General features: G+C 44.7%; 4 protein-coding genes, 3 long non-coding RNA genes and 2 pseudogenes across 14 annotated transcripts; 4 read left to right on the top strand and 5 right to left on the bottom strand.

The window, feature by feature from the left end:
* Positions 1-27,294: 27,294 nt before the first annotated feature.
* Positions 27,295-28,245, bottom strand: LOC100683968 (annotated as a pseudogene).
* Positions 28,246-54,737: 26,492 nt separating this feature from the next.
* On the bottom strand, positions 54,738-76,084 carry STMN4 (stathmin 4). 4 transcript variants are annotated; one of them, XM_038573757.1, is made up of 8 exons: positions 75,936-76,084; positions 61,872-61,961; positions 60,671-60,766; positions 59,939-60,019; positions 59,293-59,501; positions 58,289-58,480; positions 57,546-57,599; positions 55,213-55,351 (listed from the first exon to the last, which is right to left on the bottom strand). In XM_038573757.1, the coding sequence occupies exons 2-7, from the start codon at positions 61,882-61,884 to the stop codon at positions 57,579-57,581; spliced, it is 612 nt and encodes a 203-aa protein (XP_038429685.1). In that variant the 5' UTR covers positions 61,885-61,961; positions 75,936-76,084; the 3' UTR covers positions 55,213-55,351; positions 57,546-57,578. The 4 variants fall into 4 exon arrangements, with proteins under 4 accessions (XP_038429684.1, XP_038429686.1, XP_038429687.1 ...); XM_038573756.1 differs by lacking the exon at positions 57,546-57,599 and having other exon boundaries at positions 54,738-55,351; positions 75,936-76,081; XM_038573759.1 differs by lacking the exon at positions 59,939-60,019 and having other exon boundaries at positions 55,189-55,351; positions 75,936-76,082.
* Positions 75,965-81,867, top strand: LOC119865945 (annotated as a pseudogene).
* A 14,295-nt stretch (positions 81,868-96,162) lies between these two features.
* On the top strand, positions 96,163-125,754 carry LOC119865944. Its single transcript, XR_005378644.1, has 3 exons — positions 96,163-96,483; positions 96,633-96,729; positions 125,453-125,754. It is a non-coding gene; the product is annotated as an uncharacterized LOC119865944 (long non-coding RNA).
* Positions 102,126-132,448, bottom strand: TRIM35 (tripartite motif containing 35). Its single transcript, XM_038573755.1, is given in 7 exon segments — positions 102,126-108,993; positions 110,291-110,409; positions 111,194-111,216; positions 114,420-114,650; positions 117,889-117,984; positions 132,013-132,396; positions 132,398-132,448. Coding segments are annotated over 7 exon segments (1,482 nt in total). The 3' UTR covers positions 102,126-108,415.
* A 1,219-nt stretch (positions 132,449-133,667) lies between these two features.
* Positions 133,668-140,564, top strand: LOC119865943. Its single transcript, XR_005378643.1, has 2 exons — positions 133,668-133,882; positions 140,126-140,564. It is a non-coding gene; the product is annotated as an uncharacterized LOC119865943 (long non-coding RNA).
* A 4,441-nt stretch (positions 140,565-145,005) lies between these two features.
* Positions 145,006-271,742, top strand: PTK2B (protein tyrosine kinase 2 beta). Of its 4 annotated transcripts, none has more exons than XM_038573751.1 (31): positions 145,007-145,213; positions 209,966-210,206; positions 237,358-237,536; positions 238,079-238,166; positions 239,373-239,452; positions 244,041-244,103; positions 244,318-244,372; positions 244,808-244,948; positions 245,359-245,433; positions 246,038-246,139; positions 246,838-246,955; positions 247,499-247,538; positions 247,936-247,982; positions 248,885-248,935; positions 249,419-249,516; positions 250,518-250,602; positions 250,846-250,946; positions 251,205-251,320; positions 253,012-253,112; positions 253,307-253,396; positions 254,304-254,508; positions 257,337-257,445; positions 259,086-259,151; positions 260,499-260,624; positions 265,383-265,529; positions 265,749-265,784; positions 266,157-266,181; positions 267,672-267,718; positions 268,425-268,562; positions 268,817-268,897; positions 270,633-271,742. In XM_038573751.1, the coding sequence occupies exons 2-31, from the start codon at positions 210,003-210,005 to the stop codon at positions 270,846-270,848; spliced, it is 3,030 nt and encodes a 1,009-aa protein (XP_038429679.1). In that variant the 5' UTR covers positions 145,007-145,213; positions 209,966-210,002; the 3' UTR covers positions 270,849-271,742. The 4 variants fall into 4 exon arrangements, with proteins under 4 accessions (XP_038429682.1, XP_038429679.1, XP_038429681.1 ...); XM_038573753.1 differs by lacking the exon at positions 145,007-145,213 and adding an exon at positions 146,428-146,555; XM_038573752.1 differs by lacking the exon at positions 145,007-145,213 and adding an exon at positions 146,686-146,817.
* LOC111092288 lies at positions 167,763-171,657 on the bottom strand. 2 transcript variants are annotated; one of them, XR_005378642.1, is made up of 5 exons: positions 171,628-171,657; positions 170,421-170,494; positions 169,875-170,014; positions 168,073-168,167; positions 167,763-167,882 (listed from the first exon to the last, which is right to left on the bottom strand). It is a non-coding gene; the product is annotated as an uncharacterized LOC111092288 (long non-coding RNA). The 2 variants fall into 2 exon arrangements; XR_005378641.1 differs by lacking the exon at positions 168,073-168,167 and having other exon boundaries at positions 167,764-167,882.
* Positions 271,743-272,128: 386 nt separating the features above from the next.
* CHRNA2 (cholinergic receptor nicotinic alpha 2 subunit) lies at positions 272,129-283,999 on the bottom strand. The gene is made up of 6 exons (XM_038573021.1): positions 283,981-283,999; positions 282,926-283,077; positions 282,494-282,538; positions 278,912-279,021; positions 275,181-276,201; positions 272,129-273,820 (listed from the first exon to the last, which is right to left on the bottom strand). Exons 1-6 carry the CDS (start codon positions 283,997-283,999, stop codon positions 273,695-273,697), a joined length of 1,473 nt encoding a protein of 490 aa, XP_038428949.1. The 3' UTR covers positions 272,129-273,694.
* Between the last annotated feature and the right edge of the window lie 4,359 nt (positions 284,000-288,358).

Genomic DNA, 288,358 nt, shown 5'->3' with positions numbered 1-288,358 from the left:
ATGGTGTCCCATGAAATAAAGCAGTCAGTTCAGTTCATTATTCAAAGAAATGCTTTTTCTCAATATGATCATCTTACCTCAGGATTCAGCAGAAGGCCTTAATGTATATTTTTCACTTCATCACACAGGATATTAAAAAGACTTGTATTCAGGGATCCCTGGGTGGTGCAGCAGTTTAGCGCCTGCCTTTGGCCCAGGGTGCGATCCTGGAGACCTGGGATCGAATCCCACGTCCAGCTCTCAGTGCATGGAGCCTGCTTCTCCCTCTGCCTAGGTCTCTGCCTCTCTCTCTCTCTCTCTTTCTCTCTCTGTGTGTGTGACTATCATAAATAAATAAAAAAATAAAAAAAAACTTGTATTCAAGAGTTAAGTTTTAGTCAAATTGACACTTTTTACTGTTTCACCAAAGACATTCTTAAAAAAAAAAAAAATTATTTATTTGAGAGAAAGAGAGAGAGAGAATGGAGGGAGGGGCAGGAAAAGAGTGAGAGAGAAAAACCCAAGCAGACTCCGACCTGAGCATGGAGTCTGACACAGGGCTCTAATCATATAACTTAACCTCACCTCAATCATGACCTAAGTCAAAACCAAGAGTCAGGCATTTAACCAACTGTACCACCCAGGTGCCCCTCACCAAAGATATTCTTGATTAAAACTGGCTTTTCTTCTTCCTAAAAATGAAGATTCAATGACTGTGAATATAATTTGGTGACACTGTCTTGACTGGCATTAAAGCACCAGAATTGACTCACCACTGCTTTTGATACCATTAGAGCAAATATGCCAACACAATGGAGAAGACAAATAATGTTTTGGAATTATAATGAAAATAGTTTTGACTTCATAGATTCCCCAAAAGGATTTCATAGATGGCCAAGCTTCTGTTGACCACACTTTGAAAACCACTGGCCTACATCAAAGGCAGTTCTAAGGGCTACACCATGCCCCTCCTCATCTCTGTCCTACCTTTGTCATTATGTGGCTAAAATATACAAAATGAAATATTTTATCCCATAAAGAAAACTGTCCCAGACTATCCTATTGCCTAGCCATATGAAATGAATTAAAAAAATTAAAGTTAGCAAATCAAATGAGCAAAGAAATTCCAAAAGCCAAGAAAAAAAAAGCCATATGAAAGAAAGAACATTTAACCTCTAGGCTCCTCTAATGAAAGCCCACCCTCAAACATTATGTTCCCAGACCCTTCACTAGTACAACCAAATCCTTCCTGGGAGTGGAGTGAGGGGGAGAAAAATCTTGAGTCTCCTTCCCAGAAACTAGAGCATGCAAATTATACCTTCTGTATTTCTTGTTAAAGAGCAAGGCACAACGGTCAGCCATGGGTGTTCTGTTCAGTGAGTAATCACCAACATTCAGAATAATTCTGCCCCAGTCTTTTCTCTTTGTCCTAAGAATTCAAGAGCTCTCAACTTTGTCCTGAGTACAAGACAACTTTCAAATGTCTCTTCACTGCTTTCCCCAGAAGCTGTTTTAATATATTATTTCCCAAAGTAATCTCTTGGTTTTAAAATTGTATTATGTATTTTTCAAACACACTTAATTAAGAAAAGTGTTATTTTTACATTCCAAGGGTTCAAATCAGAATCCAAATGAGGCCCACTCATTACCTTTGGTTGTTACATCTTAAGCCTCTTTCAATCTAGAGTTTTCCTTCCTTCCTCTTCTCCATGTTGCAGAGACCAAGTCAGCCATTTAGAAAATGTCCTACATTCCACATTTGCCACATGGCATCTTAATTTGTTTCTCTATCCTTATGTTTCCCATAAATGGGAATTAACAGTGTAAATTTGATTACATTTATTTTCAACTTGCAAGAAAATACATTGGTGGTGCTGTAAGCTAATGTTTGGACTTCCCATAGTTAATGATGAGTGATTGATGAATGGATTCAGCAGGTGGTGGATCTTTGCCTGCTCCCCTTTAGTAAGCTCCCTACTAACCTTTCACCTTGTGCTTTATCTAATAGTGATTGGTAACAATTGAAAAATGGTAATTTTATGATTTCTTCCTCATTTTTAGTTGGCATTTTTCTATGATAAGGAATTCTTTCTCATTATCCAAGGCTTTCCAATAACCCTGAAATATAGCTCATCAGGAAAGACAGACTAAGTGTCTCATCCTGCCCTTTATTTTCAGTTTTTGCTATAAGTTGTTTTTGCTCCAGTTATTTCCAATAGTGTTCACTGAATTCTTCTTCTGTTTCTTAGGTGTCCCTTTGAAATTCTGGGGGTTTTATAGTCCACGTTTTCAACCAATTGCATTCATTATCCTTTTAAATATTCAGATGGTTCCATCTTTGGCTGATGAGAATCCCTTCTGGAAGCCCGTGTCTTCTGGACATGCATGGTCTTGAGTGTTTTGTGACTTCCATACTTTCTTGTATAATGAAATGTTCCAGGGTTGTGGAATACAGTTCCTTCCCTGTACCTGGATACAACTATTTCTCCAGGACCACTGCTTCCTTTCAGTAGGGATGGGGCTAAGAGGTCACAATCTCAGTCAATGAGGTGTCCTTTCTCTTAAAACTTTTCAGTGGGCAAATCTATAAAAGACGTAATTTTGAAATAAAAAAAATGTGAGAGTTCATTCTAATATATCCTATTGAGACATTACAGATTTTTTTCATATACTCTTTTTTATACCTGTACTTCCTTTATCTTACACTGAATGCTACCTTCAAACATTCTTAACATAATTATCTATTTTCATTCTCTTTCAATATGCATGAGATTAAAAATAATTCTAATATTACCACAAACTGTGGAATGAAATTCAATATATTTTAGCTTCTTTATGTCTCCTTATTATATATCATCTAAGATCATCCTCTAGTCAAAATGCTAACCTTTAAAATCACTTGAAATCTTTCCTTTCTGTGTTTTTCTTTTAGCTGTGTTTAGATTGCTTTTAGCTTTTTTTCCTCATCCATGGGTGACTACTTAAATCAGTGTTCTCCATGAGCTCCTGGATTGCAGCCGAGAGGAGTGGTAGCCTCTTCATGAGCCATTCAGTGTCCACAGCCAGGATGAAGGTTTGTATGCCTATTGCCTGACACATGGGTGGCCAAGGCTCCTCCTGGGTCCCATGGCAGTCGGTGCGGGTGACAGAACTAAAGCCAAACAGGGCTGTAGCTGAGTCCTCGGGCATATGGTGCTGTTTTCAGGTCTAGAGCTGAGATTTGTGTCAGCAAATCAGCCAACTTGGTGGAAACATGTGTTCTCAAAATGTTTCAAATTCATTCTTGGACTGCACCAGGATTTTGCATCTCTTACCTGGATTCCACAGCTCCCAGAAAAGCACTTTTGTCCATGGATGGATGCCAAATTGTTGTCAGCAAGGAATGTCTTATTCTGCTATCCCAATGTTGTCACTCCGGGATGTGTCATTTTTTAACTGAACCAGTCCTCGGTGCTTCATTCTTTTGGTATTAACTATTGTTTCACTGTGCATCTGTGTGCATTGGTTATTTTATAGCTTTTCCCATGTATCTTTGGAATAGATTCTCAAACATGGAATTGAAGGGTCAAAAAAGCAATGTTTATGTTACTTTGCTAAGTACTCCTCCACAGGAGTTGTACCATTTTGCATTCCCATCAGCAATGTGATAGACTACCCATTTCCCTGTAGCTTATCAACAGATCATGTTGTAAAACTTTTGAATAATTAGATCTTATTGATAGGTGGCTTCTCATTGTAGTTTTAGTTTGTATACTCTTGCTTTGTATAGCAGCAAAGTTGAGAATATTTTTTATATGTTAAAACACCATTTTCATTTATTCTTCTACAAATTTATCTATTTCTATCTTCCGTTCATTTCACAGAGATGCTTTTAAAATATTCTAACTCCTATTTTGCTTACATTAACCCCCAAATTTTACTATACCCTGGACCAAGAAATCCATTACAAATTATTTCCATTCTCAAGGTTTGTCACCACGTTTCCCAAAAAAGAACAAAAGATAAGCTTGTAAAACTTACACCATTGCAGTCAAAACTACAATGTCAGCAGTATAAAATGCCCAGTCTATTAAAAGTTATCTTCACAGCATCTCTACAAAGGGAATATTACAATTACCTCCATAATAAGTTCAGGAAATTAAATTTTAGAAATATTAGGTAACGCATCTAAGATTACACAGTTAATAAAGGATAGAACCAGAACTCAATTTAACTTCCATTTTATGCCAAATCCCATCCTCTTTGTTACTAGGCCCAGCCTTGTGTCATCTGCTTTATTATTGTTTTAAACTTCAATTGATAGCTCCATTGTTTTTAACTTTTAAAAATACTTTATGTCTATATTCCCAACTGTATTAGTGAGGTAGCATTTTTATATGCAATTGTTTACATCCATCTATTAAGTTTAAACTCTGCATAGAGCAAAACATATACTCTTCTGTAGATGGATATTAACATTCTGTTCTTAAGATATATACACATATATAGATATATCCCTCTCTGTATATATAAATAGGAAATGGTGCATGCATAGAATGAGGAGTAAACAAGATAATTCTGGAGAATTAAGAATTGTAGCAAAACTACAGAAGAGCTGGCTGATTAGCATTACTCTGGTATAGGGAATGAATTTCAACACATTGGATTTTTTTTTAATTTTTATTTATTTATGATGGTCACACACAGAGAGAGAGAGAGGCAGAGACACAGGCAGAGGGAGAAGCAGGCTCCATGCACTGAGAGCCTGACGTGGGATTCGATCCCAGGTCTCCAGGATCGCACCCTGGGCCAAAGGCGGGCACCAAACCTCTGCGCCACCCACACATTGGGTTAATCACACATCCCAAGAGTGGAGTTGACAGTTCAAACTAGATCGCACAATTCAAATGAAATGGAGCCCCTGAAAAACCATACTGATTTTTTTTTGAGAATGCACAAAAAAAATTAAAAATAAGTAAATTATATCAAAAATAAAATACAACTATAAATTTGTTTAAGAGGCACGTGCAAAACATTATGGTGTGAAAAGTTTAAAAGTTAAGGGTCTGGCAAAGGTCATATTGTACAAGATAAGCTAAAAGAAAACAAAGATTGCATTATTAATATCAGAATTGAATTTGATGCAAACAGCATTGAATGAACCAAGAATGCCACTTGAAATTGGTAGGAGGTAAAATTCACAGTGAACACATGTCATGAATGTGCTAACCACTTCATCTCCTACTACTCTCTCCCTAGCTCCCTCTACTCCAAGCACATTGGCTGACTTCTTTTGAACACACCAGGCATGCTCCTGCCTCAGGGCCTTTCCACTTGCTATTCTTTCTGCCTGGAATGTTTTTTCCTTAGATAGCTGCAAGGCTGGCTCCTTCACCTCCTTTAGATCTTTGCTCTACTATCATTAGATAGTGAGAGCTTCGCTGGCCATTCTTCAAAATTACAACCTCCCCACCCCAGACTACAGCTTGTCTTTCTTCCTTATTTTATTTTTCTTTATAATCCTTATCCACATCTAGCATGCTATTTGTTTTACTTATTTATCTTGCTTATTGTCTGTCTCCTTCTACTAGAATACAAGGCCCATGACAGCAGGGATTCTTATCTATATTGTTACTAGTAGACTTCCTTAGCAAGTAGGTACTCAATAAAGGGATGAAGGGATGAATGAACAACTTAGTAAATTACATTACATTAGAAATGCAGAGAGAAATTTCTAGAAAACAAGAGTAAGGGGAGATTTAACATAACAAAAAGATAGAAACTGAAAAAAATCACAGAGACTACGTAATAAAATTGATAAGGCTGATTCAATTGCTATACAGATATTCCTTGACTTACAATGGGGTTACATCCTGATAAACCCATTTGTAACCTGAAAATACCAAAAGTCAAAATGTATTTGATACACCTAATCTACCAAATATCCTATTTTAGCTTAGCCTACTTTGGACATGCTCACAACACTTACAGCAGCTTACAATTGAGCAAAATCATCAAACACAAAGTCTATTTTATAATAAGATATTGAGTATCTTATATAATTTCTGGAATACCATACTGGAGGCAGAAAAACAAAATGTCTGCATGGGTACAGCATGTGGTAAGTGCACAGTTGTTTACCCTCATGATTGTGTGGCTGACAAAGCTGTGGCTCACTGCCACTGCCCAGTGCCACAAGAAATCATCACACTACATATTGCTGGCCCAGGAAAAGATCAAAATTCAGACTCTGAAGTACAATTTGTACTGAATATGAATCACTTTTGCACCATCATAAAGTCAAAAAATCATAAGTCAAGCCATCATTAAGTCTGGAACAGTCTGTGCTGAGTAGCAAACAAATTATATAATAGAAACTCTCCTTTGGGACTCCTGGGTGGCTCAGTGGTTGAGCATCTGCCTTTGGCTCAGGGCATGATCCTGGGGTGCTGGGATTGAGTCCCACATTGGGCTCCCTGCAGGAAACCTGCTTCTCCTTCTGCCTGTATCTCTGCCTCTCTCTGTGTATCTCTTATTAATTAAAAAAAAAAAATCTTAAAAAAAAAGAAACTATCCCTTGTTTTCAAGCAACAATGAAATATTAACTGTCACAAGATGTAGTTGTAAAAGATTTGTAATAAATACAGAAATTAAAAACCAATATATATTATATAATTCCATTTATATGAAAAGTTCAGAGTTAGGAAAATTCATTGAGATTATAGATTAGCACTTGGGGCTGGGAGGAGAGGGAAATAGGAAAACACTGATACTGGGTATAAGATTTCACTTGGGGTAATAAAAATATTCTAGAATTAGTAGTGATGGATTCACAAATTTGTGAATATACCAGTTGTATCAATTGTACACTGTAAAAGGCTACATTTCATGTTATGTGAATTATATCTCAGTAAAGTCTTTATTTAAAAAAAAAAAAATTTTAAATAAAAATATCCTCTCACGGGATCCCTGGATGGCTCAGCGGTTTAGTGCCTGCCTTCTGCCCAGGGTGTGATCCTGGGGTCCCAGGATCAAGTCCCACATCAGGCTCTCTGCATGGAGTCTGCTTCTTCCTCTGCCTGTGTCTCTGCCTTTTTCTCTCTCTCTGTCTCTCATGAATAAATAAATAAAATCTTTAAAAAAATCCTCTCACAAATAATTACTGGATCAGGGGTGCCTAGGTAGCTCAGTCGGTTAAGTATCTGCCTTTGGCTCAGGTCATGATCCCAGGGTCTTGGGACTGAGCCCCATATCATGTTCCCTGCTCAGTGGGGTGCCCGCTTCTCCCTCTCCTGTTCCCCCTGCTTGTGTTCTCTTTACAGAGAGAGAACTGTAAATAAATAAAACCTTTTAAAAACACACAAATAATTACTGGATCAAAGAGTACATCAAAACTATAATTACCAATTATTTATAAAACACAGCAATGAGAACATGACATATCAAAACTAATGAGTTTCCACCAAAGACATACTCCTAGGAAAACTGAATGCCTTAAATATTTTCATTACTAAACAAAAGAAAATGAAAATAAAATAACCGAAAATTCAATTCAGCAAGTTAGAAAATGGAACCACAAAACAAATTTCAATAAGGCAAGATGATTTACATTTCCCTGATGATCAGTGATATTGAGCATCTTTTCGTGTGTCTGTTGGCCATCTGTATGTCTTCTTTGGAAAAATGTCTATTCATATCTTCTGCCCATTTTTAATTGGATTATTAAAACTAATGAGATATCACTTCACACCTGTCAGAATGGCTAAAATCAACAACACAAGCAACAACAGTTATTGGCAAGGATAGAGAGAAAAAGGAACCCTTGTGCACTGTTGTAGGGAATATAAACTGGTACAGCCACTGTGGAAAACAGTATGGAGTTTCCTCAAAAAGTTAAAAATAGAACTGCCCTACAACCCAGCAATTACACTACCAGATATTTACCCAAAGAATACAAATATACTCATTCAAAAGGATACATGCACACCAATGTTTACAGTGGCATTAGCAACAATAGCCAAATTATGGAAACAGGCCAAATGTCCATTGACTGATGAATGAATAAAGAAGATGTGATATACAGCAGAATATTATTCAGTCATTAAAAAATAAAATCTTACCATTTACAATGATATGGATAGAGCTAGAAAGTATTATGCTAAGTGAAATAACTCAGAGAAAGACAAATACCACATGATTTCATTCTTATGTGGAATTTAAGAAACAAAATAAAGGGAAAAAAAGAGAGAGGCAAACCAAGAAAAAAGACTCTTAACTATAGACAACAAACTGATGGTTACGGGGTGGAAGGGTCAGGGGGATAGTGGGTGAGGGGATGGGAATGAAGGAGTTCATTTGTGAGGAGCACCGGATGTTTTTTGGAAGTGTTGAATCACTATACTGCACACCTGAAACTAATATAACACTGTATGTTAACTAACTGGAATTTAAATAAAAACATTTTAAAAAATAAATAAAATCATTTAAAAAATAATGCAAGATGAAGTTGATAAATATAAAAATGAGAATTATTAAGTTAGTGAGTTAGAATAAATGTATATAAATAAATCCAAGAGCTGATTCTTTGAAAAAGAAAACAATATGGACAAATTTTTGGCAAGTCCACTCAAGAGAAAAATTAAAAACAAAAAAAATCCACTAATATAAAACATAGGAAGCAGAAAGTCAATGTATCCATAGAGGAGAATTAAACACTGAAATAAAATACAATACTCAATGTTTTTGTTTGTTAATATTTACTGAGGCTTTCTATTGCCAGATACTTTGTTTTTTTACTTCACCTGGGTTCTCTTCAATGGCTTAGTGGCATTGCAGTTGGGATTGGAGAGAGAAGAAATTTGATAGGGGAAAACACCTGTAGAGAAAAATGAGGAATGAGTTATAAAAGGCTAGCAAAGTAGTAGGGTCAGGTGTAGAACAGAGAAGGAAGGAAGAAAAGAAGTCTGGGTAGAGTCTTACACTGCAGTGGGTTCTTATTTTTTTTTCTTTTAATTCAATTAATTAACATAATGTATTATTAGTTTCAGAGGTAGAGGTCAGTGATTCATCGGTGTATATAACACCCAGTGCTTATTACATCATGTGCCCTCCTTAATGCCCATCACCCAGTTACCCCACTCCCCTCCAATCTCCCTCTGCTCCAGCAACCCTCAGTTTGTTTCCTATGATTAAGAATCTCTTAAGATTTGTCTCCCTCTCAATAAAAAAAAAAAAAAAGATTTGTCTCCCTCTCTGATGCAGTGAGTTCTAAGTTTGGTCAATGCTGATAGGGAGTCATCAAGTGAAAGAAGGGCACCTATCAGAGGAGCCCCATTCATCTCAGTCACTGGCTGGAACAGCCCAGAGCATTGCTGTCAGAGTGACATCAGTGGATTCAGAGCACAGTAGCTGGTCCACTGGCCAATTACCTCCCCTCTCCACCCCAGCAGGGGATCTGAGAGGCACAATTTTATGGTTACCATGTATTTTTATAGACATTTATCAAAACTGGACATCTATTTTTGATTGTATTAAACTCTCATTGACCTGGGATGTGGATATTTCCTTAAATATGATAAATTTATTTATTTGTTTCTCAATCATATGACTGATAATTACACTTAATGTTGAAACACTGGAGGCATTTCTGTTAAAGTCAGGATCAGGATGCCCATTATAATTTCTTTTCATTCATATTTTTTTCTGGAGGTTCTAGCTAGTGCAATGTACAAGAAAAGAGAATTATGAGGCTTATTTATGGAAGCAGGGAATAAATTATCATTATTGTAAGTGATGTGATTGCCTAACTGGAAACACCTTCCTCTCTCACCAAATTAACTAAACATGTTTAAGAATTAGTAAAGGTTCCTCCTCAATTACAAAACAAATATACAAAGGTACTTTTCCCAAAATACTAGCAAAAACAAGTGAAAAATAACATGAAAAATATAAACTACCTGAGCATTACATTAACAGAATATCTATAAAACAGTTTGAGTAAAATTACAAAACTTAACCAAAGGATATGAAAAACATTTGAATAATTTGAGAAAAACAGCCATTTTCATCTATTGCTAGATGAAAATATTTAATGAGTCAAGATTTCAGTTCTCCCCAATTTGGACTATACATTTAATCAAATTCAATAAAATCTCCAATATAATTTTTAGGAAACTGCAGACTTGTTTCTAAAGTTTTTTTATGGCAAAAAAAAATAAAACCATCATGCATTTGCCATAATAAATTTGAACCCTCCCAAAATTATTTCAGAATATTTATTCTATTCAATTTTAAAGTATAAAAGTTAACACCTACTAAAATAGTACCAGAACAAGAATAAAAATATAGATTAATGGAAAACGAAATCCCAGAACAGCAATCAAGGATCAAGAATGTATCATGTGTTAAAGACATTTCAGAACACTCAATTCAGAAGCAATGAATAATGCAAAAATAGTATCTATAAACAACTGGTTGGAAATAACTTAAAATTAGAACCCTACCTCAATCCATACATCCAAATGAATTCCAGATGCAGTAGTTAAATGTAGGGCAGGAAATAAAATCCAAAGATTCATAAAAAAAGAACAGATAAATACATAACTTCATGGTCAGGAAAAACTTTCTAAACATTAAACCAAAGGCAGAGAACTTTAAAAAATTAACTAAATAAAAATTTAAAATATTTGTGCATCAGAAAACAATGAAAAAAAATAGAGAAATATGTTTTAAAGATTTGAAAGGTAAAAGAGACTCAAAATATTAGGGACAAGTGTAAATTAATTATAAGAAAATTGTTGTTAACAGACAATTCACAGACTATGAACTATGATGCCAAAAAAAACCCTTATCCTTAATCGTTAAAGTGCTCAATTTCACTAATGATGAAAGAAATACTAATTAAACCGATGAAGCACAATTATTGGAATCTCTATTTGAGAGGATGTTACTCTCCTGGGATGGTAGGTTACAGAGAAGGGCACACATACAGCACGGGTGTGACTGTCAAGTGGATTACCCTTTATGCAAGGTAGTTTGGTAGTACATTTTAATAGTTCTAAATTTTTACACTATCTTTGAGCTAACTGTTCTCTTTCCAGGAATTTCTCCTAAGGGATTAATCATGAACATATGCAAAAAAAATCTTAAAAAAAAAAAGATTTTATTTATTCATGAAAGACACAGAGAGAGAGGCAGAGGCATAGGCAGAGGGAGAAGCAGGCTGCCTGTGGGGATGCCCATGTGTGACCCAATTTCAGGACCCTGGGATCATGACCTGAGCTGAAGACAGACACTCAACCACTGAGCCACCCGGGTGCCCCCAAAATCTTGTCCTCCTAAGTAAACATACCATTGTTGACTGTAAAAAACAAAAACTAGTTATTTTACCCAAAAAAAAATGAATTTGTTCAAGAATAGCAGAGAAATTGCAGTTTGAGACTTATAAGCTATGGCAAACCACAGGCAACTCCAGAGAACAAAAGAGAAACATTACTTTAGGGAAAAAGAGGAGAAAGTTGGGAGAGGCTGCTCTGAATGAAAAACTATTAGAGAAACCAGGAGTTCAGGGCAGTAATGACTTCTCATTGGCTGAACTGTGGCCAATTGTCTTATTGGCTGGGCTGCTACTGGGTGGAAAGAAAATCTTCCTTCCTCCTACCCAAGTAGTAGAGTGAGCTTTTTCTGCCTGGTAACTTGAAGTAATCTGCCAGGGAAAATTGGTGCATGAGAGCTCCCACTTCAGAGCTTCCCAAATCCATCCTAACTGAGGTTTTCCTTTAGTAAGTTTTATACCATCAGTGTTTTTGTATCACATCTAAATTAATAAATCTATACATATATTTTTTTTATTATTTAACAATATTCATTGAAAAACTAGTAGGTGATAGACACTGTGCTAGGTGTTAGGTACAATTTTTTTTAAAAGATTTTATTTTAAAAAATAAATAAAGATTTTATTTATTTATGAGAGACACACAGAGAGAGGCAGAGACACCGGCACAGGTAGAGAGAGAAGCAGGCTCCATGCGGGGACCCCGTGGAGGGACCCAAATTCAAGTCTCCAGGATCACACCCCAGGCTGAAGGCAATGCTAAACCTCTAAGCCACCCAGGCTGCCCCATCGGTACAATTTTAAATGCACATATGTGTTTAAAAAATAAAACAACCAAAATGTTCATTGAAAATGAGTCAAATTAGTTATGATGGTTGCCTAAAACAGAATATTGACACAGTCATGAAAGTTTTTTCTTGTAGAAGAAAATGTAATGACATGGAAACATTTTAAAGATACATTTTCAAATGGGAGAAGCAAATTACGCAGCAGCATATGCTGAGTGATGCACTTTAGAAATACATACGCAAAGATAAGTACATATGCGTAGAGCAAAGATTGCAAAGACATGCAATGAGTGTTAATAGTTCTAATCTGAGTGGACAGATTATTTTTTGTTACCTTAAGTTATTTTTACTTGCCAAATTTCATAAAATAATATGTTATTTTTCTAAAAAGTCCAGAAAAATTACTTTTAAAACTTGAATTCAGTTGAAAAATATTTTTTCTAAAGATACTATCTGTGACAATAAAAGTCTCACAGCAGGATGAAAAATGACAAAATCTACTGCTGATCCAAATGGATTTCTCTTTGAATATGGAATTTACAACGCTTTTGTCTCCTGAGGAAAGCAGACATTTTCAACAATGGAATGTCCAGTCTCCAGGTCTCTTTCTGCAACCTTCACCTTCCCAACTCCTCTCATATTTTTAAAAACTTGATTTCCCATTAGATTTACCCTTGGATCCCTGTGTTCCAAGCATACTGAGTATTGTCCACAATTTTGTCTGACATCCATGCTTGTAAATTGTAACTTTCCAAGGAAAATTAAATGTCATGCACCCACACCCTATACCCATAGGCCACAGCTCATTTTCGGAGTTCTCCACCCCAAGGCTCTCTCAGTCCCATGAAGCTATTATTTTTTTTAAGATTTCATTTTTACTTATTCATGAGAGACACAGAAAGAGGCAGAAACAGGCAGAGGGAGAAGCAGGCTCACTGCAGGGAGCACAATGTGAGACTTGATCCCAGGGCCCTTGGGATCACACCCTGAGCCAAAGGCGGATGCTCAACCTCTGAGCCACCCAGGCATGCCCAACGAAGCTATTATTAATGTTTCTGAGACTCATGAGAAGTGTTTCCTCTGCCGATTGTCCCTCCCTGTAAACCTCCTGCATTCTCTAGAGCTTTAAAAGCCTTCTCTCCTCTTACTGCAATACCCACATCCATGTAGGATGCCTTTTATCCAGCTGCAGCTATGCTTACCTTGATTTCCCCTAGAATATCATGTCAGTCCCTTAAACTGACATGACAATTTGGATAAAGGACCAACACCATCAAATCAAAACTCTTCGTATCAAAATTCTATGTTTAGAGGTTACCCCACCATAGAACTTAGAGGATTAACCAGTACTGAATCCCAAATCCTATGATGATCTATTCAGACACACAATTATGCTTGCACGTTGAGGTTTTGGAGTGAGCCTGTTTTTGGTCTCATTTTCACTTTCTCATTTAATAAATGTTTATTGAGCACTTACTGTGGCTATATACTATGCTAGGCACTGGCCCTACATTGCTAAAGAACAATAAATAACAAAAAGTAGATGACGTCTCTGTTTTGCAGAATACATAATCTATTAAAGGAGATATGATGAATAAATTATCAAAATTGTTTTATCTATAATGCTAGTATAGCTAGTTGAATAATAAAACAAAATAGAAAAGGAATCTATTTAGATAGAGAAATAGAGGATGCTTATCTCTAAAGAGGTAGCGTTTGAGCCAAGACCTGAAATACAGAAAAGAATATTCTGTGACCAGGAGCTGTGCTGATGTTGGCCAGTGCACACATGGTCACCTGACATGCATTCTAATTGTCTGCACTCCATGCCAGATTGGAAGGCCTCTGCCCTTTTAAATGTAAAGATGTCATTTAATATCAATTCTGGACACAAGCATGGATGTCAGACAAAATTGCAGATAATACTCATTAAGCTTCAAGCATGAGCAAAAATCCTATAGCAAAAAACTAGTCAACATATTTGAGAAATTGAAAAGTAGCCATTAGGATGGATAAATCACGAGTGAGTGGGGGAATAAAGCTGAGGTAAGAAAATTTGCAGGGACAAGACCATGACAAAGAATAAAATTTTCTTCTGTGTTCAGTAGGAAGCTATTAAAGAGTTTAAACTCAAGAAGATGGCACAGTATGATTTAAGGTTTGCAAAAGGTGCCTGTGGCTACCATATGAAGAATAAATTGGAGGTAGACCAGAAAACCATCAATTGATTGCAGTGTGTCTAATAGTTTGGCTGGGAATGCAGGAGAGAAGAGGTTGGCAGTGGAGGCGAGGACAAGTGAACATCTGGGATACAAACTATAGAACTTGCTCGTGTACATGCAGAAGACATGAGAGGAATCCTTTTTTCATCCACATTTCTGGCTTGAGGCACTCATGGAAGATGTTTCTTTTTACACACTAATTTGAAGGAGCCTGAAGACGGCTGCAAAGTTAGGAAGATGGGGCGAGAATGCAGTGTTTGATCTGTAATAAGTTAAATTTGAGGTGACCGTGACATACATTCAAGAGCAGATAAAAAGCCAAGGTGAACTGTGACCCCTGGAGTCTCTACTTAACATTCTGTATATTCAATGGGGTCTGTCCTGTCTGTCTCAAGGGAGCATGAAGGATACCCAGCTCCGCATGAGCTCTAGATGGCACTCTCTACCATCATTCTTTTTGATTGATTGATTGATTGATTGACTGATTGATTTATAATTTAAATTCGATTAGCCAACATATAGTACATCATTAGTTTCAGATGCAGGGTTCAGTTATTCATCAGTTGCATATAAACACCATCCTTCTTTCCCCAAAAGTTGTTCTAATCAGGTGGTTTTTGTTTTTTGGAAAACGTCTTCATACATCTTCATTTTCTGGAGGACAGTTTCACTGCATAGAAATCTAGGTTGTGGTTGCATTTTCAGCAGTGAAGTGTTATTTTATTGTCTTCTAACATCCCCCAGTCCTGTTAGGAAGTTTTCATCAGATTTCCTATGATGTGCCTTCCTATGGTTTTATGTCTCTCCTTACAATTTAATTTTTGAATCAATGCATCAGTCATTTTTTCCACTTGGGAGGATTGTTCAGCCTTGAGCTCTTCCGACATTATTTCCACCTCACCTTTTCTACACCTGTCTTTTAAGATTCAAAATATACATATTAGAACTTTTGCTGCAGCCCTACGTCTCTTATAGCCTCTTACCTATTTTTCATCCTTTTTTCTACCTGCCTAGCTGTTTTTTCCAATTTATCTTCCAGTTTGCTAATTCTTTCTTTACCTGTGTATAATGTGATGTTAAACCATCCATTGAGTTATAGTTATTTATTAACTATTTATTAATCTTATTTATTTATTATTTTTTATTTATTCCTTTTGTACGGTTTTTAGTTCTCAGAAAATTCAAAGCTGTTTTTCATAAAACTCCTTGTATAAAATTAAGATGGTTATTTAACTTTCTGTGCCTGGTAACTAAATTATCTGGAGCCATATGATCTGTTTCTGTTGTCTGTTGTGTCTTTTAATCTTGGCTTATCATATTGTCTTGTGTCCTTGTAAGCCTACCTATTCTTTTATTGTTTACCAGACATTTGAACCCTTGTATGTCAGTATATTCCTTGGGATATTATTTACCATTGCTTCTTGCAAGCAACTAGGGACACCAGCAATTCTGGATTATTTGAAGACAATTTCACAGATGGAATTATTTGAAGCTGAAGTTGGGCTTCAGTGAATGCAAATTTATTTTGATTTATCAACACTTCTAAGATGCTTGAAGTCTCAATCCAAAGGATTTTGGGACCTCTGCATTTAATACATAATAAGTTCTAATTTTTATCCCCTAGGTACCAGAGGCTATGAATGGCTCTATTCAGTTTCTCAAACACAGCACCACCTCTTCTGAAATTCACAGATTCCACTAAAAGAAGAAAATCCACCGATGTTCATCTCTGTAGACTTTATCCTTTTCCCAGATTTTGGCTTTATTGTTTCTCACTGCTTTCATAATAGTGTTGTTCTGCCTTCTATACCATTTCTGATTTTCTATCCACTTGTTCTATCAATTTTGAGTGGGGATCTATACACACATTCAACATATCTAAAATGTTTATTAGCATCCCCGAAGAAGGAAGCCTACACATATCTTTATATTAGGCTGCTTGAGGTTGTTGCACAATTTACTAGTAATCTGTTGTATTCCTTTTAAGTTTTTTGTCTTTTGTGTGTTTTATCTGGATAGTGTTATTGCTATGACTTCTAGTTCTCTAATCCCTTTTTTTTTTTGCAGTGTTTAATTCCTCCAGTGAATTTTTCATCATAGAAATTCTATCTTTTGGGGCGCCTGGGTGGCTCAGCAGTTTAGCACCTGCCTTCAGCCCAGGGTGTGATCCTGGAGTCCCAGGATCGAGTCCTGCATCAGGCTCCCTGTATGGAGCCTTGATTCTTCCTCTGCTTGTGTCTCTGCCTCTCTTTCTGGGTCTCTCATGAATAAATAGAAAAATCTTTTAAAAAAAACAAAAACGAAATTCTATCTTTCATCTTAGACATTGTATTTCTTTTCTATATGTTTGATTTCTGTCTTTTTTATATTCTTCATATCTCTACTTAATGTGATCATTTTTCTCTACCTTTTTGAACATATGGAATATGATTTAATAACTTTTGTTATCTTTATCTACTAATTCTATCATCTCTGTCATTCCTCTGTCTTTCTATGGATGGTCTTTTCTCCTTTCACTTTTTTATATACTTAGTAATTTTTTATTAGATGTTAATGATTGTGAATTTTATCTTGTTGCATGCTGGATGTTTTTGTATTCCTGTAAGTATTCTTGACCTTTATTTTGGGGTACAGTGAGGTTACTTGGAAATAGTTTGATTCTTTCAAGACTTGATATTCAGCTTTGTTATGTGAAATCAAAGCAATTCCTTGTCTAGGGCTAATTTTGTCTCACTATTGAAATAATATTTTCCCGGGTATTTGAAGGATACCAAATGAATTGTGAGGGTTTCCACTCTGGCTGGTGAGAACATCAACTATTCTTTAGGCCCCTTGGGCGGTTCAGAGAATATTCTGTGTATTCCTTTTGATTGAATATTTTCCCAGTGTTGGGTAAATACACAGATCAACAGTCAACTTAATATCTAAAAGGAACCTCTAAAGTGCTCCCAATTTCTCCCTATACATATCCCTCCCCTCTAGTATTCTAGACATAGCTGACTAGGTATATTCATCTCCCTAACTCTTTCATGAATCTAGAGAGACCTCTGGGCTCTGATTGAGTTTCTCTCCTCTGCATTGCAGCCTAGAAACTCTCCTCAGTCCAGAAAAATTGTCAGGCTCATCTCTCTTTCCCTCTACCCCCTTAGGGACCACTGTCTTGTGCTGCCTGGTTTCCAAAATCTGAAAACTATGTTTTCATATATTTTGTCCAATTTCTTAGTTCTTTTAAGGCAGAAGGATAAATCTGATCTGTATTACTCCATCTTGACCAAAAGTGGAAGTCTTCACTATTTAGCTCTCCAATGAGCTCTCCAATGTATTTATGGATATGTTTTTAAGGAACTATTCTTTTTTTTTAAACAATTTTTTAAATTTGTTTTTTATTTTTATTTTATGATAGTCACACACAGAGAGAGAGAGAGAGGCTGAGACTCAGGCAGAGGGAGAAGCAGGCTCCATGCACCGAGAGCCCGACATGGGATTCGATCCCCGGTCTCCAGGATCGCGCCCTGGGCCAAAGGCAGGCGCTAAACTGCTGAGCCACCCAGGGATCCCTTAAGGAACTATTCTAATTGTTTCCAGTGGGAAGGTTCACCCTGGCTCTAAAGTCCCCAGTTTCACTCACCATGAAACTGATCTTCCCTTGCTCTTCTTAAGTGTAACTCCCTGGTTTCTGCTATGGCTTAAACATGTTAATTCTCCTAAATTTACTTTTATCTATGTATTTCTTTCTGAGTTCTATAGTTAAGAATTTTATCAATCTCTTGGTCTTTCTCTCTCTGATAGCTCTCTTAGCTCATAGTATCTCTGAAAATGGCAACCTCATTTATCCTCTTAAACTCCCAACTTCTGATTTTTCCATAGTCTCACTTTTCCTTATACTATCAAACTAACTTTTAAACGTGTGGGATTTTTTTAGGGGAAGAGGAGAAGATGAAGAGGAGGAGAGAGAATCTTAAGCAGTCTCCATGCCCAGTATGGAGCCCAATACAGGGCTCAATCTCATAACCCTGAGGTCATAACCTGAGCCAAAATCAAGAGTCAAGCACTTAACTAAGCCACGCGGGCACCCCTGAACATATTTTATTAAAAGAATTTGTTACATCAATAATTTAACTTCTTTAGGTGACATACCTGATTTTTATCTACTTTTCCCTTTCATCCACTTCTATACCTCTATTATTATAAGTATTATCAACCCTGTAACCTGAATTACCATCAGAAAATCTAGGAAATCCCCTCATTCCCAATTCCATGACACCTTACCCACAAATGGAGATCATCTGAATGAGAGAATAAAATTAACATTTTCCCGCTAATACCAGATAACAGTTTGAGAGCATCCCTTAATGCATAAATCAAGATTCCTCATTTGAGACTTCATATGATTTACAGTTATTGTCAAAGGTTTAGTTACCTATGTGATTCTTCTTCCCAATTACCAGTCCCATACTGCTTTGATAGCAGTCCCCTCAGTCTGCTAAATTCTTTCCTCAAATAATGGTTCTTGTATAATGCAAAAGAGAACCGTGAATTCAGTTCTGAACTAACATTCTTCATAAATGCACATATCTACTAGCACAGTAAGACATGTATATTTATATCTGTGAGGATACTTGAAAAAAAAAGGTACACTGTAATCCATGTTGGAATTTTGGCTACTTATATTTCTATATCTTACTATATCCACTATATCTATATCCACTTTTTATATTTCTATATATTACTGGGTTAATCAAGACCACATTAGGGAAGTTTTTGTTTTGTTTTGTTTTGTTTTTACCTAATTACTAGACCTAAATAGTGTACCTCAACTCCTTTCCTGTGGGCACCACCTTGGTTGCTATTTTGCTTTATGAGAGATAGAGGGGGCCATCGGGTATTATCTTCTTGAAAGTGGAAGGAGATACCAAGTCATCTTACATTAGCCAAATTAGAGAAGAATTACAAAGAAAAACAATCCAAAGAGGGGAAATGGACTCAAGAAAAACAAGGGAGCAATCCCAAGTAGGAGGAATTTTTAACATCTTGATTTTCCCCCTCTGAAAGCATCAAGTCCTAACTCAAAGGCTCAGATGTGTCCCAAGCTCCTGTTGAGGCTTTCAGCTTTCAGTAAGAGAAGAAGGATAGATAGCCAAGATACAGAAGTAACCATAAGTATAGATGAATGGGTATGTATGGAAAGTATGTTGCACACACACAGAAATAATATGTCGCCATAAAAAGGGATAAGATCTTCCCACATGCAACAACATAGATGAACCTAGAGGGTATTATGCAGAGTGAAATAAGTCTGACTTAGAAAGACAAATACCATATGGTTTCACTCATATGTGGAATCTAAATAATAATAAATGAAAAAACAAACAAAAAGCAGAATCAGACTTAGAAATACAGAGAACTGATGGTTGCCAGAAGGAAGGGAGTGGGAGGGATGAGCAAAATGGGTGAAAGGAAGTGAGAGATACAGGCTTTCAGTTATGGAATGGATTTAATTCACAGGAATAAAATCCACAGAATAGGGAATATAGTTGATGAAATTGTATGGTAGCCACACTGTAGTGAGCGTAGCATAATGTATGGAGAAGTCAAATCACTATGTTGTACACCCAAACCTAATGTCACATTGTATATCAACTATACTCAAATTAAACAAAAAAATTAAGGGAGAGAGGGAAGGTAGGACAGAGGAGAAAGCCTTGAGCTCCCCCTAATGCTACTAAGGGCAATAATTTTACCTGACTCTTCCCAATACTTAGGAAATCTTTCTGAGCCTTATTCCTTTTTCTCTCTTCTCTTCTTCTAAGACATGGAAGAGAGACAAGTAAGGTATAGTTTTCAGAAATATTCAAGAGACTCATTTATAGTCAAAGGGAAGAAAAGGAAAAAAGAAGAAAGAAAAGAATGGAAGGGAAAGAAAATAGAAATGGAAAGGAGAGGAAGAAAATAAATGGAAGAAAGAAGAAAAAAGGATAGAAGGATGGAAGAAAACTAACATCCCAGGAATACCAATAATGTCTCCCAAAGTGCAGTGGGGCTTTGCATACATTATGTGATTAATGCTCACTATAATCCTGTAAAGGAAGATTCTTTATCATTTCCACATCATAAAAGAGGGAATTGTGTCCTAGACAAAGAAAGTAATAATGATTTTGTTGATGCCTACTTTATGTTTTCCAAAGCCAGGCAGTGGCAGGAAGGTGGTGTAGGGTTCAGTGACTCCCAAAAAGGCATCTGGCCATTCAGGAACAGTGGTTGGATGGTAGGCCCTCAGAGGGAAAGCACAGAAGACCAGAAAAAGTTGGAGGCCCTGGGACAACTAAGAGAGAGGAGTGGAGAAATTGCAACTATAGCAAATGCGTGGACACTTTGTGTGCAGGGGCCAAAGATGTGCTCTGAGTCAGTAGGCAGATCCAGGGTATGACTGGGTGAGAGATTAAGTCAGAGGAACAAACTAAGTCTAGAGACACCTTTCCTTTCCCAGGGACCAACAGAACTAGAAGATCTCCAGGCTTAGACTAGAAATGGGAACTTGTAACAAATAGTTACATGAATGTAACAGATGAATGGATTGATTCATTCCATTAATATTTAGTGCAGCTATAGCAACATGGACTGGGCATTCCTATATAAAATGAGCTCTGGGAGTAATCTACCTAATTGGGAAATGAAATGAAGAAGGGCCTAAAATTCACTTTAATAAAACTTTAAGGCAAGTCAGAATTGTATAACATGAATCTGTATAAATCAAATTTCTTTATAATCTTTATCCCCAAATTCTTTCAGACTTGCAGTAAATTTGTTTCTGAATTTGCAGCAAACTAACTGAATTTCATCTCAGACATCTTTCTCCCTGACTCTTGATGGGAATTATTTGTATAAAATTTGAAATAATATCTAAAAGATTATTCCTTATAAAACTAAAAATTAAGGACTTTAGGGAAAAAGCCCATCCATTATACAATTAATTCTCCCTGTAGTCAAAAAAACTGCTAGAGTAGCTGAATGTGGGTCACTGATTCATATTTAAACTGATAATTAAAACCTTTAAGCTGATCCACTATGTATAAAAGAGTGCTGTGTTGATCATCAGTGAAATCTCAGAAAAACGTTCATATGTAATTGAAACATCCCAAGTAGAAGCCAGTCATCAACTTTCAGATTAAAAAAAAAAAAAAAAAAACCAACTTGGAGGTTTGTTTGAAACAAATCTGTAAAGTTAGAATGAACCTTTAAAAAAACAAAACAAAACTACTGATAGATAAGTACTATTCAAAAAGCTATCAGACAAAAAGCCAGCAAGGCAAGATGGTGACTCAGTGAATGGATATAAAGGAATTGGAGACCAGAGCTAGCATGGAAGACAAGTGAATGTGGAAATTAATCACCTAGCAAGAATTGGCTAGTGAGCATGAACCACAATATACAATTAAGGATGTTTCTATTTTTTTTATGAAATAAGCCCCGAAAAAGAAAGAAGGAAAGAAAAGAAAGAAAGAAAGAAAGAAGAAAGAAAGAAAGAAAGAAAGAAAGAAAGAAAGAAGGAAGGAAGGAAGGAAGGAAGGAAGGAAGGAAGGAAGGAAGGAAGGAAGGAAGAAAGAAAGAAAGAAAGAAAGAAAGAAAGAAAGAAAGAAAGAAAGAAAGAAAGAAAGATAGATCCCACCTATGTCCCTAGGGGCATTGCCAGCTGACTCCCCCTCCTATATCTAGATAGTTTTGTGAACTTAAGATAACAACACTTGTAGGTGCTGGAAACAAAGGATGCAAAGCAGGCTGAAGCAGATGGCAGCTTGTCAGCTCTAAAGATTCATCAAATGGAGTTTGAAAGAGTTGAGATTGAAAAGTAAAGTGTTTAGGTCTAGCTCCAGATGTGGGTATCTGTCTTACTGTTTGGGCTGCTACCACAAAATACCAGAGACTGGTGGCTTATACACATCAGAAATCTGTTTTTTATAGTTTTGGAGGTTGGAAGTCGCAGATCAGGGCACCCATGTGTTCTGGTTCTGGCAAAGGCTCTCTTCCAGATTGTGAACTTCTCACTGTGTCCTCACATGGTGGAAGACACAAGCTAGTTCTCCGGGGTATCTTTTATAGAAAGAACTACTTCCTTCATTGGTTTTCTTTTTTGTTTGTTTGCTTTCTCTTTTTTTCTTTTTTTTAGTTTCATCCAAGTTTTTATTTAAATTCCAGTTAGTTAACATATAGTATAATACTAGTTTCAGGTGTAGAATTTAGTGATAGGTCACTTATACACAACACCCACTGCTCATCACAACAAGTGACCTCCTTAATATCCATGGCCTGTTGAACACATCCTCCTACCCACCTCCCCTCCAGCAACCCTCAGTTTTTTCTCTATAGCTAAGAGTCTCTTATGGCTTGTCTCTCTCTCTTTTTATCCTCATGTCCATCTGTTTCGTTTCTTAAATTTCATGTATGAGTGAAATCATATGATATCTTTCGTTCTCTAACTTGCTTATTTCAACATATGAGTTCTGGAGAGACACAGATATTTAGACCATAGCGTCCCACCCCTAGACCCCCAAAACTCAAGTCCTTCTTACATATCATCAACTTAAAAGTCTAAATCCACAACCTAAATCAGATAGGGCTGAGATTCTAGCTATGAACCTGGAAAAATTATACAAGTTATGGGCTTCCAAAATACAATGTTGGGACAGGCATAGGATAAACATTCCCATTCCAAAAGAGAAATAGAAAAGAAAAAATAAGTAACAGGTCCTAAGCAAGTTCAAACCTGAGGCTCACTGGGGTGGGGCTCAGGGCCCAGAGGCTTCCCTGGGCCCATTCCCATGGCTTTGCTGAGTGCAGCCCAGGCCATGGCTCGCACAAAATGGGATTACTTGGCTTTATTGGTCTAGGGTGACAGGGATGCTCTGTCCCCATGGCTCTGCCAGCCATTGCCCTAGGGGTGGCTTTCTACAATAACTCCACCCCTGGGATGTCTCTCTGCTTGGATCATGAACTTGTGACTCCCAGAATCTTTATCCTTTGAAATGTAGAAGGAGGGAGCCAAAATGTCGCCCATTCAGCACCAGGCCCACCAGAAGTGTGCAAGGAGCATGGCATACTGAAATTTGGGGAGCAAAGCCTGAGATGTGGGGGCTGGGCAGCATAGCCCTCTCCTTAAAAGCATTCCAGGGGGCACCTGGATGGCTCAGCGGTTGAGCATCTGCCTTTGGCTCAGGTTGTGATCCCAGGTTCCTGGGATCGAGTCCTGCATCAGGCTTCCTGCAAGGAGCCTGCTATTCCCTCTGCCTGTGTCTCTGCCTTTCTCTCTCTGTGTCTCTCATGAATAAATAAATAAATAATCTTAAAAAAAAAAAAGGGCCCTCCAGGGCCCTTCATTCTAGGCCTGTGATGGAAGAGGCAACCCCTCCAAACTTCCCATGATCTCCAAAATGCCTGCATCAGGGTTACTGTTCCATGGTCTTGGACAGCATGTCCAGGCTGCCATTGAGACGGCAGACTCGTCTCCTCGAACACCAGTTTGGCCACATCCTTGTTTCCTTCCAAACACATTTTCTTATTTTTCATTTTTTACTTTTGGATAGGTGGAGGATTTCCTAAATTTTTCAGTTCTGCTTCTCTTCTGATTAACAATTCCACTTTTAAGTCATTCCTCCTTTCTCATACTTTAAGCATTCAAAAGGAAAACAGGCTGCTTAGTGGACACTTTGCTTGAAATTCCTCAACCAAATATCCATTTCCATTGCTTGCAAGCTCTGACTTGCACAGAACACTAAGACACAAAACCCAATTCAGTCAGCTCTGTGCTTCATAACAAGGACCACCTTTCTTCAGTTTCCAATAACACATTCCCCATTTCTTGTCTGACACCTCATTAGAACACATTTCTACCAACATTCTGTTCACGATCACTTAGGTATTTCCTCAGAGGATTGAGGCTCTTTCTACAGCTCACCTCTTCCCCTGAGCCCTCAAAAGAGACAACTTTAATAGTTCTTGGAAATGTAGGCTTTTCTAGCATGCACCTCTCACAGGCCTCTTGCAGCCTCACCCCACTACCCAGTTCCAAAGCCTCGCCCATATTGTTAGGTATTTGTTACAACAGCACCCCACTCTTGGCACCAACTTTCTGTCTTAGTCTACTCAGGCTGATCAAACAAAATACCACAGACTGAGAGGCTTGTAAACAACAGGAATTTATTTCTGTTGTGAAAGCTGGAAGTCCAAGGTCAGGCTGGAAGCATGGTGGGGTTCCGGTGAAAGCCTGCTTCTGCATTGCAGACTCCCAGCTTCTCGCTGTGTGCTTACGTGGTACAGGGAATGAGCTAGCCCTCTGGAGCCTCATTTCTAAAAGCACTAATCCCATTTATGAGGTCTCTGCCTCATGCTCTAATCACCTCATAAAAGTCTGACTTTGTCATACCATCACCTCGGGCATTAGATTTTCAACCTATAAAATGTGGGGGACACAAACATTTAGACCATAGCAGTCTCTTCTGATATTACCCCCACCTCTTACCCTTAGATTTTATCAGCTTTTATCGCCATTGATGCTGGAAGAAACAAAACAATGGGTGGCCCTGTCAGTTAAGCATCTGACTCTTGGTTTCAGTTCAGGTCATGATGTCAGGGTCCTAGGCAGGCTCCTGGCCCAGGGCTTAGCAGCTTAGCACAGAGTCAGCTTGAGATTTTCTCTCTCCCTCTCCCTCTGCCCCACCCCCCATGCATGCACTCATGCATTCTCCCTCTCTCTCTCTAGAATAATAAATACAATGCTGAAGAAGAAAAGATACGAAAAAAAGAAAGAAAGAAAGAGAAAGAAAGAAAGAAAGAGAAAGAAAACGAATCCCTACACATAAGACTAAATACCCTTAAAGAAAAAGAAGAATAAAACAACGAGCGAACAAGCATGGAAAAAATCGGTAAAGGGAGAAGTAGCATTTACTGAGGGCCTACCTGTATGACAAACACCCTACTTACTGCTTCATTCCATACCTTATAATGTTTGATTGTCAAAGTAACCCATTTGGTGGGTTCTGTTATCCCCGTTTCACACATAAGAAAATGAAGGCTCAGAGGTTACACACACCCCCAACCTTGCACAACTTACAAGGGGTAGAAAAATATTTTGGAGGCTCGATCTGTTCAAATCCAAAATCTAGCAGAGGCTACGTTATTTACAGAAGAAATCCTCTCAATGGAAATAGCATAAAGTCTCCCAGAGGAAAGGAGTGAGGGGGCCTTCTGTCTGGTGTCCTGATACAGGTTTCAACAAAGAACATCCCTCCTTGTGTACCATGGCTATTGTTCCTTTTATGCTAGTGAGAGTCAGTTTACACATATATGATGTTTCCAGAGAAAGCAAGAGGCACAAGTATATACACACAGTAAAATATCAGTGAGGATGACTCCCTGGAGAGATGAAGCAGGTATGAGCAAATACTCAGTGTTTTCACATTTGTGTGTGTTTTTGGAGCTGTGATTTATGATCAATCACAAATGATTATTCACAAGGGAAATGGTGTCTCTTTGAAAAATCGCTAGCAAGAGATTGATCTTAAAACATTGAGAAAATGCAATGAAATGGAAAATAAATGGTGAATAGAGACAAAACTGCTTTGATCCTTTGCCCTTTCATGAGAACATGGTAATAATTTGATGCTAACTTACAGATGACTTATCACCAACACCGTTTGCTATGTCTTGGTCTTGAATTCATTTTCCCTCTAAAGCTGAGGGCTAAAGATCACTTATAAAGAATAATTGCAAAAAATAAAAAACAAAGAATAATTGCAATCAATATATTCATGGATAGATATCAATTCAAAAACATTTCTTAGGAGCCCATAAGCAACAATAAACATTTATTGGGCCTGTGTCACAGAAAAGAACGCAACACCTCATTGGGGAAATCTACTAAACATGATAAATTATAATTGAACCCATTTTTAACTGAATATTCATTAATATCTGAGCAAGAAATAAGAATAGATTCTCCAAGTATTCATCACTATTCCAGTAAGATGGATTCAATTGTCATTTGACTTTTTGGAAATGAAATGAGACTTTGTAGATTTTAATATGCAGGTATATATTGTGAATCTCCAAGAGCTAAACTTGTTAGAACATGAAGTCTTTTCTCACAAAATATTTTTATGAAAAATACTTTGAGAAATGATGGTGATGGAGAGAAAACAAACGTGGAAAAAAAAATTAAAAGTCCAATGTGGAATAAGATAAACATGTTAAAAGAAGTACAATCTGTCACTCTCAACACCCGGGTTATAACCCTCAAATCACAGAGGAACATAAAAAGAATAGCAACCAGTACAGCTTGCACAATCTTAGGGGATTTTCATGACCTTGCTATGCCAGCCATTATTATCCAAAGAAGCAGTGTGATAGCTTATAAAGCATTGGCTTTTACGAAGCCGTAAACATCTCAAGCCATCCCCCCTCATCACCATAGCAACCCTATCTCTAATTACCTAATTGTGTGAGCTCTGGTATAAGCAATCTCTTTTGTCCAAGTCTAGGTTTTGTCAGAACTATTGCTCAAGCACCCAGAACGAAAACAGCAAGGACCAGGAGCACCACCTGGTGGCCAGCACTATCTCCTGCGCACTCCCGGCCCAGCTCTGGGGTGCAATACAGGCTGTGAGAAGGACAAGATGTGCTCACTGCAAGTATCCTCCTGATATACAGGAAGAAATGCAGCATGATCGCCTAGAACGTATACAGTAATAAGCTTCCATTCTTATTTAAGTGAAAACAAACCCAATGACAAATTCTTTAAACATAATAGGAAGCCAAGTCAGAAAATGGGAACTAGCCGGTGGAAATAGAATCACATTTGGTTTTCTGTGTTAATTTCTAGAAACAGAGGCTCCCCTTTCTGGAAAAGGACTCTTTTCTGAGATCGACTTTATTTTTGTTTTTTCCATTTGAAAGCAGTCATTGATTAACTGACCAGATTACAAAAATAATCATGGTAGATACCTTAGTTCATCCTTTTCATAAGCCTATTGATCTGGTCTTCCCTGTCGCCAGCATCTCCACCTTCTACAAAATGAGTGGTCTTTTTCTTCATTCCACCACGTGGAGAAGATCATTTGAAGGGCCATAAAAAGTTATTCGCTTCTTTGAAACGTTTTCCAATGGTATAGATCTCATGACTCAGATCCTCCATGCAGATGTGCCGTATTTACCAAGAGATCGGGGGATGTGTGGGAAATATCAGAAAGGGAGACAGAACGTAAAGACTGCTAACTCTGGGAAACGAACTAGGGGTGTTGGAAGGGGAGGAGGGCGGGGGGGTGGGAGTGAATGGGTGATGGGCACTGGGGGTTATTCTGTATGTTAGTAAATTGAACACCAATAAAAAAAAAAAAAAAAAAAAAGAGAGAGAGAGATCGGGGGATGAATGTGTGACCGGTCAGGGCAATTCTCTTCTTGTTGATCTTGCCATAACCACGCTTGTAGATCAATTCATTCGCTGACTTCAGGTTTGGGACCCCCCCCCCCCCCCATGCTATATATGGTTCCACAATCCTTAGCATGTTACCTGGAGCCTGTTGAGCTTAACAAAGGTGCCATTGAAGATCTGGCGAAGGCAAAGAAGCTGCAACACCTTTCAAACCTTTGGGCTCACACCACTGATACCTCTGATCCTGATGACAAATGCCAATTTGGGTTCTGCAGGCACATAGAAGTTGCCACCTTTTCTCGCCATCCTCGCCGTTCGAATCTCAGTCCTGTACATCTGCCTGTATTCCTTGTGGGAAGGCTGAGCTTTTTCATAGATAAGCTTCCTCCTTGCCTTTCGAAGCATCTTTTGTGCAAACTTTTTTCTCAGATGTTTGATCTTCAATTCTGCGAAATTCCTTTGCCTTTTCTTAAGGGTTTCTGGCATAGCAGGAACCTTCTTTTTCTTCTCTTCTGCACCCTCCATGGTTCCAGCCGGAAAAGAGGACCTGAGATTGACTTTAAATGCATTCAATACTGTCAATGAGCAAAGGAGCAGATAAATACCTCGTTTACAATGAATGTTTTAGCTCAACGTAGTAAGAGAAAAAGCCAATGAAATGGAAAAGTTTTGGAGTTAACAATCGTGGAAGAGCTGTCTTGAGACACGCTAGAAGCTGAAAGCACTCTGAGCCGTCTCAGTCTTGTGAGCCCATAAATTTCCTTTGATGCTTAAACTTGTTAGAGATAAATTTCTATTACCTGTACCCCCAAAAAATGCATATTAACACGTACCACATTTTTTTTACTGTTTGTTCACTTTAAAAATTGTATTTTTCTTTTTCCCTGCATTCCAGGAGAACTTTTCAAGTGTGTATTACACTTAACTTAAATAATCTATTAATGGTGAGTTATTTGTTTTTCTGATACTAATACATGACTCAACTGTGGTATGCATTTTTATTTTTCTTCGAGGCTTCTCAGTATCATATGCATCTCCATATATCTTTCTTTCTCCTCTTAATCTTTCTCTCATTAATCTTTTGTCTTTGATTTGGTCCATATCTTCTTGAATTTTATTGAAAGACGAAGCAAACACTAGGTAAAATTCACTTATTTCTCTGTGATAATAAATATTTCTCAAACAACTCCAAGCATGCATGTATAATGAATGCTATGAAAGCTGTATTTTGAACTTTTGTCTCTTTTCACAGCCTCAGATTGATTTTTCCCTATTTACACACCTTGAGCAAGGACAATTCTATCTTCTGGAATCACCTTCTCGATGTGCATCTCATTTATGGCAATGCCTTATCACAGATCATAAGCTGGAAGACCAGCAGACAATAATCTACATGAACACTCAGTGATACAGCAGTCTAAGGTGACAAGACAAAATCCTTGGGGAGCCCCCAAGAAGCAGAATTACCTGTGTGCAGTTTCTTCTCCTTGTTTTGGTGAAATTACGGAGTGAAAGAGCAGCTTTCTCCATTAAATCTTATCTTTGATTTGACCTCACACCACAGTCCCCAGGTAGCTGTTCCTGGGCTTAACCTGGAGCCTCTATGGGTTTGGAAAGCCCCGAGGCCCCTCTGGCTTTCTGCCAGATAGATCACCACAGGGACCCTGGCCCTCCCAGTGCCTCCCCTGCTCTGCGTGTGTCCCAAGAGGCACATGGCTCCTGAGGCTCCTCAGCCGGCCATCACACGTATCCTTTGATCCTTCCAATTAGGGTGTGTCATAGGCAGAATTCTGGTCCATTCAGATGGACCTCAAGATCTCCATATCCTAGAAATGGGTTTCTTCAGCCAAACACTGATGTAAATGCTGCTGCAAAGGCAATTTATAGATGTTAAAATCCCAAATCAGTTGACCTTAAGACAGGAAGCCTGGGTGGCTCAGTGGTTGAGTGTCTGCCTTTGGCTCAGGTCATGATCCCAGGGTCATGGGATCGAGTCCCGTATCGGGCTCCCTGCAGGAGCCTGCTTCTCCCTCTGCCTATGTCTCTGCCTCTCCTGTGTCTTTCATGAATAAATAAATAAAATATTAAAAAAAAGAAAAGGTAGGAAGGCTATCCAGATATGCATAGTCTAACAACAGGAATCCTTTATTTTCTTTAATTTTACTTATTTCTTTATTTAATTTTATTTTTTTTCTTTACTTAATTTTAATTCCAGTATAGTTAACATACAGTGTTGTATTAGTTTCAGGTGTACTATCTGGTGATTCAGCAATTCCTTAGATTACTCAGTGCTCAAGATATGTGTACTCTTAATCTCCTTCACCTCTTTCATCCATCCCCCACCACTTCCCCTCTGGTAACCATCTATTTGTTCCCTCTAATTAAGAGTCTGTTTTTTGGTTTGTCTCTTTTTTTCTTTGTTCACTTGTTTTGCTCCTTAAATTCCACATATGAGTGAAATCATATGATATCTGTCTTTCTCTGAGTGACTTATTTCACTTAGCATTATACTCCCTAGCTCCATCCAAGTTGTTGCAAAAGGCAAGATTTCATTCCTTTTTATGGCTGAATAATATTCCACTGTATATATTATATACAGTGGGATATATACACTGTTTATATTATGTACAGTGGCCATACAGTGAATATATATATATATATATATATACAGTGGAATATATATAATATATAATATATACAGTGGAATATATATATATATATATATATATATATACACACACACACACACCACATCTTCTTTATTCATTCATCTATTGATGGACATTGGGCTGCTTCCATAATTTGGCTATTATAAATAATGTGTATCTTTTCAAATTAGTATTTCTGTATTCTTTGGGTAAATATTCAGTAGTTCAATTACTAGATCATAGGGTAGTTCTATATCCAGTTTTTTGAGGACCCTCCATACAGTTTTACACAGTGGCTGCACCAGTTTGCATTCCCACCAACAGTGCCCAAGGGTTCCTTTTTCTCCACATCCTCATTAACACCTGTTGTTTCTTGTGTTGTTGATTTTAGCCATTCTAACACGAGTGAGGTGAAAGTTCATGTAGTTTTGATTTGCATTCCCCTGATGAATAGGGATGTTGAACATCTCTTCATTTGTCTGTTAGCCCTCTGGATGCCTTCTTTGGAGAAATTTCTGTTCATGTCTTTTGCCCATTTTTTAGCTGGATTATTTGTTTGGGGGTATTGGTTTGTATCAGCTCTTTATACATTTTGGATACTGTCCTTTATCAGATATGTCATTTACAAATATATTCTCCTATTCAGTAGGTTGCCTTTTAGTTTTGTTGGCTGTTTCCTTTGCTGTGCAGAAACTTTTTATTTTGAGGTAATCCCAGTAGTTTATTTTTGCTTTTATTTCTCTTGCCTCAGGAGATATATCTAGAAAAATGTAGTTGCAGCCAATGTTAGAGATATTACTGTCTGTACATGCTCTGTTCTAGGATTTTTATGGTTTCAGGTCTCACATTTATCTCTTTAATCCAATTAGAGTTTATTTGTGTGTATGGTGAAAGAAAGTGGCCCAGTTTCATTTTTTTGCATGTAGCTGTCCACTTTTCCCAACACCATATGTTGCAGAGACTTTTTCCCGTTGTATATGCATTCCTCCTTTTTCGAAGATTAATTGACTATTAATTGTGGGTTTATTTCTGGGTTTTCTATTTTATTCCATTAATCTATGTGCCTATTTTTATACCAGTACCATACTGTTTTAATTAGTACCATTTTGTAATATAGCTTGAAATCTGGAATTGTGATTCTTCCAGCTTTGTTTTTCTTTATCAAGATTGCTTTGGCTATTTGGGATCTTTTGTGGTTCCTGGCAAATTTCAGGACAGTTTGTTCTAGATCTGCAAAAAATGCTGGTGGTGTTTTGACAGGGATTGCATTATATAGTATAGATATTTTAACAGTATTTGTTCTTCTAATCCATGAGTATGGAATGTCTTTCCATTTCTTTGTGTCATCTTGAATTTCTTTCATCAGTGTTTTATAGTTATCAGAGTACAGGTCTTCCATCTCCTTGGTTAAGTTTATTCTTAGGTTTTGTATTATTTTTGGTACAACTATAAATGGGATTATTTTCTTAATTTCACTTTCTGCTACCTAATTATTAGTAAATAGAAATGCAACAGATTTCTGTATATTGGTTGTGTATCTTGCTATTTTACTAAATTCATTTATCAATTCTAGTAGTTTTTTGGTAGTATCTTTAGTGTTTTCTATATAGAGTATCATGTAATCTGCAAATAGTGAAAGATTTACTTCTTATCAATTTGGATGCCTTTTATTCCTTTTTGTTGTCTGATTGCTGTGGCTAGGACTTCCAGTACTATGCTGAACAAAAGTGATGAGAAAAGACATCTTTTGTTGTTCCTGACCCTAGGAGAAAAGTTCTCAGTTTTTCACCATTGATTATGATGCTAGTTGTATGTATTTCATATATGGCCTTTATTATGTTGACATATGTTCCCTTTAAACCTACTTTGTTGGGATGCCTGGGTGGCTCTGCGGTTGAGCATCTGCCTTTGGCTCAGGGTGTGATCCTGGAGTCCAGGGATCAACTCCCACATCAGGCTCCCTGCATGGAGCCTGCTTCTCCCTCTGCCTGTGTCTCTGCCTCTCTCTCTCTCTCTCTCTCTCTGTCTCTCATAAATAAATAAATAAATAAATAAATAAATAAATAAATAAAATCTTTAAAATAAATAAATACATAGACCTACTTTATTGAGGGTTTTTTTTTATCATGAATGGATGCTGTACTTTGTCAAATGCTTTTTTTCCATCTGTTGAAATGATCATTTGATTTTTATCTTGTCTCTTGCTGATGGGATATATCTTACTGATTGATTTGCAAATATTGAATCAATTGTGAATATGGGCCCATTTATTCTTTGCATCCCAGGAATACATCCCACCTGATCATGATGAATGATATTTTTAAATGTATTATTGGATTCACTTTGCTAATATTTTGTTGAAGATATTTGCATCTGTGTTCATCAGAGATATTGGCCTGAGGTTCTCTTTTTTTGTAGTGGCTTCACCTAGTTTGGTATCAGGGTAATACTGGCTTCATAGAGTGAATTTCCTTCCTCTTCTATTTTTTAGAAGAGTTTGGAAAAAAAATAAGTATTAACTCTTTAAATGTTTGGTAGAATTCACCTGTGAATCTGTCTGGTCCTGTACTTTGATTTGTTGGGAGTTTTTTGTTTACTGGTTCAATTTATTGCTGGTAATTGGTCTCCAAATTTTCTATTTCTTTCTGACTCAGTTTTGGGAAGTTATGTTTCTAGACATTTATTTACTTCTTCTAAGCTGTCCAATTTGTTGGCATGTAATTTTTCATAATATTCTCTTAAAATCCTTTGTATTTCTCTAGTATGAGTTATTTCTACTCTTCATTTTTTATTTTGTCTATTTGAGTGTCCTCTCTCTTTCTCTCTCTCTCTTTTGATGAGTCTGGCTAAAGGTTTATCAATTTTGTTGATCTTGGCAAAGAAGGAGCTCCTGGTTTCACTGATCTGTTCTATTGTTTTTTGGGTTTTTTTTTTTCAGTTTCTATTTTGTTTATTTCTGCTCTAATCTTTATTATTTCCACTGACTTTGGGTTTTGTTTGTTGTTCTTTTCTTACTCCTTTAGGTGAAAGATGAGGTTGTTTATTTGAAATTTTCTTGCTTCTTGAGGTAGGCCTGTATTGCTATAAACTCTCATAGAACAGCTTTTGCTGCATCCCAAAGATTTTGGATCATTGTATTTTCATTTTCTTTTGTTTCTATGTATTTTAAATTTTTTCTTTGATTCCTTGGTGGTCCATTTATCACTTAGCAGCATATTGTTTAACCTCCATATATTTGTGTTCTTTCCAGATACTTCCTTGTGGTTGGTTCCTAGATTCATAGTATTGTGGATTGAAAAAGTGTATGATTTTGATCTTTTTGAATTTGTTGAGACTTGTTTTGTGACATAATATGTGATCTATTCTGGAGAATGTATTTGCACTTGAGAAGAATGCGTGTTCTGCTGTTTTAGGATGGAATGTATCATTCAAAGACTTCAAAGACACTGTTTTCTTGGTTGATTTTCTGTTTGGATGGTCTATCCATTGATGGAAGTAGGGTGTTAAAATCCCTACTATTATTATATTACTATCTATTATTTCCTTTGTGTTTTTATTAACTGCTTTTAGCTCCTATGAGGTGTGCAAATATATTTACAATTGCTTTATCTTCTTATTGGAGTGTTCTTTTTATGATTATAAAGTTTTTCTCTCTCTCTATTGCTATAGTCTGTTTTAAAGTCTGTTTTGTACAGTATAAATATTGATACTCTGGCTTTCTTTTCATTTCTGTTTGCATGATAAAAGCTTTTCTATTCCTTCACTTTAGATCTGCAGGTGTCTCTAGGTCTGAAATGAGTCTCTTGTAGGCAGCATAAAGATGAGTCTTACTTTTTTTAATTCATTCCTCCCAAAAGGGTGCTGTCTTTTGACTGGAGTATTTAGTCCATTTACATTCAAAGTAATTATTGATAAGTATGTACTTATTGCCACTTTGTTATTTGTTTTATGATTGTTTTTGTAGGTTGTCTCTATTCCTTTTCTCTTTTTCTTTTCTCTAATAGTTTGCTGGCTTTCTGTAGTGATAGACTTGGATTCCCTTCATTTTATTCTTTGCATACATATAACTGGTTTTTGATTTGTGGTTACCATTAGGTTTGTATATAACATCTTCTGCATATAGCAGTTTATATTAAGTTGATGGTCACCTAAGTTTGAACGCATCTTTTACTTCTGTCTCCACCACATTTTAGGTATATGGTGTCATACTTTACATTCTTTTATTTTGTGAATCCCTTGACTTATTTTTACAACTATATTTATTTTTACTGCCTTGTGTTTTCTACTTTTACTACTCCTATTTATGATCTTTCTTTTCTACTCAAAGAGTCCCCTTTAACAGTTGTTATAAGGCTGGCTCAGTGGTGATAATACCTTTAGCTTTTGTTTGTCTGGGAAACTATTTATCCTTTATTCTGAATGATAACCTTTCTGGATAGAGTATTCTTAACTAGAGTGATTTTTTTCTTTCAGCTCTTTGAGTGTTTATGGTACTTCTTTCTAGTCTACAAAATTTCTACTGAAACACCAGCTCTTAGCCTTAAGAGGTTTCCTTTGTATGTAACTGTTTTCTTTTTCTCTTGCTGCTTTTAAGATTTTCTCTTTATCACTACTTTTTGCCATTTTAATTACTATTTGTCTTGGTGTGAATCTCCTTGGGTTGATTTTGCTGGGGATTCTCTGCGGCTCCTACATCTGGATTTCTGCTTCCTTTCCTAGATTCAGGAAGTCTTCAGCTATTATTTTTCCAAATAAGTTTTCTGCCCCCTTTTTTTCTCTCTTCTTCTTCTGGGATCCCTATAATATGAATATTATTATTGGTATTGGTAGTGTCACTGAGTTTCCCTAAGTCTATTTTTATTTTTAATTTTTTTTCTCTCTCTTGTTCAGCTTGATTGCTTCCCATTACTCTGTCCTCCAAGTTACTGATCCATTCTTCTGCTCCCTCTAGTGTACTATTTATTCCATCTAGTGTATTTTTAATTTCAGTCATTGAGTTCTTCATCTTTGATTGGTTCTTTTTTATGTTTTTTATCTCCTTATTCAGGGTCTTACTACAGTCCTCCTCCCTTTTACCAAGTGAAATGAGTAACTTTATAATCACTGCTTTAAATTCCCTTGTATCTATTTCATTTAGGTCTCTTACTATGATTTTGTCCTATTCTTTCATTTGGGACATATTCTTCTGTCTCTTTATTTTGTCTAACTCTTGGTGTCTGTTAGGAAAGTCAGCTATGTCTCCCACTATTGAAAGTAGTGGCCTTATGAAGAAGAGGTCCTGGAGTGCCTGCAGTGCACTCTCCCCCGTTCACCAGAATCTGGCACTTTAGGGAGGTCTCCTATTGTGTGTACTCTGCTATTGTGCCTGAGCCACTTTTGCCTTCAGCCCAGTCATCTACAATGGCTGTCTTTGCCTGTTGTGGGCAGGGTTTGGTGCCACTTTGCTGTTAGTGGGTCAGTTTGGAGCCACTTTGGACTTGAGTTTTCCAGGTGTTTGCCAGAGATGCAGTAGCACTAAACTGCAGGATGCTTTCTCTGTGATGTACCCTGAGAAGCTTTCATTGGTGAATGGGGCCTGTAGTCAGACCAGATGCCTGTCCCCAGCCCACTGCTGGGGCCACAGTCAGAATAGTATATGTAGTTATTTTCCCCTCTCCCTGGGGCAGGAGTCACTTTGGAGTGGTGCTTGACCCTCTCAGGGACCTGACACACTGCTAGGTTTCTGGCACTACTTTAAGTGGGCTCCAGCCAAGGGTGAACTGGAGGGGGCAGGTCCACTAGAGAACACAGGGGTAAGGCGTACAATCTTAGCAAGGTTTTCTTGGATCTGTTGTGGGAGGGGACTTGAACTTCAGACATGGCTGTAGAGGGCATGTCTGCAGGAAAACACAGGGGGCAGGCCGAGCTGTTATCAAGTTAAGTGGCAAGTGTAGCTTTGTTCTTGGTGAACAGCTCCTTTGTTCTTGGTGAAGTCTCCCGAAGATCCTTGCCCTTCTAATGAGGGTTCTGTGATTAATAAAATAATTCTGCCTCCTATATTCCTTAGGAGTTTTTCAAATGGCTGCTTCATGCTGTCTCCTCAAGGCTGTTTGTTCCCTTATCTCTCTAAGGGCAAGGACTCAGTGTTCTATCACCCTCCGGACTCTCCCAGAGCCAGGCTCACTGATTCTCAGTGTTCTAAGTGTTAAGCCCAACTGATTGTAGGAACTCAAGAAATTGGGCTCCTCTGGTTTTCAAAGCCAAATGTTCTGGGAATTTGTCTTTCTTTCTTCTTTCTTTCTTTCTTTCTTTCTTTCTTTCTTTCTTTCTTTCTTTCATTTTTTTCTTTCTTTCTTTCTTTCGACTTTATTTATTTATTTGAAAGAAAGAGAAAGGAGGGGCAGAGGGGGAGGAAAAATCTGAAGTAGAATCTGTACTGAGTCCTGAGCCTGAAGTGGGCTTGATCCCATGACTGTGAGATCATGACCTGAGGCAAAACCAAGAGTCAGATGCTTAAACCACTGAGCCACCCAGGAACCTGGATTTGTCTTTCTACTGCAGGCTCCCCATACCTGGGATGCCAGTGTGAGGTCTGTTTTTTTTCCTTTCTCTCTGCTATCAGTGTCCTTCCCTCCCAAAAACAGTCCTGTGAGTTCATTTAGCTCCCAAATGCATATCCACCCCTTGATATGGCCTCTTCTCTACATTTAGCTGTAGAGAGTCTGTTCCGCCAGTCTTTGGGTCACTTTCTAGGTTATTTATACTGATGTGGGTGTTGTCTAGCTGTATCTGTGGGATGAGGTAAGCTTTGGATCCTCCTACTCTACCATCTTCCCCAGAAGTCCTCAACATGAACTCTTTAAAATAGAGGGTTTTCAAGCATAAGAAGGATTTTATGTGTCCTTTCCAGCTTGAAGATGGAAGGCACACATGAGAAGAATGTGAGTAGCCTGAGAAACAGAGAACAGATCCCATATGCAACTAGCAAGGAGATGGAGACCTCAGATTTGCAACTAACAAGGAAATGGGGACTTCAGACCTACAGTCAGGAGGAATTGGATTTTGGCAACTTGAATAAGCTTAAAAGTGAATTCTTTTCCATAATCTTCAGCTAAGAGTCCAGCCTGGCCAACACCTTGATTTTAGCAGTGTGAGACCCTGAGCAGAGAACCCAGCAGAGGCCATTCTGACCCACAGAACTATGAGCTAATAAGTAGAAACTGTTTTAAGCTGCAAACTCCCCAAAGCAATTGAAAATGAACACACAAGTGTGTTAGCAGGTTTCTTCTAGGATCTCCTCTGCCCTCTTCCTGGAGTTCTGCAAATTTCTTATGAAAGGAGCTTCAAACCTCAGCATTGCCTTCAATCTGGTCCTATCAGCACTATAAGTAACAAAATTCCTTGAGATGGTATTTCTACTTTACAGATGAGGAGGAAAGCTCAGAAATACTAATTTGCACAGTATTATACAGCTACTTATTTTTAGAGCTAGGATTTTAATGCAAAGAAAAAGCTTATCTTTTTTCAACATTGCTAAGTTTCAGTGATATGTCTTTGCCTAAACTAGGAAAGTCAAACACATGGTAAGCTTTTCTCTACTTCCTTCTCCTGCACCCATGTCAAATATTTCCCATCTATCATAGTGCTCTTGGTCTCAGTCTAGATGGAGCTTCAGAATCCTTCTTAAAACAGAGGTCCAGAGGGGCATCTGGGTAGCTCAATCAGTTAAGAGTCTGCCTTTAGGTCGAGTCATGATCCTGGAGTTCTGGGATCCAGCCCTGCATCAGGCTCCCTGCTTAGCAAGGAGTCTGCTTCTCCTTCTGCCCCCCATCCTGCTCATGCTCTCTCAAATAAATAATAATAAATAAATAAATATCTTTTTAAAAACCCCAAAAAACAGAGGTCCAGAAACTAGGGTTAGTTCAGTGATCGAAGTTAGTATAAAAATGAACACATTTTGTTCATGAATTGGAAAAATTTATATTGTTAAAATGTCCATACTATGCAAAGTGATCTATAGAGTCAATGCAACACCTATCAAAATTTTAATGGAATTCCTTACAGAAATGGAGTAAACAGCCCTAAAATTTGCACAGAACCATAAAAGATTCCAAAAAGCCGAAGAAATCTTGAAAAAGAAGAACAAAACTAGAAGCATCAAACTTTCTGATTTCAAAATATAGTACAATGGCCCAAAATGGGCTGGTACTGGCATAAAAACAGGCATATTGACCAATAGAACAGAATAAAGAGCCCAGAAATAAAACCACACACATACAGCTAACTGATCTTTGATAAGAATGCTAAAAGCACAAAATGTGGAAAAGACAATCTCCTCAATATGTGGTCTTGGGAAAACTAGATAGCCCACAGAGAGAAGAATTAAATTGGAACCTTATTTCACATCATATACAAAAATCAACTCAAAATAAATTAAAAACTTAACTAAAACCAGAAACCATAAACTACTGAAACCATAAAGCTACTAAAAGAAAACACAGGGCGAAAGCTTCCTGATACTGGTCTGGGCGATGTTGTTTTGAACATGGCACCAAAAACACAGGCAACAAAAACAAAGATAGACAAATGGGATTACATCAAAATAAAAACCTCTGCATAATAAGAAAACAAAGGCAACAAAGAAAATAAAGTTAAAAGGCAATCTACAGAATGGGAGAAAATATTTGAAAATTATACCTGATAAGGGGTTAACATTTAGAATATACAAGTACTCTTACAACTCAACAAAAACAACAAAACAAAAATCTTGATTTAAAAATGGGTAAAGGATTTAAGTACATTTCTCCAAAGATGATATCTAAATAGCCAAAAAGAGCTTATGAAGAGATGGTTAACATCACTAATCATTAGCAAAATGAAAGTCAAAAACACAATGAGATATCATCTCACACCATTAGGATAATATAAATAATAATAATAATAATAATAATAATAATAATAAATGTTGGCAAGGATGTGGCGAAATTAGAATCCTTGTGCACCATTGATGGAATTATAAAATGGTGTGACCACTGTAAAAAAGAGTACAGTTTTTCAAAAAAGTAAAAACAGAATTACCATATGGTCTGGCAATCTCATTTCTGGGTTTTAACCAAAAGAATAGAAAGTAGGAGGATCCCTGGGTGGCTCAGCTGTTTAGTGCCTGCCTTTGGCCCAGGGCGTGATCCTGGAGTCCCGGGATCAAGTCCCACATCAGGCTCCCTGCATGGAGCCTGCTTCTCCCTCTGTGCCTCTCTCTCTCTCTCTCTCTCTCTCACGAATAAATAAATCAAATCTTAAAAAAAAAAAAGGAATTGAAAGTAGGGTCTTAAAGAGGTAGTATCATACCCATGTTCATAGCCACATTATTCACAACAGCCAAGAGGGGCTGTCCAAAGGGCCACTGACATATGAGTGGATAAATAAAATGAGGTATACACACACCATGAAACATTATTCAACCTTAAAAAGAACGGAAATTCTGTCACATGCTATAAGCATAGATGAACCTTAAGAAAATTAAGCTAAATCAAATTAGCCACTCACAAAGGACAAACACTGTCCAATTCCACTTATATAAGTTATGTATAGTTGTCAGATTTATGGAAATAGAAAGTAGAATGGGGGTTACCAGGGGCTGGGAAGCGGAGGAAATGGGTACTTCTTGTCAGTGGGTGTGGAAGTTCCATTTTTCCAAATAAAGAAGTTCCAGAGATCTGTCGCTCAACACTATGAGGATACTTAATAGTACTGAACTGTACAATTAAAAATGGCTGTGATGATAAATTCTAGGTTGTGTGTATTTGCACAGTTAAAGGTTAACATTTTTTTTTAATCAGAGGGGAAAAAAGACACATTAAATATATACAGAAAAGCTGTTATTTAGAAACATAAAATCGTCTAAACACCTCAGCTAAAAGGTGGAAATAGTCAGATTGAGTAGAAAAATAGGACTCTGTTATGTTCTGCCTATGAGAATGCCGGTCCAGCTTTGTTTGGATTATCATTAGCATATGTCTGGTGTTTTGGGGGTTTTTTTACTTTAAACATTTTTGTCTTTATATTTATTTATTTTTATATAAATATATAAATATTTTTATTTATTTAGTCATGAGAGACATAGAGAGAGAGAGGCAGAGAGAGAAGCAGGATCCATGAAGGGAGCCTGACGTGGGACTCGATCCTAGGTCTCCAGGATCATGCCCTGGGCTGAAGGCAGCGCTAAACCACTGAGCCACCCAGGCTGCCCTGTCTTTATATTTAAAGTGTCTTGCTTGCAGGCAGCATACAGGATTAAGAAACAATAAGTTGAAACTTTTCTAAAAATAACAAAGAAAATCAAACCACAGACCCAAGTAGCTCAGAGAACCTGAAGCACATAAAAAAATCCTGAAGGCAGCCAGGGACGAAAGATACATTCAGAGAAACAAAGATAAGAATAAAAGCAGACTTCTCATCAGAAAATATGCAAGTGGGAAGATGATGCTAGAGATTTTTCAAGACTGAAATATTTCCTGTCTTAGATGCAGACAGAATAGAAAAAAAAGAGGCTGAACATGAACTGTGAACCAGTAATTGCAGAACAAGTAATTCCAGGTGTGAGAAAATACAGGAATAAAGAGGAAGCTTATAAGATCTAACGTTTTATTAAGTGCTTATTATATTTCCTGTACCATAATAAAGCCTCGGACACTATATCAGTAATTTCTCATGACTATGTGAAGTGTTATTACCTCCATCTTACAAATGAGGTATAGGTACCAGGATAATTGTCAGTCCTTCAAAAAACCAGAGAAGCTGTGTGTCCTGGTATTTCTGAGACCACATGCACCGTATTCCTGCCCTGTGGGCAAGGCAACAGTAGAAACATCAAGAATCCTGGGGATCTGATAGGTGGGGATCAGAAGATAATGTTTGGCAAGATGTGAGCAAACAGGAAATTGCAGGAAGTAGAATAGGGAACACCAGAAATGAGAAGGCTGAGAACAGAGCTGGGGCAGGAAGAGATCCCTAAAGGGGCGGAGGTTTTGAGAGTCATGCTGCATTTCCTTTTACCTGCCATGCAGCTGAAAGGGTGCACTTTCCCAGGGGCTGCTCCAGGCTCTCTCAGCTCTCAATGAGCATTTCCTAAGCACCCACTGAGTGGATGACACTCTCAAATAATTTAATCAGAGGCAAACAAATTAAGGTAAAGGATTAAAAATAACATGAAACAGCAGAATTTTAAGTTCCAAAGGAAGAGCAGACTGTAAAAACCACAAAAGCTTTCTGGTAAGGTTGAGATTTGCACTGTTTCATAAAAGAAGAGCAAGACAGAGGCAAATCAGTGAAAAAAAAAAAGTACATTCCAGGCAGGAGGGAAGGCCCAGAGTTGGAAATTCATATTTCATCATGAACATTATGCTGATAGGCAAAGGGACTTTGCAAAAAAGAAATATCAAAAGTTAAGATTGGAAAGATAAATGCCAGAATTTGTGAACTCTTGACTTTTGGTCTTTAGGGCAATACAAGGTGTTTCATTTTCCAACCATTTCCTATCTCTCCATCAGGGTCCCACAATCTGATGTCAGAGCTTTGACCTCATAATCCCATAATTCTACCGTCACATGCATGACAATGCCATGAAATCACCACGGAGGAAAGGAAGTAAGAAAACTAAAAGCACACTACCATGAGTGTTCAAATACTTTTCTTGAATTTTAGAAGTTGAAAAAAGCCAGATTAATATCCTGTTTGATTTGAGATATTCAAGGTTTATGAAACAAACTGACTAGAAATAGCCCATAACGAGGCATTGCCATGTTCTTAAAGTTTCCCATGTGGTTCAAGAGCCTTATAATCTACACCTTTCAATGAAACATATGGTTTATATGTGAAGAGATTCAATGACTTAAGGTGGTTTAGAATTGCTCAGCTATCCCTTCTGTCTCACTGAGACCAGAGCATTCCAAGTGGCTTTAGAAGATGTTTTTGCAAAAAATTAAAAATAAAAAATAAAAAAGAAGTTGTTTTTGCATAGATTCTAGGGACCCAAATAAAACTGTCAAGAAAAAAATGGTGAGTTCTCTGTTTCCTTCCCATGCGAAACTTAACCTGGAATCCCTAGTGTGCCTCATTTCAAGGTTCACAGAAACATCACCTTTGGGAATTCAGAGCATAACTTAGTTCATCTCATTATGGCTGTACAACAAAGCCCTAGTTCTTTAGCTTGTGAAAGGCAGAGCCGCAATGTTCTTTGGGTTTTAAAAGAATATAGATTCTACAGTGAAGCTGATTAGAATTCAAATCCTGGCTCTGCCACTTGGAAAGAACCTGGCTGTTATTTTCAGTCTCTAAGACCCTTAACTCCTTCTGTAATATGGGTCCAAAATGCCTGCCCTCTTAGTGTTACGTTGATGGATAAACCAAATGAGGTGAGGTAGACTAAGCACTAGCCATAGTGTAGGCCCATGGGATGCACGTCATATCCTCTTTCTCCTCCTGTTCCCAATGCAAAATTTAATTTTAAAATTATAAAATTTCCCTTGGGTATTTATTTAAAAAATAAGCCTGAAATTAAATAAATACCACATGTAACATTTCTAGAAACTGAGTCAAAAAGGCATTTAACATCTATTGCCATTAACCTGCAAAGAAGCCACAAAAATAGACCAAGGAAGAAAGTGTGAAGATCTCATTACAAATAAATTTAGAGACAGCTTTCTCCTTCCCTAAGGCAAAAATGTCTCATGATCTTAATTAAACTTTTCAAAATTCATCTTAACTCTTCCTTCCATTCCTTTGAAGTCTTTTCTGATTCAAGTTGTCTGGCTTTCTTCTCTCTTATCTATTATCTGGAGCATGTATTAAACATGCACAGGTACATATTCTGTGTATGTGTTAGTGTATATATGTGTCCCTCCCTCCCTCTTTTCCTTCCTCCAACTCCTGCTTCTTGCCTGAAAAAAATTATTTGAGCCCCTGGAAAAAAATTGTGATTATATTGCACTTCTATAGGAGTCCCTTCATTATTTTGCTGCCCACCGATTGATGTTCTGAAAATAGAACTGTGGGATCATTGCCATGGCAGGCTGTGACTAGACTTCTTATCTTTACAGATTTTTAGATGGCTCTTAATTACCTGTAGAATAGGTACAAATTACTTCTTTTGACATTCAGGGTCCTTCCCACGTTCATCTTTTGCCAGTCCCATTGCATATGGCCTTCTGGACATTCTGGATAACACACTGTTCCTTAAACACACTAGCCTTCCAGAGAACACTCCTGTTAGTCGCACATACCCATTGCCTTTGTCCATGCTGTATGATCCTTGAAATGCCCTCTCCCCACACTGCTTCCAAACCTGGTGATTGTCTCCTTACAAGGATGCTTTGGTTCAAATGTCCTTAATTCTCACTTTCCCTGAGCTAATGACTCCGTCTCCTGTGCCTCCAGCAAACAACAATGAGAATTACCACCTGTGGCTTTAGTTGGTGGTGTGCAATTCTACCCCAACAGAACATAGTTTTTATAGTTTTTTATTCATATCCATCACCCCAGTGCTTTCAGTGCATCATTACAATCTCAGGACATGGGGAGGACAAAAATTTTATGTAAATTTTACTAATGAAAACAGAAATTGTTTTATTTTTATTTTTTAACATTTTAAAAAGTAGGCCCCACACACAACATGGGACTTGAACTCATGACCCTAAGCTCAAGAGTTGTATGTATCTACTGACTGAGCCAGCCAGGCACCCCTGAAAACAGAAATTAAATTCAACATGATTAGATCCAATAGTTACTGATGGAAAAAAACAAACAAACAAAAACAGGATTTATTTCTCTTTTATATGTCTGGAGCAATTGGTGCCCATGATGTCAGGGATTCAGGCTCCTGCCACTCTGTTATGACCCCATGCATACCTTTTTTTCACCCCCCATTTTCGCCTCAGGATCAAATATAGTTGCACCAGCTCCAGCCATCCCACCCACATTCAATCCAGCAAGAGATAGGAAAGGGAAGAAAAAGGGCACACTTCTCCAATTAGAAATACTTCCTGGAGTGCTGTCTGGGTGGCTCAGTTGTTAATTGTCTCTTGGTTTGGGCTCAGATTATGATCTTGGGGTCACGAAATCAAGCCCCACGTCTCCAGGTCCATGCTCAGTGTGGAGTCAGCTTGAGATTCTCTCTCTCCCTCTCTCTCTCTGCCTTTCCCCTACTGCTTGCACATGCTGCTCATTCTCTGTCTCTCTTTCTCTCAAACAAGAGAGAGAGAAATAAATAAATAAAATCTTTAAAAAACAATTCCTGGAAATCATATTACCATTTCAATTTCTTGGTCAGAAATTAGTAAACTGACACCTAGCAATAAGAGAGTTTGGGAAGTGCAGAATCTAATTATCTCAAGTTTCGTTATGCAAACTACACACATACTTATGAAACTGAATCCCTGCAACCGCAATGACTTATGATAATTTGAAGTTATGCTCAAGGCAAGTTAAAATGTGCAACACATTTAGCATTAATTACTCTACATTCATGCATACATTTGCACGTGTATTTATAGCTAAGACTTAAACTTAACCATGTATTGGGATTACTCCAATCACTGCTTCTGAGATTGCCTCTGTCTCCTTGTGGCAAAATTATTCCCCTAGCTTTGGTTGTTAAACAGGGCACCCCGTTACTCCCTGATGGAGTTAATGAAAAACGGCTCTAAGCATGGTATGTGACTTAATTGTAATCAAGAAATCCATTTAGTTATATTACTTAAAGAAATCGCATCTCAAAATCACCATACCCCAAGCCAAATCCTTCCCTTCCTCCCGTGCTCTCATCTTAATGATGGCACCACCATCTGCCCACCTGCTCAATCCAGAAACATGGAAATCTCTCTATATAGTCACCAAGTTCTGTTGATTCCTCCTGTTTCAAACCCTTCCTCCCTCTACTCCCTTACCACCATGTTCTTAGTGCAGGCTCTCACCCTGCCTGGTTTCCTCCTGTACTTGCTCCTGTACTTCTTCTGTACTGTCCCCATCAGACTCCTGCTTCTAGTCATAGCCCCTTCCTCACTGCTATCAGAATGACCTTCCAAATTACAAATGTGTTGTTCTCTTGCCTTAAATCCTCCCTAAGAGTCACAGGAGCAAGCCCATACTGGTTAACTCCTACTCCTCCTGGCCACATGAAGAATCCTATCAATCCTTCTGGCTCCAGCTACTGGTAGTTCCCCTTATTACCATAAATCCTTGCTTTGGGGAGCCACTTGCCACTTCCAGAATGCCATGTGACATTCCCACCTTTGCACATGTTATTCTCTTAGTCCAGAAGTCTCTCTACTCCTTTTCGCATCTTTTTCTTCCCATTCTCTGCTGGCCTGACCTTTTCCTCGTTATCCTCCAAAAGCCAGCTCAGACATCATTCCTCTGTGTAACCTCTGCCCATCATCCTGCCCCCACTCCACTGAAGAGTAAGGCCTGCCCTCTGTTCCATTCTCAGGAAACATATGCTTTCATTATAGGACTTATCACAGTTTTTAAAAACTCTATCTCAGCTAGGTTGCAAGACATTTCAGAATAAGAATTTTAACTGTGTTTATACCTGTCCTCAGAATCTTGCACAAGACCTAACCCGTAATAGAATCTTAGTAGAATGGAAGACTAAAACATAAATTAGCATGTGTTGTGTTTATGCCTGCATAATTTTGTGTGGTTGAAAATTATTTTTTTCTACTTAAAAATATATAAGAATGTTTTATTTCATAGGGACTGCTGAATCAAGCTCCCTATAATATTGTAAATTTTAATAAGCATCTATTATTTAAGTGTTCCCTACTTTTTAAAGTATTTCCCTATTCCTAGATATTTGTATTATTCTCATTTTTATATTTCACATTTTGATGAACATTAGTGTTCATGAAGCTTTGCATTTCAGAATACTTCTTTAGATTTTTAGAAAGAATACAACTAAGTCAATGCATATGGACTCTTTCTGGAGGGTATGGACATATTTAAGGGTCATGTTACATATTGCCAAATGGCTTGCTAAAATGGTTAAACCCATTTGGATTTACAAAAGCAGTATATGCAAGTGAGCATCACATCTTAAGGGCTATAAGCCAACTATAAAGCCCTTATAGCAGAAGGAAATAAATTTGAGGAATTTGGAAACAGCATGTGCAAGTAATTATTGGAGCTTCGCAGAGCTAGGTAAGAAGTAAGGGTAAACAGAAAATAGTTCTTCAAAGAGGGTACTTCTCTGAAAAGAAGTAAGAGTAGACATATTTCCAAATCATGAGGGACAATATTATGAGGAAGAAGAAACAGACTTTCTGTTTCATTTACAGAAAACACCAATAGAGTAGCACTAGCTACTATTTATTGAGCATTAGTTGTGTGCCAGGCACTGTGCTAAGCATTGTAGCTATACTAGTTACTGATTCTTCATTTCGCAGGTAGACAAATAAGACTTGCAAAGGTTTAGTCATTACTAAGAGTCACAGAGGTAACTGATAGCAGATCTGGTATTCATAAATCCAGGTTGTACTGATTCTAAGACCATGTCTCTCACCATGACGCCAGGACTTTACAAACTTTTCTGTCAAAGTAAGCCTAATGGTAGAGAAAAGTGAAAGCTGATCCCTGAGATATGTAGAATATAGTAGGTAGAGCTAACTCCCTATCATGTCCATATGTTCATATCATCATTCACATTGGCCAAAAGGAAGAAGTAACCCAGATGTCCACCAATGGATAAATGGATAAACAAAATGTGTTGTATTCATGCAATGGAATTCATACAATTCTTTAGAAGAAAGGAAATCCTGCCACATGTTACAATATGTGTCAAAGACATCATCCTACCTGAGATAAGCCAAGCACATTGGATAAATTGGATAAATATTATCCAGTTCCACTTACATGCAGTATCTGAAGTAGTCCAACTCATAGCAACAGAATGTAGATGGTAGCTACCAGGGGCTGAGGGGAGGGGGAAGGGGAGCTATTTAATGGGTACAGAGTTTCAGTTTTGCAAGATGAAGAGTTTCTATAAATCCGTTTCACAGCAATGTGAATATACTTAACACTACTAAACTGTACCCTTAAAATGGTTAAAATGGTCAATTTTATATTATGTGCTTTTTACTGCAGTTTAAAAATCTAGGTACATTTTTATATTATATTTCATTTTTATATTTACCATAACAACATTGTCCCCCTAACTTTCCAATAAAAATGATCCTCTAGGAAGATGTGCAATTTAACTGTAGCTTTGCCTATCCCTGCACGTCACATGCCCAGTTTGAGAAGCACTGCTTGGCACTACACTTGCAAGGAATCCAAACTCCCTTTATTTATGCGAGGGTATGGACTATCATTTCTGTATCTTCATCCAGAGGAACAATTGGCTTTCATCTTTCTGGTTTTAATTCTATTGATTTCTTTGTATCTTTATGCTTTCTTTTTGACTACTTGGAGTTTAATTTGTTCTTCTCTTTCTAAATTCTTTTTTTTTTTAAGATTTTATTTATTTATTCATGAGAGACAGAGAAAGAGAGAGAGAGAGAGAGAGAGAGAATGGGACACAGGCAGAGGGAGAAGCAGGCGCCATGCAGGGAGTTCGAAGTGTGGGACTCCATTGGGGTCTCCAGGATCAGGCCCTGGGCTGAAGGCGGAGCTAAACTGCTGAGCCACCCAGGCTGCCCCTCTTTCTAAATTCTTAAGGTGGAATTTAGATCTTCTTTTTCTAACATAGGCATTTGGAGATATAAATTCCTGCCTAAGCATTTTTTATAGCTGCATCCTATAATTTTTAATATATTTTTGTTGTCATTCAGTTCAAAATATTTCAAATTTTCCTCGTGATTTAGGCTTTCATCCATGAGTTATTTTGGGCATGTTATCTAGTTCCTAAATATTTGGGGATTTTCACATATCTCTGTTGTTGTTTTCTACTTTAAATCTATCATCGTCAGAGAACTTATTTTGTATCATTTCCATCCTCTTAAATGTTTTGATACTTGATTTATGGCCTTGAGTATAGTCCTTCTCGATGAATTCCATGTGTACTTGGAAAAGAATGTACTTCTGTTATTGTTGGATATAATGTTTTAGTTGGTCAAGTTGGCCAACTGTTTTTCCTTTCAGTTCTATCAGGTTTTGTGCATTGTGAAGCTCTTGTTATTAAATGAATATATATTTAGAATTATTTTCTCTTGATAAACTGACTCCTTTGTTATTATATACTTTCTCCCCTTGTTCCTGGCAATAATCCTTTTTCTGAAATCTACTTTGTCTGATAGGAATGTGGCCACTCCAGCTGTCTTTTGATTGGTGCTTGCATCATATATCTTTATTCATCCTTTCCTTTCTATTTATATTTAAAGTGGGTTACTTGTGTCTGCAAACAGCTGCATCTTGGTTTTTTGTTCAATGTGACAGCCTATGCATTCTAATTGGAGTGTTTAGACCTTTTAAATTTAATGTAATTATCAATATAGTATAATTTGAAAGTTGTTAACGAGAGTAAATTCTGAGTTCTCATCACGAGGTTGATGTATCTATAGGAGATGATGGATGCTACTTAAATTTACTGTAATCATTTCTCAATATATGTAAATCATTATGCTGTACATGTTAACTTTTACAGTGCTGTATATAAATTATATCTCACTAAAAATGAAGACAATAGGTGAAAAAATTATTAGTGCAGTTAGATGTAAATATACCATCTTACTATTTGCTTTAAATTTGCCCCACTTGGTCTTTGTTTCTTTTGTCTTGTTTTGGGTTGGATTTTTTTTTTTTAATATTCCATTTTATCTTCAGTCTTGGTTTATTAGCTACGCCTCTCTGTTTTTCTGCTTCTCATCTTTCTTCTTGTTGGCATTTCTGTTTTCATTGTTGCTCTAAGACTTGCAATATACATCCTCAACTTACTTCAGTCTCTCATCAAACATCATACCACCTCACCTACAGCATAAAAACCTTACAACAGTATACCTTCACTTCCCACTTCCAATCTTTTGTGCCATCTTGTAATATATTTCACTTTCATAAAGCCCTCAATACATTGTCATTAATTTTGCTTTAAGCATTTTTAAATGAGAAAAAGTGTGTTTATATCTACCTACCTATTTATGATCCTTGATAACTCTTTAGTGCTTTACATAAATCTGATAGCATTCTTCTACCGCCCAAGGAAAGTTTATCATTTCTTTTAGTTCAGATCTACTGGTAATGAATTTTCTCTGATATTGATGATCTGAAAAAAGTCTTTACTTCACCTTCATTCTTAAAGGATACTTTTCATGCAGATATAATTTTAAATTGCCAGATTTTTTTCCTTTCAGAACTTTAAAGATTTTGCTCCATTATTTTATTAATTTGTTAGGGCTGCCATGCAAACTACCACAGACTGGTGGCTTAAACAACAGACATTTACTTGTTCCTACTTCTAGAGGCTAAAAGTCTAAGATCAAGGTGTTGGCCAGATTGGTTTCTTCTAAGGCTTCTCTCCTTGGCTCCCAGATGGCCACCTTCTTGCCATGTCTTCACATGGTCTTTTCTCTGTACATTTTTGTCCTTACCTCCTCTTCTTGTAAAGATACCAATCATATTGGATTAGGACCCAGCATATGATCTTATTTGATTACCTCTTTAAAGACCTATCTCAAAATAGAGTCACATTCTGAGGTGCGGGGGTTTAGGACTTCAACATAGGCACTTGGGGTGTGCACATTCAGCCTGTAACAATTATTTTTCTGACAAGAGTGTGCTAACACTCTTAGCTTTGATTCTCTGTATATCATGTCTTTTTTTTTTTTTGCCCTGTTTTTAAGATTTTTCTCTTAATCACTTTTTTTAAAGATTTGTTTATTCATTTGAGGGAGAAAGAAAGAGTGCAGAGGGGCACAAGGAGAGAGAGAGAGAGAGAAAACGAGAGAGAGAGAGAGAGAAACTCTAGCAGACTCTACACTGAGCACAAAGCCCAAAGGAGGGCTCTATCCCATGACCTGGAAATCATGACTGGAGCTGAAACCAAGAGTCAGAGACTTAACCAACTGCACCACCCAGGCGTCCCTCTCTTTGTCACTTTTTCTTCAACAATTTGGTTGCGATGTGTCTTGGTATGGTTTTTCTATGTTTATCCTTCTTGAAATTTGTTGGGATTTTTAAACCTGATGCTTATACTTTTTATGAAATCTTAGATATGCCAGCCATTATTTCTTGATCTATTTTTCTGTTCCTTTACCATCCCCAACATTCTCCTCTCGTTCTGAGACTCAAATTTTACATATGGTAAAGAATTTTATTTTAGTTCTTAATTTCTTTAGTCCTTATAATTCTATGCTTAGTTTTAGACAGTCTCTATTGCTTTGTCTTTAATTTCAAGTTTTTCTTCAATGTAGCTAACCAGCCATTAATGCTATCCAGTTTAATTTTTTTCCAATACTGTATTTTTAATTCTAGAAGTTGCATTTAGGTCTTTTTTTATATCTTCCATTTCTTCTTTGCTTTCCACTAGTTTCTTGAACATATGGAACATATTTCCAGAGATCTTAAAATCTTGGTTAATTCCATTATAGTTGTCATTTCGTATCTGCATCCATAGAGTTTTCTCCTGAATAAATGTTATATTATCTTACTTCTTTGTATGTCTAATAAGGTTTTGTTGAATGCCAGACATTTTGAATTCTACATTATTGGTCCTGGGTTTTGTTGGATTCCTTTAAATCAATTGGGACTTTGTTCTGGCATGCCTTTAATTTACTTGAAAGCAATATGATTCTTTCATGGCTTGCTTTTTAAAAAGATTTTATTTATTTGTTTGTTTCTTTATTTAGAGAGAGAAGGTGAGAAGGGGGCATTGGGGAGGGGAAGAGGAGGAAGCTCAAGCAGACTCTGTGCTCTGACACAAGGCTCCACCTCATGACCTTGGGATCATAACCTGAATGGAAATCTAGAGTTCAATGCTCAACTGACTGGGCCAGGCCACTCAGGGACTCCTAAAGACTTACTTTTAAGTGTTCTAAGAGTGGGTTCAAATTAGCTTTTGTCTCTGAGAAGGTGCTGAATGGGAAGAAGAATCAAGTCCCACGGCAGAGTGAATGAACAGGAATAGGACTCAGGAGACAGAAAAGAGCAAGAGGAATGAGCTAAATCAGGGAGCCAAGACCAGAGACCAGCAGACCTGAGAAATTGCATTCCTGCAAAAGTCAGCAAATATTTAAATTGGGTAGGGGTGGGAGGAAAGTTGTGTTTACATGTTAAACTGAGCTAGGTTCTGGGCTTAGATGATTATAACAGGTTTCTCATTTATATTCAGAAGTAGAATGCGATGTGGGACATTCTCTTGGTGCAGGCAAGCATCCTTGGTCTCCACCCACTTAAAGGAAATAACCTGCTCCTTTTGCTTACCAAAATTGCTGCTGAACATTTGCAAAATGCCCTCTAGGAGGCATTACTCCCTCCATTGAAAACCACTGTTTTGGGATTTCAGGATTTGAAATATGCTTCTTATTCAGCTCTTTCTTGGCCCCAATTCCTCATCTTGCCACAACACCAGGAGATTCCCAAGAGCCCTTTCCTTTGTATACTCTTCCTGGATGAAGAATTCATTCAGTTCTGTGGCAGCAGCTGCTTCCCAATGCTCGTGATTCCCAACTCAAATTTCCAGCTTTCCCTTCTTCTGTCTGCCTCTTCCTCTCTGTTTAAAGTCTGTTCATCCTTAAAGGCTCAGCTCAAGTGCTGTGCACTCCATGAAGACTTCTCCCTTCCTCTTGCCTTTGGAAATACTGCCTAAGGCTTAGTTCTTAATTGTACAGAATTCCTCAAACTGTAGTCATGATTGGCACCTAAAAATCTGGGAAATGGCTTTTTTTTTTTTAAGTAAATGAGGATTTGAAGGCAATATCCTCAAAAAAATATTTTACTGAGCTTCGTCAATTATTTTCATTTACAAACACCCAATGTTTGTAATATACATTGTAATGTGCATTTTAACAAGCTTTCAGAGGGATTTTGTTATAAACTGAAAATTTAAGATCCGTGGCCTTGGTCATTTCATTTGCATCCCAACTGGTATGTAAACCCTTTGAATGTAGAAATCCTCTTTAATGGTTGGAAGCTAGCTCCATGCTGAGCACATAATTGGAGTTTTCAGTTTCCAATATCGGGCATTAAGGATTAGTGGGACCCAGGTGTCTTGTTGACAGATTTTAGTCTTCTGCATAATCTGGATCAGCCATACTCTTTGATATATGTAACTGATTATGTTTTCTGGGCCTTATATACAGTGCTTCAGTAAAATGCTCTATCAAAGAAGCTTCGGGACAAATAGACTGGCCTTTCTTTTAACCAGTTTGCTGCCCATAATCTCATCCTATGCAGAAATTCTGAAGCAGCCACTGCCTGGGACACAAAGAATAATAAAACTGGTTCTTGTTTTCAAGGAACTTCAAGTCTAATAGATGAGAGAGATAGGTAAACAAATAATTGCATAATAATCAAAGCATGTAAGAGGTACAGAAATATTGGTGGAGTCAGCAAACTAATATCTGAGTTGAATTTAAAAGAATGAGTAAGAATTAATATTCAACCAGGCAGGAAAGAGCAAGCCAAGCCAAGAGAACTGCCTTCGCAAAGGATAGACAGGTAATTAACAGGGTTTTATCAGAGAATGAATAGTAGGGCAACCCTGGTGGCACAGCGGTTTAGCGCCGCCTGCAGCCCAGGGAGTGATCCTGGAGACCCTGGATCGAGTCCCACATCAGGCCCTCTGCATGGAGCCTGTTTCTCCCTCTGCCTGTGTCTCTGCCTCTCTCTCTCTCTCTGTGTCTCTATGAATAAATAAATAAATAAAATATTTTAAAAAAAAGAGAGAGAATGAATAGTAGGTGCAAGAGTTTGATGAAAGAGAGTAGTGAGAATGAAGCTTCCTCCTGGCCTTGGGTTTTCTCATAGGAGATTCGAAACACTGGTGGGGTATATTTGTGGGAATAGTCCCTTGAAGCCACTTTTTTTCTCCCTTTACTCAGAAGCAGACAGTTCCAGATGGCATGGCCCCAAGCATCTCACTTTTTCCAGCACAGCTTCCTCTAAAGCCCCTGGGGCTATACCTCTGGTCTCCACATTCACTGGAGAGCAATGACTTTCAAAGAGCTTTGATTGCCACCCCCAGGAAGGAAGAAATACATCTTATGCTGTGACCTAGAACACACATATGCAAATATAAAATTGAAGCACGATTTCTACAAAACAATATTTCCACTGTTGCCTGTGATCACTTTGATATTTTGTTTCCTAGTCTATTCTATTAAAAGAAATTAAGGCTGGGTGGCATCCACTAAGTTGATCTCACAACCCAATGAGCCATAACTGGCACTTTGAGAAACACTACCCTGGAACTCACATTTTAGTTTGGAAGTGTTGAGAAACAGCACAGTATGGTGGCTAAAGACTTAAAACTCTGGGAACAATGGCCCTTTTCACCTACTTATCTGTGTGGTCTTGAGCAAGTTACTTAATCTTTCTATACCTCAGTTTCTTTGTCTGCAAAATGAGATAAGAGTAGCTACTGGGTAGCATTGTTGTGAAGATTAAATTATAGATACAAATAAAGATATAGACATAGATATATACCCAGAAAATTGCCAGCCATCTACTAAGTGCTGATTAAGTGTTAGCCACCAATATCTTCCTCCTCTTCCTGCTCAGCATCATCATCAATGATGCTTCTTGTTATCCTATCCTAAAATGAAGAAGCCAAATGCAGCACCACTGGTGGGTGGGGGTGGGGACAATACCAAAAGTTTTATTTATAAAGCTGTACAAAATAATGCAGTGTGTGGGGGCAGGGTGGAGGCCCTACTCTTGCTGCTGTACCCCTGTTTCCAGGGGAGAAGAGGAGAGAGACTCCTTTTTTCCATTCATGGTTTAATATTCCAAATAAAGTGACTGCTGCATCTGAAATGATCCCTCTGCTTGCGACTAACAAACATTTTATTTCCTCGCTCACTTTTGTGACCACCTAGAATCCCACACTTCCAATGTGCAGAGAACTTCCTTCTTACCACGCATGTTGGGGACCATTAGAATGTCTATCTTTAGAAGGCAAGATGGAATTTCTTTCCTCACCAATTCAGTGAACTCAATCCAGTAATGGACAACCCAAAGGGGGGGTTAAAAAAAAAAAAAAGAAAAAGAAAAGCAAAAGCAAACTTTTCAATTATGCCAAAGGCTGGCATGTTTCACCCACATCACTCAACACCTCTCAGATGTTCTGATGGTCAAACTAATGAACAAAAGGGGTATCTGCCACCTGATGGGTGGAAACCAAATTCAAGGAAATTCTGTCCATCACTCAAAGGACAAATTCAGGAAATAAAGAACAGGAGGCCAGGAGTAAATATTTCATTGGTCATGATGATCAAAAGATGATGGTTAATACACACACACTCAGACCTCATCCCACCTGTTGCAGGGCAGAAGCAACACCTCCAGGCCCCCCACCCTTTCCCTGGGCTCTCCTGCCACACCCTGCAGCCACTGCCCCACCCAGGACTCCACCCTTCACTTGGTGTGGCTACTGCCCCACGTGCAGCTTCCCTCAACACGGTGCCTGGACGTTCACTGTGAAGAAAAGCCAAGTACTTGACCTGAGTCTGCGGTGGGCAGGGTTGCAGTGTCCATGAGTCTTTCTCTATCTCCTTTCCTAAATTCTCTCCTTCTCTCCCCTCTCCCACCCCATCATTGTTCCCCAGAAACAAATAGGATGGCTTCACTGGTCAATTCTTTACATATACAAACACCAAAAGCAGAGGAAACACCCCTGGCCACCCCCCTCCCCCCAAACCCCAGTGCTGGGAGAGCAGCCGACGGCCGACGAGGCTGCCTCAGGAACTGCGGAGCTGCTGGAGCTGTCCGGCTGTTCTGGAAACTTCTTTGGCCTCTGGGCTTTACCTAGAGGCCTCTTCTTTCAGCTCCTTGTTTTTCCGCACCTCCTCCGCGTGCTTGTCCTGAGAAGGAAGGGAGTGAAAAGGGGAGGTCACATGGGCTTCCCTGGGAATAAAAGAAAGCCGAGGGGCAAGAGAACCCAAAGTAAAGAATTGTCGTCACAGGAAGTGAAGAGCAAGGTCTGCAAAGATGTCCTGAGAAGGGGCAGAAGGTGGCAGGTGAGACTGGCAGGAGGCAGGTGAGCGAGCCGGCTGGTGTGGCCCCGGGGGAGCTCATGGACTGGGGCCAACCTCCCTTGGGGGGACCCACCTCACAGTGACCGCAGAGCCCACCAGCGTCTCCCTCCTTCACCTGGCCATCCTGGGCTTGCACTGAGTGCATGGCTTGACTTAATGTAAGGAGCAGCTCAGTGTAGCTACACCCAAGGAGCACAATGGAATGGACAGGCCTCATTACAAATGTCCCCTCCCACACACTTGCCACATGACCGCTGCTTTCAAGTGCAACTTTTTCAGTCCCTTGGTGAAAGATGAGGGCTCTTAAAGTATAAATTGAAGAATTTTTGGAAATGTCCCCCAACTCCAAAAAGTGGACTCTCTCACAAGTGGTGTGTGAGAACCCTCTTCATCTAACAATGTCATCAAGCCAAAAGATGGGATCTGACTTCAAAGACCCATCAGCTCTGTGACTCTGACCAATCACTTCACCAATTAGGCCTCAGCTCCCTGGTTTTTAAAGAGAGGGCTATGAACTGGAAGCTCTTTCTACCTCTAAAATTTTGTGATTTTAGTGTTCGCCTCTAGGGCACGTCATGGTCTGCTTTACATCATTGCTCATTGTGATCTGGCTGGGTCTTCTACTGGATGGTAACTTTCCTATAGGCAGGGAGCATGCCTTTTTCTTCTTGGTATTTTCTAATTCCTTCTACAGCACTTTGCACGCAGCAGGTGCTCAATAAATATTGTCTCTGCCAGACCCTGGCAATCATCCAGATAGCATCATTTCCAAATATCAAAAATCAGCCTGGAGTAAGCCCACAGAGGCAGTCCAGGAGCCCAGGATATACTTGAAACTATGAATCCATCCCTGAAAATGCTCTAGAACTTTCCACGGCCCTGGGAAAAGTGTGAGTCGTGGTGTGTCTAGGATAGTGGTTCTAAACCTTGCTATGTATCAGCATGACCTAGGATATTTGTTAAACTGCTAGGTTCTCAGGCACCATCCCTAGAAAGACAGTGTCAGTAGGCCAGTGGGGTCCAAGTGTCTGTAGTTTTAAACTCTATACCAGGTGAATCTAATGTAGATGGTCAGTGACCCAGGCAGGTACTGACACAGAAAGCACTGACTTGGGGCAGGGCAGAAGCCACACACCTGTCTCTTTTTCACCTCCCGCCTTCATCAGTGGCCAAGGGTGGATAGGGGTCACGATCCCAAAGGAGTGATGCTCACTCAGATTTTGACTCTGACATCTTGCTTCTTTGAGTCTTACCCCACCTCCATAGCTATTACTCCAGAGTGGGGACCTTCTCAATCTCTTCCCCTTGGAATCGACCTCCATTCAGCTGAGCTCTCTGGGAAGAACCCTAGATTTCTGGGCTCCCTTTCTTTGGTCTCCAATGGTCTCTCTGACAAAAGGCCAACAGGATGATTGTGGGTTGGTCCCCCTGAAATAAGGGTTGAATGAGTCCCTTGGACTTATATAGCTAGAGAACTATTCCCAGATGCACTAGTTAGCAGCTTTGTGACCCTGGCCAAGTTATTTGACCTTCTCTGACATGGTTTCCCCATCGATCAAATAAGGATAACACTGTTCTGCTTACTTTATCAATTTGCTGTGAGGATAGGAATATGAAGAAGTAAAAGTGTTTTTCCATTTTTGAAATACCATATTGTGGCTCTATCCTCAATTATTCCTTTTGGGTTTGGCCTGAGAGCCCATGTCCTATTTTATGGCAATCACAGATATTTTTTTCCTTCAAGAGTTTGTTCCTAGCCATCCCTCAATAACTGGGGAAGATCGAAATGAGACCCAGATTACTTCCCTCCCATCTGTATACTTGGTGGAGGCCTTACTGCTCTTAGAAGGGTAGAATGTGAGAGCAGAAGGGCTTGCCACATGCCAGCCAGCTGCAGGGCCTATCCACAGATCTTTCTCCACAGATCCCCTGTGAAGAAGCCAATCTTTCTAGTAGCTCTTGTCAAGGGCCTAAGACTCTGGGTGGATGGGCAGGAAGGAGTGGGGACCACGCTGCTCACCATGGGACGAGGCCACCGATCGGGTCCCGGGAGTCACCGCGCAGCAGGCGGCTCCTGGAAATAAAACACAGAGCTGGAGCTCTCCCAGGAGCTGCAGGAGAAACTGGGGCAGCCTTGAGACTCAGGAAATGAGGCCAACGTGTTCTCAGCAGAACGGGCTGTTATTCTGCTGACACGTGGGACCAATCCTAGTCTCTCACGTTTCTCATATGTAGGTGACACCATTTGGTTTATTGACAAAAGGTAGAATATTGGAAAGACCCGTGACTCACTCAGTCCATATCAAGAGGTTTGGAGAGAATCATGTTTCCTGCTCAATGGTCAACTCAGCTTATCATGCCCTTGGCTTAGAGCCAAGAGCCCAAGTCATCATCTTTCATTAAATCAAATCTGTCCATTCAAGGATGAAGCCAGGAATGTACAACTGCTTATTTGTCCTTACTCTCTCGCATTAGGCAGGCTTTCTCTAGAAGATAAGAGGTCTAATCTCCCTAAGACAATGAGAAATTTCAGTTGTGTAGCTGCGTGTAATATCCCCCAAGGAATTCCAAAGCTCAGCTCATGTTTCTTGCCTATGACTTCCTAAAACATCACTTGGGACTTTGTAAGGATCCAGCCTAATGGAAATACCCCCTTTTCTACCTGAGATTGTTTGCTACCTGAAATAATATGTAGGTCCTTTATACTTGCCATGAAAGGAAGAGAGTGTTCCGGGAGTCTCCTCTCTCACCAAGATCACTTACCTTCTCTTGCAGCCGTTCCAACATGGCAGCAAGGTGGGCCTCCCGGTTCTCCTTATTGGATTCCATCTTCTGAGCCAGTTTTTCCTTAGCCATCTTGATGAAGTTGTTGTTCTCCTCAATGGCTTTTTGGATCACTTCCCGCTCGTGTTCTCGTTTCTCTGCCAGGTGCTTCAGAAGCTCAGCTTCCTGGTACTAAGGAAGCACAAAGGGAGAAAGAGGCCCTTGGAAGAAAGCTCTACACCCAGAAGACACATCTCCCTGAACCTGGTCTCTGGCCCATTGGCAGGAGGGAAGGACACTTTCTAGATTCTCCCACTATTTCCTCAGTTGTTGTTTTTTTTTTTCTCATTGCCTTTATTCATTCCCTCTTTCCTTCATTTACAAATATTAAGTGACTATACATGTATCAAGCACTATCCTAGCAATTTGGGAAAGAAAAAAGTCTAGTAGAAGTAACACATATATTCATAACTCTAACCCAGCCTAGCATGTGACAAATGCCTTAAGAAGTAGAGAAGAAATGCTATAGAATTCAAGGGAGAAGAAGATTATTTTCTGCTTCAAAGATGAAAAGCTTACATAAAGATAGCATTGGAGTTGGACCATAAGAATCAATAAGAAACTCAGAGGGTATAGAAAGGGGTGGAAATATATTGTACCATGACCTTCTCCTTCTCCCAGTTAAGGAGCCCTTTCCTTATTTGCCAGGTCTTTCCATGAATCTTTAGTGTTTGTCAGTGTCTTCCTCTTGTTAGTGTGCATATTAGGCTACCTCTTGGACATATGTAATATAATGCCTTATCCCTCTAACCAAACTGTACTCTCCTAGAGACTCACTTCCTTGTTTCCCTCAATGGTGTCTCATTATCTACCCTGTAAATGGGAGGTGCTACCTAAATATTTGTGGGTTGGTGGTGACCTGACCCCAACCCAGGGCCACCTCCTATCTTCTCCAACTCCTTCCTGTAATGCTGAGTTGGAAGAAAGAAAGGGAGAGCACTTACCTTCCTTCGCTCCTCAGCTGCTTCTAGTTTCTTCTGGATCTCTTCCAGAGATGGGTCTCGCCGCCTGGGTAAGGAGGCATTGAACTCAGGAACCCCATCAAAGGAGGGTGGCTTCAGGATGACTTCAAAGGACTGGCCCGAGGTACATTTGTTCAGCTCGATGACTTCCATGTCAGAAATTACACACCAGTTCAGGTCCACTGTGTCTGCTGTGTAGAGAGCAGGAAAGGGGCTGCTCACCCCCTGTAGACTAGATTGGCACCCCAAAAGCATGCACACATGCACATATATATGGGAGATCTGGGGTCCCCAAGGCAAATCAATGACCAGTGTTCTGGGTTGGTCCTGAACCTGGCACCTAAGGTCAATGGGCTCCAATGGGGCTAAAGGGTTGGTAGCCACAGCAAGCACTCAAGCTCCAAGAATAGAGGTCCCAGGATTTGTGGTTTCTAATAATGGCTGTAGCAAATGCTTTTGCTTTTGCTTCTGCCACAAGACTCCTCCCATACTGGAGTTCTTGTTTAAATTGTCCTCATTGGTGGCCAACAGTGGTACATTTGCCCACCACCCACCACCCATCCACTCCTTGTCCCACTACCAATCTGATGGCTCAGCCTGTTGCCACCTCTCCCCTGCTCCCTCCTACCCTGCTCTCTTCTTTCTCTCCAGTCAGCACTGTCTTTCCGCTGGCTTTGATCTTTCCTCCTACACTGTCTCCCACACCAGCCTAGACAGAAAAAACAATCTCAGGTAACCCAAGCACTCCCATCTTTCATTTCCAGAACAAACCTGTCCCTTTCTTTTAATCCCTGGAGAATTAAGAGGTGACCTGTTCCCCATCCCTCCCTGAGCAGAACATGGCCATTCAGTGCTCCCTGCCATTGTCCTGGGACACCATCACAAGTCCCTGTCAGCACGGCCACATTTATTGGGTGGCTGCAGGTGGAAGTCTTCTCTCCACCTCTGGCCTCTCAGAGCATTCACAAAGGAGGCCTGTCAACTTGGAATCTAGTGACTTACACTGCATCTTCTCTTCTATTCTAGGTGTTTCCCAAGGGCAGAATCTGTCTGTTTCACCTCTGCATCCTCCAAAGCATCCATTTGTTAAATGAATGAAGAAAAGCTAAGATCAAGAGTGCTCTGCAGAACATCTGTCGCAGACTTTCAACTGCTATCTAGTCCCCCAGCTACAGTCCCACATCAGCCCTCACAAGCTGCTTAGGCCCTTGGAAAAAGTTGTGGTGATTTTACTGGCTATGGGAAAGAAAATGTGACATGGGGAGAAGAGTTTAATGAAATTGGACAGGAGTGTGATACTCATGGATATGAGCCCAAGAAACCTCCCCAAGTTACTTTCCCAACAGTGGCCCTCACTTACCTTCATATTTATAGGATGATTTATTCAGGGGATCAGCTAGAAAACAGGAGCAGAACAAGGACACCAGTGGAAGCTCCTTCATCTTCTCTTTGTAGGCTGTAGAAACACCAGTAGGACAACACAGTGACCCCTTCTAGACTCAGAAGTCAGCCTTCATCTCAGTTTGGGTGCCTAGGCAGCCAGAGATGACCAGGCTCCACAGAGGCACCCAAACCACCCAGACCCACCCCTTGGCTGAGGATCCAGCCCCTTTGCTCTGAGCAGGTTGGTTTAGGTTTCCTGTGTGTGATTAGACCCACTTCTGTCCACCTTATTTAGAACCTGAGCCTTCCAGAGCACCTGCATGACCCCCTCCTCCTCAGCACATTGTTTCCCTGACTTAGGTACTTTTTAGTACCGAATACAAAATGCCTTCAGGTAAAGACCACAAGAAGTAATGGTTTTGCCCCAGCCTGGCACCCTGGACCTAGTTCTCTATTTCTTCACACTTGCCAGGATATTTCATTTACTTTGCTCCAAGATGCAGGAAATCCACACTCCATTTTATTCAAATTACTCAGCAGTGTTTCTCTGAAAGGTAAAGAAGCTCACCACCATCGCTCCAGTCTTGGCCCTCACTGAGTGGCAAGGTCAGGAGTGAGTCTTCTCTGACATTCCCAGCACAGTGGTCAAAGGGAGAAGTGCTGGTGTCCATGAGGGCTAGAGGAGGACCCCCCACACACACACCATCTAGCCTCTTTGTGTCAGGGAAGGATTGAAAGCCATGACATCACAGGTTAGAGCTGATATGGTGAAGTCTGGCCCCCACCTTCCCTGGCCCTGGCATGTGCTCCTGCCTGTACCCCCACCACCCTGGGGCCACTGCGCCTTGTTTTAAGCTCCACTATGCTCAGACTCTCTCTGTTCTCAGCTAAACCCAGCGCACTGCTTAGGCAGTCTCCTCCTCATTTCCTTTTACAAATTGAAAACATAATTAAGTGTAAAATAATACATGTGCATTGTAAAACCTTTTTAAAAACACACACAGATGAGTAAAAGGAAGAAACGCTCAATGGTGATCCCGCCCACTATCAAGTGATAACTTCTTTTAACCCTTGGGTGTACTCCCTGTCAGTCTTTTACCCTTCTCGGTGCCTATGTAAGTACACATATAATACCCTACGCTGTGGTGCCTCATCATATAAAGAGTTTATGTACGTACCAGCGAGGGTCATGTTTTCTGGAATGTGAAGGCTGAATCTGGTTGAAAGTCAGAGTAGGTCTATCCCCAGCTCAGGATGCTGTCACAAATCTGAAAAAGAAAATATTTTACCACTGATAGGCTATTCACATAAGGAAGCTCTTTAAAGAACTAGAGAGTGAATCCCAGGAGGTTACCGGTCTGCTCCCACCTCCAGGAACTCTACACACCCACTCTCCCTTTTCTAAACACAGACCCCCTCCTCAACATCACCACAATCAAGTTCAGTTTCCATGAGATAATTTTTTAAAAATATTTTATTTATTTGAGAGAGAGAAAGAGAGAGAGAGAATGAGCAGGGGAAGAGCAAAGGGAGGAGCAGAGGGAGAGGGATAAGCAGATTCCTTACTGAGCAAGCAGCCCAGTGCAGGGCTCTAAGATCTTGACCCAAGCCAAAGGCAGATAGATGTCCAACTGACTGAGCCACCCAGGTGCCTCTCCGTGCACTAATGATAGTTTCATAATTGGCTTTCTAGTCTCAAGCCCCCCTGAGCATCAGACATGGATTTCCCAAAACTGTATATGTCAAGAGGTGTTTAGTTTTCTCTCTGTGCAGCAAAGTGGCTGGTGCAAAGCAAAGGTTAGGATCCTAACTCAGAATCACTTGGGAAATTTTCAAAAATAACTGTGTCCTGAATTTCTCCTTATTCCCACCCCATCTCCCTGTCCAGCCTGTTCTATTATGGGATCAGAGGGAACTGGGCAGAGGATGTCAAAATATTACATTCAGATGGCCCCTCACTCACTACCCACCAAGAACCTCTGTCTTAAGCACTCCTTGACCCCATTTAAGATAACCCTGGACTATGAGAGAGACAAACATTATTATAGAATAATATCATCATAATGTGGTCGGTGCAGAGATGGAAATCAGCATGCAGGATTATTGTAGGAGCACAGAGATGGGGCTTCATACTCAACACAAGGCCCTGGGGAGCCATGGAAGGGGCTTCTGGTGTTAGCAGCACCTGAACTGAGTCTTAAATGATGAGTTGGAATTAAGCAGGGAGGTCACTGTGCTAAAGGAGCAGCACAAGCAAGGGTGGGGGTGGTGAAAAAGCTCTGTGTCTATGGTCGATGCTGGACCAGAGAGTATGAAAGAGGAGGGAAAGACGAAACAGTAGATGACAGGGCTCCACTTAAGGCTGCTAGCCAATGGAGTGAGGAGTAGCCTCACTCAAGTTGTCATCGTGGGGACCACGAGCCTTGGCCACTGTGGTGGTTAATTTTTGTGTCAACTTGACTAGGCTAATGCCCACAAAACTGGTGAACATTATTTCTGGATGTGCCTATAATGGTGCCTCGGGGATAGGTTAGCATTTGAGTGGATAAGCTGAGAAAAGATATCCCTCACCAATGTGGGTGGGCCTCACCCAATCTGTTGAAGGCCTTAATAGAACAAAAGATGGAGAAAGGATGAATCCACTCTATCTGTTTGAGATGGACATCCATCTTCTCTTGCCTTAAAACATGAGAGCTCTGGCTCTCTGGCCTTCAAACTTGGGCTGGAATTATGCCACCAGCTTTCCTGAGTCTCCAGCTTGCTGGTGACCGATTGTGGGATTTCTCAGCCTCCGTAACTGCATGAGCCAATCCATCATAATAAATCTCTTTCTATATGCATCCCGTTGGTTCTATTTTTCTAGAGAATGCTGACGAATACAGCCACCCTCAGTGGTCACTGTGCCAGCAGAGGGTGGCGTGAGCCAACAGCTTCACTGCCTGCATCTCACAAAGCAAAAGACTCTGAAACTGATGTAGAGCCCCTTTCCATCCTTAATAAGGTGTTTTCCTTCTGGCGACTGGGGTCTGTACTGGCTGGGGATGGGCAGGGGAACCAATGGGAACAGGAGGCTCAGCTTTAGGACCGGACCAATGTGGAGTCAAACACAGACTTGATCTCACTAGTAAGCTGTCACTCACATGTCCAATTTGCTTTCTCCATCTTAATTCTGCACCAAGTTACACAAATTAAATGAGAAAAGCATATGTACAGCATCTAGCAAAAAAAGGAGGTATTTAATAAATGTGAGTTTTCTTTCCTGTATCTTTTCCGTCAGAGTAGCCACCAGCCTCCACACACCTGCTTCAGAGTCACTGTCTCTAGTCCTCACCAGCCCTGCAATTAAGTCTATAATCTCCATTTGCAGATAAGAGAACAGAGGCTCAGAGGGTTTATGTGGCTTACTCGGGGGTCATGAGGTTAGAGAGTTAAAAAAGCAGGGATTTGAAGCCAGGTCAACTGGTCTTACACTGCTATGTTCCCTGCAGAGCCTTCATGTTCTTTGGAGCCAGAAGCCCCTGCCAGGCACCAACCTCTTCACTATGCAGCACAATGGGCTTCTTTCCTTAGAGTCAGGCTGATCCTGACAGTACCAGTGGGTCCTTGGACAGGGTCTGGATGTCCCTGGTCACGAGGCTCCATTCCACACTCAGCTCATAACCAGGCTGATTGATAGGGTAACTGGCAGGGTGAGTGAGCCCTTGCCAGGAGAGGGAAGAGCATCAGATTTCACCTAGGTAATAGAGGGTCCAAGTAAGGGAAGTGAGGCAGAAAAGGACACTCTTGAGAAAGAAGAGGAATCTTCTATAGGAGTAGGTACCTAGAATGAGGGACTGTGCCCCTCAGCCCGAGCTGGGAATGATAATTAAGGCCCTCTGCTCATGGAGCACAGATTACAACTCCTGTCACTGACATTATCCCAGTTAATCTTCCCGTGAGGCTGAGTTGACAAGACAGGCATCATCAGCTTCACTTTCAGATGAAGGATCTGGGGCTCAGAGAGGTTAAGACTCTTAGCTAAAGTCATACAGCTGCTTAGTAGTAGAGTTGGCTCTGACTTTTAAGCTCTTCCCTTGTGGCTAGGGGAGGGACTGGATGCTAGCTGCAGTCCAAGGTCCTGGGGACTCAGGGCATGTCAGTCTGGCCGGAAGATATGGTTTAACTAAACACATCAATAGGCACTTTCTCACTTCTGTGGAAGATATTGTGCTAGGAGTTGTAGGATGGTGAGGAACCAGGTAGAAAACATAGGTCAGAGAGGCCGAGAAGGAAGACCAGGGCAGGGAGCAGGAGACACTCCAAAGATGAGCAGTGGTATGCATAGCCAAGGGATTTGTAACTGAGAACTCTTTTTTCACAGGGCCAGAGTTCACATAATCAAAAATGTGTATTTATAGATTATCTACTATGTGACAAATGCTTTTATTTTAATTTTCTTAATAGCCTTACAATGTAAGGATTGTTGTCCCCATTTTATAGATGTGGAAATTGAGATTGAATATCAGAGAGGGTAAGTGACATTTCCAGGGCCACTCAGGTTAGTGGGTAGAATGGTGTCCCCCACTAAGATATGTCCTCATCCTAACTCCTATGACTTGGATATGTGACTTTATTTGGAAAGAGTTTCTGCAGATTTAATTAAGTTTAGGCCCTCAGGGTCAGATCATTCTGTATTATCTGGGTGGATTAAATATAATGACAAGACTCCTTAAAAGGAACACACAGTGAGCAGAGGCCATTTGACGAGGGAAGCAGAGATTGGATTCATGTAGACACAAGCCGAGGAGCACCTGGAGCCGCTGGCAGCTGGAAGAGGTATGAATGTTTCCTCCCCCAGTCTTTGGGAGAGTGTGAACCCTACTGATACCTTGATCTTGGATTTGTGAACACCAGAACTGTGAGAGAATTAATTTGTATTGTTTTGAGTCACTAAGTGAGTGGTCATTTGTTACAGCAGCTGCAGGAAACTAATACATGCATAAGTGATTGAGCCAAGGTTTAATCTCATGATTCTTCCACCTTATCTCAGCTACTAATGTTTTATATACAATTGATTTGTTCCTTAAGATAATCTGTATGTTTGTACTTATGGGTACACAGAGCCCTTATAAACCCTCAGCCATAGTCACATCATTTCTATTGCATTCAAGACCCAAAAGATGTTTCTACCCATGGGGCATTCTAAGAAAGAATGGAAGGGGACAGGAGGGATGTCATAGATTCTTCTAGAAGGCCAAGCAGTGAAGAGGGGTCCTAAGCCATTGGGTGGTGGCAGCCACAGCAGGGGCTCTGACTTTGTTCCTCATTAACATGGAGGACCAGAGTTGACTGGAGCCAGTCATTCCTGCCTTCCCAGCATCCAGCCTAGCTACATGAGGACTACAGGTTGTCTGGTGGGTTAGACACAGATTGGATGCACACCGCTTGGAAGATTTAGTTATGCTAATCCATGGCCTAGAGACCCTTCAGAATGGCTCTGAGGCCATCTGTTCTCCCATCTGAGAGCACCAATAGCTCAGGCCATTCTCCTGGGCATGTCCAATCAACCCAAAGGCCCACAAACCAGCCTCAGTCTGTAGGCCTTGTCCCTACAAGCTTCTCACAACACTGTGAAATCCATTAAATGACTTGGTGTCTTGGGTTACCTTGGGTTATGTTGTCAGGCCACAGCAAAATACCTACAATGCAGTGGGGCAACCAGGCCTGTCCTGTGACTACCAGAGAAGAGAGTTAAGGGATGTTTTTGCTCAAAGTCACAGAGGATAAAATGCCAGGAATTAAGGGAGGCAAAATGAAAATTAAGAAATAATAGAGGCCAGAGTAGACATGAGTCAGGCCCACCAGGAGGAATTGTATCTAAAACATCACATATCAGAGCACCATGAGTCAAAACTCTGTGCTGAGGCAACCTCTGGCCCTCCCAGAAACTCTTTGCATGGTTTCTGTTATGGCAGAGGCCAGTCCCAGGTTGCACCTGGGAAGACCAGGACTATATCCAGCCATAACAAAGATCAAAGCAGTCGCCAACTCAAAGTAGATGACTTACACTCATTCAGCCAATAGCCACAGAACCAGAGCCAACAACAGTGGCCTCCTGACTCTTGTCAGTGCTCACTCCTAAGCACTTTTAATGGGTGGCAGACTGCTGGTCAAGAGGCAGGGTCTCCCTGGGCAGCCCAGGCAGTTATCAATACAGCATATCAGGTGGTGAGAGGACTCAAGATTCAGATGACAAAGGCCAGAGTGTGTTGGGCTTATTTTGCAATTCACATTCTGGTGTGTAGACTGGATTAATTGGGGGAAGAGAGAGGGCCCACTGGGCTGCATGCAGGACTCACTAGGACCAACTAGTAGGATACCAATAGGAAGATAAGGAATCTCTAGACTAGGGAAAGCATTCGTACTTTATATTCTATTCAGTAGGAAGGCACTGCCATCTTTTGACTAAGAGGGAGAGCGGAAATTGTGATTCTAATGATAATAGCAAAAGGAATAGCTACCACATCTTGAACACCTGCTTGGTACCAGAAAATTCAAGCCTTATCTCAATTTGTTCTTCGAGGTTATTTGTAAAGAGGAACTTGAAGCTCAGTAAAGTGAGGTTAATGACACAAAATCCTACAGGTAGCAAGTGCAGAGCTGAGATATTCATTCTAAAGTCAATCTCCATCGTTAGCTGCTGCTCAGGCAAAAGATTCTTCTGGCAGCATCAGCATGGGAAAAAGATTAGGAGAGGAAGTTTGGAAGCCAGGACTAGGCACAAAGCAATGAGGACCCGCCTAAAACAAGTAACACTCTGGACTCTTTGCATCCCACCAAGTACTGTTATCCTGTTTGCAAACTGACCTATACATTTACTCCGGTTCCAGCATCTAACAGTCTATGTATAGAAAAACAAGTGATCACACATTTTTGTTGATGGATTGAACAATTAACATAATTAGTAGAAATAATTAATTAGCTATAGCCCAACCAGGAAGAGACCCAGGCCATAAAGAGATAAGATGCAGAATGATTATGTTTTGACTGGTGGTAGGACTGGGTGATAGAGGTCTAGAAATTAAGGCTTTTGACTAAAGGGGAGATCTCGTGTGGCACAGTGGGAGGAAAGATTCTAAAGTGAAGAGATCAGAGCCCCCAGTTTTTCCTAGAACATCAGAATGTCGGCAGTGGAGTGACGTGAACTGGTGATCACTAGCCAGAGGTTCTCAACTAGGGCAGCCTCACTCCCAGGAATATACATGGGACTCTTTGATGGTCACTAGACTAAGGGAGTACCAGGCCTTTAGTGGGCAGTGGCTGGGTAAACTAAACACTGTGAACTGCACATAACCATCCCACACAACCAACAACTGCCCCTTCCAAAGTGCCATTATGCTCCTCCCCGGGGACCCAGAGATCCTGAAGTCACACTGAGTTGATGGCTGAGATGGGACCAAGGTCCAAACCTTTGAATTCCAGTACCAGTACCCTTACCCTTACCCTTCATACTGATCCCTTCCCTCCTCCCACACACTAGAACACAGGGGAAAACCCACATGGGGCCACCTGAGCAGCAATGAAAAGATGGGGGTGTAGACGGACTTTTTACATGACAAGAAGTTGTGACCCATGTTCTTAGGCTTTCTGTAATGCAATTGATGACCAGGAACCCATAGAGAAGAGCACCAAGCTCGTTGATGCCACATGATCCTTTACTAGGTGCACACCTGATCTCCTTTACTAGGGCACATCTGACTGCCCACACTACCCAGGTGAGCTCATGTTTTATTTGTCACTGCAAGGAATGCCCAGATAAGGCTTTCAGGATGTGTCAAATCTCATGTGGACTATTTCTGAAGGATAAGAAGCTAATGCAGATCCAAGTGATTTGAATAGAGTGGTCCTTGGCAAGGATGTCCAGAGATGATAGAGAGACTCTGGCGTAGAATCAGGGCATGGACACAGTGAGTTCTGATCCAAGACTTCTAATCACGGGCAGTACAGAGAAGTGGCTCTTTACATTTGTACCAATTGTTAGTCCTGTTGAAGTTATGTATGTGCCTGAAATAAGCTGTACAAGCTACTTAAATGTTGTTGAAATCATATCTCTGTACAGTAACCCTGGTTATTTTGTGCTGATCAGAAGACTTTGACTCAGGATGAACACCTACCATTTACTTTGACATGGATGGAACTGGAGGGTATTATGCTGAGTGAAATAAGTCAGTCGGAGAAAGACAACCATCATATGGGTTCACTCATATGTGAAATATAAGAAATAGTGAAAGGGACCATAAGGGAAGGGGGGAAACTGAGTGGTGAAAAATTAGAAAGGAAGATCAAGCTATGAGAGACTCCTAATTCTGGGAAACAAACAAAGGTTTGCTGAAGGGGAGGTTGGTGGGGGGATGGGGTAACTGGGTGATGGGTATTAAGGAGGGCACATGACGGGATGAGGACTGGGTGTTATACTATATGCTGGCAAAGAGAATTTATTTTTTATTTATTTATTTATTTTTGCAAATAGAATTTAAATAAAATATTTAAATAAAATTAGATTAAATTAAAATGAAGACATTGACTGAAAGCCATACATCTTATTTGGGTTAAAAAAAAAGAGATAAATTATTTTTTCATGAAGGTGGTTCATCCTTTCCAAAATATTTATTGAATATATAATTCTGTGCCAAGCCCTCAACTGGGTTCTAAAATAACCGCAGGGGTTTTTGGTGATGAAAATGTGAAATAGGTCCCCAGGGTGAGAATTTGGAGCCTCTGAAAGTTTTGCAGATGCCCTATGGGTCTCTGGCAATTCTCCAGCAGTAAGATGGACCATGTTATAAAGGGAGAAGGAGTAGATATTAGAGCACAGGCCAAACCTGGACCAGTGAGACCCACAGAGGGCAAAGGGGCAAAGCACAAGAGTGTGTGATTAGCTGACTTTGTGGAACTGGCATTTGTCTGATCACCACCCCACTTAGGTTGCTTCTAAACGCTTCAAGAAGAGATGGTGGGAACCGTGGTCAGAAGCAACTTCCAGGTATCTAATGGGCTAAGAAATGCAGCTCCTGTTGTGTTTCTAGGAAATAAAGAAGAGTCACCTGTTGGCAAGCACAGAGCTCTGGAGGCCTAGGTCTAAGGAGCACCTCCTAGTTGTAACAGCTACATTGGGAGGCCAGTCAAAAAAGGAAAATTAAGTCAAGTCTAGAAAAATGGCAGTCCCAAATAATCTACAGTGATGGCACTTTCTGGCATGCTTTGGTTTTCCATTCAATATGTACAAAAGAATCGACATATTAGAAGCAAAATTCCAGGGCACAGACTTCCATTCAGGGTCACTGGATGGAGTGCAAGACATTGTGACCCAGTACGTTGAGAGATCCTGGACTCAGAGTACTTGGAAGCATCAGCATGTAGAACAAACTCTTGTAATCTGAGTCCTAGTCACACCAATAGCAATATTTTGGAGTGCTTTATAGTTTACCAGGCGCTTTCAAGTGCATGTATGTGCACATACACACTTTATATGTAATGTTTTCATTACAGACATATTGATATTCTATTTTGGAACACCTATGTGACAGAGAAAAGAAAGGAAATCCCTGTCATCTTGTTACTTTTTGCAGTTGGCATTTCCTTCTATTTTTTTTTCTTCCTAATGTCTATTATTTCTACCTAGTTGTAAATTGGAAATATATATATTTTATCATTACATTCTCTCCAAATCCTATAAAATAGGTACTATTATACCCATTCTCCTGATGATCAATTCAGGTAAGTGACTTGATTTGCTCAAAGTCATACAAGCAGAAAATGATAAAGATGGGACTTGAGCTAACATCTTCAAAGTTCCATCTTACATGTCCAAGGCCAAGTGTAAATATAAGTTGAATGGATGATTGCCTTCATGTGTATGAAGTGGCACAAAGCCTTGCTCACCCCACACCTACCTCCAACCATGAGACAAGCAATAGATTTGTAGACATTGCCGGGGTCAAGCTCTCTGCCCATAGGTGGGAGGAGCTGTGGTGATCTCTGGCATCTCCATTTCCTACCCTTTTCAGATGAAGAGACAAAGGGCCCAAAAGAGTCAGAGCCTTTCCTAAGTTTAAGTAGGAGGAGCAAAGCCAGGTTTCCAACCCACATTTAACTATGATCAAGGGAGATTCTCATCTTTCACAATATTATTCTTGTTTTCTTTATTCTTTCATTCTTCCCCAGTGCTTTGCAAGTTTTACATCTTATTTTTAATCTTCAAGTTAAAATCATTTATATTTATGTCTTATTACATTAAGAAGAAAACAACACCTAATGGTTTTCTTTGTGAAAGATGAGAGCTTTGTGCATAATTTTATTTCCTTACACTACAAACCTTCTGATTTTGTCATAGTGATCTACGTTTTCAGTTCTGGATTATTATTATTGATTTCGTTCTTCAATTATTCATTCAACAAATATTTATTGAGAATCTACTATACATACTACTCAAGTTGCTAGGAAGTAATACAATGATAAATGTAATAGACATATTCCTTAGCTTTATGATATTTGACATTTGCATTCAGCTTTATAAATATGTTGATCATCATAATTAGACAAAGACTCGGGGTGCCTGGGTGGCTCAATCCGTTAAGCATCTGACTCTTGATTTCAACTCAGGTCATCTCAGGGTTGTGAGATCAAGACTGGTGTTGGGCTCTGCACTGGGCATGGAGGCTACTGAAGATTCTTCCTCTCCCTCTCCCTCTACCCCTGCCCCCCAACAAAAAAATTACTCTAATTTGTCTAATTAGGGATCCCTGGGTGGCTCAGCGATTTAGCTCCTGCCTTCAGCCCAGGGCATGATCCTGGAGTCCCCGGATCGAGTCCAGCATCAGGCTCCCTGCATGGAGCCTGCTTCTCCCTCCGCCTGTGTCTTTGCCTCTCTCTCTCTGTGTCTCTCATGAAAAAATAAAATCTTAAAATATAATAATAATAATTTGTCTAATTACCAAAAAATAATTAGACAAAGATACTAAATTCTAGTATTTTCTTTCTTTGTAACCACTATCAATACCATATATCTTTTGTCCCTGAGTTCTTTAGTTTGACAAAAACTTTTGGTCAGCTAGACTTCTTGGGGTAATATATTTTTTAAGAAGGATTCATGGGATCCTTACATATTTGTTTGGTGACAGATGCAGAAGACAGACAAAGCCATCTCAGGATCAATAATAGTCAAGCAAGTTATGTTAGTGCAGGCAGCTAACAGAATCTATCCTCCTATTCCCTCGTTGTCTGTTTCAACCTTGCCTGCTACCTGGCTCTCATTTCTGGGCACTGACATCCAAATGATCCACTGGAACTCTTTCACCCTACAGTCTGCACTCCGCTCCTTTCTCTAGATTCACATTCCCGGGTTTGTTCTCTGAACTCCTGAGTTGCTTACACCCTTCCATAAATGAGGCCCATCACTTCCAATCTGATCTGTCCTCTTACCTCCTACCATCTACCTCTGACAGGACTGTAAGGGAATGGACACACAGCGACAATCAGTTTTAGTAGAAAAGACCAGTGATTGCAGGGGACGGGAAGCATAGATGTGTACGGGGAAGCAGGAGTCGTGTACCTCTATCTGTGTATTTTCCTATCTTCCTAGTGGAACTAAAGATGTAAAGACCTGGAAACGCTTTTTAAAATATCAGGAGAGATTTTTTTTTTTTTTTTGTCCATACTGTTCCTCAAAGAAAAACAGAAAAAGCAACCTTTTTCCAGACTATCACATCTCTAAATATAGCAAATTCTAACTTAATTAGCAAATTAAATTATACATGAATAATGTTTATTGGCCAAGCCAAAAAAAAAAAAAAAAAAGGAGGGCAGTGTAGAGTTTGGTTCTCTACAGAGCATTTATAAAAATTACATTCTGAATATTTTATAATTTCCCCCCAAATTTCTACCTCACTCCCCAAATAAATGTCTCATTTCTACCTGTCTATGATTTCAAAATCACTGGAATTCTGTGTCTCCAAATGATAGTTTCTGGGTAATTGAGAAATAATATAAAGTTATCAAATGGGGGACACCTGAGTGGTTCAGTGGTTAAGCATCTGCCTTCCACTCAGATCATGAGTCCAGGGTCCTGGGATCGAGCCCCACAACAGGTTCCCTGCTCAGTGGGAGTCAGCTTCTCCCTCTGCCTCTGCCTAATGCTCCCCCTGCTTATGCTCTCTCTCTTTCTCTCTCTCTGTGTACATAAATAAATAAATAAATATTTTTTAAAAAAGATATGTAAGGCATCTGGAGAAAGGCTCTTAAGAGTTCAGTAAAATTAAGCATTTCCCCCTTCTTTCTATATGGTTGGTTTAATTGAAACACTCTGTCCTCTCTTTCCTCCTCTCTTACCTGCCTTCTTTCCTGTCACACCTCACTCTCTGGATCTCAGTTTATCAATCTTTATTGCTCCACTTTAAATCTTATCAGTCAGCATACTCACATCCCAGAGGGCAAATGTGGCTTAAATGGCCTAGTAGGGAGAGGCAAGGCAGCCAACCTTGTTCGGCCCTGGGATTTCTTTTATTGAGCCAAAATGAAATCTAAATATTAAGCAAAAAAATGCAAGACACGCCTACCACCACACCAGCCAATAGAATTTCCATTAAAGCCTCTGCTCAGGAAGGACAATATTAGACCAGGCTTCTCAATTTTTGGTAGGTGCTTTAGAACGCAGTATCTCCCTAAAGAGACACAGTTTTCCATTTAACACAGCAAGTGGACTATGGACATTTATATATGGAACATGGTCATAGGGACCTGTTCGAACAAGACATATCTCCTTGCAGGAATTTTCGCAATGATATGGGTAAATCTTGAGGATATGATGCTAAGTGAAAGAAGCCAGTCATAAAAAGACAAATGCTACATGATTCTATTTATATAAGGTATGTAGAGCAGTCAAATTCATAGACACAGAAAGTAGAATGGGAGTTGCCAGGGGCTAGGGGGAGAGAGGAATAGAGTTAGTGTTCAACAGGGAGAGTTTCAGTTTGGAGAGATAAAAAAAAGTCATGAAGATGGATGGTGGTGATGGTTGCACATCAGTGTGAATGTAGTTAATACCACCGAACTGTACACTTTAAAATGGCTAAAATGGTAAATTTGGTGTTATGTGTATTTTACCACAATTAAAAATTTTAAATTTTTAAAAAGAAGTTCATAGTCTAGTAAGAGTCATCCATAGGCTTACAGTCATAGAAAAGGTCATAAGGGTCACTCAGCCAATGTTTTTTTCTTACTGGGACTGACAGTAAAGAACTGCCTTTTATATCATGATCCAGTATGTACATGTCATAATACTGGCACACTCACACGCATCTAGTCACTGATCCACCTACATACACACACATAAATGCACATGTAACCAAAATACAAATACAAATATAAATATATGTGTATTTATTTATAAATACAATAACATTTCTAAAATATGTTTAAAAATATAAACAATTTATATTTATAAATATTTACATAACTGAAAATACATAACTAAAAAAAAGTATAGGAAACACTCTACTAAATAAGATGTGTTTTGACTTTTTCCTACTCTATCCCATTTTATTTGAAAACAAAATACCAATTAACTACCCATGAATTTGATTTCACAATCCACTAGTGGATCTCAATCTGCAGCTTGAAAAACACTAATCTAGACCCAGTCTCCAAAACAATGCAGAAATCTGTATAGCCACCCTGCTTGGTGGTCATCCAACTTCTGCTTGCACGCCTTCAGTGATGGGGAGCTCACTCCCTACAATGTTCTGTGGTGGATCCATCTAGCAATTAAAGATCCTTGTCTACTCCAAACCTGTTCCAGGGGTGGCCTGAGAGGAGCTGGGGGTCCGAAAAGGGCTGGGACCTGCTGACAGGTGCTTTGGTGCTGGTGGTTAAGTGGGTTTCAAGGAAGGTGAATAGCACAGTTCCTATTAGCAAGGTAGCATCTTAGGGTGGCCGAGGAGAGGGTGCTGGCTGGCCCCAGAGGACAGGGTAGGGTCTCTGGAGGCTCTAGCTTTGTTCGGTGGAGCTGCAAAACAGACCTTGCCCCTGTGCCTCCTCACCTCTCACTCCAGCACTATCATTATCTCCTCATCTGATGGATGATCTCATTCCCCCTGGCACCCTGACTCTGCCTGTGGGAGAGGTTTCCTCCCCCTGGAGGGGGGCTCAGCCTCAGTAGAGACAGATTCTCCCACGTTCCCTCTCAACCTACCAACCACCCTGCAGGACTCCAGCGGACCACCGCTGGCCATCCCTTCCCTGGGTGTCTCTCGGTCTTGAGATACAGGGGTACCCCTGCCCAGGCTGTCCGGACCTGGGCTGCCTCAACATTCCTGAGCCCCCCAAAGGGTTCAGGGGACCTGCCTTTTTTTCAGGACAATAGGACTCCTCCACACCTGACTGTGTCTTCCTGGGAGGAATGAGACAAAGACAGCATCGCCACGTGGGGACGGAGCTGGCCACTGGACAGTAAATCCCTGGTCCCCTGGATGAGAAGAGGGCAATGCCTAAACTCCTGGGGAGAGCGGTGGGCTGAGCACGGAGGGGCCACCAGCGGGGACCAGGGCGTGGCAGTGGTGGGTCCCCCGCAGTTCGAAGCCCCGCCAGCCTGCCAGCCCTGCCCAGGTAGGAACAGGTTGACCTCTGGGTGGGGCGGGGCGAGGGGAAGGTGGTGATCTCATTGTATCCTTAGAACCGGGGGCCCAAAGTAACCCAGTGCAGACAGAGGAAAAAGAAAAGGATGATACCCATGGGGAAGCGAGCCAAGAAAAACTGTGGCTGAGAAAGGGAATGTAAAACCCAGAGCAGCTGCTAGCTTGAAATTGGTCTGGGGGGCAGCGGCAGTTGGGGGGGCGCGGGGGGGGGGAGCCAGACTCTGCACAAAACCATTCTCCCTGAGTAACAGAACATTTTTATGCAGAAAGAACTCAGCATGGACATCCGACCCCGAAAGAAACCCTGGCAATTCCTGCCCGCCCTCTCTCTCCCAGAGATCTGGAATAGGACTGCCCGCAGCGCACCCCCCTGCCCTTTGGGGTAGCCCCATTCTTTTCACATCACCCCCATTTCCCCCCAGAATTTGGCAAAGTTTGATTGATTGAGTGAAACCAAAAAGCGACGCAAATGGTGCCAGACCCCTTGCTTCTCCTCTCTGTCGCTGCTAATATATATATTTTTTTCCTTTTGCCCGAAAAGCCTCAGATCATTTGCATTCCATCGCCACTTACCTGCAGTCCCGTTTGAGCGTGCTGCTCCCTTCCTCACTCCCTCAATTAGTGGTACCCCGGGCTTCTCTCCCCATCAGCACGGCCGCTCGCTCTCCATGACATCACCTCCGAGGCCCGTGATTGGCCGACAGTGGGTTGCTTGGCAATTGGACAGTCTCCTCCGGCGGAGCAGGGATTGCCTGAGTGAGTAACTCTTCGCAGGCCGGGGAGTGGGAGATGATGTCAGACAATCAGCCTGCTTTCCATGCTGCCTGCCGAGCTGGGGGCCAGAGGGTGAGGGTGGGGATCCAGAAAGAAGGCGGGAGTGGTGCAGGAAGGTGGGGGTGAAGGCGCAGCTTGCCAGCTCAGCTGTCCAGCCAGGGAGAGCACCTTGAGAGGCGCGGGGATGGGGGGGTGAGGGTGGGGGGGGGGGGAAGGATTTCCAGAATCTTGAGCTCTTTCAGATCTGGGGGTGGGAAAATATGGAATCCAGAGGAGAGATCAGAAAGAACAGATGAACCCTAAAAATAGCCTCTGGAGGGCTTGGTGCCTGTTTCCAGCTCTGTCAGAAGGGCTGGTGGGTTTGAGCAGTGACTCAGAAGGCAAGAAGGGGCTGCAGACACCCCAGGCCTTGGAGCTTGTGAGGGCGTGGCGTGCAGGTCCCAGGAGAGCACGGTGTCCCTCCACCTGGCTGTGATGTTGGCCACGCCTCTTCTGCGGCCACTGGACCAGCGCTGGGTCCTGGGGGGGGGGGGGGGGGGGCACTCCACCACACCCTGGGCCTTCCAGAGGGAAGAAGGCCATGACCCAAGCTGAGGAACACCACTACCCTGGTAACTCCTAAAACACCTGGGACCCTGAGGGGAGGGGATGGGTCATCCCTGTTGGCTTCCCTAGCTCCCTCAGGAAATAGAGGCAGGGAGCCCCTGATGTCACCTTCTTGGCCTGTCGGTCAGCCAGAAGTGGCAGGGCCAGGCAGCCTGTCAATTAAGACCCCCTTCTCTAGAATGCCTCACCCATCAAAGCCTCACTGAGCACTGAGCATGTTCTCCGTCCCCTCATTCCCATGGCAGTGCTCCACCACCCCACCTCACCTCACATTTGGGGGGGTTGGATTTCTTCTATTATGGTAACATACGCATAACAGAAAACTTAGCACTTTAACCATCTCTCTGTATGACCTTCGATGGCATTAAGCACATCCACGATGATGCTGTGCAGCCCTCGGGGCCATCCATCTCCACAACCCTTTCATCTTCCCACATTGAAACTCTGTCCCCGTTAAACACTAACTCCCCTCTCTCCCTCCCACATGGCTCCTGGTGACCTCTAATCTATTTTCTATCCCAATGAATTTGCTTATCCTAGCATATTCATTACCTCATGTATTACCTCATGTAACTGGGATCATACAGTATTTGTCCTTTTGTTTCTGGCTTATTTCACTTAGCATCATGTCCTCAAGGCTCATCCATTGTAGCAGGTGTCAGGATGTCCTCCCCTCGCCCGTTTTTATGGAGTTGATGTTCCAACAGTCAATTCACTGACCAGCACCCTCCCTGCTGCTGATCGAGAACAGGCAAAAGTTGCCTTCATTCAGCCCATGCTTTTAAATCGTTTTTGAATCCAAGTGCACCAAAGAGCATTTGCACATCCCAGGTTTTTTTTTTTTTAAGATTTTATTTATTTATTCATGAAACACAAAGAGAGGAAGAGACATAGGCAGAGGGAGAAGCAAGCTCCCTGTGGGGAGCCGGATGTGGGGCTCCATCCCGGGACCCAGGAACCACACCCTGAGCCGAAGGCAGACACTCAACAACTGAGCCATCCAGGCATCCCTGCACATCACAATTTGTGCATGTAGAAGCCATGCTGTGTACCCCCTCTGCAGGCGCATTGGGGAGGAAGGAAGTAGGTTCTCAGGCCCTGGTAGGGACCTCACAGCTGGGACCCAGTGGTTGGTATCTCACTGCCCAATGCCCTATGCTGTTCTCCAGGGGCCCCATGTGGACTTACACCTCCAAACCCCCACTTCTCATCCGAATAGGAAAGCACCCATGAGGCTGCCCCACTCTGGCCAACCACACAGGGTGGGAGGCAGGGGTGGATGACCAGAATAACGAATGACCCCTGACAGCCTTTGGAGTTCACAGAGCTCGTTCCCACTGGTCCTGCAGTGTAACCTCAGCAGCGCTGCAAAGGAGTGAGAAGAAAACCCTTCTTCTGTAGGAACAACATGCTTATCATGCATGCCACGTGCCATGAACCCAGACCCTCAGGTCCCACGCTGGCCCATTTCAAAGGGAATCAGGAGTGCCTATGGCTATCTAAATGGTTGCCTGAATGTGCAGAGATAATAGAGGCCACATGCATGCCCAGGCTGGTATCAGGAATCCAAGCAAACCCGAACCATGTGGCTGCCTTTGCAGTCAAGGTTGCCTCTAGAGCTCCCCTCCCCCATCTTTTTCCTCCTCCCTCCCAGAGCTGAGAAGTCTGGAACTCCACAATCTGCTGCTCTGGAAAGGGGGGGTGGGGGGGAGGAGACAGTGAGTTGCCATGGTGATGGCAACCAATGAGAGATTCTCTGCTACAGGGGAGGGGAGCACTCTGTCTGAGTCCCCTTTACTGACTAATAGGAGAGGGGGCTGGGACCAGCAGCATGAGGACAGGACATCACAACCTGAGGGCAGAGACCAAGGTGGGGGTAAAGGGAAATGCAGGAAACTGTCTTATTTCTAGAGTTATTTATCTACTATTTGAGTACTACGCTGTGGTGGACTAGCTATATGTGTTTGTGTGGGTGGGCGTGGGTGTGTGATCAGTAAACCTCACTAAATCCCTGTGAGAAAGGGATTCGCCACCCCATTTATACAAGAAACAGAGTCAGAGAGTCAAGGTAACTTGCACACAGACTCCCATAAATCAGTGTGGCCTAGATTTGAATTGTTGGGACTTAATATTGGGAAGAGGGGGCTCCACCCTCCCAGCCTTACCATATGGGAGAGTCTCAGAACTTCCCCAAGATGGCATAAGGCAGTCCAATAATGGAACAGAGAAAGAAATACAGTCCCAGTGCCCAGCATGGAGTCCAAAGGATAAAGAGTGAGGAGAGAAGTCCTCTCACAAGGTCAAAGCCAGCAGGTCAAGAGGGTCGGGTCACCATCAGGGAACAGATGGAGGGGAAGGAGGTGGGTGGTGTGTTGCTTACTCCTCAAAGTCCAAAGCTGCCGTGAGCTCCACAGAGGAAGGTGGGTGAGCAGAGGCCAAGCCCGGGCCTGCTGCACCGGCTGTGGGGGAGCCAGCTGCCTATGATCGGTCCATTGAAATGCAGCAGCTGGACATTTGTCCAAGGGATGTGGGGCCTGGAAGGAGCAGATCTATTGAGGAGGTTGCTCTGCTGATTGCCATTTTCCACAGCTCAGAGGACACTGTGGCAATGACACTCGGAGGATCGCATGAGGCCATTCGCTGGACCCACGTGCTGCTGGGCTACACTGCGGAACTCCATTCACTTAGCTCTTCCAAGGGTGGAAGCATGACTAAGGTGTGGGAACGGGGGCTCTGCTTCTTCCTATTGATGTTGAAGTGTAGAAAGGAGTAGCATCGTAGAGGATGGATTATCCAGAAGCCAGGCATGCAAGGGTGGTCCCTGTTCAACGACTTGACTCACCGATAAATCACACGTATGGCCCCTGGGACCCAGAGGACAGTGCCCAGGCCCCAGAGGAGCCCCACCTGTCACAGAGGTAGTTCTATTATAAGGGCCAGCTGCACAGTCACCTTGGGGACCCTCAACAAAGCTCTAGTCATTTCCCAAACTTCAGGAAATACAGTCTTCATCTTGCACAAGAGTTCAGAATATCTGATCACTGCATGTGTAGCCTGCTACACTCATAGCAACGCGATTTTTGAAAACTGTATATTGTAAATGAGCTTTTATTTTCTGTCTTTATTTTAGGGAGAGACTAACGTTAGGGAGCTTTCTTTTATAAAATTTATTGAAGTGAACACTTCCAGCTATTTACTTAAAACAGAAACATGTACTATATAATTTTTAAAACATTTTAAAAATGTGAGCAATGAGGCTCTTATGCTTCGTGCACTCTCGTGATGTCAATGGCTTAGATCTTTTTTTCACCCAACCGAAACACAAAACTTAGGCAATTCAAATTTCGGCAGTGCTGGACTGATGAAGCTGTTTATTTATTAGATTCGTCAACTAAATTGTAACCGTGGTTAACACTTAGAACAACAACATATGATGTTTATAACAACAACATCTATCAATGAGGACTCCAACCTGTAAGTCACTTAGAACAGTGCCTGGTGCAAAGTATGTGCTCAATAAATATTAGCTATTACTGTGGTTGAATTCCAAAGTAGGCAACTCGTGAGTTTGCAAGCAACCGAAGCCTGTTTCAAACTTAACCAAACATGAGTATTTATCAAAACTGAACAGGCAATACACACACACACAAACACACCGCAGAGAATAGGCAGGACAAGCATCCTGCCCCCAGAGGAAGGCGCTGTGGTAGGGACTATTGCAGGGGACCCAAGCCAAATAGTCACCTTCAGGATGTGGGCAAAGATCCATGTGAGACAGCTCCCTCGTAGTGGCATAGTCCATCACCAAGGCTCAATTAAAGGGAGCAAGACAGTTCAAAACCTCCCAAAGAAACAATGTGATGCCTTAACTCCCTGGTTTCACCAGGCCCTTAAGGAGATAACAGAGATGAAAATGTGAAGAGAGAAGCTGCTCTTACTTGCCAAGGTCACGTTCACAGTTGGAGGGGACTTGGGCACCACAGTTATCCACAATGTTAAGTGAAGCTTCCAGCAAGGAGGATGCTGCAGGTGATCCTTTGCCAGTATTTGAACATCACCGTCAAGGAAGTGACAGTGACAAACTGACTGGCTTAGCCAGAGGTGGGGACAATGCCTCTGAATTAAAGAGGAATAATGTCACAGCAGTGGGAGTAGCTTTGCTGCAGACTCCTTTTGTGACTGGAGATGAAGCTGTTAATGGGAGTGTAAATGCCACTGAACATGTCATCATTCCCCGGATTGGATGTGCCCTTGCTTGTATCATCACAGAGTTCAATGTGAGAGAGCGAAACTTCTATAGGTTAAAGAAAATACAGAAGAAGAAAAAGATTCTCCAGGAAAAATCTGAGCAGGACGTGGCACAGCAGAAGGTAGCTGGAGAGGGGATGGAGCCCACTAATCTGCTGGCTGGAGAGAAGCGCAAAAATCTGTTCAGATAGTCTTTCCTGCTTTGTCTCATTCAGAAGCCCTTGCGTGGAGCATCTTAAGTCGGAGTCTAAGTTTGGTATGGGTGGCTCTTTATTGTTTGGTCTAGGAATTTCGCAGGTTGTAAAAATGTCCCCAGTGTCCATTTATGGGATTACCTTTGCACAACCGTAATTCCACAATTTATCACAGAAGAGATTTGTAGAACCAACCGACCTGCCCAAGAACCTGTAGAATTTATTCTGTGCGAGTATTGCCCCAGTCCGTGTACTTCTGTGTTACAAATGATCTGCTTTCCAGGCACATTGAGGAGATTCCCCTTGAGAAACAGCAGTGGCCTCAGGGTGACACATGTTGGCCAACTATGGCTCACACACCCTGGCACCATTGTCTGAGACTATTGTCTGAGACCTTGTGTGACTGTGGCAGTGGCATCTCTCTCTGAAAGCCTGGGGGGGCATAGTCAGTTAAGCCTCGACTCTTGGTTTTGGCTCAGGTCACGATCTCAGGGTTGTGGGATCCAGGCCACCACTCAGTAAGTCCACTTCAAGCATGGACTTGGGTGGCTCCTATGTCATCAGCAGGAAGGGCTCCCAGCTCAGCGGGGAGTCTGTTTGAGATGCTTTCCCTCCCCATCTGCCCCTTCCACCACTTGGGTGTACGTTCTCTCTCTCTTTCTCTCTCTTGCTTTCGCTCTCGCTGTCTCTCTAAAAATGAATAAATAAATATTTTTTAAATGAGTTCTTCCTCTTTTTTTTTTTTTTACTTGTTGCTAAGAATAACAGTCACGTGCTTATGCTCAGATCTGCACATGGGATTGTCATCCAAAAAGATCTTTCTCTGCAGACATGAAGAAGTGGATAGCCTTCCTTCCCACCCACACCCTCACACCCCTCTTCATATATCAGTGTTTTACAGATAAGCTTAATGAGATGATTGTTGGAATTTGGGAGTAGTAATAAATACAGGATTGCCAAGGGAAAAAAAAAAGAAAGAAAATGGGCAAAAGATACAAAGAGACATTTCATCAATGAGAATATACAGACAACAAATATACACCAAAAAAAAAAAAAAAGTTTAACATTATTAGGGATAAGGGAGATGCAACGTAAGGTCGCAATGAGATTAGAACAATTAAAATAAAAAATGGCAATATCGAATCTGGTGATGATGAAGAGAATCTGGAACTCTCATACATAGCTGGAGTGACTGTAAAATGGCATAGCCACTCCATAGTTTCTTGGAGAAAAAGAAAACCAACAACACACACACTCAACATACAACCCGTCAATTGCACTCCCCAGCATTCTTCCCAGAAAAATGGAAACATGTTCACACAAAATGGGTAGTACACAAATGCTCATAGCAGCTTTATTTGTAATAACTCCAAACTGGAAACAACCAAAGTGTCTCTGGAGAGGTGACTAGTTAAATGAATATAGTAGACCCATGCCCGGAATACTAGTCTGCAATAGCAGTGGATGGACGATTAATATATATAACAACTTGGGTGCATCCCAAAGAATTACACTAAGTTAAAAAAAAAAAAAAAAGTCAGCCTCAGGATGACTGGGTATCTCAGTAGTTGAGCGTCTGCCTTGGCTCAGGGCATAATCCCAGGTCGGGGGATCGAGTCCCACATTGGGCTTCCTGTGAGGAACCTGCTTCTCCGTCTTTCTATGTCTCTGCCTCTCTCTCTGTGTCTCTCATGAATAAATAAATCAATAGATCTTTTAAAAAATTCAGCTTCAAAAGGCCACAGATCGTGATTCCACTTGCAGAATATTCTCAAAATGACAAAGTTATAGAGGTGAAAAACAGATTGGTAGCTGCCAGGGATTAGGAACGGTAGGAAGAGGGGTGACTACACAGAGGTGGTAGTAAGAAGATGCTTATAGGATGGACTAGTTCTGTGTCTTGACTGCAGATCTATACATGTGGCAAAATGGCACACGTTATACCAACGTCAATTTCCTGATCTGATATTGTACTATAGTTACGTAAACTATAACCATGGGGGAAACAGTGAGGGGTCCATGGGACTTTTCTGGACTATCCTGGCAACTTTCTCCAGATCTAGAGTTATTTCAGTATTAAAAGATGGTTTGGGGGGTGGGGAGCTTTTTTGGTGTTTGTTTGTTTGTTTGTTTGTTTTAAGGCAGGAGGAGTGTCAGGCATATTTCACCAAACCCAAAGCAAAGAGTGCAACACTTCTCTAAAAAATCAAGAACCAGAGGGATCCCTGGGTGGCTCAGCAGTTTAGCACCTGCCTATGGCCCAGGGAGTAATCCTGGAGTCCCGGGATCAAGTCCCACATCAGGCTCCCTGCATGGAGCCTGCTTCTCCCTCTGCCTGTGTCTCTGCTTCTCTCTCCCTCTCTGTATCTCTCATGAATAAATAAATAAAATCTTAAAAAAAAAAACAACAGAAAAGCAATCACTAATCAGTTTCTGTGTCTCCCTGTTTCTCTGTGTCTCTTTGTCTCTCTCTCTCTCTCTCTGTCTCTCTCCGCTCTCTGCAAAGCCACTTCCTTCTTTTTTTTTTCACTTCCTTCTTTGTAAAGTACTGTCTCCACTGCTTCATGCATGTGGCTGCTTCACAGCCATGAAGGACCCCGTTGCCTTCTGATGGAGCTGCTACCCTTTGCGGGTATCACTGGATACCTGACGAGGCCATGGCCATTGCATGCTGACTCTTGCGACACTGGTTATCTGGTGGAGCCACTCTATGTCCTGCCCCTTGGGGCCATGGCCTTGTCCGGGGCCCTCCAGAACCACTCCTGGGGCGAGACTGGGAGGAACTGGCTGTGGGGGGTGAAAACCTTCTGAATGAAGCCAGCAGCCTCTGAGCTTGGATCTGGGCTTGCCTTGGGGACTGAGAAGCCCTGCACAGTGGATCTGTGTTGCTCTAAAGATCCTGTGAGGTTTCCCTGGCAGCATGGTGCCTGTAAGACCTCAATGCACAGCCCTGATTTAATTTAGGGAGACTTGATTTGCTCGAAGCCTTTTCTAGACAGCTTGTTAAACTGGACAGGCAGAGACAGGCCACATCTGTGCGGGCTTCATGTTCTTAGAAGGAGCCCTGAGGGCTGTGCCTGGGTTCTTCGTTGAGTGTGTTTCTCCCCAGGATGTGGAGGGCAGTGGAGATGGTCTGCTTTCCCTCATCAGCTGATGGAGCACCCCAGGTGTGCCTCCCGGCACCAGGCATCACCCCCGCTGCCCAGCCAGAGGACACAGCAGATCGACTTGGAAAAAGCCTCAAAGGATCAGGCCTCCCAGACACCCTTGGCGTGTCGCACGTGTCCTCCTTCCCAGTCCCAGGATCGCCCTGTTTCAAAATTGCTGCTCTGCATTGAGTTCTCCATGTGGGTCCCTGTGCGGCGTCAAGTGCTACCGCTCAGTAAGTCTACTTCAAGAGCGGACTTGGCTCCTGTGTCATCAGAGAAAGGGCTCCGGGGAGCGCAGAGGCACAAGTGGCCTGTCGCCCCTTCCGCTGTAAGCGGGAAGCCGCACCCTGGCTCATGTCTCCATGCACCTTACCGGGTCCCAGGAGCCAGGGCAGTCGGACATCCCTCCGTGTGGCCTCTCAAGCCTGCTGAAGCCTCAGCCTCGAGGTGAAAATTGTCCAAGGCCCAGAACACTGACACTAACCTCAGCAGGTCTTTCAGCCCCTGCTCCACTATGTTCCACTGGAATACTCCTCCCTGTCCCAGGACGGGGGATCCGGATGCTTTCCAAGCCCAGAGGGCCCACCTAGGTGTTGGGTGAATCTTTGCGTCCCCGGATGCCAGGCTGCATCTTCCCCCTACCGTCACCCCCCAGTCTTAGGGCTGCAGATTAACAGGAAACTCCTCCAAGTCACCTCAAGCATAAACAGGAAGTTCATTCAAGTTTATAGGAATTTCACATGGAAACCAACACAAAGGGCCAGCTGTGCTGGGACTGGAAACTGGAAGCCAGCAGCATCTGAGCAGCCTTCCCCCCTCCCTCCCTCCCTCCCCATCCCTCTCTATCTCTTTCCCTCCTTCCCTCCCTCCCCCTCCCTCCTCTTCTCTCCCTTCCTGTCCTCTCTCCCTCCCTCCCACCCCCTCCCTCTTCTTCTCTCCCTCCCTCCCTCCCCCTTCCTCCTCTTCTCACCTTCCCTGTCCTCTCTCCTCCCTCCCCCTCCCTCCTCTTCTCCCCCTCTCTGTCTCTCTCCCTCCCTCTCTCCCCCTCCCTCCTCTTCCCTCCCTCCCCCTCCCTCCTCTTCTCTCCCTCTCTGTCTCTCTCCCTCCCTCTCTCCCCCTCCCTCCTCTTCCCTCCCTCCCCCTCCCTCCTCTTCTCTCCCTCCCTGTCTCTCTCCTTTCCTCCCTCCCTCTTCTCTCCCTTTCTCCCTCCCTCTGTGCCTCCCCTCTCTGTATGTGGGTGTGCCTCTTGCCCCTAGCACCCATGCTTACTCTGGTCCACATCTGTCTACAAGGCTATTTCTTCCATCCCCATGACAGACTCTGCTTTCTAAGCACTGGCCATCCCATGTTTCTTAAGGCGAGAGACTGAGCCCCTCTTTCAATCCCAATTTCAAATATCCAGGCCAAAGAATCCATTTGGCCCAGTTTCAATCAGGTGTGTGTGTCTGATGTCAAGGACGGGCCAGGGGCTGGGTTGCATGGTATGAATCTGCATGGGTTCTGTTCTCAGAGGGTGGCATTGTGGAGAGCTGAGACATCCCACACGGGTACCCACCAGGTTGCCGACCAGTTATAAAATAGCAACATTGTGCTCACTGCAAAACTGTCTCTGAACAAAAAGCTAATTGCCAACTGCAGAACACTTACACTGGATTAGGCAAAAAATTTTTAAAAAGCTGGGGACAGGAGAATATTTGCTTTCTGCATATCTTGACCTAGCACTAAAGCTGTTTCTTCCCCCAGTATAAGACTCCCAGGGGCTGAACCCCTCAGAGAGATGCCTTCTGGGTGTCACAGCAAGGAGCTAATAGGTGTACCTCTAGTACAGGCTGTCAGAAGGGCTAGAGTCCGGCAGAGGTGATAGCAGTCAGGCACCCAGTTCTGCCTGTTGCATGCCTGTCTGTACATGGAAGGTGCTGGAATGAGGAGATGGAATCACTTCTGGGGTCATCCTGGCAGATTCCCTCCTGGCCCCACTCAGGAATACAGAGAGATGGAAGCTGGGAGGGTGTGGAGGCAACTAGTACCTCCCCTATGGAATTTAGGTTTAAAGGACGGAAGGGACTTGGAAGACTATAAAAAAGGCAGAAAAGGAAAAAATACATACAGTCTTGCCACAATGACAAAAAGCCACGGTGAATTTCATTCATGTAGTTTAGAATCTGCTTCATGCTGCTCAATGTCTTCAAAAATATATTAGATCAATGAATAGTCCAAATTCAAGCAAAGTAATCTTGAAGATATATGAGCCCATGAAAAATCAATTTGTATCCAAATCCAAGGAAATTAGAAATGCCCATAAGCAGAATGCCAATAACATTTTTATATTCTAGCAAAATAAATAAGACATCAAAGGAAAATGGAACATAAAATGGAGGAGCAGCGATGGAGGAAGAGGACAGGGATTTTGAGCTAATCAGAAAATACAATCAGGAAGATTATATTTCGATGTGTTTACTTTCCAAAGAGAATACATATTGGCTTGGAAACAACTCATATTTTACACTGACTTTCTTATTTTCTAGAAAGAAATTGGCTTTTTCTTATGTAGACAGATTTTTCTTGATTAAACTTGAATTGTCGTGTACAATTTCATTTCTATGAAGCTCTAGGAAAGATAAATCTCATCTGGAGGATAGAAAGCAGATTGGGGTTGCCTGGGGCAGGGCAGAGGTGGGGATTATCTGGGGGAAGGACAAGGGAACTTTGGGTGACAGAAATATTCCATACCTTGATTGTGGTAGTGACAGGTGTGGGTTTATGTATTTGTCAAAACCCACTGACCTTAAAATGAGTTTATTTTATTGTTGGTAAATCATACCTCAATAAATCTGATTAAACAACAACAACACTGTGTGGGAATGGCAAAAACAATTATTGTAAAGAACAGTATCTTGACCGAAGGTGGGGCACTGGTGGGTGTGTCCTCCTGCAATCCAGACAGGTGAGCCCCTTCTCTCTCCACAAAGGTAAGGAAGGACAGGGAGGGTCAAGAGAGACTGTCTAAAGGAGAAGGTGATGCGCTCTTGTTTGGATGAGGGACCAGGGTGGAGGGCAGGGGTAGGGAGGGCATTTCAGGTCAAGAGAACAGCATGGGTAGGGCACTGGCTTTCCTGAGTGGTGTATTCAGTGAACTATAATAGTAAAATCAAAACGCAGTTGAACAAACACAACTTGTAACAGGCAACTAATGCTCCTGGATGAAAACACCAGCCAATCTTGTGGCTTTGCTGCAGACTCTCTTCTCAGTTCCTAAAGCAGCCTTAATTCAACAATTAGTATGTCCCAGGGCACCCGGGGGGCTCAGTCAGTTAAATATCTGACTCTTGATCCCAGCTCAGGTCTTGATCTCAGGGTTGTGAGTTTAGGCCCTGCGTTGGGCTCCACGCTAGGTGTGGAACCTACTTAAAAAAAAAAAATTAGTATGTCTCACAAAGATTTCCAATTTTGTTAGAAGTTACCACTTCTGTCTCCCTCCATCCTGGGGGTGTTTGGGGCTGGGGTCAGCTCCTCTTCAGCACCCCGCCTTCCTTTCTTCCCCTCCTGCCAGAATGGGAGTGGGGCGTGGGGGGAGAAGGATGTCTCAGTCATGGTGATGAACTGGTCTTCTCTGGGCCTTGCAGGTGTTCAGAGCTGACTTCTTCCTTTGGAGCACTCTGGAGGGCTCTTCAGAGAGCCCCCACCCCATTTCTGGCCTTTCTTGCTTGCAGCTCCCTTATAGTGGGTAGTTGGGTGGGTGCCTCTGTAACTGATTGCTCTAGCAGCTCCTGGGGAGAGGAGGTACACACCAGCTTCTCTGTGTTAGGGCCCTCTCCCCTCAAGGCGGCCCCTTTGGGTGGAATCGGAGACAAACTCCAGGAAGCTCATCACACTGGCCACATCAGGTGCTCAGGAGCTTCTCACATGCACTTTTTTCTGACAAGCCTGTGGGCTCAGGCTATTCCTGATGCAGCAACCTCTCTCCTCTGCCATCAGAGCTATCCACCAAGCGTGGACCCTCACAGTCTGACTTCTCAAGCATTACCAAGATGCCAGCCCACTGTAACCTCTGGCATCCAGTAGGAAGTGCTCCAGGTGTCCCCTAAGAAATTCCTGTCCTTGGTCTTGGGATAAGAGAAAGGCATGTCCTTCATTCTCCATGGTGGAAGCATGGAGCTGGAGGGATTGGGAGAGAGGGCGGAGCCCACAGCATCCCAACAAGGCTCCTCAAAGAAATCCTCCTTCTTTTTTTTTATAATCAATTTTTTTATTGGAGTTCAATTTGCCAACATATAGCATAACACTCAGTGCTCATCCTGCCAAGTGCCCCACTCAGTGCCCATCAGAAATCCTCATTCTAACCTCAGTCCTACCCTTTGGTTTCTCAACTTCTCTTAAAGGTTAGAAGAAGGTGGTCAGCTGGGGGTGGCAAAACAAGGTATCAGTCCCCTTTATATAACTTGCATCTGGGTCTCACCTCCTCACCTTAACATGAAAGAGTGTTTGGCTCTATTTCCTTGGAATCTCAGCCTGAAACAACACCAGCAACATTGCTACATACCGATTCCTATGTGGCTTGGCTTCTCTGCTAGGTTCTTTTTTTTTTTAAGATTTTATTTATTTATTCATGAGAGACACAAAGGGAGAGAGAGGCAGAGACACAGGCAGAGGGAGAAGCAGGCTCCATGCAGGGAGCCCGAGGTGGGACTTGATCCTGGGACTCCAGGATCAGCCCTGGACCGAAGGCAGGCGCTAAACTGCTGAGCCACCCAGGGATTCCTTCTGCTAGGTTCTTGACGTAGATTATCTCATTTAATTTTCGGAATCAACCTATATGGCAGGAATAGCTATTATCATATTACAGATAAAGTAACTGAGTCTCAAGGAGATAACTAGCTTGACCAAGGTCACATCGCTATGTATAGAAGCCAGACGGCAATGAGCCAAGGTTTTCTGGCTCCAAGACTCTGTGCTACACCAAATGTTTTGTTTAGGTTAATATTATGAAAACAAAATCCATAAATCCAAAAGGCTTCAAGTAAGCTACAATCCAGACAGTGTAGGGAGTGACCTCCTTCTTCCTCTGGGCCACCCTCTCCTGCTCATCCTTCCTGTCCCCTCTATAGGACGCCCTCTGCCTCCCCCACCCCCCCACTCCTCTCTGGCCTCAGACAGAATGTTGACACCAAAGTTCACAATGTATTTTACTGCCTGTCTTTCCATTAGACTGTGAGCTTCTTGAGGGCAAGGACTGATGGACTTGTTATTCTCTGTGGATCTCACTGCCTAGGAGTCTCAAAAACTATGGGATTAAGGAAGCCATGAATAAACCATGAACAAATGACAAGAAACGAACTGGCCTCAGAAATCCCGATTCTCATACAAGAACTTGGTCATAGCACTTGATGCAAGGGTTTTGTAGTGTTCTCTGGGAGGGAGAAAGGATGTGGGGATTCAAGCCTCCAGCCTGTAAAATGACAGGGTTGAGCCAGGTCACATCTAAGGCCCTTTGGCTATCATTGTGGCTCTTTTTTTAAAAGATTTTATTTGGTTATTTGAGGGGGGGGCGGAGAGGGACAAGCAGACTCCATGTTGATCACAGAGCCCAACACTGGGCTGGATCCCAGGACCCTGAGATCATGACCTGAGCTGAAATCAAGAGTCGGTCCTTTAGCCAACTGAGCCACCCAGGGGCTCCTCACTGTGGCTCTAAAGGAGCTCACAGAGAAGACAAAGATAGTTCACTGTCTCTGTCTGCTCCCTTCTTTCCTTTGACTGAGTGGTACCTCTCAACAAAACACAGGTACAGGTATTAGGATAATCTGGCAGGATGTAAGCCCAGGATATACCAGAAACGTCCCAGGAAGAAGAAAGCCGAGGATAAATTTGGGGCACAGAGACAGTAGATGGCTTCATTCTAAGGCACCAGAAGCAAATTTGTACTACTTTGTGGGTTATGTGTTCAAGTTCTGAACAACTTACCCTCCTGATGAACTGTTAAAATCTGTCATAATTTAAGATGCCTTCATGGATAATGAGGAAGGCTATAGAAAAGTACACAGGAAAGTCCACCAGGCCAAAGGGAATAGGACCCACCTCAGAGGTCTTCCACAGGTCTTACTTCACCATTTCCCTAACAGAGCTCATCTAGAGATGGAGAGATCGGAAACCACTGTCAACACCATGTTTAATGTTTATAAAACATCACGAGCCACCTCTGGGCATTTACCTCAGCCTGAATTTCAGCTCCCCATTTTGGGCCTTCTTCAGCCTGTGGGCATGCACTCTCCACCTGGAGAGAGGCTTACTAGTAATGGGCACAGTGAATGTTGTCCCTGGGGGGAGGACTCAAGTCACAGAAAGCATGACATCATCCCGGCTGCTGAGACACTGAGGACTCCAATGATGCCCTCAGCTCCCCTGGGATGACTCCAAGGCCCATGAGTGGCTATAATTCTTTAAGTAATGAGCATCATGGCTGTGGAAGTCAAGCCATTATTGTCATTCTGTCCTCATACAGAGAATAAACTCACTGGGCTACGGGCTAGGGGAAAAGAAAAAGGAAAAATCTGTTCCCGATCATACCTTCACCCTCCTTTAAAACCTTCAGTGGCTCCCCAGCACCTACAAGAAAAAGTCCAAACCTCTCTGTGTGTCTCTAAGGCCTTCCATGCACAACACTCTCCCCTCTTGCACCACACACACACACACACACACACACACACACACACACATTGAACTCCTTTCAAGCTGTAACAAAATAGAGTTGGTTCCCCCAAAGATGCCACACCATTTCCAGCTACTCACCTTTGAATACACCAACCTTCCTCATGGGTGGGGTGACTTCCCACCATCTCTCCGTCTGGCTAGCTCCTATTTATCTTTTTAAATCCCAGTACACTTGTCATCCCTTCTGGGAGGCTTCCTCTGACTCAGGAAATAGTGATTCTCACCCTGTGTTTCCCAAAGCACCTGATAGAGACAACTATTTAGAACAGCTAACATGAGAGCTGAATATGAATCAATACTTTTTTAAAGGGGAACCCAGAGGGAGAGTGGAATTCTTAAATTAGAGGAAGCATGTGGCACAATTTCAGATATGGAAGTATGAACATATTTACTTATTTTATCTTCACATTTGAAAGCATTATTTGCTTTTTACATTTGATTCTACAATCTACCTAATATATTTTTATAAATCATATGGGATTTTGACTGGGAATGTGTTGCATCTTTCGAACAATTGGGGGAGAATTGACATCTTAATATTGATTAAATATTACAATCCATGCACATGGTATATTTGCTATTTATTTAGATCTTCAATTTTCTTAAAATGCTTTTTTTAAATCACAAGGATTTATTTATTTTTTCAAGTTTCAAATGTTTTATACTTTTCTGTGTACAGTCTTCAACATATTTTGTTATTTTTATTCCTCAATATTTAATTTTTCAATATGACTGAAATATCTTTTGTTGAAAATGTCTTTTGTGGGATTCCTGGGTGGCTCAGTGGTTGAGCATCTGCCTTTGGCTCAGGGTGTGATTCCACAGTCCTAGGATCAAGCTCCACATCAGGCTCCCTGCATGGAGCCTGCTATTCCCTCTGCCTATGTCTCTGCCTCTCTCTGTGTGTCTTTCATGAATAAACAAATAAAATCTTAAAAAAAAAAAGGAAAATGTCTTTTGCTTAACTTCATATTTTAGTTTCTTATCAGACTCATTTGTTAATAATTTATGTGTAAAATATTTTGATTTACCTACACAAATAATTGTACCACCTATAGATACTGAGTTGTATCTTTTTTCTTTTCAATCCTTATGCCTCTTATTTCTTTATCTTGCCTGTCCCATTGTCTAGAACCTCCAAAAAGATGCTGAATAGAAGTAGTAATTGTGGTCATCTTTGTCCTATTCCTAACTTCAAGAAAAAGGCTTTTAACATTTCATCATTAAGTATGTGTTTCCTCTAGGTTTTTGCATATTCTCAATTATTAGATTAAATTTTTTTGTTTCTGTTCCCAGTTTTCAAAGAATTTTCTAATAAATGGCTGTTGAATTTTATCAGATGATTTTTCTGCCCTTCTGAGATGATCATACATTTTTTTCTCTTGTTAATGGGATGAAATAATTGATTCTGAAACTTTAAAAGCCAGGAATGAAATAAATTCCTGAAATAAACTTATAAATGAAATTGTTCTATAATTATCTTTCTTATAATATCCCTTTTAGGTGTTGATTTGTAATGTCAATTTCATAAAAGGAGTGAGGAGTGTTAGTTATCTTTTCCAGTAAACTAAAGATAGGGGGAAACTGGCTGCCTCAGTCAATGGCATGTGTGACTCTTGATCTTGGGGTTGTGAGTTCAAGCTGCACATTGGGTATAGAGATTACTTAAGTAAATAAAATAAATCTTAAAAAAGAAAACTGAAGACAGCTACTAAAACTACAAGAAGCATAAGTAGTTTGCAAATTTCTAGAGGAAAAAAACGCAAAAAAAATGCACTTTATACAGCAAAATATGGGGAGAAAATAAAACAAAGAAATGTAAAACACATAAAACAGGGTGTCAGTAAAAATAAATTTTAGACTTTTCTATTAAAAACAAATCTGAAAAGTCTCATTTTATTAATTTATTGCAGATATATCTTTTAAAAATGACACAGAAAGTTAAAACTAAAAGGATGAACCAGTATAAAGTGGACAAATGGGCACAAAAATAAAATAGAGTAGCAATATTATGTCAGATAAGATATAATTCAACAGGAAGTATGAATAGTGTGCATTAGTTATCTAGTGTGAAAAATATTACTTCAAAACTTAAAATGACAAACATTTATTATCTGACACAGTCTCTGAGAGTCAGTAACCCAGGAGTGGCTTAGCTGGGTGGTTCTGGCTCTAGGTTTCTTGAGGTGTTGCAGGTAAGGTGTCAGCTGGGGCTGTGATCATCTGAAGGTTTGACTGTGGCTGGAGGATCTACTTCCATGAATGTCCTGGAGACACAGCAAAGCAAGTGACCCAAGAGAGGGAGAGGAACCAGGATGGAAGCTTCAGTGCTTTTATATTTTCCAAGGTTGCACAACATCATTTCTGCTTTATCTTATTTTAGAATTGAATTGCTGAGTCTGGCACACACTTAGGGGAATTAGATCCCTCCCTTCAAAAGAGGAGCATGAAAGAATTTATAAAACCTTTTTAAAATCCCTACCTGAAGCACAGAATATTTTTTAAATGGTTATATATAAAACTACAAAGAAATCATCAACAGTTACTAACTGCAAAAATTATACAGGCCTCATTTTTTTTACTTCAAAGAATAAAAACAGCTTAAGTAATGTTTATAGTCAGATGACCATAAGACCTAAAATAAAAAACTTCCCAATAATGAAAAAGAAACATAAACATTCATACAAACACAGATATATAGTAAAATATAAAAATTACAAAATTTTAAATATCATAAAATATAAAATCATAAAGATTATAAAAATGAAGAAGCAGTAAAAACAGGGTATAAATTTAAGCTTGTTATGCCAATTGTTACAAATGGGCTAACCTTGCTTAATAAAAGGAAGCAACTTAAAGATTTGATAGTTACGTGTAAGGATGGTTACTGTCATATCATTTGTAATAGAAAATATTAGAAATAACCTTAATTTTTTTAAATGATGTAAATAAATTATAAATTCCATACAATGGCTCTTGAAAAAGTGAGGTAACTCTTATGTGTTTGTTATATAAGATAAAATCTTCAAAATATATTTTTAAAAAGATGAAGATATTTATAATCTGTGACGATTTTGTGGTTTAAAAAAAAAAGATGTGTTTTTGTTATTTTAGTATATCTCTGGAAAGACCCATAATAAACCAGATAATAGTGCTTGTCTATGGAAAGAAGACATAGATGTTTGGGACTGAGAGAAGAGGGAAACCTAACTTGTACTGTCTTCCTTTTGAATTTTGCATTTATACCCAAGTGAATACTACTAATTTTTAAATTTTTGATAAAGAAATTTTAATACGATTTTATTTAAAACTTTAATTGAACTAAAATAATAAAAATTTAATGAAGAACAGATCAATTAAACTGAATTGACTAAATATTCTATAAGATATTTTTTAAGTAGTCAAGGAATTGTCTCCAATAATGGCTCTGGGTCTGTAAACTTTCCAGGAACATACTACACAAAACTCTTCCACAGCACAGAAAAAAAATAGGAAAGTTGGCCAGATGCACTACAAAAGTACCTGAACACTGAAACAATAGCCTGTCAAAACAGCATAATAATAATACACCCACTACGTCCCTATGAAAAAAGAGTCAAGAAAATACTGTCAAGATGAAATTAGAGATCTTGCAAATGGATTAGAAAAAGACAAACATCCTGATATAAAAAATAGGGAAGGAAGACAGATAATTCAGAAAAGAAATATAAAAGGCCACTGAATACATGAAAACATGATGAAAAAAATAAAAAAAGAAAAACACGATCAACATCACTAATAATGAAGAATATGAATAAAAAAAGATTCATGAGCTATCATTTTGTACTAGATTATCAAAGGTGTAAGAGATTGGAAACATCCAAGTTTGTTTAGGGTATAAAGAACTGCGCAGTCTCATAGACTATTTACATTTCTGGAGAGCAGTCTGAGAACATGTATTTTAATGTTTGACACGGGAATTTCACTTCTAGGAATTTCTCCTTAAGCAATTCACTGGACAAGTGTCCTATAATACTTGTAGCTGCAGCATTTTCAATAGTGGCCTGGGCACTTTAAAAATAAATTATGATATATCCATACAATGCAATTCCTTGCAGCCAGTAAAAATGATGGCATAGATCCATATACTGGTGTACTTAGAGATTTCCATTTAGTTGAAAAGTTTTTTTTAAAGATTTTATTTATTTATTCCTGAGACACACACACACACACACACAGAGAGAGAGAGAGAGAGAGAGAGAGAGGCAGAGACACAGGCAGAGGGAGAAACAGGTTCCATGCAGGGAGCCTGATGTGGGACTCGATCCCTCCTCTCCAAGATCATGCCCTGAAAGGCAGGCTCTAAACCACTGAGCCACCCAGGGATCCCCTAGTTGAAAAGTTTTGCAGTTATTAAATACTGTGCATTTGAAAACTATTTAATAACAAAAGTCTCACAGCAGGGGGATTTAAAAAGCCGCAAAGAAAACGTAGCGTGAGTTCATTTCTATAATATCCCACACTATTGAGTTTAAAAGTACAGGAAAGGATTACATCGAAATGTCTAAGAGGTGGTGGAATTTGGGGTCATTGAACAATTTTCTGAATAAACCTACGTACTTCTATACTTTAAAATATTGCATCTGCACCTTTAGCTGGAAAACCTGGCACTATCTGTTCTTTTATTTATTTATTTTTTTAAGATTTTATTTATTTATTTATTTATTTATTTATTTATTTATTTATTTATTTATTCATGAGAGACACAAAGAGACAGAGACAGAGGCAGAGGGAGGAGCAGGCTCATGCAGATTGATCCCAGGACCCAGGGATCAGGATCTGAGCCAAAGGCAGGCGCTCGACCCCTGAGCCGCGCAGGTGCCCCCGGCCCCACTGCTCTAACGGTGTAGCTCTAACTCCACTTCCTCACTCCCCAAGGCTGGCAAAGAGCAGCCCAATAAGAGGCACCGCTGTCTTCTGCGCGCTCCTAGGGTTAGGGAAGCGTTAATTAACTCCTTAAAGAACTCCTCAGGCCCGGAGGCTCAGCTGACTTGCGATTGGCTGATGATGACATCATGCCAGTAGCAGGAGCCAATAGCAGCGTCCTTGCTTGGGAAGTTTCCGAAGCCCCGGATGCCTCGACGAGGCCCTGGGTCCGCGGGGTGGTGGTTTGCGCCCGGCGCCGGCCCCGCCCTGCAGACCCGGACCTCCCTGCTCCGCGGTCGCGGGTGGGCGCGGGGCAGCCCTTTGCGGGGGTCTGACTTCACTTTTGCCTTTTTTCTTCTTTTCCTGGACGCCTCCTGCCTCTTCTTTCTCAGCAGGTGGCCCTGCATCCTGCGGAAAGCCATCCTGGATTCACCAGGAGTCGCTGCGGATGCTGCTGTTTGTCCCCACGTTGTCATCCATCCTCTGTCTGGGGATCGGGTCCAGCCTTTGTGCTCCCTTCTCTCTCATCTGTTCGGGGTGCGCCCTCCTCCTGGCCTCACAGTCCTGCAAATAAAAAACCCTGCGTCGGGGACCCCAGTCACCACCTGATTGTCGCCTCTAACCGACTCTTTATTTTCTGAATGTCCCCCTTTTCTGATTTTAAGTGTAATGCTTTCTCTTTTTAGAAAAGAAAGGAGGAAGAGGAATGAGGGAGGAGGAGGAAGAAAGCAAAAGTCATATGTAAACACACCATCCACAGACACCCATTGTTCACAATATCAGGTATTTGTGTCAAAAATATGATAGACTTACAAATTTGGAATTGCATTGGTTCTAGTTTGCCTTTTTTTTTTTTTTTTTTTTTACCTTGGCTTTTGTTATGTAGCATTTCCTCATGTCCCAATATTGTGAGAGTGGGGGAGGGGGTACATTACTTGGCTGTTTTGTTTTTTAGTGGCTTCGTGGTATTCCAGCATTTGTATAACTTATTTCTATGCCCCTTCTTCTGTATATTGATTTCCAACTATTCCCTATTTTAAATAATGCTGTGATAAACAGGAGCCTTTCAACATAATTTTTTTGTGCCAATATCTGAATATCTCCTCGAGATGCAATCTTAGGGATATGATCACTTTAAAGATTTCTTTTGCTCCCAAATATTTTGATTAACCTATCTTGTTATTCCAAATTAAATTAAAATCGCGTTGTCTAATTTCAGAACCAAATCACAGGTATTTTTATTTATGATTGCTTCTTCAGTAAAGCTTTCCAGTTCTGTTTTAAAATTTAATTCAAAAAAAATAAATAAAATAAAATTTAATTCAAGAGGTCGTTTTTATATTTTAGTTGATTTCGTGAAATGGAAGATTTTTTTCGATCATATTTCCAAGGTGGGTAGTGCTGGCATGAAAAGGTGTTGGTTTTTATAAGGTAACATCATTTGGATTCACTTTACCACATCTCCTGGTCGTTCTGCTTTTAGTTGATTTTCTTGGGTCTGTAGGGAATTATTACAAGCAGCAAACTTGCAGTGTACGCCCAACTACTTGTCATAGTTGTCGGTGTTTCTGTCGCTGTGAAATACCCTTTCAAAGCTCACTTTGTCCTTTTCCTCTGAATGTCTGCGTGCAATTATTGGTGCCAGCCTTGTTTTCTTCTTATTTGGATGTGTGGTTAGAAACCAGACTCCTTGCTACTGTGGTTCAATTTCTCAATTTTTATCTGAGAAGCATTTTTAATAAGCAGCTGATTGCAGTTTTAAAAACCTTATTTGCAAATCTTAATAGGAATGTATGTGTTGACTTAGCGACTGTTATATTGAATTTTATGGCTTCTTGTTCCCTTTGTTTTCACTTTTGCTGTGGGCACTATCTTTTTTTTCTTTCCTCTTTGTTCATGCTTTGGAAGGAAAATATGCTGTTTTAAAAGTCTCCTAGTGTTTCAGCAACCTTCCAGTATATACTTAATTCGATATAAAAGTGCAGAATGAAACATTATTTTTTAAACGATTTTATTTATTTGAGAGAGAAAATGAGCGAGAGAGAGAGTGAGAGAGAGAGAGAGAATGAGCAGGGTGGAGGGGAGCAGAAGAAGCAGACTCCCCACTGAGTAGGGAGCTGATGCTTGGGCTCTATTCCAGGACCCTGGGATCATGACCCGAGCAGAAGGCAGACACCTAACTGAGTCACCCAGGTGCCCCTGAAACATATTATTTTTTTAAGATTTTATTTATTTATGAGAGAGAGAGAGAGAGGCAGAGACACAGGCAGAGGGAGAAGCAGGCTCCATGCAGGGAGCCCGACGTGGGACTCTATCCTGGGTCTCCAGGATCACGCCCTGGGCTGAAGGCGGCGCTAAACCGCTGCGCCACCCAGGCTGCCCTGAAACATATTATTTTGATTGTGTTCTTTCCAACCCCTTTTCCTCATGCAAGGGTCTTTAAAAAACTTTACTTCTCTTAGCTCCAAATTTTCTGGATTTGGTGAATATAACCTGGAGTTATGTAATCAGATTATTGTTGTTAAATTGCACTTAACATTATATATCATCTCTTCCAGAAATAATTTTTGACATTTGCAACCTAATCCGTCTTCAACACAATTATATAATCAAGCGAGACAGGGTTTAGGGACGGTATATTTTTTGAATCCTTATGTTTTTGAAAATGTCTTTTTTTTTTTTTTTTTTTACTGTCACGTAACGTGTGTGGGTATAAGATTCTCAGACAATTCAGAATTTGCTCAAGATTCCATATACATTCCCCCATTGTCTTTTGGTAACACGGGCTGATTTTAATTCCTTTGTACATAACCCGCTGTTTGTTGTTGTTTTCCTTTGGTGTCATGGATATTAGGAGAGTTGATTTTATAGCCTGTAAATCAAGTATTTGCCATGAGTTTGTCCAGAATGTGATACACACTTTCAACCTCCAGTTATGCCAGTCATTTTATCATTTGTTCGGATTTTTTCCCTGTAATTCTTAAGTTGGATATCTATTTTGTCCTCCCTGTCTTTTTCTTCTTTCAAAAAAGAAAAAAGCAAAGTCCATCACCTCTATCTTCTGGCAGCGTTTCCGAGTCCGTCTTCTGCATTCTTTGCTCAGTTATACCCATGTTACAACTCTGATCTTCGCTGTCTCTTCTATTGGCTTCGGGTCTGCAGTTGGCTTCTCCGCTTTCCTGCAGTTCTGCACTCCCTCACTCTGTCCCTCTCCATGGTAGCTTGCTCCCGTCTTACTCCCTCTGCCCCCGTTGACACAGACAAGACTCCTTGTTGAGGATGCTAGAGATTCTTCTGGATGTAGCAGCTGGCCTTTTAAAGGAGTATGTGCTCCCGCAGAGTCAGGATGATTCTCTTCCTTTGTTCTGTGGTATTTTCTCATGCTCCCTGTTGCTTTTAATCCATAAATTCATCCTCTGGAAGGTGGTATCTAACTAGACACATGGATTTCCTGGGCCCCACACAAGGTCCACTCAGGCGACAGTGTGTACACCACCGAGGGCCATTCTGATGGCCCGGCTCCCAGCACCTCCCAGCTTCCAGCAGGCACCAAAGTGGGGTGGCTCTGGTGTGTGCAGGTGGGATGTTCTGGGCTGACAGCTCTCCTGAGACTATGAAGAAATGGACTAATATGCACAGAAACACGGCGACGACTAAACTATAGACCTGTGTGCTCCCTCGTAGGGCTCCCTCTGCCCTGTCTTGTAGGGACACCTCCCTGGCCGCCGATGCTGCCACCAGTCCCCTGTGCTTTCCACCTTTTCTGGGCTGTGTGGTCACTAAGTGTGTATGGCAGGATGAAGGACAGAAGGACACAATACTTCTGGCCACTGCAAAGAACAGCTTGGGGACTGTAGAGGGCTAGAATATGTAAGGAAGATCCCTCAGTTAAAATAATGTCCTGATCCTGAACTGCAACAGGGAAAGTCATGATTTCCAGGTGAGGGGAATGGCTGGATCTCACAGCTTCAACTTTTGTTTCCCAAATTCACTTTCCCCTTAGGTACTGATTTGTTCCTTTATGCGTTTATTTACTCAACAAATCTTAGTAAGCTCCCCAGTCACTGCTGCGCTGTCACCCATGGCCCCGCAGCATGGTCTTCCTCCTTCAATTCCCACAGCTGAGACCAGCTTCACAAACAGCAAGAGAATAAAGCAAGGAGGAAAAAAAAAAACATTTGAGAATAAAGCAAGAGGGACTCAGAGGCATGACTTTGTAGCACCAACAGGACCACCTGCTTTGAACTCCAAAGTCTAACACCAGAACCTTCACAGTGTCTGGTCCTCGCAGTACAGATGGGGGAGAGATAGATGGAGAGACAAAGTAGCTTCTGAGGTCTTGTGGGTGGGTGTTTCAAGAGACACTCAGGGTGGGTGCTAAAAACCCCACTCCCCTGGCTTTGGAGTTAGGGGGCCTTCCTCCCAACCTCTGCCAACGGGTTGCTGATGATGTGAGTCTTCATCTTTTCTTCTGTCTTTGCTGATGCTGGGAGAAGCTCTGCCAGCTGCGGTGATTAAACTGTGGAGTTGGAGAATCACTTTACGTCTTCATGTAACAGGAGTTTCAGGGTCTTTCCACACTTGCTGGCTTCCTTCTACCTTCCACATGTTTCTTTGCGTCTGTCACACCATCTTCCCCCTGGTCCTGCCTCTGGGTCTCTACCCGAGAAACCCGGGCCCCCCTCGGAAGGTGTGAGTGCTCCCTAGGCTGCTGCCCCTGCCCTCTCCTTTCATTCTAGACCCTCTCCATGTGAGAACTCGGGCTCCAGTAGCTTCCACCAGAGGCCTCTGCCCTGACTCTGGACTGCACTCCCGGTCTCCCATCCAGATCCTGAGCCAGAGCGCCCCGATGGCCGTCCCTGTGCTTCCACCCAGAGTCGTGCCGCACCACCCTGAACCTGGTGCTCCCCTGGCCCACTCCTCACTCCTCTGGGACGACACTTCAGCAAGCCAGAAACTGCTGACCAGCACCCCTGACCCGCCTGACCCCCTGCCTTCCCCCCACCCCAATGCTGCCTGGCCGTCCTGCCTCCTCCAGTATTTCTAATGCCCACTCCTCCTGACCCCATGGCTCCCCTTTCACAAACCGAACTGCCTCAGTTATGCCACATTTATTGCCGCACACCCCAGATATTTGGGAACATGGGGATGGCACCAGACCTGGGGTTGAGGTCTGGTTCTGCTACTCACTGGTCACATGCTCTGCGGACTGCCCAGCGTGCCTCCCTGGTGGTCAGGATTACCGGGAGAGGGCCTGTGTGAAATGTTCTGGAAGTAAACAGGTGAGCTTCACACCTGGGTACAGTGCTTGAAGGGCCCCTTCAGACAAGAGCTGAGACAAAGCAGGGAGGGAGCTGGGAAGCCTAATGGCTCAGTGGTTGAGCCTCTGCCTTTGGTTCAGGTCCTGATCCTGGGGTCTTGGGATCAGTTCCCCATTAGCCTCCCTGCAGGGAGCCTGCTTCTCCCTCTCCCTATTTCTGTATGTCTCATGAATAATTAAAGCCTTTTTCTTAAAAAAAAGGGGGGGGGGTGAGCCAAAGAGCAGGGGCGTTTGTTGAACCCACTGCACAGACCTTGCCTGGTGCGCGCACCACCTGCACCACCTCCAACCCCCGGATCCCCAGGGCTCCACGATGCTCCTCTCCCAGCCTGGGGGGTTGGGTCCCAGACAAGGGAGGGCGGAGCGTAGCTTGACTTCCCAGGCCCTCCACCTCAGATCTCCGTGCTGGGTCCGCATTGTTCCCAGACTGATTGTTTTCTGAAATACATTATGCAAATCCCAGCTAGCCCAGTATCCATAGAAACCAGAATCTTCCATCTTCCTCAGTCTGTTCCCTAACAAAACTAACCCACCCAAGTGACACCCACAAACGAGGACAAAGAGCGCCCAGAGCCGGGGAAGCCTCCCTCTGTGCCGGGGCCTCAGGCTTCGGTGATCGCTGAACCCCTCTTGCCCAGTCAGTCCTCCAGTCTTGGCCGGAGGAAGGAGAGGATGGCACAGGCCAATGCGACAGGCTGCATTTTCTGAGCCCCTGAAGGCAGATGTTGCAGTCGCCACCTCAGCTGGTCCTCTTTTGCCGGACCCAAACAGCTCTGCTGTCACTAAGATCACACAGTGGATGTGCATCTGTTGTTGACATCGTCTTTAATCGCGCACATATAAGCACACGAGCCATCTCTGGAACGGGACAATAGTTTTATTGTGCATGACTGATTATTATTTTTAGCAGCGATTTTTTCAAGACCTGCCCCCTCTCTAGAATAACCTTCATTACACTTCAAACATTATGACTCTAGTCTTCTTTCTCCAGACTCAAAACTTAGGCAGAGCTCCTAGTGCCACACCCAGGTCCTTAAAATACTTCACTTGCAGCAGCAGATCCTACCACGTGCAGGACACTGGGCTTCTGCTAGTGACACAGATTGTGAATCACAGGACCTTAGAATCGGAAAAGGCCTTGGAAACAATTATGCAAGTGTCCCAGTTTCCCTTTTTATAGAAGACAAGTTGAATGGCTTTCTCTAAAGTCTCACAGTTATTTAGTAGCAGAACCAGGTAAAACAACAGTATATGCCAGACCTACGTGTTTTAGACATTTGCTCCTGTAGTCCCGTAACCACCTTATGAGGTGGCTTATCTCCGTTTGTCCTAAGGTATCTTTTGTTTTAGTTTTTTATTTTTTTAAGTGACTGCTACACCCAATGCAGGGCTCAAACTCACAGCCCTGGCATCAAGAGTTGCATGCTCCCCTGACTGAGCCAGAAGGGCGCCCTTAAGGTATTTATTTTATAATCACAGGATAACGATAAGGCACTGAGAAGTCAAGTAACTGTCCCAAGGTCACACAGTAGATGAGTCAGGCTTTGAACCAGGTTGTCCAAACTCACATCCCAACCTTGTAACACTAGGCTATTTAGGTCTCTAGAGACCTTTGTGAGGCTTGAAATTTTAAAAATCTATGTTGCGGTCTCAGGCTTATCTTCTAATGTCAGGAGCAACTAAATTCAATAATGCTCCCTGTTTTATTTATTTATTAAAGATTTTATTCATTCATTCATGAGAGACACAGGCAGAGGGAGAAGTAGACTCCACGCAGAGAGCCCGATGTGGGACTCGATCCCGGGTCTCCGGGATCATGCCCTGGGCCAAAGACAGTGCTAAACCGCTGAGCCACCCGGGCTGCCTGTGTTCCCTGTTTTAAAACCCAGTGTGAAATATGTGAATGAAAAGAATGAAAAGCTAAATCCACTAGCTAAACTAATTGCACAAAAACATCCATGCCATACCTCCCACTTGAGGATAGGAAATTAATAATATCCTTTGAGAATTCTCCTCTTGGTTGGGTTGCTTAGGGATACTGACCTGGAGTATATGCTTTTTTTTTTTTTAAGATTTTATTTATTTGCTCATGAGAGACACACAGAGAGAGGCAGAGACATAAGTAGAGGGAGAGGCTGGCTCTTTGCTGGGAGTCTGATGCAGGACTCAGTCCCAGAACTCCAGGATTACAACCTGAGCCAAAGGCAGATGCTCAACCACTGAGCCACCCAGGCGTCCCTGGAGCATATGCTCTTAAGTGACAGTGCATTGGGGGAACCAGAATATACTTGTGAACAGGATTTGTGCTCTGCATAAAGTTTTTCTGGAAGTATATCTTATTTTAATGATAATATGGATTGTCCACAGGAGGGGAGCTGAGTATGTGGGCATAAGTGGGAGACTGTTCTAAGTACCTTTTGTACCTTTGAAATTTATAGCCATGTAAATGGATTATCTACTCAAATAATACACACAAATTATAGACAAGATCCTATTGGTCTTTGTGTGTGTGTGTTGCATGTCTGTATGTATAACTCTAAACCCTATTTTTCTTGCTCACTACGAGATAACCATTTTCCCATGGTGTCGAAATTTTTCATATGCTTATATCCTCCTGTACATATAGATCCTTGCTAAAAAAAGAAAAAACCCAACTCATATAGATCCTTGCTAAAAAAAACAATTCAAGAAATTTGAACATGCCCAAGATCAAATTCTATTTTTCAATTTTCTTCGGGATTCATTAATGTGCCATCATTACGTTAACATTCAGAATCTCCCACTTCCTGAAGAATTGGCCAATGTGTATTAGGGCTGTACTATGTTTAGAATATACCATGTGTCATTTGAAACAAACAAACAAAAAAATGACTTCATTTGATCTCGACAGTCTGAGGTAGAAACCCTACTGCTCATTTTAGATGAGAGCACCGAGCACCATGGTTCAAAAGGTTCAGAAAGCTCAGAAATCATATGATTGGTACACCTGGATCCAGGAACCCATCTTGTGGGTGCCAGACCACTTCCTCCTTACCAAAGATACTGCCCATTGTGTAGAGTTTTCCGGAACAGCTTTCCTGAACTCCAGTGTACACACTCAATGATCTTGGTTACGCCAACGTGGGGTGGCAGTCAGAGAAGCTCTGGGCAGGTCTCAGAAGGTAGCACTGAGCTCAGGACAACTAAAGGCAAATAAAGGAAGGCAACAGGCCCTGCAGGCTGAGGGAATGACAGAGAGCAGCCACTAGAGATGCACAAGTCCAATGGGGCTCAGGAAGGCTGAGCAGTCTGGTAGAGGGTGGTGGCAGAGTGGGCAGGAGCAGCCATGGAGGGCTCTCAAGATGTCACTCAAGAGAAGCTGGGAAAAGCCAGGATGGCACAGTTGCTCTGTGCCAGGACCCCTGGCACTGCCACTTTTCAAACCAAAGGGGTTGTGAGAGACTTTCACTATTTCATCAACAAACAGCCAATCAAATTCTGCTGAGAGAAATTTCATCCTCCACTAGCAGAAGGGAGCAAGGAAAGAGAGGGTGGATGTGAACTTCAGTGTGGCCAAAACATAACTGGTGGCCAACAAGGGAGTGACAGGAAGCCAGGGAGATCAATTAGGAGACCTTCAGTTATCTCCTTTTGGTGTTTCTCAAGCATGCTTTCAGTGGCTGCTGTCATGAAGTGCTCGCTGTGGGACAGTGCTCACAGGCATGCTACATCAGACCTTTAAGAGGTGGGAATTATCCTCATTTTTACAGATGAGGACACAAGCTCAGGAAAGTAAAGAGTGCCCGGGGAGACACAGCATGTACATGGCAGGACCAACATAACCAGAATTGACAGTATAATAGGTGTTAAGGACATTCTAATCAAAACAGCCAGCTGAAAAACAAAAACAAAAAACCCAAAAAAACAAACCAAACCAGACCAAACCAAAAAACTAGCCAGCTGGATGAAGCCAGGCAGCAGGATGAAGATGTCCTAAGAAGCCTGGGCTGGCAGGACCCATGTTTTTGTGTAGCGGAGCAGGAACTGGACAACGGAAGGAGAGCTGGGTAATGACGAGCTCCAAACTCTGCCCTGGAGAAATGTAGGACTGCTAGGAGTGGTGTCATCACGGTGAGGTGTGACAATGAAGGACAGTGCTTCTGGCATCTACACATGGGATGGACTGAAGGTGGGAGAAGCTGGAAAAGGGGAGGCTGCCTTCAGCCTAGATGTAGTAATGAGGAGAAAACTGATGTTGGGATGGAAAAGAGTAGAAGGCAAGGGTAGGAGAGGGTTCCAAAAAAGAGGACACTTGTGCACCTGTCAACAGGTGAACTGCCCCATGCCTGAACCCAAATCCAAAAAACTGATTTATATACGTGGGCTTTTATATGCCTGGGCTTAAGGGCAGTGTCGAAAGGAAGATTCCTAGGATGCACAAGTAATGAGAGAAAAAATAAGACTTGACATCATCTAAGTTAAAAACTTTGGTTTCAAAGGCCGTCATCAAGAAAGTGAAAAGACAACCCACAGAATGGGAGAAAAAATTTGTAGATCACGTATCTGGTAAGGGACTCGTATTTAGAACATATAAAGAACTCTTACAACTCAATGATACAAGACAAGTAACCCAGTCAAAAAATGGGCAAAGGAGCTAAAGACAGTTCTCCTAAAAAGACATAAAAATGGTGAAGAAGCACATGAAAAGCTGCTCGACATCCTAGTCATCAGGGAAATGCAAATCAAAACCATAATGAGGTATCACTTCACCCCCATTAGGATGGCTAAGTTAAAAGACAGACAAGTGCTGACAAGGGTATGGAGTGAATGGAACCCTCATGCGCCTCTGAGAAGAATACAGAATGGCATAGCTCCTTTGAAAAATAGTCGGGCAGTTCCTCCAAAGGTTAATGAGAGTTCATGCATGATCCGCCAAATCCACTCACAGATATATACCCAAGAGAATGGAAAAACATATGTCCCCACAAAATATACATCCACACATTATTCATAATGGCAAAAAATAGAAACAATCTAAACATCCACTCGCTGAAGACCGGATAAATAAAGTATAAATATCCACACAACAGCATATTATCTGATCATAAAAAGGGAATAATGTCATATTCATGCTACAACATAGATGAGCTTATGCTCACAAGAACACTGAAAGGAAAAGGTCAAAAGGAAAAGTGATTTTAGCTCAAATATCATTTTTATTTTTTAAAAAAGAGGCCTAGACTATCCAAATTATCCTATTCAAAAACCCCTTTCCAATAACCTAAGTTGGAAATAAAAAACATTTTAAAAATTTATTGTAACTAACAAAATAATTTCAGGTCAAGATGATCATAGAGATTATATTTGGTGAGCGAGATAAATAGAGAACGCACACTGGTGTCAGATGTGTTGACCACCAAAGTGCCTTGAGCTGCCACGTGCCTGGGTGCCTTCAGACAGGACCTGCAGATGCCCATGTGCCAATATTCCAATCCAGTCCCCTTTACCCAGTGGCATCTCCGACTGCGTCCCTCTCCATGGCCCCTCCCAATTGTACATGTCACGTTTATAACCACTTCATAGTTCTGAACTGTGCTTTTTTTTTAAAAAAAATGTCCATTTCTGTGAACCTGGAGCAGAGGCAGGAGAATGTATATGAGCCCTCGGTCGGGAACATCCCCCTGGATTAGACCACCACCACCCCTACAGGACAGTATTTCCTTTCACCCTGCTGTTTCCTGGGACAGGACAAGCTGACCATAAAGAACTCTCTGCAGGCATGTGTGGGGAAGAAAAGATGGAGGTGCAGGTCCATATGTAGGCAGGGCAGGGTGGGGGCAGAAGAAATTCAGATGAAAACACAAAAGGCAATAGAATGAGAATAAGCAGGTGGAGGCCAGCAAAGGCCAAGTGAGGTACACCTCCCGTCCTCCTCCCTCCAGGCACCCCCAGTTCCTACCTCCTGAGTGAAAAGGATCCCTCTCCTTTCTCATTATTTTGTAAGAATGAATCAGAGCTGTTTCTTCCACAGCAACTACAGGACATAATTTTCCAGTCCTCCTATCTCACTAATAGATGAAGAAATTGAGGTCCATAGAAAGAACAGGTCTAAACTGTGATTTTTAAAATTGTGTTTTCTAAGTGAAATAGTCCAAGAAATGTAAATAGATAAATCAGAGCTGACCTGATGGGAAGCTTTGCCTCTGCCAGCAGGCTCCAGAGGGCTCTGTGGAGTAGTTTTAAAATACTGGTATTAAGTAACAGAAAGTTGAGCCTGGGCCCTATCCCAAAGTCACAGCAACAGTTCTGTATGAACCAGAATGTTCTTATTTTCTGTATTTTTGATGCTCTGGCATCTGGGGTCTCAGTGACCACGAGGAAACTGATCCTCCCAGGACTAGCCAATTTCCGAGAAAGCAAACTCCCCTGGGAGCATGCCATGCCTTCCATATGCAAACCAACTGACCCAGAGCTAAACCCCCAGTGGCTTCCTTTACCTGGCTCTCACATGCTGAGCCACGGTGCTCCTGCAGATCATCCTGTCCTGGCCATCTCTGACAACCAGGGGCAGCCCCTATGCTCCAGAGCTCACCAAAATGATTCAAACTAGCAGACCCCTAACCTGTCTACCCACAGCCCTGCCTCACCTGGCCCTGTCTCTACAGTCTCCTACCTGTGCTTCCCCAACTCCCTCTGCCTCCTAAGGAGCCCTCTGTGCTTCCCCAGGCAGCTGCTCTTCATGATGCTCCCCATGGCATGGCGGTGCCCTCCTCCTGGGAACTGTAAATAACAAACTCTTTCCAACTGCAGCCTCTCCTGATCTCAGAGAAAATAAAACCTACATTTTAAAACAGGCCATTCTAGAAGCAAACTTTATCCCTAGATATCTGGGAATTAGGATTTAGAAAATTCACATCCTGAAGGTGCCATGACTCTGGGAGTGAGGTATCTCCTGGATGATTTTCAAGTGCGAGTGAAGAAGGGATCAGAAATGAAGGAGGCGGCTCTCCTGGAGCCACAGGAAAAGGATAAGAGTGGTCAGCAGGAAGATCCTAGCAAAGAGGCAGATGGTTCAGAGGTTATTGAGGTAACATGACTTGAGGAAGGACAGAAAGAAAGCTGGACCATGACACAAGTCCCAGGCACTGTCCGGCAGGCCCCGGGCTGGCCTCAGCCATCTAGCTCCTCCTTGACTGTGATGCGCAGGGGGCAGATGCGCAAAGGTTCAGGGGGCCCGTCCCCCCGTGTACCCCCCAGGTAGAAGTAGGGCCGCACCTCCCCAAAGCGGGCGTGGAAGGTGTAGAGGTGGCAGTGGCTCTCGGCGTCATAGAAGGACAGCTCGCCCTCTTCACACTCCAGCTCCACGCGCAGGCGGCGAGGGATGGCCGGGACCAGAGGCGATGTGGCTGGGTCCGAGGTCACGCAGTGGTCCCCCTCCACCCCCTGCGTGCGGCACACGTACCAGAAGCCTGAGCGGGTGTCGTGGTAGCAGCTGTGCGAGTGGCCCTCGGCACCGGCGTCCTGGCGCAGCCGCACCACGCCCACCCGCCAGCTGGGCAGCCCCCCCAGGTCCACCTCCCAGGTATGGGAGCCCTGAGAGAAGACTCGGGAGCCCAGCAGGCAGGGCGCTGAGGAGAAGCGCTCTGGATTCTCCACCTGCACTCGGTAGCCGTGGTTGGTGACACTGGTGAGGTCATCAGACACAGAGAGCCAGCCGGCTGCTGTATTGGGATCGAAGCTGAAAGGCACTGCAAGCAGAGGCGAGAAGTGGGGGAATATCAGCAAACCTCACGTGCCGCCCTTCTGTCAAGCCAGCTGATGCCTCCATCCCTCCAAAGCGACTGACCAGGTCCCACCTGGGCTCAGGGGGCAGAGGGAGCTGTCCAGGGCAGAGGGGATGTGTTACTGGCTGAACCGTGTCCCACCAAAAAGATGTTGACATCATAACTGCCAGGACCTCAGAAGGCAGGCTTATTTGGGAACAGGGTCATGGCAGATGTGCTTAAGATGAGATCAGACCTTAAACCAGTATGACTATTGTCTTTTAGCAAAAAAAGGACAAGAGACACAGACGCGGGAGGGGGGAAGGCCAGTTGATGACAGGGGCCGACATCACAGGGCTCCAGCTGCCCGCCAAGGACTGCCGGCAAACATCGGAGCTCGCAAGTGGCAAAGAAAGATCTCCCCAGATGATTCAGAGGGAGCGTGGCCCTGCTGACACCTTCATTTTAGACTTCTAGCCTCTGGAACTGTGAGCAAGTAGATCTGTCATGTGAAGGCATCCAGTCCCAATCTGCAGTCCTTTGTTACAGCAGCCATGGGAAACCATAGACACGGGGGTCCCGGATGCTCACATAACTGACGAGTTAGAGAAACACGTGACATTCCTCTGGGTCACTGCCCTTGTCCTCTTCTTAAAACCATGATGTCTCAGTCAGCTTGGGTTGCTACATAAAAATACCAAAGACCGAGTGGCTTAAACAGATGTGTCTTTCTCATAATTTTAGAGACTGAAGTCTGAGACTGGGGTGCAGTGCCACTGGGCTTTGGTGAAGCCACTTCCTGGCTTACAGATGGCTGCCACAAGAGGGAGAGAGGAAGAGGAAGCCAGATCTCTGGTGCCTCTCCTTATAAAGCCACTCATCCCATCATAAGGCTCCACACTCAGGACCTCATGTAACCCAAATCATCTGCCAAAGGCCCCACCTCCAAATGCTATCACATCAGAGGTCAGGGCTTCCACATACGAATTTAAGGGCACATAAACACTCAAATAGGTCGTTTCGTTACCCACGCAATAGAGAGGGCAGCTAGTTCCTCTTTCTGCAGAGGTGGCTGAGTGTCAGGACCCAAGAGGAAGGAGTTTTGCCAAGAGAGGTTTAAGCGGTGGGGCAAGGGGTGTGGAGGGCACCAAGGGACCTGTCTGACAGAGGCTGGGGAAGGTCTGACAGGGTGGGAAGCTGGAAGAGATGAAGTCAGCTGGCTCTCTGCCTGGCATGAAGTGCCTCCCCTTCCTGGAACCCCTGCCCACACCCCCCCACTCACCAGATTCTACAGACGTGACCATCTTCCTCCAGACGCGGTACTGTAGGGAGTCTAGATACTTGCAGATGTCAATGAGCATGCCAGGCTGGATGGGCTCGGGCTCCATGGTGCAGAAGAGGCTGGGAAAGGAGAAGTGGGCCTGGTGGGCAGGGCCAAAGCTGTGCATCCTGGCCTAACTGGGTCAGCTGAGAACAGCCAACAGGACTTATTTCTAACCACCCTATGCATCCCTGATGATCAGCCAGTGGCCAACTAGGCTGCTCCAAGCTCCTTGGCATCCAGTACACAGACTCCACATGCCCCAGCGGGGATAAATATAAATAGGAGGTTCTCAGACACAGTCCCCATCCTTGTGGGCAGAAATCACACTTATACATCTGCTCATGGGATGTCTGAGTCAGAAGGGTCTTCTAGTCCCAATTCTCAAGGTTTCATTGGCCTTGGCCTGAAACACTTCCAGTGACAGGAAATTCACTATTCCCCTAAGCATTCCCATCCCCCATCCTTGTGCAGCTCTGACTGGGATATAGTTCATCACTGAACCAAAAGACATCAACACAAACCAGTGTGCCCTGAGACTCTCAGAGGGAGATGTTAACCAAGAAACAAGCCTCAATGTTAGGAGGACCCACTGAGAAATACAAGCTGTGTGCAGGATGACATATCCCTTCCCTGCACAGTGCATGATCATTTTCTACACACAGGAAAACAATACTTCACCAGTGCCAATTGAAGTGTCATGCCTTAAAAGAGGGCTCTCTCTACCTGGCCAGCCCCTGCCACTCCCTCTGTATGACACCCAGCTGGCATCATTACCTGCCTGGCCCTGGAGCCAACTACAGCTGGCACCCCTGGTATTTCTGCCTGCTTTTCCCCTCCCCTCCACCAGCCTCGGCAACTTACCGGCGTTTTCGGTTTTTGTGTTTCTAAAAGAGAAAAAAAAAAAAACAAAAACACAGAGACATAGACACAAGAAAAAACAAACAAAAAAACAAAAAGCATGTAAGCTTCTGATCTCAAAAGGAGGCCTACATCCCATGTTCATGGATCAGAAGACTTAATATTGCTAAGATGGCAATACTCCCCAAAGTGACCTGCAAATTCAACAAAATTCCCATCAAAATTCTAGCTGGCTTCTTTGCAGACATGACAAGTTGATCCGAAAATTCATATGGAAATTCAAGGGACCCAGAATAGTCAAAACAATTCTGGGCAAGAACAAAGTTGGTGGTTCCCATTTCCCAATTCCAAAACGTATTAAAAACAACAGTAGTCAAGATAGTGTGGTACTAGCATAAAGACAGACATAGATCAATGGACACGGAAGGTCAAGAAGTAAACCCTCATATTTACTGTCAATTAGTTTTCTACAGGGTGCCAAAACCATTCATTCGATGGAGAAAGAATAGTCTTCAGTAAATGGTGCTGGGACAACTGGATATCCACATGCAAAAGAGTAAACAAGGATTTCCACCTTGCACTAGATACAAAAATTTTAAAAATTAATTCAAAACTTTAAACAAGGAGCTAAGCCTATAAAATGCATGACCTTGGATTAGGCTATGGTTTCTTAGATATGACACCAAAAGTACAAGCAGGAAATAAAATGCAGATAAACTAGACTCCATCAATGTGAAAAGCTTCCATACTTCAAAGGAAGTTACCCAAAAAGTGAACAAATAACCCACAGAATGGGAGAAACTATCAATAAATCATATATCTGATAAAAGTCTAATATGCTTAATATAGAAAAACTCTTATAATTCAACAACAGAAAGACAAGCAACCCAATTTAAAAAATGGACACAGGACTTGAATGCACAGGTCCCCAATGATATATAGATGGCCTGAAAAGATGCTCAACATCATTAGCCATCAGAGAAATGCAAATTAAGGTCACAATGAGAGACCATTTCACACCCTTGCAATGACTATTAGAAGAAAAATAAGAAAAGGTCAGTGTTGGCAAAGATGTGGGAAATTAGTCTTCACATACAGCTGATGAGAATACAAAGTCCATGTAGTTGCCTGGAAAGCAGTCTGGCAGCTCTTCAAATAGTTAAGTTACAAGTTACCATATGATTCCGTACATCTATTCCTAGGCACATAACCAAGAGAAATGAATACGTAAGTCTAGGGGATCCCTGGGTGGCTCAGCGGTTTAGTGCCTGCCTTTGGTCCTGGAGTCCCAGGATTGAGTCTCGGGTCGGGCTCCCGGCATGGAGCCTGCCTCTCCCTCTGCCTGTGTCTCTGCCTCTCTCTCGCTCTCTCTGTCTATAATAAATAAATAAATAAATAAATAAATAAATAAATAAATACATAAATAAATAATCTTAAAAAAAAGGAAAGAAAACGTAAGTCTATACAATAATGTGCACATGAATATTTCCAGTCATGTCATTCATAATAGCTTAAAAGCAGAAGCCACCCCAATGTCTGTCAACTGAAGAATGGACACATAAAATGCAGTATATCCACACAATGCAGTATTATTCGGCCATCTCCTGATGCATCCTGCCACAGGATGTGGAGTGAAAGAAGCCAGTCACAAGAGGCTACATATTATACGACTCCATTTATGGAAATCATTTATGCAAGTGTCCAGACCAGGCAAATCTTTAGTGTTTGCTGAAGGCTGATGGCAGGGGCTGGGGTGGTGATAGCTAGAGGGTGTGAGGTTTTCTGTTTCTGCAGCTGATGGTGGTAATGGCTATACATCTCTGTGAACAGAGTAAAAAGCACCAAATTGTACATTTTAAAGGAGTAAATTATATAGTACGTGAATTCTATCTCAATAAAGCTGTTACATTAAAAAAAAAAATTTCTGAAAGCACACTGGGTACTGGACCAAGACGACACTCCCAATATCCTAAACAGAAACAGCAAGGAATCTAGTTTTTAGAACCCACCAAATGATTTTGTCATCAGGGGCATTTTGGGGACAGGAGACATCATCGTTCAAAGCCCTATATCAGGCAGAGAACCCACAACAGTCCCTAGCTAGCATGTGACACCTGGCCTCAATGGAGGACATACCTGTCCCTTCTCAACCCACTCTCCAAAGTCTCCCCTTTCTAGACAGTTCGGCTGTTCTAAGTAGAGGAGATAGCTTGCTACCCTGACTGATTTCCAGCTACAGAAACATCTCCATAAAGACCCAGTGATTCATTGGAGGGGGAGAGGGAGAGGGAGGGCAGGAGGTGGGGGAGGGGGTATGTGAAAAAAAATTTTTTTAAATGGACTAAATATATATTTTTTAATGAGACAATGGAGTCATCCTCTTAAGGAAGCAATAGAGAATACCAAAACATCCTATTTAAATTTAAAAATTAAAATTAATTGTATAATTTTAGAATATTTCATTTTGTTTTCTTAATAAAATCCTATACTCCCCGTCTAATCATGAGAAAAACATCAGACAAATTCCAGAGTGGAAAAACACTACAGGCTATCTGGCCAGCACACCTCAGGACTGCCAAGGTCATGAGAAACAGAGAAAGAATAAGAAACTGTCACAGACCAGAGGAGACTGAGAGACGGGACAACTAAATGCAATGTGGGTCCCTGGATTGGATCCTGGAGCAGAAAGGGGATATTAATGCAAAAACTGGTGAACTCCAAATAAGTCTAGAGTTGAGTTAATTATAATGCACCAAGGTCAAGTTTCTATGGGCAAATGTGCCACAAGGCAATATAAGGTGTTAATTAACAATGGGAGAAACCAGGAGGAGTAGTATACAGGGCACCCAGTACCACCTTTGCAACTTTTCCACCTTGTTTAAAAGGTACTCCATTGTATTAAGGAGAAGAGAGAGAAGAAATGAAAAGAGAGAGAAAGAGAGAGAGCGAGAGTGTAAGGGAGAAAAGAAGAGGGAGAAGGAAAAGAGAGTGAAGCAGAGAGAAGTGAAGAAGCCCTCAGGAACTCCGCTCTGATAAATATCCCAGAGGAAAAAACCCTCTTGGATTTTCATCCATCACCTCTCCTGACAAGCAGAGCACCTCCTCTGGGGGCTCCTCTGGCCCAGCACCCCAACACTAAGGGAAGACTGGGTGGGCCTGGGGCCACTGGTTTCCACTGGCTCCTGAACACCTGCTCCCTGTCCCTGAAGCCAGATGGCGAGCCCCTCACCATGAGAAAAGAAACATCATCCTCCTTCATCTCCACTTGCAGCCGCTCAATCTCACGGGCCAGAGCTTCCGTGTCTTCTGCCAGCTGCTTCATCTTCTCCTCCACCAGACGCTGCTTCTGTCTTGCCTCCTCGGCCATGGCGTCCAGGATGGCTTGCTCCTCTACTCTCAGGAACTCACGAAGTTTGTCAAACTCCTGCCGGATTCGCCCTTCCAGCCAGGCGGCTTCCACCTACAACACAGGGCAGGACAGAGCCACGGAGGGTCAGGTTCGGAGGGAATCTCGTAGGCAGCACTTGACCTCAGAACTCTCAGGTTTCTAACAAAAGAGCTCCATTTTTAAAAAGAAACCATGGGTAGAACCTCAACAGATAAAATATGCAGTGTACTAGCACAAATTTGTAAGTTTAAATCACACAGCGTAATGAGGTCGTCTTGATAAATTAAAAAAATCAGATCAAATCTGCTTATAGAGAGCACCTGTCATCTGGATCTTTCTCAATACCATGTTCTGTATCTTGGTTCAGTGCACAAGAGCAAGGGAAATCCTGAATCACAGAAATGAGCTGTTGCAAATAATGACTTTTAAAAATTATTTGCCTTCTGACCTTAGGACTTCAAATCCGTCTGATCCAGAGGCTTACCAAAAGAGGACTAGGAAGTATTTATTTTAAAACTAAAGCATTCACAATATATCATAACTACAAAAGGCTTTAAAAAAGTTAAAACAAAACAAAACAAAACAAAAGTTAAAACAGGGGCACCTGGGGCTCAGTCGGTTAAGGGTCTGCCTTCAGCTCAAGTCATGATCCCAAGGTGCTGGGATCGAGCCCCACATCGGGCTCCCTGCTCAGTGGGGAATCTGCTTCTCCTTCTCCCCACTTGTGCATTGTCACTCATTCTCTCTCTCTCAAATTTTTTTAAAAAGGTTTAAAAAAAAAGTTAAAACAAAACCATAAATACACTCAAAGAAAAAGCAGAGAAATAGTTCTTGTCTTGGAATGAGACCTTTTGTAATAAAAAAAACAAGAAGCCTCAGAGAAAAATGAGACCATTGAACAGACATAAAAGAAGTTTTGAATTGCAGGAGTCTATTAATAAAGTTAAATACATAAATACAATTTCAAGAAGACCACTGGGAAAACAACTCAAAATTCGTGTTATAACAATTATTCTTCTTACATACAAAGCACTCTTATGAATCCACTAGGAGAAAAGGCAAATATTCCAAGAAAAAAAGCATGCGAGCTAGCATTCACAGAAGAAACACAAATGGCTTTATATTTGTAAAAAAGTGTATAAACTAACAGTCAAAGAACTACAAATGAGAAGGGATGGATGGCACTGTTGAAACGTCAGGCCTAAAAGACTGACCGTTCATGGTGGGAAAGACAGTGAAATCTGGGATGATCTTTGTCCCACAGGAAGATAAAAAACAGCAGGCAGGAAAACCCTGCCAGTGCAAAAGTTAAGTCCAATCATCCTTCCTGCTGGCAATAAAGGAGTAAGCTTTGGGGTACCTGGGTGGCTCAGTGGTTGAGCGTCTGCCTCCAGCTCAGGTCATGATCCCTGGGTCCCGGGATCGAGTCCCACATCGGGCTCCCAGCAGGGAGCTTGCTTCTCCCTCTGCCTCTCTGTATCTCTCATGAATAAATAAATAAATACAATCTTTAAAAAATAAATAAATAAAGGGGTAAGCCTCAAAGCTTACTCACTTCCCTCATCTACCTGCACTGATTGGATCTAGGGGAGAAGCATGAACACACGGGAATCCTGGAATCTTTACACCAGGCACATCAGAGGGCTACAGTATTTGGGACAGGCAGACAGGTGCTATCAACTGGACATACGGACATGACCCAGGCACTGCCACTGCAGTCCTGCACAAGGCCAGCCAGGTGAACGGGGCTGGCCACAAAAGGAACTCAAGTGACAGAAGTGAAGCTCCAATTCCATGGTGCCTGCAGGGAAAGAAACAACATGTGCTCTCGCCACGACAGGCCAGTCACTTCATGTCTGGACTAGAAGCTCAACATGTGCTATGGCTCTGACAAGATGACAAAATGATTCATTGGAGAAGTGAAAAAACGCCTCTCAAATCAGTTTTTTGGTCTGTAAGACATGAGAAATGGCGAAGGACATGCATTAACCTCAAGGGAACATTTAAAAACTTCCCAATAAGACAGAATTGTCTTTTTTTTTTTTTTTTTTTTTATAGATGAGGGGGTTAGCTTAGAGTGGGTAATGGATGTGCCTGGAAAACAAGGCTTGGGTTTCAAAGTAGCTCTGCTTTGCAATTTCTACCCTGGCCATCCCAACATTTCACACTGGCACAGGTGGGTCTTAGCTGAGCAGTACTTAGTAGCAGTAGTCACCCAGGGAGTCAGAGAGCAAAGCTAGCACAACCGTCAGAAACCCAGCTGCCAATCCACACAAGACTCAGAGGAAGAGACCACACCAAGGTACAAACAATGAGAGTGGGGGAAAAAGGGAAGTCCATTCATTTATTCAATTTACAAACATTTATTGATCACCCATCATGTACCAAGAACTCTCAGATACTAGTGTAGCCTGCTTTCATTATATTCTACTGGGAGTAGATTAAAAAATAAATAACAAAAAGTTAATTGCAGGTAATGAAGTATTCTGAAGACACCAAAATGGGTGATACAAGAGCAAGTAAAGTGGAGGACTACTTGGGTAAGATGATCAGGGAATGCTTCTCCAAAGGGATGTCTGAGCTGAGATCTTAAGGACAAGCTTCTTCTTATGGAAGATCCAGGGAGAAGAGACTTAGTTCATTTGAGGGAAAGGAAGAAGGCCAATGTGGCTGGAACCAAGCATCGGAGGAGACGAAGCCGAGGCGCAGGTAGGGGTTGGATGAGGGCCTTGGAGGCCATGGTGAGGAGTCTGGATTATGAGGGTGATGAAGCCACTGGACAGTTTTAAGCAGAGGACTGATGCAATCAATGCATTTTTCTAAAAGATCAGTCTTCTCTGTGGAGATGGACTGCAGAACAAGAGTGGAAGCCTGGGGCCCAAGTAGGAGACCAGTTGAGAAACAATGGAGACATGGCCAAGATGGTGGGTGGTGATGGAAACAGAGCACTGTTGGGTGGACATGATGCATTTCGTAGTTAGAGAGGCCAGGACTGCTGATGGAGTGGACCCGGGGAATAAGAGGGAAAGCAGCCTGAGCAGCTGGATAGATGGTCAAGTGCAGCACGTCCTCAAGCTATTCTGAAACCATAGTGCAGACGGCTTAAGTAACTTTTCAAGGAGCTGCCAGGGCTGCTGGTATGGCCATGCCCAGCTATATAGAGAGGCCATAGTGTGGCAGTGACCTAGGATGTGACTATACGCTAGCCCCCACGGTTAGGGAAGGCTGAATCTGTGTCAACACCCACAGCCAGGGCCAGCCCACCCCGGCCTCCCCCACCACCATCTCCCCGCCCAGCTGGAGTACTCACCTGATTGTGCTTGGCAATGGCCTCGTAGGAGCGCCTCATGGCCCAGAAGGCCTTGGCTTTCTCCCGCAGTGCGTGCTCCATGTTCCTGCACTTGGCCTGCCGTGAGGAACAAGAAGGAGGAACATCAGAGCTGGAGACCAGGCAGGGGGAGGACATACTCCATTTGCAACTGGAGTCTCACTTCACTGTGGGTACAACTCAACCACATTTACTCAACCGGTCTGTCCATACATTGTAGCACATAGCCCTGGCTTTGAATCTGGTTGTTAGTCTAAAGCCCTCTCAGATACATAAACGACCCCTTTGTTTTTTATACCTGGTACAGATGGGGAGACAGGGCCGAGGAAGTAAATGATCTGTTCCCTCTCAAGTTGGGCACAGTATGGCATAGGTCATCCCACTCAGGCCTAAAGCTGGTCCAGGCTGTCCATGAACCCCTGAGCTGTGTGTCAACTATATAAACAATGCACGCACAGGCTCCCTTTATGCCTTTCTAAATTGGACCGGCCTGCAGTCAGTAATGAACAGGTCTGATTATAGGGCGATCCAGTTATTTCTATAGGGCCTTATTTAAATGATATGTCTCCCACATCACCACCTTACTGCAATATTCCAATAGTGCATGGGCTATGCAAAATACTTTAATCAAATACTTTTGGCTTCATAGTTTTGTTTTGTTTTGTTTTTCAAACTTTACCATTATTGCTCTGATCTCCTTGGACTCCTTGAAGAACCATTACCAGGTTTAGCTTGGACTCCTACCTTTTGTGTTCAAGGCCTATCCGCTTCTCTCCATCTTTATCCTTTTCTCTCCTCATTCTGAGAAAGCCTACCAAGTGTGTCTTTAGAAAAATAGTAACAATTCTAATGGTGTTAATTATAAATGACTAGCATTTATTGAGCATTTACTATTTGCCAGGGAATGTGCTACTTATTTTACAAATTATGTCACTTCATTGTCACTTTATCCCTATTAGGTAAGTAATATCATTAGCTTCATTTTATACATTAAAAAACAACCACAACAACAAAACCAAAAGCATATAAAAAGGAAGTGACTAGCCCAAGAGCCCACTGCTAGTATGTGGCAGGACAAGGATATGAACTTAGACAATGATGGTAGGCAGACCCTAAGATGGCCCTGGGGATCCCTCCCTCCTATCAGATAGCAAAGTTTATTGCTTTAAGATTCCAAATTTGAGGGCAATTTGTTATGCAGCAATAGATAATGCAGATCTGTCCTGAAAAGCCTCTTCCCTACCTGGACCTGATTCAAATGATGAGATTTAGGAGCTGATGCCTTAGTGGGGTAAGACATTTGGGGATCTTGGGAGGGGGTGAATGTATTCAGCATGCTGGGGGGACAGGAACCACTGGGGAACAGATGGCAAGCCTGAAGGAGGCAGCCTCTAAAATGGCCCCAGTGATCCCCACCTCTGGGGGTTCATGCCCGTGGAATCCGCTCCCCGTGGGCTGGACCTGGTGACTTGCTTCTATCCAGCAGAATGTGGCAAGAGCAAAGGGATATCACCTCTCAGGTGAGGTGCCTAAAAGCCTGTGCACGCCCCTACTGGCCTTCCACTGCTTGCCCACTTCGATGGAAGCCAGGTGCCACACTGGGATCCAGCCTATGGAGGGGCCCATGGGGCTAGGAACAGAGGATGGCCTCCAACCAGCAGCCCATGAGGACTGTCATCCTGCCAGCAGCCACATGAAGGAGGGAAGTTCGAGTGGCGATCTTGATCCCCTTGAACCTTCAAATAAGACGGCAGCATTGGGGGAAATGTGAGGCAGACACGCCCAGTTAAGTCATGCTCCGAGTCCTGACCTACAGGAACCATGAAATAATAGATATTTCTTCTTTTAAACCACGACTTTCGGAGGTGATCTGTCATGAGGCAATAACTAGGCTGTTTGCCTGCTCCAGACTATTAACTGCTGTACTGCAGAAAATGACGACTGATTTCATTTTTCTGCAGGTTTTCTCTTCTAATCATTTTGGCTATTTTTATGATGTTGAGAACAGATTTTTTTTGTTTTGTTTTCTGTAGAATAGTATCTCTAAGGTGCCTCTCACAATAGCAAAATAAAATCAGTATGACTATCTCACTATCTTACTATTTCTCACAGTAAGACCAGAGAAATCTCATCCTCAATGTTTTGTGGGACAAGATGTTTTGTTACAAAGTCATATGAGAAAGTCCAAAACAATCCTGTGATTTGCCAAATAAGCATGGATGAGAGGAGTGAAGCCGCTGCCCTCACACATTACTCAGGGGTGTGCAGCCCAGCCCAGCCTTCTGCCTTCAACCTTGATGGCTTGGGTGTTACAGGTGGATGAAGATGGGAGGCGGGGTCAATAGGCCCTGTCCTTTCCCAAACTCCTGAAGCACTTGGAGAGTTCTGGTGTCCTACAACAAAGACCAACCCCAAAATGAGGTGTGAGTTGATGAGATCCACCAATGATTCTATTAGTGAGAAGCAGTTATTACTGTGCATGCACTATGCATTACGTACTAAAGTAAGTACTTAACAGATATCACGTTATTCAATTCCTACATTCTTGTAAGGCAGGCATTACATTCCTCTTTTACAGAGAGAAAATAAGGCCCAGAGGAGTTGAGTAACTTGCCAAAATTATACAGTTAGACTTCAGCAGACCTGGGATTTGTATTCAGAACTGTCCAACAATAAAGGCCATGTTCTTTTTTTTTCTTTTTTTTTAATTTATTTTTTATTGGTGTTCAATTTGTCAACATACAGATTAGCACCCAGTGCTCATCCCATCAAGTGCCCACCTCAGTGCCCACCACCCAGTCACCCCCACCCCCCCGCCCATCTCCCCTTCCACCACCCCTAGTTCGTTTCCCAGAGTTAGGCGTCTTTCATGTTCTGTCTCCCTTTCTGATATTTCCCACTCATTTTTTCTCCTTTCCCCTTTATTCCCTTTCACTATTTTTTATATTCCTCAAATGAATAAGACCATATGATGTTTGTCCTTCTCCGATTGACTTATTTCACTCAGCAGAATACCCTCCAGTTCCATCCACGTTGAAGCTAATGGTGGGTATTTGTCATTTCTAATGGCTGAGTAATATTCCATTGTATACATAAACCACATCTTTATCCATTCATCTTTCAATGGACAGTGAGGCTCCTTCCACAGTTTGGCTATTGTGGACATTGCTGCTAGAAACATCAGGGTGCAGGTGTCCTGGTGTTTCATTGCATCTGTATCTTTGGGGTAAATCCCCAGCAATGCAATTGCTGGGTCGTAGGGCAGATCTATTTTAACTCTGAGGAAGCTCCACACAGTTTTTTTTCTTTTTTAAATTCGGTTCAACTTTTTTTTTTTTTTTTAAAGATTCTATTTATTTATTTATTCATGAAAGACACAGAGAGAAAAAGAGGCAGAGACACAGGCAGAGAGAGAAGCAGGCTCCATGCAAGGAGCCCGATTTGGGACTTGATCCCGGGACTCCAGGATCACACCCTGGGCCAAAGGCAGGCACTAAACCACTGAGCCACCCAGGGATTCCCATCCGCACAGTTTTCCAGAGTGGCTGGACCAGTTCACATTCCCACCAACAGTGCAAGAGGGTTCCCTTTTCTCCGCATCCTCTCCAACATTTGTGGTTACCTGCCTTGTTAATTTTCCCCATTCTCACTGGTGTGAGGTGGTATCTCATTGTGGTTTTGATTTGTGTTTCCCTGATGGCAAGGGATGCGGAGCATTTTCTCATGGGCGTGTTGGCCATGTCTATGTCTTCCTCTGTGAGATTTCTGTTCATGTCTTTTGCCCATTTCATGATTGGATTGTTTGTTTCTTTGCTCTTGAGTTTAAGAAGTTCTTTATGGATCTTGGAAACTAGCCCTTTATCTGATACGTCATTTGCAAATATCTTCTCCCATTCTGTAGGTTGTCTTTTAGTTTTGTTGACTGTATCTAAAGGCCATGTTCTTAGCCACACTACACATCCTATCTCAGGGAGCTATTACTATGTTTGTCTGCCTGCCTTTTATGTTTCTGAATGTATCATCTTATTCCTGAATTTGTTGTCAGTTTTCTTTAGTTCTAGAAAATCAGTTTATAATTCTGTCAATACTTTGCCCAATTCCTTCAATAACCTAGCATGTTCATGAATTTTCCTCCCATAAATGGCAAACTAACACATTTTAAAAACTAGTGGATATTTCGGGCATCTGGGTGGTTCCATTGGTTAAGCATCCAACTCCTGATGTTTGGCTCAGGTCATGATCTCACAGTCCTGAGATGGAGATCCTTGTCAGGCTCTCAGCTCAGCAAGGAGTCTACTTGAGTTTTTCTCTCTCTCCTTCTGCCTCTCCTCAGGCTTGTGTGTGCATGCACTCTCTCCCCCTCTCTCAAAATAATTAAAATCTTAAAAAACAAAAACTAATGGATATTCCAAAACTGGAAACAAACCAAATGCCCATCAACAAGAGATGGATGAATAAATTATGGTATATTCGTATAACAGTAAACTACTCTGCAATAAAAAAGGAACTGCTGGCACATGTAACATGAGTACACCTGTGTGTGTATATAAATTTTGATGGAAAGAAGCCGGATACGAAAGAATAGATATGTATGTGTCATTCCATTTATGTGAAGCTCAAGAACAGGCAGCATGAATATTTTCTGACAAAAATCAGAAGGTGGTTGCTTCCTGGTGGACTGACTGGGAAGAGGAGAGCTCTCCAAGGTGAGAGAAGTGTTCTATAGTTCCTTTGGGGTGGCAAGTGTAAGGTGTGCGTGACACTCAGAACTCCTCAAACTCAATAGTTAAGATCTATGCATTTTATTAATATAAATTATACTTCAAAATTTTAGAAGCCTCTAAAATGAAAACTTCAGCAGTTTTAGCCTTTTCTTATCATTTACCAAGAGCGTTCCTTCCTCAGTGAAATCCCTTCAATTTCTCTCGGGTTTAATGAGTTGCTTTTTACCTTTTAATCTCTTTTTGTTGGCAAATTTGCTTTGGCATAAAACATAAATGTGCCTTAAATACACAGAAATGTGTCTTAAGTAGTTATAAACTGAACACCTCTGTAACCACGCCCAGGATGTGTCCCTTCTCAATCTTATTCCCTTTTTCCTTTTGAAGGAAGCAAAGATCCTAATTTGTATAACATTTCCTTGCTTTTCTTTATAGTTCTATCACCCATGTATGCATCCCTCATCTAAATAATATACTTTAGTTTTGCCTGGTTTTGAACTTTATATTGATGGAGCCATTCGGTATGCATTCTTTTGTGTGCTGTTTCCTTTTACCTTAATATTTAGGTTTGTAGGATTCAAATGTTATTGTATGTAAGTTTACTATTCATTGTTCAATTGTAGTCCGCACACCACAATCACTTCCCTATTCTGGTGTTCATGGACAGTTGGGTCATTTACAATCTTCAAGTAATATAAATAGCATGAACCTTCTTATAGACATCTCCTGGCACACGTGTACACTTGTCTCTGTGCAAAATATTTCTGGGGGCAGGAATGGGCCACAGGTGTATTTTCAACTTCAGTATATCATGACAAACTGTTTTCGAAAGCATTTGAACCAGTTTATACCACATAAGCGATGTTAAGAAAAAATGTTTATTTATCACTTGTATCTTTATTTTTAAATACCTGTTCAAATCTTTTGATCATTTTTCAATGGATGTGCCTGCCATTTTCCTACAGGTTTGTAGGAATTCATTATAAATGTGCAATGTATGTCTTTCATGGGTTATATGTATAAGTATGTTCTATTGTATCGCTTATATTTAATTTCAATATGGTCAAATTTATCAGTCTTTTCCTTTAGAATTAGGGCTCCTTGGTTTTGTTTTAAAAATACCTCCTCCCCTCCCAAACTGCTAAAAGAAACTCAAAAAACAAAACAAAACAAAAAACCCTCTATATCCTAGGATCAAAAAGATAATCTCCTATATTATTTATTTTAAGCTCATGGCTTTCCTTTCTCACTTAGGTCCTGCATGGTTAACCTGGAGTTTATCCTGTGAGTGGTGTGAGCTGGGAGCTCCCTGCCTCACAACCATTATTTGGAGTACTAACATTCCCCACTAACATACAGGCCATCTCAACCATATATCAAACAGATCTATTTCCAGTTCTCTAGTTTGTTTCCCTGGCCCAACTGTTTGTTTGTCCTCTGCCAACATCACAGAGCCATTTCTGTGGCTGTAAAATAAACTAAGAGCTAAATGTCTCCAAAGAATGTTTTGGCATTCATTGGCCCTTTGAATTTTCATGCAAATATTAGAATCAGCTTGCCAAATTCCATGAAATATCACATTGGAATTTTGATTTGCATAGTACTGACTCTACAGATCAGTTTGGAGAAAACTGACATCTTTAAATACTGAGTCTTCTCATCTATGAACATAGTATATCTTGCCACTTACTGTTTGATGTCTCTCAATGAAATTATATATTTTTCTCTGCCAGATAGTTGCACTGTTACATTCATTGTTAGATACCCAATTTTTATACTATTGTAAATGTTTTTTTATTTTTGCTACTAATATAAAGAAATACAGTCAATTTTGGTTGTGTAAACAGCATTCTTCTAAACTCAGCTACATCCATAATTTATCTGTAATATCTTTTTGTTTTCTCTGCAACATAAATTTCTATGCAGATATATGCAATCATATTATTTGTGTATTACGCCAAGGTAGTTTCCCTCTTTCCTAACCTTATATATTTTACTTATGATTCCTGACTTACTTAATTAGCTAGGATCTTTAGTACAAAACTAAATACATTAGGCCATAATGGGCATTTCTGTTTTTTTTCTTGAACCCAATGAGAAAACTTTCAATGTTTTTTTTTTTTTTAAGGATTTTATTTATATATTTATTCATGAGAGGCACAGAGAGAGGGAGGGAGAGGCAGAGACACAGGCAGAGGGAGAAGCAGGCTCCATGCAGGAAGCCTGATATGGGACTCGATCCCAGGTCTCCAGGATCAGGCCCTGGGCTGAAGGTGGCACTAACCGCTGATCACCAGGGCTGCCCGAAAACTTTCAATGTTTTACCATGAAATACGGTATCGGCTATTGTTTTTCAGTAGGTATCCTTAATCAGATTAGTGTAGTTTCCTTCTTTTCTAGTTTGCTAATTTTTTTTTTTTTTTAGTTTGCTAATTTTTTAAATCATATACTGAATTTCAACAAATGTACTTTCATCATCTATTGTCACATATTTAAATATGTGATATTAAATATTTAAACATGGTTAAATATTACCATATTTAAGTAGCACATAACTGGGTTGTTTCCCTATATGGCAACTTTTGTCATTCAACTGAAATATTTAACATAATTACTCAATACATTTGCTTTTAAACCTACCAACTTGTTCTGTGCTATTCGACCCACTTGTTCAGTTCTTCCTTTCCCTTTTTGGGGTTTTATTATGCATGTTTTATTCCACCTTTTCCCTTTCCATGCATTTAGTGATTAATCTAGGAAATACTGCATGTAAAAAGTGTAAATTCAAATGAATCTAAACAATACACTTTTCATGTTTGCTTTAGATATTCTGATTTTAAACATACTTGTAACCACTTGGACGGACCATTCAGGGACTGCATGTAGTCCAGAGTGCCCTGAATGAGCAGAAGCTGCTGGCTGACTAGAGGGAACTCTGGTGTGAAGCCTGTCAGGACAAATATGGATCATCACTGCCCTGGATGGAGCTAAATGGCCCATGACACATGTGGAGCATCGCCCAGACCCCAAGCCCAAAACACCAAATGAGCTCTGATTTTAGTTTCAAATTACCACACTCAGGATTACTTATTTATAAACATGCAAAACAGAGAGTTTTTATTTACACTAAAGGATTCTGAATGTGATTATATAGTCTACATTGTTTATTTTTAAAAATTACAATTTGATTCCTTAAGCAAAATTTTCCAATAGTATATTTAATACCCTAAGGATTTTACAAAATTGTTTTATCCAAAATGTCCATTAACACAAGTGCTACATGGTATAACAGTAAATGAGACAGGTGTAGATAAGAAAAATAATAAATATTATTTCCCAAGATTGTCATAGCACCCCTGCGGTACCTATCAAAGTGCTAGTCATGTCTGTAGTCAGGGCTATCCAGCCCAAGACAGGTTTTCTGTCCTCCAAGGCCCTACTACGTATGCTGTCACTTCTGACCAATTCCCGTCTGCACCACCACCCAACTATCTCAACATGGCCTTGAAAATTCAGCTCAGGCTCTTTTCACTTCCTCCAGAGAGGCATTTTTATCTCCCCAGTAGAGGTCAGGTGCTCTCACAGTTCTTAGGTACACCTCTATCGTCCCACTTAGTACCCTAGGTAATCAACTCACTTTCCAGGAAAGGCTTCAGGCTTCCAAGAAAGGGTAAGTCCTCTGGGCCAGCAGAATGGTGCCCAATGAACCTTTGCAGAAAGAATGGACGCTTGCCCTGCAAGGGTAGAAAGTGTCCTATCCATGCATCTCCCCAGGTCTCAGCAGAGTAGATGCTCAACTACCTAGCCACCCAATCAAGAAGTACATCAAACGCCTGTGTTGTTTCCCCTATACCACACTGCCTCCTGGACTCAAAGTTAGGAGACCTGATTTATACCTTTGTCTTTGTTGTTAACCACTGGTGAGAACTCTGGCAAAAGCTTGCTCTCTCACTGGCTCGCAGTCAGGCTCCATACCTTAAAAATGAAGTTATGAAAGGTTCTACAGACTCTTAAACTTCACCGTAAAGATGAAGATGTAGTTTTCTGTTCATGCTTACCTAAGCCCATCACCAGGGTTTCCAGGATCGGCCTCTAACCATTTTTCCTACCTATTTCAAACATTTGTTTTTAGGCAAATTGACACAGCAGTGAAGAGCTCTGGCATTTGGCCTCCCAAGTTCAAATCCCCACTCCTCTGTTTAGTAGCATGTGATTCTGAGCAAATTCCTTCCTCATGTGAGCAAGAGAGAGGAGACTACCTAGCGTGCAGGATTGCTGTGAGGTTCCCACTGGTCCATCCACATAAAGTGCTTACAAGAGCACATCAGGCATGTTTTGGCTCTCACTACTATTAAATGCCACTTAGTGGTGGGTAATTTCTCTCTCCTACTGGTTATTCTCTAGTTTTCTTAAATGGATAGCATAAATGCATCCAAGACAACTTGATCTTGCCCAGGTCCCTTTCTTATCCAACTCCAACCCAGTCTCCTGTTCTCTCTTTCCTCCTTGGGGTTCAGGCCTCCTCCTGAAGCACGGGTCCAACATGATGCCTAGTGCCGGGGTCCCCTAACTCAGGAGCCTCAGTGAGCAGTGTTCAATAAGCTCCCACCCTGCCCCCTGGGCACATGCCTTATTAAGCAGGCAGTAAATGTCTTCCACACAACTTGGATGTAGTAGTACCCAGAACATAAGCAGGGGGATCCAGATGGGAGTGAGTTTGGGGAAAAGAAATGTCAGGGAGGTAGGGAGGAAAAACTTAAGGAAAACATGGAATATTCCTGAGGTAAGATTCAGCCAGACTGATTTTAAGAAGGGAACCTCAGATGGGAAATGGATTGGGGTTGGTACAGGAGGCTGGAGGGCAGAGATTGGCTCTCAAGTCACTCCACGTGAGGAAGGGGTCTGGACAAGGCAGTTCAAGGCCTGGGATTTGGCAGGTGTTCCAGGCAGCCTTGTCTTCAAGATGCGAGGCAGAGCAAACGCCAGACTGGGAGTCAGGAAATACAAGTTCTGATCCTAGATGTACCCTTCCCATTCCCCATCACCGCCATGAACTGCTGTGTTTCTCCAAGTTTCTGCCTTCTCACTAGTGAAATGGAATCATCTCCCCACAGTGCTCCATGGCTTATGTATTCGGGAATCTCCAAGTTTTCCAAGGAAGTTCTCAATTAGCGTTTTCATTCAATAATAACAACAACAACAACAACAAAAAAAAAACCCTGAAACTAAGGTAAACCATTTCTGCATCACCTTGTAAACAGTGCTGACACACGCTTTCAGTTCCTCCAACTCTGGTGCCAGCATTTGTATTTGTTAACAACTTCCTTGACACCAATCTATACTACTTTCATTGTCTTGGTCTAATAAGCAAAGAATGGAAATTCACTTAATGTGTGAAGGAGGTGCTAGATCCAAATGAAGGCCAAGTGTATCACAGGAAAAGTTTTGGATGTTTAATGAAGGAAATTTAGGCTGCCAAATCAAATAATCACTTAGAAGACAGTAAAGGAGTCTCACAACTATTGCCAGACAAGCCTCATAGCCACCAAGAGCAATGCTTTCATTTAAGCAAAATAAAGTCTTGTGATGAGTACTTTAGACCTGAATTGATTTTAGTTTTGTTTGTGCTTAATCTCAACTTTTGTTGTTGCCTCTGTGTGCAACAAGAGGCATTTAAACTAGTTTAGTATTTATATGTATGGAATATGTTTTAAGATGCAGTGTTGGAACAGGTTCTTCTTTAAGAAGAATGGGTACATTATTCAAAGTTGAGAAACATGTGCTAGAAGATGTCCCTTCAAGCTCCAACATGCATTCCAGCGCTCTGGTTCAACCACTTTGTGCTCTGGTTTGGATATCTCAGCAGGTCCTTCCCATCAGTACTTAGGACAAAATCTCAGATCTTTAACATGGCCTGATGCCCCTTGGGATCTGTCCGGGACACTTTCATTCCTTATCCAGACGTCTCTGGACTACTGCGTACCCTGCCCTTGGCCCTGCGCCCGCTGCTTGCTGCCCCTCCCTTAGCCAACTCCTCCTGAGCCTTCTGGTCTCTGAAAATCACTTCCCACCAGACAAGAGTGGGCTTTCTTGTTACAGCAGTCTATAAGCTCCTATACTGTCCTTCACAAGATGTCGGTCTGAAATTGTAAAACTGTGGGATTATTATTTAGTGATGCCTATCTGACTCAAAGAAGCCAGGGGCTTCTCTACGGAACCTACAGTGCCACACACACACAGAAGGATAGTGGTTCCTATCCATTCAGGCCTCTTCAAAACCCACACATCGTCAGTTGCCCTCACAGCTACCAGAACAGAGAGCCAGGAGGGAAGGTTTTAACCGGGGACCAGAGAAGTTTCTCTCCAAGTCCATGGCCAGAGTAGGGGCTGAACAAGGCCCCAAGGAACTCTGTTGTACTCGCTCTGTGACTCTGGACAAGTTACTTAACCTGAGACACAGGGTCACTGTCTGTAAAATGGGGGAAGTAGTACCTACCTGTAGCAAGCTGAATAAAGATGTCCACACCCTAAAAGTTAGATTCTGTGACTGTATTATTTATATGACAAAAAGGGACTTTATAGATGTGATTACATTATGGATTTTAAGATGATTATCCTGGATTGTCTAGGTGAGCTCAATGTCATCAGAAGGTCCTTATAAGAGTAAGTCAGTAGAGTCCGTCAGAGAAGGCAATGGACAACAGAAACAGAAGTTGGAATGATGTGCTTTAAAGACAGAGGAAGGAGCTTCTAAAAGCTGGATAAAGCCTAGTCTCCAAAAGGCACATAGCCCTGCCAACACCTTGATTTTAGGACTTCTAACCTCACCTCCAGAACTCTGAGAAAATATGTCTGTGCCATGTCAAATTGACATGTTTGTGGCAATTTATGACAACAGCAACAGGAAACTAATATGCAACCACATCGGGTTTTTGTGAGGATTAAATTTGTTGATGTGTAAACACACAAAAGCACCTGGCACGCAGTAAGTGCTCAAAAAGTGCTGGATAGTACAATTACTCTTGCTGGCTAGTATGATGCCTCTTTTTGTCAAATTCCTCACATGATTGCCAAACTGATCTTTCTAAAGCATGTCTCCTCTCTTCCTAAAAGTCCCTATTTAAAAGCTTTTAAGGCCCCCCACGGCACAGGACGGAAGCCCCTCCGGCCTCGTCTCACCTCTCCAGCCTTCTCATACTGCTCTGTGCCCAGTCACGCAGAACTACAACTTGTCCATATACTGTCTGACGCCCCCTGCTATCCTATAAGCTCCATAGAGTGAGGGCTCCGTCTTACTTCAGCAGCCTCAGCGCCCCTAATAGGTCCCAGAACACAACATAGCACATAGTTGTCTAACATGCTGAATGAGTTGCATCCTGCATCAGGCTGAGCACACTTAGCTTGCATTCTCCTTCAATCTTTTAGGACTAGACTCCCTGCCTCCTTGCATGTCGCCCTGGGTGCCCATCAATCTGACGGCATCATAACCCTGCTTAAAAAACCCTCCTACTGGGGATCCCTGGGTGGCTCAGTGGTTTAGCACCTGCCTTCAGCCCAGGGCATGATCCTGGAGTCCTGGGATCGAGTCCCACATCAGGTTTCCTGCATGGAGCCTGCTTCTCCCTCTGCCTGTGTCTCTGCCTCTCTCTCTCTCTCTCTCTCTCTCTTTCTCTTTCTGTCTCTCATGAATGAATGAATGAATGAATGAATAAGATTTAAAAGAAAAAAAAAATCTCCTACTGCTCCCTACAGTCTTTAGAATAAAGCCTGAGTCCAAGGCCTCATGGCTGCTTCTGCATTTCCAAATTCTTAGTGCCTAGAAAAGCAAGCCTCCCAGCTTCTGGACCTTTCATATGCTGCCGCCTCTGACTGAAATACCCTCCCTCAACCTCTTCACCTGGCTAACACCTCCTCATCCCTCAGACCTCTGCTTGAAGTTCCTTGAAGGTATGAATTGTTGTTTATCTCATGCCTTGCAGTATCCCTGGGACCTAGCAGCACAAGGCATCTGCTGAAGGAACATGAAGTTGTCATTAGACCATATGTGCTTCCTGACACCTGACTCGCTGATCTTAAATCCTGGATTAGCCAGGCCTGGGGGTTCTGCCTTAGTGCTCTTGGCCTTGACCCCTGCCCATCGTCCTGATCTGTACCTGTGCCAGCCCCATGGTGATTAGTCATGACTTGATCCATGGTGTGCCCCCCTACCTCGGTCCCAGCCCCCAGAACGCCCAGCACTTACTTTAGCTGTCCCAAATCAGGACCTGGCACTTCTGCCAGTGGGAATGGGGAAAAGCATTGTTGTGGACCACTGTTAAACAAATAAGGCAACAGGAGTTATAGGGTTATCCCTTTGGCAAGCTACTGTAGTAATCATGTAGTAAGCATATTGGTGGCATTCCCCTTCACCTGAACTCTGTCAAGATGTCCATGAAACTCTAACTTTAGATATTTCTTAAGAAAGGCATTAAAAAAAAAATATATATGTCTGGAGACTAGGCATTAAGGGTTCTTGCAGTGCCTCCTTTTCAATACACTCAGCTTCCTACCAGCTGACCAGCGGGTCTGACCCAAGCATTAGTAGGTGAGGAAATAAATTAATGTTTCACATTCCATGCAATTTCTAAAAATAGAACAATACATAAATATAAAATAACAGAAAACGCCAGAGTACAATAGACATTTTCACAGAATTTTTGTTTCCACTGATACTTACATTTGGGTGTTCTGGATCACAATGGCAAAAAAAAAAAAAATATGGTCTAAAGTCAAAATTTTTGAAAACTCCCAAGTTGGCAAATCCTTATTTTCTGATCCCTTTTCCTTCGTATACCAAAGTATTCTCCACGTTACTTCGCCCTGTAAGTTGCTCACTTTATTATAGCCACAGGGGCTATAGACATCGGAGCGCTGGGAGTGACTCAGAGTAAGCCGGCGGGCCAAGGCCAAGAGCCTCTCCACTCCTGCACAATACATAGGGCCGGCCTGGGGAAGTACGTGACCTCTTTTGGGGAGATCTTAGGGCTCCGCATCCCTGGCCAGGTCTGGGATTCCCACACCTCTAAATGTGCGCAGCCCCAGGATTCTCGGGCGTGGCCCACACCTGTCCCCCTCAAGCCGGCCGTGTCGCACCCTGCTGGCATGAAGGGCATTAAGGGTGCGCGGTCTCAGCCCTTCAGAAGCGGGTGGGGCCGTCTTGGGAGCATCGGGTAACCCGCTTCCACACTTCCTGCTTACGTTCTTTCTTCCCCCACCCCAAGCCCCCTGGGCCGACCCCTCTGCAGGGCGCTGAGGGTCCTGGCCGCGGGGGTCGGGGCGCGGAGGTCCAGGGCCGGCCCCGGCTGCCACGTGCGCGCTCGGCCGCCTCCCGCGCTGCCGCTCTTACCCGAAAGTCGTGGGCGGTGTCTTTCACCGGCTGCACGCGGTGCCCCTGATGCCGGGGGTCGGCCTGGCACGAGCAGCACAGCAGCTCCTTGTCGTCGAGGCAGAAGAGGCTGAACTGGCCGCGGTGCGGGCGGCAGAGGCGCGGGGAGCGGGGGCCCGCCCAGCGCGCGCCCTCGGCCTCCTCGCGCAGCAGCTTCTCCACCAGGTTGTTGAGGGTGTGGTTGGTGCGCAGGTCGGCGAGGGCCGCGCGGTCCTTGCACACCGGGCAGGTGGGCGCCACCTGCACCTCCCAGCAGCGGGTCACGCACCCGCGGCAGAAGTTGTGGCCGCAGCGCAGAGTCACGGCGTCGCGGAAGGGGTCGTAGCAGACGGCGCAGAGCAGCTCCTTCCTTGAAGGAGCGGGAAGGCCCGGGGGACACGGCGGGGCCCAGCTCCATAGCGGCGGCCCCCGGTCCCCAAGCCCGCAACTTTCGCTCCGGCCCCTCCCACCCGCCTGCAAGCTCCGGGACCCCGCGGTTAAGCGGAGCTCCGCCCCTTCCGCTCGGAGCGCTGAGCGACGGCGGCGCCGGCCAATCGCGCGGGGCGCGCTCTGGAGGCTCCGCCCCAGTTCCGCTCGGCGCGGGAAAGCCCGGAAGCGCGGGGTGGATCCCTGCGCTCTGCGGTCCCCGCCGGTCCCCGCCGGTCCCCGCCGGTCCGACCCGGTTTCGGGGGAAGGAAACTCCCCGTTTGTGCGGTAGGGCTTCCGTGTCACCGGAAACCTGTTTCCGACTTGAACTGCGCCGTGAAGTTCTGGAGCCTCCTCTTCAACCAGTCCCGGGAAATTTCATGCCCGCAGGTTGGACAAGGGCGACCCGTGCGCTTCGTGGCTGCGAAGCGGAGGCCGGGCCGTGAGGACCCGTGCCCCACCCTTGCTTTGGAGGCTCCCTGAGCTCGGCCGTCCTGGTCCTGACCCCTGCCCCCTGACCCCTGACCCCTGCCCCCTGGGGCGAGGAGCAAACAGGTGAGAGGAGCGGCTCGCCGAGAGACCGCCCCAAAACCCCTTCCCCGTCCCGCGGCTGCACACGGGGGCAGCGCTCAGTCCTTTCCGAAGCCGTTTCCTAGTGAGTAAAGCGGTGGTCGTGTCTCGTCTACGTGACGGGGGAGGGGGAGGGGCAGGGGGAGGGGCAGGGGAAGGGGGGTCCCGCCACGGACGCCCCGTTCAAACGGAGCAAGGGCCTGACGCAGGACCTGCGCCCGCCGCGCCCCAGCCCCCGGCCCCGGCGCCCCAGCCCTTCCCGGTGATGCCTCGCTGTGATCTCCCCGCAGGTACCCGGCCTCTGCCCTGATGCGTCCGCGTGCCCGGAGTCTGTTGGAAGACCGTTCTCCGTGTGTCATTCTTCCCTCTTTGAGCCCGGACTGCCTCTTTTTGGAATGCCTCCCTCCAGGCAAAGATCTTTTTTTTTTTTTAATTCATTCATGAGACACACACACACACACACACACACACAGAGAAGCAGGCTCCATGCAGGGAGCCCGACGTGGGACTGCCCCAGACTCCAGGATCACGCCCTGAGCCAAAGGCGTTGATTTGAGATCATTCGTCCTTTTTTTGTTTTTTTTTTTTTTTAAGATTTTATTTATTCATGGGAGACACAGATATTTATACATAGAGAGAGAGAGAGAGGCAGAGGGAGAAGCAGGCTCCGTGCAGGGAGCCCAATGTGGGACTCGATCCCGGGTCTCCAGGATTAGGCCCTGGGCTGAAGGCAGGCACCGAACCGCTGAAGCCATCCAGGCATTCCCTCATTCGTCCTTTTTAATGCAGACATCACAGCTATCACAGCTATAAATTTCCTTCTGAGCCCTGCTTTTGCTCTTTCCCATAAGTTCTGGTATGTTTTGTTTTTGTTTTCATTCCTCTCAAAAGTATTTCCGTGTCAGGCTTTCTTGAGGACTTTTTCTATCAGTTTAATTATTTTTTAAAGATTTTATTTATTTATTCATGAGAGACACAGAGAGAGAGAGAGAGAGAGGCAGAGACACAGGCAGAGGGAGAAGCAGGCTCCATGCAGGGAGCCCGATGTGGGACTCGACGTGGGACTCGACGTGGGACTCGACGTGGGACTCGACCCCCGGACTCCAGGATCACACCCGGGGCTGAAGGCGGCGCTAAACCGCTGAGCCACCCAGGGATCCCCTGATCTGGCCGACCTAATCCCTGTGATGAAAGAATGAGTCTCCCTGACCTTCTAATTCCTCTTGTATGAGGCAGCCTGCCATGGCCCTCATCACTTCGGCTTCTGGGAATCGGGGCTCAGAAAAGTGGCCCCAAATAATTCTCGGATCGCCGTTGCCTGTTAGTATCGAGCTGCTTTGTCTCTGGTCCGGGAGTCTCCCCTACCAGCATTCTTGAACCTTTGACAGGCCACGGTGTCAATTTGCAAGCAGGCCAAAATCTCAGTCCTTTGACAGGTCTTGACAGTTGTCTTCCAGACTTTTCCTCAGAGCAGCCGCTCTGCCACAATGCCAGGGCGATGAACACCACCAGTTGCTGCCTCCTTCAGTGTTTCTCACACCAGGTTCACGGCCCTCCTGCATTACCTGGGAGCTTTCTAAAAGCGCAGATTCGTGGGCCCACTTTGATCTACTTTTGACAGGCTCTCCAAGTGATATCCACGTACTGTAAAGCTTGCGCCCCCCCCCCCCCCCCCCAAAAAAAAAAGAAGCTTGCAGCCCACTGTTCTAGATCAGATCTGGAGTTAATAGAGGGACTCAAAACCTAGCCTTGGAGGCAGTGTCTGAAACGGCCACAAGATGGGGCTATTAACCCTGCACTCCAGGTACCTCCCTGGGAATCACGTTTTCTAGTTTCCTTTTCTGTCACTGAGTTCTTATCTGTGTATCCCAGTGCCCTGTCCATCTGTTTGTTATCTGTGTGTTTCATTATGTTCTTGCGTGGTTTTACCTGTTTGTTTTGTCATTGTTTTTCTCACACTCTTAAGTGGGGCCGCAAATCAAAACGGGTGAAAAGTAGAAATTAGGGCAGCCCAGGTGGCTCAGCGGCTTAGCGCCGCTTTCAGTCCGTGGCCTGATCCTGAAGTCCCAGGATAGAGTCCCACGTCCGGCTCCCTGCATGGAGCCTGCCTCTCCCTCTGCCTGTGTCTCTGTGTCTCTCATGAATGAATAAATAAAATCTTAAAAAAAAAAAAAAGTAGAAATTAAATAGGTTTTATTTTCTTTAAGCACAATACAAAACTTAGCATTCAATGAGAACCAATGAGGTTCTCCAGGCTTTCTGGAAATCAGAAAGGACTTGGTTCTATTCCAAGCCCCACCATGAGCTGGAGGGATGACCCAGGGCACTTTTCTGACTTCCTCTTCCTCAACCATAAAAGGAAAGGTCCAGATAAATGCTCCAGTGGCTCAGTGCAGACACTCTGAACTTTTTTATCCTTTGCATAATTTTGGTATAAAGGGTGACTAATACCCAGAGACCAGAAAAGAGAAATCTTAGTGACTATAAACAATTTGTCACCAGCTTCTGTATCTTCTTTCAGTAGAAAGGAACTTTCCCAGAGGACCTTGCGGTTCAGGTCCTCTGTTATACCTACTAAATTAATGCAAAAGTCCACTGGCTGTCTCTGTCCTTTACCCCAGGCATTCTTGCTGGGCACTGCCACTTTCCTGACCCCTGCTATAACCATGAAAATGTATGTAAGGAATGACAACTATTCTTCAAATGTGTTAGAGAAAAAAATTCCTAGGAGAAAGATGGGTGAATTGTTTTTTTTTTTCTTTTTAAATCCGTAGACTAGAAAGTGACTCTTGCAAATAAAAGACAGATTAGATTAACAAGATTAGATTTTTAAGAGAAAATCAAGACCCAATTGTATGTTGCCTAAAAGGAGCCCGCTTTAAATATAAGCATACATATAAGTTAAGAGGATAGAAAAAGACGTACCATGTTAACAGGAGTCAAAGCTGGAGTGGCTCTGTTAATATCTGAAAAGTAGATTTCATATCAGAATATTACAGGGATAATATTATGTACAATGGTCGCTGAATGCAGCAGTTGCAGAGCTGGCAATTACAAAAGCCACTTCCAGAAATAGGCAACCAGAGATGCAGACATGATTGAACTTATTCAACAGAAATACCATGGAAGTCTTTGAGGATATTACTGTAGTCTGATGCTTGATAGGGACACCATTGATGGCCTGGGACTTCTCTGAAGCCTGAACCTGGGGAAAAAAGGAAGAAAGGAGCTCTGATTTAGTTTGAATAATGCAAAGAGGACTTCTATAAGAAATAGTGTTCGTGTAAGCTATTAGGGATACAGCTAGGGTAGTAAATCACCTGCCTCTGGGTCAGATTTTGTTGAAGACTTCTTTTATTTGATCCACATATTTTTCCCCTCTGTATAATTTATCATTTATGACCTAAACTCTAACTTCTATTTTTTTTTTGTTTCAAGTTTTTATTTAAATTCCAGTTAATGTATAGTGTAATATTGGTTTCAGGGGTAGAATGTGGTGGTTCATCACAACACCCATTTAGTCTGTCCCCCTGCCCACCTCCCCTCCAGCAACCCTCAGTTTGTTCTCTATAGGTAAGGGTCTGTTCTATGGTTTGCCTCTCTGTTTTGCCACCCCCCCTATGTTCACGTGTTTCGTTTCTTAAATTCTACATATGAATGAAATCATAGGGTATTTGTCTTTCTCTGACTGACTTAATCTGCTTAGCATAATACACACTAGCTCCATCTACATCATTGCAAATGGCAAACTTTCATTCTTTTTACGGCTAATAGTGATATATATATATCACTATTGATATATATATAGGGGATCCCTGGGTGGCGCAGCGGTTTGGCGCCTGCCTTTGGCCCAAGGCGCGATCCTGGAAACCCGGGATCGAATCCCACATCGGGCTCCCGGTGCATGGAGCCTGCTTCTCCCTCTGCCTGTGTCTCTGCGCCTCTCTCTCTCTCTGTGACTATCATAAATAAATAAAAATTAAAAAAAAAGATATATATATATCAACTTCTTTATCCATTCATAATCAATGGACATTTGGTAAGCCTCAACTTTTAAAATGCAACTCAAAATGATTAAACAATAAGAGGATGGATAATCTTATATAACCGAATCTTATATAACTGAAAGTCTAGCAGTAAGAAGGCTATGTCCAACCCAAAGACAGTGAGACCCAGATTCTTTCCATCTTGAATGTCTGCCTATAGCTTCCTTTCGGTTGGAAAATTACTGCAACAGCTCCAGGCATCCTATCCTGATATCAGCCAATGTCCATAAATGGAATAGGGCCACTTCTCTCTAGTATGTCTCATTTTCAGAGCCAAGAAACCTTTTCTAAAACCCTTCAGAAGACTTCTCACATCTTGTTGGTCAGAACTGGGTCACACGCCCACCTCTGAATGCATCACTGGCAAGAAGAATATGACCACTATGGTTGCCTTGAACCAGTCAGGATTTACCTGAGTCACAGAAGTGGAGGGATGGTCACTGAGATGTATTTGAGACTTGGCTATGTATTATGAAAGAGGGGAAAATTGCCATTAGGTAGGTAACTTTAGGTTCAGGACAGTTGCAAACATTTGCAAATCAGGAGATTTCACATTAGTCAGATTTCTACCTTTGCTTTTTTTTTCCCCCAGTTAAAAAGATTTAATTGTGCTAAAAGAAACATAAAATTTACCATCCTAAACATTTCTAAATGTACAGTCCAGTAATGGTAAGTATATTTTCATTGGTCTATAATCAGTACCCATAGCCTTTCATCTTGCGAAACTGAAACACTTTACCTGTTAAACAGATCTTGTCCCATCCTTCCCCCAGCTCTTGGCAACCAACCAGACTACTTTCTGTCTCTATGAATTTGATTATTCTAGGTGCCTCATATAAATGGAATCATACAGCATTCGTCTTTTTGTTCTGGGTTATTTCACTTAGTATCACGTCCTCAAAGTCCATCCATGTTACAGCCTGTGTTAGATTCTCCTTCCTTCTTTAAAGCTGAATAATATTCCATTGTGTGGATAGAACACATTGTTTATCCATTCATCCATCCATGGACACTTGTGTTGCTCCTACCTTTGGCTCTTGTGAATAATGCTGCTATGAACATGAGTGCATAAACATCTCTTTGAAGCTCTGTTTTCAATTCTTTTGGATATAAGCCCAGAGGTGGAAGCTGTGAATCATAAAGGTAATTCTACTTCTACTGTTTTGAAGAACTGCCATACTATTTTGCATAGTAGCCGCACCATTTTACATCCTCACCAGTAGTGCAAATGGGTTCCAGTTGCCTCACATCTTGGCCTCCACTTATTCTTTTCTATTTATTGTAGGCATTCTATTGGATGTGATGCCGATTTTTAAATTAGATAATTTTTTGTTGTTGTATGAGTTTTTTCTACCTTTTGGGTATTAACCCCTTATCAGATATATAACTTGCAAATATTTCCTACCTTTCTGTAGGTTGCCTTTTCACTTTGTTGATTTTGATGCATAGAAATTATTTATTTTGATGTAGTCCGACTGATCTATTTCTACTTTTATTGCCTTTTGATGGCATATCCAAGAAACCATTGCCAAATCCAGTGTTATGAAGCTTTTTCTCTAATGTTTTCCTAAGGCTTTATAGTATTAAGTCTTACGAATAGGTCTTCAATCCATTTTGGATTAATTTTTTTTTAAGATTTATTTATTAGCATGCATGAGCAGGGCAGAGGGGGAGAGAGAGGGGAAACAGACTACCCACTGAGTAGAGAGCCCAGTGCTCCCCAGAACCCTGGGATCATGATGTGAGCCAAAACCAAGAATTGGACACTTAACCAGCTAAGCCACCCAGGAGCCCTTCCATTTTGAATTTCTACATATGGTATAAGGGAGGGGTCCCCTTTCACTCTTTTGCATGTGGATATCCAGTTTTCCTGGCACCATTTGTTGAAGATCATTGACTAGCCTTGGCATCCTTGTTGAAGATCATTCAACTCTATACACAAGAGTTTATTTGAGGAGTCTCTCTTCTCTTCCATTGGTCTTTATGTCTGTTTTCATGTCAGCACCACATGTTTTCATTATTATACTGTAATAAGTTTTGAAATCTAGAAGTGTGAGACCTCCAACTCTGTTCTTCTTTGTAAAGATCATTTGACCATCAGGGTCCCTTAAGATTCCTATAAATTTTAGGATGGATTTTTTTTTTCTTGCATTAAATGTTGTTGGGATTTTTATAGAGATTGCACTAAATCTGTAGATCACTTTGGGTAGTATTGACATCTTCACAACAGTATCAGGTATTCCAATCCATAAACACAGACTATCTTTCCATTTATTTGTGTCCTGTGATTTCCTTTAGCAATGTTTTGTAGTTTTCAGCATGCAAGTCTTTTGCCTCCTTCATGAGGCTCATTCCTAAGTATTTTCCTCTTTTGAATACTATGGTAAATAGAGTTATTAATCTCTTTCTGGACAGTTGATTGTCTCTTGCTTTTAGAAAAAGAAAGCTCTTGCTTCATTGCTACATTAAGCATCTTCTGCATGGCAGTAGACTTGAGCTGAATAGCAGGTGCTCCCTGTAGGAGGGACATTTGTTCTCCAGTTTGCCACAGACCCTATCCAGCTAACTTCCTTCCCTCATATTCCCTGCCTTGCTTCTGTAGACATTCAGGCCTTTCAACACCTTATATGGATGTCCCCAGTGAAGGCTACACACTGCTGCTACTCTGTGAAAGAGGTAGGGTGGTAAAATACTCTAGTACAGACAGGCAACAACTTGGTTCTTGACAAAATGAAACCTAAATGGATTTTCCATGTTCCTGAAATTTCTCTTTAAATACCCAATTATTTTATTGCAAATATTTTGAATAGACATTTTATAAATGTGTGATTTTTTTCCCCTCTAAAATATAGGATGCAGGACATAATTTAAACTTCCCTTCATGACTTACCAAAATAGACAATAATTGCTGTTCTGGGTAAAAAAGGGGCGCCCTCAGGACTTAAACAGGATGTAGGGTGGTTTCTCTCTGTTCTGTAAATGGCCACAGATGCCTATGTTTTAAGGGTCCTTGCATTTGCTAGGCACTTTATTATTTTTTTTTTCTTTTTTAGACCTTACTGCTAACAACCAATCTGCCTGTAGCAGCCTGCTCTCAATTCCACTTGATGCTTCCTAGTGTGGGCGAGGCACAGATAGCCATCCACATTTGTTAGAATTGCAGATGTCAATAATGGCAAGACAAGGCTCACTCACACAGTCATGCAGTTGCTTCAGAGCTTATCCATCAGCTGTGGGGACCTGGTGAGCTCACTCACAGATGGGAGTAAGGGATTGAAAGTCAAGAAGGCCAAAGTCATAGAAGTCATGTTGCTGACTCGAAATGGGCAGAGCAGCAGGGCAGGCTCTACTTCCACACGGGCACTCTGCAGGAGCACCTACAGCCCGCTGCCCTGCAGCCACCTTGGGGAGCTGTGGAAACTGCCTGGCCTCTGTGGCACTGAGGCTCTGCCTGTTGACTTTAAAAGGAAAATAAAATTCTCCTGACTTCTCCGTCTGCTCTCTCTCTCGGTTACCCAAAATTAATTTCTCAATGGATTTAATATGGTTTTATTTTTCCCCAAAGAGATTCACTTTAGATTATTTCCAGGAATACATTTCTTTTTCCTCTATGGAAAGATTTTATTTATTTTAACTTTTTCACTATGAACATTTTCAAACACAATATGAGAGGGAACAGCATACACAATATGAGAGCAAACACAATATGAGAGGGAACCCCCACCTACACCAGTAATCAAATTTGCTATGTTGGTCTCCCTTCTCTCCTCCACATTTAGGGGGATGGGTGTGGTGGAGTATTTTAGGTAAAACCTTCCCCTCCCCCCTTTTTAAAAGTTGGCTCCACACCCAGCATGGGGCCCAACACAGGATTCCATCTCACCACTCTGAGATCATGACCTGAGCTAAGATCATGAGTCAGAGGCTCAACCAACAGCCACCCAGTCGCCCCAGTGGAGGATTTTAAATCAACCGTTATTTTTATTTCAGGAATACATTTTTAAAAGTTACAACAGGATATAATGTCCTCCAGCTATGAGCCATGGCACTAGCAGGGAAATTTACATGTATTATTTCTAGTCCTTCCGACAACCCTGCAGCAAATTATTCCCATTTTATAGATGAGGAGATTGAGGTTCTGCCTTCATTTATAGACAAAAGAAGATAGGCTGAATGATACTGTATTAAGATACATTTGAAACTATGGTAACAGAAAAGCCCCAAATGCAACAACCTTAACAATTGAAGGGTTTCTTTCCTTCTCCTGTAAAAGTTCAAGTTGGCCCAGACCAGGTCTAGGACTAGCATTGTGGCGAATGGCACTAGAGACCCAGACTTCATTTCTCAACACCACAGACCAGGATGGCTGCTCCAGTTTCCATCATTTGGTGCCAGTGAAAAAGGAAATGGTAGAGGTTTGCCCATTCCCTTGATGGGCATGATCCTGAAGCTGCACACATAACTACCACTCACCAGCCATTGCCCAGAACTTAATCACATGGCCATACCTGCAAAGGAGACTGGGACATGCAATCTATGACCAACTAAAAATCAGGGATTCTTTTATAAGGGAATAAAGGACAACCAGCTGTGCCCTCATGGATAGAAATAGAGTCCTTTTGAAGTCAACAGTATGGTTTTGAGGTTTGGGTTTTTTTTGGGGGGAGGGGGGTGGCCTCAACTGTGATCTAGCAAACCCTGTGGTACTTGGTTTAATTAGAGGTAGATGCCCTTTGGTGATGAAGGATTTCTTTTACTTTGTCTTTGTGCCTATGACTGTTCGTTCATTTTTTTGTTCAGAACACTTTTCTTTTAAAAGAACACTATTCGTACTATTCTTTTAAAATGAAATGTATTCTGGCTTTGTTTTTGTTTTTTATTAAAGTAGGCTCCATGTTCAGCATGGAGCCCAGCGTGAAGCTGGAACCCATGACCCTGAGATCATGACCTGAACCGAGATCCAAGAGTCAGATGCTTAACCAGCTGAGCCACCCAGGCACCCAAAAATGAAATGTATTCTAATAATAAATTTACATTATGTTATTTCATTTCATTATCAATAATAGAGAGACCCCTGTGACTTACCTTATGTGCCAATGATGAGTTTAGATTTAGCCCTGCTCTTTCCCACATGTGTGGCTGTGGACAAATTGTTTACCTTTTCCAAGCCTCCTTTTCCTTTCTACAAAATAAGAATACTGTAATCTACCTCAATGAATTGTTGTGAAGGCCTATTAGGTGATGGATGAAAGTTATAGTCACACAGTGAACACTTGACAGATTATATCTGTATAGCAGATACGTATGTAATCTCTCCCCACTAAATGTGCCCTATTTAATTCCTATTATTATTATTATTCTAAGTAGGCTCCACACCCAACATGGGGCTTGAACTCACAATCCTGAGATCAAGAGTCACATATTCTACCGACTGAGCCAGCCAGGTGCCCCTAATTCCTATTATTTCTAAAAATAAAATCATAGTGTGTTATAGCATAATAATCACCATAGTATGTATATTTTCATACCTATCTTTTTAATTAAATTTTAATTATTTGTTCATGAGAGACACAGAGAGAGGCAGAGACACAGGCGGAGGGATCCATGCAGGGAACCCAATGTGGGACTCAATCCCGGGGCTCCAAGATCACGCCCCCAGACGAAAGGCAGGTGCTAAACCGCGGAACCACCCAGGGATTCCCTATTTTCATACCTATCAATTGGGGCATCATAATACCTTATGAAATAGGTAGAGCAGGTAGTCCTTATTCCTCTACTCTCCTCGGTTAGGAAGTACAAGCTCAGAGATATGGATTCATTTGCCCAAGGTCACATCTTCCTTTTTGACTGGATCCCTCCTATGTGCATCTAAGCCTTCTCTACTGGCTTAGACAAAGTGTAGAACACACAATGATCCATAAGTAGAATTTTTAAAGAGCATTTACACAGAATTCTAGGCTCCTGGAAGCATTTCTGAGAAGTTTATTAAAAGGCCGGTAACAGGCTGACATGTGTGACCCTATCACCTTAACTTTTCATGATCAATCCTTGACAGGACATAGGGGAGACCTACAGACAGAGTATCCATCCCAGAGAGTTTCCCAAGGCTTTTATTCAAACAAAACAAAACAAAAAACCTGTTATCCTGCGATGCTAGGAGCTAGGTTTCAGAGCTTTAAAGAAACATCTCTGAAGAATTCATTCAACATCCTCTGGCATTTTTGAGTATCTGAGAACTTTTCTCAAATTAGGGCCTGGCGAGGTTGTAGTTTATGGATTTGGCCACATGGAGGCAGCATACACAAACTCACCTTTCCTTAAACCAGCTTGGATTAGTTGTGCTTCTTAGTTGCCACTGCCTCCAGCCCAATACAGACCCTCAGTAGGTAGTGCAAGTATCTAACCTTGAACTGCTCAACATTCACCTCCTCATTCCTGTGCACAAGAATACAGGAGGGCCCCCATTTCTCAAGGCCCTCTGACAATTTCCTTGTGCGTCAGTTGGTCCCTTAGTCCTCCGGGATACTTTGCCTGCTAACTTCATCAGTTTACCCATCACACTTGCCTTATCACCCCAAACCCTAGCCAAGTTTTCCCTGGACACCTTCTGACTGCTTTGCAGGTTGTCAGCATTACTTGGTACTGGGAACAGCATGAATGGGTAAATGGGATGGACAAGGAGGAGCTCCTGCAGTTGTGGCTATGAGCTCCTATCCAATGGGTTGTAAGTTGCCTTGGTTGGGATATGGGCCTCAGGCTCAGAGATTTTGATTGTCAGTTAACCTGCACTGGCATCCAGGTATCTGCATTTTATAAGCTACAAGTAGTTTGCTGGTCACACTTTGAGAAACATCAACTCTCCGGCTTTGTGGCCTTAGACAAGTAATCTAAGTCTTGATTTTCTTTTCAGAAAAATGGGGGAAATTCGATGAAATCATGTAAACCGAATGCTTTCTTAGCAATAGTGGTTGGCGTTTAGACATGTTCACCAAATGCTGGATTTTTCTATTGTTTTCCTGGGGTGGCTGATCCACTGAGTTCAGGGTTAGTGAGTGAGGTAGTGTCAGGGAGGGCCGTCGTGTCTGCTGGACTGTCATGTATGGCTGCACAACTCCAGGGGGCAGAGATCCTGTGAGATGAGATGTGAATAGCATGTTCTAGAACTGTGGGAGATCCCAATCCTTCACAGAACCCAGAATGAAGAAGTTTTGGGCAGGGGCTCTGGAGAGGAACTTTGAGGATGTGGGGCACATGGAGGACAAACCAGCTTTCTGACCTTATGCTAGGTCCAGTTCACCTCCTCCCACTCAGGGGAAAGTCTGGAATCTTTCTAGCGATAGGGGAAAAAAGGGTTTCTAAATGCCCTTGAATCACTGCCTTGAATTTCACTGTCCAGCTGGACTGAGTAAAGAGGTGAACCAGCCTCTTTGTTTGGGCAGCGAAGTCAGCTGATACGGAGATGGGGCTGGGTAAAGGCTGCCCCGCTTCTGTGACAATTCTTGGGCAGCCATGCGGTCCTCCCTCTCACAGCACAAGCACCTGGATCAGTTCTTCCAAACCCCTGGTGACAGTCCCCCGATCTCCAGGGGAGAGACCTGGAGGGGCACAGGTGCTGAAATTATGGGAGCCAGGTAACAGTCTCCCGCTCTGAAACCTACCTGGAGGCTGGAGAGGAAACCCCAACCTCTAAGAGTGGCCTCCACAAGCCTGCAAGTGGAGTGGGAGGAGGGGGGAGGGGGGCAGCCATCGGGAGGGGTCAGCCGCTCCCAGGGCTCGCAGGGGCCGGAGACCCCTTCGGGGCTCCGGAGATGGGTCCCCAGGTGGGCACGTGCAGCCCAGGGAATTGGTGGCGGCGTCTATTTCAGGGTTTATGGTAAGAGGCTGGAGCAGGCACACGCTCAGCGCCACAGACAACACACCCCACCCTTTAAGGAAGTGAGGAGGAGAGCAGCAGGGGTGTGGTTAACCAGGAGGAGGAGAGGGGAAAACACAAACCTGTCAGCCCTGTTACTCAGCAGAGGCCTCCGGAGCGGCCGCGCACCCCTTACCTGCCGCCGCCCCGACCCACCTGTACCTGCCGCGGCGCAGCCGGCGCCTCACCTGGCCGACCGGGAGCCGGCGGAGTCGGCGCTTCCCTCCGTGTGAGTCCGCGCCCGCGATCCGGCCGGAGCGCCCAGCCACAAGTTGGGGGCGGCGGGGGGGTGCGGGGGGCGGGGGGGGCCGGCGGGGGGCGGGGCGGGGGCGCTCCCGAGGCTGCGGGTACCTGCGCGGCGCGGGAGTTCCCGGGAGGGCAGCCCCGGGGGCGGCGGCGGGCGCGCCCCGCGCTGGGCTCCAGGGCCTTCCCCAGGGCGCCGCACGTCGACTTGCGGAGTTAACTGGACGCTCTTTGTCCTGCTACCGTATTCCGGGTGGTGATGAGAAGGCTCGGACCCGCCACCCGCCACCCGCCACCCGCCACCCGCCTCTGGGGCTCGGGGCGCCCAGCAGGGCTTCCCCAGTCCGACTTCAGGTGCTTCCTCAGAGCCGCTGCCTGCGTCCCGCCCTGTCCCCTGTCCTCGTGCCCTTCGGCGCCCCCACCCTGGTCCCATTCCCAGCACACCCCACTGCCCTGGCACGGACTTCCTGCCCTCCTAGAGGGCATCTTCGAAATCAAGCCCGGACTGGAAGCCAGCAGGGCTCTGGGAGGGGCACAGAGGCGCAACTCCAGCGTGTGTGTGCGTGTGAGTGTGCGTGTGCGTGTGTGTGTGTGTGTGTGTGTTTGGGGGTTAAAGTTCCCACTGGCTGCTCACTGGCTCTTTGTGAAACTACCTTCCAGATTCCACGAAAGGGTTAAGTTCTGTGCCGCCTTCTCCTGCTGTCAGGCTGTGCGTGGGCAAAGCCTTGGGTGGGTGAACAGGGAACATATGGGTGATGTTCTGAGCCCACCGGGCCCCACCACCTGCCCTAACCCTCAGCCATCTGACACTGGCGTCTCCCCACACCCCAAACTTGGGGCCCAGTCCAATTAGACTCCCTTACAGGGGCCAGAGGTGGGGAGAAGGGGGGCAGAGTTTGCACACAGAGGGGGCACGTGCCCGGAGGATTTGGAAGCTGAAGAGAAGTTTCGGCTGGCCTGTAGCTAGAACTGAGCCCCCAGGGACAGTCGGTAGGGCACCATCAGGTAAGGGGCATGAGGACACCTCTCCTGCCTTGGCTGCTCTCTCCTTACCGGAGTCCTGGCCAGGACGAGTGGTTGTGGACCCAAGCCCCAGCCTTTCACAACTCTGAGGGAGGGAGAGATGAAAAAGTGAGTAAGGATGGGAGGGAGGAAGGAAGTAGTTGCATTCAAGAGCTCCAGCTCTGCCTGGACAGTCTCTAGCCATCCGTTCATTCATTCAATAAGCATCTGCTGACTTCCTACCTGAGGCCACGTGCTGGTGCTGGGTGTGGGGGCCCAAGGGTGCCTGTGACCCACCCCCGCTCCCTGGAGAAGCACGGTGGATGGTGAGTGAATGCAGCAGGCTGCGACGGGAGGGGGCAGGCTTCAGGGTACCGGGGAAGACTTCCTGGCAGAAGTGACGCCAAGCGGAGACTCGCAGGATCAATAGGAATCAGCCAGAGAGTGGGAGAGAGGGACGAAGACAGGCACCGAGCACAGCGGGTGCTAAGAGCTGAGGCCAGAAGCAGCATGACACATCCAGGAAACTGAAAGTAGCTCAGCATGTTTGGAGCATGTAGAGGGCAGGGGCGAGGTGAAGCTGGAGAGGTAAGTAGACACAGCTCCAGAAGGGCCTGCTCAGGCTGCCATGGCAACTCGGGTTGGAGCAACACTTGGGACCAAGAGCCAGGCAGGAGACTTCCCAGCATGCCTCTGACTCTGGGAGGAGGGGGGCGGTGTTTGCCAGATTTAGCGAATAAAAACGCAGGACACTCCGATTTGAATTTCAGATAAGCAATGAATATTTTTCAAGTATAAGTATAGCCCGTGCAATATTTGGGACATACTTATACTAAGACATTATGTATTGTTTATGTGAGATTCAAATTTAACGGGATATCTGGTATTTTATCCGGCAACACTCTTCTGGAAGGCAGGTCAAGATGCTACCATTCTGGGGGAAAAAAAAAAAAAAAAAGATGCTACCATTCTGGGAAGTGAAGGATGAGCAGCGCCCAGGTGCCACGGGAACAGTCTCAGGGCATATTTATCTTGTAACCAATCCTCCTGCTTCCAGTGTGGGACTCCTTCACTGACTTAAAAGAAAAAAAAAAGCCTTGGTCTGCGTGTTTATCTACACAGCTGAAGGACTGTGATGCCTCAGAAAGAGATTGGGCTCTGGAGCCTGATGGACCTGGATTCAAGTCACAGCTTGGCCACTTGCCCACCGCGAGGCTCCATGTAAACCACTTAGTTCCTCAGAGCCCCCAGAATCTCTTTTCGGAAGGGGTACAGGAATACCTGTTTGTCCAGGTTGTTGAGAGCTCCGTGAGAATGTATGTAGATGTGGTGAGTGCTAAAGGAAAAGTGGCAGAGAGTAATTTTTCTAACACCTTCATGGGGGTGACCAACGCAGCATCCACAAAGTGCTTAAGGCTCATTGATTTCTGTTTCTCTTTATCGAGCACTCAAAGGTCCCGGGGATGTGGTAGGGGTCCTGCTTCTACTGAGAGAGTAGGTTAGCTCCAGAGCAGAGAGGGAGAGCCTGAATTGGCTGTTTGCTCCTTTGTTTCCCAGCTTTACCTCTCTCTTCGCATATGACCTGCTTCCAGGGGAGGAGATACCCTGCTCTCCTCTTGGAGGAGGGTGGGTGGGGGAGAGGTGGTGGCTCAGGGCAGAATTAACTGAAGGGAAATATGAATGAATTACAAGAGGGAATCCACATAAAACACCTAGCACAGCACCTGATGGAAACAAATGTGCTATAAAATTTGGCTGCCATCATTCCCATTTTTATGAGTACCTTATTAGAAAAATAGACTCATTTCAAGGGTAGATGAAGTAGGGGTGTCTTGTGAACCATGTTTTGACTTTATCTTTTTAAGATTTTTTTTATTTATTTATTTATTTATTTATTTATTTATTTATTTATTTATAGAAACAGAGAGAGACACACACAGAAAGAGAGAGAGGCAGAGAGACAGGCAGAGGAAGAAGCAGGCTCCATGCAGGGAGCCTGACATGGGACTCAATCCTGGGTCTCCAGGATCACGCCCTGGACTGAAGGCGGCGCTAAACCGCTGAGCCACCAGGGCTGCCCCATGTTTTGACTTTAATGGGAGCATTTGTGAGAGCAAATTAGGGGACTCCTAAAAGGAAACCAGAGGGAGTTAAGAACTTGTTAAGAAAAAGAGGAAATGGAAATTGGTTTCCCCTTTGGGGAGACCATGAAGTTCAAAATGGTCCCTTTCCAATAGCTGAATCTCCCCATCCCCCTGCCCAGTGGTAAGTGCTTTGTCCCCAGCTCTTTAGAGCAGCATTTGCCAGTGTTTGGAGAGACTCTATGCCATGGGATAGTTATGGGTGTTCCATTGGTGAAATGTTCAGATGAGCAGGCTTTTGGAGCTTTCTCATGTGTATTTGTGTGGTCAACATCCTGCAGAAAAAGACTTCTGTATCCCTGGGTCTTCTAGCATTTTGTAAATTTGACTATAGACCCCTGGCAGGGGTCGGGGAGAAACCAATTATTGTCTCAAAGGAAATAGCATTTCATATCTAGTGACCGTTGATGTGGGTGGAATTTGAGACCAAGCAGGTCTTTCAGGGGACATTATTCATCCCATAACTCTAGCCAAGAGGGATCTAATTTATCCTATACTCAGCAGTGTCCAACTTACAGAGGATCTTCAGGGACTGAGTGCTTGTGTACAGCTGTCCCGGCATCATATATCCACCATGGACACCAACCCCTACCCATGTCAGCCAAAATCTTCCTACTGCACCTTATACTCCTTTCTCATTGTTCAGAAAAGCCTGGAAAGGGTATATCTCTTAGCGAGGGACCTCCATGGTGATGGCAGTAGCTCCATGCGTCCTGAATACTGCTAAGGCAAACACAACTGGTGGTGAAGGAAAGGAAGGGAGGGAGCATACCATGGGGTAGACCCCGAGTGGTAGATCCTAGATATCCCCCTGCGCTGGAGTCATGAGCTCTGGACCGTTTGGCCCTGACCTCCCAGAAGAATGGAGCTCTGAGGTAGTCACACATGCTTGACTGGGGATACCCAACTGTTGGCATGCTTAGGGCTGCAAGTATGGTAATTAAGAGAACTTCTTGCTGGCTCAGTGATTGAGGGTTTCTCTTAGACTCTGAGTTGGTTTAGCATAAAGTGGGGAGGAGTAAGGATGGGACAGTGGCCTGTAACCCTAACAGGGCCAGTAGTCTAGTGATCAAGTGCCAAAGCGTGGAGTTAGTCGCCCTAGGTTCCAACTCCAGTTCCCAGACTTACTGCTTGATGTCAGGCAAGTCACTTGGCCTTGTCTTCCTCATCCATAAGACAGTGGTGCTAGAGGAGGCAGGCACGCAGGCAGGGGGCCAGGGTGGCAGGCATGTACCAACCGGCATGGCCCTGTTTCAATATTTTAACATTCCAGATGGTCTTAAGCACTAGCTTCCTAATAGCCTCAACAGTACACAAAATTTCAGTCCTTCAACAGGCACATGGTAGACATTGCATAAGTGTGTCTCTCCTCATCTTTATATTTTTACACGTAAGGTTAATCCGAGCTGATGCAGAAGCCCCTGAGGAAAAAGGCCATCTTCTGAGGGGCAGCACTCGACTCAGGGCTTCTCGAGCATGCTGTCTCGTTGACAGGCAGCACGTCTCCAGCACTAGGTGCTTCTTGCCCCGCGCTCCACCCCCAATTCACTGCACTGGATGAACAGCCAGGCCTAATGAGCTCTTTAGCTGAAGAGACTTTCTATGACTGCCCAGCAGACACTGGTCACTTAGGCTACGAGCCTTCACCAGCTGGTGGCTTCGTTTTCCAGGGTTCTTAGCACCCTAAACAAAGCTCTGAGCTGTGCGAGGGGGTGTGGGGGGGGGAGGGGACCGCTCTTTGAGTCATTCTGCTGTTTCCCAAGGGATAATTATTACTCATGATGACAGTTTGATTAAGAGAGCAGGCTGGAGGCTGCAAATTCCAATGCCCTTTTTACCTAGACACAGCGGGTGGATGGGTGGGAATGCAGGATTTGTTTTGCAGGTAGGCTCTGGGTGGGCGGCAGGAAGGGACGCTCCTCTGGTTCCCAGCACCTTCTCCCCCTGCTCTTCCCTTTCCCCAGCCCTAAGGGAATTGCTGCTTTCATAAGGCAGCTGGGCAACGCGATTAGAACTGAGATCAACCACTGCCAACATCCACGGAAGGGCGATCCTTCCCCTTTTCTATCTCGACGACAAGTGCACTAACATTTTCTTCCTCTCCAATGCCCTTCTTGCCTTCTCTGTCTTGAAATCCACCAGCAAAGAATCTGGCCACATCACTCCCTATCCAGGGGGGCCCACAGGAACACACCACGCCCTCTGTTGAGAACTCAGCGCTGGGTTTAGTTGTTGACTCCCTTCTGGTTAGGCGGATCCTCCCAACAACTTTGAGGGCCTAGGACTGTTCCCTCCTTCCCTGTGCCCCTTCTTTCCCTGAGGATCTGCCCACTGCCCAGCTCTCTCAGACTCCCCCAGCTGTTGCATCCCTACTGGGATGCCCGAAGGCCCAGGAGACTCCTCCAAGTCCTGCTGGGAATTCTGTCCTGAGTTTGGGCTTTGCTCCTGGAGGATGAGGAGGGGCAGGGATCCATTAACCATCCCCGAGAGAACAGCCCCTCCTCTGGTCCTGGCCCCTGGAGCATCACATCTTTTCCTGGTTTCCAAATTATGCAGTTGGCCCCGCCTCCTACTTCCTCCCCAGCCTCAAGTGCATCTCCTTTTTTTTTTTTTTTTTAAGATTTTATTTATTCATTCATAAGAGACACAGAGAGAGAGAGAGAGAGAGGCAGAGACATAGGCAGAGGGAGAAGCAGGCTCCATGCAGGGAGCCCGATGTGGGACTCAATCTCAGGTCTCCATGATCAGGTGCTGGGTGGAAGGCAGACTGTCAACCACTGAGCCACTGATGTGTCCCTCAAGCACATCTCCTATCCAGGGGCATTTGTGGTGAGACCTTAGCTCCTCTCCCTTGCTTAGGTTTCTACTTTCCTCCCTCCCCATTCCTGCTCCAGGCAGGTTCTCGGAGATCTGACACTCAGGTGCCTCAGAAGGTACCCTTGCTAGCAGCCAGTTACCTCCCTCCACTATTTGCAGAAACCTGGGAATCCCTCCATCCCTCCACCGATGTACAGTGACATGCATCTAGGCAGTGAGGTCCATCTAGGCAGTCCTAAGTGGCTGTGTGGGGTTTGAGTTCCCAAGCCCCCATTGCAGATAAGCTGGGGGCCTAGGTTAGTGAAAAGAGGATCAGGAGTCAGAAGACATCGCCCCAGTTTAGATTTTGCCACTCACTAGCTGTGTGACACTACAGGTACGTTGCCTGACTTTTCCAGACCTCATTTTTCTCACTTGAAAGTGAAGAAAAAGTATAGTATCCCTGGTGAGGTCCTTGAGAGAAATTCTTGACACGTATGAAAATGCCCCAGAAAGTACCTCAGACACTATTCCTGGAGAGATGAGTGTTTTGGGATTGGAGAGAGGTGGGTTTGAGCCTTGACTCGGTCACTTTCTACCCAGGTGACATGCCACACAGAGCCTTAGTTTTCTCATTTGTAACCTGTTCTAGAAATTTGTCTACTCTTTCTCCCCTCTTGACCTCCTTGACTCTCAGGGTCAGTCTTTCTTTACCTGTGAGGGACTTGATCTGTTCTCAGTAAGGTTATACCCGGGTCAGGGAAGTAATAAATAAAGATACGTAACTGTAAGATGAGATGGGGACCTGCAGTGCCATAAAAGACACACCCATAAGATGCGATGATGTCAGAGGATAGGGAGCTTATTTCTGTCTGGGGAGTCTAGGGATGCTTCCTGGAGGAAGTGGCATTTGGAAAAGCTCTTGAAAGGGCAGGTAGGGGATGGCCATGGAGACTTGGGATGGTGCTTGTGGTCAGAGAAGACTGTAAATAAAAGCAGGGAGGTAGGAAGGCCTAGTCTGAATGACTCATTTTGGGCGGAGCTGAGGGTGTCAAAGGACAATAAAGATAAGGGTAGAAAGTAAGGTAAGTCATGAACCTGGCAGCTGAAGAGTTTGGACTTTATTCTGAAGACTTCAGAGAGCTGCCTAGAGTGAAGGGGCCCCTGGTCAAATTTGGGCAGTAGCGGGCTTGACATTTCAGGAGGAGCCGGTAAGACATGTTATAGCACTTCATGTCTTGAGTCTGGATAAATTATGTAATTCAGGATGATTTGGGGGGTCCTGGAGATATCTGATAACTAATTAACTGGGGACTTCTCCATTCTCTATGTTGAAATTGGTCCTTAGTTGAATTGAAAAGATGTAGGGTGGGGGCGCCTGGGTAGCACCGTCGGTTAAGCATCTGACTCTTGGTTTCAGTGACTCGGGTCAAGCCCAGTGTGAGGCTCTGCACCGAACACAGAGTCTGCTTGAGATTCTCTCTCTCTCCCTCTGCCTCTCCCGCTCATGCTCTCTCTCTCCCTTTAAAATAAATAAATAAATCTAAAAAAAAAAAAAAGTAGGGTTTATGGGAACATCAAATTATTTAGGTTAGATCCACAATTTGCCATTCTCCTTAATCCTCTCCTTCTTCCAAGTCCTTGATTCACGGATAAGCCCTTTCCCGCAGACTTCATCTTTGCTAGGTATGCGCTAAGTGCTAGCCTGTCTTCAGGCCTAATAACAACCTCTGTACGGCAGCCTCCTAGGGAATCAAGGAGCAACATGCACTTAGATCCGCTGCCCCCCATCCACCCTCATCAGTTCACCTGACTCCTGGGCTCTACCTCCAGCCACACCTTCCTCCCTTCAGCTCCTCCTACTTCCAAGAGTCTATATATAGGGCATTTCTACCCGAGTAATTCACCTTAAGCGCTATATGTCTCAGAAATCAAATACATCAGTTTTTCACACCAAACCATCTCTTCCTCCAGGCAACCCTCCCAATAATGCAGTTGTCATTCTCCTAGAACACCCAGGTCAGATACCTTGAAGTTCTCTTCCCCTTCTCCTCTCTGCTTTTCTCTGCTCATGTCTTATCTGTCACTAATCCTGGATGTACATGATCTGCTTGTTGGGTCCCATCAAATCTTTGTTCAAGTCCCATTTTCCCGCCCAAAGCCCTGTCCACCTTCCCCAACCTGACTTTCCCAGAGGCTCCATTCATGACCTGCCCCCCTGGGAAACCTGTTGCTCCCACCTCAGCCACAGGGCTTCTTTGCATCTTCTGATCTGCAGGAATTTATCAGCTCATCCCTAGGTGAAATTCTGGGGCAGGGAAGTGCTTTTCATTTTGTTCTCCTTCTTAACTGCCTCTGATTCCCAGGATAGGAGATCCTGTTTCCATCCTTCCCTACACACTGGTGCTTGGCTCAACCAACCAGGTGTCATCTTCCTCCTTCCCAGTGCTGGTATCACTACTACCTATTGCAACAGAGCAAGGACCGCATTCTTCCCAGGGGTCAGGATACACTCCTAGCCTCTTCTGAACATAGAGGCTTCCTAGAGCCCAGGGAGAGGACGTCCGGGATTTAGAGCAGGAGCTCAATAATCTCTATAAGCTACTCTTGTGTCTTTCTAATCCATGGATCCTTGCCTTTCCCTTCTCCTTTATCCTCTTGTGTGTTTAGTTCATCTAGGCCAGACTGTACGATGGGAGAAAGACAGGGTGTAGGGAAAAAGGTAGGTAGCCTTGATATAGGGGGAAATTGCTTTGGGAATATGGAAGAGAGATTTGCAAGGCAGAAGTTGCCAGTTTTTAGTAACCCAGACCTCGACCTAACTGTGCACAGGCATAGGGCTTGCCACGGTAACTGTACTCAGAGAGCTTTTGGGATCCTGCGGTCCCAAGATTTGAAAGCACTTAGTACACATTGGCTCCTTTATCTCCACAGAGAGTGGCCCTCCACTGGTATGAGTGTACCTCTGAGCCCTCTCCTTCTTTCTCTACCTGACTCTCTGGGTAGAAAACCCCTTCCAGCTCCTGTTTGCTAAACACTTAGCCTCCAACCTGTGTTCAATCCCAGGGAGAGGCATGAGGGAGAGCCCTGCTCTGGGCTGGAAAGAACTGGGTCTGGTCACTGACTGCTCTATCACTGTCCTGCTGCATGATCTTGGGTGAGTCACCTGGGTAAGCCTGCCCAAGTCCCAGGGTTTTTCATTTGTACATGCACTAAGGAGGTTTGGGGAATTGTTAACTAGTAGAGAGCTTTCTTCAAAATGGATCTCAGGCAAAAGCCCTATATTAAACCAGGTAAAAGTAGACTCTCTCGGGATGGAAACAGGGAGGCAGATGCCTGTGGGGCCCTCAACCCCTTACACAGGGCTCCCTGGGCCCTCCCTGTGTCTCCTGGGGCCTGGGTCTTCTTGAATCCTTTCTGGGCCTCTGGTGCTTGAGGTCCTGATTGTTTATGTGTTTGGGGGCCTAGAGAATGGGTCCAGATTCAAGTAGATTCCATAAAGAATGATCTCAAAATAAGGAATCCAGAGTGGGGTGTGGCATGTGTATGCGTTGGGGTAGCAGGGTACTGTGTACATGAACAGCCTGAGAGATGATGCCTAATTTCCCCCTCTGAGCAAATGTGCATAATTATGAGGAAAAAAGTATAGAATTATTACCCGAGCTCCAAGGAACCAAGGACACCCTGATATATATTAGGAATGACCCATGAGGTTTTATAATCAGTTTTACAAACTTTTCATAGAAATTACTCAAAATTGAGCTCCATTTTAATTTAAATGAATGAGGCTGGAAGCTCTGTTGAGGTCAGAACCATGTCAGTACTAAGAGTCGGTGTTATATCCCAAGGACACAGATGGAGCCTTACATACCGCCAGCATTTGATACGTACAATGTGTGCCTGAAACTGACCATATGTGTGCCTCCCAATAAGGAAGATTGTTTAAAAAAAAAAAAAAAAAAAAAGCTGATGTGAATATGTAAATGTTTTAGGGTAATATTTAACATATTATTTTAGTGACATGTTTTAAATAATGTACTATATAAAATAATACATTAAATCAATATACTGGCTTTTCTCCAACTCCCCCTGTTACAAAACATTCAACACCTCATTCCAATCTTTGACATCAGTGTCCTTTTGCCACTGGAACCATACTCACATTCTAGCCTTTATCATTGTCCCTATCATTTATCTAGTCTAAAGAGAGTTGGCTGTTTCTTTTTAATCCAGAAAGTGTTTCTTTATTTTTCAATAGCAGCTTTCTTGAGACCTAATTCACGTACCATAAAATTCATCCTCTTAAAATGTACATTTGGGGGGTACCTGGGTGGCTCTGTGGGGAGCCTGCTTCTCCCTCTGCCTATGTCTCTGCCCCTCTCTGTGTGTGTCTCTCATGAATAAATAAATAAAATCTTTTAAAAAATTGAAAAATAAAATGTATATTTGGTGAATTTTGGTATATTCACAGACTTGTACAATAGATGCCACTGTCTAATTGCAAAACATTTTTTAAAAAGATTTTATTTATTAGAGAATGAAAGAGTGCATGAGCACATGTGAGCAGGGGTGAAGAGGGGTGGAGGGAGAGGAAGAAGCAGATTCCCCACTGAACAGCCCTTCATCATAGGGCTGGATCCCAGAACCCTGGGATCATGACCTGAGCCCAAGGCAGACACTTAACCAACTGAGCCACCCAGGCGCCCCTAATTGCAAAACGTTTTTATTGCTCCATAAGAAAGCTCATACCATCAGCAGTCATTCCTTCTCTCTGCCCAGCCCCTGTAACCACTTACTCTGTTTTTATGAATTTATTCGGGACATTTTATATAAATGGAATTATGCAATATTGTGACATTTTTTGACTGGCTTCTTACACTTACCATCATGTTTTCAAGGTTCATCCAAGTTGTAGCATGTATGAGGACTTCATTCCTTTTTCATTGCCAAATAATATTCCAGTGCATGGATGTGCTGCATTTTGTTTATCCATTCATCAGTTGATAGACATCTACCTTGTCTCCATTTTTTGACCATTGTAAATAATGCTGCTGTGGAAAGTACATGTATAAGTTTTTGCGTGGGCATATGTTTTCATTTCTCTTAGTTATCTACCTAGGAGTGGAATTCTGGATCATGTGACTTATGTTTAACATTTTAAGGAACTGCCAAACTACTTTCCACATTAGCTGTACCTTCTTGCTTTCCTGTCAGCTTTCTCCTGATTCTCATCAACACTTATCATTGTCTCTAATTTTGATTTTAGCTATTCTAGTGGATATAACGTGGTATCTCATTGTGGTTTTCATTTGTATTTCCCTAATGACTAATGGTGTTGAGCATCTTTTCATGTACATATTGGTTATTTGTATGCCTTCTTTGGAGAAAAGTTTAATCAAATCCTTTGGAAGGCTTTTGTTATAGATGTTCGCAATAAAAACGTTTCATGTATTGCTTTAAAGAAGACCTTTTAAATGTTTTTGTTTTGTTTGGTTTTTAGTAACAGAATTCAGCACTGGTAATTGTGAGGATATACCCTCAAGAAGAGTTATTGAATCTATATTACAGTGCCATCTTTCCTTAAAAAAAAAAAAATCTATTAGGTGGCCTTTGTAAGCCTTTTGGAGGCATTGATTGAGGTGGTATCAGGCTAAAACTTTTTCCCAAAGAGTATATTTTTGTTCAAAATAGGGTAACTAAGAGGGCAGCCCACACTATGAAAGATTCTGTAAGGACTAGAATATATCCTTCTTTTCTGACAGATAATTTGGGGAAAGGAGGAGCTTTGCCTTATATTCAAGCATATATGATATATAAAAATGTATGTATGTATGTATGGATGGATGGATGGATGAACAAATGGCTTTAGGAATGAATGAATAAACAGAAGAAGGACTGTAAGTTAGTGAGTCAATCACTTAAGCAGCCATACCAATCTGTCCGTCTTTATTCTTTCTTAATTCCTGCTGAGAAAACCAGCACTGGTCATTAATTTACACTACCAAGAACCATATATAAAATTATTGGAAAAAAAAAGTTTGCAGTTACAAGCTGGAAACAAGATACTGTATTTTCTGTTGCCTGGAATATCTTTATCAAGGGTCTTTAAAATGGGAGAACCTGAGTTCTGCCCAGTATCCTGGACGTGGTTTAGAAACCCAAAGATCATGTGGCATGACCACAAGATTTGATTCAAGGTTGTAAGTTGCTGGAGCAATACCTTTAGGGATGTGATTGTATACTCAGATTCCATCAGGCTTAGAGTCTACCACTCCCCTTTGATCAAGCATGAGGACTTCAGGGTTGCTGGTACCTCAGGCAAGGGCCCGTCACTGGAGGCTTTGCCTTTTCCATTCTCAGGGATGGAACACACCACAAACCACACTCCCCAGTGATTCACCAGCCAGTTCCACAGACAGAGACTGCCTCTTCCATTCTTCCCCTTTGGTCCCCTCTCAAGAAGACAGTGTGAGCTGGAAAAGAGTACTCTGGAGTTTAGGGTGAGAATAAGGCAAGGAAAGAGGAAGAATAGCATGTAAGAGAGCAAGAATGGAATGGAAGTTGTGACCAGACCTATGAAAAAGTGATGGAGACATGGGTGAAGGCTGAAGATGTGACTTTTAAAGACTCAGACCCTGGAGAGGGAAAAAGTGACAGATGATATTGCTCTTTAGAAAGACCTTCATGGGGGCACCTGTGTGGCACAGTCGATTGAGCATCGGATTCTTGGTTTTGGCTCAGGTCATGATTTCAGAGTTGTGAGATCAAGACCCATGTCAGGTTCCCTGCTCAGCAAGGGGTCTGCTTGTCCCTCTTCCTTTGCTCCTCCCCCTGCTCATGCTCTCTCTCTCTCTCTCTTTCTCAAATACGTAAATAAAATCAGAAAGAGAGAAAGAAAAAAAGAAAGAAAAGAAAAGAAAGGAAGGAAGGAAGGAAGGAAGGAAGGAAGGAAGGAAGGAAGGAAGGAAGGAAGGAAGAAAGAAAAAGACAGAAAGAAAGACCCTCATGGTAGCCACAGAAGGGTGGGTTCCTACGATGTCTACTCTGGAGTGTGTGTGGTTGGAGTTGGGGGTTAGGAAGCAAGGGGCAGTGAAGGGTAAAGGGAGGTGTTGACAGATTGACATGGCCTGGAGTTCTTGCTGTAGGCTTGGGTGTCACATCTCCCCACACTGCTAGTGTCCAGAGAGGATGGTTGGAGGGCAGGCCCCCAGAATCAGCCCACTTCCTGCTTTCTTCTCCTTACTTCTCCATGCGGTGAGGAGAGGGAAGACAGAGAGGTGCTTGGCCAGATAAGCAGGAACCAGCTTGCCTTGGGGGTGGGAGGAGTCCAGAGGATGAGGTGATGCTCAGTCTACAGGAATGGGGAATCTGTGAAGGGGACGCCTACTTGGAAAGGAAGAGGGCAGATGAGCATCAGGTTTTGCCTGACGGTACAAAAAGGGTATTTCACAGGAACTATGAAGCATGTAGGATATTTAGGACTAGAAAAGTCTGGTGGAGGGAAAGGAACTGGGCATAGGACAGACACTCACATTCCACCTTCCCCAAGCACCCCTCCTCCAGAGTTCTTGGCTGTACCATCCGTGTATGCCAGGCACATGTTATCTTGAGATAAATTTATTTTTCACAAGTACATGCCTTGCTAATGGAATGGTAGAAGGCAGAGACCTTGTCTTGTGGTTCTTTGTCTCTTGATCCTATTCCAGCTAATGTCAGGATGTAAAACCTGTACTCAGTAAACATTTGTTCAGATCTGAGGAGGCTTTAGTGAAGAAAAAGTGCTCATTTAGAGATGGTCTTCAAAACCTGTGGGAATGAGGGGCATCAGAGGGATTCAAATAAACAAAATGCTCAAAATCTCATCAGCTGCTAAAAGACATGAGTGGGCAGAGGACTTCCTGATACCAGAATGAACACACTTTGGAAAACGTTCTAAGAGGAAGCAACCTAGATCCTCCATGGAGGCACAGAGTCGTGCCTCTCCAGCATCAGTGCCATCAGGATCACCCAGAAGGCTGAAAACACAGATTATGAGGCTCCAACTCTACAGTTTCTGATGCAGCACGCCTGGGGTGGGACCCAAGAATTTGCATTTTGGACAGTTTCACAGGCACTCAATGCTGCTGGCCCAGGGACAGCACTTTGACAACCGCTAGTATGAAGCCAATTCTATTACTTAGGGATGTGTATTAGCACCAGCTTCTGTCTGCAGCCAGAGTCAGGCAGCTATTTCCTCCTCTTTAGGTTTTGTTTTGCTTTGTTCTTAACATGACAAAAATGGTTTCATGCTCACCCTGGGGGAAATACGAATCATGTCTCCATGGACTCAATCTTGAAGCCCAACCTTTCATCTGCCCAAGGCTCCCTGAGAACTTGGCGGATTTTCCCAGCCTCTGGCTTTTTTTGGTGGTGTTCTCTCTCAGGACTGTCTCTCCTGAACTTCCCAAACTTACACCTCTCAGGCTCTAACCTGAGCACCACCCCTGCCAGGCCCTCAATCTGACTCTGATCGGATTTTCCTTCTGCCTCATTTTATTGTTAATTATATGTGTGTCTCTGCCTTCTTCAGTGCAGACTGCCATAACAGAGTACCATAGCTTGGGGGGCTTATACAACAGACATTTATTTTCCCACAGGTCTTGGAGGCTAGAATTCTTAGATCAGGGTGCCAGCATGGTCTATTTCTGCTGAGGACCCTCTTCCTGGCTTGTGGACTGTTGCCAACTTGCTACGTCCTCTCATGGCCTTTCCTCCGTGTGTGTGTGCAAGGAGAGAGAGAGAGAGAGCTCTGGTTGCTCTTCCTTTTTTCGTAAGGACACTAAGTCTATCAGGTCAGGGTCCACCATTATGATCTCATTTAACTTTAATTACTTCCCATAAGGACCATATGTCTAGACACCACAGGCTAGGGCTTCAACATGTGGATTATGGGGAGGGAGGGGTCACAAACATTCAGTTCATAACATCATCTTTCCCAATTAGACTATGAAAATCTTGGCAGTCACATGAGTCAGTGCCTGAATCCCCCCTCAGTGGGTATCGTGGAGGAGGTGTTCAATCAGTGTCTGCAGGATCACAGTGAAGGGCTGAAAAACAAACCAAAACGAACCAAGACCTGTTTCTTTGGCCCTTACTGGCCCCTGGTGCTTGAAATGTGTGTACAAAGGCCGAGGAGATGGAGAGGAGAAGGCATTTGCTGAACCCCGTCCATGGGATGCTGTGGCTGGGTGCCAGAGTTGTCGTGGGCTCATCAGCCTTGAAAATAATTTGATTACTAATCTCTATCACTCAGGGAACTACCACCCCCAGAGCTGTATTAAGAATGTTTTCCTCAGGCAAAAAATGTGCTGCCTTTGGAATCCAAGTCAGACACAGGAATTTCATTTTATGATTGATCCCCCTTCCTGCTCCTTCTTCTTCCTGCAAGTCTTCCACATTCCGTTCCTTCCAGATCTCTCAGTTGATGCACAGCCAGGCCCTTACTCTGCCCTCTCCAACACTCAAATAACTTCCAAAAGTAGTTTTTTTCCCCCAAGGTTGCCTTTTAGTTCTTGCTTTTAACCCCATCTCTGTCCAGTGAAGCCACCAGGCTGATGGTATTCTCATAGAAACCCTAAGGGACCCAGATAATCTCTGGGAACTCCTGTCCTCTGCTGTTTATTTATAGCTATTTAATGACAAGGTCCCAGAATGTGCCTCAAACAGGTCACAACTTTATCTTCACAAACGTGCCGTTGATAACCGCTCTCCAACCTCTACCATATTCATTAATTGTGTTGCCTGCCTTCTGGGCTTCTTCTGTGTATGTGTGTGTGTATGTGTGTGTGTGTACCCTAAGGTTGGAGAGAGGACCCCAGGACTCAGTTCTTAACCCCACCTTTCACTTTCCAGGAAAATGGCAAGCACCTCAACTTACTTCTATGTGTGCCATCCCCCAACCCCTTATCCTTCCTTCACCGGCCCCTCTCCTCGCAGCACAAGCTTGGGCCTGATGGTTTTGCTCCTTTGACTATGGAGCAATCCAGTCTCCTGGTGGAGGCAGAGAAACATCCGGCCTGCACACAAACAATTCACCATCTATCAGCAGGCAGTGTTCATAATGGTTGGGAGCCAGCACTCAAACTCAAGGTGTGGCTCCTTACTTCCCAACCACGTGGTCTCCAGCACATTCTTAACCCCTCTGATCCTCAGCATCCCCACGTCCAAATGGCAATAACAGTAGGGCTCTTCTTAAAGTGATACTGCAAAGATTACAAAGAGACCATATATTTATGTATATAAAGCTCTTCGCGTTGGTGTGTCGCACGAAATGAGCACTCGATACATTCACTGGATATTATCAGGGCAGCAGTGTGTGTTAACTGCAGTTTCAGGCGGGGCCCCTGCCCCTTGTCTTGCAGTGAGGCCTGGCGGAGACTCCTCTCCACAGCCTGTGGCAGGTGGCCCAAGGTCCTGTGCCAGGCTCTCTGCCAGGCCGGTTTCTAGGGTCACTTCCTTGTGCTTCTCGCCACCTTCATGCTGCAGATCTTGTTCGGTCACATCACACCACGCTGCAGAACTCTGCTCCTTCACCTATTACCCCGAGTAGTCTAACCACACAGAACATTTATAGCAGAATTAGAGGGAGGAAGATGAGTGTTATGAAGAGTATCATTCTACTCTTTCTCTGGTCCCTCCCCCATCCTCCTTTCCGTCCCTCCCCCCTTCCTTTTCCAGAGCAATGAATAAATAAATACCTGCCCGGAGCCTCAACCCCTAATTGCAGTGATTTAGTGGAGTATTATCTGGGTTTATTGGGGCCGCTATAACAAAAGACTATGGACTGGGTGATTTATAAAAAACGGCTGTTTATTCCTCATAATTCCAGAGACTGGAAGTCCAAGATCAAGGCACCAGCAGATTCAGTGTCTGGTGAGGACTCACTACCTGGTTCATGGGCAGTCTTCTCTGGCTGTGTCCTCACATGGTAGAAGGAGTGAGGGAACTTGGTGGTGGGGGGGGTTCTTTCATAAGGGTGTTAACCCTATTCATAAGCTCCACTGTCCAGACTTAATCACCTCCTAAGGGCCCACCTCCTGAAACCATCCCCTTGGGGGTTAGGATTTCAACATATGAATTTGGGGAGAACACAAACATTCACACCACAGCAGACATATTCCTAAACAAATACAATTTTCTTCCTGGAGGAATTCTTTTACCCTCTCCTAAGGGAAGAGAAACCTCATCATCTTTGACATATGTTTAAGGAAAGAGGCTACCTCCTTGGGACAGGATTGCCTGGGCTGATATCTGGGTAACCCTGAAAGTGAACAGCGTGGTGAAAGTGGGGAGCTGCCCTCCACTGAGTGGACAGTGTGGCTGTTCCACACGAGGGTTTTAATGGCCTGGAAAACAAGATCTGCTGGGAAGAGAAGCCTGTTTCCCTGCGAAGGCAAACTGAGCCTGGGCTGGGTTTTTACTGCTTATGAGGGAAGCTGTTGCTTTCCAAACTGTAGACCTGACCTCCTGCCAGTGGGGTGTAAGCACTGATTCGACCAGGAGAGGTGGACATATTGCACACAGTTGATTCAGCCACAAAAAAAACAAGCAGAACCTATGACAGGGTTGATACAAATGTGGGAAGATGAGTCAAGTGAAAACACATCTTTTTGTGGAGGAGACCAGGAGCTCCTGAGCCCAGGGGTACGGTGAGGGTTCTGGGCTCTGTGGCCAAGTTTGAGAACCAGGGGAGGCTCATACCAATGGCTGCAACGTGACCAATCTGTCATGCACCAAAGGTATCCAAACTCCCCGGTCCCCCAAATGAGGCTCACTTCTCACACCTTTGCCTGGAGAGCTCTGTGTTCCCACTCAAATGTTCTTTGTTCCCTCTGGCCCCTTCACATTTTTGTTCTTCCTTTGAAACCCTCCTCAGCTTTCAGGGTGCCACCTCCGTGAGGCCTTCCTGATAGGCTCTTGCCTGTGGCCAGGGTAAGTGGGCTGTTCTCCCTGTTCTCCCGGCACAGCGCCTTGGGTGATGGTGGCCACCCTCCTCCTTCCAACTCCCAGTGGGCCCTGTGAGATCACCTTCACTGACCTCAGCTTGGAAGGTCTCTGGCCTGCAGGAAATTCTCCATATTATCTTTAAAAATCCATTAAGCATGCCATTAGGGGCAGTTCACTGCAATCCAGAAGCAAAGGTGGACCTGATTCAGCTACAAGTCTGGCTGCTCAAGACCCCAGCAGGTGTTAGGTGTAGTTTGCGTTTCCCATTCGCAGGTGGAGGAAGAGAGAGCCCAAGAAAGAGGTTCCACGGATCCATATTTTTACTCGATTCTCATAGAACGACTTGCTCTCTGCTCACCTTGCTGCTTGAGTAATGGAAGAGAGAATGGGGAGTCTCCCTGGGTCACAGAAAAGTGGAACTTCCCAAAGGACCAGACCTGCCTCCATGAACACAGAATGGCTTGGGAAAGGAGCAAGTGGACGGATAGCTCAAGTGACCTAGTCCAAACCCCATCTTATAGAGAAAGGTCTTCTTTTCTTTGGACACCTGCGAATAGTATCTCATACAGAGAACTCATCAGTGTTGGCAAACTGTTATTGCTAGAAGGTTCTTCCTTTCACTGAGCTGAGTTCTGAGAGAGGCACCACCTACCTATTATTTTCTGATCCAGGCTCAACATGAAGAGCAGTTTTCCCTCTACCTTGCATGGTTTCCAGATGCCCTGCCCTCCTGGCTCTCTACCTCTGCATCAGTGATTTTGTCACCATTTTAAAACGTTTACAGCCAGCAGTAGACACGGCACTCCACAAGAAACAAACCCCCTTCACTGCGATCCCTACTCTCTTCATCACCGTGGGCATCTCTCCCTTCTATCTTTTGTTGAGAAATATTTTGCTAATTACACTTAATATGTAAAACCACTACAAATGCCTTTAAGCTTGAATTCTTCTGCCTGGCTTTCATGGTGCCAGGAGTCCTCTGCGTTTTGTCTCTGGTCTCCTCCCCCAGCCTTGCTTCTCATCATTCTTGTGTTAGTCAGCTCGGGCTACTGTAACAAATAGCACTGACTGGGTGGTTTCAACAACAGACACTGATTTTTCTCACAGTTCTGGAGGCTGGAAGTCGAAGACCAAAGTGTTGACGAGGTTGGTTTCTTCGAAGGCCTCTCTCCTTGGCTTGGAGATGATCCTCTTCTCCCTGTGTCCTCACATGGTCTGTTCATGTCTGTGCTCATTCCCTCTCTTTATTAGGACACCAGTCATTCTGGAGTGGGGTGCACCCTAATAACCTTACTTTATGTGTCTCCCAGCACAGTCCCATCCTGAGGTACTGGGGGTTAGGACATCAGCATATGAATTTGGGGGGGAATACAATTCAGCCCCATAACAGTCTACTTTACCTTCATGTAGCTAAGCTGATCTTACCTCTTCTTCTCAGAACACACCCTTTATTTTCATCTCTCGTGCCTTTGTTCCCGCTGCTGCTTCTCTCCTGGCTTCCCCTCCTTCTCTTTCGAGGTCATTCTTCCAGGAAGCCTTCATGCCAAGTGGTTGTCCAGTCCAGTTTAGACACCCACAGGGATGGGGAATTTCCTTTCTCCTGAACCAGCCCACTCTGCTTGCTTCAGTAACATTCCACCATAGCAACGTGGACCTAGAAAAGGCCTCAGGTTTCACACACACCAAAGGTGTTTTTCCTTTCATTTCAGATAAAATGATCTCCAGATAAATAAAATTATCTCTAGATAAAATGAGCACGGAGTAGCATCTGGGGAAAAAAAGCTTGAAATATCCCGGAAGTTGAAAACTAGGGAAACTAGCTGCCTGAAACCTGTGTACTCTGAGGTACTCTTCTTGGGGAACAGTGTTAAACAGAACTTGGTTCTCTTCAAATATTGTGAATACTTAGATGTTTCCTCCCTTGTTCCCCACAATTCAGGAGTATTGCAATCTCCTCCTTGTTCCCTCTGCAAGACAGGGCTCTTCTGAACCTCACCTGCCGAGATCTCTCAGTCAAAACAAAATCAACGAGCCTACTTTCCTTTCCACTCCACTCTACAGCTCTTCCCCAGCATGCACACCCTCCACCACACACACCTCCTAGAGCTTCAGCCTTGTACATCAGCTTAATGCTGTTGCTTAGCAACCAGTAAGGGAAGTGTGATCACACCTCCCAGCACTGTCCATGGAGCACTGCAGACAATACAAACAGTTCCCTGGCTTCTCTCTGCAACTGAGGAAGGTAACTGTCAGAGGTGGCCAGCATTATGCTCCAGAGATTGGCTCATCATCCGGGGGCCCAAATTGGTTGCTGCGTAGCTTTTACTTGGCATTGGGTAATGTCTTTGTGGGGGTGGCTGGGTAGGTGGTTCTTGAAGGGCCGGATCTCTCTGCTTGCACTTGTTCTCAGGATGCCTGTGATGCAGGCAGGGCAGCTTGCAGAATCCTCTCTGCTCCCACGCAGCCCTGCCCTGCACCAAGCCTGCATCCCCCCAGCCACCAAGCTCCCTGCATTCTCTTCCATTTAGAAGTTGTTCTTCAGTGTTCTGGCACTGTCCTGCCCACCTCTCCCTACTTAGCCCTCTTGTTCTTTCAGTCCCTGGACCCTCTGCCTCTCAGATGCTCCTCTCTGGGACTAGACAACCCCAGCTCCTCAGATTGACCATGTCTCTGCCCCATCTCTGTCCCTTCCATTCCTTCCATCCCAGCCACAGACCATTGGGTCAGATGCCACACAAGTGGACTGAGGACCATCTTCTGCTCTCAATTGGTGTCCTGATCAGAAACTGGATGATTATGACTTGGAATCCCTGGGTGTCATGGAAAATGAAACGGTAGAGGAGGCAAGAGAGTATGTAGTCTGAAGACATATATTCCAGATCCCCTTCCCTTTTTTGTCATTATGGGATTTAGGTCAAGTTTTTTCAACCTAAGTGTTTGTTTCCTACAGGGATTGGAATATTTGCTTCACCGGGCTAATATGGCAATTACATGAAGTAATGAATAGAAGGAACCCAGTGAGATGTGTAGTATGTAGTTGGAGCACTGTAAGAGCCTTCTAGGTCTATGGTCTTCATTCTTCCTTTGGGACCTGCTTCTTCCTTGGGTGAAAACCAGTATGCCCATTAGATTCTGAAGAGGCAGTGGCATGCAATGACAAGAATGCTAGGCACTCAGTATCTCTGATCTTGGGTCCTACACTCGACAACCCTGAAGCTTCTTATGTTCATCTGTATAATGGAGCTAAGAGCACCTGTTTTGTCTAATGCACAGAATTACAGTAAAGCTCAAAGGAGAAAATATGTGTCAGTATCTTACACATTTCAAGATGTTTTACAAATTATAGAATAAGGATTATCTTGGACAAAACTGGTTCTATTTCTTCTCCTATAAAATGAAGGAGTTAGACTCCAGAATGTCTAAAACCCCCTTGACATCCTAAAATTGTAACAAACTGAGGCCTGACAGTCACTTGCCCTCCAAAGGCTTCATTGGACAGACTGGAATCCTTTTTCAGAGAGAGAGTATGTGTCTTGTGACTATAAGAATACATTGCCATAATACTTCCATTCCCTTATCCCTGGGGCCCCATGACCAAGATGGCTGCTCATCACCTAGTCAAAACCTCAGCCCAGGAATGTTCTAGAGGTTTCTTCTAGTTCTGGCTTGGGAATGTATATAGCTCTGTTCTTTTAATAAGGAAAACAAATGAGTCAAAACCTGCCCAAGGCGTGATAGAGGTACTGGGGAAGCAATCACTGGTGTAGGTGTTTGAAGTTTATGTCATGGATAGTTCCATGATGGTTATGTGTTTAGTAGTGGCCTGGAAATGATCTGAATTTGCAAACAGAGGATAGCTGAAACAAGAGATATTAGAGTGTGTAACATCAGGAATTTACAAGTAAGCCAAATGGAAGTATGACCAACAAATAGAATTTGGATATTGCTGAAATCCTAAAGGTTAGGAATTTCACAAAGGATGAACAGACATTTAAGGCACATTAGCATGGCCTTCAGTGAGACTCTTCCAGGCCATTATAGGCTCTCCTTATAAAGGGAATGCCAACATGAAAGATGGGTGTTGCTGGCAGCTCTCAAAGCTCTGGCTTTGCTCAGAAGATCTATTTCTGAGCCCTTTGGGGAGGGAATGGGGACCTTCACTCAGGGACTTTGCTGTTACCCATCCTCCAATCACTGGAGTTCAAAGGAAAGATGAATAGAGTCTTCTATTATCTATTAAGGAGTTGGGAATTCCTGCTTCATAATAAAGTTGCGAAGGGTCAGATATAAGACAAGTGTCAGTGGTTAAGCTCATCATCAATAACTTCTTAAAAATATAGGTATCTGGTGGAGAAGCACTGGGGAGACAGATATGATCTATGGTATGTCTGGACCCATTGAGTAATTAGTCATAGAATGGGGAGATCGTTATGCCAGAAGGACCTTGGCAGTCACCCAGTCTAACCGCTTTGTTAACAAATGAGAAACATGTTAACATGTTAACAGTGGCTGATTTGGGTTTGTGGAAATGCGGGTGATTGTTATTTTCTTGATTGTTTCTTTCACTTTTCAAATAAAAATGTAGACATAAGAAAATGAAAAGGTGACTAGCCTGAGGTCCTGTAGCCCTGTAGCGGCAGAACTTGACTTGCTCCCAAATCCATTGACTTTTTGTCCTCTGCCTGTCCTGGGGCATTGCTTCTGAGGCTAGGATTAGGTTTCTGAAAAGATCTTTTGCAATAAGAATGCAAATCATGCTGTTTATCAGTCTTCACCATTTAAAATTTAACTTTAAATTATCAGTATTTTACAATTACCAGGATAATTTCATGAACAATTTTCTCTCAATTAAACCTAGACTTATTCTATGGGGAATGTTAAAAATAAAATGTCAATTGTAAGTAAATCTCTCAAAACACACCTGATTCTACAGAGTTAAAACCGCCCGCTGAAGAATAATGTGAAAATGGAACCTCTGTTTGATTTTCTTAACCCACATCCCACGTAGCCCATCCACTGGAGGAAAGAGAAATGCTGTTAATGGAGTGGTAAAAGCAGTGTGAATGCCATCCCCCGCAGAGGCTCCTGTGTACAGCTTTTGTTCTTGTGGTCTCTTCAATAAATATGACTCAGTATGCTGTTTGGGGCCCACTTCCCCTGGGCAGGGAGCTGACAGCAGTGCTCTGCTGTGCCCATCATGGGTGACTCAGGGGGCCTGCTTGGGGCCCCACTGGTCCAGCTGCCTACCTCCCCCTGGCTGACCACGCTCCCTCTGCTCAGCACTGAGATTCCTGACCCTTCCCAGCTTGCAACATGCTCACCAATTAATATGGGTGGAGGCTTCTCACTGCCCCATTCTTTTTTAAAAAGTGCCATACACTAATCTTGACAAACTGCCAAAGTGTTTTTTCTCCCACCTACTCATCAATGGAGTCTGTGGTCTCCAGCATATGCATGAAACACAGAATGCCAAGTAAAGGTCAGAATGTGTTCCTGTGTACAACAAAAACAAAAGACAGGAGAGGCCTCTCCTCCTCTAAATGCTTGTTAGAGCAAGAATATTGTATACTTCGTGTGTATAGGGGATGGATCATCTGGGCCAGCCCACACTTGTGAATTGGTTTTGGCTTAAACAACAAGATAAGAACTTTAACTTATTTGGATACACATTATTTTGATGCACATTATTCAAAGAGATAGTAAAATGCCCCCAGCATTTTCTATAACAAGAATAACAGAAAGTATTGAATAAGAAGAATTGGGTCTCTTTCCCCACAGTCACCTCAAGGAGATAGAGAAGCAGAGAACTGCATGCTCATGGGATTACCAATCTAGACTCAAGATTAAGTGGGATTTAATTCCAAAATATACTTATTTAGCACTAGAGAAGAGGCCTAGAGGTCTATAGCACAAATTTGCTATGGGCTACATGTCAATGGGGTCATTGATGTTGGAGGCTGTGTTCTATAAGATGCAGAAGATAAATGCAATGGGGCAGGTGGAGGGAGAGCCACCACATCAGGCCAGTGAGTTACCCTTAGTCTGGAGGATGGCATGCCCTGTCCAAGAAAGTAGTGTCTTTGCCACAACACCTCAGATGCAGTGCCTGTTGCTTGCCAATCCGCTGTAGGATTTTTCTCCCTCATTCTCTTTTCATCTCATGAGATAGGAAGGACCCAGTTTGGCCTAGTTGTACACGTTGACCTATGCTCACGAGTAACAGAGCTTCTAACTCATTCACTCACAAGTGCTCTCTCTCCCTCATTTTCCCTCCCGTTCCCACTGCTATAGGGATACACACACACACACACACACACACACACCCCTACACACACTCATGTGTGCGTGCAATCATACTTTGGTTACCACAATACATCCCTGTATCTACCCTATGATGGCAGATCAGACTAAGACCAATGCTGGAACAAATGAGGCACCTTAGTGATAGGATTGTTCTGGGGGACAGGAGGCTCCTGGGGGGTGGGAGGTGGACATGATTTCCCACTGTTCATCTGCCTAAGGATGAATGGGAGCACCCATTCATTAAAACTTCAGTCACTTAGACCTGACTAAGAGTGGCTTTGGAAGATGTTTCTCCAGAGCAGAGAAATAAAGAGCATCAGCAGAAAAGAGCCTACTATTGAGAATGAAATCAAGAGAGGAAAGTGTCACCCTTTTTGTCAATGACAGAAAGCCAAATAGGGGATACACTGGCTCACATACCCATATGAGTAAGATTGGGAAGCAGCTCAACTCAGGAACAAATGGAACTGGGATCTTAGACATGGCCAACTGTCCCCGGGTCTTCCCTTCTGTCTTTCTGGCCCTCACTGCATGTTGACTTCATTCTTCCAAAACAACTTCTGCAAAATGCAGGGAACATAGGTGTTGATTGTTTCCAGGCTCTCACCTACAGCCTTCTTACCACAGGACAAAGCGTGTTTCCCTAGGCTAATGTTTAAAAAATGCCCCAAAACTCAGATTCATTTGGCTAAGACCATATGTCTATTTCTGGACCCATCACCCCCAACCCAGGCCAAGAAGGTGGGATGCCATGTTTGCCCCAGCTTGAGTAATATGTTCCATGCTGTGGTCCAGAGCAGGGGGAAAAGGTAGAAGAGGTGGTCTACCACAATGGGCAGTCCCCACTAGAATGACTCAGTTGCTGTGGAAGAAGGAGTAGTTCCCTGCAAAGACAGCGAGTGAAATTCTCTGAAGAGGAGGAGTAGGAGTTGCAGGCAGACCAAACCATCAAGGGCCCCTGCTTACCATTTGCAAGCTTTGGTCCTGTAGCAGCTTGTGCTCTGTGGCTAGCAGGTGTGCCTGTTGGGAGGACTGTTAAACTTGAGAAAAAGAGGGAAATGGTGGCATCTGCAGTGCTTGGAAATTGATGAGGCATAATTATGTTATGGCTAGAACTAAATAAAACTTTGCAGAAAGAGCAAGCGGCAAGGTCATGAATTACACATCAATAAATCATTTCCATACTGCTGGACTGTTTGATAACAGTTAATATGTGAAAGAGATAACTGAGCTTGACTTCCTGGTCATGCTGTCCTGCTTATAGGATTTAACAGACCAGTTCATGGGTTGTTGGTTGTTCTTTCTTTCCTGGGCTGAGACGCCATGTCAACATCAGTGGCAATCTTCCCACAGAATCATCCCTGATTTTCAAGAATGGTATTTTTATTGAACTGCATGTGCCTACAATCGAAAGCCTGCCTTGCCGTTTTGTCTTGAGTGAATGGTGTTCTTAGGGTAAATGCCTATATTTTTATTCTCCCTCTTAACTCTTCAGGTGATACGTTTGTTCAAAAAGCATTTCAGTCCTTTAATACTTGGCAGGTGGGTGCCCAATAATGGCCTTTCAGAGATGTATCTGTCTTCTTCCAAAAATCTGTGGCTATTAACTTACAGGGTGAAGGAGACGTTGTAGATGTGATTAAGGTAAGGGTCTTGAGAGAGGGAGATATGCCAGATTATCTGGGAAAGTGGTGTGGCAACAGAAGGAAAAGTGACAAGAGAAGCAGAAGTCAGAGAGACAGAGAGAGAGTTAAATATTCTGCTGACTTTAAAGATGGAAGAAGAGACCAGGAGCTCATGAATGCAAAAAGCTTCTAGAAGCTGGAAAAGACAAGGAAAAGGATTCTCTAGAGAGTCCAGAAAGAACACAGCCCCGCTGGTACCTTAATTTCAGTCCTTCTGATCTCCTGAACTATATGATACATTTGTGTTGTTTTAAGCCACTCAGTTCTGTGGTCATTTGTCACAGCAGCAGTAAGAAACTAGTACAGCCACCTTTCTGGAAAGCAACTTGGCAGCACGTACTGAGAAATATCAAAGATCTTATGCCTTTTAACTCAGTCATTCTACTTCTAGGACTGTCTCTTATGACACAATCAGATATTCAGAAATGTCCTTACATATGAAGATGCCCATTACAGTATTATCTCTAATAGCAAAATCTTGGAAGTACCTGAGGGCCCTCCTGGTGGCATTATCTTTATTATGGTTAAAACAGTGCTTGAGTAAGAAATATGGTCCACCAGGCGATGACCATCCTCCTTTATGACATTGCTTCAGGAATGTGTTGTAATCACAGAGAGGGATGGCCTGCTTTAGAAAATGAGGATGGTTGTGAAGAAAGAAAAGACAGGGCCACCTGGGTGGCCGGGGGCAGGGTGGGGGGGTTAAGCATCTGCTCAGGTCATGACCCTGAGGTCCTGGGATCAAGTCCCATAACGAGCTCCCTGCTCAGTGGGGAATATCCTTCTCTCTCTGCCTCTCACCCCACTCATGCTCCCTCTCTCTCTCTCTCTCTCTCAAATAAATACATAAAATCTTAAGAAAAAAGAAAGAAAGAAAGAAAGAAAGAGAAAGAAAGAAAGAAAGAAAGAAAGAAAGAAAGAAAGAAAGAAAGAAAGAAAGAAAGAAAGAAAGAAAGAAAGAAAGAAAGAAAGAAAGAAAGAAAGAAACCATGGGACTGATTCGATGTTGCCTCTTAAGCATACTGATCCTGAGCCAGAGCTGAGGATACAGAGGCAAAGGACACATCAGGGATTATGGAGAGATGTCAGAGCCTGCCCCAGGAGATGGTTATCAACACAAAAACTTCTCAGAAAAGGTGATGTTCCACTTAAAACTTGAAGGACCAGTAGAAGTGAGCCATGGCTGAAAAGCCAATTCCTGGAGTGCAATTGTTTCCCCAGTCTGGGCAGGCACGTCACTGAAAGTGGAGATAGAGCGTGGCTGTTCACCAGGAATTCTGAAGGGTCTAGCCACCCTCTTGTGAAAGAGCTACAACCAACAGCCAGAAACTGGAAACAACCCAGCATCCTCCACTGGGAACTGGTATATCCATACAATGAAATATTACTCAGCATTGAAAAGGAATAGACTGTGGGTGGATGGATCTCAAGGGCATTGTGGGTCAGGAAAAAAGTCAGTCTCAAATCCTTCCATTTATTAAGTAACATTCTTAAAATTATAGAGATGAGGGACACATAAGTAGTTGCAGAGATGGGGCAAGTGTGACCATCAAGGGGGTTCTTTCATTGTGATGAAACTATTCTGTGTCTTGGATGTGGAGGTAGTTATGCAACCATATATATGAGATAAGATGGCATGGGACTACACACACACACACACACACACACACACACAAATCCATGTTAAAGGTGGTGAAAATGGAATTAGGTCTGTCGTCTCATCACAGTATTATAGCAATGTCAGTTTCCTGCACCACTACGGGAAGATGGGTCAAGAGTACAGGCACTCTGTGTGCCATTTTCGCAACTTCCTATGAGTTTATAATTATTTCAAAATAAAAAGTTAAAATCGCAACAGAAAAAAACTCCTCCATCTGATGACACTTTTTTGTCCCCAAGAATTGTTTCACCACCCAATAGTTTCAGGTCAATTTCAATTGGTGTTTAAATATCTCAGTTGCCCCCTGCATTCTAGACACCTGCTAATGACCATGCAGTATAGGGAAGTGATGGTAGTCCCTGATGTCAGAGGATTCTCCCCCAAATCTCCAGTGCTTTGGGCCACCTGGGCCTGCCTTCTCCCTCAGCGACCATCAGGAACATTTCTTCTCAACCACCAGCCTGTGAGGAAATTGTGCTTGCGAGACAACCTGGATATGTTGTGGGAACCTGGCTTTCTTCTCTCTCCTTTGTCAACTCTAGATAAGGAAGGGGCACTGGCCAGTGAACAGGCTGGAGAAAGGAGGAGCCTTTATTGGAGGGGAGCTTTGGGTGGAGTGAAGAGACTCCAAGATTAAGGGTGATGGTGGAGTAGGTGCTTTGGCGCGATGGGAATGGCACAGGCCGGGAGTATCTGAATTCAGTCACTTAGTCAGCAGATGTCTTTGGGTTGCTGTAACAAAAATGCCAGACACATGGCTTAAACAACAGACATTTATCTCTCACAGTTCTGGAGGCTGGAAATCCAAGAACAAGGTGCCAGCAGATTCTACATCTGGGGAAAGGTTTCTTCCTGGTTCATAGACTGTCATCTTTGGCTGCATCCTCACTTGGTGGAAGGGGTGCTCTCTGGGGTCTTGTCTCTAAGAATGCTAACTTCGTTCATGAGGGTTCCACCTTCATGACCTGATCACCTCCCAAAGGCCTCACCTCATAATGCCTCCATGTTGGGGGTTAAGATTTCAACATACAAATTGGAGGAGGGTGGAACTCAAACATTCAGTCTATAGCAGTGGGCATTTATCAAGTGTCTAATCTATGCTAGTCCCTAGTTTCACAGACCGAGAGGACAGGGAGAAAAACAGTCCCTGACTTCACGGAGATTACCTTGGATGGTCTGAGTTCATTCGCTATTGCTCACTAGTCTTGTGACCTCTGGAAAATTCCTAAATGTCTTTGACTTTTAGGTTCTTTTCTGTAAATTACAGTTACTATTCCAACCTCTTTGGATTTCCGTGAGGTTGCATAAGATGGTGCGTAAGTGCCTAGCACAAGGTCTTAAATGTAGTGGGTGTTGAGTTTTTCCATTAGTTCTCCCTGTCCTCCCTCTTTACCCGCCTCTATATAGATGGCTTACAGCCATCTGAGTCCCACCAGGGCCGCACAGGGCTGTAGGCATAGCTCAGTCTCGAAGGTTCTGTTGAATTGAATGCACTCTACAATTCTGTAGTGTGCAGGCCCAAGTGAAGTTGGGAAATAGAAACTTCTTTTTTTTTACTTCCGTTAATATTTTGCTTTATATTTTGAATTCTTTGCATTTTGGTTACTTATTATTATATCTTCTTGGCCAATTTATCCCTTTTAAAGTCAATTCCCTATAATCATGTTTTTATTTTTTTTCAAATTGAGTTTGTTGCCTTAGATCTCTGCATCAACTCTCTCTTCATTTAGTGATTGTCTGGCTGATACTTTTCTACCCCCTTATTTTCAACTTTTCTATGTCTTAATGTTTTAGGTTTGTCTTTTATGAACTACAGAGAGCTCGATTTTCAAAAAAATTGAGCCTGAGATCCTTTGTCTTTTAACAGTCAATTCAAGCTTTTTAAAATTTATTAAGACCTCTTTATTTATTAAGACATTTCTGCTATATTATTTCATATTTGCCTTTTTTCCTACCTTATTGCTTCTCAGGAGATTGACTGTGTTTCTTTTATTTCCTTCTTTTCGCCCTCCTGACTGAGAAGTTATATATTACAATTCTATTATTTTAATTATTTTGCTCATTTTTGGCACATGACTTGAAAATCTCCCATGGTCAATATTGTTGCTCTTCTGTCTAAGTGGAAAGACCTTATGAGGCTCTGACCGTAATCTTTTTCCTTCTGTTTTCCAAACTACTGTTAGCTCGTGTTTTCATGTTACCAACTTTTCAACATTCTCCTCCCCCATGTACCCATGAGGATCATTAACTTGGACTTCTCATAATATTTTTTTCTCTATTTGAATATTTCAGATATACTTCCTGTAGTCCTGGATTTTTCTTTTTTTCCTTTTTAAAAAATTTTTATTTATTTATTCATGAGAGACACAGAGAGAGGCAGAGACATAGGCAGAGGGCGAAGCAGGCTCCCTGTGGGGATCCTGATGTGGGACTCCATCCTAGGACCCCGCAATCATGACCTGAGCCAAAGGCAGACTGTCAACCACTGAACCACCCAGGTGCCCTAGTCCTGCATTTTTCTATTAACTTCAGTTCTTGATTGTCTAGTCTATAATTTCCATCTGCTGAGCTTCCCTCAGTGATGATTGCCTACCTGAGTGGTTTATCATTTTGAATTGTGTGTGTGTGTACATGAGGGGGGGAAGGGGGTCCCCTGTACTTCTTCTGATTAAGCAAGTGTTGTGCGGAGTTGTGCTTTTTCAGAGGAAAAATCTGAATCACTTGTTACCACTTCTGGATTTGTTTTTATTTTAATTGCTAGGGTTACGCTTCCCATCCCACATATGTAGAATGGCACAGGTTTAGGTTTTTAATTTCTTTCTTTTTTTAAACTGGGCCCTGGTGGACGTCAAGCTTTCTCACCTCCGAAGGCTGGTGAGCAGTGTTTCTGGTGCCCTTCTCATAATCACATCATCAAGGCAGCTGTTCATTCTCTGTGCTGAGTCCCTGCTTCTTGAGGATCTGCAGCTGGATGACACTACCCACGCATGCATCAACCCACAGCCCCAGCTCCCAAGGTGTCCATAACCTTAATTTCCACTCAGTGCTCTAGATGTGAGACCCCTCTCTTTTCTAATACCTGCAAATTTCCTCTTTCCAGCTCTGGTGTAATTGCAATTATTTTTGTTACGACTTACCCAGCATTTCTAGACGTTTGGAGTGGGATGGGCCTCAGCCACATTAGGTCAATTTCTCACGGTTACTATAAACCACACGTTTCCACACAGGTGGAAGATCACTTTTATTTTATCAATCAGCCAATGTCATCGAGTCGGCTAGATTCTAGGGTGAGAATCTCACAGTGCTGAGTAAAGAAACTCCATCTTCCCTGCCCTCCCAGAACTTAGCATCCAAAGAGAGAGACCAACTTGTGTCCAGTGGTCTAATGAATAAACGTAAATTTGCAATTCTGGCAAATGCTGCTAAGGAAAGGCACACTGTTGTAAGGCGGTAGATGCTTCAAGCAGGACCTAACTCAGCCATCAGTAAGGAAAGAAGAAGTCAAGATATCATGAAAACCAGAGGACAGCCTAAAGGAGGAGCTCATTACCAGGGGCAGGGTTGTCCCCAGGACTCTCCCTAACCCCCACCATTGCTGTATGAGCCTGATGACCTGGGAGCCAACTTTCTTCCTGACCGAGTGGCAGGAGCTCAGGGTGATTAAACCTATAGGTACAGGCTACAGAGGCAGGGGTAAATGTGGGGGTGGGTGTCAGGGGCAGGATTTCCCCTGGCTGGATGCCCTAAAGCGCTATGCACTATGAAGAAAAAAAAAGGATGTGAAAAACTTGTGTGAAGACCATTGCACCTGGTATATTTTGACTAGCAGGAAGGAGGGACAAAAAGGTCAGAACTGTATTTCTTTTGCCCTCTGGGTCTAGAGAGGGGAATTTCTTCTTCCAGATGATAATCAGGAAGAAAGGGCCCCTCATTATTCTCTAAATACAACTTTTGGTCATTCAAATAGTCAGTGGAGTGATGAAGGGAAAGGTGATGAGGATTTGGCTTTTTAAAGGAAAAGAACCCTGGGCTGGGAGATGCAGGGCGCTAGCTCTCTCTCTGACTGCCTGGTGGGACCTTGCATAAGGGGCATCTGCTCTGGAAAATTAGAAGGTTGCTCTAAGGGAGCTGGAAGGACCCTTCTATCTCTGGGATCCAAGATGGGCTCCCCAGGGGGCATGGGGTGCTCATGAGGGCCCAGCTGCCCTGTTTTTCCAGGGTTCCCAAAGAGCTACAGCTCTGCAGCGCCTCTATACTCAGCTACCCTGGGCTTCGGAGGAGCCTTCCCGCTCACCTCCCCACCCCTTACTTCCTGCCACTGATAACACCCACGATCCAACACCCTCCCTCGGGAATCTTTCTCCTCCTCACATCCATCTCCACAGCCAGCTCTGCCCAGTTGTGGTAAGAAAATGCAATCTCTGCTCACAAAACAAGAAGTTGAGTGTGCATCTTTTTGTGTTTTTGGTGTTCACTCGCCTGCCAGGATCAGGGTGGAGGGGAGGAGATGCCCAGATCTCCCTTTGGAACTTCCTTTTATGGATACGAATTGCTATCCAATCCGTGGTAGGCCTGTTCTAATCCAGGTCAGGCCCCGAATCTCCTAGAATCTCCTATCCATTCGTTGACCCGGTTCATCATCCCTGAGGCAGGGCCAGTGGGAGTGGAAAAGGTAGAGCCTGTGGCAGTGCTGGGAGCCTGTAATTCCCAGGGGCTCGTCCCTCCTCCCCTCTCCCTCCCTCCTCCGGGCCAACCTGATCTCTCCTCTCCACTTCCTGGGCGTGATTCACCCTCCGGCTCCCTGTCAGTATGGCAGGTATGTGTCATTTCCTTATGCTGGTGAGACCTAGACTTCCAGGGCTCCCCCTCCTGCCCTGCGATTGCTCTAAGTCAGATTGAAAAAGCACCGAAACCCTGAAGCCCACCTCACCATCCTATTAGGGATTTATTGATGGGATGCATTTATCACCCTCGAGGGAGGCTTTCTGTGTATTCACTTAGGAATTTGGGAGGAGCTGGGGCCTTAGACTGTCCATTTCATCCTGTTTACTGCCACTCCTCCCCTGCCCCCCAAAACTGTTCTGCTCTCGCCTCACCTTCCCCCCATCAATGCTTCCATGAGATGCTTTGGCCTTACAGGTCACCCCTTTGCAGCAGCCTGCCCCTTCCTGGGGAGACCGGTGGGTGGAAGCTGAGCCCTGGGATTGGGCAGGAGGGCCCCACATCGTGAGGCCGTCGCTGCCATCCAGGTCAGGGCTTCTCTGTCAGACCAGAACGAGAGCCAGTGGCAGGCAGAGCTATTTGCATGTGAAATCTAGAACCACTAGATGGAAATGAGGTTCAGTAAATGTTGGCATGTCACTGCTGTGCCAGCACTGACCCACTTCTTTGTGACAGAGCACACCCACGATGCCCACATGGCCAGAGTTTGGCTGGGAATCCTTGTTATATCAGCTCTCAAGGCAGCTCATCCAAGGAGATCACTCCTGGTCCCTTCGTGGTGGAAAATGAGAGAAAGTACAGAGTATCCCTCTGGCCCTGAGAGAAGAGTCTCCCTATTGGGGTAGGGACTGGGAGAAGAGACAGCTCATTCCATCAGGCCATGGTACTTCTGTGGTCTTGGATGCCACTCTGAGGGCACCATCTTCAACCAGTGGGACGGACCTTGCTAAAAGTCTCAAGGGGATTGAGGGATCTGAAGATCTTCTCTTGGGAGAACTATTTGAAGAACTGAGTAGTTTAGAGTAAAGAAAACCAGAAGGAGCAGAGAAGCAGTTTCTCACGCTGATGGGCTCTTAGGTGAAAGAGAGATGTGTTTTGTAACATGTGTGTCCAGAAGGCAGTCCCAGGAAGTCACAGAGAAGTGTATTTGGGCTGAATATAAAAGAAGGCCTTCTTATCATTGGAGCTCTGAGCAATGGAACAGGCTGCTAGCATTTTGAGACAGCAAGTGCCTTATTACTAGAAGAATCCAGGGGAAAGGTGGCCGAGAGGGCCTCTCCTGCAGAGCACTGAAGTCTGGACCACCTGGCCTCTGACGGCTCTTCCCACACAAACTAAGCCTGTGGAGTTTCTGATTCCCAGCTAACGCTGCCCTCTCTCCTAACTCCACGATGCTCCCGGAGCACACCTTCATCTTTCTCATCACAGACCCTCCCTGAGCAAGACAGAGGTGAGCTCTGTGCCTGGAGTGGACTGTGTGATGGCTTTTGGCAGAAGCCCCAAAGGGACCCCTGGCTGGCCCAGTCAGAAGAGTGTGCTGACTCTTGATCTTGGGGTTGTGAGATTACTTAAAAAGAAAATCTTTAAAAATAAAAAAAGAAGCAGCCCCAGAAAGGTCTACCACGTGCTGAGCTGGTACAGCCACTAAGGAAAGTGTTTCTGTTACATGTTTCTGTGGATTCTTAATGGTCATCTCACCCACCCCCGGTCCTGTGGGTCAAGATTACTCTCCCTCGTGCTGCAGAGGAGGAAGTAAGGAAATAACCAGACCACTGCAGGGCTAAGATTAGGCCTGGAGCCTGCCTTCCTGTTCCCGGCCATGGAGTGCCTGGGTGCCTTCAAGCTGAATCCTTCAGGCAACTCAAACAGCTGCCCATCGTTGTCCCATTTTACAGAGAAAGAAGCAAAGGCTCAGAATACCTGGAACTGATGCTGGCTGGCCAGGTCCGAGGACCCACAGGGGTTCCCGCAGAACCAGCCAAGAGGATCCCTGGGTGTGCTGTGCACAGGATAGAAATTAAATGCGAGCCAGCAGGAGGTGAAGGCAGAGTTGGCTGAAAGGAGAGAGAGCGCTGGGACAGAGTGTCTGGGAGACTCAGAAAGAAAAGGAGGGAGTCTCGTCTTTGTTCAGGGTCTGGGGTTTTTCTTGAGGATTGCAGGCTGGTGTACATGCTCTCTCAGGCATCCAGAACCAGTTAGAACAAGGACAAGGGCTCAGGTGCCCTTGGAGCCTGGGCATCTTGGTGTTGAGATGTCTAGTACCAGTGGTCTGGAATATGCCTATGATTGCTTCCTCTGATCATTCTCCCCTGATCCTTCCTTAGATGATATCCATCCTAGAGAAATCATTAGCTCCTTACAAGGAGTTATTGCTCTCCCTTACAAGGATGACGTATACCATTTACATCATGAGGCATGTATAAAGTGGGGGTGCGGTCCTAGAATGAAGAGAAGCAGGAAAAGGAGCCCAAAGCAGATTTTTATGGAGTCCTTCATTTCCTTCTCTTGAGTACTGTGTTCTGTGATGCTCTAGTAAGGGACAGAGCTATGTCATACCTCCTCCACCAGGAGCAAGGGACATCCCACAGGCATGCAAGGAGGGGGCCCCATGTCCCCACAGAGCGTGTGTGCTGGGGGACTGGACCGGGACCATTCGATTCCATACTCCTGGGTGAATGACGGCCAACTCCTTATATTCTAGTCCCATGCTAAATACATACTCAGGTGAAAAGTGCATTAAAGGTATTTTCCTGGGAACCTGGGTGGCTCAGTGGTTGAGCGTCTGCCTTTGGCTCAGGGCGTGGTCCCTGGGTCCTGGGATTGAGTCCCACATCAGGCTTCCGCATGGAGCCTGCTTCCCCCTCTGCCTGTGTCTCTGCCTCTCTCTCTCTCTCTGTCTCTCATGAATAAATAAAAAAAATCTTAAAAAAAAAAAAGGTATTTTCCCAGTTTACAAGGAGCCTACGGTCCAAAAGAGTGAGCATAGCATGCTTACAATAGGCAAGGAAGGAAAGCTTTATGACACAGATGCACCTGGAAGTGGGCTTTGCAAAAAGGAGCCTTAGATAGGCAGACATAGGGGGACATGGAGATGAGAGTCATTACATTCTATGCCTCAGGCACCAAACAGAACTGCACCCATAGATTCTTGAGCTCCTATTAAGCAAGCATGATTAGCCCTCCCACTTTCTCTACCCATCCGGGGATGGGCCCAATCCCAAATAGAACTTTCCAGCCCAACTTTTTAATCCTCCTACTTGATGAAGAGCCTCACCAGGCTCCAGTTGACTGGAGAAGGTTGTAGGTGACATGGGATCCCCCTCCAGCGGCTACCAATTCCTGTGGATTCTATCTCAGACATCTCCCTTTGTCTCCTCTGTATTTTTTTTTATTTATTTTTTAAAATTTTATTTATTCATGAGAGACACAGACAGAGAGGCAAAGACATAGGCAGAGGGAGAAGCAGGCTTCCTGTGGAGAACCCGATGCAGGACTCCATCCCAGGAGCCCAGGATCACGACCTGAGCAGAAGGCAGACGTTCAACCACTGAGCCACCCAGACGCCCCTATCTCCCCTTTATTGTAACCTCCTATCCTGGGCAAGACTTCACTTCACTTTTTACCTGTTTGCCCACGTTCCCTCTCAATTTTGCTGAGACACTCCCTGCCCACCTCCCCCTTACAAACCTATCCAAACATCCGTGCTGCCCTCCCCAATCAGATGAGGGTACTCCTTTCTCTCCGACTGCTCCCATGTGTGTAATTTGATTTGTGCCTCTCCTGTGGCACTCACCACACTCTGCCCTGTGGAATTCATCTATGGACGCATCTGCCTGTCCAACTAGGTCCTTACGTTCCTGCCTCAGACTTTGCTCACCTTTGGATTCTTTGTCCTGTCTGCCCAGTTGGCGGTACTCACTGATGTTTGTTGACTGATAATGATCACTGTCCTTGTACCTCAGCCTCAGGCTGAGGGAGGACAGAAGGAGACCCTGGAAAAGTAGCTGACATAACTTAACCCGAGGCGGGCGTGATGAAGCACATGCTTTCTATGGGGGGAAGAAAAAAAAAAACAATTTCGAAAGAAGAGGGACCTGCCAAAGCCCTGGCTGCTTTTCCCCACAATCTGAAAAAGTCCTATATGTTTCCGTGAAAGATGGTGTGGTGTGCTGGTTAAGGAAGTACTGGTTGATGACAGATGTGCCATTTCCTAACTCTGACATTGAGAGAGTTATGTTAACTTCTGTATGCCTTAGTTCCCTCATGTGTAGCATGGCAGGAGAATAATAGGACTGACCTTTCTGTTTTGTTTTGAGAATTAAGTTAGTCTTTGTGGCTAGTACATTAAAAAGTCCTGAGAGATGTCTATTATTGTATTGTATTGTATTGTATAAGATATTATTTATTTGAGAGACAGAGAGAGTACAGGAAGAGGGAGAGAGAGAAGCAGACTACCTGCTGAGCAGGGAGCCTGATGTGGGGCTCCATCCCAGGACCCCAGGATCATGACCTGAGTCGAAGGCAGACACTTAACCAACTGAGTCACCCAGGTGCCCTAGATGTCTATTATTTTAAAGTTATCATTACTAAAAGCCTACGTCTCCTAGAAGGCAAAAAGCACACATCTGAAAATTAGGGAGGCAGGAAATGCCCCTCATAATGGGGATCGTTGGGCCAAATGGTTGGAAATCTACTTTCTGTCAAAGGCCACAAAATGACCCCCTGGAGGACTAAGATACGGGATACAGAAATGAAAGACTGCAGAGTCCAGAGAGAAGGGCTCCATTCCAAACAACCACCCCAAACATGCCTTATGTTTTTATAGTATTCTCCGTTGATACTGCCCCAGGAATATGAGAACTCTGGCCATCACCCCTGGCAACACCTACCACATCTCTTCTTTATGCTGCCTCATTCCAAACATTCCAACGAAGCTTCTCAGATGCTTTTTCAAATAAGACAGTGACCCACCTGACATTCCACTTCCTACAATCTGCGATCTGCGGGAAATATGAAACCCAAAGAGGCAGGTCAAGACTAGGAACTTGAGTCTTAAGGATTATCCAAATCATATTCTAGAAGATCTCCGGGTACTCTATTCCATCCCTGACCCTAGAATTAGTGCAGCCTCCCTGAGGACAGGCACCCTCTCAGCGCCTCCCACCCCCTTAAATCTCTCCATCTGCCACAATCTGAATGTGTACCCCCCCCCCTACAAATTCATATGCTGAAATCCTGCCTCCCAAGGTGATGGTGTTAGGAGGTGGGAGCCTTTGAAAGGTTATTAGGTCACAAAAACAAAGCCCTAATGAATGAGACCAGTGCTCTTATGAAAGAGACCCTAGTGGGCTCCCCTCCCTCACAGAGGACACAAGAAGGAAACTGTACCCTGGAAGAGGGCCCTCATCTGACCTTTCCGGCACCCCAATCTCAGACCCCTAGCCTTTAGACTGTGAGAAAGTAGTGTCTATTATGTATAAGCCACCTAGCCAATGTATTTTGTAATAACAGCCCTACCATCTCAAGTGTTCTCACCTCCCCCCTGGGGGAGAGGCTGTTTACGTTTTTCCAGGGCTTTGGACTAATTCCCATCCCTCCTCCTTCCTAGCACCGCAATGTTTTCTGCTAATCTAGTTTGTTTCATAGTAAAAGGTACAGTCTCAGCAGGCAATATCCAGCTTCTAGATTTGGGTGCTCCGGGACTTGAGGTGGCAGGCCAGCCTTTGCCTGGTTAAGTTGAGGAAGTCTTTCTACTGCCTAGACCGGGGCCTGCCAGAAATCCTACAGGGTTCATTCATTGTAGGCCAAGTTCAGGGCAGGCAGAGACTTCTAACCTCCTGCATTTCTCCCTCTGTTACCTAATCTCACTCCTGAGGAGACAGTTCCTGAGCAGGGGGTTCCTCTGCAGGTCATCCTTTGCAATATGCAAATAGCTTTGACTGAGTCTGTATCCCCGAGGGTGGCAGGAAGTCCCATTTGAAACTTCTGAGCATGTACAACAGAGGCTGGGAAGTGGTCCTGCCAGTTTGGGTCCTGCCAGTTTGGGTCCATCAGGGGGTCTTTTTTGTTCATGGGTGTGTGTGTGTGTGTGTGTGTGTGTGTGTGGAGAAGAGAGGAGAGGATGTTGCCGGGCAGGAAGTGAGCTCAGGGACTGTGCCAAGGGGACTGGGTTGCTACTTTTAGTAACACTGGGTGCACAGAAGAGGGAAGGAGAGGCTAGATGGCAGCTTACTGGCATTTGAATCCTCAGTTCAAAGGGGTAGAAGTTCCCTGAAAACAAGATTGGAAGCCCTCTGGATTAAAAAAGAAGGAATATCAAAATAAGGTGACAAATATCATGATGTATTTTAAATATTTTCACCAGCTAATAATTTTAAAAACACATACACAGAGTGTCTTCATGAATGGACTCATTTGGAAATAACATCAGGGGCCCTTTATCCTGTGTGCCTGAGCCCAAAGGCCCTTGTAGGCCTTGGGAGTGACCCAGGCTTCTCTGAGAGACTCTGTCAGAAGCATAGGGAGGCTGATGGGGGACCTATAATTCTGACCTGTTAGAGAGTCCAGAGCATGTGTCCTGGAAGGCAGAGATGGTAAGGGGCTGAAAGAATCAACCATGTGAGTGTCTGGGCTTGTCCAGGTGTCCCTTCTCAACCAGATATCCAGCTAGGCAGAGACACTTGCCCCTGCAACGAGCATACAAGGCATTGGTGGGGAATCTCTCAGCAGGGTCTTGTTGACTTCTCATGTGGAGCTGGGGGACTAAAGCAGGTCCTGCTGAATGGGACATGGTGGATTCAGGCTCAGGTTGGGCCTCCCCAGTGGGTGGGATTGGCCTTTCTGTGGATCCAAACCCATACTGTTCTTGTTACTGGGTGTAGGGAGCTGGAGACCATCATCTCATACTGGTGGTTTTCATGAGGACTGATGCCTATGTTGGCTTGTTTCCAAGGGAGATAAGGAATGGGAACAGCTTTTCCCCCAAACGACTGATCTCTCTGCTTCCCTCCCACTGAGCCCTCTTCTCAGCTGGGCTTTACCCTTAGCCACTCATCCTTGGCCTGCCATGCTTCATTCCGTGGGAGCCCCCCATCCCTGACACCTAACCAAGTTCCTCTGGATGATTTTCCATCTGCTTATCCCCTTACCTTGCCCATTGGCTATAAACCCCCAGCTGGCCCTGCTACATCCAGAGATGAGGTTAAACTCCCTCCCCTATTGCAATAGTACTGGATAAAGTCTGCCTCCTGGCTTAACTTTATCTGGTGCATTTTTTTTTCTTTGTGACTGCACCTGCATTCACACAAACTGTTAACGCAGCATGCTTCACAAACACTGGTTCTGTTGGGTTGTCTCATTATCGCTCCTGTACACTGAAAGGCTGCTGGGAAAGGCTACTCAGGTCTGAGGAGAAGAAAGCCATTTGTCAGACCCGGCCATGGAACCTGCTTCAGGGAAGAGCTGAACGTTGTCACTGAGGCTGCAAGTGACTGAGGGGCCATGCTCTACTCTGCAGCCAGCCAGCTCCGTATTATGTCCTGGGGACTCTAGAAAGACCCACCAACTGCCTCAGGCTGGGAAGATGGAGGAAGGGAACTGGCAGGGCGAGAGGAGAAAGGCCCCCAGGAGTGTCTCCCTTCTAGGCTCTTCTCTGCTCCTGTCCCTTGGCAAGGGCTGTTCTAACCTTGGTTCCTGCAGAAGCACTCTCTGTCATTAGAGGCGGTTCTCAGCATATCTATTTTGGAGCTGCAGCTGGTTGCTTCTCAGAATAAACAGAGCTGTGATATTGGGATAAAAGAAGAAAGGAATATCTTCTCTTTATGCCCGCCCTCTTCTCAATGTTTTCCAACCTCCACTTCCCTCTTCTAGAAGGCCTTGCCCTGAGGCCCTTCCCCTTCACTCCCTGACCAGTGGCTCCCCTGCTGCCATCTTGTAATCATGAGATCCCCCCGTCACCAAGCACATAGGGGCCCCTGTTCTGGCCGGTCCCTGTGCTAGGCTCAGGGGCTCCAGGGCCTTCAAAGAACTCAATGTCAAGCAACACAGAGTTCATGTATTAAGGATTTGCATCAGAGAATGTAAGAGCTGGTCTAGCCCCAAGTGAGGGTTTGGATGGAGCAACCAAGATCCGCACTGGAGGAAGTGCTCTGCTTGGGGTCTCAGAGCTCCTGGCAGGTAAGGAAGGAGCTGAAACATTTTGACTATGCAGCTTTCCTCGCACCTTTACTATGTCATGACCAGAATGGTCGTATTGTACGACAATCACTGAAATGGGAGCCTGATGCTTCAAGGACAGAAAGAGAAATCAGACTATTGTTTGTTTTAGACAAAACAGATGTGTATTTTTGGACTGAAATGGCTTCCGTGTGGGAGCAAGGCAATCAGGGATGTTTTCCAGATACTTGGGTGTGGGAGGGTCTGCTCATTAAGGAGCAGATGAAGAGACTTGTGTATGTGGCCCCATTCGACGTCAAGCTACTAATGGTCCCTCATTTTGCCTTCCACCCCAAGTGGGTTCCCATGATTGCCCACATGATTGTTTTGGTCTCTTTGGAACCCTTCCTTCACTGCTTTTATCTGTCAACCTGCTGTGTGGTTTGACCCACATGGGGTTACAGAGGCAGGGTGTAAGGAGGTAGTAGTCTGCAATTTGTGCACGTTTCCTCAGAAAGTTCTTTCCATTGGGGCCAAGAGCCGTCAGCTTCACGTCTGTTATACTGACCTCTCAGCCTATGTGCGGGACCAGCCGGTTTCCCCTGTTACCTGAAGCAGCTCTGAGGAAAACGGGGTGAACCAAGATGGCTGTAGTGGGTTTCCTCTCTTGCTTTTGTCTTTATTTTTAAAGATGAAGCTGTGGCTAGACTCTCAAATTAGTCTTTAAAAACCTCAGTGAACGGCTTGGTAGCAGAGCTGCCAGTGTGGGGGTGGGTGACCTGTTACCTAATTCTGTCTTTGGGAGACTATTTAGGACCAGGAAGGAGCTCTGCTCTGGACATCTCTGCTGGGTGAGAGAGCTGGAGGTATGAGTGTCAAGGTCAGGCAATGGAGAGGGTCCTGGCTCTTCCATGTGCAGCAGAAAGGGGCAGAGGACCAAGAAGGGGAGTTTCAAACTGAAGTGAACTTAGGCTTGTGGCCCAACTCCATTTCTTACTCCTGTGACCTTGGGCTGCTGATTTAGTTAGTGCCTTTGAGATTCCATTTCCTCATGTGTAATAAGGGGATATTAATAGTACCTATTTTAAAAAAAATAATCAATTCCTTAAATCAATGCATAATTTATTGAGCAGCTCCTCCTTGTGAGTACTGGTCCTGGGTCAAGCTACAGTGGTGGGAAGGCCTCTGTCCTCATGACACTCATGTCTTCTGTCTGGTCTCATGTCTGGTAAGGGTACAGGGTCTTATGTTGACTATAAGAGAAAAAAAAGTATGTATATATAAATTCTTATAAATACATATTTATAAATCTATATAAATATATAAACATCATAAATATTTATAAATATATAAAAATATATTACTTTATATGTATTTATTAATATATATGTTTATGTTGTATAGATGTTTACATTCTTATATATTTATAAATTTATATATGTTTTATAGATATAATATATAAAAGCATATATATTTATATATTACTGTATAATATATAAATATTTGTATGTAATATATAAATAAATATATTTTATGTTTATATTTATAAATATATTTTATATATTTGTAAAATTTATGTTAATTTATACATATACATAAATTCTTTTTCTTTTATTTAAAGATTTTATTTGTTTGAGAGAGGGAGAGCAGAGCAAGAGAGAGGGAGAGAACAAGTTGGAGTGAGGGGCACAGGGTGAGGGACAAGCAGAACACCCCATTTAGCAGAGACCCCAATACTGGGCTCAATCCCAGGACCTTGAGATCATGACCTGAGCTGAAGGCAGACATTTAACAGAATGAGCCACCCAAGTACTCCTGTAAACTCTTACAGATATGTAACTTAACACCATGCTTGAAACACCAAAAGTGCTTGATAAATGGTAGTTATTGTATTCAGCACTGGAAATATGATCTAAATGGTCAGGCAGAGAACAAGAAAAAGTGTTTTCATTTGATATAATGTTTAGTTTCTTCCTCAAATTTATAGCTCTCCTTTGGTTAAGGAGAGTGTGTTAGTCTCCCAAAGAAATAGAACCAATAGTATATATGGATCCACAACAGCAAGCTGGAGACCCACGAGAGCCCATGGGAGAGTTTCAGGATGAAGGCCAACAGGCCCAAAACAGGAAGAGCTCAAGTTTTAATCTGAGTTCAAGAGGGAGGGAACTGTCAATGCCACTCTTGAGAGGGTGTCAGGCAAGAACAGTTCTCTCATGTTCAGAAGAAGGTGAGCCTTTTTGTTCTAGTAGACCTTCCCCTGATTGGATGAGGCCCACCTACATTAAAGAGAGCAATCTGCTCCACTCAGTGTACTGATTCAAATATTAATCTAATCCAAAACACCTAGAAACACCCAGAATAATCTTTGACCTAATATGGATACCCCATAACCCAACCTAAGTGATACATAAAATTAACCAGCACAAGGAGCCATAGTCAGAGAATGCCAGAACTGAGAAAGCCCTTGGTGGTTGGGGTGGGTAGTTGAGCAACCACCCTGTCCCTAAGGGAAGAGTAATCCTGGCTGGGGTTGGCACTTGTGACGAGATGCAAACTATTTGTCCCAGGGCTCAAGGCATTCCAAAGACATGTTTTTGTTAGTTTATACTATGTTTTGTAGATTTATGACAACATTTAAAGAGTTCACATTAAAAATTTGAATGTCTAGCTTCTCAGGAAATAAGTGGGCATGTGGGGATCAGGTGTCCACTCTCACATGGAAACTATCAGCAGAGGCACCATGAATAGTAGTAGGAAAACTCCATCACCTCCAACTAGGGAGTAGTCAAGCTGTTGGAGGAATTAGCCTTGGGTGAGTGTCTGGAAGAGGACCAGCAGCTCCATGTACCTATCATGTTTTATAAGTTTGTACCAACATTTAAAAATTAGAGATTTCCCATTCAAAATCTCATGAAAAACTGGAAGTGGTCACATGGAGGTGAGGCATCCTTTTAGATCAGGGTCCTATCTTCTCCTTCAAGTCTGACCCTCAGAGATGGGCCTTAAAATGTGATCAATCTTCCAGAGCCATGGAATCATGAAAAGCCTGATTCTCACTTTCTGGGGCACAAGAAAGGAGCTGAGGTATTTAGACAGGAGAAGAAATGCTCTAAGGGAACCAAGAACTGCTTTGAAATAGCTGAAGGGTTGTCATATTGAACTGGGATTGAGTTCATTCTGAATGTCCCCAGAGGCTAGAGTCCAACCAGAGACCAACAGCTGGAGGAAGTCAGGTTTGTGGTGAGCACAATGCAGACTTCTCTAGCTCCTTAGAAGTAGAAAAGCCTAGTGCATAAGACAGTAAGGCCCCATGGCTGAGGGGGTCATGAGAACTAAGAGAGGCATTCCATTGTCGGACTGCAAGTTGACTGGGTCAGAGGTTCCAAACCTTTTTTTATGGGTGGTACACAGAGACAATGAAAATGTTTGTACATCACACTGGGAGATAGACAGAGGGAGATGTGACCCCAGAAGAGGTTGCTCAGGGGCCAAGAGGTAAAGGACATGGTAGGCCTGATTTGAGGAGATGCAGGATTTGTGTTAAGAAGGATTTATTTGAAGGTGGGCACTTGACGGGATGAGCACTGGGTGTTATTCTATCTGTTGGCAAATTGAACACCGATAAATAAATTTATAAAAAAAAGAAGGATTTGTTTGATAAGACACACAGACACAGAAATGATTCATGAAAGAAGTTTATACTCACAAGCCCCAAGAAACAGGAGGCAGAGTGTGCCAAGCAGGACCACATGGAGAAGCTCCAGTGTAGGTCAGGAAGCCCAGGGAGAGGGGCAAAATGTGGCCAAGAGCTTCTAGTGTGGTTTCCTTGGGCAGGGATGTTGAAACAGGGAAGGCAGGTCTAGAATTAGCCAGTTGGGATCATTTGGCAGGCTCTGGGGCACAGAGGCTGTCCCTAGTAGTCTGGTACCTGGCCCTGGGGTGATTAGAGCAGGTGGTGGGTAGCCCAAAGAGTGAGACTCCAAAAAAAAGGAGGTGATCGGGGGTTCTGGGGGCTCAGATTGGTTGGTTTACATATGAAAGTCATGCTCTCCAGTCCCTCCAGGGTCACCAGCAAGGCCCCACAGGTCAAAGTGCTAAGCATAGAAACTAGAAAACATGGTTATGACAGGGCCCTGCCCAGATGTCCTGAGGGGGATCCATTTCTCCAGGTGTGCCAGGAAGATGTCTCCGTGGCCATCCAGCCCCAAGATGCTATGGTCAGCACATCTGGCCAGAAGCAACCTGAGAGTCCAGCCTTTCTCTCTCACTGTACAGGAGGGACTCTAGGCTCAAAGAGGTGAAGTGACTTGGTCGCAGTCTCGGGGTTAGTTGAGAGTGACTGTCCTATGAGGGGAAAGGGGCTGGAAGGAACACACAGAGTCTTCATTGTGAGCGTCCAGGACAGTATGACATGGACTAGGAAGTGCCTCTAGCCTGCAGCACTGGGGTTCCCAGGGCAGTGGGAGTGGATGAGCAGTGTAGGCCCTGCCAGGACAGCTCTCCCGGTTCCCCCCATCCTGCCCTGGATGCGCAAACAACACTTAGAGCCAGAAGCAGCCTGGGGGAGGAAACCTCACCTATGTCCCAGATGCCCAAGCACCTGACTTGAGCAGCTCATTTCCCTCCCTGGCATCAGCTTCATCGACTGTGATGCATTCGTTCTCAACCTGAAGTATAACATCCTTCCTGTTAAAATAAGGATTCCCATTCCATTGTCCCCACCCCCGACCATTTATTCTGATGAGTAGATCTTGAGTAGGCCTCCTGTATTTGCATACCCCTGAGAAGCATCCGGGGTTTGGAAACCACCAGACCAGGTGATCTCCTAGACCCCCCTCCAACATTAAATCCTACACCATTCTGATCCTCTAGCCTGGTCCCTGCAGAGGGATGATGAGCACTGCACCAGGAAGGTAGTGGAGTAAAAATGACTTCTCAGAGTTTACAGCTACCAGGTAGGGGAGATGTGGGAACTAGAACCCAGATCTCCTGCCTATGTCAGGCTGCTCAAGCTGTGCTCACAAGACACCACAGCCTCGGTGACTTAAACAGCAGACCTTTATTTCTTGCTGTTCTGGAAGCTGGAAGTTCAAGATCAAGGTGTCAACAGGGTGGGTTTCTCGCGAGGCCTCTCTCTTGGCTTGCGGATGGTGGTCTTCTCACTGTGTCCTCACACAGTCCTTTCTCTGTTTGCAGCTGACGTTTCTTTGTGAGTCCAGGTCTCTTCTTTTTATAAGGACACCAGATTGAATTAGGGCCCACCCTAATGGCCTCATTTTACCTTAATCACCTCCTTAAAGGCCCTATCTCCAAATGCAGTCAGTTCTGAGGTCCTGGGGATTAGGACTTGAACATGCAAAGCCTGGAAGCCTGCCTGGTGGAGCTGTGTTCTTTGCTCTGTGTCATGTACACCTCCCCTCATGGGTCTCCTTTCCCCCACTCTAAGTGACACACTTGGCACTGCTCCCCACCTTCAGTGAACCCTACACCTACCAAGTGTACCATGTCCATCTGTGTCTGGTGCAGTCTTCTGCCCATGTGACCTGTTTGTTTCCAGCAAGGCCATGGGCCAGGGCAGCAAGCAGGGCAGCCCATGCTCTGGGTTCTTCATTGCCCTCACCTGGCACACAGCCATGTGCAATTAGACACTTGATGATGGCGATACTGATGGTGATGTTGACAACCAAGAATAGAACCCAAGAGTGGGAGGTTAGTCTGCTCAGCTGGTGCTGTAGGGACCAAGGGGGCTGTGGTTGCCAGCTCGGCGCAGGGATGAGCAGGGACCAGGATTCAGAGTAGACTGAGTGACCAGTCAGGAGCCACATCTATGATTGCAAGACTAGGGGAGAGCATGTTGGGGGATGTACCTTCAAAGCCTATATGCAGCTCTAAAGTCCTAAGAACCTAAGACTAGACCCAGAGAGAGGGGAGCTTCAGGGCCAGGTAGGCCTAGGCAGGCCCAGGGAGGCTTGACTGCCCCCCACCCAGTGCCCCTGTTGGAAGACTGAGTAGCCTCTGGAGATGTCCAGTTGCCATCACTGATGGCAGCCTAGTTCATCCAAACTGACTAATATGGGTTCCTTGAAGTTGGCATTAAAACGTGTGTGAACAGCAGGTGGTCTCCTGGTATGGAATGATCTAGGAACACCCCATCCCACCTCAAATTATCATGTTTCTCTGCAGTCTAGTGTTTAGAACCAGGACTGGCTGTGCAAAGCAGGGGTGAGGGGGTTGCAGCTCATGCCTGGCAGCTCCGGAGGCAGGACTAGCACCTGCCAACAGCAGTTGTAGAAAGACTCCTTTTTACCACATCATAGGAAGAGACTCTCTGATACTAAAAATGGTCCAGAAATGGAACAAATGAGTTGTCTTTGATAAGAACAAGTCCCTGTCGTTGAAATGTTTGTGTAGACGCTCGAAGCAACCAGAGGAGCACAGACAATTTGTGACCATGACCAACACTTGACGCTAGGGTTTCAAAGTTTGCCAGGTGTTGTCATGTACGTTATTTTTGTTAATCTTCATAGCAGTTCTAGGGAGGATAGTATTAACACATCCAACTTTTGTGAGTGAGCTCTCTGAGGTTAGGTTGGTTATGGGATTTATCCCAGATGTGTGGATTGGGCAGGATAGCCCTGGAAGATGTGCTTCTTCTACTCCTAGTGTGGCACAAACTTGCCCCTTCTAGAAGTCTCCTTTGGCTGCCAGTTGAGAGGCCTCAGTTCCAATCCTTCTTCTGTATCCTGTTGACTGTGAACCTTCACCTTTTCTGAGCCAGCGTCCCCTGCCCTATGAAGGGGCAGTACCACCTCCAGAGAGAAGAGGGAGGAGACAGGGTAAGTGCTTTGTGAACTGCCACTTGCTACTGCATGTGAGGGAAGATTGTCTACTTGAGGCCCCCATTGAAAGTGGACGCCCTGTCTACATTCTGGGCAGGCAAGCGTTAGGCTCAGGTTGGAAGAAGCCTCTCCCAAGACGGCAGTCCATGGTGGACAGGGTGAGGTAAAGATCAGAGAGGTATTAAGTGTGGGTGTGGAAGGTTCTAGAGAACGGAGGCCTCCTCCTCTGTGTACCTTCTGTACCTGACTGGTGTCCTCTGCTTGGTCAGTCTGCAAGGGACCACTTGGACTCTTGGCACCTGCCAGGGGATTTACTCTGGGTAACAGTGCTACCAACAAAGACTTCAGCCCTGTGTTTGTACCCTTCAGGGGGCCCCTGCCCTGTTCCCCACAATCAAGAGTTCAGCTCTGTGTCTTTGGGGAAGTCACTAAACATTTCTGGCCTCATCTATAAAACAAAAGACATAAAAAAAAAAATAAAAAAAAAAACACAAAAAACCCCAGATCGTTTATAAGCCCCTTCAGCCTTTGACTTTCACCAGTGATGAGCTTGTCATTTCTGTTGCCTTGTTTCTCTGATAATATCTCTGATAATATTATCTTTGATAATATCTCTGATAATATCTCCTTTTTTTTTTTTTTTCCTGAGCTTCTAATTTCTCCTCCAACAACCCAGGGGCTTTGTGTGGCCAATGATTTTAGACCCCAGAATTTCAGATCCAAGCAGGTACTTTGGGAAGCAGCTACTCTGGTCCTGCCAGCTTTACCTTGCTATTCAGGGCCTCCTGAAAAGTGTTTTGGGGGTTCTGCAAACATTGAAGCATTTTCTGCCAGACAATGCAGAGTTAAACCACCTCAGGAAGGAGGCTATCACGTTTAGCAGTTTGAAATATTCATGCTCAAGACTGTGTTGGAAACACATTCCTATCCCCTCATCTCTTCACTTTCTCTGATGAGAAACCTGAGGTCCCCACAGGTGAGGGGACTTGGTCAAGTTATTAAAGGATCATTCTGGCATTGAAGTTGAGTGTGATTCAAAAGGGTTAAATATTATCGTCTTTGTGTGTGTGCACATAAGGAATGAGACCCAGCTGTGGACACAGGGCCCTCCCGCCTCAACCCTGTGGGAAGGGAAGGGCCCCAGCGCTCCCTCCCCCTCCCCTCAACCCCTCACCCCCTCCCTGTCCTCTGACACTGAGCACTTTCTGGGTTCTGCTGCGCTCTCTCCCTCCTGCCTCAAGCCTGTGGTAAAGCTGTGGAGAAATGGGTTGCTGTTCTTTTTTCTGACTTCCTGTATGCTTCGGAAACCTCAATGAAATAAGATTCAAGGCAGAAAGGGCTGAAGACTGTTAGATCAAACACAGACTCATCCCCAACATGGCCGCCAGCCAGATTCATGACTCCTACAGGCCCAGAACCCCAGATCGAGGCTCCCCGCTCCCCACCAGGCTGCCAGGGAACGCCCTTGGCCCGAAGTAGGTGGCGGGCACCTCATTCTTTTCAGGTGTGGCTCAAATAGATCTGTTCAGGTAGCCAAAGTGACTTTTGAGAACTATGCATCATTGAGGCCAAATCAGTTTAAAAGGAAAACTTAATTACCTTTCTAGTACAGCTCATTTATTTTCTCTATGTCTCTCTTTCTGCATACAACCCAGTTTCAGCCACGGCAGCGTATCTGTGTAGCAGGTGTGCATGCGTATACTCTTCAGAGTTATTAGACTACTTGGGTTGCCTATGCCTGAGTGGTCTCCTTATCAATTACCTTTCAGGGCAGACAAGAATCAATTTATGAGGACAGCTCTGTGCCTCAGTGACAAGGCAGCAGAGCTATGGGGAAATGCCCTGCATTGCTTTTTTCTTTTTCTATTCCTTTTTTTTTTTTTTTTTTTGATGGCACATTGCTGAGCTCATAAACCCCCATTCTCAGGGCCTCCTACTCAAACAATGCCCCTCAGTGGAGCCTACAGGTCAGCTCTCCCCACCCACCCCCCCAGCCTGGCCACCTGGCTGAGTTTCTAAGCTTGACTTCAGGTGCATGAAACCTTTCCCTCCATAGCTCTTTTAAAAGGATCACAGTAAGGATGCCTGCGTGACTCAGTGCTTGAGTATCTGCCTTTAACTCAGGGCATGATGAGATCCTGGGATTGAGTCCCTCACTGGGCTTCCCACAGGGAGCCTGCTTCTCCCTCTGCCTGTGTCTCTGCCTCTCTCCCTGTGTCTCTCATGAATAAACAAATAAATCTTAAAAAAGGGTCACGATAATTTTGCCTTCCTTCAGGCTCAGAAAATTTGGGCTTGGGTTTTCCCTTCATGTTTTATTTTGTTTTTTTTTTCTAGCTGGGGAAGAGAAAGATCCTCCTCCAGTTGGAGTACTGGCTGGGAAGGTAGCAGAAGGGGCTCTAGGCTAGGGGTTTCCTGCCACTATGCTCAGCATTCTCAACCATGGCTAGAGCTCTAAAATACCAGAGGTCCCCCCGCAATTTTTTGAGCTCTGAATAACTGAAACCACCTGTTTTTTTTCCCTTTCTGTCCATTTCCCAATAATGGACTTGGGTAACAACAAGAGAATGAAACAGAAACCACTACTGTGCTCTGTCTGAAATGGGAGCCTCAGAAACACCCAGGACAGTCCTGTTTTGAGAACTGATCGTGGGACGCCTGGATGGCTCAGTGGTTGAGCATCTGCTTTCATCTCAAGGCGAGATCCACTGTCCTGGGATCGAGTCTCCCATTGGGCTCCCCATAAGGAGTCTGCTTCTCCCTCTGCCTGTGTCTCTGCCTGTCTCTCTGTGTCTCTCATGAATAAATAAATAAAATCTTTAAAAAAGAGAAAGAGGGAGAACTGATCGTAACTCTGTGTGACCTGTCCTGGTAGTGAGAGGCCCACAGCCAGGAAATCAAGAGACCTTGGCCCCAGCTGAGAGTCCTCCCATGTCAGCCTTTTTGAGACTCCATTCTCTCCAGTGAGACAAGGGCCAAACCAGCTTTCTCCACCTGCCCTCCTCACCCCTGCTGTCCACAGGTGGCTGGACCCAGCCCCAGAGGTCTCCACTTACTTGGGTGGGACCGAGCCTTGTAATATATCCATCTATTTATGTCTCCATGGTTACAGAACAATTATTCAGATACTTGCTAAAGTGGTAAGACAGACTTTAAGAGGACTACAACAATGGGGTTTTGCAGTAGGGGAAAGAAATAGAAAACAAGGAGAAGTAGGGATTTATAGCCAAGGAGCAGGGTAGGGGATCAGTGGATGGAAAATTGCAATGAGTGTAGGTTAATTCTTCTCTAAATGGACCTAATAAAATTGCTGCTGAAGGCAGGCCAGGGTAATCAGGTATTACCAGGGGGATGGGGATGGAAGGGTTAAGAAATTTGATCAGATATTAAAATGATCCACTGTAGAAGGTGGGGAGTTCTGGCGAGGCCCACCTAGCAGGATTCTTGCTAAAGATGGGCTCCATGAGGATAGACATGGAAGCCGAAGCTTAGGCCTAGTCGAGCCGAGGACTCAAAGGAGCCTTCCTGAAATTTGGTCAAGGAGAGAGTCTTTGTCAATATATATACTGATCCATGTGCGCACAGCCAGAGTGAGGAAGCCATGGGACCAGGCGCTGTTTGAGACCATGTCTCAGGTCCAACAGTCCATCCTTTACACAATTAGAATCTAGAGCCTCAGGGGACGCCTGGGTGGCTCAGTGGTTGAGTGTCTACTTTTGGCTCAGGTCATGATCCTGGGGTCCTGGGATCGAGTCCCTCATTGACTCCTCGCAAGGAGCCTGCTTCTCCCTCTGCCTATGTCTCTGCCTCTCTATGTCTCTCATGAATAAATAAATAAAATCTTAAAAAAAAATCTAGAGCCCCTAAGGACAGTACCCTGGGGGTGTCTGTGGGCTAAGCGGGCCTCCTTCATGGGCAGCCTGGGACCCTGCAGCAGGGTGTGGGGGCAAAGAGCCTGCACCCAGTGCCCCTTGGGACTCCATCTGAGCCACAGCTCTGCTCTCTGCTGTGTGGACTTCAGGAAGTCACTCCATTCAGCCTCACCTCCCTCATCCCTGGGATGAATGATAACCATACCTACCTTTCAGGTGTGTGTTAGGATGCTTGTTATGCATGTGAGGTGTTGGCCCAGGGTCAGTCTAGGAAGTGCTGTGAGTTCTCTGAAGGGAGCCTCTTGGTGAGAGTGCAGAGCTGGAGGAAGGAAGAGGACACACGCTCAGGGTCTCAGGGCGCAGCGGGGCAAGGCTTCCAGCAAGACTACTCTCTTAAAGGATTGTCTGCAGCTAGAGAAAACTCTCTGTAAAACTGGGGTTCTCTTGGCAGATTATATTGACATTTCACTCTACACGATTCACCCCAATCCTGACTGTAGAAAGGACCCAGGAGTCTGGATTTCCAGGGCCTGTTTGCTCTCTTGTCTAGCTTTGGGGCCAGAGGATTGGCCACTCTCTGGGCTACATGCAGAGCGCAGAAAGGAGGACTGTGTCACACAGGGAAGTCGGAGTGGACAATGGAGAGAGGACTGGCTTCCAGTTTTTAATATATTTAACCTATTTAACAGAAAAAGAGCTGAAGATCTTTTATCTCTTTGTCCTTCTAAATATAAATGTACTTTGGGGCACCTGGGTGGCCCAGTTGGTTAAGCGTCTGCCTTTGGCTCAGGTCATGATCCCAGGGTCCTGGGATCAAGCCGCACATGGCACCCAGCTCCCTGCTCTTTGGAGTGCCTGCTTCTCCCTCTCCCTCTGCCTGCTGCTACCCCGGCTGTGCTCTCTCTCTCTCTCTCTCTCTCTCTGTCAAATAAATAAATAAAATCTTTAAATGTAGATGCATTTTTCTGTCATTATGACCAGTATATAAGTTTCATTCCCTGTCACTGCATATTTTTATACAAATATTTTCATGTATTTCTACTGCTTATATTTTAATCATAGAGTTTATCATTATCGATAGTGCCTAGAATACCCTGTACCCCAAGCAGTGCCCTGAGGATTTTGTTCTGATTTTACTATCTTACTGCTATAAATAGTACAGATATGAACATCTTTGTGCAAATGACCCATGCTTTCCCCCTTTAGATATATGGGTTGCATTTCCCAAAGTTGGGAGACCAGGTCTATACATGTGACTTGCTTTATAATTAACCAGCTTGCCTCCAGAAACCCAGTTTTGAATCAACAGGTAATTGTACCCATTTCATTTCAAGGCCATAAACATAGGATTTTATTATTTTTCTCTTGGTATCTTGGCTTATTTAGTAGATTTGTAGTGGTACCTCAGAGTTCTCATTAGCATTTTTAACTCCTGAGGATTTTTTCCATCTATTTTTAATTTCCTCAAGTCTTTTCACACACAAGTGGCATCCTGTTTGCTTGACAGGGCACCTAAATTGCTGTTTTATCCAATCCACATTAAAACGATAGCTGACTGCTGCAATGTACAGACGGGGGCCATCGTCGTGTTTAACGGTTTTGCTATCTGTTTACATAAAGCAAATATGTGTACTGGATTTGTGAAGAGGAGCAGATTGGGGTTGGCAGGTGGAGAAGCTTTTTCAAAAGGATGCTTTGGCTGTTTTCAAGGTAATAGATGAGGGAGACAATTGTTAGTACTGGGTTTGTCCTTTCTGGCTGAAAAAAAAAAGTGCTCAATTTTTTTTTTTTTACTGTCAATTACTATTATCAATTTTTAACCTGTTTATTAAATGTGTCCTAAGAGATAACTTAAAAATAAAAGTTGACATCGCCAACATTATTACACATATTAATATATCAAAGGTCGCATGGCTAGGAACTGATGAGCTAACATATAAGTTTTTGTTTGAGCAGAATAGTAGGGACACACAGAAAAGCAGTGTTCATCTGAGCTATCCTGTCCGGCACAGAAATAACCTGGATGTGTGCAGACAAAGCCCAGAGGGGTGGGTTCACTGATGGAATTTGAACTGTAGGCACAAACTTGCATTTGTTGGGTTAAAATGGGAAATCTGAGTTCTGATCCTGCCTCTGCCACTTAAGAAAGGTGAGCCTAGACAAGCTGCTCAGTTGCTTTTTCTCATCCTCCAAATGGGAGTGACTTCTGCTTTGGGAGATACCAGAAAGATAGCAAAAGTGCAATACTCTGGAAAGTATATGATCGACACATGTAAAGAGGATCGACACATCCTCTTCCTTCCCGTCTGTCTGTTGCACTTTTTAAAGATTTTATTTATTCATAAGAGACACACAGAGAGGGCAGAGACATAGACAGAGGGAAAGGCAGGCTCCCTGTGGGGAGTCCAATGTGGGACTCGATTCCCAGGACCCTGGGATCACAACCTGAGCGGAAGTTGAGTGAGTGGTTGTGACTCAACCACTAAGCCACCCAGGAGCCCCTGTTGCACTTTTTAAAATCCTTGACTTGGATGAAAGAGTTGGGTCCATCTTTTGCATGGCAGCCCAGCAACCATTTGGAACCAGCATCCTGTCCTCACTCCACAGGACTCCACTCTCCCTTCTCTTCTGTGTCACATGACAGAGTCCTCAGGCTCCCAGGGCTCTGAATGTCCTCCCCCTAGAATGTGGCCTCTCAAACCTCGGGATCCCTGGGCCAGTAGTGTTGTTGATGTGTGCAGAGCCCCAGAGAAATCCACTGTCCTTTTGGGATTTTCTAGTAACCCCAAAACTGCACTGATCTTTTTTGCAGCCGTTTCATAGTGACTAGCAATGAGTTCACAGATGGCCTAACCCACCATTTTTGTTTAACGCATACTGTTGCTAAACCACATCTTCCTCATCCCAGATTGGGGAAGATTTTTTATTTTTTTAATCTATGTGAGGAACTTCACATTTATCTCATTTAACCAGTTGTGTTTTGTTACCCATGGCATGTCTTACCAACCTGTGCAGATTTCAGGGGTCCTCCGTGGCCTGTGATTAAAGTCACAGTCTCTCCCAATCCTTTTTTTTTTTTTTTAAGATTTTATTTATTTATTCATGATAGACACAGAGAGAGAGAGGCAGAGACACAGGCAGAGAGAGAAGCAGGCTCCATGCACCGGGAGCCTGACGTGGGATTCGATCCCGGGTCTCCAGGATCGCGCCCTGGGTCAAAGGCAGGCGCTAAACCACTGCGCCACCCAGGGATCCCAGTCTCTCCCAATCCTGTGCTTAACCCAGAGCTTCTTGTCTGATTACCATAAGCTCTTTAATGCCAAATTAAAAGGTGTGAACAAGGACCAATTAAAATAGCAATCAGTCCCCAAGTGAATATAGATGCTCCATCAGCAGTCGATGGAGAAACCACCTGACTGCTTGTGAATTCACCTGCTTGTCATCTGCTCTCCTCATTAACCTCTCAAGAAAATGGGGAAGAACTTAATAAAATACCCAACTGAAGCCCTGATTCGTCACGGTACCAAATTTCACTGCTCAACAGCTAACTCTGTCATGCACACAGATGGGGAAACGAGATTAGCTGGCGTCAAAGGCTGGGAGAAAAGGAAAAAGTTGAGATCATGACTTAAAGTGGAGAAGCTGGAAAAGAATTTAGTTTGGGGTTAGAGATGACAAGAATGTGGTTTTGAAAATTACAACCTTTAGGAGAGGGGAGAGTAACAGAGGCTCCTTGGAGGGAGAAGCACATCTTAAAACCTCATGCTTCTGCGCACATGTACATTGCTGTCTTGAAGTGCCAGGTGGGCTCTCTCTCTCTCTCTCTCTCTCTCTCTCTCTCGAATAAATAAAAAAATAAAATTTAAGTGCCAGGTGGGGAGATTGCAGGACCGGATGTGGAGGGTCAAGGGTCAGGTTGGAGGCAGGCTGGAGGCAAGTCCTCCGAGATATGACTCTGAAATGAGCCCCACCGCCCCTGCCCAACCACCTGTTCAGGCAGATGCCAGAACCAGCTCTCACAAGCTGACAGCACCTATTTTTCCCCAAATCTACTTTGGGCAAAGTCCCACTGGCAGCTTGAAGTCAGCCATGGAAGCATTTACACCAGTGAAGTTGGCAAAGGCTACAAATCAGGTTCGCCTTTCCCCTGCCTTACCAGCTGTGTACCAGGGACCAGGGCTTCATCACCAGAACTGCCCGCTGCCTCCCAGCGCACACCTGTGCTTCATCCTGTTGCCAGGATTATACCTTTTAAATGACAATCTGCTTCTCCACCATCTTGACTCATTTCCCAACACCTGTCAGCACCCTCCTTGCCAGCCTTATGTCACGTCACGTGATTTCTGATCTTGCTCTGTCACATTTTCCTGAGATCCCAGGGATCATAAGCAAATGCTCCTCCGTGCTCCTCAAGCGCCAAGTGTGGACCCCTATTAGACCTCATATGCTGTGGCTATTTTCTGTTCATCTTTTTTCTCTTTATTGGATTATGAGCCTCTGCGGGACAGGGACCCTCTTCTTGCTTCTGTTTATCTGCATATCTCTGGAGTCTGGCAAGCCTCCTAAAACATAGGAAGGCAGAAAGGTGGGGAGGAAAAGGGAAGAATAGGAGAAGGGAGGGAGGAAGGGGGAAGGGAGGAGGAGAGACAAAAGCAGGCCAGCCAAGATCACTCATGAATTGGCAAATAAGGAGCAAGGTGCAGGTGATTTTATCAAGGTTTGGGGGAGCAGTGGAGCTGAGAGGTCACACAGGAGGTAAGAAGAACCCGCCTAGGAACATCTGGGTATCTCAGTGGTTGAGCGTTTGCCTTCGGCTCAGGGCATGATCCAGGGGTCCTGGGATCAAGTCCCACATTGGGCTCCCTGCAGGGAGCCTGCTTCTCCCTCTGCCTATGTCTCTGCCTCTCTCTGTGTCTCTCATGAATAAATAAATAAAATCTTAGAAAGTAAAGAAAAATCTGCCTAGCTCGAGGAATCCAAGTCCTTGAACTAGCAAGAAGAATAGGAAAACAAAGGGCAGGGTAATGCATCTCTGCTGCTCTCTGTCTGCCCCTCTGACAGCCAGTCCCACATCAGCTGGCCTCCGGGTTGGTAGGTGCTGGCTACAGAATGATCCTGAGTGGGTGATGTGTGTGGGGGTGGCAAGCTGAAAACGTGGTCGAGTCTCAATAAATGCTTTTTGAATTGCATTGAATTATAGCTGAGGATAATCACAACCTTTCTGGTTCCTTCCTTCCAGAGTTAATGGGGAGGGATGCTTGGAACGAAGGGAAGGGATTAACCAAGTGATGGATTGTGCAGACCTGGAGCAGGCACCACGCTGGCCTCCTGGGAACTGGGGGCTGAAAGGGCTTGGGCTCAGGGGGTGGGTGGGCGGGAAGGAGGGAGGGTTTGCATTGCGTGTCTCCAGCAGGGGCCAGCTTGCCCAGAAACGCAGGCCTGGCTCCCTGAGACAGCAAGGTCACTGCCAATTAGTTAAGTGGCTGCTCTCAGCAGGCCTTTGCAGAGGAAAGGCATGTGTTCCCCATTTCGTTGATGTAGAAACAGCGAGAGGAAGTGACTCAGAGACAGAGTGGAAATAAAGTGTGTCTCGTGACATTCTGGCTTCTGTTAGATCCCAAGGGCTTGTATTGTGACAGTCTCTCCTGAGGCTTCCCTTCATGCTTCTGAGGTGTTCTCAGGACAGAGGATGGCCCTATATGTGTACAGAGAGTGGGAGGTAGGGGTGAGCTTTCCAGGTGGGCAGGTGGATGGAGGAAGTTGGGTGTTGGTGCAAAGGCAGCATCAGAGCAGTTGAGATGGAAGGAGCTGATCCCGGATTCACTGGGCCAGTCTCATGTTTGGCAAGTAGGGACTGGTATTGAGTTTCTGATTCTTTCTTCGGTCAAGTCACAGGCATTTAAAAAAGAAAATACACATGCCAGGGAGTTTGCAGAAGTAATCTCTGATGCTCCAGAAAATTCTGCAGGATAGGTAATGTTAACCTGAACCCCCAAGAGAGGAAACTGAAGCTTAGCAAGGTGACTTTGTCTGAATCACTCAAACAGGCAGTGGCAGAGGCTTTAAGACCACTGTATTGCCTGACTGAAGTGCAAAATGGCATGGCAGCCCGAGGACATGAGTTTTTTGTTTGTTTGTTTTTAAGATTTTATTTATTTAGTCATGAGAGACACACAGAAAGAGGTAGAGACATAGGCAGAGGGAGAAGCAGGCTCCCTACTGGGAGCCCGATGGGGGACTCGATCCCACAACCCCGGGATCACATCCTGAGCCAAAGGAAGATGCTCAACCACTGAGCCACCCAGGTGCCCCAGGACACAAGTTTTAAACCCAGGTTTGATGAGTCAGGTGAGCAGATGAGCGCACCTTCTCTCTGACAGTAGGCCACCTCTCTGACTAATGGTCCCATCCCATGTTCCCTCAGATCCTGGGCAGAACTTGCAGTCCTTGAGACAGTGCATTTTATGCTCAGGTTTCCAGCATCTGTGTTCACATCTGATTCTCTGAGAGGTCAAGCTTCAGTGTCATTTGCCAAAGACTGTCATTGTCACTTGATAAACAAATGAGCATTGGAAAACCAACAAGGGTAGAAAGACGTAATGTTAGAAAAAAAAAGCCTGCCCTTCAAAAAGAATACATGGAGCTTTATGATAAATTCTCTATATTGTCCTTATTTTTCCCATTTCTCCACGGTCACTGGAAAACATCAGAGGCCCTCATCCACCTACTGACTGCTGTTTGGGAACTCTGACCCATCCGACCTGTTGTCTTGAGACCTCAGAGCCAGTTGCTGGCAAAGCTGGTACCCCCTAAGCATGATGGCAGGACATGACACCAACCCTCTAGTCTTTGGCATTTAATATGGAAACTTGGCCTCTCAGAGAATCAGATGTGAGAATGGATGCTGGGAGTCCTGAAAGTCAAATTCACTATCTTGAGGATTAGAAGTTCTGCCCATGATCTGAGGGAGCATGAAGAGGGGACCATTAGTCAGGAATGTGGGATGATGTCAGGGAGAAGGCACACATATCTGATTCACCTGACCCTGAGATTAAAACTCATGTCCTAAAAAAAAAATAAAAAATAAAAATAAAACTCATGTCCTTGGGGTTTCCTCGCCATGCAATCTGGGGTATTACTCACAATGGACTTCAGGGTGAGGCAACATGCTAGCCTTATGTCTCTGCCACTTACCAGCTGTGTGATCTGGACACAGTCTAGACACAGTCACACAATCTCAACTAGTTCTGAGATTCCCTTTTTGGGGGTATAAGGCTAACATAACCTATCCTGCAGAATTTTCTGGAGAATTAGAGATTACTTACACAGTACCTGACACACAATATGTGTTCAATAAAGACACAACATTACCCTACAATGGCTTGAAGTGTTAAGGTTTATTTTTCTGTGATATTGATGCCTCTGACCTTGTCATCTTCTCCTGCTGAGAACACAGTCCTGGGCCCAGTGGTAACCCCAGAGGATCTAAAGGGGCTTAATCCTGCTTCAGGACCCCTTCCTTTCAGCAGGTGAATGTCTTGCCATTCAGGAAGAGTGTCATTTATTTTCTTCCTGAAGACTTTTGGGACTCAGAGATTATACAGCCTTCCTGGCTACCCTTTCCAGATTTTGGCTGAGACATTCTTACAGCCAATCAAAACTTTTCCTGTTTTAATTTAAGCCTATTTCCTTATGTTTGTTGTTCTTTGACTAGGACTTGGACAGATCCGAGTTGAAGGGGAGCTGGAGCCCACGATGGCTCAGAGCCAGGGTTTCCGCTGGTGCAATGGGACTTTCTCTCCTCTGACACTGCTCACGGGGCCTGGGGCAGGCTGGGATGCTGGGAGGGACTGCCAGGTTGTGCATCCACATCTGGACTGGATAAAGGAGCAGCACTTTGGTTCACAAATTAAGAGTCAGAGGATTTAGGGATCATCAAAATAATAGAGACAAGCAAGTGATGAGAAACTCAAGTAATTAGGCAAAATCTGGAGATATAGAAGACAAGTTCTGTTGTCAGAAACAGGAGCTAGAGTCATCAGATTGTTCTCATATCTTCTCAACTCTGTGTTCAGTAACATGTGCTGGTGGCTTGAAATTAGCCATAATGGAAGTATTTACACCACAGAAATCGACAACTGCTGCAAATCTGACCTTTCTTTTTTTCTTTTTTCTTTTATTTATTTTATTTTTAATTTAATTTATTTATTTATTTATTTATTTATTTATTTATTTATTTATTTTTTTTTTTTTTTTTTTGTCCCTGGGGAGCCATTGGCAGGGGGAACAAGATATGGGGAATATAGATAGTCAGACAAGATTTTGGAAAATAGGCAAGTGATAACAATGATGATAAAGCCTTCTGTTTGTGCTCAGCCTTATTGCTTATAATGTATTTTCGCTTATGTTTTTGCACTTCGTCCTCACAAACCTTCTATAAGGAAAATAGGGCAGGTAGCATTGCCCCATTTTATAGGTGAGGAAAATGAGGCCAAGAAAGGTTAAGTAGCTGGCCCAAGGTTTTAGCGCTAGCCAGAAAATGAGCTAGCTAGCTCTCACTGTGACAGTGAGAGAAGTCTGTCCGTCAGGTCAAGGGCTAAGTTCTCCAATTCCCCAAAGACAAGTGGCTGCGGCGTTCCTCACACACCTTTTAGTTACTCTGCCCCAGAGAGTTTTGGAGGATCCTTTAGCAGTCCATTGCAGATCAGTGCTGACAGGTGGGAGTTTGAGGTGCCCTTGAGGAAGTTGCCAGTGTCAGTGGAGATGTGGCACCACCTTTCTGGACCCTGGTCCTTTAACCAAACATATTGAGTCCTGTACCCAGGAACTCTCATGACTGAGTCCTAGCTTGGGGAAGGTAATGCTCCTTAAGCCAGAGGACCTCAGGATTCTTCACAGGCTGGGGATAGTCAGTGCCAAGTTGACACATTCCTCCTTGCATGGAGTCTGTGCCAACCTCAGTAGTATCAAGAGATAGTGCCTTCTTCAAAGGCAGATGGGAAAGTGGGAAAAACTTTGCACTTGAATTCAAATCTGCTCTGGGATCCAAGTTTGCTACTCAACAGGCAGGAATCCTTGACCAGATGGCTTCAACTTTGTTACATTTTCTCATCTGTATAATGGACACCCTCTTCCCTGCCCATCTCCAAGGGTGGGTGGTGCTACAAAGCACTTACACTTCTGGAATATATAGCCAGAGGTTACTACTGCAAAGGGTTAAAGACAGACCTGTGGGACTTACCTCAGGCTGAAGGTAGAAGGACATCTGGACACCTAGGTGGCACAGTTGGTTAAGCATCTGACTCTTGGTTTTGGTTCATGTCGTGAGCTTAGAGTCATGAGATCAAGTCCTGTGTTTGGCTCCGCACTCAGCATGGAGTCTGCTTAAGATTCTCTCTCTCTCTCCCTTGACTCCTACCCCTCCAGCCACTCCAACTCCCATGCAAGCTCTGTTTCTGTCTCTCTCTCTCTCTCTAAAGTAAATTAATAAATCTTAAAAAAAAAAAAATAGTAGATCCTGAGCAACCAAATGATTTTGCAAAGTTCCTACATGGGCTGGACACTGCCCAGTCTGGGTAAGAAGGGATCAATGATCCCGTTGTGGCTTCTCATCATTACATTTTTTTTTCTTAACAGACTTTATTTATTGGCCAAGTTTTATGTTCACAGCAAAATTGAGGGGAAGGTACAGAGATTTCCCATACACCCTTGTCCACGATCATGCACGGCCTCCCCCACTGAGGACATCTCCCACCATAGTACACGTAGTAGTAGTAGCAGATGTAGTACATCTATTATAACAGATGAACCTACATTTCATATCACTATCACGCAGAGTCCATAGTTTATGTGAGGTTCACTCTTGGTGTTACACACTCCATGAGTTTGGATAAAAGTATAATGCTATCTATCTATCAGTTTAACATCCCACAGAGAGTATTTGCAGTGACCTACATATCCCCTATGCTCCGTCTGTTCATCTCTTCTTTCCCCCTAACCCCTGGAAACCACGATATTTCTACTGCTTCTGTAGTTTTGTCTTTTTCAGAATGTCATATAATTGGAATCATCAAGTGTGTAGCCTTTTCAGATTGGCTTCTTTCAGTTAGATACGTTTAGATTTCCTCCCTATCATTTCATGGCTTGATAGAGCATATCTTTTTAGCACTGAATAATATTCCATCGTCTGGATGTACCACAGATTATTTACCCATTCACCTACTGAAGGACATCTTGGTTGCTTCTAAGTTTTGGTATTATGAATAAAGCTGCTATAAACATCCATGTGTAGGTTTTTGTGTGGACATAAGTTTTCAACTCCTTTGGGTAAATACTAAGGAGCACTATTGCTGGATCGTATGGTAAGAATATGTTTAGTTTTGTAAGAAACCATCCAACTGTTTTCCAAAGTTTGCACCAACAATAAATGAGAGTTCCTCTTGCTCCATGTCCTTATCACATGCTCACATCCTCTTGCCTGCTCGAATTGAAAAGCACCACGTTTCATTGCACCACTGGCTAAAGCTGCTAAAAGCACTGTGGGGGTCTGATCCCTTTCCACCTGCCAGACTTTGCCCTGGCCTGTCCCTGGCAAAGATTTCTCACTAACCTGCTCTATCTCTGCTCTTTGTTCTGCCTGTCAGAAAGGGCTTATGGCATCACTCTTAACTTCAGCCAGTGGCACGCGTAATATGTAAAAATGGGGGGCTTATGGGCCGCACCAGGTCTTTTGACTTTTACTGACATGTTATTTCTACTTAACTCTTGTCTTTCAACCTCTTCTCCAGGGCTTCAGGGAGTCCCTGGCGTGTCTGCCATGTGCTCACTGGCATTAGCACCCTTTGGATGAGAACACTGTCTGGGCTGGGGGCATCTCCTGAGTGACATCCCATCCCCTTCATTGTGGATGCCCAGAAGCCATGTTGTGTAACCTGCAGATGTGGACAGAGCCCTTCTTCCCAGCACTGAGTCCACGCCTCCACTGGTCAACATGACAGCATTGATTGTGTCCCTGGTTTCCAAATGGCCTTTGGAACATAGGCCCTTTGGCTTCCATCTGGCACATGAGGGTGGATGCCATGCTCCACTCCATTTCCTTCCTGCCCCAACACCTGGTTTACAAAACTGCATCATGAAGTCCCTGCCTGAAAACTAGTTTATACAAAGAGATCCCAGGGGTCATGGGGCTCCTGGCTCAATAGACAGACACAGCAGTTCCTGAATCGGAGATCAATTACATGTATGTCTGGAACTGTGTGTGTGTGTGTGTGTGTGTGTGTGTGTGCACCTTTCTCTACAACCAGAGTGTATGCTTTTTAGGGGCAAGACACCCTTCCCTCATCTTTACATCCTAGAGCAGATCTGTCATTTTCCCATCTAATACCCTTTGGGCCTTGACTAATCCTCCTCCTTACTAATACCTACCAGCATCTGCATCTTTGTGCCTGAGGACTTTCTCTGGCTCCCATGTCTGATTGGCCTTTGTATAAAACTGGCTGGAAATGCTGCAAATGATGACTGTAAGAGGAGGTGTATAGATGCCCCCGAGCCCCCCTGCCCACCCTGTCCTGGGTGGAATGGCTCCTCAGCACTGCCTGGGTCCCAGCAGGTTGGCCCTACAGCTGCCCAAGTAATAACTCTATTGATAACCCTCCTCTGGCTATCTTCTCTTCCCTGTCACTCATTTCCCCCCCTCCCTCAGTGGGATTCCTGGGATTGCTGCTCAAGCTACTTCCTCTGGACTCGAGGGTATAGGGAAACTGAGATACACGCTCAGCACATAGCAGAGTATTGGCACACAGGACATGTTCAGTTGATATTTTATTGAAAAACATGGCACAGATACTTCTAGAACATATATATTGGCCTCCAAAATAAAGTAGACTGGTTATTCTTTTCTCCACCTGTCTTGTCCCAAATTCTGGACTCGGAGTGGTGTACTGTCCCCATTGTCTACCTGCCCCTGATGGAAGGGGCATGCCCTGTTCCTTCCCTGGTCCTCACAACATCTCATTCGTGCCCTCATAATACCACTGGCTGTTTAAAAGGAACAACTCAGGGCACCTGGGTGGCTCAGTTGGTTAAGTGTCTGCCTTTGGCTCGGGTCATGATCCCAGGGTCCTGGGATCAAGCCCCACAATTGGGCTCCCTGCTCAGTGGGGAGCCTGTTTCTCCCTCTCCCTCTGCCGCTCCCCTTACTTATACTCCCTCTCTCTCTCTCTCTCTCTGTCAAATAAATAAATAAAATCTTAAAAGAATAGACATAAATAAAAGGAACAACTTCCTGAAGCAAATGACTGTCTCCATCTTCCCTTCTAGTGTCTAGCACAGTGTGACAAGTGAACATAACTTTGCTTCTGCTTCTGCTTCTGAAATATTTGCTTCTACATTTGTGTTTTCACCTTGCTAGCTCCATCCTTTTGCCCTCAACTCTTGGTCTAATATTGTGCCCCTAGAGTCACAGCCTCTTATTAGAAGGGAGTGGATTCAGCATGAGAACTAAGGTTAGCCTGGAAAGGTGGCTAAATGTTAGAAAAATCTTTGAAAACTTAAAAATACCATTGCCAGGCCTCCCCACAGGCCAACTCAGTGGCCATCTCTGGGCACAGGACCTGGATTTAGGTTTTCTTAAAAGCTTCCCAGGGGATCCTAATGTGGACCCAAGGTTGATACCACGCATCATCAGATAAACCTTCCTATTGTTTCCTTGGGGCACCCCGCTTTAGACCAGTGCAGAGTAAACCCCATGGGGTTGTGTTGGATTAAGAAGTCGAGTCCCCATTTTGTGGGGACTCCAGGAGAACCGAAGACTCTTGGGATTCTGATAGTCTAGTAGAGTGCCATCCAAACTCATCCAAACTGGGCTGAGTGTTCTAGGGGGGCCCTGCCCAACTCTCTCCCACCTGGCAGAAAGACCTCCTGAATTGGGCTGTGGGAGTGCTGGTCCTCTTGAATTCTCCTGTGTGCTGGATAATGGGTTGTATGATGAGTTCCCGTGGGCCTGAGGCTGCCTCTCCAGAAGGTTCGGGCTGGCAGCTGCCGGTGGGGGCAGACCACACCATCAGCTGATGGACCAGCCCCCCACATGGGCCCTTTCCTGTCTTGCTCATTCCAGCTCCCTCCAAGCCATCCATTCTCTACTTCTGCTTCCTCTCTTGTCCCTGTTTCTTTCCTGCTATTTTCTAGTGTCTAACTCTTTGCTTTCTCTGCTCAGCTGTGCCTTGGAACCATGCTGCGGCCGCCTCCTCTCACAGCTGCCTCTGAAAAGTGTGGGCCTCTTGCCTTGCAGCCTGGTGTGGGAGGAGAAATGTGATGGAGAGCGGGGGGGCTTCTAGAAGAGAGAGCTCACAGCCTGGGAGCTCGAGGGCCTGGGTTCATACCCGGATGTTTATACGAACTGCTCCTTTGTGTTTCAGCTTCCCCAAGTGCATAAAGCTGGATGCCTTTCAGGGGAGTTTTTGAGAATGGGGGGATGTGTGGTTTGCTAGGTCCTGGCACTTGGTGGGTGCTGTCCCTGGGGCATGAGGCATGTGGGCCTCCTCGGACTCATTTCAGGGCTGTCCCTCTGCTGTCTCCACAGGACTGCGATGTGCCGGTCCTAGCTGCGGCCTGAGAGGATGTCTGGGGTGTCCGAGCCCCTGAGCCGAGTGAAGGTGGGCACCTTACGTCATCCCCAAGGCCCCCCAGAGTCCATGGTGGTGGTGCCAGTAGATGTGGAGAAGGAAGACGTGCGGATCCTCAAGGTCTGCTTCTATAGCAACAGCTTCAACCCTGGGAAGAACTTTAAGCTGGTTAAATGCACTGTGCACACCGAGATCCAGGTGAGTGTGGCAGGCAGGACCTGCTCTCTCCATTTGTCTGTCACCCTCTCCTTCCTGGGCAGCTGAGCAGTCCCCCATCAGCCTAGCAGGATCCCCTTATCTGCTCCCTGGGCTGGCATCACCTGGAGAGACGTTCTCAGCCTACAGCACCATGTCTCCTCTCCAGGGCTTGACAACCAACCTCACGGTAGGGGAAGGGTGGGGGAAGATTTTAGAGCCTTCTTTTGAACCCCAGGTGATTTGCCTTGTCTTCAACTTGTTTCAACTCGTTAGAGATTTATGACATTTGAAGCTCTGCAAGGGATGTAAGAGTTTTCACCCTCAAGGAGTGTACACTCTGATAGAATTGAAATTAAAGATAAACAGAAGTGACTGCATTGAAAATAGAGCAAAAATGTTGTAAGACATGTGCTCAGCACTTAGAGAAGGGAGGTTGGAGGATGATAATGAATGAGAGATGCCCTAGACCAGGTGGATGGTTGCCAGGCTCTTTATGAGGCAGTACTTTCTTTTGGCTCATTCTCATCCAGGGCCATGGAATCTGTTTTGTGGGTTTGGGTGCCCACCATCATCAAAACACCTAGAAACCAGGAAGCCAGTTCACCTCAAACAAATGTATAAGAACTTGTCACTAAAAGCAGAATTACAATACACTGATAGATTTTTTTTTAATTATTTCTTTGAGGGAGAGAGAGGAAGTATGCACATGCACGCACACAGGTTAGTGGGGGGACAGAGACAAAGGAGGAAACAGACTCTCCACTGAGCAGGGAGCCCAACATGGAGCTCAATCCCAGGACCCTGAGATCATGACCCAAGCCAAAGGCAGATGCTTAACCAATGTCTTCTGCCCCTATACTGATCGATTTTAACACTTGCATTTATTGAACAATTACTGTATACAGCTTAGATTTACTCCTCAGCACACATTACCTCATTGAATCCTCCCAACAACCCCATGAGATAGATACAACAAGGATATCCTTTTCCTACAGCCCAGAGTATCCCTTTCTGATGATGTCAAAGAAAGCCAAACTGGTTTTCAAAAAGTCGCTTGATGGATTTGTCATTTGAACAAAGGAAGTAGAGGACTTTTGGGAAAACTATCAATGTTTGGGAAAGCTGGATGAACTGTTTCCAATCTCTTCATCACTGATCCTTCCCCTGTCCCAAAAGCCAGTATCCCTCAAACTCAGTGAGTGTCTCTCCTAGCAATGCGGGCAGCAGCCTTTCCACCTGTCCAACTATCTCCATAGTTGCCTTCCATCCATTACAGCACATGCCATGCTTCAATACACCAGAGCAGAATGTAAGTGATTAGTCATTGCCTTGGCCAGTTATCACAATTGATCACAGTTTAGTTACTCCCTCTCTTTCCAATCATTGATTTTATTAGAGTCTCATTTGCTCACGTTATGGTTCCAGACATGTAGGTAGAGTTGTGTCCTGAGGGTAAGCTCTGGGCACCTTCTTCCTCCCTTCCAGGGAAATATTTTCATATCTTCTTAGCTGTCTACTTCTTGAAGCTTCCTTTGGGTATATCATCTTCGCAGATAGCCAATGCCATCCATTGTGGGTTTTACTAGTTTAATTTTCAGAAGTTAACCTGCTTTCCAAGTCTAGAGCCATTTCCCTGCCCTTTTATGCTAAAAGCTTGAGAGCATCTGGTTGGCCCAGATTGGGACTTGCTCTACAGAATTACAGTGAAAAGGGACCATAAAAGGTAGGTACTTTCCAAGAGGAGGGAGCAGGAACAAAAGCACAGGGGTGCTGCTAAACAGTGCATAGTTTGGTTGGGGTAATGAGTAATATTTAGAAAAGTGTCAAAGTCAAGATCAGAAAGGATAGTCAATGGTGGATAAAAGCAGACCTAGAATGTTAGGCTGAGAAATTTGGACATGAACAGGCACTTGGGAGAAACAAAGTTTTTAAGCAGGAGAATGGTTTTTCTGGAGCTGATGACTTGCTGAGTGCATAAGCGGAAAAAAAAAAATACGGTGGGCCCTACAGAAAGGGCAATGAGACCCAAGCTTAAGAGGAGTGGCTAGTACCCAAGGCATTATCTGCATGTGAGAACAAAGGTGAAGAAGTACAAAGAAAGAAATGATAGCCTCTAGGAATTTATGTCTGAACCTTTGATTTTCCTACTTCTCATCTGTCATGCAGGCAAACAGCCATGGCTTTCAAGCCACCTAGACCTTGAGCCAGATACTGCTCCACCCTTATTGATTATATGACTGTAGGACCAAAACTTAACCAACATGGCTTTGGTCTCCTCACTTGGGGATTATGCCCATGCTTGGCTGTGTTGTAAGGTTTAGATGAGAAACATCTGGCTTATCGTAGGAGCTAGACCATTGAAAGCTACTGATTGCGTGAATATTGGGTCATCCCCCCACCTCAGGAATCTCTAAGAATTTTTCCTTGCTCATAGAATTAAGTTCAACTTGTCTTCTTTTAGTATTTATCTACTTATCTGTCCTATTTTCAAACAGAGAAGTAAGATGATGAGATTGATGTTTTCAAATAGTATATAGTGTCCTCCAAGATGGTAAGAAGTATCTCCAGGATAATGGGTTTTAGGGTTAAAGGAGTTTGGGAAATCCTTCATTAAACAATTCCAAACAGACCTTTTGTGACAGGACTTCTCAGAACCTTAAATATGCTGATATGCATGGTGGATCACTAAGAAAGAGCCAAAGAGGGGATGTTTTCTGAACTAAGCCATTTCTTATTTGCCTGAGAAACCCATCTTTTAAGGACGCCTGGATGGCTCAGTGGTTGAGTGTCTGCCTTTGGCTCAGGGTGTGATCCTGGGATCTGGGATCTGGGATCGAGTCCTGCATCGGGCTCCCTGCATGGAGCCTGCTTCTCCCTCTGCCTGTGTCTCTGCCTCTCTCTTTGTGTGTCTCTCATGAATAAATAAATAAGTCAAGAAAGAAAGAAAGAAAGAAAGAAAGAAAGAAAGAAAGAAAGAAAGCAAGCCATCTTTTAAAGGGTGGACCACCAGTTCTCTGGAAAATCATTTAGGAATCTGTTTTCCCTAAACTCTGACAGCAGAACAGAAAGGGCAGAAGAGAGGAAAGCCTGGAGACAGGAGATGGATTAGGGAGCTGTGGCCATAGTGCAGGCGGGAAATGGTGAGGGCCTGAACTAAGGGAGTGGCATTGGAACAAAGACAAGTCAACACATCTGAGTGCATCTAAGGAGGCAGAGTTAAGAGAATTTGATGATTAACTGGAGGTAGGGAGGGAGAGAAAGGAAGGAGACAAGAATGACTCAAACTTTTGCTTGGGTAACTGAATGGGTTTTGGGGCCATTCATTGAGATACCAACAGAGACAGGAAGGGCGTTCTGATATTTCAGCTTTACATGGGTTGTGTTTGAAGTGTTTATGAAACACCCCTGTGTAGGCACATGAGCCTGGAGCTCAGGAGGGAGGGAGGATTCAGAGAGAAGGATTTGGGAGTCATTATGGAATGGGTACCATGTGAATGGATGGGATGACCCACAGAAGGGTGAGTAGAGCAAGTGAAAAGGAGTTGCAATTTGGAAATCGTGGGAAAGTGACTTCTAAGAGGCTGGTCGAGAAAAAGGGGCAGGTGAAGGAAAAAAAAAAGAGTTATCTAGGGAAAGATTAAAAAAAAAACAAACAAGAGAGCAGGCAGGCAACATATAGGCAGAGGAAACTTTGAGGAAAGAGTGGTTAGCAGTGTCAGATCCTCAAAAAGGTCAAGTGAGATAAGGCTAAAAATAGGTTCATTGGCTTCAGAAACCGGTGACATGATCTTTCGCTGGGCAATTTCAATGGTAAGATGGGGGGCAGAAGCCATTGTAAAGTTGGCTGGAGAGTGGAGATAGCAAATATAACCAATTTTCAGAGAACTTTTGATCATAAAGGGAAGGAAAGAGGAACAGTGGTGGTGGCAGAGGGAACAGCATAGGATGTATTGGCAGAGGACAGGAGACACAAAAATGAGGAAGAGGAAAGTGTCAAGAATGGCACCTCAAAGGTCCTGAAGTGAGAAGGTACGTGGCAGGTTTGAGGCTAACAGATGCCCATGGCTCCTTTTTAAACTATGCTACAGATTTTTGGCTTCATCCTATCTTTTGTGGGAAGCCAGTGACATTGTTTAAAAATATGAATGACATGAGATTGCATTTTTAAAAGATCACTTGATTTACATAGTAGAAAATAGATTGGAAAAAGGCAAGAATGCTTGAAAGGAGATGTTAGGTGGCTGTTGCAGTGATCCAGATAAGAGATGATGGTAACTTAGATTATGAGTGGAGCCATGACAGTAATGATGATGATGATGATCTTAGTGATATGTTGAGGATGGTGGTGGTGGCAGTATGATGGTGGGATAGTAGTGATGGTAGTGTTGATGATGATGGTGGTGATGGTATTGGTGGTGATGGTGGCGGCGATGGTGAGGATTGATGATGATGATGGTGACGAGGATGATTATGGTGGTGGTGGCAGTGGTTATGATAGCAGCTAGCCCCTTTGAAAGCACATCATATGTATTATCTTATTGATTTCTCAAAAGAACTCTATGAAGCACATACTATATGATCTCCATTTTGTACATAAGGAAACAAGGTACTGAGTAGTGCAGCAAATTACTAGTATGTGGTGGAGGCTGTCTTCAAACCCAGTCACCCCACCTCTGGAGGAGTGCCTGCACTCTTAACCACTATGATCCACGGAAAGAAGTGATTATAATCCAGAGAATTTAAGAGATGTAAATGAAGGTTTTGCTGATGGACAGGAGATGCAGGAATGAAGAAGAAGGTGGTGGCGAGAATGGCAGCCCTGGTTCAGGTGAACAGGATCCCTCTCCCTAAGACAAAGAATATTTGAGGAAAAACTGGACGAGGGGCAGTTCACAAGTTCAGTTTTGGACCTGTCAAGTGCAGTTGAGATGCTCTAACATTTTCACATGATAATGTGGAGTAGACTTTTTGATACACGATTCTGAAGGAGAGAACGGGGCTGGAGATGGACATTTGAGTGTTGTCAGCCTCTGGGTGGTGGTTGGAGCCATGGCTATGGGTGAGATTATTAATGAAAGAGTCCTGAATGATGTCGTGATCCATTCTACAAATATTTGTGGAGTACCCCATGTACCTGACACCATGTTGGTATGGCCTGGAGGTATCATCATACTCCAAAACGGATGCGCTTGCTGCTTTCATGGGGCTTCCAGGCCAAAGGTGAGCTTGACATTGACTCACAGTAATGAATGAAACTTTAAGAAGCATGTGCTCTGACAGGAAGAAAGAAGGTCTGTGAGAGTGTAAAATACACTACTTTGAGCTAAATGTCAAGGAACAGCTTTGCTCTTCAGGGCCCATTTATGGACTCTGTGTCTAGCTGCACACAGACTCGGACTCGGCTTCCTTGCCTGGGACTCTTGGGCAGTGGCTCCTCCCACCCTCTGCTCCTGACTTCTTCCTGCACCCTCCTTCCCTAGCAGACCTTTGCGCTTTGATGAGTTTTTCTACTTTCAACTCCTACTTCTTTTGCCATCCTCCCCGTGCTCAGCCAGCCAAGCACTTGTCTTTCTACAAGAACACATCTGAAGTGATGACACCCCCACTTAGCTGTGTCTGATCCAGTAGAAGCAATGGAGAATCGCCTTGGCATAGTCTAAGGGGTAGCATCTCTCCCAAACATAGTTACTCCATGTGTACTTGCTGATTTCATGCTTTTCTTCCTATTCTCAACTGCTTTCCACGAGAATGCAATAAACTCATGAGGTTTTCTCCAGGCTGTGAAAAGCTTTGCAGATAAGGACTGGCCCTTGTGCCTAGGATCCAACAGAAACCGGACAGGTGTTGAAGGGAACTGAGCAAGTGGCGGATGAGAAATGTATTTTGCTCTTGTTGATTTTCCATTTCCCCTTTGTCTGATAGTCATAGGAAACTGTGTTTGTTTGGGAGCTCTGAATCTCTGTTGCAAGTGGAGGCTTCTATCATTATATACTTCTCTAACATGCTAATTTGCTTGTCTGGGAAAGAGGTTAAGATAGCACTTTGTAAACAACTAGCAGAGTGCCACCCAGACGTGCCCACACAGGGCGTCTCTCTTTGACGCTTAGTAGCTTCTCCTTCATTCTCCTTCTCCCCACCCTCCTCTCTTTCTCCTGCTCTCCCCCTCCCTTCCCCTTTCTCCTTCCCCTCCTCTGCTCTCCCACTGTCTTCTGTGTAGTGTCAGACAGGCCTGGTTTACACACACTGCTAAAGATGATTATGAGCGGTGCCCCTGCCAATCTCAAGAGCATCATGATGCGGAGGGTAAATTTACACGGTCACCTACTTCTAAGTGCCACATTCACTCCTCTCTTTGCCTGGCGTGCTGACTTGCTGACTCAGTGTTTTCTTTCTCTGGCTGACATTGGCTGACCCACTCTCTGCATGGGCCTGTCCGTTCATGAGGGGGCCTGTGTGTCTCAAGCAGAAAAGTAAGCACTTCTCTGTGATAGGGTGTGATACGAGAGTGCTGGGGGTGGGCGGCACATCCAAAATCCTCTTCCTTGGCTGGCCTCTATCATGCTGGAAAGCCATGTTCAAGATCCATCCTTGTTTTGTCCTGAAGCATCCCCTCTACTAAGAATCCACATTGACATCCCCAGGAAGGACAGAGCCTGAACCAACCTTTGCCCTTTGCACCTGGTCCAGCTGCATCCCGTCCCTCAAAGCAAGGCCTCTGGGCTGCAGGGTTGGCTTGTGGTGCCTCTTCTCTGATGTGTGAGCAAGGTAGAGTTTGGCCTGCCCTGCACACGCTTGTCCTCACCGACCTCTCCTATAAATCCAGTGGTCATTGTATGTACAATACCTTCAAGAATATTCCCAGAAAGGTACATTTCAGATATTGGGACCTAATGTCCCTATATCTGTTAGTTTCAAGTTTAAGCCTATCACTTAACCCAGACACAGGGTGCTATGGACTGAATGTCTGTGCACCGCCCCCCAACAAATTCATATGTTGAAGCTCTCATCCCTGGCATGATGGTATTAGGAGGTGAGACCTTGGGGAGGTAATTAGGTTTAGATGAAGTCATGAAGGTGAGGCCCCAGGATGAGGTTAATGTCCTTTCAAGACAAGGAGGAGACCAGAGTTTTGCTGGCCCTGTGAGGACTCCATGAGAAAGCAACCATCTGTGAACCAGGAAGAGCTCTCACCAGGAACTAAATCTACTGGCACCTTGATCTTGGTCTCCCAGCCTTTAGGACTGTGAGACATAAACGTGTGTGGTCTGTGGCTTTCTGTTACACCAGCCCGAACTGACTACAACATGGAGCCAACAGCTCTATGCCATCAGAGGAGGTGTCTTCAGCCAGAACTTCACAGTCTCTGGTTCTTTGTTTCTAGAACTATCCCTGCTGTCCTCCCTCACATATCTCTAGGGGCGAGACCAAGGTTGAGAATGCAAGAGGAAGAGAAGGCATGATTACCTGTCCTGGGAACTTGCTGTTTCTCAAAGAAAGGTTGCCCTAAGAAGAAGACACCAAGCCACCCAAGGCTAGCCTGCCATATGTGGGGACGGTCTCTGAAAACCTGAGAGGAAAGAGTTCAGCCAGGAGGCCACAAATCATTACCAAAGAGACACTCACAGTGATTTTTTAAAAAAGATTAAAAAAAAAAAAAAGGCAAGTGTACAAGCACCTCCTCCTTTCTGCACCCCCTCCCCATTTCCTGTGCGCCCTACCCCGCCGGCCCACCCACCCACAGCCGCCTGCAGAGGCGAGCGCCAGGCAAGGGCGCAGAGCTCTGAGCCTCTCTGTATTTATCTGTATGCCTACATTCATTATATCGACAAATTAGCAGGCAGGTGCCTGTGCGTACGTTTCTATTTTTAATCTGGCGGTTGCGTTGCTCAATGTCCCTGCTAGAGAGAGGCTTTTGTCACGTCAAAATGAATGCTCTCGGAGTGATAAGTAATGCTAACTTTTATTATTTTGTTCTGAAATCACTTTTTAAAAATTATCCCCAAGATGTGTTAAGAATTGGGGACTTACAGTGCTTTTGTGTTTGTTTCCCGGGGCTGCGGTAACAAATTACCACACATCCCAGGGGCTTGAAACAACAGAAATGTGTTCTCTCACTGGTCCTGGAGGCCGGAAGCCCCATATCAAAGGGTTGGCAGGACTTAGAATCATCCCGTGTCCCTTGGAGCTGCTGGGGCTCCAAGATTCCTTGGTGAGGGGCTGCCGGACTCCAGGGTTGGAATCTGTCTTCATGACCCCTGCTTTCCTCTCCATGTGCCTCTCATCTGTGTGTCTTTTAGAAGGACACTTGTCCTTGAATTTTTGAGCCATCTAAAGAATCTAGAATGATCTCATCTTGAGATCCTTAAGTACATCTGCAGAGACCCTTTTTCCAAATGAGGTTACATTCACAGGTTCTGGGGGGTTGAGCATGGACATTTCTTTTGGGGATCATCATTCAACCCTTTGCAGCCATAGGTTAGGATCACGGTGTCCATCACTGGTACCCCATTCCGGTGTACACAGACCCATATGTACAGCATGCAGATGAGTGTGAGCACTTTGCACACACATGCTTACCCTCACTGAAGTGAGTGAGGCTAGTTGTTGGGAAATGACCCCAGAACATGGGCTCATGCCACTTTTCCCCACTGCTCCCCCGATCTTCAGTCCCTGGGTGGCCTGTGGCCTGCTTGTGCCCTGGTAGGATATCTCCTGTGACATCGTCAGGTTATGTGGCGCCACAGGCTGGTCTCTTGACTAGATCTCATCCAGTCACAAAGCTTGAAATTGGTGACCAAATTTGTAGCGCTAGCTCCATGACCCCGTCTCATGACTCCAGCTCACATGTCTACCTGCCTGCTTGCTGTCTCCACTGGACATATGATGTCTACGTGGAGGATCACACTCATAATCCCCTCCTCAAACTCTGCTTCTCTTCCAGGCTTTCCCAGCTCTTGTAACTGCAGCTCTGTTCTCTCAGTGATCATGTCTCAGGCTGTAGACCTCAGAGTCATTCTTGAATTCTTACTGTCTCTCACACTCTGTATTTAGCCCATCAGGAAATCCTGTCAACCCTGCCAACAAAACATACCCAGATTCTGACCACTTCCTTCTCACCACCTGTCACCTGGATGCACTTGCCTCCTAACTGCTTGTGCTTGTAGCCTGCTATGGTTCATTTTGCAAGTGGTGACTGTGGTGAATCTTTAAAACATCAGTCAGCTAAAGATATATATTTGAGGTATAGGTTAAAGCATATTTCACTGCTCTCCTTTATTTTTTTTCCCACGGCTCTCTTTTAAGGATTTATTTACTTATTTTTGAGAGAGAGTCTGTGTGGGGAAGGACAGAGGGAATAGGAGAGAGAGAATCTCAAGCAGACTCCCACTGACTGCGAAGCCCCATAAGGGGATGGATCTCACAACCCTGAGATCATAACCTGAGCCAAAATCATGAGTCCAGTGCTTAACCAACTGAGCCACCTAGGCACCCCTCACCACTCTCCTTTAAACTCTCCAATGGCTACCTGTCTCATTCAAAATAAAATCCAAAGTTCTTACCTTGGCCTTCAATGGATGTTGGCAAGCAGTGGCCTACAGACCAAATATGACCCACCATCCATTTTTGTAAATAAAGTTATATTGGGACACGACTGCACTCGCTGCTTACATATTGTCTACAGCTGGTTTTGAGCAGAGTTCAGTAGTTGCCATAGAGACCACAGAGCCTTCAACCTAAAATATTTATAACCTAGACCTTTACAGAAAAAGTTTGCCAAGCCCTGGCCTAGCTCTCTCTGACCTTTCCTCCCATCACTTTTCCCAGACCTCTCCACCTCAGCCCACCCGCTTCTTTAGGGTTGCTCAAATGCACCAAACACACAGGGGCTGCACACCTTGGGAACTCCATATGATAATGGTTTCTTTGCCTGGAAGGCTCTGGGCCCACAAGGCCACCCAGCTCCCCCTTACTTCCTTTGAGGGTCATTCAAATGCCCCTTTATCAGAGAGGACTTTGCTGGCCATCTCCATGTGAAATAGCAGCCCCCTCTCATTCTGGTACCTATATCTGCTTTGTTTGTCTTCTTAGCATTTAGTAGAACCTGAGATATTATTATATATATTTTAGGTTTTTTTCATTTTTAAATTTTATAAATACATACATACATACATACACGTATGTATACATACATACATACATACATACGCAGAAAGAGAGGCAGAGGCATGCAGGCTCTTTGCTGGGCGCCCAATGCGAGATGTAGTCCCAGACCCAGGATCACACCCTGAGCCAAAAGGCAGATGCTCAACCACTGAGCCACACATGCATCCCTGGTTTTTGTTTAATACCACCCCCCAGTAGAAAATAAGCTCCAGGAGAGAGGGACTGGTCCCCCTACCCCAAATTGCTGAATTAATTAATGAGTAGTTGTTTAACAATGAATGGATTGATGGATAGATGATAGATTCTGGTTATAAAGCCAACAGAGATTTACTGGCTAGAATTCTGTGTCTCAATTCCGAATTCCATCAGGAAAGAGAAAACGCTTCTGATTGATCTGGTGTCTACAGAGGGCAATGTCTTCAGTCTGTAGCAGTAAATGCCCAAGAGGTGCTGTAAATAGGGCTGATGGATTGGTTCATAGAACCACTACCATGGTCTTCTTAGATGAGGCAGACAATCTGAGTCACCAGAGAGCTTTTAAATACCAGTTTTCCAAGTCCCATCCCAAATTCTCTGAATTAGAATTTCGGGGTACTGGGACTGGTTGTTGCCTGAGAGCATTCACCTCTGCCATTTCCCCTATCCAGATTTGGCCAGCTGAATAGTGACTGCCTCCTGTCCATCTCTAAATGGAGGCGGCCTCTTAGAGAGCAGGGGCTGCATCTTATTCACCATTATGTCCCCTGTGCCTACAGAGAGCCTCACACAAGGTAGATGTTTGTGGAATGAATGAATGAACAAACAAATGGAATAATGCCTGAAAAGTACTCAAATGAGATCGGTAATCTTTCAGGTCACTTGATGTAAAGACCACATAGGAAGTTGACCAGAAGGAAGATTGGCATTCATAAATAATAATGTGTAGGAGGGGTGATAGAGTTTCAGCTGGCTTAAAGTAGAATTCTCTGTATCACGTTGGGCAAGTCTCTTGACCTCATGGGTCTCACTTTCCTCCCTTAAAAACAGAGTCAATGGGGAGCCTGGGTGGCTCAGTAGGTTAAGCATCTGCCTTCCGCTCAGGTCACCATCCCGGGGTCCTGGGATTGAGTCTGGCATCGCTCTCTGCTTCTCCTTCTACCCCTCCCCCATCCTGCTCGTGTTCTCTTTCAAATAAATAAATAAAATCTTTTTTAAAAATAATAAAAGAATACAAATAAAAAGAGAGTCAAATTAGGTGACCTGTAAATTTACTTAAGATTCCAAAGTTCCAGCCTAAGATTTATGAGCTTAATAAACATTTGAATGTTGGAGTATCAGTATAATTGGAGATTATATTTTTGTGCCTACCTCAATGAGGTCTGCTTTCTAGGATCTAGAAGGCAAAATATCTGTTTAATTTCAGTTTCATCAGGAGCTGAATGAATTTTGGTCATTCTTCTTCTGTCTGGCTATGTGGAATTTACTGTCTAGCCAGCATTTTAATTTTAGAGTTTTATATTTTACAGGGAGTTTATTCACTCCTTCAAAGCTGATCCTGTACATAAGGTATGAAGTCTCCACTTGATAGCACATGAGCCAAGCATGTGAGCATAAACTATGGCATTTGTCTCAAGCTGGAAGATGATGTCTGCTTCTACCATTTATATGATTTTGTTATGCCTACTCTGCACAACCAAGTTTATTATAACAGCTGAACTAAAACATTTATTTTGGAAGATTTTTTTTTACAACTATAAAATGAATTTATGAGCGATATACATGAAAGGAAAGCTATAGACCAGCATCTCTCATGAACATAGATGCAAACATCTTCAACAAAATGTTAGCAGATGGAATCCAACAATTTATAAGATGAATGCGTGTTCATCCAGTATTAATAATAGCTTTCTATTTAGCACTGCTGTGTACAGGCACTATGCTAAACTCTTCACTTGTATCACCTCATTTAATCCTCATGAGAACTCCAGGAGATCGGAAAATGTTTACATTTTACAAATGAGGAACCTGGAGCAGAGAAATTATTTGTCCAACATCACAAAGTGATCAGAAATCAAACAGTTTCTGATTCCTGAGGCCATCCTCTGATACTGTGTGGTATACAAAAGTTCAAACACAGGAAACCTAGAAGAATAAAAACATATGTATGGATATGCACTACCCCAAGACAGCACTGTTCACGTTTTGATGTATTTCATTCTGGATTTATTTGTTTCAGTTTCTAGCCACTGTCCTTCTTTGTATATGGTTTTGTATCCTATACCTCCCATTTATTACAAGAGAAGCATTTTCCAAAACTTTTCCAAGCTCTTTAAAACTGTGTGGCCCTCCCATTATTTCTGGGGCCGTTTCAAACTTTTAATTGGCTACTTGCTGTGGGGATTTTGCTATTTAAAACATTTCTACAGTGAGTTTCTTAGTATACAGGATATTTCTGTATTTTGAGTCATTCCTTCAATTTATTCTCTGTCCTTGTCTGGGTGGCTTAAACAACTGGAAATTTATTTCACATGGTTCTGGAGGCTGGAAGTTCAAGATTGTGGTTGGGTTCTTTGAGGGCTCTCTTTCAGACTTGCGGAGGGCCACTTTCTTGCTGTGTACTTACATGGCAGACAGATATCTCACCTCTCTCTCTTTTCACTTTTAAGGGCACTAATCTTATTCATGAAGGTTTTGCCTTCAAGACCGAATTACCTCCCAAAGTTTCCACCTCCAGATACCATCCCACTGGGGATTAGGGCTTCAACATATAGATTTGGAGGTGATAAAACCATAGCATCCATAGAATGCTTCGAGACAAAGAACTAAGTCGAAGATATGAACACTTCTCCATTTCTCAGTATACCACATATATTCCTTTGATATCTGTCTTTGTACTGGGGACAAGAACTCCTCCAGGCAGGGACTTTGTCCTGTTCACTGCTATACTCACATATAACCACAGCACCTGGAAAGGGACCCAATATGTGGCACCAGATTAATGAGTAATTGTTGAATGCATGGGTCAGAATCCCTGAGAGGCTTTCTTATATAATGTTTTCTCCTTGCAGAAGAAAATAAATATTGATGAGTCAAGCAGTTCTCCTTGGGGAGCTGTCCTACACCTCCTGGGTGGTGGCCTTTGGAACTATTCAGGAGCCTCCTTTTTGGATTGTCATATTGTCATCATCATTGTCAGGATGACTAGACCAAGGGGCAAGACATTCATTGTTGACAGCCATGGGTGATGAATGGTTCCACACAACCAAGAATCGTCCGGACCCAAGTGCCAGCTGTGCCCATTGAGATTCACGGATGTGAGCTATAGAGCATTATAGTGAAATGAATGCCCAGGACCCATCACCCTGTGTGAGAAATAAAATTTCACCAATCACGTTGAAGTGACCCACAAGATGCCACACAAACAAATCATAAAATCATTCCTTGAAGAGGTATATTATTAGGAGGGGGACCTTTTCAAAGAAGTGTGTGAAGTCCACTTGGTACTTTCCTGTAACGATCTTCACTCCTCCCAAACCTCAGCTGGGCATCAAAAGCCCTCCCTCGTGGTTTATTAGTAAATCCAAACACTTGACAGAACAGTCTCTTTTTTTTTTTTCCACAGAATATTTTTATTTCTCAGAGGCATCTCTTTGTTTTGTTCAAGTCGTTTAAAGAGAATACCTCTTGTTGCCTTTTTGACCTGCTTTTTGTACTTCCTCAGAGCTTTACTTCCTGACTCTACACGTAGCTGACAAGAGAAAAGGAAGGAGCCTGTTGTAGTGAGCCCTTGCCATGGGAACAGAAAACCCTTCATGGTTTTCTTGCTCCAAGCAGAAGGAAATCATTTTATCTGCATTATTTCTTCTCAGCCAACTTCTTCATGGCCATGACCTGACATCCTACAAGGCTCATTTATCACACTTCAGCCTCCTGCTGCTGCTAATACTGGCTTCAGCTTGGAAACAGTATCAGATCCCTTTTCCAGAATTGACTTTCCTCAATCACCTGTGCTCCTTATTCAGAGCTCAATGGCTCTTGGAATCCTGGCAACCATGGCTTGCTTCTCTTCCCTTAGCCACTATCATGGGAGTGGGTCTCTGAAGATGTCAGGTTCCACTCAGGCAGAGAGAGTCTGAGGAGCCTCTGGCCGAGGCCCCCTTGTACTCCACTTCAGGCTCTCAAATTTATATCTCAGTTACAGATTTCTTGAATTAATTAATCCAGAAATGGCTTGTCCCTTCTGATCCCATGCCTCTCCCTTCTCCTTTGCCTGCCCATCACGATAATGATCACCATCTATTGAGACCTACTCTGTGCCAACCACTGTGCTAAGCTCTTTGTGTATCTGTAATCCACATAAGCTGACCAGCTTGCTTTTTCCTTGAGGCCAGTCTCAGTACTGTGTCATATCCCAAATAGTATCAGTCTATCATCTAAAAAGAATTAATTGAAAATCAATTTAAAATGTTATTCTCTTTAGGAGGAAAATATCATTGGGGTTGCACTTTCAAGATAGCAAAATTTCTTAAAATTCTCATAATTATTTCTTAATAACTATTTGGGTTGGCTGCTGTCCAGAAACATCTTCGCTTTCATTTTCAAATTCCTAAATTCGGGCCCATGCAATCTCTTCTCTTTCTCCCCTCTATGGTTCTTTTCTAAATCTATTCTTTTTCTTTCTTCAGTCATTCTTTGTTTCTTTCATTGTAAGTCAAATCCAACTGGATTGAGACCTCTCCACTTTTACCCTCCCCATCACTAAGTTAATGGTCCAGAGGTGCAAGAGTTGGATGGTGCACAGAAACCCCTTAGAAGATAAAAGAGGGGACAGTTAACATCCTTATAATTTAATATCTGCTCTTTTTATTTACAACACATGCTATTTGATCTAATCCTGCCCAAAAATCCACAATGGAAGGGGTATTTTCCCATTTTACAGATAAAGAAACAAGGTTAGGTGACCTGGCCAAGACCACACAGCCATGGCCAGATCCAGTAGATGCCAAAGCCTGTGATGGTGTTGATCACAGCACTCCTGATCTCTTGAATATTTTTGACCATGGTATACTGTCCTTTTACCCCCAAGTTGTTATCCAGAGAAGCTGGCTCCTACTCATTTACTCATCAATTCTTTCTTCAAATATCTGTGCCGAGCACTGGGCTCCAAGTAGGGGATGATATTGCATGTCAGATTTGGCTTCTGACCTTGACTTGAAAGGCTGGAAAGGCCAACATGGACAAATGTCTTAGTTATAACTAGTAAATGTCTGTGTCAGTGTCTTAGGACTGCCATAACAAAGTACCACAAGTGTGGTAACTTAAAACATCATTGTTTCACAGTTTCAGAGGCTAGAAGTCCAAGATCAAGGTGTCGGCAAAGCCATGTTCCCTCTGAAATTTGTAGGAGAAAGATTCTTCATTGCCTCTTTTTAGTTTCTAGTGGTTTGCTGGCCCTATTTTGGCATTCCTTGGCCCATAGATATATCACCCAAATCCTCCACCTTCGTGTGGCACCTTCTTCCTGTGTGCATGCCTCCCTCTATGTTCAAATTTCCCCTTCTTATAGGGACACCAGTCATATAGGATTAGGATCCATCCTAATGACCTCACTTTAACTTAATTCGTCTGTAGAGACCCTATTTCCAAATAAGGTCACATTCTAAGGGACTAGAGGTTAGGATTTCAACATATCTTTTGGGGGACACACAATTCAACCCAAAACAGTACCTTACTAAATGTGTGTGCACAATTCTTTGGGGACCCAAGACAGGAAACAAACCCTATCAATGCAAGTCAGGGAAGACCTCACAGTGCTGACTGGCCCCAAAAGCTCACCAGGAGGAGAGCACAGAGAGAGGGGTGCCAGTGTCCTCCGGGTAGGAAGAGTATGCTGTGCTTGGAGAGGGAGGCCGGAACTGACAGCATACCACGGGTGAGAGTGGGAGATGAAACTTTCATGCCTCAAGCTAAAGAGTTTGCATCCTATCCTAGCACACAGCAAATGAGAGCCAATATGGTTTTCAACAAAAGTCATCCATTTAAGTTTGCCCTCAATCTCAAAGTGGAGCTTTTATAAATAGAATTTAAGCAGGATGTTTTTTTCAAACTACGGCTTTAATTTATTAAAACTGTAAATTCAGTCATCTAAAAAGAGGAGGGTTGTGCCTTCCTTAGGAGTGCCTTGGGTGGCTCAGTCAATTAAGCATCTCGCTTTGGCACAGCTCATGATTTCAGGGTCCTGGGATCGAGCCCCCTGTTGGGCTCCCTGTTCATTGAGGAGTCTGCTTCTCCCTTTCCCTCTGCCCCTCCCCCCCACTCATATGCTCTCTCTCTCTCAAATAAATAAATAAAATCTTAAAAAAAAAAAAAAAAAGAGGAACATTATGCCTTCCTTAGGAACAGAGTAAGAAGAATGAGTGAGATCAAGCCAGAAAAGCCATTTGAAGGCCAGTGCCCCAGGTGGGGTCCCACGAAGCAGATGCTGCACTGTGGGGTTGCACTCAGGAGGCACGTCAGGGGGTACTCTTATAAAACCCCCCTGGGGGTAGTGACCAAAACTGGATTGGGCAGAGAGAGAGGGTGGGCTGTGATATGGCCACACCACGGGGAGCTCCAGGGTTCCGATGAAAAAACAGGGCCTTTAAGTCCCCGGATACAGGCTGCCCCCAGTAAGGGCTGTGACCCTAGACAAGCCGTGGGCAATTCTAATGGGGGCGGAGGGAGAGGGGGTGGCAGGCTGTCAACTCAGTTGTTTCTAAAAACCCAGCCACTAGCATGAAGATATTTAATAAGTTCAAACAACAACAACAACAACAACAACAAAATTAGGTGTTTTGTTTAAAAAAAATAAGTGAACCTGAGAAAATCATGAGACTACTAAAGAAGTGATAAAATCGTGACTGAGATATAAAAATAGACCTTTAGATCAAAGGGACAGAAAAAGACACAAGAAGCAGCCCAACACATATAACGACTAATGTTAGACACCCTTGTGAAAACAAGTTAACTTTAAGCCATATCTCACGCTGTATACAAAAATCTATCTCAGATGGGGGAAAAAAATGTGACTGAGTACCAATAAAGCAGAGAGAAAGTGGCCTGAGCACTTAATTGCTTGGGTGACCTTTCTCTTTGGGGAAATAAATGATCCTGGGCGCAGGACAAGCATTCATTCCTGTCCCTTCTTTGTTTCTGACTTAGGAGAGGAAATGCCAGAGACAGAGAGGCAGAGGTGGTTTGGGGTCTTCATGCTCTTTGATAAAGCAAATAGTCAGTGTTAGGCAAGTCTGAAGAAACGCCACAGAAATCCCACTGCATGCAAGAAGGTGTGAGCCAGGGGCAGTCTGAGAGCTTGTTTTTCAGTAACCCCCAAATGGGCAGAGGTAACGGTTTCCCTATAGCAAAAAATAAAATAAAATAAAAAATACATCCAGGGCTCTTCTAAATAACAAGTGATAAAATTAGGACAGCTTTTTTTTTTTTTCTGTATTACATTTGGCAATTTAGTGACTAGATAAATATCTTAAACTGTTGTTCCTAAAAAGTGATTTAGTAATAGAGAAAGAAGTACTAAAAAAAAAAAAAAAAAAAAAAAAAGAGAAAGAAGTACTGAGTCATTAATGACCATTTATGAGCCATGGGCCGAGGGCTGGTTTGGCTGCTCTCACCATTTGCTTGAGAAGTTGTGTGACTAGCAGAGGAGAGGCAGTCAAGTGAGGGGGGCAGGGCTGATATAAGAGCTCTCATCTTCAAGTTCCTCTTCCTTTAAACTGATTTAAAGAATCGCCCCCACTCTGGGCCCCCTCAAGTCAAGCCACTTTCTTCCTCCTACCCTAAATAGAAGTTCCTTGGTGTGGGGGGTTGCTCTCTGTGTAGGTACTGGGGCTCCCCACAGCGCTTTGTGAAATGAGTGCATCATAGGGAGTTGCTGATGGTTTGAGGGAAGGAAGTGTTCTGTGCCTTCATACAACAAGGGTAGTGAACAGCAAGGAGACTGGCTCCAGGAGCTTGTCATCCTACTAAAGTGTGGGTCACAACCTGGTTTGTGTGGGTCACAACCTGGTTTGTGTGACTCCAAAGTGCTCTGTGTCACCCTTGGTGGGCAGCCTTGTTTCTCCCCACCTGAGCCTGAAGGATTTGCACACCTTGCAGTGCAGTTCCTGACATATTGCAATTCTGGAGCTAGCACAGACATTGCAGGTTGAGAGCAAAGTCCCCCACCAGCCCCTCCTCCAAACCCAGTCACAAGCTCCAGGCTTCCCAGACCAACTGGCTACCAATTTGGGGGGTCCTACTACTCACCTCCGAAAGTTCATTAATTTGCTAGAATGACTCGCAGAGCTCAGGAAAGTGCTATACCACTGATTACAATTATATTGTAAAAGATGCAAATCAGGACCAGCTAAATGAAGAGATACTTGGGATGGAGTGCAAGAGGGCCCCAAACATGAAGTTTCTTCATTCTTAGGACACATCACCCTCTGGGCATGTCAATGTGCATCACAAACTAGGAAGCTCACCTGAACCGGTGCTTTTATTGAGGTTTCGTTGTGTAGGCATGATTGATCAGTTGATGGATTGATTGGTTGAACCATTGGTGATGTAATTTGACTTCCCAGCTCTCTGCCTGTACCTGAAAGATAGGCTGCTGATATCATGTGGCTCCAAGTTCCCAGCCTCTGATCACATGGTTGGTCCTTCCAGCAAAGTGGACCCCCATCCTGAGACTTTAGAGTCCCACCATGACTCACCTTGTTAGCATAAACTCAGGTATGATCCATGAGCCTCACCATGAACAACAAAGTCACTAACACTTAGGAAATCCCAAGGATTCAGAGGCTCCCACCCAGAAACAAGGACAAAGACCAGCCAAATTCTTTACTATATAGCATACTTTCATTAGCAACCAGTGAGGTGATAGTGGTGGTAGATGGAGGTGCCTATCTCCAGGAGCTTCAGGTTTGCTTCTCTGGGAAGAATGCTGCTCCCATAGGAACCTGCCAGCACCAGGCAGTCTCCCAAATCACGCACTTTACGTTTAGAAAACACCCAACTTCTTCCTTACTGCAAGATGGAATCTCTCTTCCCTATGAAAATCTGTCGGACAGAGTCTCAAATGAATTTCTATCCCAAGGACCTAAAATTACCCCCACCATCCTTACAACAGAAATTGGGTGCTTTTTAGAAAGAAACCTAGGAAAATGTCCCCTCAAGCTGTACCCTAGAGAGTTTCCTCCACCACAGAGCAAAGAGTGGGATTCAGTCCCACCTCTCTCAGAGACTCAGAGTGGAAGAGAAGAGGCCAGGCCTTGTCTGGCCTGATAGAAATCTTACTCATTCATTTGATATGGTACCTTTACTTCTCATGTGCCTGGGCATCTCCCTCACCAGAACCTCTCTATTTATTTTGAAATTATTTCAAACTTATAAAAATGTTGAAAGAACAGTACAAAGAATTCCCAAAGTGCCTCCACTCCGATTCCCCAGTAGTTGTGTAGCCAGCGCTCAGAGGTGCAAGAGCACCTGGTCCCGCAGACCCCACACAGACCAAGCTTGGCCACTCACCTCCACAAAATTCAAAGACAGAGAAACAAGTGGTGGTGAAACAAGAAAGGGATTTATTTCAGTGAGGCCAACACTGGGAGACAATAGACTAGTGTCTCAAAGACTGCCTCCAAAGTGCTGAAAATACTTCCAGGTTGATGTAAGGAAAATGTGGGGCAAGGTCAGCAGGTAAGGTCAGATAAATCACTGTCTTGGGGTCAGCTCAGGGCAGGTCCTATTGGTTGAGGGGGTAGTTTCCATTCCCATCACAGGATGCTTTGCCCATAGGGTCTTTTGCCTGAGTTAAGAGATAAGCTGGGGGGGGGAGGGGAGAGAAGGAGGGGAGAGATCAGCTAGAAAAAAGGACTTAATTAGAGTATTTGAGGCTAAAAAGAAGATAGTGAAGTCCTCTTTCAGTTCAGATCTATCAATGCCATATTTAGTAGCTCTGTCTCTGTACACATGCTCGCACACACGTCCATTGTCGTTATTCTTTTTCTGATTTATTTGAAAGTAAGTTGCAGCAATACCACCCCATCAAGCAAAATACTCCAGTGTTTTTTGGGGTTTTTTTTTGTTTGTTTGTTTGTTTTTTGGGTTTTTTTTTTCTTAAATACTACAGTGTTTATTCCCTCACAAAGACACTCTCCTACAGACCTAGCCTGCAGCCATCAAAGGAGAAAGCCCAAACTGCTATAACACTATCTCGGAACTGGAATATCCATTCAGATTTTACCAACTGTCCTTCCAGTGTCTGTTTTTTCTATCTGGCCCAGGAGCACACATTCCATTGAGTCACCATGTCTCTGTGGTCTCCTCCAGTGTAGAAGAGTTCCTCAGTCTGAAAGGCTGCAGGCCTTTTCAAGGAGATGGTGAAAAGGGAACCCTCTTACACTGTTTGTGGGAAAGCAAACTGGTACAGCCACTCTGGAAAAAACAGTGCAGAGCTTCCCCAAAAAGTTAAAAATAGAGCTACCCTATGATCCAGCAATTCCACTTCTGGGTATTTATCAGAAGAAAATGAAAACACTAATTCAAAGAGATATATTCATCCTTGTGTTCATGGCAGCGTTGTTTACAATAGCCAAGTTATGGAAGCAATCCAAGTGTCCATCCACAGATGAATGGATAAAGAAGATGTGGTATATACACAGTGGAGTATCACTCAGCCATAAAAAATGGAATATTATCATTTGCAATGATGTGGATGGAGCTAGAGAGTATTATAGTAAGTGAAATAAGTCAGACAAAGACAAATACTGTACGGTTTTGCTCTTATGTACAATCTAACAAATGAACAGAAAAATAAAACACAACAAAAAGCCAAGCTTATAGATACGGAGAACAGATAGATGATTGCCAGAGGGGAGATGTGGTAGGGAGTGGGCAAAATGGCCAAAGGGGATCAAAAGGTACAAACTTCCATTTATAAAATAAATAAGCCATAGGATGTAAGGTACAGCATGGTGACTATAGTCATAATACAATGTTGTATATTTGAAAGTCACTACGAGATTAAATCTTAAAAGTTCTCGTCACAAGAAAAAAATGTTTGATGATGTGCAGTGATGTATGGTAACTAGACTTATTGTAGTGATCATTTCTCAGTGTAAACAAACACTGAATCATGTTATATCCTGAAACTAATATAATGCTATGTTAATTATACCTTAATTTTTTAAAAAAGGTAACAGTTACCAAAAAAAATAAAAAGAAGAATACAGACCTTTTATTCTATAGGTCTCTGGAGAGATTCCTCACCCTGGGTTGTATCACTAGACTTGGCCAAGAACTCTTGGCAAGAATATTTCGGAAATAATGCTGTGCTCTGCTTGGTGCATCAAGGTGGGAGGCATGGCTTTGTTTACCTGTTCCATGACTGATGATGTTAATTAACCTTGATGACCTGATCATTTATACACACATATGTATATCATATATACACACACACACAGACATATATATGACTAGAATCTGAGGGAAGATATGCTGAGACTATGTCAATATCCTATTCATCATCAGATCTCCACCCTCCAGCTTTATCATCCATTGATGAATCACGCCTGAACCAACCAACACTGAGTTTGTTGCCAAATTTTGGTTTCCCGTTTCCATTCTTTCTTCTACTACATTTACTAGTTGGCATTCTACCGTAACGAAGAATATTCCTTTCTGTCTCATTTGTTTATTTGTCTATCTCAGATTCTGTTTTATTCAACGGGATGTAATCCATTATATATGTAATGTAATCCATTATGTGTGTGTGTGTTATTTTTAATTTTTTTAATTTTTTTACTACTTTTTAGATTTAAATTCAGTTAATTAACAAATAGAGTGTTACTAGTTTCAGAGGTAGATTTTAGTGATTCATCAGTCTTATATAACATCTAGTGCTCATTATATCAAGTGCCTTCCTTAATGTCCATCACCTAGTTATCCCATCTTCCCACCACCCTCCCCTCCAGCAACCCTCAGTTTGTTCCCTATGTATTTCTATCACTATATATTTTTATACTTAAGTGTCCCAGATCTGTCTTATGCCAGCCCCTTTAGGCTAATACTGTTTCTTTGTTATATATCCCAACATTCTCTGAATACTTCCCTTTTTTCTAGGACAAAAAGATATTCTTGTACTTTCTTTGCCCCAGCCCTGGAATCAGCCATTTGTCTAAGGATCCCTGGATTTATTTATTTATTTATTTATTTATTTATTTATTTATTTATTTATGAGAAAGAGAGAGAGAGAGAGAAAGCACGCAGAGGGATGGAGCATGCTCCCTACTGAGCATGGAACCCAAAAGTGTGGCTTTATCTCACCAACCCTGAGATCATGACCTGAGCCAAGATTAAGAGTCAGATGTTTAACCAACTGAGCCAGCCAGGAGCACACCCCCTCACCTGCCCCTCCCGCCACCCTGTCCCAGTCCTTTTAGTGGAGAAAGGTATTTGGAAACTAAGACCCAGTGTTTGGTATACAATGACCATCTGGATGCCATTGACCTCAGGCTCTTTCAGTACACATAGGGCTCTCAGTGGCACATGCTCACAACTCCTGTGTGCTCCTGGGCTCCCACGCCTTCTCCCTCTTCAGCCCTGTAAAACCTTGAGTACTCACCAATACTTCCAATTCTAATCCCTCACCTAAGGATCCACTCGAGCTTTCTCCTCTCCATATTTTGAGTATGTTCTCCATCATCAAGAAGCTCATTTCCCATTATCTTTAATATATTTACTCTTTTGCTGGATCCCCCTGTAGGTAAACTTTGTCTTCACCTCTCTAGCATCTCTGCTCCTGGCCCCACCTCCTCCTTTGCTCTGTTCCTGGCTTTGCAGCCACTGCCAATCCCTCAGCCTCCCACCTTTGGCCTTGGCCATACCACATACTCCAAGAGGAGGGAAAAGTAAAAGAGACAAAAAGGTAGAAGAGGACAGCAGGGTTTGTTTGTTTGTTTGTTTTTCCAAAGCTTTCTTTGTTTTTACAAAAGCACAAAAATTTCCACTGGAGCTCTAAAGGTAGCTCTCTGCCTCCTAACCCTCTTCTATTTGCAGAAAATATGGGTTTATTCATTTATTTTATTTTTTTTATTCATTTGTTTGATGTTATTCATTTTTTCACCATTTTATACAGAGATTTCAAAAATAGTGGAATCCCTTAGCTGGACTGATCTTCCTCCAGATAACAATGATAAAATCTGGACAAAATAACAAGGAAATGATCTTGAAAGCCTGGGACAGTAATCATAACCAGCAGAAACTAGAGGGAAATCTGCTCTTGAGAGCAGAACTGTAAGGAATGAGATTTGCAAATTTCTGGCGTTTTGCCTGAGGGCGCTTTCCAATCTGAGAGGGGTGGGAAGGGCAGAAAGCTGCAGCCTCACTTGGCTTGAGGCATCAAAGGATAGAATTTAGGGTTGATTGAGCAGCCAAAATATTGAGGAAAATCCTGGAGAAGAGGGACCCCCCCCATGGAGTGAACCCCAAAATAGAAAATTAGTTTTAATTTTTTTTAATTTTCAGAAGCATCAAAATACATAAGCTATTTAGGAGTAAAGTTACAAAAGATTGCAAAACTACATACTGAAAAAATGCAAAACACTGCTGAGAAAAATTAAAGAAGAGTAAAATTAAGTGGAGATATATATTTGCAGATTAGAAGACTCCAAGCTACTAAGATGTCATGCTACCCCCCACTAAGCTATTGATTTCACACAATCTCAGTCATGATTCAGCAGGCATTTTATTTATTTTTTTAAGATTTTATTTACTTATTCATGAGAGACACACAGAGAGAGAGAGAACCAGACAGAGAAGCAAGCTCCGTGCAAGGAGCCCGATGTGGGATTCGATCCCAGGACTCCAGGATCATGCCCTGGGCAGAAGGCAGGCGTTTAACCCCTGAGCCACCCAGGAATCCCCTCAGCAGGCATTTTAAATAGAAAGTGACAAGTGATTCAAAAATGTATATGGAAATGCAGAGACCTAGAATAACACAATAATCTTGGAGAGGAGATGGTAAAAGGTTTATACTATTTGACATCAAGATCTCCTCTAAAGCTACAATAATGCAGACAGTATGGTACTGACAGAGTATAAACAAAGATCAATAGATCTGAAGTGAGAGTCTAGGACTAAATCTAAACTTACTAGCCAGTTGATTTTGACAAAGGCAGCAAAACGATTCAATTGGAAAATGAAATTCAACAACCACTGCTGAACAACCATAGATCTTTATGAGAAAGAAAAAGAATAAATGTTGACCCCTACCTCACACCATACAGAAAAATTAATTCAAGATGGTTCACAGACCTAAAAGAAAAGTTAAAACTATAAAGTTTATAAAAGAAAATAGGAAAATATCTTCATGATATGGAGGCGGGCAAAGGTTTCTTAGACACAATGCAGAAAGCACTGACCATAAAAAAAAATTTTGATAAGTAAGGCTTTACCAAAAGAAACTGACAAGGAACTCACTAATAGGCACAGTGCAGACCTGGAGAAAATATTTTTAAAACACATAGAAAGTACTTTTATCTAGAATGTATAAGGATCACCTACAGCCCAATAATAAAAAGACAGCACAGAAAAATGGACAAAGGAGTGGAACAAATACTTCACAAAGGAAGATACATGAATGGCCAGATGAAAACATGCTCAATATCATTAGTCATCAGAGAGATGCAAATTAAAAGCACAATTAGATACTATACATAACCCTTAAAAAGACATAATACCAAATGTTGGTATGGATGTAGCATAATGGACATCTCATATATCACAGTGGAAATGTACAATGGAATGGTCTTAGCAGTTTCTTATAAAGTTAAACATACATCTACCTTTGACACAATAATTTCCACTCCTAGATATTTGTCCAAAGGAAATGACAACATTTGTACACAAGAAGACCTGTCCATTAATGTTCATAGTACTTTTATTCACAGTAGCAAAAAATAAGAATTAACCCGGGTATCTAGAAACAGGAGAATGAATTATATATACTAAATGTTTCCATTTATATGAAGTTCTAGAACAGGCAAAACTAGGCAAAAATGGGATGAAAACCTAGTTGCCTGGAGTTGGGGTGGGCATGGACATTAAGGTTGACTGAGGAGGAGTATAAGGAAACTTTCTGGCTATCTTGAAAAGTTCTGTATCTTAATTATTGGCATGCAGATTACACACAAACTGTATAGCTAAAATGTCTGCATCTTAATGTCTATAAGTTTTACCTTAAAAGAACTGTAAAAAATGGTAATAATTGAATTGCGGTTGTGGGGGGGGGTGTTGTCAGTGGTAGAATGAATGAAGCAAGAATGGTTGAGTGTTCATAATTGTTGAATATGGGTGATGTGTACATCGGGATTTATTATACTCTTTCCTTTGACTTCAGTGTACTTCATTCATATTTAAAATTTTCAGTAATTACAGGGATTCTAGTCCTGGAGAAATTAGACATAAGCCAGTAAGTTTCATTTGGGGCAGGGAAGTCTCTCCATTTAAAAACATCAGAGGCTGGGACTCCAGGTGGAGCTCAGAAGTGACAAGGGTATTTTGGATAATATAATCATATGAGTGGACAGAGCAGTACAGAGGGTCGGGGCAGGAGAAATGGGTGGAAATAATGACAAAATGGTCAGCTTCACAACCATGAAGCTCTCCCTCTTGTCTGTGTCTGTCTTGCTGTTGGTCCCATTGGTCACAGCCTTCTTCCCCATCCCAAGACCACAGTTCTGATCCCTGCACTGATTTGTTACAACGGTTAATGTGTGCTTTCTGTGCCTCAGTTTCCCCATCTGTCTCACAGACCAAGAGTTGACTGCTCTGATGGACATTTGTTTCCCTAAGGGAGAAGGGACTTTTTAGGGTTAGTGTCTTTTAGTTTTACTGCTGCATGGAGTTGAAGAGGGCTGGCAGGAGGCAGAGCTGGATCAATGCATGTGGGTTGCCCAGCCAGCCCAGTAATTTGGTATTCCTTTAAAACAGTACCATTTAAGTATGAGTTTAACATTTTATTAGTGAAAATAAGAAGAGTTTAAAAAATTTGCCTTTGATGGTACTTTCTGCTCCATTGGGAGTGGGCTCAATTCACCAGTCATGTGTGTAACCATCTAAGAAACCTGAATTAAACTGAAACTGATGTGATTTCAGAACTAGGCGGGACCTTATGGATGGATTTCCAGGCAGCTGCCCAGTGGACCTCTTCTTGACCCAGCTCTGGCTCAAGGCCAGGAAACTATGGCGTCAGGCTCTGGGCAGGCCGACTTCTGATCAACAAGAAAGCAGGAATTGGAGGGTTCTTAATTTCTTGTTAACACTTAATTTCCTGTGGCCATGCTTCTTATGTGGAAACTGCACCACTTAATTCCATTAATGTGAATCTCATCCTTCTGCCTTGCCTAGCTACAGCACCCCGCAAAGCAGCTTGGCCTAGTAGAAATCCTCAGAGTCCACTGGCCCCAGGTTTAAAACCCCAGCTTACTTCCATAAGCTGTGTAACCTACATTAGTCTGGTCATCAGAGCCAAAAGGGGGTGTAACACCTACTTCCCTGTGTTGTATGGATCCATGAAATAATGTATGCAAGATGCCTGGAGTGCCTACTACAGACCCTTGGTAATGCTGGTTAAATTGGAAACCATTCAGAGGGTGTTTTTACATGGCCAATGCTCCATAATTATTAATCAGTTTAGTTGGGGTGGGCTGCAGAAGACTCTGCTCTTTGCCTTGCTGCATTTGCTCCTACTCTCTCCTCTCACAGTTTCTCGGTCTCATTTTACCAAATTATTCATTCATCAAATCCAGCCCACTGTGCACTAAGCCTTGCGCTAAGTGCTAGAGAACCAGAGATAAATGAAAGGTTAAGATGGAACCCTACCCTAGAGAATCATATTCCAGGGGCTGTGTGAGGACCGTGGCAGCCTAGAAGGGGGCACCCCTGAATTGTGTCTCTCTGTTCTCCTCCCCAGGAGGTCATTGCCTCCATCCTGCTGAGCGGACGGATCGGGCCCAACATCCAGCTGGCTGAGTGCTATGGGCTGAGGCTGAAGCACATGAAGTCGGATGAGATCCATTGGTTGCACCCGCAGATGACAGTGGGTGAGGTGCAGGACAAGTACGAGTGTCTGCATGTGGAAGCCGAGTGGAGGTAGGAGAAGAGCCCTGGGCTCTTGAATGGGGGGAGATGAGTATGGAGTGGGGAGGCCCTAGGAAGTCCATCTTTGGAGCACTTCCCAACCCCTGAGAATCTTCTAGAAAATCTGAGTGGCATTTAGGCTTAGTCTTCTTACAGCATCCAATGCATGTATTGGCCAAGGCCTAACATGGGCTCACAGCGCACCCCCTTCCCTGGGCAGATATCAGGAACATCCCTAGACAGGATGTTCTTGGTGTTATGGAGAAGGAGGAAGAGTAGGGCAGGGAGGATAGAGAAGCCAAGTCAAGGGCTCATCTGCAAACCTAAGGAAAGCAATTGCCACGATAAAGGAAGAGTTGGAGAGTCAGGACTAGTGTTGCCTACTACCTGCTGGCCATCCCTCTGTCCTCCACGGTCCTCCACAGTCCTCCACCTGACCACAGACGAGGGAAAGAGGAAGCAGGTCCTGAATGGGTGCCCATGGGCCTCATGGGCAGACCCTTACATGACCAGCTTCCCTGTGTCAACCAGAGAATCTGAACTTCCTATCCCAGGTATGATCTTCAAATCCGCTACTTGCCAGAGGACTTCATGGAAAGCCTAAAAGAAGACAGGACAACGCTACTGTATTTTTACCAACAGGTAGAAGTATTTTATCTTCTTGTCCCCAGGGTTTTATTACTCATCCTCTCCTGAGGAGATAGAAAGACAGAGCCCAGATTTTGGAGGTCCCAGTCTAGGAAACTTCTCTTTGGGGACATACATGCCTTGGTCCCTTGGTCAGGGGTTCCAACCCTGGTTCTCTCATGGCTAATTGAGTGCTGGCTCACCCCGCCCAAATGCACAGGTCCTTTTGGACTTTGCTGGTGGCTCTTTACTGCCCAGGAGACCTGGTGGTGAGCAGATAGAGCAGGTCCAAAGAGGAGTGGTAGTCTTAGCAAACAGACTCTGACACACCTGGCTCCTAGCCCAGCTCTGCCACCTACTAACCCCATATCCTCCTAGGCTTAATTTACCTGCCTGAAGCTGTTTCCTGTTTCAAAAGATGGAGATGATAATAATAACGTTTACTTTATAGGGTTGTTATGAGGACCAAATGGTATCATTAGCTGGGTGCTGGTGAACCTCCTCTCCGAAGAAAAGAATCTCTGATTTATAGCACGTGCCAATTTCCATGGTGTAAATATTTCCCTACTATGGCATTTTTTAAGCTACCAGTATGATATCATACGGCTTGCAAAACTACAGAAAATTTAATAACTGGCTTTCATGAGCTGTTTGGAGCTGCTGTCACCTGCCACCGGCTGTACTGCCGTTAGCATGCCTAGCACAGGACATGGCACCGTGAGTGCTGAGGACACGTGAGTCTGCTGCCACTATCATCTGTCTGGTCTCTGCTCCCTCCTGGTTTGCTGGACACAAAGCCAGACTTTGATTGTAGAATGGATGACATCTGCCACTACTTACGAACAAGACTGAATAAACGATTGGCTCATCCCCAAATTCCAGTTTCTTTATCTCTAAAGTGAAGAGTGGAGAGGATAATCTGAGCTCTAGCCTCATAAAGCCATGAGAGAATGTGTCTGAAAGTGCCTCCAAAAACCTGAAGGCCTTGGCTTGTGGAGGCATGATTCTAGAGGACTCTAGAAGGAGGCAGAGGCAGAGCAGAGGGGAGTGTCCCTCTCTGCTCTTCATCTGCTACATGTTTGTGTATGGTGGGGTATGGGAGACAGAGACAGTTCAGTGCTTCAGGATTGGGTTCAAAGCACCCCCCATCTTCCTGGGCCTCTGTTCAGGGACATAGGGAAGGAGGGCATGACTCTCAACCTTGGCCTTTCTCTCCACCAGCTACGGAATGACTACATGCAACGCTATGCCAGCAAGGTCAGCGAGGGCATGGCCCTGCAGCTAGGCTGTCTGGAGCTCAGGTATGTGGACTTGAGGCCCCTCCAGGGACTAGAGTTCTTGGCCAGCTCAGAATTGCTTCCAGGGTGGGAAACAAGAGTAAGTATGTGGGGGAGGTGGGGGGAACAATGGATGAATGATGACTAGAAGGTAAGGTGCTCACCAACTGGTCCTTAGAATAGAAAGGCCAGTCCTATCTCTGGTCAGTGTCCCCCACTGCTCTTGCCTCTAGGCTGCCTATCCTATCCACCATTCAAGTGATTCAGTAAATGTTTCTTTGAGCCCTAGGCAAGGTCCTGGGAGATATTTGAATGTTGGGTCTTCATCCTTGTTGTTCACTGCTATGTCCTCAGCTGCAATAGGCACCGATAAAAATTCATAGAATTAGAAAGTCTTGCAGAGCTTCCCTCAAACTTCTGGGTCTGGGAGGTGACAGGTGTGTCCACGGTTGCTTATAATACAAGGCAGAATGAAACATGTGCCAAACTCACACACTTCTAGAAGCCCTTAATCCTTCCTGAAGAATCAGGAAGAGGGGATCTGAACGTCTCAGGAAGGAGGATACATCCCTTTGGGAGATGATGGGGGGAGCTGGGAGTGAAAGACAGTTCATTCCGGACTCAGGGATCAGTGGAAAGAAAAGAACAGACTGGACGGTAGTGGGAGTAAGCAAAGGAGGACCAGATTGTGGAAGACTTTGAATGACAGTCTAAGAAATAGGCCTTATTCTTGGTCGTGGAAGCATTCGGGGTGGAGGAGGGTGGCGTGGTCAAAGCTGTGCCTAGCACTTTCTCGACCAGAGTACTTTTCAGTTTCACCATTTGTCATATCCATCATTTCTTTCATCAGTAAAATGGGAATGATGATAATAGTAGTGACCCTATAGGATTATTATAAGGAACAAATGAGCTAATGTATTTAAAGTACTTATAGTGATAGGAACAGAATATTTAGTAATTATTTATTGCTTGTATTGTTTGTATGACTTTTTTTTCTTTACCCTTACATGACTTTTTTTCTTTACCTTTATTCATTATTTATTTATTTTAATAGACCTTTTTTTTAAGGATAGTTTTAAATTCAAAGCAAAATTGAGAGGAAAGTATAGAAGTTTCCCATATGCCACCTGCCCTACACTGTGCGATCTCCCCACTATCTATCAGCACTCCCACCAGCATGGTACATTTGTTACAATCAATGAACCTACATCAATACATGATTATTACCCAAAGTCCATAGTTTACATTGGGGCTTATTCTTGATGTTGTGTATTCTATGGGTTTTGATAAGGCTATGCCGTCATGTAGCCCCCATTGCAGTGTCACATAGAATAGCTTCACCACCCTAAATCCTCTCTTCCCTATCTGCTCATTACCCCTACAACCTCTGGCAACTACTCACATTTTTACTATCACCATATTTTGCCTTTTTCAGAACACCATATACTTGGAATCATACCTAATTAATTTTTTATTGATTTCTTGGAAGTCCTTTGTAAATGCCAAATACTTAATTTATATTTCCCCCTCTAAATTAAAATGTGAAGTTCTTGGGCCACATGCTAGCAGTTTTTTTTTTTAAGATTGATTTATTTATTCATGAAAGACACACACACACACACAGAGAAGCAGAGACATAGGCAGAGGGAAAAGCAGGCTCCTCACGGGGAGCCTGAAGCAGGACTCGATCCCAAACCCTAGGATCATGACCTGAGCGAAGGCAGTCACTCAACCACTGAGCCACCCAGGCATTCCTTTTTTTTTTTTTTTTTAAGATTCACATGCTAGAAGTTAATACCTTCCCAGTGTGAGGAACCACGCAGCTTCCCCTTCACCTGAGACACCCAGGACCACTGCCCCCTCCCAGCAGAGCCTCTGAACACTCTGACCTAAAAGCTCAGAGTGAAAGTGTACACTAATAGTGGTTGAATAGTAACTGGTAATAAGTAAAGATTCAAGAAAGAACACTCAGCTTGCTTCAAAAGGCATTTTGTCTCATAGTTAATTTATAAATGTTGATAATGAGCAACTTATTCTATTGCTTTTTAGAAGAAAAACAGAGCCAACTGGATTTTACATAGATGCTTCTTTACTTTCTGCTGGTTTTACCTGGGCATCAGTTATGGGCCTGTGCCTGCCCATGCCTAGCTTTCCACCAAGTGTTAGCTAGTCAGAATGGCAGACCTAGGCTTCACAGAACCAGCCAAACACCAGGGCCTCTCTAGAAGGTGCAGCCTTATTCAATGATGGCACTGGGGCAGGTTGGAGACTATTGGGTGTTCACTGACAGCAGCTGAGATGGGACTCAGCACAGAAGACTGTGATGCCCAGTCTCTGGGGACACTGGTACATACGATAAGCAATGGTGACTGGTCCTCTCAGTCATCCCAAAGATGTTCCACTGCTCCAAATGTTAGAGACACACAGATCATGACACATCAAGTGATTGGGTACCTTTGTCAAAAGCAACATGGTAACTGATCTTCAAGGGCAACCAGTGATAGAGGGAGTGGTTGGATTGCAGGAGATGGAAATGACCTAAGTGTGCTCCCGAGTTTCCTAGGTTTTTTTTTTTTTTTTTTTAGATTTATTTATTTATTCCAGAGGCAGAGAGAGAGAGAGAGAGAGAGAGGAGGGGCAGAGGGAGAGAGAATTTTTTAAGCAAATTCCACACTGAGCATGGAGCCCGACACAGGGCTAGATCCCCCAACCCTGAGATCACAACCTGAGCCAGACACAAACTAACTGCACCACCCAGGTGCCCCGAAGCTTCCCTTTTCTAAGAAAACATTTTTCCATGTACCAACACCTCCATCATTCTAACATTGCTATTATTTTTCATGTACTTTAATTCCTCACTGTTCATTTCAAAATTTATTTCCCCTTCCATTTAGCTAATCCCAATTTTTTTAAACTAAGGCTTATTTAAATATTCTCATCCTCAGAACTCCTTCATCCATCCCCAGTCTCAAAGCTTATTCATTCACTCAATTGCCATAAGCCAGGAGGGATGTTAAGAGACCGCTGTCATTGGGGGTTGGGAAGCAGATCCCACTGTGTGGCGTACTCTTCTCGTTCCCTTTTCAACCTGGTAAACTCTTTATTCTGCATCTTTAGAAAGTTTTCTGAGCCAATGTTGCCTGCTAGCCCTCTGTGTTCATAGAAAACCTCAGAGGATGCCTGTGAAGCGTCCATGACAAGCACCATAGTGGCCATAGGTTCTTCCCACTGAGCCAGCCCAAGGGTCTTTCCATCTTGAAGTCTCCCTTTCCTCATGCTCACCCCACCTTCCCTACCCTGCATGGATCTGCTGTACCTATGCTTCACTCTGTCAGGCAGCCATTGGCTGGCATGCACTAGATTGCGAAATCCTATCAAATCCTTGAAGTCGGCATTGGCATCTCATACTCCTGGCACAGAATGAGAGTGCAGTATTTATTTGAATGAATGGATGATGCTGAAAGATCTAAAACCCTCTTTCCTGATGGGCACTTGCCAACATTTATTCTTTTAGAATTAAGTAAGTGCGTACAGCAAGCCAATTTGTTCAGTTCCCTAGGAGGACATTTTGCAGCTCCCGCAAGCCAGCGGGAATTGCTGGAGGCCATGTTGTCTGTAATCAACACACCACAGGCATGCTCTTGAGGTTTTCTGTGAACCTGGGGGGCAAGCAGGTAACACTGGATTAGAAAAAAAAAGCTTTCTAAAGCTGCCATGATTGGCCATGTGAAAATTTGGGATCTTAAGCACTTTCAGGTAGAAGTAGGAGGAGAAGGACCATCCATCCAGGGGAGAATCCTGGGTCGGCTCCTCATGTCCTACAAGTGAATATCATCCCTGCTGACCTGTTGTTTGGTTTCCAGAATGCAGGCCTGCCTTCATCAGCTCCCATGCTCCTCCAGGATCTGCTATCTCACTCTGTCAGATACCCGCTAGAGAGAAGTGGGTCAAGGAAGAGCATTCCTCCCAGATTCCTGAGTTCTCTCCTTGGATCAAAGTCCCAGGGTTTCTCCATCTCAGCAAAGGGACATTTGGGGCTGGATAATTCTTTGGTTGGGGGACCATCCTGTGAATTGTAGGATATTTAACAGCAGCCCTGGGCTCTGCACACTAGATGCTGGTGGGACCATCTTCCTCCTAACCAGATGTAACAACTAAAGATTTCCAGAAACTGCCAAATATTTCCAGGCAGGAGTGGGAGGTATAAAATTGCCTCTGCTCCGAGAACCACTGAACTGGACCATTATGGGGCCGTATACTCAAGCTACTAAATGCTAGGCCTTCCAACAATCAGTATTGGCTGCCTTGGGTCATTCATTTTTAGAGGCCACAAATAGAACTGCCATCTTCTTCCTCTGCCCTAAAACTGAGCAGTCCCAGAACTGGGCCTCCCAAAGCACAGAGCTGGAGTCCTTCCTAGGAATGAAATCTGTGGGTTTTCTTTTTCCTTGTAATTTTGTAAATGTCAAAAATTTTTTAATATTCTCCCTTCCACTGGCTACCACATTTGGAAGGGTTAAGGAGCTTCAGGCCAATGTGTGGCATTGGGTGACCCCAGTCTAACAGTCTTGTTCTCCAAACATCAACCTATTCATGATTTTTCTCTCTGCAGGCGGTTCTTCAAGGACATGCCTCACAATGCACTTGACAAAAAGTCCAACTTTGAGCTCCTGGAGTAAGTTCTGACACTGGCCCTTGCCTTTCCCATCCTTCTTTGTGTTCTGCTTTTCCTACTCAATCCCTACCTCATTTACCTCAAGACCAGAGCCAGGCAGGACCCATCTCCTTGGTCCTCAAGCCATCTTGCCTCTTCCTCATTAGCCTGAAGTCCTAGGTTGGGGATGAGGAGGCAAGGATCAAATGTCACTCCCCCCCACCCATTCTTTCAGGAAGGAAGTGGGACTGGACCTATTTTTCCCAAAGCAGATGCAGGAGAACTTAAAGGTAAGGAAACCACTGGGCAAGGAGCCCAGAGAGACCCCCTTTGTGCTGGCCTCCTGGACTGGAGCTAATGGCATTGGGCTGGGGATCCTTGGGAAAGCCAGGGCATCTGTGCTGTCTTGGACAATCTGGGCATTGCATGATTAAAAACATCTAGCAGGCCCTTTCTGTGGCTAGCAATTAGGAAACCTGGCTCCATTTCCACATCGGAGGCCAATTAGCTTTGTGGCCTGGGGATGCTACTTTCCATACTTCCCTACCAGGGCTATGGTGAGCCTCCCTTGAGATAGTAGGTGGGTGCTTTAGGTAAGAGATGGCTGCTGCTCTCATGGCGAAGGCCTGAGGACCATCCGCTGGCAGCAGAGTGGCTCTGATGAGATGAAAGAAGGAATCTGAGCTTGGAGCAGGGCCCACTCACCAGTGACCATCCCCCTCCAGCCCAAGCAGTTCCGGAAGATGATCCAGCAGACGTTCCAGCAGTATGCGTCGCTCAGGGAGGAGGAGTGCGTCATGAAGTTCTTCAACACCCTCGCAGGCTTTGCCAACATCGACCAGGAGACCTATCGCTGTGAACTCATTGTAATGACCGTCATCTTTATTCTCTCCCTGACCTGAATTCCAGGCCTCTTGGGGAATGGGCCCAGGAGGCCAATGTGGGGGGCCAAGAAGGGGTGTGGTTGCTCATAGCAGCCCACAAAGCAAAGATCCTCGGGCAGCTGGGCCTCACCAGCATACCCTCCAATGCCAACTAATGTTAATCTACTTGCCTGAGGAAGGGAACTGAAATCCGGGCTAGAGATCTTGGAGGTGGGCAGAGTAGGCAGGGTTTTGGGAGGAGGGTAATCTGTCTGGCAGGGCTTTAAGACTGAAGGAGCTGGAGGGCCCAGGAGACAGTGGCCTGTGTCTAACTTAGTGAGCTTGTTTTGAAATTTCTGAAATATGAGGGAGACTGAACTGAACCAACAGTCCTCTCTCTCCTTTTATTCCAGCAAGGATGGAACATTACTGTGGACCTAGTCATCGGCCCTAAGGGCATCCGCCAGCTGACAAGTCAAGATGCAAAGGTAGAGACACCGGGGGTGGGGAGGGGTGGGCAGAGACTGCACCTGGCCTCGAAGACTAGAAGGCTAAGCAGTCTTCCCCTCTCTGCTGCCTCCTGCCTTGTCCTGCTTATCAGTTGTTCATGCCCCTTACTGAGAACAGAGAGGCCCTTGGTATGAGTAGCCATAGAGAAAGTGTTTGGAGCATGGGGCAGATGGTTCTTTATTTCCCTTTGACTATTAACCCCTGCACAGAGGCTGGGGGGTAGGGATGGTTTGGCAGGAAGAGAAGACAGAAGGACAGTATCATTGCTCTTCTGGCTCAGATAAGAGAGTTACTCGTGCAATGGCAAGATGGGGCAATCATTCCCCTGGAAGTCAAAAGACCTGGGCTCTATCACCAATGTGGCGTATGATCTCGGGCAAGTCTTAGCTCTCTAAACTCCTCTTCTGCAAAGTGAGGAGCTTAGACTAGATGATCCTTTCAGTCTTAATTGTCTTTGGTTCTCTCTTCATCGCACTGAAAGGCTCTCAGGTCTTCCTTGCAACCCCTCCCCCAAGACTGACCAATCTTCACGGCCTCACCCCTGGAGCGGGATAGGCTGAAAGGCCCCCTTCTTTCTCACAGCCCACCTGCCTGGCCGAATTCAAGCAGATCAAGTCCATCAGGTGCCTCCCTCTGGAGGAGGGCCAGGCAATACTGCAGCTGGGTATTGAAGGCGCCCCCCAGGTGAGCATCTCTGGGCACCTGGAAGCTCTGGAACGAGGGCATGCAACTGCAGGGCAGGATTTCTTGCTTAGGCCCTCCTGGCTTCTGGGATCTTGCTAAGAAAACTGCACCTATTTCTCAGACTAGATACCAGGTTGACAATAAAATTATAAGGGAAATGTATCAGGAAGCCAAGCTATCTAAATAAAAATGTTGAGAGATAAGTAGGGGGAGTTTTTAGGGCGCATGAAGTGACCAGAAATCAAAGTACCAATCAGAGGTCTAACTCTGAAAAAGTGAATGATGCCTCAGTAACAGGACCTCTGGGGACCTGGGCTTTTTGTGGGTGGAAAAATCGGAGAGAACTCAGACTGGAGACTGATTGTCTACCTCCCCTTTCATCAGTCCGTCCTGCCCACTCCGAGTTTCTGCTCTTACCTATTGAGCACCTACTAGGTACAAGGCATTGTGCTCTGCACTCAGAGACCAAAATGAGTCTTAGCTCAAAGTGGCCTTCCAGGGTTTAGGGCAACCGGCGGGGAGGGGTGACAAGTGCGCCCCCTGGTGGCTGTGGGGAATGCACGCCCAGCCCCAGGAGAGGTGCCGATGGGTTCCCAGGCAGGGGATGGGTGGCATCGTCTGCTCCTTCTTCCAGTCCTGGGGGACAGACTCTAGCCACGGCTCTCGGGTCTCATCCTTGGCTGGTCTCTTCTCTGCAGTCCTTGTCCATCAAAACCTCCTCTCTGGCAGAGGCCGAGAACATGGCTGACCTGGTGGACGGTTACTGCCGGCTGCAGGGGGAGCACAAAGGCTCTCTCATCATTCATCCCAAGAAAGGTGAGTTTCCACTTAAAGGCAAACTGACCCAATGGGCAGATGTGGCACAAGGCCCCAGAGGCAGAGCAGGGGAAAGCTAACCCATTGAGCCATATGTGAACCAAGAGGCTCTGGAAGGGTGAGGAGGGGCTCCCCAAGCCCTGCCCGATGCTCCCTGTGGCCCCATCCTGGGTCCTAGCTGTGGGCCCTGGCGAAAGGCAGAGTGGGGGTTGGCTTCTGGAGCAGAGGTGTTTGTAGCCCATGGAAGAGCAAAGCTCATGCTAGAACACAACTGGTCCCTCCTGTGTAGATGTGTCTATTTTGGGATGGCATCAGGAGGCAGGGGTCCGAGTTGGAACATGTGGGTGGTGGCAGAAAGAAACTTGAGAATTTCTTCTACTAAGAGGACTCGAATTCAGGCTAGCTTCCGCTCCGACTTTCAGAGGCTACAGAATGGCGGGAAGGGGTCCCCCTGTGTTGGCTCCTAGGAGCAGTGAGGTCAGCCATCCACCCAGGACCCTGTGTCCCTGGCTCCAGCTCCCCCTCTTTCTGCCCTCTCCCCAGATGGTGAGAAGCGGAACAGCCTGCCCCAGATCCCCATGCTGTGAGTACAACGGGAAGGCAGGGGACAAGCCTGCGCTCAGCCGTGGATTCCGGTTGCCTACGCCCCAGGGGAGAACACTGGAACCCCGGCATTTCACGAGCGGCAATTTCTCACCAGTAGATTTCACCCCATGAATTCCTGCAAGGGTATTCCCGTGTCCCGATGCTGTCTGCAGCATCTTAGGGAGAATTGCTGCTGTCCCCTCTTCCCTGCCCACTGACAGCCTGGGCCATGCTCCAGGACAGGCTGCTCCTCCAGGCAGGCAGGGGACACTGTGCCGCTGGCCTCCAGGAGGGGCGGGGAGGGGGGGCGGCAGGAGACCCAAGCTGCCCGGGGTGGGGGCACATTGCCAGGCCCTGAGTTCACCAGGCTCCTGCCCTCTCATCTCATCCTACAGAAACCTGGAGGCGCAGCGGCCCCACCTGTCAGAGAGCTGCAGCATAGGTAAGCCTGCCCATCTGCAGTCCTCTGCCTGAGTCCAGAGTCTCTCTTCTCCCTGCTTTTGTGACATTGTCAAGGATTCCCCCAAAGCTACAGAAAAACAAACTTCCCCTATAACTTCCCAGTGACAGCTCCAAATGTCACTAATCATAATAGCCAAGACATATTCAACAGTTAATACGTGGCACCATGTGTGTCTTAGCTGGGGCTGCCGTAACAGAGGACCACAGCCTGAGGGGCTTTAACAACAGACATGTATTTCTCAGAGCTCTAGAGACCGGAAGTCCAAGAACAAGGTGGCAACATGGTTAGGTCCTGGTGAGGACTGTCTTCCCAGCATGCAGACGGCCACCTTCTCTGTGTCCACACATGGTGGATAGATGGAGAGCTCTGGTTTCTCTTTTTCTTATCAGGGCACTAATCTCACCTTGGAGGCACCATACTCCCAACCTCATCCAAACCTAATTGCCCCTAAAAGGCCCCATCTCCAAATACCTTCACACTGGGGGTTGGGATTTCAACGTAGGAACTTGGGGGAGATACAAACATTCATTCCCTAGCAGTGTTAACTGTATTAGGTGTTATTTTATTTGATCCTTATGAAAGTTCCTGGAAACACTCATTTCACAGAAAGAAAAACTAAGATTAGGGAAGACTAACTAACTTGCCCTAAATGATACAACCAGGCAGTAGTGAGCAGGGATTCAAATCAAGGCACCCTAGGCTCTGTGTCCACACCAAAACCTGGGACAGAAACGCCAGTTCTTGCCTGGTTCCCATCCTTCCCCTCCCCAGGATGTCAACCTTGGTTTTGCTGGCCTGCACGTGGGGGCCACATGCCTGGTTCCTGGAGGTGCCTGCTGAGGGCATCTCACCCATAGGATGTTCTCTTTCTGTCATTCCAGAATCAGACATCTATGCAGAGATTCCCGATGAGACCCTTCGAAGGCCTGGAGGTAGATCTCTAGCTCCACCACAATGGCCACAGCCAGAGCCCAATGAAGTGACATTGTGGGGATGCCCATGACACCATGGGGGGACTTTCTTTCCTTTCTTCATCCTCTCCCATGTGTGCCTCAGACAGGGACAAACCTAAGTGAACCACCTTTGATTTGAAAGCTGAGATCATTCTTTTATCCCCACATTATGGACCTTATGTGTGTCTGTGATGTATGCTGGGATCCTAAGAGTGTGGATATGGGACCCAACCTTCAGAGGAAACAGGGTAATGGTTTGTCCCCAAGTTGGAGACAATGGAACTTTCTAGAACCCATTTTCCAGGCCAACTCCTGGAATCTAGCTGAGATTTTGTTGAGGAGTCTGGTGATACCTGGACAAATAGGGAACAGAGCCTGGTGCTGGGGCCTGCAAATACTCAGATTCCTGGGGGCACCAGTGGTTTCCGTGCTCTGAAACTGTCTCTCTCTCCATCTGCCCAGGCCCGCAGTATGGTGTCACACGGGAAGATGTGGTCCTGAATCGGATTCTTGGTGAAGGCTTTTTTGGGGAGGTCTATGAAGGTGTCTACACAAATCACGTGAGTTCCAGACTCTTTGAGGACATTCCTCTCCTGCTTTTCCATAGAACAAAAGGGGAGCTCGTATATTCTGGGGTTGGAGCAGCCACCATGATACATGGCTCTTCATCCACTTGGCATTTGCAGTATTTATGAAATACCAGAGAGTGATAGAAGCAAGAGTCATTTCCCAGAAGGATAGCAAGCCTAGAGAGCAAAATGGAGGCAGGACCTGGGTAAAGGCTGGCTGAATCTTGGAAGGCAAGGACATGGGGAAATATGAGAAAATGTGAGAAAAGGAAGAGCAAGTTCTGGGGGAGGAGGTAATTTTGAGGCCATCAATAGGGCAGGAACCAAAGAAAAGAAGTAGCAAAAATGTAAAAGCCAACAATAAAAAGAGAGAAAGAGACCAGGACACTGCATCTGATGGCTTTGCACATGCCACTATGCCACTAACACACTCCACACATGCCACTAACGATGGGCAGAGCACAGGGCCTTAGCCTCAGTGCCCTGATCTGGACGGCCAGAGGCTTGAGTCTCAAGGGTTCCTTCTGGGCCTGACATACCCTGATCAAGAAGCAATGAAGTCAGGGCACCTGGGTGGCTCAGTCAGTTAAGCATCTGCCTTCAACTCAGGTCATGATTTCAGGGTCCTGGGATCAAGCCCCACATCGGGCTCTCTGCTCAGCGAAGGAGCCTGCTTCTCCCTCTGCCCCAGCCCCCTTGTGTTCTCTATCACCCGGCACTCTTACACTTTCTCTCTCAAATAAATAAATACAATCTTAAAAAAAAAAAAAAAAAAGAAAAAGAAAGAAGCAGGAGTCGGAGAGGAGTGGGGAAAGACAGTGGAGGGCAGATGGAGGAAGGGGAGGAACGTGCCTTGCAGAGACCAAGACACCCAGATATTGTCTGTTAACTGTCACCCAAGCCTGTGGGATGACCTGGCAATGCTGGGGAGGGGACACTTTCATTTGAGCACTGGGCTGGCCCAAGGGACTCTGAACAGACTTTCGTTACAGAAAGGGGAGAAAATCAATGTAGCTGTAAAGACCTGCAAGAAGGACTGCACTCTGGACAACAAGGAGAAGTTCCTGAGTGAGGCAGGTGGGTGTCCCCTGGGAAGTGACGCAGCCCCCATATGAGTGGGAAAAGACCCCTGAGACTACACGGATCTCCAAGAAGGGAGAGGGACCTGAAACCCGGGATAGAGAGGGTGTGAACAGCTCAGGGACCTCCGTGGGGAGGAGGGGTTTCACTCCCCATTTCTCCCAGTTGGGACAGGCCAGAGTGTTTCTCACAATGGACCTTAGAGCCATTCTGGTCCATCCCTCCTTCCCCCAATTTCAGTGATCATGAAGAATCTCGACCACCCGCATATTGTGAAACTGATCGGCATCATTGAAGAGGAGCCCACCTGGATCATCATGGAATTGTATCCCTACGGTGAGGTGAGCTGGAGGTGGCCGAAGCGGAACCCTGTGATGACAGCTAGGCCACAGCTGAGCAGGACTTCGGGTGGGATGCATTTAGAGCATGGGCCCTTAACTCCCAGCTTCCTGCCCTCTGTATTTGGCTGAAACAACTAGTTTGTAGAAGAAATTTCTGAAACATCTTGCCAACTTGGGTTTGCCAGGGAAGGGCTTGGTGGCGAAGACCCCTGCTGAGGCTGTGCCGGGGTCTTGATGGCATCTTTCACCTTCCTACAGCTGGGCCACTACCTGGAGAGGAACAAGAACTCCCTGAAGGTGCTCACCCTCGTCCTGTACTCATTGCAGATTTGCAAGGCCATGGCCTACCTGGAGAACATCAACTGTGTCCACAGGTGGGGATGGGAGGAAGCTTGGTTCCTCCACCTGACCATAGAGAGGTTGTGGTACTGCAGGCCTCGGAGTGGCACAGACAAGCGTTGAGACCCCATCTTTGGTCCCGCCTAATGTGACACCTGGAGCACCGGCTAGGGACCCACTGTCCCATCTGAAAAGTGGAATTGCCATATGTCCCTCAGCATTGTTATTAAGAATAAATCTAAGGTGCCAGGCAACTGATTGTAACTCTGTGCAATCTAGCCTGCTTTCCTATGGGGCCTAGGAAATTGCTTGCTCTCCTCAGGCTCACCCATTTGATGGCACATGGCCCAGGTTGGGGGATTGGACTGAGGCAGTGCAGGGAGGATCCTGGGGTCTGGGCCCTTCCCAGCCTGAGGAGCTGGCCCCCCACTGGTCCTCAGCACCCCTGAGCTGCCAAGTCCTATCCTCCCTCCGGCTATGGAGTGGGCCCCTTCTCCACCTGGCTTTGTTCCCATCCCCTGAAAGAAGATTCCAGCCCCAAAAGATATGATCCTCTGGAAGAGACAAAGGGGGGGTGCTCCCAGACAATTGGGGTGAGCAGGTGAATTCTTCAATCCAACACCATGGACATGGGATATGTGGCCTTGTGGGTGATACTATGCTAAGCAATGTGTGGGAATATAAAAATTCATTCATTCAGTCCATTCACTCATTCAACACATATGGAACTTCTACCCTGTGCTTTCAGGCACTGTCCTCAGCTCTGGGATAAAGTTGTAATCAAAACAGACCAAAAATCCCTTTCCTTGTGGAGCTTCCCTTATCTAGCACGAGGGTAAAATTCAAGATGTAACTGATCCTGAGGTGAAGGTGGCGGGATCACAGATCTGTTTCCTTTGGTTGGGTGAAGTTGTCATGCTTTGAAGTCAGCTTTTCAGTAATAAAGACAAATGATAGAAAGTGGAGCCTGCCTGTGAGAAGTGAGCAGATGAACCTGGGGTTAGAAATGATGCCAGGAACATGAGGTAAACTGAGTCAGTGAGTTAGCTCTGGAGTTGGGCTGCCTGGAATGACCCCTTCCCCACCCCACCCTGGGAACCTACTGAGCAAGTTCCTTCAGCTCTCTGTATCCCCATCTCCTCTTCTGTGTGGGGTGGGAGGGGGTGGTCCTGAGGGGTCTCTTTGTCACAACGCAGGGTGTGTATAGCATTTGGGTGGTCCTGACTGTCCCGTGCTCCATGGAGGGTATCTGTGAGCCGTTGTTCTTAGCCATGACAAAAGCCTACAGTCCAACAGAGTTGCAGAAGCAGGGGAAAAGCAGGAAAGTTGTTGGGGCCCTCCCTTGAAAGTCAGCAGGGTACAGCATCCCTGGCAGAGGGGAGGAAACGGCCAACAGGGCAGGTGTGTGGAGCAGGTCCTGGGAGCCTGAACTAGGCTTCATACTGGGGCCACGTGAGAAGGGGTGATGGGAGATAAAGTTCACCAGGGACGTAGAAGGAGGTGGTGATGGGGCCTCGTGCGTGGTGGGACCTGGACGGTCAGCCCAGCCTCCCGCCTGAGCGCAGCTTCAGCAAGATGACTTGATGGGTCGGCAGAGCGCTGAGCAATAAAAGCAGCTCCATTCTGCTCTGGAAGCTGGGACCCTGGCCAGTACTCTCCTCCTTTATCTCTCTGTCCATCTGTCCGTCAGAATGAAACATTCTGAACCTTCACGTCTCTCTCCCAGGGACATCGCCGTCCGAAACATCCTGGTGGCCTCCACTGAGTGTGTGAAGCTGGGCGACTTTGGCCTTTCCCGGTACATTGAGGATGAGGAGTACTACAAAGGTGAGGGATGTTTGGCTCCTGCCTTGTCCCTGGAGGGGTCGCTGTAGGCCCACCCTACCCTACCCCCCCAAAAAAAGAAAGAAGGAAATGCACAAGCCCAGGCCGAGGGTCTCTGGAGAATAAGCTGTATTTCTGAATCATTCTGGATCTTTCTTCACTAAATAACCTCTGTAAATCTCTTTGCCCCTGCAAAGCCTCTGTGACTCGTCTTCCCATCAAGTGGATGTCCCCTGAGTCCATCAACTTCCGCCGCTTTACGACAGCCAGTGATGTCTGGATGTTCGGTGAGTGGAATTTCAGAGGAGTATGGGAAAGAGTTCTGATTCTCCCCTCCATGACCAGGCTAAGAGGGGGCACAGGGGGAAGGGGTCTGGACCCCCACCCTCGGGTTGCCAGGGTTCTGTTTTGCTATAGCCACTGAGAAGTCCCAGAAGTGGGGGAGCTAGTGGTGGGTTGGGAACGACAAACACTAAGAGCCTGCCTGGGCAGTGTTGGTTAATTTTCCTGGAAAAGTCTCCTGAGGTGAGTGTACTCTCCACCAACCAGTCCTGGGGCTGACTTGGGGACCCCCCCAGAGGGGATCAGACTCTAAAGACCAAACTCTGAGGTTTGTTCTGAAAAGGAGGTCTAGGGATAGGTGAGAACAAGACCAGGTGATAGATGGACAACCCCTAGCAGAACACACAGCCACATCCACTTTCCCTCTTCGTTCTCCACAGTCAGCTCAATAAAAGCTCATGATTATTATTCCCATTTTCCAGATAAGGAAACTGAGGCTCAGGCCGGCCAGGGGCTTGTGTTGGCAGCAAGTATGGGTGCTAGGCTGCAAACCCCAGCTTTTCCATAGGGTCTTCACTCCCTCTTAAGAGAAGGCACTGGTGGTCCCAACAATATGCCTTTAACCGCTCTCTCCTCCTTGTTCCATGAAACTTAATAGCTCCATGTAGAAGGGTTCTAGGGAGGGGAGCCTTAGTTCACTTGCAGATGCAGGTGACTGGTCTCTCAGTGAACCACCACTGTGACCCCAGGGATGCTAGAGGGGGATGCTAGAGGGGGATGCTAGGGAACTTGGATGTCCCTGGCAGGGACTGTGTGCTAATTGCCATGGTTTTTCCTGAGGAGGGTGGACTGGCCTCTCCAGGCACGAGTCCTGCCCAGTGCGGGTCCTGAGCCCTCTCTTCCTGCCTTCAGCTGTATGCATGTGGGAGATCCTGAGCTTTGGCAAGCAACCCTTCTTCTGGCTGGAGAACAAGGATGTCATTGGGGTGCTCGAGAAAGGGGACCGGCTGCCCAAGCCCGACCTCTGCCCACCTGTTCTCTACACCCTTATGACTCGCTGCTGGGACTACGACCCCAGTGAGAGGCCACGCTTCACTGAGCTCGTGTGCAACCTCAGGTGACCATGGAGGAGGGGTGGGGGCTGCAGGCACAGGAACTCTAGAAAACAAGTCTCCTCTTCAGCTGCTCTTAGAAGCTCACAACAAATGTACTTCCCTAAACAAGAGGTAGTTGGTGTCCTCATGGCCACCTTACAGATGAGAGGAATCAGGTTCAGAGCTGTGGCAGTGATGGATGGGGCTGGGACTTGTACCAGGACCTCCCCTCTGAGCAGCACAGAGCCATGTGTCCAAGTGGAATTGGCTGGTCCTCCCAGCAGAACCATGGTGCCGTACATGTCACAGAGGCTCAGCAGCTCTGCCAGAGGACAGGGGATCGGAACCGACTTCGCGGTCAGATTGGAACTCACAGAGGTAGCCTGGCTAAGCCTCACCATCTTTTTGTTTTGTTTTGTTTTTTTATTAAAGATTTACTCATTTATTTATGATAGACAGAGAGAGAGAGAGAGAGAGAGAGAGGCAGAGACACAGGAGGAGGGAGAAGCAGGCTCCATGCTGGGAGCCTGACACGAGACTCAATCCCGGGACTCCAGGATCGCGCCCTGGACCAAAGGCAGGCGCTAAACTGCTGAGCCACCCAGGGATCCCCTAAGCCTCACCATCTTGATATCTCTCAGCCTTGAGCACAAGATGTTGCTCCTAGTGTGTGCTCCAAAAATATTTTTTTAGGATTGAGCACAAAGTCTAAACTAGACTTTCACTGACATGCCTGTGCTTTTTGCAGAGATTTGAGGGGTGCCTTACAGGAGGCCCAGCTAGGGCGTAGGACCTGCAGCACCCTTGTCCCTCTCTGCCTTTGATTGTTTCTCCCAGGTAGCAAGGAAGGGAGTGATTGATTTTTGACCATTAAGACAGTGACCCTGGGGGTTGCCTCTCCCCTCTGAATGGAGCATGGACAGCCTGAAGGTCTGGTTTTTCACCCAAGAGCCATTATTCTCCGTGTATTAGGAGGTTCCTGGTGAAGGGTCAGAGTATCTTAGAGGGTCTCCCTATTTGCATCCCAACAGCTCCTCCTTGGGTGGTCTGACTACCCCCCTCATTCCCCACCCGCATCCTTTAGGGCAGGGATCAGCAAACTTTTTCTGTAAAGACCCAGATAGTTAATATTTTGGGCTTTGCAAGCCATATGGTCTGTGTTAAAACAACTCAACTCTGCCATGATAGCTCAAAAGCAGTCATAGACAATTCATAAATCAATGAGTGTAGCTGGGTTTCAGTAAAACTATTTGGGGGCACAGAAATTTGAATTTTATGTAATGTTCACATGTTGTGAGATTTCTTCTCTTTATTTTTTTCATTCGTTAAAAAATATAAAAAATATTCTTAGTTTGGGGCCATACAAAAATAGATGGAGGGTTGGATTTGGCCTGTAGGCAAAAGTTTGCTGACCTCTGCATTAGGGGATCTAGTGCTTAATTAATGTTAAAACCAGTGACTTTGAACACTGCAGTCAATGGGTTGGCATTTTTTTTAGAGAAAGAAAAGAGCCCCTGGCAACTGCTTTGCAGGGAGACACCCCAAGGGAGAAGCTGGAGCAGTGGAATGACACCTAATTTGCTTGTTGGGGCCAGGGGTTCCAACACAGCCTGCAAGGCCTCCAGCTTAAAAGACCTCTCTGTACTTGTCTATGCCTTGGTTGACACCCCTGATCAATTCTAGTTTCATCTTTTGGTTCTTCATAAGGGAAATTTGAGAAGCCAGAGGGTTCCAGGAAAAGTATTTGAAAGATGTAATTTGAAAGGGCCAAACCTCTGGGGTGATGAGGGTAAGAGGGGGACCTTAATTCATTCTGGGGAACTATGAGGAGTTGTGACAGGTGCTTCTCCGTGGGCTGGGAAGCATGCCCCTTTAGAGGAGCCAGGCCAGCCCCCACCATGGATGGAGTTAGGAGCAGGCTTTCTGGTGTAATTGGAAGGCTATCCAAAGACGCCAAAGACCCCAGGATACCTCCCTTATGCTATATCCTGGCAATCCTCCGTTAGAGAAAGGATTTGACGAGTATTTCCCAATCCTGTGGGCATAAGAGGGGCCCTTTTAATGTCAAATTTTGAAAATTCCTCCCTGCAACAATAGTTACATTTTCAGAATTTATTGATTGGCAAAATGCATTAAGCTACACAATGAATTTTTTATATAATGGGCAGTATAATACAGGTACACTTGAAAATACAATGCGAATATTACATACTCAGTAGCACATAATACTTGGTCTACAGATGATGCTTGGTATATATATGGACATGTGAATTCAGGGACCTCATATAATCATTCCAGAGTCCTCTAGGGTCTGTGATTCCAAGGCTAGGAAACACTGGATTGAGTAAGAAAGGCAAGAAGTGTGCACAAAGCTAACCCGGGAGTTGAATTCACAGCCATTTCTCATTAGTACACACCAGGAATGTGTTGGTGGGTGGTTTAACAAAAAAATAGGAGATGTAGAACACAGGTCTTGGTCATGAAGTTGGCTGGGATATCAGAAATCTGTACAGGACGTTGGTGCCAAATAGCAGGCACAGGAAGGCAAGATGTGTGGGAAAGTGGGCAGGAAACACATTAACTGCCTTGTTGGACTGGCTCTCCAAAGACGTTTTATCCACCATATATCCATTCCTGTGATTCTCCTAACTTTACTGTGGGAGAAGCAGCTCAGGGTCCATCTTCCAGCATTCTCAGAGGAGTCTCCCCAAGCCACTCTGCTGAGGAGACAAAATGGGATTCTGCAATCCTTCTTTGGGCCTATCGAGGCTTCAGAGCAAGAAGTGCAGAAAAGAATCCCCAAGAGCATCTTTAACTTTGTTCCTCTTTATCTGACCTGACTCCTTGGCAGTGACATTTATCAGATGGAGAAGGACATTGCTATAGAGCAGGAGAGGAATGCTCGCTACCGACCTCCCAAAATCTTGGAGCCCACAGCCTACCAGGAACCCCCACCTAAGGTAAACCAAGCCTGGACTCTTGGATCCCGTAAATTAAGCAGAGCTGGGTCTCCATCTAGCCCACTCCTGGCCTAACTATATACCTCCTCTCTCTTCCTCCAGCATAGGCAGGATGTGCTCCTATGGTCCTCTTGGCCCTCAACGCCTCTGTCTATAAGCACTAAATTCAGCACCCATTACATGGATGTCCTGGCAGGTGTGATCTGAGTCCCCAATGAGAGCAGACCCCTTGGAGGGCAGCTAGGGCAGAGAATCACCCTGGAAACTCTTCCCTTGAGGGGCTGGAGCACTTTTCTTTCTGGTGTTTTTAGATGTCCCTGAGAGCACAGGAATGGGGAATATTCCCAGGTCCCTTATGTTCAGTTTCCATGTCCACAGCCTCCTTGACATCTCTGGGCTCACAATCCAGTGCCCTGCTACCATGCCATTAAGTGGATGGATTTTTTTTTTAAAGATTTTATTTATTCATGAGAGACACAGAGAGAGAGAGAGACAGAGACAGAGACAGATACACAGGCAGAGGGAGAAGCAGGTTCCGTGCAGGGAACTCGATGCAGGACTTGATCCCAGGACTCCAGGATCATGCCCTGGGCTGAAGGCAGGTGCCAAACCACTGAGATACCCAGGGATCCCCAAGTGGATGGACTTTTAGGGATCATGTCTGTATTAGTCAGCTCAGGCTGCTATAACAAAATACTGCAGACTGAGTATGGAGGCTGGAAAGTCCAAGATCAAGGTGTTGGCAGATTGATTGTCTGGTAAGGACACTCTTCTTGGCTTGTACATGGCCACCTTCTCACTGTGTCTTCACACAGCAAACAAAGCAAGAGCTCTGCTGTCTCTTTTTTTTTTTTTAGATATTTTTTTAAAATTTATTTATTCACAAGAGACACAGAGAGAGAGGCAGAGACATAGGCAGAGGGAGAAGCAGGCTCCCCGCAGGGATCCCAAGACCTCGGGATCACACCCTGAGCCAAAGGTAGAGGTTCAACCACCGAACTACCCAGGCGTCCCTCTGCTGCTCTTCTTATAAGGACACTAATCCCATCATGAGGGCCCCACCCTCATGACCTCATCTAACCCTGATTATCACCCAAAGGTCCCCCCTCTATATACCATCACACTAAGGGTTGGGGCTTCAACATATGAATCTCGGGGGCGGGGGGGAGAACACAAATATTCATTCCATAACAAAGTCCTATGTGGTCCAAAGTCTTTTTTCACTGTCCCCTTTTGCTTGGCATACTGTGATCCTTCCCCAGTAAAGACCCAGCTCAGTTTGCATCTCCTCCCTGAGCCCTCAGTGATATGTTACCTCTGAAAGTCTATGGCTTTTGACAGCTGATTTGATGGGTGTTCCCATATCTAAAGAGGTTACACACCAGAGATCGGTAAACTCTTCAATTAGTGATGGCCCCTGGGAGGGCAGAGAGACTGGCTTCTTTATATCTAACCATCACTCAGCACATAATGGGTACTCAGTACATGAATGCAAATGATTTTAAAAATAACTTTGCCTCTCATCTCTCCTCCATTCTGAATAAACCTTGACCTGTGTCCAACCTGATATTCCCCTTGGCAAGCTCTGCTCATTCAAGGAGAGAGGCACAGACTGACTCATTTCTGTGTTTTCTTTCCAGCCCAGCCGGCCTAAGTACAGACTCCCTCCACAAACCAACCTCTTGGCTCCCAAGCTACAGTTCCAGGTAAACATGTAACCAGAGGGCTGGGAAAGTTTGGGGCCATTCCTCGTCTCGGACCTTCCTAAAATTCCATTCTTGTGCCTTTGGGGACTAATAATTGCCTGTTTGGGTTAAGGAGATGGATTGACTGCATTGACTCTTCTTGGTACCCACAAGAGAATTTGAAGTGAGTGTGTCCAGATAAAAAGAATCAAAATACAATTCTAGTAGGCTGTCCTCAGCTAAGACTTGCCTTAAGCTCAGTCCATCTGTCCATAGTATTTGTTGCTCCATGTCCCTGCCTATAGCTACTTCTCTATGCCCAAGGCCACCCTGGCCCCTTCCTTGAGCAGAGCTTTCTAAGAAGGAATTTCAAGCAGTTGGGGACAGTTGATGTTCCTCAGAAAATGGAATTGCTCCCTGGGGCTCCCCACAGAGGCTCTGGGCAGAATCCAGTGGCCAGAAGCTGAGAGTAAGTTTCCGTCTGTGCTTTCCTCATGCCTCCATCATCACCAATCATGGGATCTTCCCAAGCTGTTGGTCCCTGTCTGAGAATGTCTCTGTCTTGTGTCTCTGTCCAGCATCTCAGTCACAGGGAGCCAATGCCCATCTCTTTTCTTCTCTTACATCTCTCAACTCACAATCACTGTCTAACAATGGAGCATCTCAACCAATAGAAACGATGTCTGTTTATCTAGTACTCCTTACAGAATGGTGGTGTCCCACGGTCATATATTTCTCAAGAAAATGCTCCAGTACCAAAACAATGCTAAAAACTAATAGATAAATCCTTGTGTGAAGAAAAAAAACCTTGATACAGAAGATAGAAGCAATATTCCTAAAAAGAATCATATCTTTCTGTGATGCTTAACATAGTGATTAAATACAAACACACAAACATTTCTGTGGGCTAATCATATCTGTCAGTTTGTGACATGCTTATAAAATAAAACTCCTAAAAAAAAGAAAAAAAAAAGAAAAAAAAAAAAGAAAAAAAAAATAAAAAAAAATAAAATAAAATAAAATAAAACTCCTTCTGAAGAGTCCTGAAGGATGAGGCATGGACTCAGTAGGTCAGTGACATATGTAGACCCCATTGTATGCAGACTGTCATGGTATTTGACTGTCAGATGAATAAGAGGCCACAGTGGCTGCACTAACTCCTAGTCAAGAGCTGTGTGTGCTGCCCTGCATGTCTCCCAAACAGGACCAACGAAATGCCCACACCACATTCTTTGTTAATCCTGAAGAGCAAGTCCTGTGTCTCCTGTGGTGCCCATTATTGTTTCTTTGTGCTCATGTTTGTAGCAGCTAATTGTTCACCTTCTTGCCTTGTCCCTGTGCTGGTGCTTCTTTGCTTCTCCTGAATAGGTCCCTGAGGGTCTGTGTGCCAGCTCACCTACGCTCACCAGCCCTATGGAGTATCCATCTCCTGTAAACTCGCTGCATACCCCACCTCTCCACCGGCACAATGTCTTCAAGCGCCACAGCATGCGGGTAAGAGGGCTCTGCATGCTGGTTCCTAGCCCGAACTCAAGAGACTGCTAGAGGGAGGTGTCTGGGACACTAGGAAGCCCACATCCTCTGGCTCAGGAGGTACCCTCCATGTCTTAATGCACCAAACAGCCCACCAAGGGGCTCTGTAATTCCCTCCTTTGCAAACACATTGGAAGCTGGGGGTCAAGCCAGGCTCTTCTCCCAAGGACACCAGATGAACCTGGACCTGCCCCATATTCTGATGCTGTGTCTCAGGGCCCTTTCCTCAGCCCTGGGGGGTAGTGCAGTGTCTTGTGGGCAGAGGGCAACCAAGCCTGATGGTGCCAGAGAATAAAAGATCCTGAAGGCTCTGTCCGGTTCTGCCCTTCCTACCTGATTGCTTCAATCGCTGAATCTCTCCTCAGTCAAAAGATAGGTTTCCTTGTGGCTGCACTTCTGCTGCTTTTGTAAAAGTTGTTGTTGTATGAGAAAGAGCTTGGGGGTTAGTGTGGAGCTAAGCCACCCCCTTCCCAGTCACGTCTTTGTGTAACTGTCAGTGAGGCCCTGAGTAATTCGTGGACTAGTTTCTAATTGTCAAGTCTTTTTTTTTTTTTTAAAGGCAGAATTACTTGTAAAAGAGATACTACTTGTCACTTCTCAGCACCCATCTTCTCCTTCAATGGAGCTATGGTCAGCTACATGAATATTTGATTTATTTTACTGAATGGAGTCTTGGTATGTGACAAAACAAACCAAATGCATTTATTTTAGTTCTAACTCCGTATACATGCATGATATTTCAGGCTCAGTATACATGACAAAGTTTTTAGAAAAACTGCATATTTATTATAATACATATATAACATATTATTATACATATAATACATATATAACTGCATATTTATTATAATACATTTGAAAAATATAGAAAAGTTATGTTGATACATTCTGTACCATTATTTTTAATTTAGAAAAAATTTAAAATGCATAAGGTAACTTAGAATTCTAGGCAGCAAGATCTATTGTGGACTAAATATTCCCCTGACCTAGCTAATTTTCCTCTTTTAAATTAACTTAACCAATTTATATCTTAGCATATACTTAACAATAATAAAACTGCATTTTTAAGTATGCACTATAATTTAGGCAATGTTCAGTTCCTCCACCTTCCTGTCGTTGACTCCATTCATAATTGAGTTTTAGTGAGTTTTGCTTTAAAATGTGCCCTTTTAGATAAAAGGTATTTTGTACGTTTCCGGGGTGCCACTGCCTTTGTCTAATCTCTGCTTCACCATAAGGACTTTGTTCAGTTCCATAAAGACATACTGTGCAGCAGGAAGAAAAAAAGACCTTTTGTGTCAGAGATTTAGAAGTACTTGCCGTAAGGGAGGTCTGCCTAAAAGAATATAATGAATGTTTCTTTAAGTAAACAACAACAAAAAAGTAAAAACATAAAATCCATTTTATGATATCCATCAGAAAGACTGAGAGAACTTTTTTCAGGTAGAAAGAATGCTGGAAAGGTATAATAGGCTTCCTGCAAAGCATCTGAAAGCATTTAGCAAAAATCAGAGATGGTTTCCACACAAAAACAATTTTTCTACTGACTGACTCTCTTGTCTGACGCATCTGGGAATCTTGCATTCCACACAAGAGTCAGGATGGCAGCAATCTCCCTCTTGAAGACCTCACAATTGAGGTTTAAAATAATACTAAAATTCAAGGACTACTTTGGGCAGGAATGCTTTTGCCAGGCACTGTCCTAGGTGCTGAAGGGAGAACAGGGCGGGTGGGGGGAGGTTCTGCTCTCAGTGAGCTTCCAGCAGCCAGAAGGAATAGGGCAGGTGCACACCTATCTGTAATGCAAACATAAAGCTGTGAGTGGCACACAGAGGTAATGCACAGGTACAGTGGTAGTTCAGATGAAGAACAGCTCTTTCCAGCTTCTTTTGTTCAGCTGGGCCTCGAAGGATGGGGAAGATTTGGACAGGAAGAAACTGGGGTGTAAGGGATAAAAGAAGCAGAGACATCAGTAGGAACCAAGACTGAGTGATGGGAAGCCACAGGGCAAGTGCAGGAGCTGTTTGGCTAGAACACAGGAGGATGCATTTGGAGGTAGAAATAAGGCTGGCAAGATGGGAAGGGGTAGTCAAATTATGCAAGAAGCCACAGCTTGCAATAATCATTTTAGGACACCACAAGCGCCTGATTCCTTTTAAAAAGTGACCAGCAACATAATTATCCATTGCCTGATAAGAGTATCTGAGGTACCTTGTAGACAAGCCCTAAAGTAATCAATTTTTTAAAAACATTATTTTCTCTTGAGTTGTATTATGAAATTGTAAGACATAGGAAAACATTTTCCAATCCATGTTGAAATATTTGGTGAGATGGTGATCAGACCTAGGGCATCCTAGACAGTTGAATAGTGGGAATTTTGCTTTAACACTTACAAAACTATACAGTGTTTTCTTGAGTCTACTGACTTCCTCCACCAGTATTTAGTCTTTCTTAGTCTAATCTAGTCTCACCTGGAGATTCCTAGCTCAGTATTCAGAATATTTGACACTTAGTTCCCGTGTGTCGCTAGTTGTCAATAGCCTGGGGTAGCCATACTACTGTGTTTGTAAGTATCGAAATTTAACTACAGATATTTATAACCTTCAAATACTCTCATTTTGGAGCATCAGGCTCTGTGAAATAAATCCTACTTATTTTATCAATTCTGTGATTGTAAAATACTCTTACATCCTGAAACTCATTTTCTTAAAATAACTCAGTAGCCTTCAGCTGAGATGATCTTGCCTCCGAGGGGACATTTGGAGATGTCTGGAGGCATTTTATTACAGCTGGAGAGATGCTAAAGGCATCTAATGTGTGCACTTGCTGCTGAGCATACTACGACTTACAGGAAATCTTCTCCAATAAAGAATTATCTGGCCCCACATGTTAATGGTGCTGAGGTTGAGAAACCCAGTCTAACTGTTGCTTACTTCACCCTATGAGAACAGGGACACTGCATATTTTACCATTACTGCCCTCCTAGCACCCAGCCCTATGCCTGCCACATGGTAGCTCTTTAATAAGTGTTGAGTAGAGTAACAAAGAATATTGCAGCAAGAAATCTAACTTGCGGGGGGATGTATTGTTAGAAATTGAGAGCCCTGATTGAAGCTCAGTGAGCACTAGGAGAAACAGACCAATATAACTAATTTGAAACTGTGTTGTTATATTCCAGTGTGTTTTAAACAGTTTGGTGAGGAAATCTTTTTTAGAGGCTTGGCAGAGATTATGACTTGCTAAAGTAGATAGAGAATAATTTTTAGCATTCTATGCACTATGCAAGTGACTTGTATGTAAAATGGCCACTTTAAAAGCAAAGATCTAAAGAGGCTGCTGGTTTGGGTGTCATAGAAAGGTCCTGCCCCTGACAAAGGCCATCCTGGGCTTTATGCAACCAAAAGAACAATAATAGCACTCATGAGTCCAGGAGGCCAAGGCGATCGTGTGCAGCAGAAAAGTTTGAAGGGATGGAGCAGATAATGATATAAATGAACTCTGGGGAGGACTAGAGGAAAAGAAGTAGTAAAAAAACATGTAACAATGGAAAATTACTCAGCCATTAGAAATGACAAATACCCACCATTTGCTTCAACGTGGATGAAACTGGAGGGTATTATGCTGAGTGAAGTAAGTCAATCAGAGAAGGGCAAACATTATATGTTCTCATTCATTTGGGGAATATAAATAATAGTGAAAGGGAATATATGGGAAGGGAGAAGAAATGTGTGGGAAATATCAGAAAGGGAGACAGAACATAAAGACTCCTAACTCTGGGGGACGAACTAGGGGTGGTGGAAGGGGAGGAGGGCGGGGGTGGGGGTGACTGAGTGACGGGCACTGAGGGGGGAACTTGATGGGATGAGCACTGGGTGCTATTCTGTATGTTGGCAAATTGAACACCAATAAAAAATAAATTTATTATAAAAAAAAGAAAACATGTAACACCTTCTGTTTAAGAACTCGCAGGTAAAACTATAGTTCCAATACCCTATAAATGAGTTAAAGGAGGTTAATAAAGTTAGATTAATAAAGTTAGGGAGTTACTGCACATCCATAGATCCATTATTTAAGTCTCGTTCATCACTTTCTCTTAGCTCATGCATTTCTTTTAGCCTTTGGTTAAATAACCCAAGTTCTTAGCTTAATGAAGAGTATATTGTCATAAAAAGGCACAATCACATGGGTGTGCATACTGTCACTCCTTCCCTCAGCCTGCATTCCTCTGTGGACACCTTTTTGGGACTGCACAATGGTGAGGTTAGAGGTAGCACCACAGCCCTTCAAAGCTCCCAGACCCCTTGCCACGGTGTTCAGATGGCCATAAGGACCCAAGGCTTCCAGGAGGGCTGGCTTTGCATTTTGAAATTTATTAAGTGACAGCAACCATGACAAATGCCAACTGAGAAAATAATATTAGGGCAGTAATTTGAAAATGAAGTTGTATGAGCAGATCATGTAATTGCTTAACTACAGTGCATATTCAAAGCTGTGCTCTCGGGTTTGACAGTACACAGCAACACAGCCAGATGCTCAGGGTTGACAGACCCAACAACTGTCTGCATATACGACTGTGGATTTACGAACAATCTTACAAGAAAAGAAGCAGCTGGTGAGGCCAATGCTCGTGGCTCGCACAGGCTCTTCAGAGGACTGCCCTTTCTGGGTCTGAGCACTGGACTCATTGTGTCCTCTCCTCTCTCCCTGCTGTCCTCTCAGGAGGAGGACTTCATCCGACCCAGCAGCCGAGAAGAAGCTCAGCAGCTATGGGAGGCCGAGAGGCTCAAGATGAGACAGATCCTGGACAAGCAGCAGAAGCAGATGGTGGAAGATTACCAGTGGCTGAGGCAGGAGGAGAAATCCTTGGTGAGCAGCCACTGAGCCTGGGTGGGAGGGGACTCCACTCCCTGCAGTGCTGCTGAACACATTTTGATAAAAAATGCTTGAATGGGAGAGATGTCTGCACAACTACATGCATTTGTGTCTTCTTGCCTCTTCCACTGAAGAGAGCGGATGCTCCCATGCATCTTTAGGGTTTTCAGTTCTAGAATCCTAAGTCATTTGCTTTTATTTCCTCCTATGCAGGACCCCATGTTGTACATGAACGATAAGTCCCCACTGGTAAGTCACCAGGAGATGTCTCTGGCTTAAAGTGAAGGCCTGGGAAGGCATTGGAGACAGCAGGACCCCAGCCCCAGGCCCCCTGCCTGCCCATCCTTGCCTTTGGCCTCTCACTCTGGGAGCTTGACTTCTCCCTTTCCTTTGATCTCCATGAAGCTCTCAAGCTCCATACCTGGCTCCTCAGCTCCCACTTGATCTACATCCACGGGGCATCCTCCCTCTGCCACAGGGCCCTTCAGCCCTGAGATAGGAGCTCCCCGGTGTCCCCCTGACCTCTGACCTCTGAGTCAAGGGTGTGGGGAACAGGTCAAGGAGGGGAGGGGGCTGTCCCCAGAGCTGCATTGGTAACATGTTCTCTTTCCTCCCTTCCAGACCCCAGAGAAGGAGGCTGGCTACAGTAAGTGTTCACGCCCTTCCTTTTGGAGGGAGCTTCTCCCTGACATCCTGTGCGGAGCCACCATCCGTGCTCGATGCCCGTTGCAGGGAGCTGCACAGTCTGTCTGTCATCTTAAGACACTCTGCCTGTTTCAGTTCAGAGCGTGCAGAGAGGGCCCTTTTGGGAATTGAGATTTACCCTCTGCTCCATCTACCACCCCCACCCTCTCCCTACCTCAGCCCGCTCTTGTCTCTCCCTCTTGCCGGGGTCCTCAGCCCTCACTTCAGTGGATCTCCTCTTGCATTTATTTGGAGGTCTTGACAGTTCTTCCTTCCTCTCTCCCCCCTCACTCGGTTGGAGGCACTTTGTGGGGGACAGTAGCTCTGCCTGCCTTTCCCAACTGATGCCTATCTTCCCTAAGCCCCAGGGGATGGAAGAGAGAGGGAGGGGCAGCTGAGGCCACAGGGTCTTTCCAGAAGCTTCTGCTGGAGGAGGAGCAAGAAGAGCCAGCAGTGAGCCAGGCTCATCATAAGCATCATCCTAGGGAGGGTGAGGCTGATGATGGTGATGATGATGATGATGTCAATGATAACAATGACAGCAACCAATGACAATGACAGTAGTCACAGGAAACCTAACACTAGCCAAGCACAGGCCCACGTTGCTTGTAAATGTCAGCTCTACCCTCACAGCAACTCCATCAGATGCGTACAATGAATCATTGTGTCCATTTTACAAAGGACATGAAACCAAGGTTCAGAAAGGTGAAGCAACTTATCCAAAGTCACACAGCTAGTAATAGTAGAGCTCTGATTTGAGCCCAGGCAGTCTGGCTCCAGGATCCCGTCTGAGCTAACCCTCAGATTTAACAGAAGAAAAGTAAGGGCCAGGAGTGTAAATGAGCTGCCTCGGGTCACACAGCTATCTGGTGGCAAAAGGAAGATCAAAACCAGTTTTCTGGCTTCCATTCCAGCTCACTCTCCCAGCACCTACACAGGGTTCAGACGTGTCTTTGCTTTTCAAAGTGTGGGGTGAATAACTTGGTTCCTTTTCTGTTTCACTTCCTCAACCCCCAAATGCTCAAAGTAGACCATTAGGGATTCCTCACAAACCTACCCTATTAGCTGCTTTAATCACCAGGGCAGGGGCTCCATGGCCACCTACCAATTCATAGAGTGAAGTTTCTTCCCCATGAATGTCAAGGCCAGAGTGTGTGCTCAGGGGCCAGTGTGCACCCAGCAGAACCTGGAACAACTGCTATAATCATTCCGTCTCTACTGCAACTTTGGCTCCTTCTTTCTATCAAATGGATCCCAGTGCTTGACTATGGGAGCACCAGGGAGACCAGAGGTTATTTTCCCAGCCACCTTCCTGGAAACACCTTTCACCTTGGTTTCCCTGGGTCTCCCGGTAGCAGAGGAGAGGGGGTTAGCTTGGTTATCAGCAGGTATGAAGGGAAGGGCCAGGGTGCCAAGACCTCCCCCCACACTCACTCTCCCTCCCCCTTGCAGCGGAGTTCACGGGTCCCCCACAGAAGCCACCACGGCTGGGCGCGCAGGTATGTGTTGGCTGTGCCAAAGTTGGTAATGAATTTGAATCAGGGCTCCGCAAGACACAAGGCCACAGGCTGTGAAGACTTCGGAGGCCCTCAGAAATAATCTAGTCCTACATCCTCATTATGTAGCTGAGGCCCAGAGAGAAGATGGACCTTATCTAAGACCACACAGTGAATTCATGGAAAAGCCAGGGAAAGCCTAATCTCCTTGTCTCTTGTGCCCCCTCCCTGACCCCTGAGGCCAGCTCATTGACTCAGCCCTGGGAGCCGGAAGTGTGGACCCCCTTCCTCTCTCAAGTTGTCCCCTTGGCTTTCTGCACCCATACTGTTCTGACTATAGCCTGGGACCAGGTACTGGTTTTCCTCACTCTGGAACAGTGGTTGTGAGCCTTGGTTACCCATTAGAATCTTCCAAGGAACTTTGAAAACCACCTGGCTCCCAAACCCAGGTGATGGCTTAGTTGGTCCGATGTGACACCAGCCACCAGTACTTTTTTAAGACTCCCTGGTAGACTCTAATCTGAGAACCACTGCTCTGAAAGCAGAAGGGAGGGATGCACTCCCAGGACAGGGCACTATTATGTCGGAGAAGAGTCTTTTCAGATTGGACTGATGGCTCTGTTGGCACCAACAGTGCCTGCCCATAAAAGAATAGCAGCATCCCCCAGACTCATGACCTACCTCTCTGGCCACTTGATTTCGCCCCCAGTCCATCCAGCCCACAGCCAACCTGGACCGGACCGATGACCTGGTGTACCTCAATGTCATGGAGCTAGTGCGGGCTGTGTTGGATCTCAAGAATGAGCTCTGCCAGCTGCCTCCTGAAGGCTACGTGGTGGTGGTGAAGGTGAGAGCCATCGACGGGGCTCGTGGAAGTGGCTCATTCTGGCCCTGGGTGGAGGTGGGGTGGCACTGAGCTACCTTGTCTGCCCAGCTGGTGCCTGTCCCAGAAGGACCCCCTTTAGTGTGAAGTGGTCTGAGGGAATTTAGTGCCAGGTAGTCTTGGAGGGCAGGTACCATCCCAGGAGGGCTCTTCTCCAGGGACACATGGCTTTCTCAAAAACCAAGAGATGATAACCACCCTACCCCTTTCTCACACAGAACGTGGGCCTGACCCTGCGGAAGCTCATTGGGAGTGTGGATGATCTCCTGCCCTCCTTGCCGTCATCCTCTCGGACAGAGGTGGGTGTCCTCATCCCAGACAGTGTCATCAGTTGTCACTTCTCCCCTTCCCCTGCCCCAGCTGTACTTCACACAGGAGACTCCGAAGGCCCACATGGGCAGCCTCATTTCTGTCTGCCCAGCCTTCCACAAGTGGGCCTGCACAAAAATCTGAGCAGGACTGAGATGGGGCTGAGTCGGTGCCTGGGGACCTGACCAGCCTCCTAGGGGGAATTTCCCAGTCTAGGTCTTAGAGAGTTGCAGTGATTTCATAATGCATGAGAGTGTGCAAGGAAAAACAGACCTTCCCTTTCCCTTTCCCTTCTCCCGTCCTGTGACCCTTTATCTAATCACCTGCCACGCTAAGGCTAAAGTGAATGGATCGTCAAAATAGCAATTAAGGTTTCCTCGGTTGATCATTTAAATAATTTCCCTTTTTAAAGTGAGAAACAATTACTGAAAACTGAAATGAAAGTCTTGGTGCTCTGCACTGAGATGTCACCTGTGGTGGACAGAATAACAGCCCCCTGGCAGACGCCCACGGCCTGATCCCCAGGACCAGTGACTAGGTTACCATGCATGACAAATGGGGCTCTGCAGGTGTGATTAAGGATCTTGAGATGGGGAGATTATGCTGCATTATCCAAGTGGGTACGATGTAGGCACAAGGGTTCTAGTGTAAGAGAATAACAGAAGCAGACATCCTATAAGAGTCAGACAAGGAGATGGGATGACAGAAGCAGAGATTGCAATAATGCCCCTGCTGGAAGGATCCACAAGCCAAGGAAGGCAGTAGCCCTTGGAAGCTGGCAAAGGCAGGGAAAAGATTCTCCCCTAGAGCCTGTAGAAGGACCATAGCCCAGCTGTCCCCTTGACGTTAGCCCCATAGGACCCATTCCAGCCTTCTGGTCTCCAGGAGTGTAAGAGACTAATCTGTGTTGTTTGGAGCCACCCCACTTGTCATGGGAGGCTCTGAACACAGTTGAATGCTGACAATAGCGCCTCTGAACCTGTGTTGGTTGTCTGCCTGGAAACCAGCCGTGGAAGTAGAAGAACCCGATGCCCCCTGCCAGGCTGTGTGAGCCACCATCTCCCATTGGTCAGCAGTATAGCCTAGGTGATGGCTGCTGTCCCCATAATCTGTGACTGTTCAAGACAAGGTCATGCAGGAGGGCTTCAGCATTTCCCAGCCCCTCTCTGGGTGGCAGCAGCAGCCTGTAGAGGAGCCCCAGCTGGAGCTGTCCCTTCTGATGTGAGATGTCATTACCCTCCATATGATAGCTCTGTCATTCACTCGGTAAATATCTCAAGTGCCAAGGATGTGCTCAGCAGTGTGCTAGGCTTGGGGATATGGTGGCAAACAAAACCCTACAGCTCAAGCCCTGGTCCCTGATCTCTTGATTTGAAGGTAGACAGCCAAGAGACGAATGCGTTCACTTGTGCCCTGATCACTCACCCTAACCTTGGGCCAACACGAGGGATGCAACAGTGAAGGGATGGTCTGTGAGGCTGCATCAAACTGAGCTAGCACGGGGTGGGCTGGGATCCGGAGCTCTGCAATGTTTGTCCTTGCTGACCTGGCACCAGCCCACTGAGGCCTTAGACTCAGCCCAAGCCTGGATCAGACCTGTCACCCAGAGAACTTCTGACTGCCGCAGCCAATACCAGAGGGGACACTTGCATGGCTTCCCCATCCTCCAGGCTTAAACTTTGCAGCCCCCCAGACTCCAGCCTCTCCCATGTGCTTTTCTTACAGATTGAGGGGACCCAGAAACTGCTCAACAAGGATCTAGCAGAGCTCATCAATAAGATGCGCCTCGCCCAGCAAAATGCCGTGACCTCCCTGAGCGAGGAGTGCAAGCGGCAGATGCTCACAGCCTCCCACACCCTGGCCGTGGACGCCAAAAACCTGCTCGATGCCGTAGACCAGGCCAAAGTTCTGGCCAATCTGGCCCACCCGCCTGCAGAGTGAGGGAGGGTGGGCGCCACCTGCCTGCGTCTTCTACCCCTGCCTGTAGTGTTACCTCCCCTGCGCCCCGGCCCCTGCCTTGCCTTTGGTCATGTGGGTCTTCTCAGGGGGAAGGCAGAGGGGAGTCCTTCTTCCCTTGCCACTTTGCACGACCCCCTCTCCCCACCCCAATCCCCAGACTGTGCTGCTCAGGCTGCAGCTGGACCGAGGGGACTCAGGGCTCTAGATGCCAGGGGGTGACAAAGAGGGCTCAGAGGGAGCACGGCTGCCGCTGGCCACTCCCTCCTCACACCCGCCTGCCCCCCTGGGGTGGGGGTAGGGGTGTCACACTGGTGCCCCTAGTGGCCACGATGGCTTTCCGCATAGACATGGCACGCCTATTGGAGCCAAGCCATTCCTTCTTCTTCCGCCCACGGAGGTCCCCTGATGCACAGAGGAGCTGGGGAGGGGCTTTCCTTTGGGGGTGGGCGGCTGGCGAGATGAGGGACGGGCCTGGCTTTCTTGTACAGTGTATATTGGAATTTATTTAATGTGAGTGTGGTCTGGGCTGACAGCCGTGTGCCCCCCTGAGGGGGGACCTGGGACACAGTCCAAGAACAAGCTATTGGGAGTCCGGGCACAGGACGCTGTGTTGTCAACACGCCAAGCGTCGGGGAGAAGGGGAGAGACGAGGCCAAAACAGGACTTGGACCACAATCTACTCTCTTCCCCGTGCCCTTTCTCTCTCTCTCCTTGACCTTGCCCCTTCCTTCTCTCCCTCTTTTCTTACTTCTCCTCTTCTCCGCCCTCCTTTCCCACCTGCCTCACTCCTCCCTCCCTTGTGTTTGTGCAAAACACTCTTTTACCTTCTTTCTATTTGACTTGTGGATGAATTAAAATTGTACTATTTGCTTTGTGGTTTGATTGTTTTGTTGGCTTGACCTGTTCTTTGTAGGGGAGGGGACAGTGACCTTGGGCCACCACCCTGGAAGAGATCGATTGTACCCTGTTGGGCACAGATCAAGAGCCGATGCCAGGCTCAAGCACAGAGGGGTGTGTGGTGACACAGGGGCAGTAGGGACAAGTGTGTGCTCCAGCCCCTTCATCCCTGCACCTGACCAAAGGGTGACTTTCCAGTGGGGACCCAGGGCAGACCCTCCAGGTCCACATGAGGAATGCCAATGGCACCCTCTCAGCTGGCGTGCAAACATCTGGGGCTCCAGCAGGGCTTGAATGGTGTGGGGATGCTAAAGAAGGATCCCACAGCTGAATGAGCACCGGCCTCAGCTTTATTTCATCTCTTTACTCACATGCAAGGGGATGGGAGATGGAATAGCATGAGGGAACATCGCTGCACCAGGAGATAAGGTCTGGGAGAGCTAGGATGGGGAAGGGAAGCTGGGAGGAGCTGTGGGGGAGACAGAAACCACATTAGTCACCATGTGGGGGTCTTGGGAAGAACTGAGGACTGGGGGTCTGGGCCAGGCGTTGCAGGTTTCATCTGTGTCTGTCAGGGAGGGTCGAGTGGGGTACCCCAAAGGCTAAAGGGAAACTGGAAGTTCGCCCTACTCAGCTTCCTATCCAGGGTCCCCATACTATCTGGAGAGCCGATGTCTGCATTTATTAGCTGCTGAGGTTCTGTCCTCAGAGGGCTGGACAGGCAGGGGTGAGGCCTGATCCCCGGGCAGGAGCTTCTCCTGCCTCCAGCATGTGGCTGAGGGCTGTGCATTGCTGGATTCCAAGGTGCAAGGAATCCAGGGCTGTACAGAGCAGCTCAGAAGCCATCACAGGACTTCAGGAAGGACCAGGAGGCCAGGCTGGAAGGGAAGCAGTCCTACAGCTTCTGCATTTACACAGCAGTCAAGGTGCAAAACCATCCAGTTGCTTCTTTTCATTCACTCTGTGCAAACATCACACACATGTTTGTGCTGGCCACCACCTGCCCTATGGACCGGAGGGAGGAGCAAGCTGCAAACTTGAGTTGAGTCAAGGATGGCCCTGGGTATCTTCCTGGTTTGTCAATGTGCATTCAAGGACAGATGGCAGGGACTGCAGCATGGCCAAACCTTTTGGGACCGGCTGGCGCTGAGCCAGTTTGCAGAAGGGAACGTGAGAGAAAGCCAGGACTTCAAACGAGCTTCCAGAAGGGTGGGATGGCCCAACTACCTGCATCCAACCACACATTCCTCCGCCGTGCAGGTCTGACATGTGCCTCTACCCCATGTGGCCCTGCTTACCCCTTTCTTTCTTTCCAGGAGAGTCTTTACCATTGTTAGACCCTCAGGATTAGACTCTGAACTTTATTCTGTGTGGTTTGAAGACACCCTAGCCTGCCTTTCCAAACTCCTCCCACGGCTCCCACACAGGAGCCCTAGCTCCCTAGCCCTAGCCTGTTCTCCTAGACACCTCAGGCTCATTCCTGAATGCAAAATGTTGGTCACAGGCCTTCTACCCCCTGGGGCACCCTCTCTTCTCTCCCCCCATACACCCATTTTTGAGGTCCTCTACCCCCTGGATCGTCCTGCTTGCTCCTCCTGTTACTCAGTGTCTTTATTGGCCCCTGCAGGAGAATCCTACAGGGCTTCATATTGTCACCATCATATCGAAAACTTCTGCAGAGCAAGTTCCTTATTTCTTCATTCCTCAGCACCTAAAACAGGGCTCTGTGCCCAGCAGATTCTCTGCATGCAGTACAATAACGTCAAGTGAATTAATTGACCCAAGGAGTCTTCGATGACTAGGCCAGTGTAGGGACTCCACAGAGAAGCACCTGCAGTCAGATGGCGTTGACCCCATAGGCGTACTCTGAAGGAGGCAGTGGTTACAGATGTCAGTAGTGCCACCTTTGGGTCAAAGCAAGGAACAGGAAATCAGATCATTCCAGCCAGGAACGGAGGAAGAAAGAGTCCAACGGTCCCCAGGAAGCAGACGATGATAAACAACCAGAGGAATATCCTATCAATGACCATGGCCACATACTTCCAGTCTTCCTTCACCTGCAAGTAGAAATGGGCTCACAGTGACAGAGGCCCATTGCGAAAGGGGAAGCATCCCACCTGGGCACAGCCTCTGGGGGCAGCAGTGGCCGCACTGAAACCTTGGGAAGCTAAGGTTGTCTCAAGACTCAAACAAGCCTCTCCTAATGAACTCTGCCCTATTTCACCCTTATGACATGACCCAGAGCCTTTCCAAAGACTTTCAAGTTCCAGCTACAGGGGGCTAAGGTTCTAGAAGCACCAAGGGGCATGGACCTTCCCAGGTGGCCTGCAGTGATTTAAACTCAACTCTTGGCAGGGGCACCTGGGTGGCTTAGTCAGTTCAGTGTCTGCCTTTAGGGCTCAGGTCATGATCTCAGGGTCCTGGAATCAAGCCCTGCGACTGGCTCCCTGCTCAGTGGGGAATCAGCTTCTTTCTCCCTCTCCCTCTACCCTACTATTGCTCTCTTTCACATTCTCTCTCTTTGCCAAAGAAACAAAATCTTTTATAAAAATTTAAAAAATAGACAACACCCAGCAGTTACAAAATGGTGAAGACTTTGCCCCCATTAGCCTCCCTTCCCAATCCCACACCCATTCCAGGAGATAGAGAGGAGGAGGTAGGTGAGGGTAGATGTGGCCCAAGGAAGGTTGGGACAGTCAAGGGGAGGTGGTGTGCTTTGTGGAATTTGGGCTTACAGCCCAAGCAAGCAGGTCTGGATTCCTACCTGCCCCCAGATTAGATATAATGATTTTTTTATCCACTCAACAAGGCCACCCGCTAATAACCATCTGGCCTTCCATCCTTCCTTAGGTGGATAAGAAGACATCTGTGATCCTAAGCAGTGGCCTGCTGACCTAATAATACCAGGCACAGGAGGCACCGGGCGGTGGGGGGGAGAGTTCACCAGGTACAACCAAAGTTCCCCAGGGTTTGTGGATGAATAGTGAATTCCACAAAATGCCCAGAGCCCAGAAACAAATAGGATTGGGGGGAAACCATCAGGACAAAGGAGGAAGGATGCGGAAGCAGCAGCATGATTTATCTGATTTATCATTGGACAATAGTCCCTCCGCCTCCCTCTGTCCCCTTCCCCACCACCTATAGGGCAATGGTGATAAGGATGGCACGGGGACTTTCAGCACCCGAAATCCCTCCCTCTCTGGCTTGCTGTTCCCGTTAGCCTTAGCTGGGCATTCTGGGCCGCTAGTCTGTCACCTGCCAGCTAGACTTTATTTATCACAGTTTAGTCCAGACTCCCAAGGGCCACAACTGAGGGAAACAGGTCCTCATGGAGAGGAGACTAGATGGTCTACACTATCACCTTGGGATGAGAGGTGGTCACCAAGAGGAAGAGCCCCTCTCCCGGCCCCAACTCACTGAAGAGTCAGCATCCTCAGATCGCAGGTGATCAGCAATGTAGTGCACACCTTCCAGAGCCTTCTGTATGCGAGGTGACAGCAGAAGCCCACCCTCCTGCAGCTGGGCTTCCGCCCTGGGACCTGAGGCCCTTTGGTGCAGACCGCCATGGCTGCAGAGGGCACCCACGGCCGGGGATGAATGAGCCGCCCACACCCATCTGTCTTCCTCTTCCTCCTCCCCTTCCTCCTCCCTCTCCTCCGCATCCACGTTGGTCTCCAGCCAGTGATAAGAGGAGCTGGGCTTCAGATCCGGGGCGTCGTGGGGCTCCAAGGGGGGCAAGGGCCGGTTCATCAGAAGCCACCGGGGCACACAGCCCAGAAAAGCCACCCGCACCCAGCGGGGCATAGTGTGGGTGCTGGGAGAGCGGTGGTGGACGTTGAGGACAAAGACCGTGATGACGATGGAAAGCGTGACGAAGATCATGGTGAAGAGCAGGTACTCGCCGATGAGCGGGATGACCAGGGAGGTGGAGGGGATGATGTCGGTGATGAGCAGGAGGAAGACGGTGAGCGAGAGCAGCACGGAGATGCAGAGCGTGATCTTCTCGCCGCAGTCCGAGGGCAGGTAGAAGACGAGCACGGTGAGGCAGGAGATGAGCAGGCAGGGGATGATGAGGTTGATGGTGTAGAAGAGGGGCAGGCGCCGGATGACAAAGTAGTAGGTGACGTCGGGGTAGATCTCGGCACAGCAGTCATACTTCTTGGTGTTGTAAGTGCCGGTGGCGTTGACGATGGCCCACTCGCCGCTCTCCCAGTAGTCCTTCAGGTCCACCATCTGCTCCATCTGCTCCAGGTCGATCTTGGCCTTGTCATAGGTCCAGGAGCCAAACTTCATCTTGCAGTTCTGCTGGTCGAAGGGGAAGAAGGTGACGTCGATGCTGCAGGAGCTCTTGTAGATGGCGGGGGGCACCCAGTGCACGGTGCCCGTGGAGAAGAGGTGGGCCTTGGTCATGTGGGTCACGGCAAACTCCCCATCTGCACTGGGGAGAGGAGAGGAGCTGGGGGAGCCGGCACAGCCCACCTGCCCACCCACACCAGGCTGCTCCAGATGGCCAGCTGCAGGGGACCCCCAGTAACGGAGCCGGGCCCGGCCAGGTTGATTTACTCAAAGGTATGAGGCTCTCCCGGCACACACACATCTAGAGCTGCCCGAGTTGTCTTTCAAATGCTATCTTTCAAAGCAGGGATTTTGAAGAATATAGGAAAATACCAAGAATTCAAAAAACCATCACTATTAACATTCTGATGTTATATATATCATACGTATTTGATCAACACACAGATCATGTATATAATTTTTTACATATTTATAAATGCATGTGACATGTAGTCTTATGGCCTGTTTGTATTCATTTAATATTTTAGGGTGATTATATTTTCTCCCCCCAGCAGATAGTGAGCCAGGCCCTCATCTGCAGAGGGTGTCACATCTTTCCCACCTGGGACCCTTAGTTGCTCAGAAGAGACCTAACACCTTTGCTGGTGAAGGGAGATACCTCCTTGGCTCCATCCACTTACTGGGCATTTCTGCACCCAGCCTCAACCCCTAGGGCCTGGGCAGGAGCTGTGGGGGATGGAATGGGAGACACAGGCCTGCCCTCAAAGAACCATGAGGAAATGCGATGTAGTCCCAAATGCCTGTAACACAAGGGAGGCAGGCAGTCTGGCAACAGTAGCACAGCGGCAATCCAAGTACTCCCCAAAACCCATTGAGGGTGGGGCGGGGTGGTGGGGGTGGACCTCCCTTTTGGCTGGAGTGAGCAGGGTCACCTGAGGGTTGCCAGTAGGATTGGTGGTGAGATGGAGTGGAGAGCCTACTAGTGCAGAGCAGCGGAGGGAACAGAGCAGAAAGGACTCACAGTGTGTCCTTGGGCTGGGGCAGGTGCAGGGCATAAGAAGGGGTGGTGGGAGATGACACTGTGGCTTCATAGGACTAGGCATCCAAGAGCCCACCAGGGCTCTGGGAACACTGGAAGGACAGTGACCATTCCATGGGGCTTGCCGAGAGCCTGAGTCCGATTCCCTGGGGAGGTGGTGCTGTGGGCTCCACGCCTTAGTGTTTAAGGGCACAATTCCTTAAAGGCAAGGGAACCCGAAGAATACAGGGGAAGATAGGCTCTTTCCCATGGAGAAATCCCAGGCTAGAGATTGGGAAATGGGAAACTTTAAAAGAGAAGGTTGGAAACAGGAAACTTGGTGGACAGTAAGAAACGGGTCAGTGTAGAAGCTGAATTTTTTTTTTTTTGCCACCACACAGAATTACCACTAGATGGCAACAGGTACCCCATTTCGAGGAAAGAAAGGTGCAATTTCCTCGACCCTCCCTGTTTAGCCTAGAGTGGACAGTCTGGATAGAGGAAACCCTTCTTTAAATGTCTGCAAGAATTGGTTTTGGACTTTCATCCAATCAAAAGAATGTCCTGTTTTAATCAGGGAACACTGGTCGAAGCTTTCTGGACAATCTCAAACTTCAGGTCATATCTGATGCTGGGACTTTGCTCCTGATTTCTCCCAGACACAAAGGGAACAGGAACTAGAAGGATCCTGGGTGTTAGTCCAGGGGTCTGTTAGTCCAGCGACAGGAGCCAACACCAGGCTTAGACCTTCTGGTAATCTGTGCTGAATGTGTGCTTGTGGACATGGCTCAGGGCAAAGGGCTTTGGGTCTCACCAGGATTGGGTGGTGTGAAGGGGTCCTTGTATTCCCCTTTGACCTATCTGAAGATTCCGGAACTCCAAAGTGGATCTGTCTCCCTTTATCTTATTGTTTAAAGATAGCTCTTCCAAATTCGGGTCAAATGAATTGAGAAGGCCCAGACTACATAGGTCTCTTGGCAGGATAGCTTCCAACAACATTGAAAATGCTGTCTTGTGCTAACATTTTCAAAGGACTGGGGCCGGGGTAGGGGACTTCACAACATACAATGTTATTATCCAGAATTATTTGATCACACGACTGCTTTTCACACCTATTCATATCTTGGAGAACTGGTGCTCCTTAGGACCCCAGGTCAGAAAACACTGTTAGACAAGCATAATGCCAAACATCTTTTAAGTTCTGATTTTTAAATGAACAATTACCTGACACCAAACACACAAATGAAAGATAGATCTCTATATCTTCTTTTTAAAAATATTGTGCTGTTGGTGTTCACCGGGACTCTCTTTCCACTCCCCTGCCTTTTATTAGCTTCTCATCATTATGTTCAAAGATGGCTCATTTTTGGTCTTGAATGCAAGGAAGCTATAAATAATATGAGTTTAAAAAACATACCCATACCAAGTGAGTTTGCTCCCTTGAGGCTGTCCTCCCTCCCCCTGGGGTGGCCGTTTACCTGCTCCAACAGGACTGCCATCCTGCAAACTGCCAACTCTTAGGCAGTGTTTCCAGAGCCTGCACCAGCCACATTTTTCAGATATTACTCAGTGTTGGCAAATCCGTGTGCCGGGAGTACAGTACCGTGCACTAATTCAGAGTGGGTACTCAGTAAATTTTGGTGTATGAGTGAAAGCACAAAACAAAAGAAAGAAAGGAATCAAGAGGAGAGGTGGAGGGGGTGAGGATGAGCAATGAAGGAGTTGAGAGGGAGGCAAGGAAGCGAGACACAAGGGGGCACCTCCCCGGTCCGACCCAGCCCAGCTTCCCTCTACCCACCCCTCCCAGGGGCCTCCTGGACCCGGGGCTTCCTACTTGTTATAGAGGACAATGTCAGGGATCCAGATCATCTCCGAAGGGACCCGGAGGGATGTGATGTTGCCAAAATCGGCCGGGTTCCAGTGCAATTTGTAGTCAGTCCACTCCTGTACGTGGGGAGGGGAGTCGTGTCAGAACCGGTCCTTGGGGTACACCTAAGGCCGCCTGGGGACCCCCTGGCAGCGGCTTTGGGGGCACCCCAAGTGCCTCCCCTAATCACATGGAAGAGAAAGGGCTGTGAGGCCGAGACTGGGCTCTGAGCTGGAGATTGGGAGTCCAGCCTGTGAGAACCAACCCCCTGCTTTTCCCCAACTCTAATACTCAGAATCCTGGACACGCCTGGACCACAGGTCATCCTAGCCCCACCTCTGGTCCTTGTTCTGCTGCCCTAGTGGGATGACCCCAGATAACCACCTCATCCACTTGTAGAACAAGGTTTTTTAGTGCCTTACAGTTTACAAAGGATTTCTTACACCCTCTGTCTAGGAAGAGCCTCCATGGGAGAGCTGGGGAGGGATGGTGAACAGGGGAGTATTTCCCCATTTTAACGGGTAAAGAAACTGAGGACAGAGAAGCTAAAGCATCCCCTCCCGGGTTATGCAACTGAGACTGGGGAGTCCACAGTGACTTCCAAACTGTGCTCCAGAGAGCCCCCTGGGAGGCCCAGCAGGGAGGGGATATTCTGGGTCCCAGGCTTGCTGCCAGCTGCTGGTCCAAGTGAATCCTTCTCAAAACCAGGTATGTATTATTATAATGTTCCTCTTTGGCATTAACACAAGTGGTGATCAATGTGGATTTGCCTATGTATTTATTTAATGCCACTGTAAGCTCCATGAAGCCAGGGACAGCAGCTGGTTCAATTCTGGCACCCTAGCACCACGCCCCGGGTAAATGCTCAGTCAGTGTGTAGCTGAGCAATGAAAACAATGCCTCCTTCCTCTAACAGAGTCTGGTTCTATTTCTGGGAGGGCTTCCCACATCCTTTCTGGACCTGAAAGAAACAACCAGAAGATAATGATTGGGGTCAACGCAAAAGGCTGTCCTTTGCTCCCAGGGGCTTTTCACAATTAAAATAGTAGCTACTACGTTTATGAACCCACTCCTTTTGTTACAGGCTCTTATAGATGATTCTTTCTAATCCGCACAACAATCCCACGGGTTAGGGTGAGGAAAGTGATGTATGGAGGGTACGCTGCTAGTAAGTGGCAGCACTGGTATTTGAATCCTGGCCTCCCTGACTCCAAGCCTGACCTCATTCCAGGGGCCATTTTGCTTGTGTACATCTTCACTAAAATAGTGCAACGATACACTCTAGTAAAGGTAAATCCCCTGCATGATGCCTTTTCCAGTCTAAGGATAGTAGTGTAACTTTTACACAAAGTATCAACCTGGTAGGAATCCAGGAAGGAGTGAAGGGAAATAGGAGCATTTTCAGGAAGCAGGTACATGAGAACAAAAGCACTGGTCTAGCTCAGTGGTTCCCAAGCTTCAAGCACACAAGTCCCAGTTTGATACTTTTTGCCAATACGTGTGCTCTACCTGTGTCATCACGTACTTGGTATTTTCCTTTAAGTTGGCTCACTCTTTTTAAAATTACATAAATTTTGAAATTTGACATCACTGACCTAAACTAGAAAATCAGGAGCATTTGAAAATATCTGCTAAAACATGAATAGAAGACTATTACAAAAAGATTAGCAAAGCAAGTAATACCTTCTCACGAAACACTGCCATCGGTGCCCAAACCATACTTGGGAAGACACCGGTCTTGGAGCAGTATTGGCCGCTCACCTGTAGGGGAAGTCTTAGGTGCATAGAGGAGCCAGGGTTGCAAAATAAGGAAGGTTTAAAAAGTTTGTAAAATTGTCAGGACTTCTCAGGACGTGGATGAACAATTATGAGATTGGTCTTCATAAATGCATCCTCTTCCCTCTAGTCCATCATCTGTCAAGCTTTCAGACTCAATCACCATTTGGAGGGTATCTACACCCGTGGGTTACTGTCATTGACAATGGGTTGCCAACGCAGGCAACAGATTATACTGTTCCCATTTAAAAGATGAGGAAATGAGACCGTGATAGGTTAAGTGACTTGCATCACAGGGTAGGCAGAGGCAGTGCTGGTTGGCATGACTCCTTCTCCGGGGCTCCTTCCTCTGCTCCCCACCCCAACCCTGAAGGCCAAGGTGACCTGCTTGTGGGGACAGTTATGGCAAGCCAGGTTCTAGGTCTGGCCCCTGCACTGAAGGACTGTGTGGCTTCCCAAGTCCCTTACTGCTAGGGCCTCAATTTGTACATCTGTAAAGATGGGCCATGAACCCCCTTGCAGCTGCAAGGGGAACAGTGTCAGGGGGTCCCGTCCACATGTCTCACCTAAGCATTCCATTGTAAGCTAAATGGCCAGTAGAGAGCCCTGGGGCCAGGGAAAGTAAGGTGTTCATTCAAAAGACTCAAAATAGAGATGTCAATAAAAATTTTGACCATTGTGGTTTTCTGAGTGCCAACCTCTGAGATAGGAGATGGTCAGGTTATCAGTGGGGCAGGAAGAGGGAGTAGTGGGGGAAAAGTAGGCAGAGGGCTAGTTCCTCTTTCTCATGTTCCCCCACCACCTCTACTTCTGGGCCTGGGGAGGGGCTGGGCAGAGCATGAGGGGGTAAAGTGGGAAGGAATATATTCAGGCTGTAATATAGCCTATGCCCCCAACAATAGTACATCAAAAAGGAATACATTCTTTGCCAGAAGTGATGCTGGGCCTGGAGGCAGCTTCCAGACCTTAAGAAACCAGCAGTTTCATTTCCTGTCTCTTGGGACCCTTGCTCTGGGGTCCCTGACCCTCCAGGGGAGGCATCCAACTGTGTGTTGGAGAGAACTCATGAAGGGACTCAGTATGCCTCAAGAGGGTGAAGGGGCCAAGTGGGCCCAGCTTCCAGACATCCCTGCTAAGGAATGGACATGAGTGAAGCTATCTTAGATCCTCCAGAGCACACCAGCCAAAGGTTAAATAGCACCAAATAACACCACTAATTGCCATGCAATGTGGAGAAGGCATCCAAACTCCTGGCCACAAAACTATGAGAGTTGACAATGTTGCTTTAGGCCATTACGTTTCAGGGTAGTTTTTAGGCAGCATAGACATGGAACACCCAGCATTCTCCTGCAGAAGGAGCCTGGGGTTCCAAGTTGAGCACACCGGGGCTCCCCCTTTTCTAGCTGAACTGTACCCTGCTTCAGGCTTTCCTCAGCTGTAAGATGGGCAGAATGAAACCTCCCAGGGGTTTTCAGTGACTACTCAGAATGAGCAGATCTGCAAACACAATAGCCAGCATACAGGAAATGCCTCTCCCCAAAAGGGGATGACTAGGTTGTAGGTGACATTCTCAGGTGCTGGACTCACAGTCTCGCAGTACTGCCCCTATGAGAAGCAGTCTGCAATCCGCCGGCTTTGGGAATGTCCCAAGTGGCAACGCTTACTTGAAACATGAATCCAGAATCCCACTGTTTGTGAGACAGTTCCTGGGAGTGTCTGGGGTCAGTGGACTCCCACCCCTCCTCTTGCCTCAACCAGGGAAGATGCTCTCACCTGCTTTAGCCAGACGTTGGTGGTCATCATCTGGTTCTTCTCATCCTGATCAGTAGAGAGATTAAGAACAACATTGTGATGGAGCCAGCCCCCACCCCTAACAATGTAGAGTGGGCTGGGCTGATGCAGGGCCCCTACTCACCAGAAGAACCTCTTACATGACACCCCACGCCCAGCCCAGCCTGCCACCCTCTTCTGACACTGCCACACTTACTCGAATTCTTCAGGATCACAGGGGCCCCTTGGATCCTCAGGGTTCATGTCAAATAGAACACACAGAGCTCCTAGACAGCCCACTGCTGCCAATCAAGGCCCTGCCAGGGGGGGCTGCAGGGCTGGGAGAGTGGGAAGGAGGAGAAATGAAGCTGGGAAGGGAGGGAAGAAGGACTGGGGCTGATCCCAAGGGGGTGAAGCACGGGGGGACAGGCGCACCACATCAATGAGTTGGGCAATAGACAGCCCAAAGCGCACGATCACCACATCCGAGGTGTTGGGCACTGGCCGCGCCCAGCGGTTGTAACCCTTAAAGAGGTGTTTGAAGAGGCGGTCCTCAGCTTGGGTATGGGAGGCTCGCTGTGCTGACCCTGTGAACAGGAAGGAAGAGTGGGGTCTCTGGGAGTCCATGGTGGTGGGTGCTCTGGTCCCTCTCCCACCAAATCAGAACCACTCAATCTCAGTGTCCTCATCTGTAAAATTGGGGACACTATCCAGAACCTATCTCAAAACACTGTTGAGGATTGAATATAAGAGTGTATAATGGAGCTTAATGAAGCAAGCAGTGCACACTTAGAGCTCAAGAAATGGCCATTACTCTGTGACTATTAGATACGAGGGCAAGGAAGTAAGTGCTAGAGAGGAAGGAAGAGGCAGTGGAGTGGAGAGGACGCCAGACCTGGAGAAAAGATGCAGCCTTGAACTGAGGAGCCCCAAGGGACAGCAGTATGGGGGAGATACTTGGTCAGTATGGGGTGAGCATCAGACAGAAGGGCTTCATGCATCTCAGTGAGCCTTTCATTCCCATCCACTTGTCAATGAACCACTGGCTAATGCCAACCACAAAATCCTCTGCCACTTCAGGCATCTCCCCCATTTTTGCTCAAACCACTGGCTTTTGCTCCTTCTTATCAACCGGGCCAAGTGTCCCAAAATTGATGAATCACTCAAGACCATTTTCACCATGTTTTGCAAACGGTTTCACCCTGCGTGCTTCTGCTGCCTGAGCAAGCCAAGGTGACTGCGCTAAAACCCAGAAAAACACATGAACAATAGTTGCCATGTATCGAGTGCCTACTGCATCCCAGGTGCTAGTCACAGACTTTCATTTCATGTGCTCCCCACAACAGCCCGGGCAGGTTCACACTCTGCAGACGAGCAACACTGAAGCTGGCGGACGTTCAAGGTGACGCGCCCAGAGCTGTGAGCATCCAGTCACCTTCTCACTGCAGAATGAGCTACTGGAAGTTCCTTGGCAGTTGCTGTGAGCCCACCTGCAGGAGTCTCCTCCATGCTGCATGGGAGCCCACAGGTGTGACGTGATGTCCTAGTGATGACACCCACTCACCTGCTGGGATCAGAAGGAGCCACCACAGACCAAGCTGTGTCATGGATAGGACTGCAGAGTGGGAGGAGCCCATGGCTTCAGTGGACCGGGGTCTGGCTTCCCCTGGACATCAGAAGGAGGGCAGGCTGGGGCTTTGCTGTGGGTTGAGGCTTGGACCTGCTTCCCTAGTAATGCTTCCAGGTGCTGACACAGCAGAGCTCCCACTGGATTCTGCACAGCTCCTCTCACTGTGGAACCTGAACAAGCCATAGAAAGGGTCTTAGGGTCATGCCATGGAGAGGGACTCAGGTCGTTTGTTTCTCACACGTCACAGAGCTATGAAAGGGGAGCCAACAGGCCTCCCAGGAGTTGAGGGCTTTGGGCTCTCCCTGGCTTAACTGAGCAACTAACATCTTCCTCGTCCTCTGGCATCAACCAGCTACTGTGCCCTCAGATAAGCCCTGACCCACTGGACAGAGGGGGTACAAGCTGAGAATGAAGTCCCCATTGTTCTGGACTCGGAGCTGCATTTCTAAAACAGAGATGACCATACTGCAAAGGATGGTCAGTAGAAGACTTCAGGCGCTATTCACAATAGCCCAAATTGGAAGCACCCAAATGCCAGTCAGCTGATGAGCAAACACACAACTGATGGTATGTTCATACAATGGAAGCCTGGGTCATAAAAAGGAATAAAGTGTTGACACCTGCTATAGCATGGATGAACCTTGAAAACATGCAAAGTGAAAGATGCCAAAAACATAAAAACCACACATTATATGATTCAATGTATATGAAATATTTGAAATAGATCAATCTGCGGAGGCAGAGAGCAGATTAGCAGTTGCGGGGGCTGGGTTGGGGGGAGGGAGAAGAGGGATCACTGATACAGGGTTTCTTTTTGGGGTGATCAAAATGTTCTGCAGTGATAAAGTGGTGTCCATTGTACAACTCTGTGAATATACTAAAATTCTCCAAAATGTCCATTTTCAAAGGATGAATTTTATAGTAACGTGAACTGTACCTCAAAAGAGTTATTATTAAAAAATGAATACCTTCTGGATTAATAAAAAAATTAGCCAACTTTCTTTAGACAGTAGGGACAATGACAAAGGCCAGAATGTGGATATGGTTCTTGTGGTGAGAATAACACTAATGTCAAAGGTTGGAGCGAGTGTTCAATGTTTTGTAACAGGGGGAGTTGGAGAAAAGCCACATTTTTAAGTTATTGTATTAATACATATAGTAGGTGATTTATAACATCTGTTAATAGAAAAAAAACATTAAATATTACCCTAAAAAGTTTACATATTCAAATTAGCACTTTTTTCTTTTTAACAACACTTCTTATTGGCAGAGTGGGGATGTCTCAGGTTCAGGTACACCTTGCATGTATCAAATGCAGACTCTGTGTCCGGCACCAGCCATGTCCTCAGGACCGGGCGCTGACTCTCAATACAGATGATGGGCATGGGCTTTCTTTTTGGATGATGAGAATATTCTGGAACTAGATAGCAGTGATGTTTGCACATTTTGAATGTCACTAACGGTAAATTTTTAGGTCATGCATATTTTACCACAATTTGAAAAGAAAAAAGAATATGAGTGAGAGGGATTTTAAAATGTAATCTCCAACTGTGTGAGGGGAATCTGAATTATTATTAGTGGAGGAGTCACGAAACCTCTTCTATCTGCTTCCTTCACATCCGCCAGCACACTCTGTCCCTAGTCTTAGAGCAGCAATTCCATCACTGGTGTTCCATCTCTCCTCCAACCTGTCACACCACCCCAGCTGCCCTCCCGGAGTTTGTGAATGTGGCTCTGAGTCCTGACTCAGGGCTTGGACAGGGCACTCAAACCCTCTGGAGTTTTGTCTTATCTATGGTTAAGGATAGACACTCTCTGCCCTGCCTACTCCTGAGGACGGGTGCAGGGAGGGAACAAATGGGATCGTGCCCACTACAGCTCCTGAGAACTGCAGGGGCCTGGGTAGGGGAAGTGGTGGCTGCTACAGTTATTGGGGCCCAAAGACCCCATGGCCTCGTGCATTGGTGGTTTGAGCCCAACTAGAGGAAGAGGGGGTGTGGGAGGGGTTCCATGTGAATTTCAGCATGTTGGAATTACTTATTTTAATAGGCTTTTCCAGGGTGTGTTTGGGAAGAAAGGCCATCCTGAGTTGATTTTCTCAGGTTTCAACTCAAAGACTCATGAGAAATTGACAATTACATTGATTTCTGGTGCCTTTCAGGAGAATCTGGCCCCTGACCGCCAGCCACCCTCACCCTCAGTGCCACATCACACCTCACGCTTGGACCACATTTCCTTGCTTGGGGGCTCCTACCTCACTCAGGGGTTCTGCATTTCTTCCCAGCACCCCCAAAACCCCAAAGGGCAGGTGGAAAAGGCTGGTAGTCCCCAGTGGCTTCTCTGGGGACTAGAAAGAACAGTCCACAGCTCTCCCAGGGGGCCCTCCAGGGGCACACGGGGGGTGGGGGGCGGAGCAGGGGATCCTGGCAATGAGAAGCTTCCTCCATAGATTTGCTGTCTCAATACAAACTCCCTCTAGAGCTGCTTCTGTCCAAACCACAAATTCTGGAGCCTAATTATTAGGAGCTCTCTAATGGGAGTGAGGCTTTATATGTACGTGAACTAACATCTCCCTGCGCATCACACATGTGCATGAGGTCTGTGTGCTGCCTTTGCTTCTCTAGCTCCCGAGGCACACATGGGCTGTGGCGACTGGGTCTGGGGGCTCATACCCTTGCAGGTACAGAGACTGCCTCCTGGGGGCTTCCTAAAGCAGACTCAAGGAGAAACAAGCACAGCTAATTTATTTCCGGAGAAAGCTATTATTACCAGTACTATAGACTGAATGTTCGCAGTCCCCTCTGCCAGTAAATTCATATCCTGAAACCCTACTCCCTGATGTGATGGTATTAGGAGGTGGGGGCTTTGGGAGGTAATCGGGTCTTGAGGGTGGAGCCCTCATGAATGGGATCAGTGTTCTTATCAAAGAGACCCCAGAAGGCTTCCTCCTTGCTTCTACCATGTGAGGACAGGGAGAAAGCATTGTCTCTGAACCAGGAAGTAAGTAGGCTCCTATCAAACACCGAATCTGCCAGCACCTTGGTCTTAGACTCTCCAGCCTCCAGAGTGGTAAGAAATGAATGTCTGTTGTTTATAAGCCACCCAATCTGTGCTATTTTTTATTATAGCAGCCCCAGTGGACAAAGACAACCTAACTGCTCTTTTCCAATCCTTTTTTCTGTGTATATACAGATCACCTGTGTTATATCCGGGTGTGGACATTAGAGGCAATTCTTACTTCTTTTTGACACTTTGCTATATTTTCCAAACTTCGTACCATAAGCATGTACTAGCTACTAAATATTATTATAAAGTATTTTTAATTGAGTGGTGACATCTGCTGGTGTCTTATGTGCCTCCCTCCATCTCACAGTGGGAATGAGGGAAGTGGCTCTCATCCCCCAAATATGTGTAGATTGAAGATTCCATTCTTCTAGCACTGAGTGTTGTAAATAAGTGATGAATCACTGAATTCTACTCCAGAAATGAATACCGCACTGTATGTTAACTACCTAAAATTTCAATTAAAAAGCTTTTTTTAAAAAGGACTCCTTTTCTCCATCTGCATGGAGTGCAAGTCATCAAAGTCACTGTGAAAAAGGTGGAAGCAACCCAAATACCCATTGGTGGACAAGTGGATAAATGAATGTGTTGTATACATACAGTGAAGTATTATTTAAACTTAAAAAGGAAAAAATCTAATATGTCTATGGACATAGCTGAACCTTAAAGACAGTATGCTAAGTGAAATAAGCCAAATAATAAATAATAATAAACCAAAGTGCAAATATTATGCTTCACTTATTTGACTACCTAAGAGTAGTCAAATGGATAAAACAGAATAGTGGCTGCCAAAGGCTGGGAAGAGGTAAGGAGTGGGGAGATAGTGTTTAATGGGGTCAGAATTTTGGTTGGGGAAAGTGCAAAGCTCTGGAGATGGATGGAAGTGATGGCTGCACAATTAAGTGAAGATTCTTCATGTCACTAAACAGTACAATTAAAAATGGTTAAAAGAGTAAATTACGTATATTCTGCTACAATAAAAAATGACTTGAGAAAAAAATAGGTAATAAATACTCAAAACTCATCCCCCCCCGCCCCCCCCGCCCAAAAAAAAAGTCAGCTGTGTTCCTGGGAATCACCTTAGGGCTGAGACAAAAAGGAGAACAGAAAATAGATCCTAGCACTGAATTCCTCACATGGGCTCCAAAGTGGAGACAAAAGTTGACAGGGGCTTG

Source organism: Canis lupus, chromosome 25, assembly GCF_011100685.1.
Source record: "Canis lupus familiaris isolate Mischka breed German Shepherd chromosome 25, alternate assembly UU_Cfam_GSD_1.0, whole genome shotgun sequence".
NCBI lineage: Eukaryota > Metazoa > Chordata > Mammalia > Carnivora > Canidae > Canis > Canis lupus.
The sequence above is the reverse complement of the archived record's forward strand: the minus strand, read 5'-3'. Positions and strand labels throughout refer to the sequence as shown.

Coding starts and splice junctions, on each gene's coding strand:
- STMN4 (XM_038573756.1), bottom strand. Junction 59,502..59,938: donor GAGAGAAAGAAGAGAGCAGG/GTAGGAGGGAGC, acceptor CTCTCTACACAG/CAGACACAGTGGACCTGAAC. Junction 55,352..58,288: donor TGGAACGGCTGCAAGAGAAG/GTAAGTGATCTT, acceptor CTTCCTTCTCAG/GACAAGCACGCGGAGGAGGT.
- CHRNA2 (XM_038573021.1), bottom strand. Junction 276,202..278,911: donor GACATTGTCCTCTATAACAA/GTAGGAAGCCCC, acceptor TCCTCTCCCCAG/TGCAGATGGGGAGTTTGCCG. Junction 273,821..275,180: donor CTGAGGATGCTGACTCTTCA/GTGAGTTGGGGC, acceptor TTCTACTTGCAG/GTGAAGGAAGACTGGAAGTA.
- PTK2B (XM_038573751.1), top strand. CDS start 210,003: ATGTCTGGGGTGTCCGAGCCCCTGAGCCGAGTGAAGGTGGGCACCTTA. Junction 239,453..244,040: donor CTAGGCTGTCTGGAGCTCAG/GTATGTGGACTT, acceptor TTCTCTCTGCAG/GCGGTTCTTCAAGGACATGC. Junction 251,321..253,011: donor AACATCAACTGTGTCCACAG/GTGGGGATGGGA, acceptor TCTCTCTCCCAG/GGACATCGCCGTCCGAAACA.